General features: G+C 39.5%; 2 protein-coding genes across 6 annotated transcripts; both read left to right on the forward strand.

Annotated features, from left to right (window-relative positions):
- The first annotated feature begins 8,806 nt into the window (after positions 1–8,806).
- On the forward strand, positions 8,807–69,025 carry MINDY3 (MINDY lysine 48 deubiquitinase 3). 5 transcript variants are annotated; one of them, XM_063324751.1, is made up of 15 exons: positions 8,807–9,007; positions 17,447–17,526; positions 19,327–19,384; positions 19,869–20,042; positions 23,765–23,816; positions 25,730–25,844; positions 26,235–26,308; positions 26,761–26,840; positions 35,013–35,083; positions 36,239–36,319; positions 57,853–57,925; positions 58,714–58,786; positions 63,260–63,347; positions 66,627–66,698; positions 67,942–69,025. In XM_063324751.1, exons 1-15 carry the CDS (start codon positions 8,911–8,913, stop codon positions 68,089–68,091), a joined length of 1,338 nt encoding a protein of 445 aa, XP_063180821.1. In that variant the 5' UTR covers positions 8,807–8,910; the 3' UTR covers positions 68,092–69,025. The 5 variants fall into 5 exon arrangements, with proteins under 5 accessions (XP_063180821.1, XP_063180822.1, XP_063180824.1 ...); XM_063324752.1 differs by having other exon boundaries at positions 19,342–19,384; XM_063324755.1 differs by lacking the exon at positions 8,807–9,007 and adding an exon at positions 11,536–11,554.
- An 8,633-nt stretch (positions 69,026–77,658) lies between these two features.
- On the forward strand, positions 77,659–197,329 carry ITGA8 (integrin subunit alpha 8). Its single transcript, XM_063324757.1, has 30 exons — positions 77,659–77,981; positions 78,287–78,411; positions 89,802–89,902; positions 93,365–93,488; positions 95,052–95,113; positions 96,105–96,150; positions 97,103–97,228; positions 98,332–98,376; positions 101,369–101,412; positions 102,502–102,558; positions 102,745–102,797; positions 108,225–108,430; positions 110,608–110,799; positions 123,409–123,454; positions 125,447–125,554; positions 132,760–132,815; positions 133,312–133,466; positions 134,612–134,749; positions 135,246–135,313; positions 136,289–136,436; positions 143,180–143,272; positions 148,956–149,035; positions 152,154–152,234; positions 155,925–156,030; positions 157,903–158,061; positions 164,927–165,052; positions 168,384–168,497; positions 182,030–182,131; positions 192,078–192,200; positions 193,459–197,329. Exons 1-30 carry the CDS (start codon positions 77,785–77,787, stop codon positions 193,543–193,545), a joined length of 3,168 nt encoding a protein of 1,055 aa, XP_063180827.1. The 5' UTR covers positions 77,659–77,784; the 3' UTR covers positions 193,546–197,329.
- The last annotated feature ends 61,290 nt before the right edge of the window (positions 197,330–258,619 follow it).

The following is a 258,619-nucleotide window of genomic DNA, read 5'->3' on the forward strand; positions in this document are numbered from 1 at the left end:
ATCATCTCTTGAAGCTTTGATGCCCATCAATTGTTATTTAGAACGACAGGAGAAAGGGTATTAGATTTTATTAGTCTTTATTCTTTCGTTATAAAGAAAGTAAGAAATGGTAAGCAAACAAAAATGTCAGCGTAATTTTCTATGTTGAGAAACTGAAAAGAAAAAAAAAGAATAAAATAGTTTCTATGTTCCAGAATAAAAGTTGTCAATAAAAAAGACAACAGTATGTAAAACAGGGACAAGTCATGGTTGTTGTGGGAAATCATAAATTTGAAAACCTTCACTTTGTGTGTTCCAAAGCAGATGTTCTGCTGCTATAAATCAGCAAAGCTCCCTGACCCTTAATTTCTTAAACACAGGATTGTGCTGAGGATTTTTTGCACTGAATTTAGTTAAACTAAGTAGCATTATTCCAAGAACTACAACACCCTCTAGTGGAAAAGAATTTTTATTCAAATATGTTAAAGTTCAGTTAATTTCAATGATCCGAAGCAACCACTGGTTGCATTCTTCAGAACGTCAAGCTTGAGTGAGTGACACACATATACGATCTATACAATAGGCTATATATAAGCTATAATAATGTAAAAAATCCAATTATTTATTTTGGTGTGATGATAACATTCTGTGAGGAGGAAGTAGGAATTCATCTCAGAACATGAGATCACATTGTATGAAAGAGAAGACCCATCTTAAATCAGTTTTGAAGTTACAGTACCTTACTCATGACCTCCCTTTCACTGAGGTTTCTCATCTGATGGATGCTTTTCTCAGTACTGCCCACCATCTCCTCTGAGGTCTGATTGTTCACAAATCATTGTTCCCACCATGGTTTCTCCCTGTCAATCTCTTGTCCTTGCATTCTGCCTTATGTATTCTTAAAATGTCACAAGTATGTGATACTTTTGCAGAATGTATTCCAGAAACAAATGTGTCACAGGCCCAAGGAACTCACACTCTTGCGGAAAGGGTATCAATATGAAAGTAGATGGGATTTTCAGCTACCTCTGTGAAAAGAGATGAAATAATGACTTTTCATAACAGATCTGAAGGACAAGATGTCATATAGGAAGAAATAGATTGTTCCAAGAATAAAAAAGCAATAACCTTTATATTAATACTTAAGGAGACAAAACAATGGTTAAGCACGGAAAATTAAACAAAAGGCAAGTGACATTAAACATAAGTACTGTAGATGAAAAGGAGATGAGAACATAAAGGAGGAATACCACTGTATCAGGCTTTTAGAAAAGAGGAATTTGAAACAGAAAACCTCAGAAAGTAAAAGAATTTAGAGAGCAAGACACATGGGCAAACGGTTTTGATTGCCACACTTGGAAAATTACGTTCTTGTCCCTTTAGTACAGACCACTTTCTGAGTATCTTCATTTTCTCCTATCAGCAATTTGAACAACCTCTTCATTCTGCATTCTTCCAACACACCATCTGCTTCAAAACAAAACTTCCCCAGTAAAACCAACTTTTCCCCAATCTCTCCAAGATAAAAAGTAAAGCTGTTTCTAAATACTTGGATGGAATTTTCTGCAGCAAATGAGTCCTTTTGCAAAATTTTAACTTTCTTGTCGAATTTTCACTAAATTACGTGTATTTCATTCTTTTAACATTTCATTACAATTAATATATTTCAATTCAGCTTTATTGAAATCAAACAATTCAGTCTTTTGTTTCCAATAACTTTTTGGTCTGAAATGTAGTTCACATTACTAAAATTGATGACTCTACATGCCTTTTAAAAATTTAACTGCATTACTAGCTCTTTTTAACTTTTGTTCTCCTCATCATCACTGCTAGGTAAACTCTGCAATTAACCAGAGAGTTGTGACTGCGCAGCAAGTTAGTAGCCTATTCATGGCACAATAAATTTGTCTGAGCCACTTGTAACTAATAGTGCCAGAGACATAACATTAGCATCACTGTGTTGGTACTTGACATTCTAAATTTAATTGTATCCCTAACAGTCTTAATAATTACAGACTTTTTCTTGCCAATTACTATGCCAATTTTTTTCCTTTTTCTCCCCAAAAATTGCAGTCCATAATCCAAAGGTGTTTATTGTGAACCATACACTGAGTGACCATGTAAGGATGATGGATGTTTAAATTTTACCTGTCTCTGTGAGATCATTTTATTTGAAAATAGTAGAAAATCTCAGTATGCTTTGAGAGGGAAAAAAAGACTAGTCTTTAAAAAATGTGAAAATGTCATGGTAACTTGCATAGTGAATAAATGACTGTTTCTAAAAAGGTCCATTTTCTGTCATACTTCTTTCCACATTTACACTTATGCATCTTAAATAAAATGCTACAGTGAGTAGAATAATTCTGTTCTGGTGTAGCTTGTATTATGTTGTCCTGGTTTCAGCTGAGATAGAGTTAATTTTCTTTCAAGTGCTTTTGGTGTTTTCAGATTTGGTATGAAAGGAATGTCAATAATGCATACTGTTTTAGTTGTTGCTAAGTGATGTTTATACTAGTCAAGGACTTTTTTCAGCTTCCCATAGAAGCTAGGAAGCATGGAAAGAACAAAGGAATGGCCAATAGAATATTCCGTACCATAGACTTTGTGCTCAGTATACAAATGGGGGTTGGCCCAGGAGGGGAGAATCCGTGATGTCTGCACAGGTTGGGCTGGGCAACTAATTCACCAGGGGGTGAGAGTGACTTGTGTCTTGTATATTCTTTTACCATTATTATTATTATTATTATTATTATTGTTATTGTTATTGTTATTGTTATTTTCCTTTTCTGTTATTTTTCTATTAAACTGTCTTTACCTCAACCCATGAGTGATTTTTTTTTCCTTTCCCCTCCTTTTCTTCCTCTTCTCCCTACCCATCTCAGCGGGAAAGGGAAGTGAGCGAGAGGCTGCGTGGTTCTAGTTGCTAGCTGGGATTAAACCACAACCATATGAATATAGGGATATTCACTCATCGGTGTTTCTGCAAATGATGGAGTTATAGCTCCAGCAGTTTTAAACAACTTACCTAAACTTAATATTGTCTATAGCATTAAGATACTATACATATGGTATATACACACAACAGAAAACTCTTTTTAAACTTGCTATATTGGCTATCACAGAAAGCTGTGATTCTACAGGAATTCCTTCCCATTCCACCAGGATGTCAATCCCAAACATTAACACGCTCAGGACAATCAGTGGCTTGTGTCATTGACTGGCTCTGAGGACAAATATCAAGAGGGCAAGAAACTGACCGTTTCCTCTGTTCCATTATTTCAGTAGAAGGTAATCCTCTAAGTACTTTTTCAAATCTAGCACTAATTCATCATTTAAAAAGAGAACACAAGAGAAATCAGAGCTTTCTGTACGTAGACTTGCAGTCTACCTTCCCAGAGAATCTGGTGCTGACACACAGGTCAAAATATAAGAAGTTTTACCCTCTTCTCAAAATAAGGAGGCCTAAGGAGAGAAAAAATGAATCATTCATGTCTCAGGGCCACAGTATATCCCTTGGGACATGAAGAATTTAACTTCTGTGCACCAATTTCCCTCCCACCAACCTCCCGGCAGAAAGCAACTTACTCTGCCTGTTCCCTGGACTGTGGCATCTTTTCCTTCCTTCCTGCAGGACAACCCCAATTCAGGATGGGAACATTGAGCAGATGAGCATGACATCGTGTTCTTATCTCTTCCATATAGTGTCTCACTGGCTGATCTGAGCGAAAAACAGGGATCAGTATCTCTCTCCTCCACCACTTCGTCACCACTGCGACCACAATTATCTTTACCTCTTAAGGGAGAACAAGTTGGAAGAATCAGTGTCACACATTCTTGCTGCTTACCCACACAGTCCAGAGTTTACCTCTGCTGCAACAGAGGAGGTAATCAGCATTTTGTAAACTGGTGACATCAATTATTCCCCAGACACAACTGTGCACACAAATTGTATTTTGAGTAGGATTTTTGATATCAAAATTCCTTCTCAGAAATCATTCAAAGAGCAAATAGGTATGTTACAACTCATGTTACACTATAAACAAAGTTCAGATACATTCACATCAGTAGGATGCTAGGTATCCAAACAACAAATAGACAACTAAACACTCTTCTGATTTCTAGCCCACCACAACATTTCAACTTCTTAATAATATTTTTCTATATAGACCTGATGGTGTGATTTTTGTCTTGTTGGGGAGTGGTGGTTTGAGGTAATTAAAAGGGAGTAAACAGAAAAGGGAACTGTAGAAAAGTTTAATTGTAATCCCCAATTATAACTCCTCACTAATGTCAGAACAATGTAGTTATACACCACCACTGTGATTCCTTTTGGAGCTGTATGCAATAAATAGCTTGGCATTTATTAATATACTTGTTTTTCCTGCCACCCAAGCCAGAAAATGCATTTTTAAAGACAAGTAGGAGAAAGCTATCTTAGTGTGGATGAATTTCACTGAGATTTGTTGGACAAAAACGTACAATGTCAGTAACTCTTATTGCAGTTTGTCAACAGTTCACAGCAGTAAACCCATAAACTCTCAATTAATCCAAAAACTTTCACGAATAGGCTTAATCCTTAAAAAATATATTAAGTAAACTAAAAGGGCTGCACACACACAGAGTATATGCTTATTTTCTTTACCTTCTCCTTCTGTGTAGTGGAGAACTATTCTAAGGTGTTACATACCGAAATTAACAGAATCAAACTAAACCAAGTGTGTTTGGATTAGAGATTAGAAGGGAGATGATGGCAGTTGCCATGTTTTCCTAAAAAAACCCAAAACTGCCAAACCAGCTTGCAGAGGGAATTAACAGCATTTCACAAAGGAAAAAGTTAATAGTGCATATCAATTAAGAGGAAAAAAAGAAAACTTGCAGATATTTTTTAAAGTGCACGAAACCAACCACTTGATGGCAGTCCAACATAAAAAAAAAAGGAAAATCACTTGTGCATTTAATAGAAACTATTTGAAAAAGTATTTCAAATCCATGCATACTACTCAGAATATATCCAACAATGCTGTAGAGCAGTGAGTTTTAATCTTTCTTGATTTGCATACCTCTAAACATTTTTAAGAAGGTAAAGACCCAATCTGCAGAGAAGTCTGCTGTTTTATTTTTCTTTCATGAAACTCTACAGTACAGTTCATACATCCCAGAGTCCACAGAAACAAGACCTAAATACCACTGTTTCATAATTTTAGAAAATACTATTTCCATGTAGTAGTGTAATGATTTGCACTCTCCACTCAGAGTTCAGACTCCAATCCACATATATTCTGTTTCTGAAACACAGTAGTTAGTTTACCTTCATATAACATAGGTCAACCTGATATTTGACCCAACCGAGCTCTTAATTTCTCCCCTAGTGAGCAAAACCAACAATCTGATAAAGCAGAAGTCCTGGTACATTCCTAATTGCAAAATAACAGTTTTCTGGTATGCTTTTCTCCTAATCCCCCTTGTTTAGTCTCCACTGACTTCAACCCAGGTACCAACATAAATTCACATACGTATCTTCTAGACCAATTCTTTGGTACGCATATGCAACATATCACTAGCTTATGAATGTCCAAAACTTAAAAGATGATAAGTGAGAGATAAAAAGACATAACTGATGACACCCAGAGTCTCATTTGCTGATATTCAGTGCTGTTTGCTATTGCTTTGCCTTTTACCGTTTGTATTAGTGAGGCTAATGATTTCAGTGATGTTTCCAAAATAACTTCCTAATGCTTTTCCTAACCAGCACATGGCAGTTTGTTCTGGTTGGCACATATACCCAGAATTACTCCCTTGTTCCCAGATTCATTAATTTTTATTTGTCTATATTGAACTCCATGCACTGTATGTCAATCAAATCAAGATGGGTCGAATTCCTTTACATCTTATGTCTCTCATTACTGTCTTTGCTTTTGTCAGTACAGTGCGCAACTCTGCAGACATGTTTTCTCGTATCTGTGTTCAAATTATATGCAGCAAATTAGCAGTATCAGAGGTATAACACAGTCAGTAGCTGGCGAGACATTTGAAAAGTGCAATCACTTTTACACAACACAGGGCATTAGCCTAAAACCTCACTACACAACAAAACTGCTACTACACCAAAATGCAGCTATTTGTCATTCTAACTCAGGTTAGAAATATAGATTGAATTTAACTTGATATTGTGACTTTCCAGGAATATTAGCTGCTAGCTGACTTGTGGGTCTATAATCACAGATGTGTAGCTGATAAACATTCTCCCACTCCATGATGAGAAAGTAAACCTGTTGCGCTTATTTAGACCATATTAAACTGCAACACCTCTTCCAGCTTACAACTCCCAAGGCTGTGACTGAGCTTCTCCTTACATCTATTTCAGATTGAATACCTGTTTGCATCCATGAAATCAAACAGGTACTCTCATTCTAATTAACTTCCTTTCCACAATGCGCAAACAATGATCCAAAGCACCAGAGAGGGAAGTGGAGGAGCTTTTCCTGCTTTTTGGTGCCTTTGGGTGGTGCCATCCAACTCCTCTTCCACACAGCAATGGCGTTCCTCCAGTTTTAGGCTCAGCACCCTTGCTCTACAGTGTCCTCTCCCCTCATTTCTCCACTTGTTCACTGAATTCAGTTTTTTGGATTGCACCCCCAGCATCCCTGACAACATAAGTTTGCTTCCTCAGAACAAGCCCAGCAGCTTGAAGAGACGGGCTAAAACTTACAACTCTTTCCTACTCCTCGCAAAGCCTGCCTATAAATGGACAGTCTGAACTTTGCTAAGCTAGTTGACTTACGCTTGCACTATCACACCATTTTGATATATACAGTTCTCTGAAATATTTTAAATGTATATGCAATACATTTTAAAATATATATGCTTTAATATTTTCCTCCTACTCACGGGATGTTTACAATTTCAAGGCTGCTATACTAAACTCAAAAGTAGTATATCTACAAGAAAAATTGCATTTTACTGCACAATTGATTCAAAACACACAAAAACTAACAAACATGATGGCCTTTACTACAGTATGTACAGAACATTATTTTGTTGTTATGATGTCTTTAATTCAAATAAAATTCTTTCCACTTGTTTTAAGTTATTCTTTCTTTATGCTAAAAATCAAAGTGTCCATTCTAAGCATTATTTATGCAAATCCAGAATTCACTGTTAATCAATACTGAAGGAAACCAATGGCTTGTCAGTAATTATTCAGAAAATGCTTAACTGTGCAAGTATTTGAAAATGTTTAAAAATCAGAAGTACAACCACACCATCTTCTGATCAATTTGTGGTATGACACATCAGGAAGCTTGCAAACACCCTGATATTGGCTGTTTTCATACTTAATTCAGAATGACTGCACACGTAATAGTCTCAATATATGCTCAATCTCCATAAAAGTGGTAAGTGTACGATGAAGATAAAGTGGGTCGGCACACTATTACAGCTCAATTCTGTCTATACTCCACGTAAAGAATTCCAAGTGGCATACTGTCCTGGTTTCAGCTGGGAAAGAGTTAATTTTCTTTCTAGTGATTGCTGTGAAAGCAATGTCAATAATGCATATTGTTTTAGTTGTTGCTAGGCGATGTTTATACTTTTCAAGCACTCTTTTCAGCTTCCCATAGAAGCTGAGAAGCAGTATAGACAGAACAAAGGAATGGCCAATGGAATATTCAATACCATAGACGTCATGCTCAGTATATAAATGAGGGTTGGCTGGTGAGAGGCAATCCATGATCACTTCTTGAGAAGGTACCAATTCAGTGGGTGGTAAAAGTGACTTGTAGTATTATTGTTGTTGTTATTGTTCTATTAAACTGTCTTTATCTCACACAGGTTTTTTTTTTCCTTTCTCTTTCCCCTCCTTTTCTCCCTCTTCCCCCTGCCCTTCTGAGGGGAAGGGGGAGAACTGCGCAAGCAGCTGCATGGTCCTAGCGTCTGGCTGGGGTTAAATCACAACACATATGCAATACAGTTTCACACAGAAAACTTTCAGATTGAAATGCTTTTTTCTAAGAGAACATCCTTAATACAGTTTTGCCAGTGGTAATGGTTACCACCCTTCTAAAGAACTTTATTTAATAAAGTCTAGGTTAATCTTGCGCACAACACTGACCACAAAGCCTCCATGAAGAATTCCCATTCAAAAGGCAATTATCTTTTATAAAAATACCCAGTCTTTATTTCTAGAATACTACTGAAAAAAATCATCATTAAATTAGATAAAGCAAATTTATTTCTCAAATCTGAATTTTTTCAAGTTCACGAGAGATGTCTGTCTAACATCACTCCTAAATAGTTCAAGAAAATCGTAAGGCTACCTTTCATTCTTCATTGCAATCTATAGTGTGAATGCAGGTACTGCCAGGTACGATAATTGTTTCTAAAATAGTAAAAATATTTCATGTATATATGCAAGCGCTACATTTTACCTATACATTAGGTTAGCGCTTGCACAAGACACTGTACACGGAGAGGAAGCTCTCTACTTATACCGGTACGACTCTGGATTCCTGACATCTCTTGCTGTCTCCAGCCCACAGGCAAGATCGGGAGTCCTTACGCTGACTACTGCCTGCTTCACGTTCAGACTTAAAAGGCCACCTTCGGTAACACCGGCCCTACCGCTGCCGGTCGTTACCCGCCCTCACCCGACGGTCTCCTCAGGCAGTAACGGCCAGCGCGCGGACCGCCCGCCAAACCGCCGCCCCACCCCTCGCTTCCGGGGCCCGCGGAAGCAGCGGGGGCTGCCGGGCAGGCGGAAAGGAGCCCGCCGCGCATGCGCAGCTCCGCCGGGCGCCCGGCGAGGCCCCGCCCAGCCCCGCCCGCCCGGCGCCGCCCGGCCCCTCCCCTGCGCAGGGGCAGCGGCTGCCGCGGCCGCCTCCGCCGCCGGGAGACGCCTCGCCCGCCCGGCCCCAGGGCCGCCGCCGCCCCGTCATGTCCGAGGCGGGCCAGGAGCTTGTCCACCTGGTGTGGGGCAAGAAGGCCGGGCCCCGCGGGCTGGCCGACACCATCTTCTGCCGCTGGGCGCAAGGTACCTGCGTGCGCCGTGCCCCGGCCCTTCCCCCGCCCGGCCTCCTCCCCCGGGGGTCGTTCCCCGGCCCCCCTCGCCGCCCTGGGCCCGCCTGCCCGCGCACACCCGCAGCCGCCCCCGGCGGGCTCGGCGGCGCCTGTGTGCCCGTGTCCGTCTGTCCGTGAGGGGAGCGGGGCAGGGCCCCTCCGCGGACGGGGCGGCGGCAGTTGCGGGCGGTCGTGTGCCCCTGTCACCGGCAGCCCAGCGTGTGGCCCGCGGGGAAAATGATGCAGCAGTTTCATCTGCTACATAATAATTTTTTTTGCAGCTTTGTCGTCTTCTGCCACAAATCTTCAAAGGAACTTAGAAGAGTAGGGAAGGAAATGTATTTCCTAAATATGTTTTAACAGCATCTTGCGCCATTATTTTACATAGCTCATGGAAACATGAACATTAGGACAGATTTTTTTAAAGCTATTTCTGTAGCGATTGAAGCAGGTGCATGCCATCTTTAGGATGTGGCAAGAGATAAAAGCAACAATAACCATGGAACCTGGTGTATTTGTAAGATGTTTTTTCCATATTTAAATTACGCAACCCACACATAGTTTCTTCTTGATGGAGACTTTGTAGTATGCTTTCAAAACTGCAGTTGCGAGGTGTAGTGCAGCGGCTTGCCGATAAAAATGATATGCAAGAAATCAGTCTGTGTACCTGCCCAGGCTGAAAGAAGGGAATAATAGCCTTCTCTATAACTTACTAGGAAGTTTGAAGAATTCTAGTAATGGTTATGAAGATTATAATTAAAACATCCTTAATTCCTGGAGAAAATTTGCAAGTGATAGTGGAATTTATAAATTAAAAAAAACCAAACAAACCAAAACCCAACATTTTAATGCATTCAGGTCTCAGGGCAAAGTTGACTGAAACAAAAGGATGTCCTTCATGTTCTCTGTTCCTTGCTCTTCTTTTTTTAACAAGAGTTTTGTCATATGCATAGCTTCAGTAGATGCATGTGTGAGGTTGATTTGGGAGCTGCACAGCTTCTCCTCTGTCACAGGACAGAGTGCGCTATAAGACTCTCATATCTTTTTCTCTAGGTTAGTCTGTGTTCAGATAATTCAGTGAGAAATATTTGGGGGGAAAAAATGCCAAATTCCTTCTCAGTTCTAGAATTTAAGCCAGCCTAGTAAAGCCAGTACTTTTCCTAGTGAATTGATTATTTCTCGGGAAATATAATTACTTTCTGAAATATCTCTTAAGTGTTGGTAAAGTGTTGCCATTTCAGTACAAGGTTTTTGCAAAGTCAGAAAAAAGAATTGGTGTTAAAAAGCTTAATTATTTCTTTAACTTTAGGTTACCGAAATTGACATTTTCGCTATAGTTTATTTGTATATGAAATTTTAGCAGTTTCAAAATTTATTGAAATATATGTTGTAATGTCCCACATTTGTGATCCTGTGAGAGATTAGTGGAAAAGACCTCTCATGTTCTTGGTGGCTCCTGGAAAGGAGCTATTATTTCCTATCTGTCTTTAAGGAAAGTCCTGTAAATATACTGTGTAGTGCATCTGTTCCCTTCTCTATATCCTCTTTAATATCATCAATTTTGTGTAGTAAAAACACATGACAATAACTTGATGTGGTGTTTGGAGGTCTTGTGCTGGGAATCAGAAAAGTCAGTTTCGATGCCTTATGTTGTGTAGTAGCATAATACATTTACCCAACTTTCAGTTTCTATTTTGTTGAAAAAATTCTGCACCGTTTACCTACTGCAAAGGATCTTGGTAACACTGACTCATCAAGATTTAAAAAAAACCCAAACATAATAATCAAACTTTATTATTTACAAAGACTTCAAAGTTTAAAAGATAGTTCCTAATTTCACATCATATGTGCAGAAAATATCAAAGTATAAACAATTCTTGCTTAAACAACTGGTTTGGTGTTGGTTTTTTTGTGGTTTGATGGGGTTGTTTTAGAGTATAGTGCCAACACTGGTATTTATTTCAGATAGTTTCTGAATGTTGTCTTATCCTTTTTCAAACCCTCTGAAAGTTGGGAACTATAATTTACATTTAGTAAGAAAAGTAAAGAGTAGGAAGGGTGTCGAGGAATGTAAGACTTGAACCAGTCAGTTTCTCAGTAAAGATAGCAATGTTCCTGGAATCCTCATCATGCACGGAACTCGTTAGCCATCATATTTGTTTGGTCAAAACTGAAGACAGACTGATCTGCGGGCAGTTGATAGAACTGACCTAGCTAATGTGGATGTGCTGTTTGAAGTTAGTGACAGTAATTTCCTCAGTTTGCTGCATTGGCAACTTTAAATGTATTGGGTTTGTTCCTGACTTAACAAAGGCATGGGTGCAAAGCTGTTCTTGCAGTTTGGTTGTAGTTCTTTGTATTGGCTTTTTTTATAGAATTTTTTTCTTTATGATTGCAGCAGAATTTGCAGTTTGAACTTCATGTATCCCATTTACCAGAATCCTTAAAGTGGACCCAGAGAAGTGTAGTGCAAAGCCTCGGTCTGCATGTTGGTGTTTCCTGGCATAGATATGATGACTTGGTAAGGAGTTAGGAGGAGGACTGAACCCTAAAGAAAGACACCAAAGTTAGGAGCGATTTTCTTCCTTGATCCAAGACGTAAATTCCATTCATAAAGCTGCTCTTCAGATCAGCCCTGAGGCATGTGGCATCAGGTCTACACAACTATGAATGTCAGGTTTGAGTGCAGCATCCTGTCAGAATTACCTAAGCTGTTTTCTCACTGGTCTTTGGAAAGAAAGATATGGGACAGTCATTTAAAAAGACAGTTTAACTTCAAAAGAATAGCGTGACGGTATTAATACTACAGTTTGTGTATATACATAACGTACAATGTTAAACGGTCTGTTTTATCTGTATCCTCTTCCAGCTTCTAGTCTGAGAGCTAGGTGAGTAGACTGACAACTTTCCTTTTCTTTCTCCCCTATCCTTTCCAAGTTTCCTTTTTTTACATGCCTGGAACTCTGTTTCTGTTAGTATGTTTAAACATCATCAGATTGGCTTTTATAACGTCCTTGGTTGAGGAGACTGTAGTATTGTTTTTAAGTCATTTGACCTGTAATATTGTTAGACCATGATCAAGTCAGGGTTACTAGGAAATAATATTTTTACCAGACAAGCAGATACATTTTGAGCAAAAGGAATACACTTGCCACTCTTAAAATTCTTAAATAGAAGTAGCAATTTGAAAAGTGTTCCTCTGAGTTTAATTTAATAATGTTTAATTCATCTAGGTGATGGGAGAGAAATACTCACTGGTATATATGTAGTTTTTTAAAATATTTTGATGACTATGATTTGTAGAATATTTGCATTTGTCTGCTTTCCATCTTCCTGAGTTCCGTATAACTCAGTGCAAACAGTTAATCTGGAAGAAAAGCATTTTTCATTTAATATTCCCAGTTAGGATATAGACAAGTGTGCATTCTGCAAACAGCTGGAGGATGTTACACCTGTTGGCCCACCTCTGCCTACTTGTTGCTGCTTGTCTGCCACAAGTGTTGCCTCTTAAATCTTCTGGTGAAACTGCTTTTGAAGCTTCTGCTCTACCAATGCTGTTCACACTTAGCAAAGTAAGCCTTGGTGAGTGGTCTTCAAGTCATAGTCTGTGGACTGCTTTTAAGGCATCTGTAAAAATTAAGACGTTAGAAGCCAAACCTGCTGCCAGGAGTTTGCACATCGTGTGGAAAAAATATTGAGGTCTTCAAACAAAAAAGTACTGATGATTACTGACTTAGAGCTTCTGTTCAAGTGGAAGATGTTGCTTCAGTTTAAGTAGATGTTGCTAATTCTGCCGGAAGAAAGTGATCTTTCTTGCTAACACAAGCCATACTACTATTAAATATGAGACAACAGTAGCTTTTGGAAAAACAGCAGGGACACGCTGCTGAGAAGAGCTACCTAACACCCTGCTCTAGGGAAGAATCTGTTCTCAATTTTATGGTGGTAGACTCTTTTCTTCTTTCCTCCCTTGGAGAGGCATATCAGTTTTGGGATGGTGATACTGTCTTTAGGATAAAATAACCACATCTTGCTGTTTCAGACAGACTGTCAAATCCCTTTCTATTGTATATGAGATCTAAATGTTTATTTCATGTATTTACGTAATGCAGACTTGTCTTAACGAATTTATTCTGAAGAACACAAAACCTCTTATGAAGCTTGCTGAATGAGAAGTTAGGCTTTGGGGCAGAAGTACAGTTTTTGGAGGGATTGTCTGTGTTGTTATGTGTAAGTAACAGCCCTTTCAGAACAGTTTAACTGAAAGGAGACTAGAACATACCATTCACTGTGGAAAAAAAGGGGTGTGAACATGTAAGTTAAGTTGTTAAAAGATTGTATTTACTGGTTAACGGGCATGGTGGCTAATGTAGTTGGAATACACATAGAGCAGTAAGAACTTGAAATGCCCTTTAACACAATTATCTAAATAATTAGTGAACCCTAAAACGCTTAGCTGCTGCCTGGGCCCAAAAAGGAATATCTGAAAAGACATTGTCCTTACTTTAAGAAAGGATATGGTGCTAGTGAGTCCATTCTTTACCCTGGGTAAGGCTGACAGGCTTAAAGAAAATGAAAGGTCTTGAGGAGTGCTCACAATAGCGGGCTTTTACCAGGGTACAGATTCAGAAGCGTCAGTGAACATTCAGAAGTTTCACAGAGCTGTTTTGTTTTACAAAGGTGTGAAAAAAGGCATCTTACCTTGTTTTCTGGCAGCTTGTTGCCTGATTTAGTGGTAGCCTACCAGGTAATTTGGGTACTTTCCTCAAACCCTTCCAGGACTTCCTGGCTCTTTATCCACAACCCGTTAAGTGGAGTTTTGTTGTGGTATTGTTTTAGCAAACATTCTTTTCTTTTTGTGTGTGGGAAACAGTTGTTTTGTTTAGTTGGGTTTTTTCCCCACAGAAAATTTCAGAAGTTTCATTTTAGTATAAAAAAATACACTTTGAAAACCCAAAGCCATACGCAAAATATGTCTATCATTCTACACCCAGCTCTAGAGAAAGCATGAAACATTAAGATGTGTTGTAAACCTTGTACTTGAGTAATAATGTATTAGATTATGTATAATAATGTATAGAATAATTAATTCTAGTGTTTCTGTCAGACAGTTCTTGTATCCCAAAAAAGAAATACAGTTCCATGGTGAGAGGCTGGCTCAGCAGAGAACAGGACAAAAAATTAATAGCCCAGCATCTTTGTAGCTGGATTGGATCAGAGATAGAGCAAGTTTGGGTGGTTTTTTTTAATGTGGTTAGTGTTGCATGCTCTTTAGCTACTGCCCTTGTCTCTTTTATTCAGCTAGAATTGGTTCTTGCACAGAGTGAAAACGCTGAAGGTATACAGCAACCTTTGTAAAATGTCAGGGGTACTAATGTCTAGAGTGTCCTGGGTGTGGAAAAAAAAAAAAAAAATTTTTAGAAATAGGCAAATAATAAAAAGATGCAGGAAAGCAATGGGGTGGTCATAATAGAAGAAGGAATGTATTCTGTAGTACTTTGGACCATAATGTGGAGTATTAGGTGAAAGGGGAAAGGTAAGAGTAAGTAACTAAGTCATACTTATGTTTTAGGAAAATATATGTAGAAGGGCTAAGAATTAGGTGTAAGAAAAAAGTGAGCCTTGGTAAATGCTAAGTTTTGGTGAAATAAGGAGAATAAAACTTTGTTTGTGATTAATAGTGGGCAAATGATATAAAGAAAGATTTGGGAATATCATGGTCACAATAACTCAAAATATTAAGTAATATACTGCTTAACAACAGGAATCTAGATCTACTCCTCCTCCACCCCACACTGCCCACCCCCAGCACAGAGGTTAAAGCAGTAGTGATATTGAAAAAATGGGGTCAATGAAGCATTTAATACAGTTATAAATGGCAAGGAAGATGAATGATAATTATATTATTTTATGTTTCTTATAGGTAAAGAATAATAATCATGGATAAAAGGCAGGCAGATTAAAAAAAATATATTATTTTGGCTGCATTACATCTATTTTGCTCCTGAAACTTTATCTTGAGTGAAAAGAGCTGTATAATAGATATGGCTGTTTAAGAGCGAGAGTAAGTAGAAATGAGTCTGTATCAGAGAGTCTTAGTTGGTAGATCAGAGGGTGGCCAGGTCAGTCCTGCAAATCATAAGGAAGAGCATGGGGTTTATGGGTGTTTATAGAGATTGCCCAAGCTGTGATTACTGTGGAGGGCACAAAAGGTAAGTAGGTACAATTGCCGGCTGAGGTAGACTTGAACCCAGCTGGACTTCAGACTGCTGGCTTCTGAAATTTCACCTGAGCTAACTTCAGGTTTTGTAGAAGTTTTAAAAGACAACAAGACCAAAATCCCTGAAGCCCGTTTTTTTGCTTAACAGCTTTGATGTTTATTAAGCATTAAGGAACATTTAGGTAAAAAGAAATGAAGTGTTTCTTTAGGTATTATAGATGTTTTTTTTTTCCCCTACAGTTGTGTTCTGTCACATTCTGTGTAATATCAATTTTGTGTTGTCAGTCTCAAATTTGTATTCACTCTTGTGGATCACACCTGATTTTCTTTATTTTTAGGAAGCAGTTTTGAAAAACAGGGCAGGGTTAAGCTGAGACAGTTCATGCTTTGTATAAGAAGCCTGAAGAATATGAAACAAATTCAAGGTTTCTTAAGTGTGGTTTAGTGGTACCACATCCAAGTACGTTGTTTTTCTGCAGTGGCTAAATCATTAAAACAACTAAAAAAACCTATTGTTGCAGTGTGCTTAGATGGCATGCAGTAGTGCTTCGAAGTAGAGGAAGACTTACCTTTTAATATCGCTAAGCCTGCACAAACTAATTCAGAAAGTTTAAAGGACTGGTGATATTTCTTATTGGGGCGTGTTAACAGGGGAGTGAAATGACATTGGTGCAAAGTAATTGACATTGGTGCATTGGCTGAAGTATGGGTTAATGGAGCTTTTTTGCTACTTTAGGTGATGCTGGATCTAAGTATGTAGGCATGACATGTATCTGGGTTTTGGATATAAAATACATCTTTGTAATGCACATTAGCACGTTCAGTTAAAAAAGCCCTGGAGCCTTGCTGTCAGATACCGGAGAAAACCCATTTTTTTCTTTAAGAACTATGGCTACTTCGATCCATCTTAAAAACAGTTCACATTGTTGTTGAATAATTCTCATTTCTGTGATGAAACATGGCCTAGAAAACATGCAGCAGTTCTCTCTTGTGCTGCTTGGGTGATGGACCTTTCCTGCAGAAGTGCGTAAGTCTGCACTGGGGGGATGCATTTCCCCGGTTTCACATCCAGGGATTAGAGATGCTTCTGATATGGCAGCATGTAATGTTACAGAATTGGGAAAGGAAGAAATTGTGGGAAAGAAACATTGAATATTGTTTCAACCGAGACTGACACTGCTGAGAAAATAAGCATGCGTATCCCCTTCCCCCCTGCCTCCACTTGCTCACGCTCGCTGGTTAGTTACTGGTCACAGTTGCATGGTTTCTAGATTACATTGAACTAGAGTCACTTCAGCATAATTTTATCAGCATTTAAGAGTAATGCAAAATATCATTCACTGTAAGTTGCCAAGTGTCAGCTTCATCAAGGTAATTGTCCATGTATATGCATTTATCCATGAGAAATGCAAGCTATGAATCACCATATCTTGAAGATGAGTTTAAGGGCAAGGTGGTAACGAGAAATTTTTCAGTAATTGCTCCAGTGTTTGCTCTATTATGTGGCTGTAAGGTAATTCTGAAATACAAATACATTAAAGATGGAGGCGGAAAATAGGTGATCTTGCATCTTAGTAAATATAATGTATCTTCTGTGAAAGAACACCATTAAGAGGGTTGCTTCAGTGGTCACAAGGGAATACTGGAGTTACTCAGCGTATTTCAGTCTTAATAGGAAGCGCTGATAGGCCAAAAATGAGATCAGTGGGAGGCATACTGGGCTCTTCGTAGGCAATAGAAATGTATTATGTATGGCGAAGGTTCAAAGGTGATTATTATTTTTACATATGTGAGACAAAATATTATCACAAACAAATTTTAATTGATGTATAAGAAATAAGCCATAATAAAATAAAAACTATGGTTTAAGTATCCAGCCACATGTGCCCTAGTGTCAGTTTTACTGTTAAAAATCCTTCCATTTTTGTAAAACCCTAGCTGTTGGCCCTTTGTGGTCATGATTTCATTGCTGACACAAATAATTAATTTCTGTGCTCTTACTTGTATTCATGACTTTTTTTCTTCAGATAGTTTAACCACATTCTGTTGCATGACCAGGGGAAAAAAGTCTTGAAAACCTCTTATCTTTAAAGGTGAATAAATCAGGTGTCATTTCTCTTAGGGAAGGAGTATACATAAACATGTCCTTGTTTACGTATTTCACTAAATATAGTCTTTCTTTTCATGTGGCAGGATTTGTCTTTAGTGAATCTGAATCAACTGCATTAGAACAATTTGAAGGTGGCCCTTGTGCAGTGATTGCACCTGTACAGGTAAGATGCATTTATTATAGGAATGGTTTAAAATTAATAAGCCCAACATTTCTTTTTTTCCCTCTATCTATGTGGAACTAAAATAAATACAGAAAATATTGCAGATGAGTTGTATTTTGATTTCATAATATAGTGTGGAGGAGACAAAAAACTCAGTAAAAAGGTAGAGATGGGCTAGTTTTGAACTATAATTTCGCAGAAGTGGATTTTTTTGAGAAAGTACAGCAGGTTGATTCAAGCAGAGGTAACTTTAAAATGGGGAATGCAGGATAAAGGGGAGACGTGAAAGATCATATATAAATGTAGTGCTAATCCTTTCTTATCTCTCAAATTCCCTGTCTTTAAGAAGGGTAATTCTGTCTACTGTGTAGATATATGACCTGTAGGCTGGATCTGTTCTGGTAGAGCTGTTTGTCTAATCTGCGATTGCTCTTCATTCTCTTAGGAGCACCCTGTAGAGACAGGCAGACATTGAGTCATGGGCCAGATTACTTTTTCTGGTAACCTGATTTTGACTCCTCTTACACACAGATCAAATTCTGCAGGTATGTCTAGGTCTGAGTTGAGGCCTCGTCCACTGATGTATTAAAGTCATGTGGAAGAGTTAATCTGATCATGAACCGGAAGGTATCTGGGTCAAACAACTGGTTTTGTGGAATTATTTGCATCTCTGATGTGTGTAATGTGATAGTCATAAACCTTGGTTATGGTTACCTCAAGACACTCTAAATGCTGGTCCCACCAAAAGACGTGTACCATAGGAAGGAGCATCACTTGTTTAGGTTGTAAACAATCAATATAATTTTTTTTTATTATGAATTGCACTCTATAACAAGTCTCTGCTTAGTTCTGTGGTCTTAAAACCAGATGTAGAGTGTTTGGTCTCTGATGTTAGACTGAAGTCTTTCATTTGGGGAGAGTGGAGAGAGTAAAGAATAGGACCAGCCAGCTCCTTAAAGGCAGTGCCAAGTCTTTACCATACCAAATATTCTTATAGACAGTGTTTTTCCAGGTTTATATGTAGTTTAACTTCCTTGAAATTTAGTATTTAAAGCATGTTTAAAAGTCAGCGGAGTTCCAGCTGGGAAGGAGGAAGGGATCAAACAGTGCCTGTTGCTGCTGTGAATTACTAAAACAGGTGTGCTAGAGACTTATGACAGCAGAGCAGGGTGAATCTGTCAGGAAAGAAGTGAAAGTTGAAGGAGCTATTTTTAAGGTACTGGAAATACCTGAAACAGCATCTAATAGAATAATTAGAAAGACAAAGAGCTTGCTTCCCAAAGTTTGTTCCTTCTCTGTCACTTAGAGCATATCTTTTTTTTTTAATTGCAACATTAGTGTTGATGGAAAACAAAGCAGGGTTATGGGATGCATAGGTTTTCTTTGGTCTGTGAATTATGACTTGCAATGGTTAAAACAAGTGGGCTTTTTAACTACCAGAGGGGTTTGTCTTAGTGACTAGAGTTGTGTTGTACTACTCATCAGTTATATTGCAAAATACTTCTGCCTCCATACTGCAGTCCTGTGAGTCTGGAGATGTTTATGTAAATATGCACTCTGTTTATTTGAAGCGTACTTGACATTCAAAGTCAATAATGTTGAATGTAGGTGTGAGGCCACCTTTGTAGTTAGTTTGAATGGGAAAAATCAGTAAATCGTGCAGGCTCAGGGTCTCTTACCGAACAATGACCAGCTTGAAACCCTTCTAATAACATGCAAAAATGTGTTGTTATAGAGCTTGTGACATAATGTTAAAGTTGGTGTTGTCTTGTATTTTAATATTATGCTTTGATAACAAAGGCATTCCTTTTGAAGAGGCTTTTTACCAGCGAAAAGTCTACTTGGAGAGACTGTCCAGGTACGGAGACCTCTTTTTTTTCCTCTTTATTTTTTCCATTTTAATTATTTGTAAAGCATGTTCTAGTACAAAGAATTTAAAATATTTTACACTTTCTTTTTGATTAAGTGTGCTCCCATGCCATTTTATGAGGCATACAGTATGTATACTGCATGTCTCTAAACTCCCATTTGTGAGGTCTGTGACTTGCTGTAATACTTCTGAATTTTATAAATATTTGATAAATATTTGATGCAATATTTGATTGCAGCCTACTATTAGGAAAGGAATAGATTAGAAATCATATGAAAAGACATTTTTCTGAAGACAGCTTTATAATTCTTTGGTCCGGTATAGTCAAACAGCAATTAACATTAATAATTAATAAGATAGAAGTCATAAACTCAATTATTTAGATAAAATTAATGTATAAAAAAGATACTAGTAGCTTATATAAGATACTGATTAGCAGCAATTGAACTCATGTAGGTTTCTGATCTTTCAGAAGAGGAACAGAAAAACCTTCTCTGTCATACATTATGTGATATTTTGGAAATGGCTTGCTCTGATAATTCTGAGTCGTATTCTCTGGCAACATGGATAAGAGGAAAAACAACTGAAGAAACTGCTAGTATTTCTGAAAGTCCTGCAGAATCTAGTCGTCAAGAGGAACAACCGTGTAAGATGTATTTCTATTCTAAATTACCCATCTCTTAGTGAAGTATTATGTTGTTTGTGAGGGACCACAGCTTTTTATTATTCTATACAGATGGGGGTTTTGCCTTTGTGATTCCATTAGCAACAGACAGATTTTTGTCTGTTGTAATTAGTCATTGATCCTTTTTGTTGAAAGGAATGTGCTATCTGTCACTGGAGTTCTAACATAACTGTTCCTCTTGAATGTGAGCAATTTCCTTAATCTTTTCAATTTTATTTTATAATTTATTGGGACCTGATGTATCTTTAATTCGGAAAATTCTACACTCTTCCTAACACTGGAGGAATCTTTTAACTTGTCACTTGTTGCTTTATTTCAGAAGAGCTTTTGTAGGAAATATTGCAAAGCTTTGTCTGTTCTAAAATATTCTGGATCCCCTGTTATGGAGAAGTAGCCTATTTCCCTTGGTTGGATTCTATGCGGTACCAAAACAACTTAATCAAATCACCTTCTAGCAGATTAATGTATTTTTTTGTAGGATAGAATTTTTCGGTTACCTACTTTTTGCAAACATCTTGATTCCTTCATTAGTTATTGACATTGAGGATCCGGTGAACATCATCTGTTGCACTAAGATATGGCATCCAGTCATATCTAACCACTGTGGAGCTAGTGACATGGAAATTTTATCTGTGCACATATGATCATTGAGATGTGTATTTAATAGAAGATATCTAACGTGTTAAAAGATAAGCTGCTTTTTTTTTTTAGTTTTTGTTCCCAATGTGTCCCTTAAGAAGTAAGAAAAACTCTTCATATGAGAACATGCTTATAAAGGTGCCATCTTTTGATGGAAGGAATATGTTATTCAGCAGTTTGTGGCATAACTCCAAAGTAAGAATTGTACAAGTAGATTTGTACGTGCGCAGCTAGCTATAGCAATTAGTAGTGCTGGAGCTCTTTATGTTACAAGTCATCTTCATCTGCTTCTGTCAAATGCTCCATGTGCTTTAGAAGGCTGAAACAATAATAAGTAAAATGTTACTTGATTGAAAAAACAGAAGGTCACAATGTAAGAGTTACAAAGGGAGCTTTTTTTTTTGATCAAGAAAAAGTATTATACAAAAAGTTGTATCTACAACTTTTCTGTTGGGGGGGAAAAAAGAGTAAAATCTTCAATAATAAGGTAGTTGTAACTCTCTGAAATTCCTAGTTTCTGTGGATTATCCAGTTGTCTCTGAAGCTCTAGCTCATATTAGCAAGTTTCCTTTGAAGAAAAAGTGAAGTAGAGCCTACTTATCAACAGGCTTTTGCTGTCCTGTTTGTTAATAGGTTGCCTAGAAAATGCTCAGCAGAAAGTCTTTTTAAACACGCAATTAATAATTGCTCTCAACACTGACACTTAATGAACTAATCTATCTATTACATATATACATTTTTCATATTTCTGTACAAGTCGCAAGTTCTGCCTGACTTGTCCTTAATAGCATGGAATGTGCTTAAGAAGAGCAAGATTCATTTACCATGAACAGTCTGCTTTTGTCATGAGCAAACTTGATCTCTTTCACTGTTCAAATTCTATATTTCCTGCTAGGCACTGAGTGTACCTCTTGTATGTGCTCTACAGTTAAAATAGTATTTTACTTTATATGTATAATGCAATACACTTCCTGATTTAAGATATATTTGTTAGGATGGTCTTTTTCCTTTCCTGTCCTGCTATTTTAACGATAGACCAGCTTCTTGCCTGGTTAGGCTTGGGACAAAAATGTGTGTTAATAATGCAGAGTTATTCTGTTACTGCTAGTGCAAAGGAATAAATTTATTTTTTGCTTGGTTGCTGTAATCAATAAAAATAAAAACAGGCATTGTCATAGTTGGTAGGACTTCAGAGATAGTTTATGTGTGTGGGAGTATTACAGATACAATTCCACATGGCAAGCTACTGCTATTTGGGAATTGAATATGAGAATATATAATAAAGCCATGAAATATGATTAGATATAGCATGATAGAGTATCATATTTAAGATTTTCTTATACAGTTGTATTTCTCATACAGCTCATGTTCTATTGCTTTGGTTCTTTTCCTCTCCATTAAGTACTGTCTTTATTTAACCTTGTTTGGGTTATGCATAGCTACACTTCTCTCTCGGATTTCTCCTTTCCCTTTGATTCAAATAGTAGTTCTCTTACCATTTCACTCTGTTCTGTAGTAACAGAATGAAACTGCCTATCATCCTGCTGCGTGAACAAAAGGTGGATTTGAGCACACTTACTGAATGCAATTGCATTTTTCATCTGCTTTTGTGGTGTATACCAGCGACTTGTTGGCCATGCGTTGGCTGTAGTAGTGCAAGTTCCCAGGTTCAAAGATTGCTTTATACGATTTAGTCCCTCTAACTTTCTGCTTCAAAAATGTATGTTCTTGGAGCAGGGTTAGTTTCTGTAGCGTTTATAACTTTTCTTATAAAAACAATTTTTAATTAAGCAAAAATAGAAAAGAAAAAAAAAGCTATGTTTTTACCAGTTTTGCCCTTGGTAATTTAGCAATTTCTTGTAGTTTTCACAAGACGAGAACGTTCTTAAGACGACTACTGCTGCCTTATTTATGAAGTAGAAAATGAAAGTTTTCTATTGCTGGAGAATCAACTGTGTTTGCACATAGGCAAAAAAGTGCGTCTTTCAAAATACGATGAGAAAGGGCATAAAAAGCCCTTTCTGGAATTCTTGTGGGAAGAATTGATCAGTAGTATTACCCCTAATGGCTTCAGGTCTTTAACGTATTGTATGCAGTCAAATTCAGTAGCTAGATGATCAGACATTGTTTAAATATTCAGCATTGAGTGCCCTTTATCAGAAAGCAGATCTGTCTGTTTTGTATATTATTCCACTAGAGGAAGATAAAGCCCTTAGGGACATAGAGGGCACTAAAGACTGCTACAGTCTTAATATTTGAATGCCTATAGAATTTGATAATTAAACAACTGGTGAGTGTAACTTCCTGTTGATAACAGAAAATTTGATTTTTAAAGTTCATTTCATCATCTTTGTTTGGAGATGTTGTAAGGGGAACAAAGCTATAAAGCCTGTGTTGAACTTGGGAAGACACTAGTGCTGTATTTTTTTTGTCTTGGATGCGACACTTATTTGAAAGGCTATTTATGCATTATTACAAGAAAACAATGAGAATTTATATAAAAACAGGATGTGTAATACTCTGTAGAATAATTCTAGTCATTTGTTTGTAATAAATATGCATTAAAAAAGGGGGAGAAAAAACCCCAATGTTTCAGTAACAGAAATGTATATTTTTAAGAAAAAATACAGCTTACCTACATTGATAAAATGATCCAAATAGTCACGCTTGCTTTTTTAGGAAATAGTACTTCTTGTTGACCTGCAAAATTATATCTATAGTATGCATATGCTTGGTGACTTTGTGACAGCCATGTTTTGTACAAAATTAACAGCGTAGTATTTAACAAACATTTTCAAGGCTACACACTCCAGTGGCTTTGTGCTTTTAATAAATTGACTAGTCCAAATAGAAATGTTCTCACTAATTTATATGGTGGAATCTTAATGTTGCAGTAAATTAATTTACACTAATCAGTTAAAAATTTTAAATGTCAAGGGAAAATTAAAAATCTAATTAAAGCTTGAAAGTATACTAGCTTGCTGTGTGTATTTTGTGTCATTTTTTTGCCATGTGTAGTGCTGAAAAGTGTCTCTTGTGTATAGCTGCCTTGGCTGTCGAAGAGCTTGGCTTTGAGCGATTTCATGCATTAATTCAGTAAGTAATATGTTGGAACATTTAAAATACAGTATTTTGAAATTACGCTAATATTCACAGTCCTGAAAGGGGTATGTTGAGGAATTTGTGTGTGTTACACATGAGGTTAAACTTGGATTTCTAGTTTTTTTTGGGGGGGGGTTTCTTTGCATTTTGCAGTTTAAAATGGAATATTATTTTGAGCATAAGCATTAGGGTTTAAAATAAAACTGGAGCGGAGCAATGTAATGTGTGAAATTGGCTGAATAACTTGTGTATTTCAAGTATATGAATACAACTAATTAAGATTCACATTTACATTAAAGATGTTAATCCTCAGGTTTTTTATACGTAATCTTCACAGGTGATTCTATATGAAATACTTGTGATATATATATTGAAAAAAAGTATCTTCTAGCACTTCTGATTCAGGACAATGTAGGAAACATTTATAAAAATGTTCATATACGAGACTGATTTTTGTTTTATACTGTAAACACTGTTCTCTTTTTGCGTTGTAAATACAGTTCTAGTGAGTTTATCTTTAAAGGTAATAGCCTTTTATTTTCACATTGAACAATTGTGATCGTCATACAAATAAATCCCCAAAAAGGAAATAAAGAGCAACAGAATTTCAAAAAACGCTTGAGATGGAAAATGTTACTAATTAGTACTGAAATAACTACTGCGTATTGTATCGGTAGTAAATACAATTTGTTCTTTAAACCCATATGAGGAAAGAAGAAAAGGGAGAACATAAAATTTTTGTGACCCTATCTGATCAAAACACTAATTTCTTGCCTTCCCCCTCCCTCCCACTCACCCCCTTGATCTTTGGACTTGTGGTACCCACTTCAGTTTTTCTGTCTTTCTCACTGGAAATGGATGCTCTGGCACATGCCTTGAAATCGAGCTGAGTGGTGGATTTCAGAACTGACTTTGCCTTGCATACTTCGTATGCCTTGCATACTCTATGGATAATGAAAGGCAGTTTAAAAATCTCAAGTGTTAGCCAGAGTAAACCCATCTATGGATATATTTTTGCATATGTATGTTTCTTGTTTAAACAAGACTTACTAAAAGTGTGCAAGAAATCAAAAAAACAATAATGCACCTAAGTTTGTGTAAGATAAGCAGAGAGCGTAATCTGGTTTGAATTACTCAATAAAAACTAATATTTGTGTTCTGAAAAGCAGTATTTAGCTCTAAATACCCCAAGAAGTAGAAAATGTATTACTTCACTGAAATCTTGATGGATCTCGTCCATTCCTCTATTTTTATTTTACTTTTTTTCTTTTTAAGCATATGATCACCTGGTGTTAACTAACCATCCAGGCAGCAACCCTATTATACAACCAGAGAGTTTCCAAATGCTAATGTACCACTTGTGATTTCAAACATTTTGCTTTTTCCAAAGCTAGAGCCTAACAAAACCAAATTCTCATGCGAGATATATTAAATACTTCAAAAGCTTGAAAGATAGTCTTACCTGGTTAAGTGGAGGGTTTTTTCTCCACTGTTCATGGACTGAATGTCTTTCAGAACACTATATAATGTAAACATTATTTTGGTGACATACAGTCTATTCACAATTTCAGTAGCTCTTTTGTAGAATTACTGGTTCAAGCCAGTCTGCTCTTTCACAAGTATATATAACTTTATGGTTAGTGTTTGCACATAAAAACTATGTTCATTTTTGCACACTGCTCCGGAATTATTTCTTTTCTTCTGATGGGTAAATACTAATGATTCTATGGCAGTTATAGTAACTCCAGAATAGCTGCTATGTCATTCTGTATATAACACCAGTTTTACTTGGACATTTTCATGTTAGGTAATAATAGTTCTTGTTTGTGCTTTGTGACACTATTCTAACGCTTCATCTAAATACATTCTCCCTTTTTTTGTCTTTTTTTTTGTTTGTTTGTCTTTAGCAAACGAGCATTCAAAAGCTTCCCTGAACTGAAGGATGCAGTTTGGGATCAATATTCAGTGTGGACAAACAGATTTGGAGTATTGCTCTTTCTGTATTCTGTAATACTGACAAAGGTTTGTGGGTTGTTTGGTATTTTGTGTGTGTGTTTGTTTTGTTTCTTTGTTAAGAGAAAGTTTGATCATGTAACCCTTTTTCTGTAAGAGGTGAACACTAAACTCAACTGAGAAACTACGTCAAATCTAGATAAATGGATACAATGGCATCTTCATTCATGTTGCAGTACATTTCCAGCATAAAAACTTTGAAAGCTCAGCCTTTTTTTTTCCCCTCCCTCCTGGTATGGTAGAATTACAGATTTTGGAAACATCCTTCCTTGTATATCCCTACCATCTCTTATCAAAACAAAGAAGCGTGTTTAGGTATCAATTCATATAAGACCATCAGCCTTCTGATGTTGCAGTCTATTCCTTAAGAAAGCAAAAATGTTTGTAATTTTTCTGCAGGGTATTGAAAACATAAAAAATGAAATTGAAGATGCAACTGAGCCATTGATAGATCCTGTTTACGGTCATGGAAGGTAAGCTGCAAAATATGGTTGCTACCATTTAAAATAGATTAGTGGACTAGTTTTTTATGTTTCTGTAACTGATCATTCTGTTAGGAAATTATTGACATTATGACAAAGATTCAATTATAACTTTATAATAGCTAAAAGCAACACTTAGCATGCCTTTTTCACTGCTTACTCCATTTAGTGCATGAGTTCTGAGGAAATGCTGTTATTGCTGAATTTTCAGAGGAATAATTCTCAAATTCAGGGCTACATTTTTGTATCAAGTTGTTGATTGATAGAGTGGAGATATTAGCATTGCTGAATTACAAATACGCGCTAATTAAAGGTATATAGTTAGAGAAGGTCTGCTTAGCTGTCCGGGTAGTAAAATGTTTTTTCCATTTGTTAGAGAGAACCACTTTTTCAGAAATAAATTGAGCACCCCTTTTAATAAGCTGTTTCTTTCTGTTATATAGCCAAAGTTTGATTAACCTCCTGTTGACGGGACATGCCGTTTCTAACGTGTGGGATGGAGACAGAGAATGTTCAGGAATGAGTAAGTTGATTCTAGTTTATGCTTGTTCATAATTTTTATGTATTATAGGATGCTGACTTACAGATTTGCAATATGCTCTATTACTCTTTTGATAGTCTTCTTGTTTACTGCCCTGTGCTCGAGCAGACCTCGAATGGAAATAACATATACTTGCACAAAATCTCTGATGTTAATATCAGTGAATCCGGGATTGACAGCTACAAGTTGAAATTGTAAGGTAGCTGACGACCTGGATGATGGAAGCAAGTGCAGTCTTTGCAAGTTAGGAAAGTTGGTCAATACACTGCGGACAGGGCCACTATTCAGAGCAGCCACATCAGGCTAGAGAAATGGCCTGACAGGAACCTCATGAATTTCATCAAAGTCCTGCATCTGGGATGGAATCAGCCCCTGCAACAGCACAGGGCAGCACTGACTGGCTAGGAAGCAAATTTGTAGAAAAGGACATGAGGTCCTTGTGGGCAGTGAGTTGTGCGTGAGTCATCAGTGTGCCCCTCTGGCAAAGAAGGCCAGCTGCATCTTGGGCTACATTAGGAGGAGGATAGCCAGCAGTTGGAGGGAAGTGATGTTTCTTTCCCACTACATGGCACTTTTGGGAACACATGTAGAGTGGCGTGTCCAGTTTTGGGCTCCTCAGTACAGGAAAGACACTGACATAGCAGAGCAAGTCCAGTGGAAGGCCACCAAGATGATTAGCAAGTTCTTGTGTTTTTTGCATTTCATATTACAAACAGATAGGATGATCTGAAAGCAGGAACGCTTTTAATTGTAGAAGCGCTCACATCTTCTCTCCCACTGCTACAAAGTCCATCTTGGACTCATCAGCATGTTTTTTACAAGGATTTTCCATCATCTAAGTCATCTCTGAAAATACTGACGAATTGAAGTTCAAGACAGATCCATGGAAGACCTGAGTCGAAATGCGCTGGCTTGACAGTGAACAAGTAATATTCTCCTTTGAGACTATTTAGACTTTCACTTGATTGTGATTCCACTTGGTAAACACAGGCTGTACTTCAGCGTCAGGCTTATTGGAATGTCATTTGGATATTGTATCTAACTCTTCTTGTCCCTATTTGGTGGACTTCTTACCAGGGTGTTTAGATTGGATTATTGCAGTCTATTTATTATTGATGAGCCCGTCATCTGACTGCTTTCTTGATTTTGATTTTTTTTTTTTTTTTCTGTCCTCGTGCATGCAAATAGATTACTAATTTGTTTCAAGGCCCCTCAGAGGTTAAAATAATCCTTTCTCCTTGGTTCTTCCTTGTGGTGGGTTGCCCCTGGCTGGATGCCAGCTTCCCACCAAAGCTGCTCTGTCACTCCCCTCCTCAGCTGGACAGGGGGAGAGAAAATATAATGAAAGGCTCATGGGTCGAGATAAAGACAGGGAGATCACTCAGCAATTACCAATCCAATCAGAGCAGGGTAATGAGAAATAAATGTTGTCTCTGCCACTCCTTCCCCCTCAGGGAGAGGACTTCTCACACTCTCCCCCTGCTCCAGCGTGGGGTTCCTCCCATGGGAGACAGTCCTCCATGAACTTCTCCAGTGTGAGTCCTTACATGGGGTGCTGTCATTCAGAAACAGACTGCTCCAGCATGGGTCCCCCATGGGGTCACAAGTCCTGCCAGCAAACCTGCTCCAGCATGGGCTGCTCTCTCCACGGGGCCACAGGTCCTGCCAGGAGCCTGCTCCAATGTGGGCTTCCCACACAGTCACAGCCTCCTTTGGGTGCATCCACCTGCTCCGGCGTGGGGTCCTCCACGGGCTGCAGGTGGATATCTGCTCCACCGTTAGCCTCCATTGACTGCAGGGGGACAGCCTGCCTCTCCATGGTCTTCACCATGAACTGCAGGGGAATCTCTGTTCCAGTGCCTGGAACATCTGCTCCCCCTCCTTCTTCCCTGACCTTGGTGTCCGCCGAGTTGTTACTCTCACTCTTCTCTCCTGGTTGCTGTCCCACAGAGGTGCCACCACTTTTGCTGATGGGCTCGCCCTTGGCCAGCAGCGGGTTTGTCTTGGAGCCAGCTGGCATTGGCTCTGTCAGACATGGGAGAAGCTTCTAATGGCTTCTCACAGAAACCACCCCTATAGCCTGCTTGCTACCAAAACATTTCCATGCAAACCCAATACATTCCTTAAGCTTTTTTTGTTGCTTTTGTTAGGGTAAGTACCTTGGTTTCCCTTTTCTAGTCTCCTGACACCTCATTTATCTTTGGTAGGTAAGGTGATCATTAATGGTTCAGACACTTATTTTGTCTAGCTACTTACATGTTATATGAGTTTCATTAGGATCTGCAAGCTTGAACACCTTTGTCTTATTTGCAGTTTTTTAGCCAGTTTTGTTTGTTGTAATCTCCTTGTTAATCATCTTAAGTATATGACATCATTTACCTTTTTGTGAATCAAAGCAAAGATAGCTTTGAATACTTGTATTTTCTTTATATATCATTTTCTTTTATGTTTTATCAGTCAATTCCTAACTGGATTCATGCTGCATGTATGGAGCATTGTTGTCATTTATCCCTCCCTCTTTCTAAATGAAATTTGTTGTAATTAACCTTCCATGATTTGTCTATTCAGTGTTTTCTATTTTCTCTTTTTGATTTTTAAATTATGATTTATCAGTCTGAATTGTTAGATTATGATCAATGAATCTGAATTGTTCTTGCAGTTTTCCTTAACACTGGTATAATTTGCTGTTCTGCAATTTAATATAACGTTTTTTGAAGTCTTGCAGCTCGTTCCCTTGTTTGCCTTTCAGATTGTCTTTCTGGTAAACCTTATTAATTAGTTGTCCCAGGTGGAATTTTTTTTTTTTTTTCTGAGAATACGGAACTCTCTTTTCACACGGTAATATTCCGCATTTAGGTTCTCAGTCAATTCTGCCTTAAAAATCCAGAATCAGAACTCCCATAGAAAAATCTGTCTTGTTTTGGGGGGAGAGGTGGAGCAGAAAATAATCTTTAGTACATTTTAAGAATCTGGTATTATATGTCCTGTTAGTTTTTCACCAGTCAAGTAGTTGGACTTAAGCACTGTTAGGACCCCTCCATTTTCTTCAAGTCCTTGGGATGACTATAGTCAAAACCAGCTTATTCGCTCTCTTAAGTCTATAATCAGTATCTATTACAGAGTGATTTGTGTTGCCTATCAAAAAGAAGGGCAAAGAACAGCTTGTACTGATCACAGCTTCTTAGGCAAGACTGAATTTTGGATACATTGTCATGTTTCCTTTATCTTTCAATCCTTTTTGTCATCTTTTCTTTCCTCCTTCAATCATTTCTCCTGTATTTTGATTCTTTTTGGCCATAGTATTCAGCATCATTTCTGCCAATGCTATGAGTTTCTCGTGTAGAAGGGTTGCCAGTGTCAAAATATCAAGAATTGAATGTTTGCTGACTCTTCTGAAGTTGGCTCTTAATGTGTGTTTTTTCTGGTTTCATTACTGGTCATTTGCCTTAAATTCCTCTGGTCAAGTGACTGCAAGTTGGAGGGTTTGACGTTAGTACTGTACAGAGCTGATTGCCAGTGCTGCTGGATTTTTCCATGTGTAAACATAATAGAGATTTCGGGTACTTCTGTGAGCAGATGTAATCAGTAGGTGAACTTCTGGAAATGAAGGTCAGGAAAGGTTTCCCAGGGCACGGGGGAAAGGTGGTGCTAAAGAACTGCAGAAAGCTGTGGATGGGATGTGGTTCATAGCATATTTGCAGGGGCAGCAATGAAGCAACAGTGAGAAGATTCAACTGCAATGCAGGAACAGGAAGAATGCTTATAGGTGATGCTATTATAAGTAAACATATTTACTGTGTTGAATTTTCAGAATGGCACTCACCTTACGTTTTTCTTCAGAAGTTATGTAAAGCCACTTTACCTGTTGTTCAACTGTTAGATAAGCAATTTTTAATTAGTAAGGAAATCTTGAAAATTATTTTGAAGTCAGTTTAAAGTTACTGTTAGTAATTTTATCAGTGACAAAGAACATACTGAATTACAAACTTGAGGAATTACCAGGTAGTTTGCGGATTATACTCAGAGCTCTGACTCTTACAATATTGCATATTTTCCAAATAATGCAGGAGTTATTAACTTGAATTGGTTTTGGCCACCACTGGCATAAATACCAGTGAAATGATCCCTCTTCTTTGGTTTGATTTTGACTGCCCTTTGAACCTTTCCTCTTATTCCAATCTCATCTCTTGCCATAATCATCCACAGTAGGAAGATATGGGGAGGTAGATTATTTTTTTTCTCCTTTTTTAAAGGCTGTCATTTTTATGTGAAGTGTAGCAATTTAATATGAATATAAATAATGTAATTGCTTTTTCTAAGTGGTGCCAAGAATGTGCGGTGGTTCATGTTGTCACTAGGTGGCGATATTCTGTTACGGTTGGTAGTACTACATTTCAAAACCATCATCAGTTTGGACTGCGGTTTCCTCCCTTTTTAGAAATTTGAGTACTTTGCAGAAGTGCTTTTAAAAAAATGAGAAACTAACTTTCTGATGAGAGGTATGCGTATTCATTTTCTTAGATGATCTTTGGTGTTATCCCCATTTTCAAAAGAAAAAAGGATGACCCAGGGAACTACAGACCAGTCAGTCTCACCTCTGTGCCTGGCAAGATCATGGAGCACAACCTCCTGGAAACTCTGCTAAGGCACATGGAAAATAAGGAGGTGATTGGTGATTGCCAACATGGCTTCACCAAAGGCAAATCATGCCTGACAAATTTGGTGGCCTTCTATGATGTTGCCACAGCATTGGTAGGTAAGGGGAGAGCAACCAACGTCATCTACCTGGACTTATGCAAAGTGTTTGACACTGTCCCGCACGACATCCTGGTCTCTAAATTGGAAAAGCATGGATTTGATGGATGGACCACTCGGTGGATAAGGAGCTAGCTAGATGACTGCACTCAAAGGGTTGCAGTCAATGGCTCAATGTCCGCATGGAAACCAGTGGTGAGTGGCGTTCCTCAGGGGTCAGTACCGGGACTAGTGCTGTTTTAATATCTTTGTCGGTGACATGGACAGTGGCATTGAGTGCACCCTCAGCAAGTTTGCTGATGACACCAAGCTGTGTGGCACAGTCGACACACTGGAGGGAAGGGATGCCATCCAGAGGGACCTTGACAGGCTGGAGAGGTAGGCCTGTGCGAACCTCATGAAGTTCCACCAGGCCAAGTGCAAGGTCCTGCACCTGGGTCATGGCAATCCCAGGTACAAATACAGGTTGTGTGGGGAATGGCTTTAGAGCAGCCCTGAGCAGAAGAGCTTGGGGTTGCTGGTGGACGAGAAGCTCAACATGACCAGGTAATGCACACTTGCAGCCCAGAAAGCCAACCACATCCTGGGCCGCATCAAAAGAAGCGTGGCCAGCAGGTCGAGGGAGGTGACTCTGCCCCTCTACTCTGCTCTCGTGACACCTCACCTGGAGTACTGTGTCCAGCTCTGGAGTCCTCACCACAAGAAGGACATGGACCTGTAGGAACGGGCCCAGCGGAGGGCCACGAAGATGATCAGAGGGCTGGAGCACCTATGCTATGAGGACAGGCTGAGAGAGTTGGGGTTGTTCAGCCTGGAGAAGAGAAGGCTATGGGAGACCTTATAGCAGCCTTCCAGTACCTAAAGGGGGCCCACAGGAAAAGCAGGGAGGGACTCTTTATCAGGGAGTGTAATGATAGGACACGGGGTAATGGCTTCAAACTGAAAGAGGGTAGATTTAGATTGGATATCAGGAAAAAATTCTTTACTGTGAGGGTAGTGAGGCACTGGAACTGGTTGCCCAGGGAAGCTGTCAATGCCCCATCCCTGGAAGTGTTCAAGGCCAGGCTGGGTGAGGCTTTGAGCAACCTGGTCTAGTGAGAGGTGTCCCTGCCCGTGGCGGGGGGGGTTGGAACTAGATGATCTTTAAGGTCCCTTCCAACCCAAACCATTCTGTGATTCTGTTATCAGATCTCTTCCAGGTCTGTTTTTTCTTCTTGTGGGGTGAGGATATTCACAAGGATGAACTTTGATTTAGAGCAGCTAGTCTCCTTTTCTTTCCTCCTAAGTACTTGAAAGGGATTTTTCCTTTTGTGTCTGTCTTCTCTGTTGACTAACACTGAAGGAGGCATGGGTAAACCAGTGACTACAGGCTGAAGTTAACCTAATAGCTTTCAAATATGCCCTCTGTGTAGCGTGACTACTGGCTAGTCAGGATATTCACACTCTGCAGCTACTGTCGTAGCCAGGATCCCAGCTCTCTCTAGTTATCAGAGTTCTCATCTACTTATCTGTCAGGGGAACAAAATACTTAATAATGTGATAATTTTTTTTCTGAATCATTTTCTGAATAATAAATATTATCTATGTGTAACTTTGCTGTTCTGTTGCAAGCATCAGGCCCTAAAGCTGAAATCTGTTTAGCAGACTGAACTTTACATTGATTTTTGTTAATGATCTTTAAGAAATACAGGTGATGTGTTAAAATTATTCTCTAATGTACTGTTGCTTATTTCTGCCATTTGTTTCTCTTCATTTCACACATAAATGTGCTATTTCTGAGCAATAGCTATTCCGTAATTTGAAGGATCCTTGACTAGTTTTTTAATTGGGCTAGCTTTCTTGTCCTTGGCTCAAAGAAAGCATGAATTGTCTCAGCGAATGGCAATTTATAGCAAGACAGCTATAAGTCAGTGAGGTAATGGAATTTTGCAAAGTATTATCTATGCACCCCCGAATGTTTTAATTCCAAGCAAGTTTGAAGATAGTCTTTGAAAGCATGGTTTCAGATCAGAGAACTCTGCACTGCAAAGAGAACCTTTTAATATGTATAGCTGACAACTCTAAGGAAGGACTTGTACTTCCAGGCCACAAAGGTAGTGAACAAGCTACTGGTTTTAAGTTTTTTGGGTTTTGTTTGTTGGAGCTGCTGTTTTGTTTTGGGGGTGGTTGGGGTTTTTTTCTTTTAACAGTAGAGGATAAAGGTAAACCATTACTATAATAACTGTTCTGCACTGTTGCAAAATTTAGGGAAGTAAACTTGAAGTTGGTGAAGGACACATGGCATGCCATGCCTTGTGCTATGAGTTGCAGTGAAATGCAGAGTTGATTTATGAAAGTCAAGAAATCTTCTAAATTTAGAACAGTTTCTTTCACTTGCTATGGTCATGAGGCTTTAGCCTGTGTATGAAGATGTCATAGTTCTATGCCATTGTACATGAATGTTCAGTGCTAAAAAATATAGTTGAGAATTGGTGTTTTAGAAGGAACATTTAAATACAAAAGTCAGTATTCTCTGCAAAAAGGAAATACAGATCTTGTTAAATTGATCGTGGCATGTGTTCCAATGTGTATTTGCAGGATACAGGTATGTGCCGTTCTTTGTTTAGACAATGTTTAGGGACCTAGCAGAGTTGTTTCAAGTAGACAGAACTTGCACTGTTGAGATGTTGATGATGTATATGTAACCCCAGAGCTTCTTCAAATCCTTATGATTCTAACTAGTGTCTAAGCCTGAATGTTGAAGTGCTTTCTCATTCTTTATTAGTGAGCCTCAAATAAGGCCCTGTAAGTGCTCTTCCAATCAGTCATACATAAATATTTCAGCTATTCCTGACAGCTGTGTGTGTTTGAGAGCTGTATGATACATTAAATGGAAGTCAGTGCAGTAAATCAAATTGAGGGAATGCTTTCTTTCCTATTAAGAAAACTATGATTTGCAAAATTATGTTTTACTATTCAGAATGTAAAATGATTAAGGTAAATATAGCCAGGGAACTCTTACCAAAAAAAAAAACAAAACCCACAACCAAAATAAACCACCAAAAAAGCACCAAACCCCACAACATATATGCATATCTATGGGTTTTCTCCTTCAAGGTAGCTGTCTTTCTTAACTTCGTCTGAGAATAATTTTGATGTAAGTTACAAGTACTCCATCTCCTAATAAATCCAAAAACTTGAAAAGAGGCTATCGGCAGGAAACTTCTAAAACCATCCATTTGGCTCTTATTTTATAGAAAAGGAAATTAATAAACCCTTGTAGTTTTTTGAGTATACCTTCAGGATTTGCCATTTTTGCTAAAACCACATGATTTTCAAAATTGTTGTTATTTGACCAAATTTGAAAGTAAGAAAAATACGGATTTTTCTTGAATAAATTTTGTGTTTTGTTTTGAACAGAACTTCTTGGTATACATAAACAGGCAACAGTAGGCTTTTTGACATTGATGGAATCTCTGAGATATTGTAAGGTAAGTTGTTTAAAATTTTTCTTTCGTTAAGGTGTTGTGGGCTTCTTTGACGGTATTACTAGAAGCTTCGCTGTGTATAACTGGAGATACTAAGCAACTTTCAAAGTGTATTCAACCTCAAATTGAAATTGAGAGTAATACTATATTATTGTTAATTGCATCTTACTGAATAAACGTGGTTTGCTATTTAAAATAGAACTTCATTGCACCAATTTAATATAGCTGGTTAGAAGCTTATGTTTTTACTAAAATAATGTTTAATGCAAGTTATGTAAATAGTTATAAAACTGTCAAGTCCCAAAGTGGCTTGCTGTTGTGAATGTTGCAGTTTTATTGTTCCCTTTTTATGCTATCACTGTCCTCCATTTAAAATAAATAGCCATAAATAAAAATGGTAAAACTGCTATTAAGTAAATGTGTTCTGAATATAATATATTCAAGACGTAAAAGTTACTTCATGTATTCATCTGTAAGCATCTGAAAGTAACTAAAGTACAACGTTGTCCATGTTGTTTCTTCCTGTTGTGACACAGAATTTCTTGATTTAAGGTTTTTATTTGAGCAATTTTGTGCTTTACAAATACTACTTTTGAAACAGCATTAATACCCTTGTTTTCAAAAGGCTTTTTGGTTGTTCTTTGCTTCCTTTTCAATCTCTATTGAATTCCTTTAACTTAGCTCAGGGTTAAAGGATTATGTAGTTTGCAGAATGTTGGCATATTGACTGTAGCTAGCTGTCCCTTCATTTATTAATTAAGTGTCAATTCTGAATAGATTCATCCAAAACCAGCTAATAAGTGGACTTCTACCTCATTTAGCATCCAATTATAGTGTTGTTAAGCATAGGGTTACTTATTTGTGTGCAGTGTTTGAAGCATGTCTCCAAGGTTGAAATAAGAAGTATTGTTGATACCACTTTCTCACCGCTGTCTTATTTCAGTTAATCATCATAAGCTATGTTGTTTTCCAAGTCAAATAGGAATCAGTGATCAAAATTAGAATCTGAAGTATTTTGCGCTGTTTTGTGATTTCATCGAATATTTTATAGTAGTTTTCAGAGCAGTTGGGACTTCACTAACTGAATTGTCATTAACTTGATCACTAACTGAGTTTTCTGGGTTTGCTTTATGTTTCTGATTTTGTTGTGTTTTTAAGGTTGGCTCCTATTTGAAATCTCCGAAGTTTCCCATTTGGATACTGGGCAGTGAAACACACCTCACAGTCTTTTTTGCCAAGGTATGTTAGTTGTGATTTTTGGTAACCTCAGGCAGATAAAGACCACATAAATTTAAAGTTCAGATCTTGCTACAATGTGAGTTTCATGTGGCTTTGATGTAAAAATGTAGTCACCAAACCTTTTAATTAAGCCTTCCCTTGAAGGCAGAGTTGTTCAAATGGTTTAATGGTATGTCATAAATTTTAGTGTAGTCTTTTGGTTCTAGCTTAATTTATTGGGCTGGAGGAAAGGTATGCTTTCGAACACCATAATTGGGATAAGTACTGTCTCAAATTTCTGTAGTACAAGAGAGAGATAAAAAGGAAATTGTTATGTGTAGGTGCCTGTTAGTAGTTTAATCTACCTGACAGTACTTCCACAATTTTTAATGTATAACCATAGTTCTTTGTTCTAGATTAAAAATGAATATCAGGATTGTTATGAGAATTCCTTGTGTTTGTTCTGTGAGATACGTACTGTAATCTGTGGAGCATAGAAAATGCTTTTGAGATGAGTTCTCAGTTTAAACTCTTAGACCAAATTTTATGAGGAGACGACTTCTATTTCTTCAGTCAAAGATTGTTAGTTGTTTTCATCTACATTTTTTTATTTCTATAGAACACTTGTTTCTGATTAAAAATATTTACTGTAACTTTACATGGTACTTACTAGTGTATTTATTAGTAGTTATTAGGACTGAACTTTCCTATACTTATTATGTTACAAATGAATGAATATTTTAGGTATAAATCTTGAAAGTAAGTGCTATACGATATGACAGACTTAGTCATAATTTCTTTAACTGTTGAATTTCCTTAAGGAAAACTTTGGCCTAATCTTTAATAACAGGACACAAAAAAGTTGGAGTTTTTTCTTAAAAACAAACAAACAAACCTCCGCAATACATTGGAAGTTTACTTGTGGTATTTCTTTACCTTTAAACTTAAATTAGAAATCCTTTAAATTAATTAGCCTATGTTGCACACTGAATATTGTTTTGCAGAGTCTAATGCAAATGCTATACTAGAATTTCCCTGAATTCCTTGTGTCTGATAAATGCTTCCGTACTCCATGGTAATAGAAAAATCCGTATCCCCCTTTGGATGTTTTTCTGCCTTACTCTCTCCCCAGGCAGTCTTTCCTACAAAAGTTTTTTGATTTCAGTTTTGAAATTTGATCCACAATTTTTATGAATTATACCATTGAAGTCAGTACCTTGTCATATAGATAGGAGTCTGATGCAAATAGCCATAATCACTCTATTATACGAGTCAAGTGTACCTGTCAAAATGTTACTACACTTTCTAACGTTTTGTGTCTACAGTGACCATTTTCAGGTAGAAATCCATTTCTAAAGCTCTTTCTTTTAGGATGTTGAGGGCTGTTTGCTGGGTTTAAAGTAACTGGGCATTAATGTCTGGTGTCTCCAATATAGGTTGGTTCCTCTTTCTTCACTGAACTCCTCTTAGGCTGTGGAAAGCTTCATCTTGTGATTAATGTCTTAGAAACTAAAAAGCAGGAAAAGGAAGCAACTTTCTTAGGCTTAGTAAAGAATTTCCCAGATTTTTTTTTTAATTAAAAGAAGTAGGAGCTGAAGGTGTGTAAAACTTCCAAGAGTCCTTGCATGCTTGCTATGCATGTCTGACCTCACCCTTTCTAAAGTAAAGGTCGGTGAGCATTTCAGGTGGAGCAGAGATGTCAGCTACAGTGGAAATACAAATCGTGTCCGCAATTCATTATTCTATCAGTTGAAGCTACATGCCAAAAACTACTGGAAGAAACTTGAATTCATTGCCAATGGTTAGTCAGCAAATTGTTAAAGTAGCGTGCATAGTTGTCTAGGTGGTGCTTGATACTGAGGATATAACTTCTAGCTTGATGGTGAGTTTGATTACATGAGAAAGAAATCTGCAGAACAGAAAGGGGAAACTGGAGTGCAGAGCCAAAAGCAGTGCAGATTAAGTTTGGAAAAAAAAAAAAAAACAATTACAGCTTTAATTTTTTCAATCTGCATATGATTTACAGGAGCCTAAACCCTTATGTTTAAATGGAAGAACATTAGGCAATTATTAAGCAGAATAACAGTCACTTTTTGTTATTACCTAAGTAATTTGGCTTAGGAACCTAGAAAAAGCAGTCTTCCTAGGTTACCGTCACTATGGACAAGTAGTGTGGGGTAATTAGGGAAAGTGACAGAATCTTCATTGCTGTCTCAGAGACTTTTCTTGAGCATGGAGGTTCAACAAGCAAAAGGTTTTACTCAAATTCTGCATACCACCCTACTCAAAGAAAGTTGTCTGCTGTTCTTTAGTACTCAGATGCTTCCCTCAGATTTTTCCTTTTGATGTGGGGTACAGCAATAAACAACAGTTGTCCTCGTAACTGTGGAAAGATCATCCACCTTGCTTTTGTATGTCAGAACATTTTGAATTATATGCTATAGACATCTGTTGGTGTCTGTCAGAATAGATTTGCATTTCTTTCAGAGAAATGTTTTTCAGTCATACTTTCTAAAATAAGTTAAGTCTGTCCATTCTAAAACTTCCTACATTTTCAGTGGATTTTAATGAATGACCAAAATGCAGCATGACATTTTTGGACTGAAGATCACACTTATAGCTCGAATTGAAAATTAAAAAATGAACTAAAGTGCATAACTGGACTTAAGTTCTCTTGTAACTGCTGCTGCATGAAGTAGACTTAAACAGCGACAGCTGATTCAATTCCTAGTTTTAACAAAAGTCTACCACTGGGTCAGCAGTTTATCCTATTACTAAAATAATAGAGATTTTATTCTATCGGCATGGTCTTCATCTCCACGTCTTGATTGTCAAAACTCATTTGATATGTACAGAAATATTAGCCTCATTTTACTACAAGGAATTGGAGGTAGAAAGAAATTATTTCAGAAATAACTTCTTCCTTAAAATGGCAATTTTGATTGAAGCACATTTTATTGAAGAGGATATCAGTAATTTTTTTTTTCCTGGGACTTAGCTGACCTGTCACCAGCTAAAAAATTATTTACAGTTATTACAGATATTTTGAAGACAACCATGCAGACACAAGTCAAAATGCAGTGGTTAGTCTCCTATACAAAACATGGGAACTGTTCTTTCTAGACGAAAGAAAATAGAATCTGGAAACATCTGAAATGAAGCTTCACTTGCATCTTCTGTATTTTCATTTCTAAGGTAGACTGCATTGAGCAAACATACTACAGCTTGCTCTGCAGATTGAGTATGTAATGAAGTTGGAAAGGAGATATAAACATTTGTATTACCTAAGTAGTTAGTTCTTCAGAACTCTGATACTTAGTGTATCATAAGAGCTGAAAAACCTTGTGTGAATAGTTGGGAATGGGGGGCAAAGGTTAGCAGGGAACCATATTTAGTACCAGTACATTTTCTTTCTTTCAATTACAACTATGTGTGTATAAGGCCAGAAAGTTGCTTGATATTCAGCAATCCAAACTTAACGTTTACTGAAAAAATAAGGGTGGTGGCTATTACTTATAGTGGTCACGGACTCTGCATTTGCAACAAAGTAGCTTTTCCCTGAAAAAGGTGAGTATTTAGCTTCCTCATAGACACCTAAATCCAAGCAGCCATCGTTTATTGCCTCTCCCTGCCCGCCCTTTCAGTGAATGAGAAAGCTTTCAAATGGCCTCAGGCCAACAAAAATAAACAAGGAAGCTTTCATCTGACACACTGAGTATCCCTGCATGCTCTGTCAGATGGTGCTAACACAAATAGACGGCATTGTAAATGTCCTCTAAAAATCAACTTTAAAGTTACAGTCTTTTTTTATTATTATTTATTGCAGGAAAAAGAGAGAGTGAGAAGTGGGGCAGCTCTAAATTACTTAATGTAGAGATAAGGCTGTGATGCTCTGGATCAAGTGCTGTATGGTCAGTTCTTGGTCATTTTTATGATAATCGTAACATAGGAAGTTATGACAAGCTGAGACTATTCAGAACTTTTAGGAATGTCAGAGTGTGGTCAGGTACTGTGTAAAAGAATATCAACAGGTTAATGTTACGTACAATATAATAAGAAAATGATTCAGTGCAAAGAATAGGAAAAACAACAGCAGTTTAATAGCTGCTTTCTAAATGCTGTCTGCTGACATGCAAACTCACGTGGTCTGGAAGTTTGAAGTCAAGACTTGTTGAAAGTGAAAAGACAGCACGGAAGGGGTGTCTGTCTGGTGACTTCAGGTGATTGAAACTGTACGTGGGGATGCTTCAGGGCTGTGTAAGTTCTTAAAAAAAATCCCTTAGTCTGTTCCCAGGTCTTGGAGAACACAGGTCACAACAGAATTGGCTATCCATTTTCAGTTACGGCATTGTAGCATATCTAGACTTGAAGAATCAGATAAGCAGAAGAAATTCCTGGCTGAGATATCTGAATAAGTTACAAATTACTGCTTTTCAAGGAAAGTGTGGCTGTCTTGCTGTGCAAGGACTGTACTTATGGTTTCAGATTACGTTTTTTTATTTTTCTAACTTTGATCACTGTAACCTGTTCTACATATTCTCAGGGCCTTTCTTCAGCATCCTTGATCGTATTGTCTCTCAGAAGAAAGAATATTTACTTCTTTTCCTAAACAATCTTTTTGATCAAAGTTCAACAGAGGGACACCTGAGCAAACACTGACACTGCTATAGGAGATCCTGAATTTGGGTCAGTGGTGTTTACCAGAACTGGGCTAAGAGCGGGTGTTATTGGGTACAGCATTTAATCTCAGAACACCAACAGAGAATGTCAATGGCCATGAAAGAAAATGAGACGCATGTGTAAAAATTCAGCCATTACTAGTATGTGTTAACAACTCTGGTCTCTGCAAAAGTAACCTGTGTATACCCAAATAAATTATACTTATCCTTTAACTTAGGAGCTCTTCTACTTTGGCAAGGTAGTGAAAAATACCTACGCCCATCCTTTTTTTTTTTTTTTTTTTTTTTTTTTTTTCTTCCTCCCATCACCGGTGAATGCAAATAATCAGATTTTGAAAAATTCTTTCTTCATCAGAGAAGAAATGAAAGTTAAAGTCACATTTTGAAGAATTCCACTTCAGGAAATGGTTTCAGAGTGTGTGGCTTCAGAGTCTTTAGTTTCCATGAGTAAGTATAATTGAGACTGGTTAGGACAGTAGTCTGGATATTCAGTAGAAAGAACATAGATGCATGAGGCAACTGCAGAAATAACTTCTGGGCTTAAGTAGGGTTTAAATTTTCTGAGTACTGATAAAGAGCAGGGAGAGAAATGCTCTCTGTTCTTGACAATAGCTCTGACCTGGCTAAATCAGCAGTGAATCTTCAAATATTTCTATTAGCTGTTAATTTAAGAGCTCCTTTCTGCAAGAAGAGACCCCTTCTTAAAATTAATATTAGAGCAGTATGTTTCCTGTGGGATCTGTGGGCCCCCAAATACAATTGACGTTACTTTATTGGTTGGTTTAAGCTTCATGGTGTAAACGCTATTGCTAAATGAATTTAAATTGTTCTGAATAACGCAGTAGTTCATAAGGGTTGCTTTGTCCAAATAAGTTTCCTAGCAGAAAGGACAAGTCTCTTTATAATAATGGTCTCATAGTTGGCAGGGGCCACCTCAAAATAAAATACTTCTGTGAGGTATCTACCCTATTCTAGCTTTGCAAGATCACAGAGCATAACTGTGAAACCTTATGCTGCTCTTTGTGGGTCTACTCCAATTTTACTTGCAGATGAATTTGTTCCTACTACAGATGCGTGATTCTATGAACAGACACTTCTGGGCAGTTTCTTTGTTTATTGCTTGTTTGGGAGGTTTCCTATGGGGAAACGTGGTCTTTTTTCCATTCATGTAAGTGATTTCTCACACCAGCATTTATCCAAGTAACTTGTAGATTTTGTCTAAACTATCCATTATAGTAAAAGAGACTTTATATGTGATGCAACAGTATATGGTGGCATATTTGTTTTTAATGAAACAAGTTCATTATATCAATTTAACCAAAGGTTTTGTTTTCTCTAAAGGTAACAAATCTAGAGCACTGTCACTTATGAAGTGTCTGTGTTTCTATTTCTCCTTTTTTTCATTAGAAGTGTAGTTTTTGCTTTAAGTGGAGGTAGCTTTCTTGAGAAACTTCAGCCATCATATGATTTTTAGCTTTGCTTGGGAGAAACATTTCTGTCTCCTGTTTTCCTGTTTACACATTGTCGGAATGAGACAGTTGCAAGGAAAAATCAGATCTCTCTGTCTCCTCTTAGTTTTTGACAGTCTGTACTTCAACTGTAATAAAGGAATTTTTAAATAGTGGAGAAACCAAAGCTCCTCAGAGTGGCTCAGTTTTCTGTAGGACATGTTCTTTTTCATGTCTTGCACAAGGTTTGGGAAAGAGGAAAAGGTTGTGAAGAAGCCAGGTATCCCTCTCCAATCCACGAGATGAAGACCTAATTCTGGTTTTGCTACCCCCCTGACATTCTTTCAGGCCTACCAAGTGTCTTGGAGAACTTTGGACTTCCAAGAAGAGCAGCGATATGCAGAGGACAACAGAATCATAGAATAGAATCTTCATGGTTGGAAAGGACCTCTGACATCATCCAGTCCAACCAAACAACCTACAATCTCTGCCACTACAGCATGCCCTGAAGTGCCACATCTAGACGTTTCTTAAACACCTCTAGGGATGGTGACTCAACCACCTCCCTGGGCAGGCTGTTCCAGGGCCTGACCACTCTTTCAGTAAAGTAGTTCTTCCTAATATCTAACCTAAACCACCCCTGCTGCAACTTCAGACCATTTCCTCTGGTCCTGTCCTTATTCACCTGGGAGAAGAGGCCAACACCCACCTCTCTCCAACCTCCTTTCGGGTAGTCGTAGAGGGCAATGAGGTCTCCCCTCAGCCTCCTCTTCTCCAAGCTAAACATGCCCAGCTCCCTCAGCCTCTCCTCATACGACCGGGTCTCCAGACCCCTCACCAGCCTGGTAGCTCTCCTCTGGACACGCTCCAGCGCTTCAATGTCCCTCTTGTACAGAGGGGCCCAGAACTGAACACAGTACTCGAGGTGGGGCCTCACCGGGGCCGAGTACAGAGGCACGATCACTTCCCTGCTCCTGCTGGCCACGCTGTTCCTGATACAAGCCAGAATGCTGTTGGCCTTCTTGGCCACCTGGGCACACTGCTGGCTCATGTTAAGCTGGCCGTCTGCCAACACCCCCAGGTCCTTTTCTGCCGGGCAGCTTTCCAGCCACTCTTCCCCAAGCCCGTAGCGTTGCTTGGGGTTGTTGTGACCGAAATGCAGGACCCAGCACTTGGCCTTATTAAACCTCATACAGTTGGCCTTGGCCCATCGATCCAGCCTGTCCAGGTCCCTCTGTAGAGCCTTCCTACCTTCAAGCAGATCAGCACTCCCACCTCGTTTGGTGTCATCTGCAAACTTACTGAGGGTGCACTCAATCCCCTCATCCAGATCATTGATATAGATATTAAACAAAACCGGCCCCAAAACTGAGCCCTGAGGGACACCGCTGGTGACTGGCCGCCAAGAGGATTTCACCCCATTAATCACAACTCTCTGGGCACGGCCATCCAGCCAGTTTTTAACCCAGCGAAGAGTACGCTTGCCTATGCCATGATTCGCCAGCTTCTCCAGGAGAATGCTATGGGGGACGGTGTCAAGGGCCTTACCAAAGTCCAGACAGACAACGTCCACAGCCTTCCCCACATCCAGAAGGTGGGTCACATGGTCATAGAAAGAGATCAGGTTGGTTAAGCAGGACCTCCCTTTCCTAAACCCGTGCTGGCTGGCCCTGATCCCTTGGCTGCCCTGCACTTGCCATGAGAGCTCACTCAAGGTGATCCCCTCCATGATCGTTCCTGGTACTGAGGTCAGGCTGACAGGCCTGTAATTCCCCAGATCCTCCTTCTGACCCTGAAAGGTTGAGTGGGAAGACTGAGGTGTACATGTCTGTGGTAGTCAGGTGGGGCTGATCTGTAGAGCTAGAAGGTTAGGGCTCATAGATCATTGTGCCATAAGAAAACCAGTAATAGATGTAACAGAGGACAAATCATATTCTAATGCAGTAGACTGGAAACACTGTGATTATGACATACGTTATTGCATCCTAAATCAAAGAGACTCAAGAGACTACTAAAGTTTTCAGGATTTTAGTAGGACTGACTTGGATTTTCTCGTTTTAGGGTTGGTGATACAAGGTCCACTTGTATCCACGCTCCATCTTCCAGAGTCAAGTAGGACTCTATCTACTCAGGATTTTGGGGTCTTTTGGGTATTTTTAGAAGGATGGAGTGTGATGAGTCCCTACCACACAGTTACAAAGAGGTCTTGAAATGGAGAGACAGCTATACAGACTTTATTTTTTTCTAGCCTAGTACAGTAACTAAAAATGTGGAGCTAGCTCGGAAGAGAAAGCCATAACCATGGAAACTAATGACACATGATTGACTTTTATCAAGACTGGAATATGGTAATATACCCATATATGTTGAAGAAATCACATGTGAAAAGTATAAAAGAGCATTCTGGTGGTCTTCTTGTTCCTGAGGTTGGGTGGTGAAGTTGATGTCTTTGAGCACTGGAGAAGTGAATCTTTGGGCAGTGATAGGCATTTTGACAATTTGTGGCAAAAACTTAGAAGTGAGAATATTTAGGCATTAGGTCAAGGTCCTGTAATGCTTGTATTGCTCTTGTCAGAGGTGCTGTGCATCCCATAATCATGAGTAGCAATTATGAGGACTTAACTACTCAGATCATAAAGAGGTAAATCAGTCATGAGGTTTTGCATTATTTGTTCTTAGAGTTGAGACACAGAAATTGTAATGTAGAGATCGTTAAACTGAGAGATGTAAGACAATGTTAATCTAAAAAATTATTTGGGATTTACCATCCTACAAGAATTGTACTCACTGTGTTTATCCTGATTCTCTGACTAATTTCAGCCATTTAGTCATATCTATATGTTCTCCAAAGTTTTAGAAAATTTTTAACATTCATCCCATTATATACAGCTTTCACAATGATCATTTAAGGGCATTTTTCATGGTTGGCTGATACAGACCATGAAATGTAATTGTATATGCCCCTAAGCAAACAAGCAAATTACTTCCTTTTGGGAAAAGTCTCCTCATCCATCCATCTGTTTTCTTTCAGAGTGGGGGTTCGGTTTTTATATATGAAGTAGTTGAGAGTAGGGCTGCTTAGGTGATACCGCTTTTCATGTGTTAACGTTTGAGTTGTTCCTATTTTTGGTCACTGAATTCTTTCTCCTGAAATGTAATGTGGTTTGATACCGTTTCGTGCTGAGCTAGATGAGAGAATGACTTTGCACGCTGTTTCCAAACCTAGATGAAAACGTTTAAAATGGGACGGGGGGATAGTTCTAGCAGTTCCAATAGGAACTTTTGAGCCAGAAAAATTTAGATCTGAAAATTCAAAATAAAACACTACCACTGGTTGCATGAGCTGCCCTTTGAAAGGAAGGAAGGAGGGGTGAAAGAAGGAAGGCAAGCCAGCGCAATGAAGAGAACCTTTTCTAGATCCACAAATGAGAACTGAAGGAATTTCCTATAAACTGCTAAGCTCTCAATTTAATGTATTGTAGGAGCACTTCTGAATTGGAAAACTTACAAAGAAAATATGCTTAAGTAATGGCCATGAATATCACATTAACCATTTTTATAAAAATTATATTCCTTAGTCATTTCAAGTCTATTTTAAACACAATTAGGAAGAAAAGTGATTCTAGTAGCCATCTTTTTGTTCAGTTTTCCAACTTCCTAGTTACCTTCAAAGCATATGCTCTGTTTACTTCCCGCTTGCTGAGTTCGCATTTCAGTTGGTTAAGAAACAAACTTTCGTCTGATTTTTCTTAAAGATTAGCAGTAGGCTGTGGGGAACGTATTTGAGACTAAGGTGCAGTCAACTCCATGAAACAATATTTTGACTATAACTTAAATGATACATTGTTTCTGAACAATGTTAGTAATATTTGCAGTGGAATAGATTGTAGCGGTGAATGTGTAAAGCACCTGTTGTGAAAAATGCCCAAAGCAGTACAGAAATGGTGGTTCATTTACTGTTCATTTGTAGGCAGAGCAGTCCTGAGGAGTATTTTTTCCTTTTCCTCATAGTAGAATGAATAACTTTCATATGTAAACTGAAATTTGGGACTAGAAGGTAATGGATTGGGTTCTACTCCATAAGAGTATTTATTAGCATCTAGAAGGATTTATAGCCTCCTGCTTCAGGAAGGAGGGTATGGACAACATCTAGTTTGTATGTATGTTAGCCTATCAAATGAAAGGCTGATTTTTTTAAAGAAACACATTTTAGTTTTTTCTTTCTTTTTGGTAGTATATCCAGAGCGGCTTGCAAATAGTAAATGCATCAAAGACATTGCTAAATGCAGTTTTATAATTCATGAGTCACTGTATCAAATTCTGAAAGTCAACATACTGCATAGAAACAAAGGCTGAGAACATCATTGTGTCATTCTGTATCCCTTTTAGGTGTGAAACCAATGTTGCTTCCAGATATATTTGATACAATAGCGAAGACTTTGGCCCTGAGTCATCACATGACGGGTAGATATTATGTTTTTCAAATTTGGAGGAACAGGCATCCTGGCTCATTATTAAAATATGATTAATAAATTGATAGAATTTTTAATTGTATTGCAGTTTTTAAATATCAATCAAATTGGTATTTACAGAAAGGTGTTGCATTAAAAAAAAAAAATGTTATTCCTCATTTCAAATCAAGCGAAAACCAAAACGGTGAGGGCTTTTCCCTCCATTATTTGCTCCTTCCACTAGTCAGGTGCCTGGCCTCTCCAGGTACAAGTCCTACTCAATTCTGCCACAATTATCACTTTAGTTCCATTTTTAGCTATATTAAATAGTCAAATATCATTTATGCTATTGCTCGGACAGCAATGCATTGGGATGCAGCCATCCAGTGAGTATTGACCTGAAGTTTTTTTAAACGCACCTTTTAAATATAATGTGCTCTCATATGTTGCATTACTTTTTTTTTTTTTTTTCCCCCTGCTTCTCACAAAACGTATCCACCTCACTCAATGCATAAACATTTACCAGGTGCTGTCTTGAGTCTGCATTTGGCACATGCTGTGTTTGCAGCTATTCCATTCTGCTGGTAATGTTCTGAAATTAGATATATATGTACTTGCATAATTAATTTACAGACCCCTTCCTTCTCTTGGGTCATTGCTACTGAATATCAAACAGCACAACGTAGAATCTTTCTGGTATCTGATGGCTTCCAAGTTGTGTATGTGTTAGTGATTAGCTCACAGTAGATCTTGGCCTGAAAAATACAACTCTGCTTCAAAAGCCCTTTTCTCATTTGTCTTTTTAGTGTTCTAAATGATTTTACACTTCAGCTTCCTGCACATTTTTGGATATTTTTCACATTTCCCCAAAATAATAATACTATCCTTTCTATTTGAGCACTCTTGGTAGTGGAGCAGGTGTAATTATACCCTAATCAATTTGTAGTTCGTTCAGTATTTGTGAGGAGATGGAGTGGAGAGGCATAAACTTCTCTCTTGTTACCTTAAAGACCTTCTAAAGTCTTAGCCCAAAAGCTTTGACTTTGTTAAATTTAGTGCACTTTCATTTCCTGCTAGTTTACAAATAATTGAATATTATGCAAACAATTAGGAAGTAAATATTAGCTTTCTTAATAGTTAATCTGGCATCAAGTGAAGAATGGAAAGAAAGGTGTTAGTTTCATGCAGTAGAATACTCCTTTCCAGAAAGTATCTAACTGCAATGGTATGCTCCGCCGTTCACATCAGGCTTTGGCATGACTGGGTATTTATGCAAGAGGTAAGACATAGGTAAAAATTGCTGGTCTAGTCGTAAGTTGCAGCCTCAGCACATGGAGGGGAGCAAAAAAGCTGAGTTAAGTTACCATGCTTTTTCAAGAAGTACGTATGCATGATTGTTAAAGTCTCTAAACAAATACAGGTCAGTAAATTAACCAATACAGGACAGCAAACAGTATATTCATAGTCAGGGGTTATCTTCATGGAATTATTCTAGAAATGGTATTTTAAAAGAAAAATTTTTCTGAGTCATTTCAGCACAATTTTTTTTACCAGTCCCAAAATCTAACACGCTGTTTTCCAAAATATGGAATTTAATATGTTTGTAGTATTACAATGAATGACAGGTAAGTAGAATGAACAACTTCTCCACATATTCCATGTATACTTATATGAAGTAATAGGTAGAAATTATAAACTTCGATACTGCTGGGCTCACGCCATCCATTCTTTGCTCTGCAAGCCACCTTCCTTTTTATTTTATCTTCTCTTCTCTTCTAACTACATCCTACCAACTGCAGAAATTATTTACCATGTAATGATATTGGGAATATTATTTTACCCATTTCTAGTGAGACTTAAAATTGGAAATGTAGTATTCACTACATGACCGAATTGCAGTTCCAGAATTAGTGTATGAACTGATGGTATGCCCATTGTGTCTTCTGTTTGAGAAAATGAATTTATATGAATGGCTGTGCTCGCCTGTTATAAATACATGTTTTAGATTGATTCCTCAGATTCTTTCTTCCCCTTAGAATTTTTTTTCCTGAAGAAGTGTGTCCTGAAGTCATAAATGTATCAGAGAGCTTATAAAATAGAGAGTTTAAATATAGTTGTTGAATGCCTGTTAAAGGTATTTCAAAGTGAAGCGTTCTTGGGCTATACAACTAGAAAATTATTTTGTGGCCATTTTCTGTCTCTCTGCATTTATTTTTTTTTTTCCCCCAAAATGTTTGAAGACCAGATGTGCTTTCTGAGCAGGGCACCATGTATCCCTGGGAAGTGGAAGAGGACATTTTTTTATTCTCTGCTCAGTCTGCTTTATTCCCGTGTTCCCAAACACTACTGGGATAGATGCAGGGAACTAGAAACACTAAACGAAACTACCAACATAACAACATATGCTTCAGTAATAAAAATATTCTTTAAAACAGTAACGGTTGTAATCTTGCTCTGAAACTTTATGCCAAGCCCTCCTTTTTGCAAAACTCCCCAGCTGCCTAATAAACGTGTGACGTGGCAGGCTGAACTTGTGTAGAGAATCTGTGTGTTTCCAGGAGACTTTAGGTAATTTTATAAATGGCAGGAACGTGGTTGACATCAGTTTGGGTTTCAGCTGTTGTTTGATCCATAGAACCTTAATGTGTGTGACAGCCGTTGAATCCCTGGGAACATTAGAGAGACTCCATATACAGCATCTGATTTCATCCATTACAAGTGCAATCACAAATACGCTTAGCAATCCATTGCTAACCACTTTTTGAGAAGCATTCAAAAATGAGTTTTTCATCCTTTTATTGTCTCCTTTCATACTGATAGCAACTTTGTTTTGTACAGAATAACATCTTTGAGCTCTTTTGATAAGGCAGCTCTACTTTCAGGTTAGGATATGTGAATGCATGAGTTGAAAGTCTAAATGTGGAAAGAGGAAAAAAACTACAAAAAAAAGGAGGGGAGGGGACTTTCTATGGTGGAGAAAGCTTTTAATTTTTCCTAGCAGACGTGAAGCACATTTAGTGATATTTAAGACATTACCTTAATTTTCTGCCTTTATTTCTCCCCTTATATAACATAGGGGGTCCAGTGCCATTTTGGGCTACTGATTGATAGTTCAGGGAAAATTGATATGTATTCTACTATTCTATTCTCTACTACTGGAATTAGCTACCTGAAATACCAAATTCAAATATGAACATAAAAGGCAATACTGTTTTTATAATATGTGACAACGTGCAAAGTTTGTGTATATTTTGTATTTTCTCCATATATGTATTAACACGTGTGTATAAAGATTCCCTAAAATACTACTTAACAGTACAAAATAGCATACTTCATAGATCTCATACATTTCCCATGGAAAGCCATAAGATATTACTGTTAGAATAATTAATCAGGCTAATTGTCCTTCAGAAACATTTTTGCCATCTTTGAGTTACAAAATAATTAATCTGGTCCATTTTCAAAAACATTTCATCATTCTGGACTAAAGCAAACCAGAGGGTTTTCATCATCCCAAGAGAGAATTACATGGTTTAAGTGGGAAACGGAAGACTTGAAGCTGGTTTCCAACATTAAGTGCAGCTTTCAGTGCTGTGAGAACTGGAATTAGGAAGATTAGAATTTCTGCAGTACCTCTTCTGGGGCTTTGAACTCTGCTAGCAAATGTCCCTGTTCATCTCCCACCTCCTTATTGTAATTGCCAAATAGAGTTAATATGTAATGCTCACCACGGGTTGTATAGCAAACACTTCAGGTCTATAAGATGAAATATTATTAGATATATAAATAGATCCTATTATGGCAGACAACAGGTAATTTGAAAACCTGCTCTTTCAGATTAAACTTTTGACTGGGAGTAATATGTAATTCAGTTAGTAATTGGGTAAGAATTCCAGTAAACTCAAATTAGCTGACTCCTGATCTGTAATTCCAGTAATTAATTTTTGCTTTCAAAACAAGGACTTTGTTCTGTGATTATGAAACAAGCTAGTAACTGTGAATAAAAAAAAAAAGACTATATACCGAATGTTTATTGTTTTACTGTAATCTCTTGTAATCTGCCCTTCAAAGCAGGGACGATGGTGAAGAAGCTCTTAGTATTTTTACCTGTCAACAGGTGACTTGTTGCCTTCTTGTAATGTTTTGAACTAAAACACCAACACGTATGGCAATGTAACTGTTAAACATGTATTCACTGTAGTTTGAGTTTCTCTTACTTTTGAAAAACTGCAATGCTGTGGCTTTTTTTGTTGGCGGTCTCATTAAACCATCCTTTCCCACAGGAATGGAGCATATATTGTGGTTTCCATAACATAGCTGAGTGCATGCTAAAAGCCCTGCTTTCCAAACGGATAGGCTGACAGTGTCCTCACTGTAGATTTCTCTGTTATTAATTCTTGCTCTTTGGCTTGTGTTTGCTTTTCCTCCACAGCCTCACCCCACCCTTGGGTGAAGTAGGCTCCCTTTTCTGTCTGGGTAGTATGGGTGAAGGTGATAAAGGATTTGAAATAGCCGTCCATATGTAGCTTCTCAGTCTGCCCTATTGAGAACTGTCTTCCGTTTGCAGCACCAGCAAGGTGCTGCAGAGTAGAGTAGATTTACTGTAGAGTAAATGCAATGCTTTCACTCATATTCACAAGGCAGAGTGCATCTAGAGCCAATTTGCTTCCTTTCAACCACCTTGTTGAAATAAATTGCTTACCGTGAATGTTTCTCCTCCACCGCCACCTCTAGCCCTTGATGAACCCTTTCAGATAAACTCTGTCATCTTTTGCTGGTCTGAATGACAAGGCCTGTATTTTATTTTCTGACCCGGGATAAGAACTCTGCTACCTTGGCCGTGGCATGCTTTCTGTTGTGTCTTTTCCCTCTCTTGTTCAAGGAAAGGATTTTCTTTTGGCTTTTTCTGAATCTCAGATGGACTCTTCGAGGCTGAGGAGGATATGTTACGTGATCTTTGACACCTGCCATTCTGAAGTGGAAACAGTTGTAGCTGCAGAGCTCTTGTATAGTGACGGCTAAGTCAAGGACCGACCTTTCCTTCAGTTCCTCCATATACAGCTCTCAACCAAGAGAATCTTTCACTCCTTCAACTATTCTGTGGGTACATTCCAGTTGTTTGACACTTTTAAATGCCTTCTCTCATAGAAGATAATATGCCGCAGAGTAATCTCCTATTCCACCAGCCAGCACAAAAAAAGCATTGTAAGCAATCTGCAGAGGACACTTCCATCACTGCAGCACCTGTGGGCAGTGGCCCTTCCCACCTGTTGGTGCACATGATGTCCCTGAACACAAATGGAAGTCTTGAACTAGTCTTCATTGGCCATCTCCCTGTTGAGAGCTGGACTGGTAGTCTTTCGAGCTACATATCCCCTTCAGTTGAGTAAAGAGATAAGGGGAAGTCTATACTGAGTCAGCCCACTATTCTACTCTTTATTGGACCTATGCTTTTACCAAATAAATTTTGGATTTCTCATCTGGTCGCTTCCTGACACCTCCCTCCACAACATCTGTCAGAATTGTCTGTACCTTCACCAAATGTTTTGCCATCTCTGAAGCCTGAAAGGCTGATGTGAACCTTAATAAAGCAATGTTCTTTGAGAAATCTAAGGTAGCTCCCCTGGGCGGTTAGTGGAACAGTAGAATTACTTCAAGTCATGTTGATTTAAAACTACCTATGGAAACGCTTCTAAGTCAAAGCATGTTAGAGCAGACCATCTGAAGCCTATCTTCCAGCAGCTTGTCTCCTAGACCCTTTATTAAAGGTTTGTTTTTTTTTTTACTCTTTCCCTTTCCATGTCTATCTCGTACCTCCCTTTCTCCCTCTCCCACACACGCAGATACCTGCAATCATAACCCACCACTTGTCTCCTGCGACGGTCCACCCAGCAACAGCCAGGCACACAGTCACAAGCCTGGTGTTTGGATAGTTGTCTACCTATTGCCGAACAGAGCGATTCACAGCAGGCTTCTGCCTTCCCTCTCGGTGGGCATGCAAACCCGTACATTTTCTGCTGGCCTGGCTTCCAGTTTCAACAACCAGCCACAAGGCTCCATTCCCTCTGTCAACTGAAACTGGGCAATGGAGTCAGAAGTGAGCTAGAGAGATGGGAATTGGTTTCAGAGATTCCATCAACCTTGTTTTCTTAGGAAACTATTTTGGAGAAGTTGTTGGCTTGAAAGCCACTGATTATAGCATGGAAAAAGACACACTTTTTTCTCTCTGTAATACAAGACTGGATTCAATAATCTTCATTCTTGCAGATCTGATTAAACTATAGCAAGTTCTGTAGTTGATAAATTATCAGTGTTTCTGTATTGTCTTTAGGCAAATTTTTAAGAAGAAAGTTAGTACTACAATACGTAATTCTTCCATGTATCACCACTCAACAGTGGTAGTGTAGAACTGTAAAGCAGTCCACATGCAAACACAGTTCATTTTCAAGGGCAACAGGTCTTTCAGGGCAGGATCTTTGTAAAATTTCATAGCCAGGATGTCGGTGTAGCTTAGCCATTATGTTCTGGTTTTGATTTGTAGAATGAAAACTTCTGGAATGTTTTCATTAAAACTTATGAAGAGTATTTTTTGCCTCTGAGGGTAAACATGGGATCTTAAAATAACTGGTACTACTGATGAGAATAACTTTTCAAAGTAATACAAAATGACTTGTTTGTGTATCACAAGAGCCAACGAGTGAAATATGATTTTTGGGACATGTTGTACTTAGTTTTGGAAATAATTATTATAATTAACTGTTGATGGGATTCCCTTATATGGAACTTTCAATGCATGGGATACATCAAAATACAATTCATAAGGCTGGGGTGGGGGATATATTTTGGCAAATGTGATTAAATATCAGCTTGGGCAGCTGAAGTATGTTTTTGTTAGATGTTTGTCACGTTTTCAGCTTTGCTGCCTGAATGAGGTGTATGTTACATTTTTTTTCCCCCAGATACAAATATATGGACTAGTTGAACATTTAAATTTTCTGGATGCTGGAAATGGATGACATACTAAGTTAGGGGATGCATGGGGTTTGTATATACAGGATTAAAATCTTTCATTTTTAACTATAGGACATCAGTCTCAGTGAAAGGCTAGAATTATTTTGAAGATGAGGGTCGGGGGGGGGTTTGTCATCTCTCCAAGGCAGGTAACTTTTCAAAGTTTTGTCCTGAAATGACTTGCTTAGAGCATCATTAAATTACATTTAATGAATAAAAAGCATTAATGTGTAATAATTGGCTTTACCATATTTAAAAGTTCATTTGAAAGACATGGAGAATTTTCAGTATTGAGTAATGCTTTCAGTAACGTATTCTCTAAGTTCTTCCCATGTACACATGCACTGAAATAACTGAGGACCTGGAAAACTAAAATGATAACAGAAATATGCACTATTTGCAATTTGACTATCGAAAAAAAAATTGTAGATAGTTGCAGGAGACTTATTTTTAAAAACTGGTTTGCGTCATATGAAACTGGAAAGTACTACATTAACAAGATAATTTGGGGGAGGGAGGACAACGCAAATGATAGTCTTTATTCTTGGATTACATTTAGATTTTATGGAAAGAACCGCATACCGGTAAACCAAAGTAGAACTATGTAGTTTGCATTTGAAATAATATGTCTGTGCAGTTGGAAGTTACTTTGGTTATATCCTTCCATACCATGGAAATTTGAACAGTTCTCCCTTGTTATATTGCCTTGATGAGCTGCTAATTCGTTAATAAGGACCTACCATAAAAATATCACCTCTTTAGAGTTAAATCCTGATTTCTAATCGCTGGCCATTTGGTTGTTACTATGGCACTATCTATTTTAAACTGAGAACTACTTGAAATAGTGTAATCCACTGATAGCGAAATCTACTCCTACTTAATATATACTGACTCCCCAAAATAAAACTTTTCCAATTCTGGAGTATTCCAAATTATATAAGAGTTGGTAAAAATATTATCAGATTTTGCAGTGTGTGTACGTACCATATATAATCATATAAGCATTACCCATTGTAACAGTATATACTCAACAACTGCACAACCTCATATATCATTTGGCATTATGAAACTAATTGTGTTGATCTGTAGATGTTATTAAAGCAATATGGTCTCTTTATCTACAAAGTACTTTAAAAAAGTTTAGAGCATGCATAAACTTGAAGCTACACTGTTAAAGTATTGATTTTCTGTAAGTGTTCTAGTTATCATTCATTTATAAAATCACTGGAATATTTTTCGTTAAATAGTGGTTTTGTTCCAAATTAGTCATGTTTATGGATCCTTAAAATTACATTATTATGATACTGAATTAATATAAAAATCTAGGTTTTATTTTTCCAGCATATTAAGCAAGCAGTTTACAAGTTGTTCTCACTAGGAGAAACTAGAAGGACAAAGGGACTTCTCCCAAATTGGTTTCTTCTGTACCCTTTCTCACTTGGAGTACTGGGGTATAGGGAGTACTGGGGTATAGGGTGATGGGAGAAGTCACGTGGTGTGGGAGGCATAGAGTTCTAGTTTCTCTGCAGGCTGGCCAGCTTCTCACCTGACCATGGGCTCTGCAGTCCAGCCACAGTGAAAGGTGGCACTTGTGCTGCAAGAGAGGCAGTAAGCTGGACCAGAAGTAAGTTAGTCCTGGTAAGTCTATCACCTCTCAGGAACTAGGAGAATTCTAGCAGACATGATTCACCAGATCCATCTATATTAGTGATTTAACATGTTGGAGAGCTTCTTTTTGGTGCAAATTTGTGTTGCGTCTACACTTGGAATCCTGCTGCATGCAATTAAGTATCCTACAGTTGTGCTGAAAGCTGTTTCTCTCCTGGTGGAGCCAACATTTGAAGTTGCACACTGGGAAGCCTTTCAGAGTGCCTCACCTGCCATGTGGACATAAGGGCTTACAACAGCTGGCTCTGCTTCTGCATAGTGTGCTTCTAGGGCTGACATTTGGCACAAACTTCATTGCTAGTAAAGATGTGATGTGGATACTCGTTAATCACAGCACAGCAAATTGAACCCCAGTCCTTCCCTCCATGCACTACGTGGTGGTGTCTCCGTCTCTGGAGACATTCAAAACCCACCTGGACATGTTCCTGTGTAACCGGCTCTAGGTGACCCTGCTCTGGCAGGGGGGATGGACTAGATGATCTCCAGAGGTCCCTTCCAACCCTATGATTCTATGATTGCTTGGTGATGTAGATGTTTGCATTGTGCTCAAGCGGCAATGAAGTAGCCCTTAGGAGTCAAAGTTTGTAATGGGCTGGTGATCTAGAGCCTTGGGAGACAGGGCAGTTGTCTCCTAACTTTTTGTCTAATATAATCCAAATTTTTGTCTCTCCTGTTCATGGAAACAAGGGGAGCTCTGTTACCTTCATTGCATGCATCTTACACCAGTAAGAGCTGTATCATTCATCTGTTCGAAGTAAAACTGTTGCCTGTTATTTTTGAGTGTCTGTTGTGTTCCCTGTTATCCCTGTTGGTGTGTCCTAGGCAGCTGGCTTTCATTCAGGAAAGTTTTTAAGTATATGCTGGATGTCATTAGGTGTATACTTAAAATTCTTGATTGATTTGGAGTCAGCTATTAGGAGAAACTGTGTAAGAGTGGATTTCTGGTCAAATGTATGATTTACTTCTGTTCTTTCCCTGAAGCAGTTCTTTTAATCTGTTAAAAGAACAGTTGGTTATTATGCATCTCTTAATTCTACGTTTTCTGAGTTCTTTTCTGTGCCTTCCTGCAAATGAAGCACTACAGACTTGCGCGGTTTAGACCAAGTTCACTCTTAGCACACACAGGCACAATGAGAGTATGCTGTCATGATTCTCTCTTTCAAGAAAATCTAAGTCATTTTCAGAAAGCAAAGTTGAGCTGAACAGGAAATAAAAAGAAAAAAAAATTATGTATACTTTATGAAACAGTTTAAGGTAACTTTTTGATTTGTAACAAAATCAATGTACTTAAAACAATATGAACAAAAGCAAGTTTCATGTTATTCAGAGTAATGTCAATGCTGCTAGTTGTGGGCTTTTGTCTTTACTGTTCATAGCATAGCAGGTAGCAATACATTTTCACTGTGACGGCGAGAAAAACTATAGAGGGCATATTGTCAAATGCAGTTATTTCCCTTTGAGCAAGTTTTTCATTTTTCATTCTGCGTAAAAAACAACCTAGGGGATTGTAAATTTGCAACAGGAGACGTACAATTCTACTTCAACATCAAGTCTTTGTATCTTTTTAAACTAAAGGGTGTCTTGAATAGGTGCATTTCTTAACCTTTACGCCACCTTTCATTTCTCATGAATAACTTATTAATTTCACGTTTTTAATAATAATTTTTTGGCATAAAATCAGAGTCATATGCTTTTTGCTGGTTTTATAATAGTAGGTAGACATGTGCCTCCCCACATATGTTTTAGAAAGCATGCTTGTATTTGGGATTTTAAGTGTCACAGATAAAGAAAAGCATTACAATAGCTACTATTGAAATCATACTTTTTTATGCGGTTAAAAATTTGTGTTCTGCGCTTCTGTGAAATGAACTTCAAAACATTCTCTTACAGCTTTCTATCTAAACAATTTTAAATGTCTCTATCTATGCATAGTACACTCACTAAATTTCACTGGTACATGTATATGTGATTTCAGATATAAAGAATGATACTATAAATATAAATCTCCAGATAAGACATGTCATCTCCAAGTAGCTTTTGTGCCACAAAATCTGCATGAAAATATTACATAAAACTTGTCTAGAAGTTTTTGGAATAATTTTTAACATGTTTCTTTTATGTCACTATCAGCAATATTGCCAAATTACTGTAATTTTTCTTCTGTTTTCTTGTATTTATTTTTTTATTAATTTAAGGTCCAAACCTTTGTAGTATGGCCAAATATTTCCTTAATAATCTGTATCTGAATTAAGAATATTCTGAAATTTTTCTTTTTTTTCTTTTTTTTTTTTCCTAAGGATATGGCCCTTGTTGCTCCTGAAGCACCTTCAGAACAAGCTAGAAGGGTTTTCCAGACATACGACCCTGAGGGTAAGGACTGTACTTCTTGCTGAAATAAGGTTTTATAATCAGAATGTACTCATTCAGTAGAGACAAATTCCAAATGGTAATGAATACTGTATTCTGCAGAGTGCCTCTTCACAAATAGGATCATTATTTTCTAAAATTTGTTCCAAATACTACACTTGCACATCCATTGTCCCTTCCATGCCAGGGTAATACGCTTTTTACATCTGAGCTGATTAAGAGAGGAATTAAATACTTAGTATTTAAGAAATTTTCAATAAGTAGTCAATCTACAACTCTATTAACCTTGTAATGTTGTTTGTAATCAGCATGAAGCTTAAATATAATTTGATTTGTCTTATATTACTTTTTCATAAAATAACTGATCCGCTGTGATTGCATTCTTCGTGAAATTTTGTTCTTAACTGTGGCATGCACTGAAAGTTTTCTTATGTTTTGGAAAATAGAGGATGTCTAACATTCGGGTACTATTTTAGCTACTCAAAAGGGAAAAAAATGTACAGTTATTATCCTATAGTATCAAATGGAGATTGCTATAAAGAGATTGAATTCTTAGCAAGTATTAAGCTTCTGCGTGTATGAATGATAAACCTGCAGTTTCTGTATTGCACTCCTCATTTTTTTTAAAGTGGGTGAGAAGTGTTTGAAAACTATATTTCTTCTAGAACCCCACCATTTGTTTGCAAATTTGAGAGATAAAGATATGCGATATTTGTATTTTTGAATAAAATCTGTACTCCTGGAAAGCATTTTATTTATTTTCCTAATGAGAAGCTTTGCTACTTTTTCAGATAATGGTTTTATACCTGACAGTCTGCTAGAAGATGTAATGAAGGCCTTGGACCTTGTTTCAGATCCTGAATAGTAAGTATAATAAAATTTAAATACTACAGAAGTATCAATTAAGCACATGTCAATTATAATTTAGGGGGGTTTTCTGGATTTTTTTCTAGCTTACGTTCTGGGCACGGACTGTTATTTTGAAGTGTTTACGTCAACTTTAAATTAAATGGGAGGAATTCAAATTAAACTCTCTCTAACTTAATAGTGATAACCAGAAGCCAAAAAAACCCCTCAAACTTACAGCATTACTACATATTGAGGAGATAGTTGTGAATGTGTTTCTGAATGTTAACAAGGGTGAAACTGTGTGACAAAAGAGCCAAACAACCAAGGTGTTCGGCAGCAGATTAGCACTGGATTACTGCTGGATCTGTCTGCAGAGTTGGAAGCTGAAACTGCTTCAGTTACGCTTTTGTTTCTACCAATACTCAGTACCTTGTAGTGTTTATAATTGACATTTGTTTCCAGGATTGACACCTTGATTCCTAGGAGTAGAGTTAAAACTATCAAATGAAAAAGTTTATTTTAGCTCTTATGTGGACAGACAGTGGCAGCAGTTAACCTTCTTTGTCAACAGTTACCATGTTTTGCCGCTAAATGCTTAACCCGGAAAGGAGAACTAGTGCTTGAACTTTTTTCCATCTCCAAAAGATGGTTTTGCTCTTTTGTAAGCACGTGGTCTAGTTTATTGGGGACTAAATCAGTTGTTTCTGTAGAATGGCTGTGGAGACTGCAAGTTTACTTACCACAGCCATCTGAAATTTGATTTTTGCAATTTTCTGTTCTTTCAAATGTTACGAAGTCCAACAAAGTTTACCGAGCTGTTCTCAGTAAGAAAATCAATTTTTCAGAAATCAAAAGACACCCCGGACACTAAAGCCAAAGAAAATACAAGAGGAAAAGTCTAGCATTCATATCTTGTCAAGAAATAGTGAAATCTGCAAACATTTTTTTAAAGGAGGGGAAAAAGAAAAAAGCCTTAGTTTAATAGGTCTGAGAGGCTTTCTTCTGGCCTTTTTGTTCTGCTGCCTCAACAAATCTGCAGAAATCCTCTCTCTGCATTCAGTAGTTTTTCCGTTTGGCTGTTTGGCCTTCAGGGTATCTGTGGCGTAGCCCTGGCCTATTTCATAAATTGATGTAGGAAGAGCCAGTCAGAAGGCCTGCTATATTGAAAAACCATGATCAAACTGTGGAATATTCAGTCTTGAAGCATCTCTTAAATAAAAATGTTGTCTAATGTTACTAGATTTTGAGGACCTACTCTGTTTTGGTTCTAGATGTCCTCTCTACTTAATGTGGAACACAAGTACAAATAGCACATTTCAAATTCCACACAGGCTTTTCAGGTTGTTTTTTGTTTATTTGTTTGTTTTTAAGTAAAATTAAAGACATTGCTTTCAAGTGTATTATTTACACTTTTTAGTTGAAGAACTAAATGGAAATTCTTTGTGGTCATCTAGTCCAAGGCTTTAAACTTCATAGAATCTCAAGATGAATAATGGTCAGACCTGCTTAGGGTTTAAGAATTACAGAGTGGAAAACTTTGTAGAGCAGACGTGAATTAACAATGGATTAGCCATTCCAGTATTGAATGCCGTTGCATGTGCTTTTAGTAGAACTTTTATAGTCTGTTAGTAAATACATCTGAGAACCCAGCTCTCTGGTTTGTTATGTCTGTTTGTTTCTAAAAACCATGTGATACTCTTTAGGGCGCCACTTGGAGTACATCTGTCAATCTAAATTTAGCTTTTTAAAAATATTTTATCCTATCTGTCTGTTTGACCAGTGCTGGAGGCTTTACTCCCCACACACTTCTCAGTAACATTGAATGGCGTTAGCTGTTTGCTGAATGAAAAAGCCTCAATTGAAACATACAGCAATCAAATGCATTAAATCTCCCCTCCTGATTAATGGATTTAGTTTTGTACACTGCCCATACTTTAAAACTTAGATCAGAATGAAATTGCTGAGCTAGTTTGGGTTACGTACCACTGTAAACTCTCCTGGTACCAGAGGGTGCTAGAATGAGAGGCGACAAATGGACAACAGTTCTTAGAAAAGGATTTGAGGGCAAATCTGGGGAAAATGCCCACGTAAATGTTTCATGTGTAAACATGGGATAAGAAAGAAGGTTTTCATGTGGATAAATAACTGATCAAAGGATAAAAATGTCATTTTTTTCTTAACGGAGGGAGATCATTAGAAGAATTTTACAGGAATTTGTGCTAGGTGTGTGAAGTTTGTCATGGCTCCGGTGAGGATTTGAAGGTAGGGATTAATATGATAGTTTGCTGCTGATACAAAAGTATTCAAGATAATAAAAAATGGTGTGGAAGAGCCACAGAAGTTACTGGAAGATAGCGTAACAGAGAACTCTCAATCCAGTAAATGTAGATAGATTGCGCATGGGATAGAACAATCCTGATTTTACATACACATTGTTGGGCCGTGAACTAGATATTACCATTCAGGAACAGATCTTCGATTTAAACTGATACTCAGTGATAGACAAACATACGGGGTGGAATTTAGGAATTATGCCATTGTATAAATACGTGATGTTTCACTCCATCTTAAAAAGAGTACTGTAGAATCACAGAATCACAGAATCTTCAGAGTTGGAAGGGACCTCTAGAGATCATCTAGTCCAACTCCCCTGCTAGAGCAGGATTGCCTAAAGCACATCCCTCAGGGCTGCATCCAGGCGGGTCTTGAAAATCTCCAGAGTAGGGGACTCCACAACCTCCCTGGGCAGCCTGTTCCAGTGCTCTGTCACCCTCACCGTAAAGAAGTTTTTCCGTGTATTTGAACGGAACTTCCTATGTTCTAACTTGTGCCCATTGCCCCTTGTCCTGTCACCGGGAACCAATGAAAAGAGCCTGGCTCCACCCTCCTTAAGCCCACCCTTTAGATACTTGTAAACATTAATCAGGTCCCCCCTCAACCTTCTCTTCTCCAGGCTAAAGAGTCCCAGCTCTCTCTGCCTTTCCTCATAAGGGAGGTGCTCCAGTCCCATAACCACCTTGGTTGCCCTTCGCTGGACCCGCTCCAGTAGTTCCCTGTCCCTCTTGAACTGGGGAGCCGAAAACTGGACACAATATTCCAATTGTGGCTCACCAGTGCAGAGTAGAGGGGGAGAATGACCTCCCTCGACCTACTGGCCAGTCTTTCCTATGCAGCCCAGGATGCCATTGGCCTTCTTGGCGACAAGGGCACACTGCTGGCTCATGGATAATTTGCTGTCTACTAGGACCCCCAGGTCCTTCTCCTCAGAAAGGTATCAGGAAGGCAACGAAGGTAAACGAAGGTACAGAAGGGCATTAGTACAAGGAAGAACTGTTCAACCTGGAAAAGAGACGACCATTAGCACAGAAGAGAGGTCTCTAAAATCTGGAGTTTCATAATAAATAGGGAATCATTATTAATTGCTTCTCGCAATACAAAAATGAGGTGTCATCAAACTGAATTATCAGATGGCACGTTCAAAATGGGAGATACTTATTCCCAGAATCCATAGTTTAATTTTAATTTTGTGAGTGGAGTTTACTAAATGCCACAAATGTATATGGGTTCAAAGCCAATTAGGCACATGCATGGAAAGAATAAATATGTATCTTTGTGTTTTAGATGCTGCCTCTCACTGAAGATGTCTTTGAGCAGCAGACTGCTGGAAAAGGGGAGGGTAAACTAAGGATATCACTGTGTGTTTGCCCTGTTGTACTCTGTCCTAAGCATCCGCTACTGACCAATGTCAGAAGCAGGACACTGGGCAAGACGCTCTGTTGGCTTGGCCCAATGAGGACATTCTTGTGGACGGTACAACTTGTAACTGAGGCAAAAGGATAGGTAGATGCAAATAAATGTTTAAGCGATCTGATGCCTGCAGAAATATATTGCTTAGATAGAAATAGGAAGTTATAATTGCCATTCATTTGTAGTGGCTTGAAATTATACCATATTCATGCAGTAAGACTTTCAGATTAGTATTGTTAATATTTTCATTATTTATTGGTTTTGGCTTCTTTAATATCAAGGACATGATGTAAATAAGAAATGTGTCTGTTAATTTTCTTTCAGTGTACTTAGAAAATCTTGGAGGCTTTTCAAATCTCCATTTGAAAACAGGTTGTTTGGCAGTTACGGAGCTGTATTTAAAAGATGACTGGTTTATGTTCAAGAATGCTTACAAGACAGCAAAATGCCTTTGGGGCTGTAAACCTGGTTTTACATTATATGGGTTTCAAGTTATTTTTCCAAATATGGTGGTCCTTCAGAATTATCACTTATTTGATTTAAAAGAACAGATTACTTTTATTTAAAAATAACCGTGTTTTGGCAACTTGCATGCCATTCTGGTGCAGTTGTCACTTAGGATTAAAAATAGAATAGTATTGCTATACTTGGCAGCCAGTACTGTGGTAGCACAGCGTAACTTAGTCATGCAAGAATAAAAATGTCTTACTCATACTTTTATATTCCATGTTTTTGTCATAGTGTAAACCTCATGAAGACCAAATTAGACCCAGAAGGACTGGGCATCATATTACTGGGTCCCTTTCTGCAAGAATTTTTCCCTGAGCAGGTAATCGATATAGCTTTATCGCTGCAGAGCATTGTCTATTCTGCTTGTCATTGAGATTAGATTCATTAAACACTTCCATCAGCATCATAGAGCTATTTTTAATGTATTGCATTCATTTGACACAGCTGACCAGCAAATAACTTCTTGTGTTACACAACAAACTGTAGACTTCCGTTTTGCATAAGGTGTCCGTGATTTTGTCAGCTTTACACTGGAAGGAAACTCCATTATAGTGACAACTTCTAAAATTAACTTCAGGAAATATATAATCATTTTGCGTATGAAATTGAACTGGTTCCCTGCTCAGAAAGTTCATCTGAGCTTAGTTTTTCTGAGAATAAATGACCATACTGGTTTTATCAATATTATAAATGTCTGCTGTAATTGCTAGCAAATGGGAAAAGGTTACAAACTTATTTAAAACTATTTTTATGTATATCTCTCATAATGTAAAATTTTTGACAGTTTAACAAAAAATCATGGTAGAGTTACGTTTAGCGTATGTGGAGGTTGGTATCTGCCAGGGTAATGGAAAATTATTTTCAAACTCTCAGTCTGTTCCATATATTCATTAAAGTAGCACCACCACTGAGAAGCATGTGTTAAGCTAGCACTGCTGTCCTCTTCTCCCCTTGCCCTGGGTCACATTCTCCTGCCCTCATGCTGCCTCCCTTCTGCCCCCAGGAACCTCTTTGTACCGATATGTGGCAAACCAGAAGAGGGAACTGGTCTGGATGAGAGATCTCTCTGCAGGTTTATGGAGGCTCATCCATGGCCATGCAATAGCTTGCATTGGCAGAAGAGAGAGGGTTTTCCCAGTGACAGAAAGAGGGGCTGGGGAGGCAAGAGGAGGGCTGAGAGGAGTACTTCTTTGGAGGCTTTTGTGGCTTAACATGTCATTGAAACTATACGGCTTAATTTTTACAAGGGAGGAAATGTGAAACTAATATTTTTAAAATGCCTTCAGCAAGACTTTTTTTGTTAAGAGTTGCGCAGCACTGTTCGGGTGTAGTATTCTGTACTATGAAACAATGTGGTCATTCAGAACACACTACAACTGCACTGCCAAAGATGGTAGGGACTGAATGCATCATTAAGAGATGATTCATCATGTAGAGGAAAAAGAAGGAGTTAGAGTGCTCGTTTTCTACAGATTTACAGAATTACATCTGCATTGTGTATTTGCCAACTGTTTCTTCTTCCTTTCATTTTGTAGAAGTGGAAATATCTTTACAATTTAATATAATTTATTCTTATTTCTTACAATTGTATTACACTTGCAAATCTGGAAGACTCTACTGCTTCATTTTAGGCCCCAGATGCTAAGAATGAAGTTCAGGAAGCCAAAGCACATCCTCCGTAACTGGCTGTGCCTAAACTGTCCAGTTCTGCAGGCCATAGGTCTGCAGAGGGCTCGAGGAGACAACAGCCACCGTATTGGGCTGCTGCCTCAGTTGCCTGTTGCTGAAGAGCATCCCTGACTGAAGAAGGACAGATGAGGAGGGAGCATAGTGCAATGATGGGCAGATCCCCACCTTAGTCACCTACAGATTTGGTGGAAGAACTCTGTCCCTGCTGTAAAGTTGGAGCCCCCAAGTCGTTGTCTCTCTGTTAAGTATTAATTCCCTGCTGCACGTGATTCCCCACTACTCAGTTTGGCCTGTGCTGTTGAACCTTCCCTGGCTCCAGTACGAAACATGGGAGGTGTTACTGCCTTAAGGGTATAGTCCGAACAATCGGCATATTTTGGAGTGGGACCTGCCAGTGTCAGTTACTGAATGAATGCTGAGGGCACAGATATGTTGTCCAGTCTGTCTGTGCTCCGTGGATCAGACAGCAGGAGCCATTACCCATACTGACACCTCGTTCGGAATTCTTTCTGAAAGTGAAATTCTGCAGAAATGAAAATGAATGTATGTCTCTAAAATACGTGAGGAAATGGCAGATGCCAGTGATGGCTGGAATTGTTAATGTTCCCCTTTATACAGTATTTGAACGTGTAGCTAGTGCTCAGGAGATCCAGATTCAATTCCTTTGCTGAGAATATTCAAAACCCCATTCTTACTCTCCTACAAAGTACTAAACTCCACCTCAAAAGCAGGAAGGGATCTCAGCTTTCCTTTTTAAAACTGTTGGCTTAGAAGAAAAATATTCAAAGATCATTTAGCCTGAGAGAGCCTGACTCTTCAGTGCTTAGGGCAGTCACCTGGAGAGGAGGATTCCTGAATTCCCCGGTAACCCTTTTTTTGGGAAACAATTACCACACAAAATGTTTTACATCCATGGGACAGGACCTGGAAAGCAGCCCTTCTTTTCCTTCAGGGTGAGCCTTCTTCCTCAGGGAAAAAAATAACTGCCCGCTTTCCAGGCAAAGCTTGATTTTATTCATCTCTGTGAAGCAACTTCTGTAAGCAGTTACCACTTACCTTCCTGGTCACCACCCTCCCTCCCCCGAGTAGCCTGGGTTGCTGTGAGAGACCTATACGGAGATAAGGTTTTTAATCATTTAAGAGGAGAAAAGTGAATGAGGGCTTTTCATAATCTGATGGATGTAGTGTAACCTGAGCAGATTTCTTCTCATTCCCAGTCTTTACCTCCATGTACTTAAAAAAGGGATAAGCTTTTGTTTGGAGCCTGGTCCAGTAGGCTTAAAAGAGATGATATTACACCTGATTTGTGTTTCCTGATTCAGTGAAATGCAAAGCTTTTCAGTCCTTTTAGGACTAAAGCATTTAAACACTTGGCATGTAAAGGTTGACAACTGCAGTGCCTCTGCTGTTCGGCCTCAGCTGAACAGGTGTCTGCACCATTAGTTATACAGTTAGGCAGGAGTGAGCATAAATTACTTTTCGTCTCTCATATGGAGGGCTGGAGGTTGGATCTGGTCATTAGTAAATATTTAACTTGGTAGCATCCAAACAGTCATAAATACGCGCGAATGTGGCTACTATATAAGGTGTCTGACTTGAAAAATTAGGACAGTTTCTACGTGGTCAGTGCTGAAGTTGTAGTTTAAAGTGTCCGGATGAACACAGAAAATAATGACTTCCTCTTGGGGTGTTACCCATTAACTTACTAACATCTTTTTTTTTAATTTCTGATGAGAAAGGTAAAATGAACAAAATCTTCAAGATGGTATCACCAGTAAAGAGATTGTACTTTTTTACAGTTTCCTTCAGTCTTCCTGTTTAAATGCATCTGTCTAGTCATAAAGAGTCATAAGAGACTGCAAGGCATGATGTATGTGTCACATGAAATTAACTGTCTTCTCTCTACTAGGACTCCAGGGTTTCAGAGTCATTCACTGTTTACCATTACAACGGACTGAAGCAATCGAACTACAATGAAAAGGTAAGATTTAAGAAACATAAATCTAGGCCTAATAACAATTAGTGAACAAATATACTTTAACTTGAAACAGACTCTTTACAAAACTATTATTTTGATAATTTACTTCCAAAATGATATATTTGGAATTGGAAACTGCTTTGTGCTCCTGGTCATATTTTAGCTAGTGTAGTGTATTGCCTGGGTAGACCACATCTCTTAAGCGATGCATTTTGAATAGAGCATTGCTCATGCTTATCCATGAGAAGTGGGATCTGAAATGTAAAGGACAATGGAGATGTAACAAAGACAAACTGCAACTTCTGTAAGTGGCCCTACATCTAAATTGAGATGTTTGGAATTTTTTGTGAAATATTTTAGTACTCCAGACTTGCCTAAAAAATCAATTATTTTCTGCAGCCATTTAATGGGGGACAAAAATGACCTGTTTCATTTTCAGCTTTCTTGGAAGGAGGGGTATACATGACACACCATGACTGCTTCTAAGTTAGTTCCTGCATTAGCAGTTAGGGTAGAAGAGTATAAGGACGTCATAAGGAGTATAAGGACGTATAATAGACGTCAGGAACTGATGACTTCAAGTAAGAAGACTCTTCGAGAAAATGTATATTCTCAGTCTTCAGAACTTCGGACTTTGGAAGTCCTTAAAATTACCCCTGTGAAATCTCCAGCAGTTTCATACCCCAAAATGTAGGCAAAAGCATTCAAAGATGCATTTATCTTTACTACTGAACATATATACATAATCAAGAAAATTTAAACAAATTTTTGTTTCCGGAGCATTCTACTTACAGCATTTTAAATACTGTTTTATGAATAGAGCTGATTTGCAACAGCCGTTCCATTTTATGGAAAATAAATTCCGTAAAGTTAAGTCTAAGGAACACAGTCCTTATAAAATAACAATATCAAACTTTGCAACTGCAACAGTAGTAGCTCTGTTGTCACAGAATTTTTGCATTTCATTTCCTAGATTTTTTTTTCACCCAGTTTTGGCCTTCACTGTCTGTTGAAGTAAACAGTCGAATGAATATGGCCTTATCAGTCTAAGAGATTAGGGTTTTTTTTCAATTTCATACCTCATTTCATTAAAAAAAAATCCTATATAAAACTTAATGGATTTGATTTTTGTAGTAAAAAAAAAAAAGTATCATAACAAATCCTCTCCTAATCTGGTGAGCCTAATCATCTCATCTTAGAGTTTTTAAACAAATGTAGGCTGACGTAACTGGTTTTCTTTTGACAGGTCATGTATGTAGAAGGCACAGCAGTTGTTATGGGGTTTGAAGAACCAATGCTACAGACCGACGACACTCCTGTAAAACGCTGCTTGCAAACCAAATGGCCATATATAGAATTACTCTGGACAACAGATCGATCTCCTTCTTTAAACTGATATGTTGCGCATAAACAACATACTACTGTCAGATGCTTGAACGGGGATACAAGAGTTGGTATTTGCTTGGAAAGTGGTATGCTTTGACTGCGTGAAGTTATACACTGGTATCATTGATGAATTGTAAATAATGATTACAAACACTTTTTCAGTGTTAATTGGAATATTTAATTTTTTAATCAGATTGATTTCTATTATAATAGTTTGTCTTTTTTGGCCACTGTAGTACTGTTAATGTGAGTTATCCTAAAACTAAAAAAAAAGCCTACTTATAAAGTCTTAACATTATTTTGCCATCTCATGAAGATCTGAAAAATGTCTAATATTGCAGAATCTGCATATTAGATATCAGATCTTTAAAACATAAAACATATTCTGCTTCCTCTGAATCATATAGGCATGTTTTATTATTTAAATTATATTGGCTTACATTACAGTACCATAATGTGTGGACTAGACTGGCCTTTGCACTGGATATGTTTTAATGAGTTTAAATTTTCTGCAATTTTTCCTAAAACCTAATTTTACCTGAAGAGCTTGCACAATGTGACATAAATATGATACATTTTTAGGAATATTAATAAGTATAATTCATAAATACTCTTTCTTGGCAGTTGTATATTACTGTGGCTTAGTTATCGGGCATGTTAAAAGTGAACAGAAAATCTGAGGAAAAATAGATTTATTAATATTTATTTGAATTTGTATAAAAGAAATGTAAAAACAGCGGAAAGAATTTCTTGTTCTGTAATCTCTAAACTATTCAAACTTATAATATTGCCAAATACCTCTTCTCAATTTGTCCAAACAGCAGTGTAAGCCAGCGTTATTGTATGTGTTAAGTGCATGAGAACATCTGTTATTACATTATTATATTCCTTTATTTATTATCAACTTGTTAGCCCTAAAATAAAATCTTTTCCTTGAATTATGATGTATTGTTTTAAGTTGGGTTTCAGTCGAACTTCTTTACTGCCTCTCTAAGATGATGGAAAGGGACCGTAGGTTTAGAAATGTCACGTTTTGAGTTGAACGCATCTCAGAAAAAAAAACCCACAACAAACAAACAAAAAAACTCACCCTAATGTTTCGCATCTTAACTGTGATTGTAGAGCATACGCTGTTGCCAGCAGGGCTGAATTTCACATTCAGAATTACTTACTTTTAAAAAATTTATTTTCATGTGTAAATAACAAGGTGACTCTAGAATGATTGTCATGCAGGAGAACAAACTGATTTGGTCAAAAATGAGGTATGTAGTGTGTGGCAGAAAGCCTTGTTGGGGAATTTGCTCTGTAAACCCTGTAGTAGTGGTAGAAAGAGAACATCCATTGCATGACACTTGCAGATCTGTCCTCTTAAAGACTGCACAATGTATCTGTCAGATTTACATCTGGCAATGGGTGGACAGTATAGTTCTGAGGTGGGTTAGCCTTGGCTGGCTGCAAGGTGCCCACCCAGCTGCTCTCTCGCTCCCCTGCATCAGCAAGACAGGGCAAAAAAATAGATGAAAAAGCTCCTTGTCTCATTGAGATAAGAGCAGGGAGATAGTTCACTAGTTTTGGGCAGGGCAAAACAGACTAAATTAATTTAATTTATTGTTAATTAAAAATACGAATAGTGAGAAACAAAAACAAAACTGAAAACACCTTCTTCTGCACCTCCCTTCTTCCCAGGCTCGACTTCAATCCCTCTTCCTCCTCCCCGCCGAGAAGGGCCGGGGAATGGAGAATGGAGGTTGTGGTCAGTTCATAACACTTCATCCCTGCCACTCCTTCCTCCTCACCCTCTTCCCCTGCTCCGGTGTGGTGTCCAACCCACAGGAGACAATCCTTCACAAAGTACTCCAAAGGCCTTCCCATGGGCTGCAGTTCTTCACAAACTGCTCCAGCGTGGGTCCTTTGCATGGGGTGCAGTCCTTCAGGAATGGACAGTTTCAGCATGGGTCCTCCACAGGTCCTGCCAGAAAACCTGCTCCAGCATAGGCTCCTCTCCACGGGCTGCAGCTCCTGCCAGGAGCCTCCTTTGGCATGGGCTCTCCACCAGCTTCAGGGCAGAGCCACCTGCTCCACTGTGGTCCTCTGTGGGCTGCAGCGGGACAACCTGCTTCACCACCTTCTCCGCAGGCTGCAGGGGAATGTCTGCTGCAGCGCCTGGAGCATCTCCTTCCCCTCCGTCTTAACTGTCCGTGGTGTCTGCAGGGCTGTTTCTCTCACATGTCCTCATTCATCTCCCAGCCACCACACAGCACTTTTTCTCAAAATATGTTATTACAGAGACACCGCCAGCTTCGTTGAGAGCTCAGCTTTGGCCAGTGGCAGATCCATCATGGAACCAGCTGGAACTGGATTTGTGCAACATGGGGACAGCTCCTGGTGACTCCTCACACAGGCCACTGCTGCAGCCCCGCCTCCCCAGCTACCAAACAAGTTCAATCAGGACTTGTTTAAAAACCTAACTTCTGAAATTACCGTGAGCATTCCATGCAGAACTGACAGCAGTGTATCTTACCTCTTTTGGAGATTTCTTTTTCTGAAAAAATAATTCCTTTGCAGACGACAATAATTTGAAAAGATTCCTTAATTCATCTTATCTGACTCACTTCACTCAGAACACAAGTATTCCATCTTGCTGTGTGAGCCTGATGCTAAAAGATTTGTACAACAGTAGTATTGTTGCTCAAAAGTATATAGGTAATTAATTAAGAGAATCTGCTTTAATCTGGACAGCCTGGCAAGTCTGAAACTTTACTTTTCCTAAAATGCTCAGGCTTGATAGCTATTCGCTTTAGCTGGTTTTGCACATTTAAGAAAAATGTTTTTAGGTAGACTTGCACAGGCAAGGAAGGTAACAATTCACTTTTGCTCTTTTTCCTGGATTCTGGTGTCTGACTTGGCTTGTACTACAGAATCTCACAAGAGAACTTGCACTGAATCATAGCTTAAATCAGTTAGAATAAATAGCCTTTTTCTAGTCCACTGCCAGATACAATTTATGCTCTGTCTTACAGAAAAAAAATATTAGAAGCACAGCTGAGATCTGTATGTAAGCGTTAGTCTGGATTAAAACTTCTGCCGTACTCCAGAGGAATTTAACTGATGCTCAGAGTGGTATAAGAACCCTTATTCCTGCATCTTTCTTTTTCCTTCATACTGCCCAGTTGTTTGAGGCCTGGCTTCTGGTTTACTTCACGTATTTTTGGACTACAGAATGTAACTAACAGTGCTTAATGGAACTTCGCCAGCTCATGCGAGAGCCTCAGCCAAGTGAACCTTTCTGTCCTTTCCTCCCTGATGGACGAGATGGGAGAGATTCTGACTTTATGGAAATTCACCTTTTGTCCCCGAAAAGAGCGTGGTTATTTAGAAGGCAGACTTATAATACATGGGGCATTAATGTCTGGCACTTTTGATTTCCTTCCATAGAAAAATGACCAGAAACCTACATAATTTTCATAGGTTGTTCTGCTCTAAATGACAAATATATAGACTACATATATGTGTGTGTGTATATATATATGTATTGCAGTTTGCAAATTGAGGCTTGGTCGATAAGTAATACCAGAGCACTCTGTGGAATTAAATACATGTTTTAACTAACCAGAGCAAATTGGTAATGCTAACTGTACGAAAGCACATGGACTAAATATGCAATTAGATGACATTTTGATAATATTCTAGGTGAACGATTTTTTACATATTGGACAGTGGTCCAATTTTAATTGCCAAGGAAAGGTCAGTATCTTCTGGGAGACAACTGGTGTCCTAGCTGGCAAGATGGTACAGTCAACAGGCCATTGGATTGGCAGTCCAGAAAGCTGGGTTCTGCCTCCCATGTCTCAAAGCTCTTTGAGACAGAAAATTGTTCAGCTCAATTGTTCAGACAGCCACACACGTTGGTGTCTCTTTGCTCTAAATTCACTTCCATAACAAGGAGATGAGGAGAAAAACAGGTCCTGGGGTCAACTGCTGGCTGAATGGGAAAAGAGAAATTATTTCCACTTTGTTGTATACTGAAGTTTGCAGCTAGATACTCTAAATAAAGAACCGAAATAAATAATGGAAAGACTATTTCCAGTGCCTCATATTAGCCCAGGTGAGTTATATTTGAAGGCTTAAGGCTAACAAATATATTTTTGCTTTGTTAAAGCCTGAACTGTTCAAGGTAAGCAGCCGGTATAAACCCAAATGTGAATATCCTCATTACAATCCACATGAAGGCCCCTTTAAAACAGCGAATCACTTGAGTACTTGCAGGACACTTTATTTTTTTTAATACTTCCGTTGAAGCTCTTGTCTTTGTCTTTCAGACAGTTATAGTTTCTGCTTATCTGATACACCTGTGTGCTTTTTTATTCTCTCTTCTCTTCTTTGTGAGGACGAATTTAAGGCAAAGGAGTCCAAGATGGGCCTGGAGGGAGCAGGCAAGTGATGTGGGAGTAAAATCCATTAGGGCAGTGCAATGGCCATGTCTACACAACCATTCAAAAGCAGGAATAAGAACCTTCATTAACGCAATGCGTACCGTGGTGCATTTGCTGTCCAACTAGATGACCGTCTACAGCCAGCGGGCGGACAGTGACTCTGCGTACTCTTGATGGCACGTGAAGCTGCAGGTAGCATCAGGCGTGCTCTGGAGAGCACCTTCAGACTGTTGTGGGTTTGCTGGGCATTGTGCTGCAAGTCTGCTGGCCGCAATAGGCTGGGAGGTGCAGTGGTGCATTCACAGCCTCCCCTGCGAAGTCCCTCTGTTCCACCCTTTGGGATCTCATGCGCTAAGCAGCCAGTCTGTGCTCTCACAGAGGTGCCAGATTGGCTCATTTGACTCTGGTTTACATTGATGTCACGTGACTAAGCTAGTTAATAATTACAAATGAAGAAAAAATAGTATTTCCATAAGACGTCTGGAAAAGAAACATTTTTTTCAGATGCTATAACTTTAGGTTGCTAGAAGACTTGGCTGCTCACTCTTACATTAGCTTTAATGCTTTTCATGTATTAATTACTTCTGCTAATGTTTTTAACTTGAACAGTGTTCACAGAGGTAAGGTTCAAAACTGAATGCTGAACATCCTTTGTTGACGTGTCATCCTGAATGCAGACCCCACCAACTAGCATTTGGAGGAAGAAGAAACAAGGTCTTGTAGTAGTAAAGTTATTAATCTAAGGGAACCTAGCAAACCTTAATGTACAGCTTAATGAGTTTGCTAATTCTTAATTGAATTGGACACAAGCAAAAATTGTCAGGCTTTTTATTTCCAAATGCAAGAGATGGTGGAAAGCACAGAAATGAGCCCCATAAGGAACTAGGCCACTTTGTTGCTCTCAGAGATGTATATTGGCTAAAATTCAACCTTTTCAGTTAGGAGGGACAAGCAGATGCTCAGACTCAGAAGCTGGCAATAGCGAGGCTGATAAATTCATGCTCTTTGTAGAGTGTGGTCACAGCCTCATTTTATCCTCTTGCTTTGTGACAGGATAATCAATACAAAATACTGTCTATGTTATGGCTCCAATTACAGTTCTGGAGAAGGCTTCCTGCCTGTATCACTTAGGATGCAAAAACTCAAATAATATGGCAGCATCAATACGGACCAAGCAGTCACTGTTTCCTGAAAAGCGAGAATGAGGATCAGTATGAGGAAGGCAATTTATCAGGCAATATATCACTGCTTCTGTTAAAGGAAGGCTTAGAATAGACTATAGGATAGACTATTTCAGTTGGAAGGCACCTACCATGATCGTCTAGTCCAACTGCCTGACCAGTTCAGGGCTGATGAAACGAAAGCATGGTATTAAGGGCATTGGAAAGGGAAGGGACGGCACTGTTCTTGTCATTTTGTATATTTGTGCCAAAACTCATATGTACGTTCAGACTATGTAAATAAAAAAAGAAAAAAAAAAAAGGTGTGTTGGGGAGGGGCTTTTACATCCTATACATTTACTTGGTTGTGGTGATGTGAGAGGTGGAAGAAAGGGGTTTGGTTCCCTCTGCATGAACTTTGCAGAGATGTAGAAACCATGCAAGATTCCCTCACCATTCCTTACCAAGGCACCAAGTGGCACGTGCTACAATGCTGTTGTTTATGATGAGGTTGTCTGCTTGGAAGGAAGTCCTGGATTGTTTTGTGTTCATTACCATATTTTTCCTAGGTAACAACTAAGAGAAAAGACAAGGTTTTCTGTGGGAATTGGACACTTAGGTTTCTGCACTGACCTGTTTTGAAAAGATTTAATAGTAAAATTGTCAGTAATTTAGACGAGATTTATGTTAAGATCCCACATGATTGTTTGATATACTTATCCTTCCTCTGCTAGCAGGTAGATTACTAAATAATGGCATAAATAAGATCAAGGCTTTCATAATAGAGCCTTCTATGAAATACTAACATTTAAGTTTTGCTTTGGCAAAACTTGCCACAGAAGCTGTGACTGATCTGTTTTTAAGACTGGAAAGACCTTAATGATATATTAATCTCACCAACTGCACATAATACAAGCTGTTGAAATCCACACCGTGAAACTTATCTTTTTCTATATAAATTATTCGGTTCCACATCTGACCTTCCAGTTATTCTGTAGGTTAGATAATGACTTTTGGACCCTTGGCTAAATGTTCTTATAAAAGCTCTCTGTCGTGGCTCCAGGTCAGGTTCTAGAGCCTGTTAAGACTTTTTAGTTCAATATTCAAAGCAGTTAATCTATCAGGCCACAGGTATGCTAAAGACCAAATTTCAATATACCAACAACTGGGGCAGCTACTTACCTCTTCAGCAGTGCAGATCACAACATCCAGTCTAAAGGCTGAGGAAACTAAGATCTGGAATAAGCTTCCAGTGATCAGAACAGGTGCAGGTTATTCAGGGAAACACTGTAAATCACTTTGAAAAATGAAAAAAAGTGTTTCTTTTTGTATATCTATTTGAATTGTTTTGGAATATCTTACACTCATGTAAAAACAAACAAAAACAAACAAACAAACAAACAAAAAAACCAACTAAAAGGAAAAGGGTAAGGGGAGGGGGGCTGCTGTATGTTAATACCTTGTGAGTAAGAGGATCTTGAAAAAGATTTTCTTCTTTTCATTCACCCTGCTCTCCAGACAGGTTTTAGCACTGATGGCAGCCATTTGAAGCACCTTTTTCCTTTTTTAAATTTAGTTCAAACCAACCTGGTTAGGTGCCATATATTTCAAACTGAAAGACAGGTACAAGGGGAGCACATGCGAACTGCCCATGTCCTTGCCATGCCCCTTCTGTTTTTCATTTGTGTGAACACTGTCTTATCTGCAACTGTGCTAATTACTGAATTTTTACTCTGTTTTGGATAGATCTGTACAAGATGGATAAGAACCAGAACGTGCTGCCTTCGTGCTCCCTGAGTGCCACAGGTCTGGTGTGCCATCTGAGCAGTTCTCCGAGCCCCAGCAACTTCATTTGTGATGCTCAGCACTGCAACTGACTGGTGGTGTGCTAAATATGAGCAAGGCATTATCATTATTATTTAGCATAAGGCAACACAACTCTCAAATGCCTTCAGTTGCCTTAAAACAGTATGACTTTGAAGAGCAGATGTTAACCTTACCAGTCATAGAGGTACTTCTGAATTTATTACTAGTGTTTAAATCTCTAAGAGATACTTCTTCAATGTAAAGTAACAAAATAATGTCAATGGTGCTGCTTCACTCCAATAGCAAGGGTAAAGTTAGTACAATTGTAAGGGGAGTAGATTTAAGGAATATTACAAGCCTGTGGGGACAGATAAGGGTCACAGAATTAATGCTGGAAATAAACACATCGTTCTATTTTTGTGAACAGGAATGTCAGTCTTATCTGAATAATCTTGCCAGAAAGCACTTAAAATAAAACAAACACAAAAGTAAAGAAACCAGAACCTCAGAACAAAATAAACTACTCTGAGCTGCTTTCATAGGTATGCTCTACTGTTTATAAATACTGTTTATGTTTTTAAATGGGTTCTCTACTCTTCTGATCTTTCTCTTATGTTGTTTTGGACACAATCTGTATTATAAATGCTGAAAATCAACCCTTTTTTCCTCCTAACAGAGATGACTTAATAGAAAATAAGATGTTTCTCCTTTTCTTCCTACCTTTGAGTTGGCCAGAAAAAATACAAAGAAGAATGCTGTCCCCTCAAGATGCGGGTGTGATGTTCCATTGGGCTTTGCAGGGGAAGGGACCATTTCAGGCAGAGTCAGTTTTTATATACTTAAAAAAACAGTTACAAGGCTACTGTGGGCTTGCAGGGGCAAAACAACTCAAGACAGGGATTACACAGCATCATTGTTTTTAATTACTTTCATGAAGAAATTTTAAGAGGAGCTTTCTAAAAGCTTCACTCAATACCACATGCAATAAGGTAGTATTGCTCATTTCTGTGGGAAAAGAAGCAAGGCACCTGCCCCTGCACAGGGTCATGGTAAAGGCCTGGAGCAATGCTTTCCTTCACGTGAATATAAGATGCCCCCTTCAGCATATTAAAACTTTATGTAGCCAGGCAAGCACTAACAGTGAAACTTACAGAGGAATGCATTTCCTAATGTGTTTGGAACTGTGTGGCTGGGTTTACATCTTTCCTGTGGTTAGAAGGGGGTTTTGGTTGCTAGTTTTTTTCAAATGGCCATGCTGGCAGTCACATAGCAATCTGATGAAGGTTTGTTTTGTTTTGTTTTGTTTTTTTCCCCATGCACTTTAGTTTCCTAAAAGGCATTTTCAAGTATCAGACTCTTCAGTTCAAACTCCTGAAAATGCTGGAAGAGGAGAGAAATTCAAGTAGAAACCACCAGCCTCAACGCCGCCATTTTTCCTCATGAACACGAAGGTAGCTGCCAGGTAACCGCTGGGCAGAGTTAAGGGGCTGTCCTAGTTAGCCTGCAATCCTCCCCGCTTCACCGCTGGAATTTCTTTCTAAGACAAATCAGTTTCCCCACATACAGTCTCGTTAGTGCAGTAAAACCATCCCCAAGCATCCCATTTAGCCAGGATGGGGTAGTTTCACCCAGGCCCCAGTGCTGTTCCCGGCACTGTGGGACGAGGGCTGTGGCGGAGGCCGTGTGGGAGCAGCCTTTCTTCCCCCGTGCTCCGGCTCCCCGACGGCCACAGCGCTGCGGGCACCGTCCTCTCCCGCAGACAACACCGGAGGCGTCGTGCGGAGCTGGGCCGAGGCGCCGACATCTCCGGCGGCGGGACGGCTTCTCCCTCAGCGGGGCTTCTCCCTCAGCGAGGGAGGCGCGGGTGAGGCGGCCCCACACCGACCACCAGCGCCTCGCCCTGCCCAGTCACAGCTGGTGGCGTGGGGGGTCCCTCGGGCTCAAACGCTGCCTTGCAGAGGGAAAGCTCCCCCGCCGAGCCACCTCGCTCCCGGCGGGGCCGTCACCGCGGCTCCGTGCACGCCCCGGTGCCGCCGACAGCCGCGGGCCACCGCGCTGCGCTGGGCTGCCTGGCCGCGGGCGGCGAGCGCGGGCCGCCAGGGGGCGCCGTAGCGCAGCTGGCCCCGCGGCGGCGGCGTCGGGGTGAGCGGGGCCGAGCCGCCCTCGCCAGCCCCCCGCCCCGCCGCCAGCGCACGGCGGCAGCCAGACCGCCGCGGCACCGCACGGCCGCCCCGCCGCTCCCCTTCGCTTCGCTCCGCTCTGCTCTGCTCTGCCAGCGGGAGCCGGCCGCGGAAGGGGGCGAGGATGCTGCGCCTCAGCCTCCGGGCCGGCCGCGCCCGCCGCCGGCAGCGGCCGTGCCCGCCGCTCCTCCTGTCAGCGCTGCTCTGGGCACCGGTGCTGGTGGCCTTCAACCTGGACGAGGAGAAGCTGACGGTGTACAGCGGGCCCCCGGGCAGCTACTTCGGGTACTCGGTGGACTTCTACATCCCCGACCCCAGCACGTGAGTGCCGCCGCCGCCGCCGGGCGGGCCGCTCCCCTCAGCGCGGCGCCCGCGGCCCCGGGGGGCGGCGGGGTCCCGGCTATGGCCGAGCCAGGGCCGCCGGGCCGCCCTCCCGCCTGGCCGGGGCTGGGGGACGCCGACCGGCTCGGGGGAGGCGTTGGGGAAGGCGCTGGGAAAACGGCGGCGTCCCGCCCGCCGCCCTCGGGCCGGTGTCCGAAGGTGACAACCGGCCCCGGGGTCGCCGTGCCGGGGCCGCCGCCTGCCGGTCCCGATCGGCCCCGGTGACCTCCCGGTGTGTTTCGCAGAGTCAGTGTCCTGGTAGGAGCTCCCAAAGCCAACACCACGCAGCCAGACATCGTGGAAGGAGGAGCGGTGTACCACTGCGGCTGGCCCGCCGCCCGCTGCAGGCAGATCCCCTTCGATAACACCAGTAAGTGCCTCCCTGCATCCCGTGGCGCGGCCGTGCCGGTGTTCCTCTGGGGTGCTCAGGTCCCACTCCGGGACGGGTTCCTCCCGCGCTCGCTTGGGTTGTGTCACTTGGGTCCGAGTATCTGCGGTTCGCTGGAGAGATCGGGCTTCGGGGAGTCTGTATGGTGTGCGCTTGCAGGGAAGGGTTTAATGGTCCCCAGAGAAGTAATAGGAGTATGACCTCCAGGATCTGTGTGCCTAGGCCATCTTAATGCTTTAATGAAAGGTGTTTGTGGCAGATTCCTCGTTTTGAAAATAGGGTGGTTTGCGTTTTGTGGTTTTTGAGTGCTCAGAAGGCAAACCCCCCAAATCCATGTTCAGAGAAGTTCACACATCTCTGGAAGTCTCTGGAACTCTGGAAGTCACAGGATTGCTGGTCTTTGCTGTTATTTTCAGGAAGGGGTTTTCCATCTGTGCAGATGGATGAAGTACCTCATGTGGCATGCTTATTTAATTCTTTTCAGAAAGCAAGAATTTTATTTCAGAATATTGGAAGCTAGATGCAAACTGATTTAGGCACAATGTGGATAGATTATATCCACTTCCAAAATCCCAAGACAGATGTTTCTTATTTAATTAGAGGGAACACACGTTTTAAACAGTTCAGGCTGTTTATGTTTTCTGTTGTCTCTTTATAGGTCTTGAAAATAATTTAAACCTAGTGTTTGCAGGGACTTTAAAACTGATTCCTTTATTTAGGCAGACTCTGACAGTTTTAATTGTTAAGCAAAAGTTATGATTCTTGAGGTTATATTTAATCTTAACATTTGTGGTTTATTTAAATGTGAACACAACACAATTCAGTTTTGGGGTTTTTTTCTTAGAGCACAAATGAAATTAGAAGAGGTTACTGAAATGTAGCAAGTAAGCAGGGCAGTTCTTCACCCCTTCCAGCTCTAGCCACCCACACATCCTATTACTATGTTAGTGTCTAGGAACTCTACTCAGGATGATGCTCCCATCATGCTGGACATTCTTCAAAACAGAGTAAGAGGTAGCTCCTGTATGTGTATGTGGCTACTTAGGCATGTAATACTACGTACAGCATACCATTATATATAAATGGGAATGTACAGAGATAGACAGTATGCATACAGTATTTTCATTGTAATATGGCCTAAGTGGACATCTTTAAAATAAAACCAGTTTAGGAAATATTTCTTGTATTTTCATCTTAGATGAGATAGTTATGTAACCCAAGTGGACTATATTATCTATACAAATTAATTTCAGGTTTGAATAGAAATCTTACAGGCCAAATGAAAATTCTATCACATTTTAAACGGACCTTTTGAAAAATGAATGAAAACCTAGTGATGAAACCTAGAAGGACATCTGGCTTTCCTGGGAGAAACTCCAGGAAAGTTGATTGAAGAGACCCAGGGCAACTCCATAGGCTTGGCAGAGATGTCCTTTTGTAGATACTATGTTTCAAAGCAAGGCACAAACACAGGCTCATGATTAAGTATATCAACAAGGCTTTGGACTGTATCACACAACTATTCATCTTGGAATCTCCAAAATGTGGTTCACTTAGTCTTCCTGAGACAGTTGTTTGTGTCCTCTGGGTAGATACCTGACCTGTAGACAGCTGAAGTTAAGCCAGAAGGAGCTTGTTGTGCAGATATAAATGCACTATGCTTGGAGGAGGAACTGCAGTAGAGGCAGGTTTAGCAGTGTTATCATTAGCTAATTCCAGTACCAAGGGCAGTAAAGGCGTCATTTCGCACAATTCAGCAATAGCCAGCTGCCCTCATATACAGGGACCCCAGGAAGGTTTGCATAGCTCGTACCAACACCCATTCTTTATTGCCAGCAACATAAAGGCCATCTCCAATACGCCTTAGGTGACTCTCTTTGCTGAAGTATGGATGTATATTTCATGTCAGATTTTTCTTTCCAAAATCCGCTACTTACAGGAACAAGTTTTCCATCTCTTCTGCTATTCCCCCAAACAGAGCAGTCCATGTGAGCTCTAGCCTAGATGATACTATCTCAAATAAACCGTTACACACAGTTACTTTTGAATCCTTGGGCCACTGTATGCCTAGTGGGACTTAGATAGTCCTTAGTAAATGTGAGGGGTATTTTCAGCTTATGGCTCTTCCTTGTACAGGCACCTTGTACTTACTATGCCTTTTCCCTACAACATCACTCAGAAATGCTGCTAGTCCCATTTTATATTTATATTCATATTTTTACATTTATTCTGATAAGAGGAAAAAGTCAGTCTGGGTTGTCAAAGATCATACAGGAAGTTGGTGATGATACTGGGAACTGACTCGGGATTTTTCCCTCTTCCTCCAGTGCCTTAACCACAAGATTATCCTTTCTCCCAAAACAAAACCACCCAGTATTTGTTAGAAGACTGGAAATTCAGCTCTAGCAGCTTTAAATTTAAAGATTAATACTTCACGCCTCATAGGAGATTTTTAAAAAACTTGGAAAGCTTTGGGAATGTTTTCTGAAACAAAACAGAAAAGCTACAGAGGCTGCTTCAGAGCTGGAAGATTTAATTTTGATACATTTTTATACAAAGCTTCATTTTTTTAAGTACTTTTTTCTTGACTCTAGCCAAATAATATCAGCTCTTTGAGTTAAATTCACTAAGCATAATAAAAGAAACAAAACTTCTGAATAATTAAAAGCTTTTCTAATTAAGATCAGAAGTAAAAATTGAGTGGAACTAGAAAGAAAAGGGGAGTTTAACACTTAAAGGCAGTGTGACCCAATGAATAGGTAAAGAATTTACTAAATCAGTATTTTTCAGCCACGAGAGTTCAACAGAACACTTCTAAAGAATTTTAAAAGAAAAGCAGATTCACATATACTGTATCCCAAGTTAGATATGTGAAATTGCTGCAGGTCACAGAAACTGAAATTTCCAAGATAACAAAAATTCAAGAGATCAACAAATCCAAGTGGTTGAAAACCACTGACTTAAATTACATATGAGCATGAGGGCTCACGTCTTCCATTTCTGAGGGCTGGGTACACAAATGAAGCTCAGGTATGTTGCATTCAATGCAAGTTATGTTCTGCTGTTGAGGAGGGAACATACAGTGCACTTGGATTTTATTTGAATTTTTACTGCCACAAGTAGGTGCATAAGTGGGCACCTAATTGTTAAGACTCCTATGTAACTGTACAGATCACTTCACTGTTTCCACAAGAACAGGAGACCTAATTTCAGGAAGGGTTCCTTCACTTGCAAATGCTTTGATGTTATTTGTATTAACACTATTGATATCTTGGTCCTACTAAATGAAAACAGTGAGGACATTGACTACTATTCTGTGGTTGCTTCAGTCAAGATTCTGGACATTTTCAAATATCATGGTGTTACAGGTGTGGAGTTGCTGTATACTAATTTATAGTTATCCTGTGTTTTATGTATACTGAGATGTTTACTGAATGAATGAATAGATATACCTTGATATGGGGCTGTAAAGTATAACAAACTGAAAAGGAACAAAATCTCTCTGCATAAGCATTTATGGCTTGTTAAAAAGCAATGATGAACAAGAACACGCTCATGAGTCAAGGAAGGGAAGGATGAAAAAAGGAATGTGTTGAGTTTGTAAAGTGTATATTGCCTTAGAGGGGACACTTGTTGAGGAAGTGATTTGAGAGAACTAAGTGACAGACACTTTAGTGAAAGACTTAGGCTTGCTTAGGTTCATATTATGAGGGTAAGCGCTGAGATAAGATGGTCTTTGGTCCCGTAAAGGTTGTTTTTGTTGTAGAGTTTTGTTTTTCTCTGTGAATTATGTCTTTCTATTTTGAAAATAACTAAAGTTTTAGTTTAAAGAAATTTATTCTATATCCCACATGCCATAGAGTCCTGAAGAGAGAATACAAGTGCTAAGCCTAAATGGACCTGGCATCCTGTTACTGGTGTAAGACAACTGTGGTGTTCTACAGTGGGTCAAAGATCTGACAGTGCAAGGGCTGCACCCAGAGTCACTGGCAAGGTGCAGTCACATAGGCTGTGACACTGAGGACTAAACCCTATTCTTTGTGTCACATAAGCTTTAAATGACAAAAGGCAAATCCTTATGGTTTGTGAAGCTCTCTCGCTCCTTTTTTCTCATAAACTAAGATCACATGAGGGAGTAGACATTGTATTGGTTACTGATGTTCCAACAGGAACACTCAGTATTCACTCAAATCCCACTGAAAGATACAAAAACACCTATTAAAAACGTGTCATTACTTCTGTGTGCCATGTTCTAGCTGTCAAACACAGACTGGATTCCTTACGACTAGCACAGATACTCAAAACAAAGACTACTTCTGAAATCATCTCTGTGGTACTGTGCATATGTTAGGATGCCCAAGCTGGTCTGAGTGTTATGAGCAGCTGCATAACTTGTGTTAATGTGGAAATGTGGGTGGGCTAAACTACTCTGCTGGGAAGACGGCTTAGTTAGACCTAACTGAATTGAGTTAGGTTATACCACCTAGCTGAAATTGTTCTAAAGGAAGTTCTCCCAGACTGTCACTAATTTCTCAGGTCACATATCTCTGTTCTTCATAGTAGCTGATCCAGAGATTTCCAAAGCAATTAGGTGATTTACTTGCAAAAATTAATCCTATTGATGAAATACTGTTCCTGACAAGGAACAGGGGGTCAGGAGGGAGGAGAACAGAGGGAAGAAGGGGATGAAATTTTGACATGCTGTAGGGTTTGGGCAGACCCCTTTATAACCAAGTCATGTAACCAGACATTCCCATATGGGTTGGCCAGTGATATGGCCTCCAGCCAAGAAGGGGCTTTAGCAGGAACTCTACATGTTTCCTGCTGTCGATACAGCACTGACTCTGCAGTCCCATGTTTACTATTCTTTAAAGCTCCCAAAATCTGGGCACTGGGGCCGAGACTCTGGGCAGAAGTTGAAAGCACTGCCCCTGAGAGCACAACTGGTGCTTTAACCTGCTCTGTTGCAGCAGGGAACTGAGATAAAGTATAATGGAAGGGTTTTTAGTATCCCCTTACTCCAGGAGATACGGGCTGAAGGGCAGAGACTCCTCTCCCTTGTCTCCCAGCTCTGTAAAGCTGTCCTGTTGCATTGCAGTGTAAGGCTGTGATACTCTTTGAAACTCAATGAGAGGACAGGGGAACAAGCGTTGGCATTATATTAAAGACCTGTGATCTGTCTTTCCTCTCTTACCTACAGAAAGCCAGCTTCTCCTTTTCAGTTTCTCCATTATGAAATGAGGTTTACAATGACTATTTCTGCTTTAGCATGGAGGTAGAATTACCAAGTCCTTGAGTTTAAGCTGGGTGCTCTTTCGTTCAGCTGCCAGGAGAGGTAGCAGGAGAGCAATACGAGGAAAACTCTCCCGGCTTGATTAACCGGGGAACTTCTGAACCACTCAGAGCATCTTGCAGCCAGAAGCAAACTTAAATGCCCCCTGAAGTGCACTATTGCATTTGAAATCTGGTAAAAAGCCAATAGTTCATATTTCAGAAACTCATTATAATGGTCACTTTTAATTGTAATACTTAGCAGACTGCAACAAGTTCTTAGTTTTAAATTAGCTCTTAAAGGCAGAATTTTGCATACCACTTCCCCTAAGTTTCCAGAACTCACTGGGGTGTTGTCTTTGCTATCAGTTAACTTTAACAGTTTTAGTAAAATAGGTTATATTTTTCTAAACTAGCCGTAGAAAATTTGAGCAGCCTCTGAAGAGGAACAGAGGAGGGGGAATGTAAATCAGTTCTGGCCAAGCGTGCAGTTGATAAAAAACATGAGCTAATCTGGCCAGCAGTTGAGCTGATTGTAACAGAACCCAGGTACTGTATAAGGAAAGGATGTATTGTGGGACTCAAGAGGTTTAGTTACATGAAAAAATCATTAGCTGTAAAGATGGTAAGATTCTAGGGAAAGCTTAGAATCCTGTTATAAAACAGAATTTGCATCTCAAGAGAAAGTGCTGAGGCAGAACTTTGTTGTACTTTTAAATGTTGACACATTTCAGTCCACTATGCCAGTAAGACCTTATCCGGAGCCTCATGGTTCACTTGTAGCATTCTGATTTATAATGGACCCTCATGGGTTTCTTTTATAAGTCTCAGCCTTATCTAAAGAAGGGAAAAAATACCCTTAGCTATGTTAGTTTAAACCCAGAGGTCTTAATTTGTTTTTGATCAGATTGTACTTAGGGAAAAAATCCTATTGGGTTTGATGTTTTTTTTTTTTCTTGATTCATGGAATGAAAGTCCAAATAAAGCTCTCTAGATACAATCTATTAAATTAAAATAACTCATATGAATAGCATCTAAGGCACAATAAAACCCAGAATTTAAATAGATGTTTGCAGAATCAGATAAATCTAAAAATAGAAACAACTCTTCTCGTCATGCAAGGGTTTTGCATGTCCTTACTGTCTCTAAACACTATGGAATCCTTTTTTTCCCCTGCATTAACACTGAAGGCAATTTCTTGGCTTGGGTCTCTAGATCATAGTCTTTAGCTTTGCGTTTCTATTCTCTCTCTGTTGAGGGTCTGATATCAATGACTCTGTGAACATTATTGACTTACCTTTGCTTAGTAATGTGTATTGGTAGTGGTACTAAAAAATATCACTCTGCCATGGTGATAGGGTTGACAAGACCCCCTCTCTTCCCTCAATTCTAGATTATGGGACCATGTGTGCCAGTACAAACCCTTCCCTCTCTCTTCCGTCCTGTAAGGCAGGACCCTAATGATCCAGCAGGGCTGATTTCAAACTTGAAGTAGGTTGCTCAGAGCCTTGTCTAGCCAAGTTCTGACACTACCCAATGCCACAGCCTCTCTGGGGAATCTGTTCCAGTGCTTAATCACTCTCACCGTGAAGAGTATTTTCTTTATATCTAATCAGAAATTCCCTTGCTGTAACTTGGGTTTTTTTACCTATTTTCCTGTTGCTGCGTACCTCAGACGGGAGTTTGGCTCTCTCTTCTCTCTACCTGTTGATCACTGGATGAAGTGCAAATAGATTCTCCTTGGCTTTCTCTTCTTTGGGCAAAGTGCCTGCAAGTCTTGTACTGCTGTCTCAAAACTGTACATAACATTCCAGGTGTTGTCTCCATGTGAGGGGGATATTCACTTTCCTTGACCTGTATATATTTGTATAAATATAAATGTTTGTTGGTTTTAGATGTTTGTATTCCTGTTTTATATAAATATGGATAGGTTGAGGTGATTATTCACCGCTACTCTGTGTATATATAATTATGTGTAAATATATGAAATATATATTACATTTTACATTATCTATATTTATTTGTATGGATGGATGTGCATAGATACATAGACACACACACACACGTATCAAAACAGATATTTGAAAGGGATTTGCCATCCTGGATGTAGTCTGAGTAGGTACAGCTTAGAGGGCAGAGTCTAACTGAGCCTTCTGCAGACGCCTGGTTAATGGTCATCTGCGTTCATCCAGTACATACAGGCAAACACACATGAAGTAAAGATAATGCTTTTCAAAGTTCCTGAAGGGTAAGACCTGAAAGAGTTGCAGTTGTATTACATAGCCAGATTTGTTGCTTTGATTTGAAGCATTGTTTTCCTGGGTTAAGTTTGATTCAAATATTTTTATTTGCTTCTGTTCAATTATTTTCAAATTATAATAGGTGCTGCATTTTTTACTTCCAGTTTTCAAGAGCTGAATGAATCACAATGAGCCACTATCAGTGTTTGCAAATACATCTGTTTCTTATGCAGATCCTGATTACTACAAGAAATAAATATTTGTAAGATTAATGTTTGATTCATGCCTGTTAAACAGTTTATAATGTGCCGACTCAGTGACTGAGAGGAGACCAATCCCTGTAGAAAGCACCAAATTTAATCTAGTGTGTGCAAACAATGGATTTGCATTAACACTTGCTCCGGGTTCAGATTTTAATTCCTAAAAATGAATCTCTACACTGTTGTTCTTAAAATGGTTTGCATTTTACTGTCTGGATTCAAATTTTTGTACTTGTCCAACTACTGCTTTGGCAATTTAAGGGGCTTTTTTCCCCTTGGTAGCCTCTAGGTACCTGAAGTCTAAAAGATTGTGTGAAGGATTTTGAGAATCGTGTTTCACCACCTCCAGAGCTGCTTCTGAAGCTGGATTGTGGGGCAGTACCAATGTATAGGAGTCTTGGCTCCTGCACTAGAAAATGAGATGCTTTTGGGTTACTGAAATGCAGTTTAAGGATGTCCTTGCACCTGAATTTATACTTACACATCTCTCTGCTCTTTGCATATTCCTAGTTGTCTGGGCTTTAATCTGCAATACAGTTTTAGGCAGTACAATTAAGAGTGACTCCACGGCTGAGTTTCCAGCCAAATTTGCGAGTCATCCATACTGTTGACCATCTGGAACAGCTCCTGGGCTGGCTCTGAAGCACTCCAGCTGGTACTCAGGCACTCCCTGGACTGCTCTGTGGACAGGCTCAGGCGTTGTGTGCCCAGCCCAGCTGCTGCCTTGTGCTTTAGCTATCCTTGCACTAGTGTCACGTATCGTGATAAGAGATAGCCTGGACTCCTTCCTAAAAGGGGCCAGGCATTCTCTTCTAGAAGAGTAGATGACATTTGAATGCAGCCTGACTTCAAGCCAAGTTTTTGCTGCTCACAGAAATATAGCTTAGCCTGTGGGTAACATACAGGATAGAGACATAGCCTGTGGACTTCAGATCCCCATAAATAACACAGAGAAAGATATTTCCCTGTCATATAAGGGTGTTGTCAGGAGACAGACATGTTATTTTTTGAAATGCTTAGATAACACAGTTTTAAGGGATGTACCACAGACAGAAGTAACAACTTTATGCCTTTTTTTTTTTTAAAACTGGATTGGGATTTATCTGAGTAAACGAGTAGTTTTTATCTGAGTCTAGTCTAAGCTGACTATCTACAGTTGGTAAAAAAAAAATTAAGTACTTTTGGGCCATGGTTCTTCTGACCTTCTCAGATGTTTGCTTTAGGAGGAGCAGAACTGTGCCCTAGATCATGTCCTCAGTTGTAAATGGATGACTAGCTCAGAACTGGACATTTACAGTGGCTTCATTCAGAGCCTTGTTGTCTAATTGAATACAATCAGGGGACGGTAATGACAGTCCACGTGTATTCAGACAAGTTCATTGTGTATATAACTTCACTTTGATAAAGTTATAGGGGAAGCAGTAGCTGGTTCACAGCAATCTGAAATACTGAATGTTTGTTATATACAAAAGACTAAACTGTATTTTAAGGCACAACCTCAGAAACTGGGAATATAACTCCATAGCTCCAACACGGATCCTGAACAAAGGTGATTAGAGAATTTCTGCCAAAAGAGATTTATCTAGAGAAAAAAGCTATTTATTAATTTGTGTGTCTGTGATACTTTACTAATTATTTTATAACAAAAATCCCATGCCACATGATGAAGGATTCAATCTACACCATATGCCACTAAGCGAAGTGGTTGTGCATTTACAGTTCTTACAGATTTACTGATAGATTCAGCTATGTTTTTTATAAATCCTGCAAACAGTTGTCCTAGTTTTAAAACCTAACTTCTTTTCAAATTCTAGTATACTTTGCCAGTAGGCAAGTGTGCTGTTTTGATTGAAAATGTAAGCTCTTTTTAAGTTAGAATACTGGTCATGAGTAACCTCAGATCCAGGCTAGCATTGGCTGCTGTAAGCTGGCCATGGCTGATTTTCAAGCTTCAAAAGACCTCATCTGTGGGCACTGATCATGTTCAGATCTGCTGGAGCATTAAAAAAAGAAAAAAGAAACTTTTAAAGTTTGAAAGGGTCTGACTTCACTGGAAAAAATAATCAATAGTGGTCTTGCCAACCACTAGGTAGAAGCTGGCAGCTCCTGCAATGCAGTGTGTCAAAGCCGCTGTCTCCCACACTCTTAAAGTTTAGGCCTAACTTAAATAAAATGTATTTTTAAAATGAATATTTTTAGAGTGATTTAAAATTATTCTTCCTGACTTTTTAAGATCTAAATATTCCTGAAATTCACCTCTTTTATCTCTCTAAGCATGTATTTCCCTACTGGTTCCTGTAATTGGTGCAGCACAGAGACATATATTTGTATGAAGACATTTTCTCAGAGACTTTCAGACTTTGACAGATTCATTCTCATTCAACTTTCCTTCATGTTTATTAGAAAAATACAGAGATAGAGTACCCTGGTTCTACAAATATAATGCATTTTTCTTTCTAATTCAGTTTATATCTGTAACATTTATGAGGTTACCATGACCTGAGTTAACTGGTGATCCAACATCCTAGGAGAGCATTCAGATACCTCCTTTATTCCTATTGAGCAAATCCTATGAAGTGTTGGCTTTTTAAGGGTGACACTTATACCAGCTGCATTTTTCTTCATTTTTTTCCCCAAAACGTATGTAAATCCATGCAATATAATGTGACATTACATTTTTTTCTACATTCCAAAGTAGATGGTATACGGTTTTATTTTCACTTAGAATGAATAAAAAGGATTGATTCTTGTGAAATCCCTCCTGATAGGAACCAGAAACAAACATAAGGGAATGCAGATACAAGGGGGAAGGAGTAATGCCCTGCTTATGTATAAATTGAGAAGTTCATTAGGAATGACTGGTAAGGGAAGAGCATAGCTCATGAACATATGGGAAATCAGTTTACTTCAGAGAACTAGGGGTGAAAGGAAGGGATGTCTGCTTTTTATTAAAACCTGAAATGCATTATAATTGGCCTGAGCCTTTGCCCAGATGGCTTCTCTTACGCTGACATCTGTAAGAGTGTATATAAAGCAACATTAAGAAGCTGTCTCTTGTGACAGTGTGTACACATGTAATTCTGTTAAAAACTAAGTCCTTTGCTATCTGTAGTGTTGGTCTTTGAAAAAGCATGCTGAGAAATGTCATTTGTTTGACAAAAACTAATTATGGAACATGCTTTTTATATGGAAGGTTTCTACCACATATGAGGAAACTTTTTAGGGCTTTTCACCTGTTTTTGTAGATTGTTGTTCATTCTTCGTCATAAATTCCAGGTAAACTTTTTGTTGTTTTTTTTTTTTGTTTTTTTTTTTTTTTTTTTCAGGAGGAAACACAGGGTTTCTTCTTCCGGTTCTTTGTATTTTTTTTCCCGAAGTTTCAGTGTAATTATTTTCAATTTTCACATGTGAATTGAAGTTGTTTTCCACTGACCAGTAAAAAGCTTAAATGGTACTAGAATGTCCATTTCCTAATAAGCTGGTAGGACAATGACAGTGGATGCAATGTAATACATGGATTAGTCTGTTCACTTGTATCTGTAATTCACAGGGCAATACTTTTTAAAATAAGCTGTCAACATGCTGCTTCTTTCTCTATCAGACAACAGGAAAATTAAAGTCAATGGCACGAGGGAACCTATTGAGTTTAAGACAAATCAGTGGTTTGGGGCAACAGTCAAAGCTCATAAAGAAAAAGTTGTGGTAAGTCTTATGCATTTGGTATTCATTTCGAGATAATGTTTATTTTTCTCAAATATGTATCTTTAGTAGCTCTCTGTGTAGACTGTGGAAACAGCTATGATTATGAATGAATTATAAAACAGATGATGTATGTAACTCAGAAAATGAAAGCAGCCTATGAAATCAGGTTGAACTGATCAAGTTAAGATAATCTTGCTGCCATGTGAAAATAGCAGAATGCCATATTGTTATGGAAGTGAATGATGATTTTTTTAAACAGATAATGAACATATTTTAGAGATACACAGTTACTGATAGCTATATGCTATGAAAAGTTTTGTATTATGAAGCTTCATTGGGAGCGTTAAATGCAGAATGTAATGGAAGCCAAGAACCTGTACTGAAGATCAATTAGTAAGAGAAAGCACTGCCCTCTTTTGTCACATTTTACATTGTTTTGAACAGCTATGTCATAGTAATGGTAAAACAGATGCAAAAAAGTCATGATAAAAAAGCTCCAAATCAAAATTGCCAACAAAGTCCAATGTCTGTTTTCCAGTTTCACTGAACTTTTTACCTGTATTGGTAGAGGATCCCAGCAGGGGGCAAGCACTTTTATTGCTTAGTAAAGTAGTGGTGAAGCCTCTTATACACAGACATTATGCACTAAGGTTTACATTGAAAATGTCGCTGAAATAATTTTGATAAGAATAATTAGCTTGGTCATTCATTTCATTAGTTTTTACAACTGTAAAGCAACAATTTGTGTCTTGAGATTTGCTTAAAACTTCCAAACTACTGAGGAAGTAGTCATAATGGAAAACTATCTAAAGGAAATGCTTTCCCTTAAATAGTATGCCTTGTAGATAACCTAGAGAAGGATTTTGACATGAAACCGGTAATGAATAAAACATCACCCTATTCTGTTACAGAACTAGCATATACTGTTAATTCTCTGTCACTTGGGTCAGTGTTATCACAGCTCTCAAACTTCCTAATCAGTGTCTTCATGTACCACTCTTTTGCACATGCATTTTCTATTTAAAAGCTAATTACACAAAGAAAGTATTTATAAGAATAAATATTACATCACTTTTCTGAATTGTCAATGTAAAAATTCTAAAAAGAGCTGAATTTTTTTCATTATATGTACTCTACTAAACAACAGTTCAGAAACTGAAATAGAATCGTTCTTTACTACCATTTGATGTATCTTAATCAAATGAGCAGAAAACCTCATCACCAACTGATGTGCTGTGTCTGTACTGACCAACCTTTGTTTTGCTTCTGATAACTCTTCTCAGGCTTTCTGAAACAGAGATATAGTCAACACTTTTCAGGCAAAAACCTGAATACTGAAGCTAGAAAGCTTTGTCTTTTAAGCTATGTAGACTGAAAGGAGAGAAAAAGAAAATGTAATCAAGCTGTCAGAAACTTTTTTTAAAACTGTAAATGTGGTAGTGCTGCACCTGGGTCAGGGCAATGCCCAGTATCTATACAGGCTGGGGGATGAAGGGATTGAGAGCAGCCCTGCGGAGAAGGACTTGGGGGTACTGGTGGAAGAAAAGCTGGACATGAGCTGGCAATGTGCTCCTGCAGCCCAGAAAAGCCAACCACATCCTGGGCTGCATCAAAAGAAACATGGCCAGCAGGTTGAGGGAGGCGATTCTGCCCCTCTACTGCACTCTGGTGAGACCCCACCTGGAGTACTGCATCCAGCTCTGGAGCACTGCATCCAGCTCTGGAGCCCCCAACATAAGAAAGACATGGACCTGTTTGAGCGGGTCTAAAGGAGGGCTACAAAGATGCTCAAAGGGCTGGAGCACCTATGCTATGAGGACAGACTGAGAGAGTTGTAGCTGTTCATCATGTAGCATCATCATCAGAGAAGAGAAGGCTCTGGGGAGACCTTATTGTGGCCTTTCAGTACTTAAAGGGGGCCCACAGGAAAGATGGGGACAAAATTTTTAGCAGGGCCTGTTGCAATAGGACAAGGGGTAATGGTTTTAAACTAAAAGAGGGAAAGTTTAGACTAGGTAGAAGGAAGAAATGTTTTGCAATGAGTGTGGTGAAACACCGGAACATGTTGCCTAGAGAGGTGGTAGATGCCCCATCCCTGGAAACATTCAAGGTCAGGTTGGACGGGGCTCTGAGCAACCTGATCTAATTAAAGATGTCCCTGTTTATTGTAGGGCAGGGGTGGGTTAGATGACCTTTAAAGTTTCCTTCCAACCCAAACTATTCTATGATTCTATTATTCTATTATATGATTCCATGATAGTAAGCTGCATTAGGTTAATGTTTATGGTTATATATAATTTTTGTTTCAATCCGGTATGCTCAATGTGAAATGTACCTAAAATCACCCTCACAGGAGAGAGATTCCTGTTTGCTGCACTCTGGTTTTGCCCTCTGGTATGATTTAGTCTGTAAAGTCTCGTAGGCAGGAAAAAGTTAAGAGTCCCTGGTCCTTAAACCAATGTTCCGGAAGCTCTGAATTTTGTGTTAAGCTCTGAGTAGCACAGTGGTTCATCCAGCTGGAACTGATTGAAGAACTAAGGCTTATACAGTAATGTGAATAATAACAATGTCTTGCCAGAGGTAGACAAGTTAGGACATGAATGGAGGATTTGTTTGTATCTTAGAGAGACAAGGTTGTATGGAGAGGTAGTGTCTTCTCCCCGCCCCCAGACAATTGAAAAGTTTTAGGGCACAGGAGCCCCTGAAGAATGACTTGCATACCTGACAGCTTATGTCCTCTATTTTTCCAATTATTTGAATTGCTTTCAAAATTCTCTCTCTCTACACAACTTGTATATCTTTTATCCTTACGTTAGTAACACCATTACCATAACACAGAAGATTAAATATTAGTTCACTAGCCAAAATTTATTTAGCAAAAACCTGTTCACTGAGAGACTGTTGAATGCATTATAGCTGTATCATCTCTCCAAAGATTTGAACCAACGGTTTATAAGAAGGCAGACAATCTGATGATTGTGACACACGATATGACACAACACCCTGACAAATCTCCCGCTTAGTAGAATCATAGCAGTTCTATTGCAATGGCCATTATCTTAAGACATATCAGGACAGAAGCAGGAATGTCTTCAGCCACGTGTATGTGATCTATGTCTTAAACTATGGGATCAAGTCCTGTGCAGTGTGCAGTAATAGAGCAAACGTATTACTTGTGAAGCAGGCTTAGAGGGTATTTGTAACATATGCTTAAATGTGAGTTGTAGTCCCTGACAGTTTTTACCTGCTAAGGGCTATAAGTGAAAGATTAGACTACGCTTTTCAGATTATAATGAAATTATAAGAACCAGTGGTCCTGCATTTTCTTCTGTCAATATGTTATGATCATTCCTACATGAACGATACAATGCCAGAGAGAATCGTTGTACACTGTTAAAAACTACATTTGCCAGATGCATGAGTGTATGAAAGGTACATGTGACATCATTTCTGTTTTGACAGGCTTGTGCTCCCTTGTATCATTGGAGAACCCTTAAAGACAGCCCTGAGAAGGACCCCGTTGGCACCTGCTATGTAGCAATTCAGAACTTCAGTGCCTATGCTGAATATTCACCTTGTCGAAATAGTGAGTATTAGGAACAATCTTGTGTTGGAGCAATTGATATTGCACTCAATGTTTTCATCCTTTCAGTCTTCACACAGTCTTGATTGAATGAAGATTACTATATGACATTATTGCATTGGATGAGGGTTTAAAGAAAAATCGACATTAAATTATATGCCTGCAATTGGATGCTTTATTGTATAATTGAAAGAGGAGAAATTATGTAAATTAAGCTTATACAGTTATAGTGATGAGATATAATTGGTTCAATTTCAATGGCTTTAAAATGTAACAAACAGATCTAGATAAGAACCAGACAGCATTTTAAACCGATTACTCATGTTCATACTTAGTATAAATCTCTCATCACAAGATCACCATCTGAAGACCAGACTATTCACAGAAACACACAAGCCTGTATCACCATTCATGCCAATATCACCCACAATAGCACACTTATGAAGGAATTCCAGCACGGAAGAAAGCCATGCACATTAGCACTGCTGTTCCACATTCTTCTCTGTGGATGTGGTAGCAAACTCTGGGCCTTACTTCTTGGGGAATAGGGAAAAACAGTGCACATATATTTAGAATCGAGTTCAGTTACCTAGAAGTCTGCATAAAATACCACACATTAGGTTCAATCAGTTGTTCATCCTGTTCAGCATCCTATGTCTAAGTGTTTATGATGATTATTAATGTTGTCATTGTCCCTGGATGGACAGAATCCAGTCTTGTCCCTGGATGGAACAGGTACAGAAAGAAGCTGAATCTGTAAGAAATGATGACCACAAGATCTGCTTCAAGTACTTCCAATGTCTCACTGGGGCTTTGCCAAAGGCTTATGCTATTTGAAAAGAGAGTTCAAGTGGCTATTCCTGCTCTCAGTTTCCCAATTCTGCAGACTTCCAGCACTCCAGTGCTCGTAGAGAAGCCCTAAAATGCATGCCAACACACTTTGTACAATTATATAAGGATTTGGAGACTAGAAATAAATTGGACAGAAGCAGGAAAGATAGTTTTGCATGTACAAATGTGCATCCAAAATTATATTACACTTCAGTCATCACTGAGCAAATGTGTATCAATTAAAGGCCCTTGTGAAGGACATGTGCCCCTTTCCCTTGCCATAGTACAGATAAGCAGGATGTTGTCTGAACATTGACCTATGCTGAGCCATCCACTATGTCAACAATTTTGAGAATGCCTTAGGAAACACTTATTTTTGTGTTTATGGCAGAGCAGACTGTGGTGACTGTGGATTTCTTGTTAAGTTGTTCACTTTTGTATCTACAGCCAAATTCCAACTGAACCCCTGGTAGTTGTTGCAAGGGTCCTTCCTTGGCAGTGAGCACAGAAAGTGCCAAGTAACTGGTCTTATTTTTCAAAATCTTCAAAAGGGGGCTGCATGTTCAGGGTCCTGTAGAAGGTCTTGATTTGCTCTGCCTCTTCTGAAAAAGAATACACATCTTTTCACATATTTTGGTAGTTTTGCATTTACAGCCTTACAGCTCCAGGGATGTTTAAGTTGTCTTCTACATGCACTGTGAAATCAATAAAATGCTTCTACCTTCATAATTGCAGGCAATGCAGATCCCGAAGGACAAGGCTTTTGTCAAGCAGGTTTCAGCTTAGATTTTTACAAGGTGAGATTCTGCTTCTGAAATACTTTGACCAAATGTAACTCTTTTATATCCCCAGTGTTCCAGCACTGTCTCAGTGATCAAGAGTTTATCCCCATGCTGTTGTGTATGAAAAGTTTCGTGAAGTTGTTGCAAGTTCTTTCCTCCTTTGCAAGCTTTGAACTTTCTGGGTTCATTAATAAAAGAAAATATGCAATCAGCACCTATTTATCTCTTTGCAGCACTCCAGTCTGACTCTGCTCAGCCTATCTTAGTAGATAAATAGGCAAAAATTGTATGTGCTTCTATCTCAGTGTGTCCCACTTACAATGCTTTTCAGAGACCTGACTTTCAGGAAATAATGGGCAGGCACCAGCTAGTTTTTAAAAGTTAAAACAGGTTGTATAAGGATGCTTTTGGAGGCAGACTAGTCATTGAGTAAGACTGTTCTCTTGTGGAGGTGAAAGTGAAAGTGCTTAAGGAGGGTCCAGAAACAATATTGTGGGCCAAAGAATAAACTTTGCAATTATTACTATTATCTGTACCAATATTACAGGACCAGAATCTCACATAACTTTGATCATTGCCATTGTTTTCAATGCTCTGCAGCTATGTTGTTATTCACATTATTAATTGCTGACGAATAAAGACCTCATTGCAGGGTAGACAAAAGTATATTTCTCTATAGAGCATTACTGTTGCTTCATTGAATGTGAAGATCCTCTTTTATGCTGACTTTGTTTTGTTACAAATAATCAACAATTTTTAGAATGCTGTGTTAGTGCTACAAAAATTATGGCTTTCATTCATGTGAGGGTGCCTAGAGTGATTTTAACTTTATTTAACTGTGGATTTTCCTGCACATCCATGCACCTACAGCCTTTTCTTGAACAGGGCTATTCTCTTTTATCATGATTCTGATATTCTTTTGGTCATTTAAATTGTTTTTCCCATGCATGGTTAATTTTGTTGTGTTCTTTTGTTGTGTAATTTTATTCAATTCTGCTTTTTGTAGAATGGAGACCTGATAGTAGGCGGGCCTGGTAGTTTTTATTGGCAAGGTATGTTAAATTGATCCAAGAAGTGAAACAGAAAATATTTTTGAAAATGTTCTTCTAGATTTCCATTGTTTTCTCAGTTTAAGGTAACCAGTCTCTGGTCTTATTTTCAACAAATACAAATCAGAAGAATTGCTTAACAAGCAACTGAGCATAAAAATAAGTCAGGGAAAATTCAGGATGTGGGTTGTATAGGAAGCAAAACAGGTAGAAATAACTATTTTTATGTTGGCATTTTAGCACATTTGTCATTTAATTAATAAGCTGACTTTTTCCCTAGAAATACCGCAATTGTAAAAATAGCTAATATTTGTATAGCAAATGTTTGTCACTATTGGTTTCTGAACATAACCTTCTATTGCTATTTGCATATATTGTTAGTTCATTTGTGGCATCACTATAGTTTCCCAGAGGTAGTTTCTCATATAGATAAAACTTGAGGTGGTTTTGGCAAAGGGTTAAAAGGGTATTTTCGCTTTAACCTGTTTTGACATGTATGAAGTAGCTAATTCCCAGACTGCCAACCAACTTGCCGGTTGTCATCGATGTGTGTTTTTGTATTGCTATTAAAGGAGGAAGATCTAGTTGATTATGGTGGTAGGGAATTCATAGCTTCAAATTCTCCATTCAGATATCGCTTCCATTGGTCTACTAAATTTGTACTCTACAGTGTCAAAAGGTAGCTGAGCCCGAAAATGCTTGACTTTAGTTTGAATCAGCACCTTGAAATGGGATTGGAGGTGTTTTTGTGGTGGTTCAACAGAGCCTCAATGCCGTGCTTTATTGATTTAGATGTACTCTTGAGACTTTCAGGGTCTGATTGAGAGAAGTCGTCTACTCTTTGCATCTGTGTTATATTATCCCTTCAGCTCTGTTCTGATTTTTTGTTAGCCCTATTTTGTAGAAACTGTGTCTCCTTTACATCGCTTTCATTTATGAAGTTGTTTGAATCCAGGTCAAGTAATCACTGCAAGTATTGCGGATATCATTGCAAATTACTCCTTCAAGGATATTTTGAGGAAACTGGCACGAGAAAAGCAAACAGGAGTGGCCCCACCTTCGTATGACGACAATTACATGGGTAAGCTCTGTGTCAGTTAGCAATATGTTCAAAGAGTATGGGTCTTATACAAATGTGAAAACAAGTCCTGAATTACTAACATCCAAATTGTGAGAGGATTTAAACATTTTTTGCATTAAGCACAACCTCAAATCACTAGTTTGCTAGTTACTTCAATGAGATTATGAAAATTCTTAAAATTATGCAAAGCAGCAGGGTTTGAAGGTTGAGATCTTAAATGGCACATTGGGGTTATTATTTGATCTTAAATAGTTAAGCAGAAATACAAAATTTTCCCTTTTATATCTTTTTTCACTCCAAGATGATGGACTGAGTTTAAAATAATTAAAGACTATTTCAATTTTAATAGATAAAAGAATAATCAGTTCTACAGTATTTTGTACAGTACTGCACAAATACCCAATTTATTCTCACTGATATTTAAAAGATACAATTGAAGTAAGCAATAGCAAAAGTCAATTTGATTATACTATGTAATAAATATGGAAAAGGCTCTTTATGTACCTTTTATTAGTACTGATCTTTAAGAATTTGCATATTCATGGTTCTGCATATAAGATCGGTTTTTCTTCCCATAATTATAGAAAAGTTACAGTGGAATTTGAAGGCAAAGATGCCCATAGATTTGAAATTACTGTCCCTGATACAATCCAAAGGTCTTTACTCTGTCAATAGCAATTATCTCACAGGTTTACTAAAGCTACAGGAGATACTTAACTGCATCTTTGGAAATCTGTCTTCTGTATAGAGCTAGAGCAGGATACTCGCACATTATGGTACAGTAATGAAGACTTAAATTGTGTCAATAGCTATTAGGGCAAACCACTGTAGTACCTGCTGTTTTTTCAGATTAATTATTAAGTATTAATGATTTAGAAGGTAATTTTTGGAGAAAAGGCATAGATTTATTATACATTCAGACCTATAGTTAAATTAGTCATAATAACGTGGTAAAATTTTCCTTTTTTCCACAGTTTTACTATACTAATGTTAGAAAATTTGCATTCTGATGATCAGGTGAACAGACAAATCTGATTGTCCTTGCATATTTTTTGAAAGAAATAGTTTATCAAGTGTTTTGCTTTTAATTTATCTTTAAACAGGATACTCAGTGGCTGCTGGGGAATTTACTGGGGATTCTGAACAAGGTAAGAAGCTATATACTTGAATGGAAACCATACGGCCATGCACCTATTAAGTTCCTCATTCATTGGGTCTCTAGGCAGGAAGGTACCTTTTATACAATTGAAACACTGGTGAGACTTAAGCTGTCTGTACCCAGCATTCTCAGAGGCAAATGTTTCCTTAGAAGGTATAGCATAACAGAGCAGAATTTAAGTGACCCAGAAGTCTGAATCTGTTGTTATGGTATTGTGCCCATGCGTCTGCTCAGCAGTTAGTGCTGTCACAGCATGGTAGGTGGAGCCATCCAGGCTCACTTAATTTAGCCAGTTTGGTGACCACTACTAACAAGTGGAGCCAACAGTGCAGTCCTGTAGAGTCTTTTGGGCCATACGCAAGTTACTCACCTGCGTAGGGGCTGCTGGACCTCAGCATCTGGCGGGCCAGAATGCAGTGTGGCTTGGAAATGTCCGTGTATGCTGAAAGCACACTTCTGACTGCCACATAAACATCACAGCCCAGGCTAGGAGATAACATTCAGCTGCTTCTGGACAAAGACATGTGCCTACAGCAGCATGCTAGGTCTTGTTGGAGAAAGCAGCTCTTGGCTCTGTAAAAATTTCCCTAGTTCCAGTTCATGTCCTTTAAGGATGGGGTGCTTGGGGCAGTTAATTAGCTGACCCTTTTCATACATTATATTTTCTTACACAGGCATATGCAGTAATAACAAGTTCTCTGTGCTCTTGCTCCTACCCCAAGCCTTATATTTAACAGCAGGAGACAGAAGAATTGAATTCCTTTTTATAAAACCTGGGCTTAGAGGCAGAGAAAACATTCTACAGGAAGATGGGGTGTTCAATTAGTCCCTTGAATTAGGAGAAGCTGAATGCACGTGAATATAAATGTCTGAATATAGAATCATGCCTGAGACTTTGTAAAGGTTCTTGGATCAAGTTTGATACAGGACATATTTAGAATAATTTGCATTTAGATGGCAACTGTCATCCACAAAGAACCAGACATCTCACAGACTTAATAGCATTGCTTAAAAACGTGATCAGTGTGAAACCTTCACCTGAAATGTTTCATGATCTGTAAAACACCATCTTCTAGGACTCTACATTAGTGATTTGATAAAGTAGAGCAACATGCACTGAGGAACAGGTTTTGACCAAAGTTATAGGATAAATATTTTTTCAAATGTGCAGAATGTCATTGCATAATTTAGAATTCAGCTCAGACACTGAGGTTCAAGTTGTTCCCTCTGGCAAAAGGTGACAAAGGATATTTATTAGTTTCACATGGCCAGGGAAAACTGCCCTGGAAGGTGGCAGCTCCAGTGACACAGTTCTGTAATTCTCTAAGGACAAAGTCAGAGCAATCCATCCTGCAGGGTCTAGGTTTAGCAGGAGTAGTTCCTGGAACACCACTGAGGCTTTGACTTAAACCTCACTTAATTGATGTACTGAACTCATAGCACAAAGTACTGTGGCAGGAGAACTGAAAACAAGCTGAACATTGCTTGATTTTCAAGTTGTACAGTAAGTTTTGTGGATGCGTTAGAAATTGAACACTAGTTTTTCCAGGTCTCTGTAAGATGAATCTAGTGTAGAGGAAAAGCTCCTGTCACTGCGGTCTGGTAGAGTACATTAAAAATAATTAGTCATAAATAGAAATTTGTCCATGATTTAGCTATTTTCAAGTGTTCTGAAATTGTACAGGATTTCAAAACATATAGTTAGTTGAAAATACCCGTGATCTCTGGCGTTTCATACCTTAAGAGTTATGTTTCTTGTGTAAGGCTGACAGTCTGACAGAAGGTATTCCTTAAGGGGTAGCTTTCTTGAGGGGGTGAACAGCTTCATGGTCCACGCTCACAAAGCCAATAGAGACATAGTACAAATGAGCCCAGCTTCTCAGAACTGCTGCTGCTTAATTCCTATAGAGTTTCCTGTCCTGTGCCACTATGGGTTAAAAATAATAATAATAATTTTGAGCTGAATGCTATAATGTGGGAAAAAGATGTGTGGTAATGGAAGGCTGCAGCCACGTACGTATATATATTTGATTTTTTTTAATGCATATTCACATTTTTATAATGGATGGTTCTTGAATCACTAAGTAACATGAATGGTTGGCACAAAGAATTGCATTGTTGGCTGACCTGGGAATCATCCTGTGTCCTCTTCAGTCCTTCATTACTACTTCCAACCACAGAGGATTATATAAACCCAGAGAGGAGCAGAGGACTGCTAGGTCAATACAAGTGGGTGTTCAAGGTGCTCTGATATCTGAAGTTCTTGTTGCTGTCTTCTGATGTGGATATCCTAATGAGGAAAGGTTTAGACAGTAAGACTGCAGGCTGTGATTTTGCTCTTCCTTTTTCTTCCCCATTTTTTCCACTAGTTGTTAAGAATTTACCACTGAGCAGAATTACATCCCAGAAGGCAGCTAGGTCCGATATTTCATGTTCTTGTTCAATGAATTCCCCCAATGCCAGTCACAAAAAATTTCCTTGTAATGATTTTAGTTAGCCTGTGCAGAACTTGTCAAACGCTTTCATGACACCAAGCCAAGTAGCAGATGAGACAAACGGTTGTGCAGCCAGAAAGAAAAAGGGTGTTTGTAAGGACAGCTGTGTTTAGCTTCTGTACTCTACTGTGTGATGCTACAACTAATTCTGGTTCCATCAATCCACAGCTGTAAAGTTACAAGCTGACTCGTACTAAGAGCTTTATTATACTGTGCAGTACTAAGTAATGCTAGGCAGAAAGAGATCTCTGGATGTGTTCAGCAGTTAAGATATAATATTTTGTGCAACAAGATGCACTGAATGAATGTTAAAATCTTATGAATTAATGTCTTGAAGTGAATTGCAGGTGTTTCTGCTACAGATAACAAACCAAAATCCTAAGGGTTATTTGTATGTCAAAGAAGAATTTAAGCGGCATGGGGTGTATGTTGCATGCACCACTCAGATAGCATAACCAGTTCACTGTTGATCATTTATCTTTTCAGAGTTGGTTGCTGGAGTCCCAAGGGGAGCACAGAACTTTGGCTATGTATGTATTGGACGCACATTTTAGCCTTTTTATAGTGAGAATGCAGTTAGACTGTTTGGAAGATTGAAGTCTACATTATATTCTCTGTCTCTGATCCTAAACTTTTGAATCAGAGAAAACTGCCACTGACCTTCACCCTCAGGCTTACCTGGCTGTGTTGAAATGCCTTGCTGGTTTGGGCTTTGAATATTAAGCAATTAGTCCTTTCTGAAGTTTGTTTTCAGTAGCCCATTAGAAGCATGCTTTGTGTATGACTAGTATCCCTATACCCGCTGAGTGTTATCAGACCTAAGCTTGCCCATAGGTTAGCATATTTCATATGCAATGCTGTGTCCACAGTGGAGAGAAGTCCAAGTTCAGATTATTCATACACAGTGTTTATTTTCAGTGCTCTTAAGTATATACACTGAATACCAGATGCAAAAAGTCATGATATGCAGTTAGAAGTGAAGGGAGAAAACAATACACGTGTGTGGATACATCTTTTATGTCATAGGGAAAAAAAAGTTTCAGAACTAGCCTGATTGTGAGAGATCCCAGCCACAGACACATTCTCTAGTTTTCATAGAATCATAGAATGGTTTAGGTTGGAAGAGACCTTAAAGATCATCTAGTTCCAACCCCCCTGCCATGGGCAGGGACATCTCCCACTAGACCAGGTTGCTCAAAGCCCCGTCCAGCCAAAAATCCTTGTGCCTCTGGAACTTATTAATACCATTTTGCAGAGGAAAGGTGTGTATGTGTGTTTATATGTGTATGTATGTATGTATATATTTCTTAATGTGTTAAGTTCATGTTTTCATGTGTACTGATGTAGTCACTGATTAGCTGATAAGACTGTGATTTGCTGCTCTTCACAGTGTCCCATAAGGAAGGAAAAGTCATTTCCCCATTTATTCATGGAGGAACCTGAGACATATAATCTTAGTCATTTGTTCAAGATCATACAGGAAAACTGTGGTGAAATGAAAGAACTGTTTTTTCTTGGCCACTTGGACTATCCTTCAGTGTGTCAAGTTGGTTTGCAGTGATGTTACACTTTAACATCTCCATGTGTGCTTGAAAATTTCCATATTTTTCTGTTACCAGGTCTCAATTATTAATTCTTCAGACTTGACCTTTATCCAGAATTTCACTGGTGAACAGGTAATGTCAAGCAACTATGTGATGAAATATTGTATCTCTAGAGAATATAGTTTCATTAACATCGTTTCAAGAATATATAAAATACTTTTTAGAATTAATGACCATAGAAACAAAGAGGATTATCAATACAATTTTTTTTAAATGGATATCTGATATGAAGGCCTATCTGTTGTTTTTTATTTGCAGATGGCGTCTTATTTTGGGTACACTGTTGCAGTATCTGATGTTAACAATGATGGGTAGGTTACCAAATATATTCAGCTCCACTGAACATTCATAGAAGCAAAGCCTGATATTTATTAATAAACACAGGTTTTCAGGTGCTTCATACCTCAAAATGCTTCTCTTGGCTTCTCTGTTTTTCTGATTTTAATTGTTGACATAGGCTTATCTTTGTGCAATCACAGTGGAACAAGTATTTGCAGGCCTAGTTTGGGTGAGTTTATCTTCCTGAGTATTTATTCAAAGCAGTGTGGCAAAGCGGGAATGTCCAAAGTCTTAGGAAACAGACCCAGGTAGAAGAACAGTGAATAAACAGTGCTAGCTACTGCTGGGAAGAGATAGGTGAAAGTCAAAAGTTCATTCTCCCATTCTCAAAAGCAGCTGTCTTCTCACATGTGGACCATCCATAGCTTCATTTCTCAATTTTGAAAGCTTTCCAATATCATCAGCTCCCTATTCCAGCAGCTGCTGGTTGGCCATCCATTTTCATCATCCAGAGGACCAAGTGTCTCGGGCTCGTAGTTGTTATGATAGGCATTGTGCTTGTCTGAGGGAGGACACTGCTCAGCTCCCAGGGTCATGCCTAAGACACTTGGGGATTTCAGACCCTGTTGAACAAAACACTTGCTAACTGTGAACTCATGCAAGGTCTAATTAAATGTTTTGGAAGATCAGGACTTTAGTAAGTGAATATTGATACTAGCTTTCTAGCAAGGAGATAAAGATCCCCGAAGCTGAGAGTCTTGGAAGTCTGCACAAAGGTGAGCCAGGATTATATTTAGAGCAGTGGCATACTCTTCCCTATTTCAAAATATCTCAGATGTGTCTACTTCATACTCTTTTCTTGTGATTATTTCGTATTAGGTGCTTAAACATAGTGCATTAAATAATTTTTCTGGGCTAAATCATTGCTTCCTAGAAGTCACTGGTGACGCTTTAAAGAAAAGAGAAAAGTAACGAGGTGATAAAATGTTATTGCAGTTCCAAAATAAAAACATAAATTTAAAAAAAAAAAAAACAAACCAAGAAAGAAAAAAGAAGCCATTTCAACATTGGTACTCATGGTACTCAAATCTTTCCAAGTTTCTGAGGTTAAATTTTGTCATAGTACTATCACTTTTGAAAATTCCTATTTTTATGATATACAGAGTCAGGTTTAATTTAGTCCTACCATAATGCATTACTAATGTGAAACGGTGGAGAAACATTAATCTGAGTTACAATAGACACTCATTAGACTTTCAGGGAACTTGCTATTTAACTTCTCACTGAACCAAACTATTTCCCGTGCAGGTTATTTCCTGTGAACCATAGGGTTACTTGATAGGTCTCATATTTTGTGTGTTCCTCTAAGACCACAGTTTATGTCAATAATATAATCAAACTGCTATTAAGGCCTGTGTGGTCTCCCAGTCTGTATCTTAAAAGAAATCTAACGACTCTCTCTGAGATCCAAACATCCCTCAGAAAACAAAACACAAAAAGCTCCACTTGATAAACATGTCTGATTAGATATGTAGTCTATCTTTGCTGGTTTGCACATATAGTCGATAGAAATATTTATCTGAAAGGGAGAGTAAAACAGAGGGTGGGAGGGGGAGAAAAAGCAAAAGGGAGATGGCAACTTCAAATTCACTTGGGATTTTTGTGCAGCTAAGGATAAAGGAGGTAGTGATGGCCTTATCAGTATGAGAATCCTGATTAAGTTATATGCTGAAAAGATTAATAGCAATCATGCTTTGCTGTAATAAGACTGAAGACATGGCTTAAAGATTAGTCTCATCCTGGGAAGAAAGCTCTGTAGACCTTTTTCTCCAGCAGTTCTGCAGGTGTTCCAGAGTGGCTCTTGCAGTTTTATCTGCACCCCATCGGGATTGTAGGCAGAACAGGGAAATGGAGGATATTGTTTTAACCACTGTTTAGTTGCCCACTGCTAATAATGAGAAATCCACAATGAAACTTAACAAATCAAGATTTGCCATCAACTTACAGACTACATTCCTAGTAAAGAGGGAAAAAGAGAACACTTTCCATTTAGACTGAAACGGTCCAATAAAAATAGTGGCATAAACTGTTTACTGGTCTTTTATTTGGCCTATATCAAAGCTCCCCATAGTTATACTTTGACCTCTTGACATTTCCCATACTCCTGCTTTTTATTACTTGGCAGGATACAAAGAAAGTGCATACAGTCTCAGCAGGTGGTCAGCGTGTGATTTTTAAAGATTTTTTTTATCGGAAGGGAAGCAATACTGGCTGGTTACCTTTCTGTGCTGGAACAAAAACAAATATATAATTTATATTAACTGCAACATCTTAGTGCAGTAATGAAATAAACCTTATGAAACAGTTCAAAATACCACTGCGAATGGAACTGCACGTTATGGTTTAATATTACTGTCCAGCGGCTTTTGCTTTGCTCTTATGGCCTTTTAAAAGGAATCACATCAACCTGAATTTGTCTCAGAACTCCAATTTTGTAAATATAGACTCCTACAATTTAAAAGCCAATTGAAATATCCTCCTTCACCAACAAAAATGCCTAATTCTAATCACATAGGTACTTATAACCCAACAAGTGATCCTCCTTGACTGCCTGATGTCTAAGTACTTAAACTGTAGGAGCTGGAAGGTAAAACGGACTATAAAGCATGGTAAGCAGCAATTGCCTACTTAGCGAGAAAACAGGAATAAATAAATGAGGATCAGAGAGAGCTGGGTAGCTGAAGAATCCTTACTCTCTGGCTACAATACACTGCTGTGACAGTGCAAAAAAAACCCCAAATTAACAAACACAAACCCGTAGAATTGCCTAAGGGAGCATCCCTTCTTGCAGAGGACTTGCTGAAACAGCTTACCTTGACCTACAGAGCTCAGCACTGACAGAGAAAGGGGGAAATCAAGAGGGTGAGGAAAGGAAGGTTTTGACGTGGGTGGGACATGCCAAGACCTGGAGGGAAGGTAAACCAAGTGCTGCAGGTGTTCCAAGTAGCTCTGCTGCCCATAACCAGTTTAGAATTTGGTCAGTCTAATTTAGATGACTGCTTTCCTCCCACCTTTCCCTCAACACATTGGAAGATCAGCCATCATAGCTTCTGGGTTCTGGTCACTGCTCCCTGGACTATTCATGCATTTTATACAATCGTCATCATTTATTTTAACAGAGTAGACATTTTCCTAGAAAAGTAACCCAGCGCTTTGCACATCCAGCTGAGATGCTGTCATCCCTGCATAACAGACTCCAGCTCCTGTCTGCTTCCTTTCTGTCTGACCTGGTGAATCTTGTATTCTAGGTTAGGCTTCTGCTTAGAGAATTTTAGGCCACTGCGGATGATAGGTAGTCTGCCTCTCTCCTTTCACCATTTAAGGCACTCTAGATATTGCTCTATGGACCACAGTTTCAAAGGTATCTAGGTATCTACTTATTTTATATCAATATATTAGGAGCTTCCTGGCTCTGAATCTTTTGGTTCCCTACCACTTCTAATAAAATCTTCCCTTAGTCTTACAATCCTTCATTTGCAAAATATTCATTGGAGCCAAGCGTATCTTTTACTTAATAGTTTATACAGCACATAACACCATGGGGTCTGAATCTTACTGAGAATATCTGGACTGCAATAGAATAAAATAATAATTGATGATAGTGCTACTGTGTACATGGCATACATAAAATAACTTGTAAAAAAAAAGAGCATTTATGATCTGTTTTTGTTGTTGCTATTGTTCCATGGCAACTGTTTCAGCTGACATTCTGTCCCAACCATGAACATCTTCCATTAGTAGAGGAGAACTTTTGATGTTTAGTGTGAAAGGAAAATCCCACCTTTGATGTCAAGTCAGCATTTGCTTCCTTCCTTTTTTAGTTACTCATGCCATGGGGTAAAATCTGACATATAAAGACTAGAACTACTGTACCAAAGTGACCTGGCATTTTGAATTACAGTTTCCTTTATGGAAACACACTATGTAACTTAATAGAAAAATAATATTTCTAGAAGTACTTTGTCACAATTTATAGAACATGTAAGTTCTACAATGTGATTAAAAGGCTTCTAGATGAGATATTCTGTACTAAATTTATGATATATATCTTAGAACCAGTCTATGTCTATGGTAAAGTAGTAGCTGAGCTACTGCTAAATCATACGTGGTTTTTTTCCATCAGGATTGGGAAAAACAGTGTAGTGAAATTTTGCTAATTGGTTTACTAATGGATAAAGCCTGTGTGAAAACATCACTATTGGTAATATGATGAATTGAGAGTAGAAAGTTTTCTTCAAGTTTTACAAACTTTGAACAAAGTTTCTTGTTAGAATCAGAAAATAATTTTCCAAATTAAAAATTCTGGGACCAAGTAGCACTAGTTATTTGCAGTAACAGAGTTTCTTAAAGTGGATGACCAGTGTCCTTTGAGTATAATGGGAATTGTCCTATTTGTTTGTATGGGCTTGGGCAACCTTCAGAAATTAACCTGATGCTATCCTTTCATATCTCAGAATAATCTATTAAGAATATTTCTACTTGTATGTGTCTATCAATCTTGCTTGATTTTATTCTTTACTGTCCAGTAGATGGTCATTTTTCCTGCTAAATAAATGTTAACATGGTTTGAAACACCTTAATTTAGAACAACAACATGTAAAATATCCTTCAATTAGTCTGTCTTTTACTGATTCTTCTTGGAGTAGCAAAATGAGCAGAAGGACTTTTCCCTCTGAGCCTCATATTTTTGTGATTTTATGATGTCCTTTCTCTTCAATACTTAATACAGAAAATTGCATGAGCACTGCAACTACTCGTGTACTTAATATTCAACACCAGTTTGTATCGCAGTTTCCATTTGAATTAGTGATGAGGCCTTCTCTATTAATTGGTGCTCTACCCATGTTTCATGTATATTACTTTCAAAATCTGCTGGAAAGTGGCAGGTTTTGTTCTGTTGCACACTTACTGCTGTATAATTTTTAAAAGCTAGATTTTATACTAAAATTTGTCTCTCACTAGCACTGTTAGCAGAATATGTTCTAGTCACATGAATCCCCTCTGAGTTAAATTCCTGACTTCTGGATCATTAACTGCAAAGTATAGCTTTTCAGTGTCTATCACAGGCATAAATTGAAGTGCAAGAAATTCCATTTAAACACAGGAAGAAATGTTTTTGCTGTGAGGGTGACCAAACAGTGTATAAGCAGTTGCCCAGAGAGGTTGTGGAGTCTCCATCCATGGAGATATTCAAAACTGGAGTGGGCATTGCCCTGAGCAGCCTTCCCTAGTTGACCATGCTTTGACCAAGTGTTTGGACTAGAACTCCAGAAATGCCTTCTTACCTCAATTAGTCCATGACTCTATGATAATTATCAGCTTCCTGTTTAACAAATGCATGACCTGTGTTGATGACACTCAATCTCTCACTGACGCTGGGTTTTGTTTGATTGTTCCAGTTTAGATGATATCTTAGTTGGTGCTCCTCTCTTTATGGAACGAGAATTTGAGAGCAAGCCTAAAGAAGTTGGGCAAGTTTATCTATACCTGCAAGAAAGTGCTTTCCTCTTCCGAGATGCACAAATTCTGACAGGCACTGAAGTATTCGGTAGATTTGGCAGTGCAATCACACATCTTGGAGATCTCAATCAAGACGGATATAATGGTAAATTATATGTAATGTACTAATATATATCTCTGTATAACATTGAAATTAAAAACGGCTAAGCAGTCAATATGATGTTTCTGTGCAGTGGCTGAAAAAGGCTTTTTAACGTGTAACTGCCTTTGAAAGTCATGAGAATTTACACTCATCCTAACGAAACTGATATTGAGGGACAAATCAAGAAAAACTTACTTATAGGAGGGGCAGTCATATTGACTACAGTGCTATTTTTTACTAAATATTAGCATATTCATTTAAAAGAAAATATTATCTGTTGGTTTATGACTTTAATTTCATTTAAATACTTAGCTAAGATGTTGCATTTGTTTACAAGCAGAGTTCTCCTTCTCTCCTCAAATGCTTGGATGAATTTGATAATAGAATGAGGTTCATCAAATGGAGCATTTTGCCCACAATGAAAGAACCAGACAAGTACAGACAACCTATTTTGGAATCGGACTTGAATTGGTACTTAGGCACTAAAAGAAACAGGTGCATAACAGGACCTTTTTCAAATGCCTATAGCACACGCACACAACAAAATGATTATGGAAGTTATCTGTGAGCCTAAATTCAAGAAAACAGTCCAAGTTAACTAACTTGCTTAATTATCTGAGATAGCCTGGATGCCTTGAGCTCCTAGAGTTAGCCTCCTAGACATGGTCAGTAACACCCTGGTTTTCCCTGTATGCATTTCCTTACTTCTTATTTCTAGGATGTTAGGGATCTGCAAAGCAGGCATCTCTGCATCTAAAACCCCAAGGAGTTTTTCCTGGGGGAGGTATTTTGCACAGTAGCCTTAAAAATAGTTTGGCCACTAAGGAAAAATCAATGGATTTAACTCCTTCTTAACTTGAGGGCTGTTTTTCACGGTGCTGTAGCCACTAGACTCTAGGGCAATGTTGCCAACGCGTCTCCTGTGCAAGGGATAAGTAATGTCGGGAGCATAGTCTGTATTGGGGTTCAAGGTGCACAAAATCTGAATCTCATCTTGTGGGAAGAAGCCACTGGATTGTGACTGCTGAGAATACCTTCACTGGGTTCTCTTGGAATCCTACCCAGGAGTCCAGCCCAGCTGGACCCCATGGTGGAGATCTCCTGTTTTCTAAATGTGAGCAATAGCAGATGCCCTCAGCTTCTCTGGGCAGGGAAGGTTGGTATCGCTGCTCTCCTGCATTCTGGGAGAAAGGGAGGAGATGATATGCCTCCTTCTCTGTCTCACTGTGTAGAGAAAGCTAAGAAGAATCTAGAGCCAAAGTCTTCTGCTTCATAACTGAAGATGCCAGTCATGTGGCTTTCATGCACTCCTGCCTTTACAGTGAAGGTGCTGAAGTCAAGTTTAGTAGTGGAGTCCAGCATCAGCTCCTAGATGAGAACTTAAAAAGGAGAGCTGTAGGTACATACCCTCCTCTAGTGTTTCCTGTTGGCTAACTCAACTAGTGTGGCTGTGGAATCTCAATCTAGACACATGATTCTCTCCGAGTTCCATGTGTAGGAACTGAGAAGAGCATTGTGAGTTCTGTTTCGTGGATATGGCACCTCATTTTTTAAGGATTGCAGTGCTTAATTGCAGGATGCCCAAGGCCTCCTGTTAAATTCCTGACTCAGTACTATTCTCATTTCTCAATAAAATGTTGGTTTGGTATAGATGAAAACATTATATTCCATTGTTCTCTTTTGCATACTAAAGCACTTGGATGTTTGAGGGGGGTGGGTTTATTTGTCTATGTTGAATATTTTATCTGGAAAAAGAAAATTAATTTTATCTAACAGCTGTTCCTTATTAGTTAGGTGAAAGAGAAAATCAAGGAAAATTTGTGTCTGTTTAAAAATATGGAAGTAGAAGCAGGCATTCATTAGATCTTGCTTTATTAAAGCTTATGAAATGCCCTGCAAGTATGGTAGGGCCATGCAGTGTGGACTGGCTATTCAGTATAATGCAATTACCCCTTCATAGGATGATTTTACAAGTTTTTGTCATGAAAGTTTGACACAGAAAGGACACTACAAACATCTTTGCATATTTGCCTTAAAAGTGGCATCCATACAGAAGTACAGAACGTTGAAGTTCTTGCATGTATGTAGCAGAAGCCATTTATGTGTGTTTTCCTGCAGGAACTTAATTTTTGCTTTATTTCACTTGTGCCCATTCTTTTTATTCTTTTATGGCACTACAGACATTGCTATTGGTGCACCATTTGCAGGAGAAGACAGAAGAGGGAAAGTGCTTATTTACAATGGATACAGTAATGGGTTAAATACTAACCCTTCCCAGGTTCTCAATGGAGCCTGGGCCTCACAGTCTATGCCTTCGGGATTTGGCTTCACTCTAAGAGGAGACTCAGATGTAGACAAGAATGATTACCCAGGTAAGATTTTTCCATTAGAAAGAGAATTTCATACTTCCATTGTCTGGAAAATGCATCATGCCTAAATTGCTCCTTTTGGAAGGCAGAGGTCAGAATAAAGTATAGACATTTTTGGATAGTTCTAGCTTGCTTTCCTGAGAGTTAAAATCAGACAAAACAAATACTCCCTTTCCTGTCAAAAGACACGATCAGAAAGGCAAGAAAGAGCTTAAAGAGTTACATTAACATAAAACATGTGAAGTTTACAATAAAAAGATTTAACCCTTTCCCCCACTTCCAAAAATCGAATGCTCTCAGCTTATTGAACTTGTAAGGTCTCCTTTATCCTGGCATTCTTTCTTAATTGAAAACATGTTGTGTTGTAGAAGAATGAATTGACTTGGTTGTGTTGCTTAGTTCTTTTTTTGCTGTCCGAAGAGACACTGAGCTATATATAAATTCTTAATGGCTTTGATCGCATTACAAAAAAGCCAAGAATGCAAAGACATTGCTTAAAGGTAGATCTTTCATTTGGGCCTTTCCATCCTTTCCATGTTTTCATTCTACTGTATGGACTTTTCCTTTTTAGGTTAGCTTTGATTCTTCCTTTCTAGTGTACCTGACATGCATTCAAATTTATCAACTTTGTAACATTAGTTGAATTTCACTGGGGAGGTATTTGTTTTTTTAAGAGGTATGTTCATAGCATCATAAGAAGTCTGAATGTTGGACCTATTTTAAATGTGCTTGTATGTACTCTCTCTCTCTCCTTTAGAAGCAAATCTGTTCTATTTCTTTTCATCACAATTCACAAGCCTCACAAGCAAGGGTTTGCAGTAAAACGTCGTATTTTGTTATTTCTGTGGTTCGTCCACAGTAAAATGCTAATAGTATTTACTTCCCTAACTGACTCTGAAATCACTTGAGTTAGCCTGGGTTATTTCAAGGCTAGTGTTCTTAAAAGTTGTGTTTTTTCAAAAGGTGATTTTCAAAGGGACAAAAATAGTATGCTTTTACCTTTTTGTGATGGATTGTAAAAACCTTGAAAGAGGTATCTTTTTTCAAAAGTGGAAGAGACTTTCTGGGAAGGGGTGTTTACAGTAGAAATTAGGGTTTTACAAACAGAAAAGCTGACTGCAGAGTAATAGCAGTGAGAGGATCTTTAGCATTTGAAAAAAAGAAAGGGCTTTTAAACACTGTTCTGTCTTTTTGTTTGCATATTGTTGATGTTGCTATTAATAGTCTTTCATTGTCCATGACTAATGAGGTTCTTTTGGACAACGGAGCTCTTTATTAAAGCTTTAGCATTTTAACATTTCCTAAAGCACCCACAAGGCCCCCCCAGCAAAACCAAAGAAAACAGGATATTGCATTCCTGACATTTCTAAGATTGAAAAGATAACGAGAGGGAAGGGAGAGATTCTTTCAGGTCTTCTTTGAGTCAGATGGAGAAGAAAGAAGAGTAGAAGTCTAAGTAAAGTAGTGTATTAGCATACTTTATGTGGAGCATATTTAGGCTAATTTGTGAAAAGTTTGGATGATGAGTCTCAATCTTTCTAAATGTGTACTGAGGAACTGCTATATTAATTCAATTGTGAGCTTTCTTGGAGTTATTCTACTTGTCATCGTTGGCTCCGCTACACATCCTACTTGCAGAATTTCACATGGTGATATCAGCTTACTATGTGTTAGATGGTTTCGGTTTATTACATTAATTACTTATTTTAGGAAAAAAACAAAACCTGCATATACTGTAATGCAGTTGGATACCTGTATGAGCGGTCCAGAGTACCAGTGGGAATCTGTCAGAAAATGACAGAAGAAAACCTTACTGTCAGTCAGCCACCCCTTCCTTAATTCACAAAGGCTTGAAGCAACAAAACAGAGTTGTAAAAATAGCACAATCATGGCACAGCATTAGCACAAAAATAGAATGCCTTCCTATGGGAAAAAAGGAAAAAAAAAGAAAGGAAATAATATGGGGAAGTGCAAGTCCATGCCAAACACACTAGGCAATGAAGTAAGTAATCCTTCTTGTGTCAAAGAGCTTTTCTTGTTCACCTCCTGACGGAAACGCTGAAGGGCAGCCCTTGTACGAGGAGGAAACAAGGGACTGAACTTGGAAGGAATAGGAAGGAAGTTTTATTTTAGATGTCAGCTGAGAGGCAGAGTATTTGCTGACTATAGAAGGTCTAGGAAACTAGCCTTTAATTCAGTGCTTCCCAAACTACTGGTTGTAACTGTGATGCAAAGAGGGTCGTGAAAGATTAGGAAAAAATCTAAAAAATTTTCATTAAACTTCTTAATGTGTATATTATAAAATCAACCATTTTATAAAAAGAAAAAAGTAATAAAACCAAATTGTGTTGACTTACCACACTCAGAAGTTCAGTTCCCACACACTGGGAAATGAGATCCAGCTGTAATGTCCAGCTGCAGGTAGAAACACGTATTGTCATAGTCTAAGGTGAGAGTCTCCAGGCAATTAGCTCTACCATGGCTAGAGTTCAAGTGTTGTGTGAAGAAAAATGAGCCCAAAAAGGGATCATGCTTGCAAGAAGTTCAGGACTGACACTAGTTTGTGAGGACTTATATAACTATAGCTGTGCTTGTGTGATTTACTCAAGCCCTTGTGCCTAACATTGTTCATAAGGCAGGCATATCCCTGCTTGGAAATGAGAGCTGAGAGATGGAGTTACTCTGCCATTTCGTTTTTAAGGCACTGTGTAGCATTTTCAGAGCTTTTAGAATTTCAGACCTTCTTCTTTAAATCAGACCATGTATTAATGTTCTTGGAGCAGGTCACAGACCTGGAGGCCAGAAGAGACCACCTGCCTGTCTGGCTTCTTATCACAGACCACTGAACTTCATCCTGGGCTCACTGCATTGAGCTCAGGAATCAGTGCTCTTAGAGACCGAGTTACAAGTTGGGGGAATACAGTTCCTAAAAAGTGAGGTTGAATCACAGTGAGACTTTTCTCCTATTGGACAAAGGTTAAATCCTCTCTTGGTTGGAAGTTCAGTTCAGGCTGAGATCTACCTATTAGCTTTCTGGGAAAGAACACCCATTTGGTACAGGGAGTGATATCTTTCTCTCTTCATCCAAATGCCCGTATAAGCTCAGGAACAGAGAAGCAAATAGGGAGCAGACAAAGGCTACCTAACACTCAGTGCTGTTCAAATCCACCAGCTTTCCCCTTCCTCCTCTTGCTGAAACTCTTGGCCTGCAAAGGGAGAGAGACCACCTCCTGCTTCCTGGTCTTATCTAGGAAAGGCAGAGGAAGACCCTCGTGTCCCTCAGGACCCCAGTTGCATAATTAGTATTGGAGAAAACTGACCACAGATAGGTTTAATGGTGGAGTAACAGAGCAGGAAGGGAAGAACATAATACAGCCATACTGATACAGATGAAAGATCTGTCTAGCACCATAGCCTGTCTCCAGCAGTGGCCAACAACAGATATCAAGGAAATTGTACAGTTGTTGTGATATTTCCCAGAATATTCACCCAGCTGTAACCAACTGGAGCAGCAAGGTGTCCCATAGTCAGAGATGGCATCTTAAAATTTAGTAGCCCTTGACAGACTTTTGTTCCATGAATTTGACCAATCAGTTGTAGAACTCATGTGAACTTTTGGCACCCGGAGCAACCTGTGGCAAGGGGCCCCGCGGCCTAACTGCATGTTTTGTGAAGAAGTAATTCTTTGCACTGCATCCCACTCAAGTCTTACATGTTCCACTGGACAGTTTCTTTGGCTGTGCCCTAGTTCTTGTACTGAACAGACGGTAAACAATTCTTCTTTAGTCCACTCTTATTTTACAGACCTCTGTCATATTCCCTCCCTCAGCCACATGTTTTAGCAATCCTGTGGAAGGAACCCTAATTTACTTAATTATTCCCCATGCAGAGGCAAATGGCACACCAGTCCCACTGTACCAGATGATCGTTCAGTTTGCCATCACTTCTGCCTCTTCTTCATACATTTTTATGTAAAGAGCAGCATGTAAAGCATGACTTATGTCTGGCTAAAGCATTGCTTCTAATAAAGATTTTACCATTGGCCTGGGTTCTGAACTTATCTGACATTTTAAAAAAAGCTGTATCTTCCCAACTGAGAAGAAAATCGGAATTGGTACTTCACAAAACAATAATCCCAAGTCTTTTTCGTTGGTATCAGTGATTATGTTTGTGCAAGAAAATAAAGTGAGCCAGGAACTGTGGGCTAGCCTTGAGGCTACATGGCACAGCACAACTCACCATCACCAGATGAAACCCTCCTGCCCACTGAAATAGGATGGCCATATGGAAACTGCCTTTTGGGAAAGGTCCTTGGCCCAGGCTATTCCCCAAACCATTCCTGGCCACTATCTGTGAGAGTACTAACTTGCACACACTAAAATCAGACCAGAGTCTGTGCTAACAATATAAAAATCTGGACAGTACTAACACAGTGCTCAAGCTCATGCCCTGATTTAATATTTATTTCACTTGTGTAGCCGCTCAGTACACAAAGCACAGGATACAGACAGCTGAATGGCCACCTAGGCAGCATCGTACCTAAAAATGAAACTCTCTCTAGTAGGGTCAGCATACAGATAGGGCTGCTTTCCTTCTCATTAGCAGTCCTGTCAGAGTAATTACCATCTGTCTTCAGCTGCCCTGGCATAAATGTAACCACTGTAACAGTAAGACTTCTACTCTCTGCATTGTGAGAATACAGGGATTTTTCTAATCTTTCAACAGAGAAGATTTAGTTTTTATTATTAAACACAATGCTTGGTTTACATCTCCACGGCTTTCCAGGGAAGGACTTCTGTAAGTTGTGTCATACTTGCAGACACTCCAGGTGTTATATGCCCAGAACTATTCCTTTATCAACATAGACAGGGGTGATAATATGGTAGTCTCTGCTTTGCAGGCTTGGAGGTAGTGGGAAACTTTCAACCCTGGGAAGCAGCAGAGGCAGAAAACTGTGCTGATCATCCTAACATCTGTGTCACTCTAAAGGCATGCAGCTGCCCTCTCGCTGCAGTGGCGTTCAATCACTTTCAGCCCCAAACAGAGCACTGTTCCACAACTAGCAGAAGAATTGCAGTGCCAAACAGTGGTGAAGGTGGTAATGAATGGAGGGATGCTCCTTTCTCTCTAGTCATGTAAGAGTTAGGCAGAACCTGACCAAACTTTACAGTTGGATAAGGCTAGTGAGAGGGAAGCAGTAAGAGGAAGGCAGATTAAGCATGTCAGTCAGGTAGATTAAATGTACGAAGCTAGCTCTGTGCTTTTTGATGTGACTATTCAGGTCAACAAAGAACATGCAGCTTTCCCAGTCTTCCAAGCATGATACGGACAAGCTTTGTCCCATACTTACCTGAGATACTCAGTATCTCTCTAGTACACAATATGTACATAGTATTTGAAGGAAAAGACCAATTAATCCTCTTAAACTACATCTACACTATAAATATGCTGTTCTTTGGTTTTGAACTGTCACTGAACAGTCCTTGTCCATAGTATCAAACTCATTTTCTTGCCAAAACAGTGTTGCTGCGTGGTCTCTTTTGGAGACTAGTAATTGGTATGGGCCAACTGTTCTAAGGCCATTCTAATGATACCACCACAGACAGTGCAGGTACAGCAAACAGGCACGTTCTCTGGCACTAATTTACTAACACTGGCATAGTTGTAACATCTTTCAGCAGACGGTCCAGTTCACAGTTTTCTGACAACTCATGCTCTAAGATCCTATTCAGAGGAGAGGACCCAATCTCACTTACGCTGCTGTAGTAAATACTGACTTAATGTCGTTATTCTGGATTGACAGTCATGTTAAAAAAAAAAAAGATAATTAAAGAAATAAAGGGGTCGGGAGCAGTGAATGGAGTGAAAATGTGTAAAAGATGGGCTTTTTTCATCAGTTTAAATGCAAATACAGTGGCAGTTGGAAGGAATTTTGTGTGAGATTCTGTGATGTGCTTTTCAGTGACAAGGTTAGGACATGGCAAAGCAGCCCCATGCTGTATCTGAGACCATACAGGCGAGGCCCCTAACACAGTTTATGTAGCCATGGGTTTTTGTAATAGCAGCTTCTCAAGGTTTACCCAAGATATTCTGAAATCCCTGCCTCAGCACAACCTTCCCGGCTGTCTTCTATGCTGGAATATCTGAGCAACATAATGATAACTTTCAACACAGCTTCCACTCCACTCACCAGTAAATCTGGTGCTTTTAGGGCCCCTTTGCTCCACCCTGAGCTTTATTTGTGTCATCAAGGCCTGGAGCAGAGAACGAAGCCTCAGCTTAGGCATGTATTTTGAATTGTAGTTTATTTTATTTATAATTTTATTTGTCTTTTTCTATTAACATAGTCCAGTTTTATAGGAACAAAAGAAATCCATAAATCTGTTTAATGGGAAGGAAATTTGTTTCTTTTGGCTTCTGGGCACCCATTCAAAGCTGGTCCCTACTGAGTGCTTGGAGTCTGTGATTATCTAGGTGACGGTGCCTCGCTTCCAGCTGGTTCATCTATCTGTGCAGGGCTCCGGCATTTGGAAGCTGTGAGGTCTCCACCCTCACATTTCAGCATATGTTCAGTCACTTGATGGCTGATTGTAGCTGAGCAAATAGTTTATAATGAATAACTTACTCAACTCATTAAGCTTGCCTTCTTCTTGTGGCATATCCTCCAGCAGACTGTGGTTTCTTCAAATACGTTTGCGAACCAGGGTGATTTAACCAGTTTCTTTTAACAGTGTGGGTGGATTCAGAGCAGTGCTGTAGATGAATTCACTGTTCAAAGACTGTTGATTGCTTAATTAGTTAATTGCTCAAATAAATTACACACTATTGTTTCTGCTCCCTGCCTGCTTAGACACTTGTGTAAGTCACCCTGGAGTCAGTGCCACTAAAGCTTCATCTTCAAGGTATCCCGCTTTTATACAAACACAGCTGTTGGCCTGTTCTTTTGGTTATTCTTTTTAGTCAAGCCTTTGTCAGCACAGGGAAATGTGTAAAGGCATCTTCACGCCTTGTTATTTTGTACTCAATTATCATCTTAAGAATAGCATATAGTTAATATAAACAAATGACTCTAGAAACATTTTAAGAAGGAAACAATCAGACAAAATTTCCTCATAACTTCAGTAATCCAGTCTAATCTTATTAAAATAAGAGTATTTAACAGCTCCATCTGCTAAGTACATTAACTCAAACAGCAGGAAGAAAACCCTCAAGTTTCTTTCTGAGAGGCAGGACTCTAGCATTCATAACCTTTTTGAGAACAATAGGCATTGTGCCAACAATATCACAAATCGTAATCTAGTGATGATTAAATTATAAAGTTGGTCCAGGAGATTTGTGGAAGACAAACAAATTAAATCAATGAGAAGCTGCATCTGCTCTGGTAAGAGAGGACTGCTGAGCGTGGGAGCCAGAACAAGGCCGTGGGATCTGCCAGCTAATGCAGAAAAGCTGAAGTGTTTCTACCAGCTAATTATGTTTTCACATGAATAATCAATCAAAAATGTAGTGTCAAGCCAAGAATCTCCTACAGATATGTTAATTTTATTGCAAATTATTATCTGCATAATTTACAGGTATACTTTTCTGAAATTCTTTGAGATATTCAATGAAATCACAATACTGTGCCTAATAAGAATAAAGTAATTAATCCCAGTAAATAGGGATTTACTGAAGTGATAGAACATTAACTGCCCTCTTTTGGATTTGTTTGTAGTACAATGAACTGAATAATAACATTGTACTATGAAAGGGACTGATTCAGACAAAAGGGGAGCATTGAAATGAATTAGCCTTAGGTGTTATCCGTAACAGACCTGCTACTGCAATGGTTGAAAAACAGAGAAGGATCAAGGCAGTTGAGAATGGTAGGGTTGAAAGAAAGTGACTCTCTTTTGGGTGGTGGTTGTATTTAACTAAAATTCTTGACTAAAGTTGGCTAAACTGGACGATCCCGTGTCCTTTATTATGGCCAAGCCTGAAGTAATGGCCATTTAAAGGGAATTTTATTCTGGACCTTTCCTACTGAGATTTGGGAACGTAGCGCTCTCTGAAATCCTAGAAAAAAAATAGAATTCTGATCATGGGCCTTTTTGGCACCTGATCCACTGAGGGAAATAAAACCCAAAAAGGCTCACAAAGATTTTTTAGAAGAGTTTCCATTATGCAGTTTACCCACTCTCTTTTATGAAATTTCCATTAGCACCTGTACTCAGATAGGATTCTAATTGTTTTCCAGTTCCTATTTATACTATGCAATTAAACTGACAGACTACACAAAGCGATGCTTACAGCTGTCAGCAAATCATTCTGAGTCCATAAAGTCAATGCTTTCGTGCCTGTATCCTGGTAGAGCTGCAGTGGGGAGGTGACTCAGCTATCTATTGTTTCGTTTTGGGGTTTCTCACAAGTGAAGTGTGTGCCAATTATGTAGTCCTTCATTGGCTGTTGTTCTTGGCCACTGTCCCCCACAAAGCGAAATGAGATACCACGCCTTGGCAATTTCTCTTGGGATTGCTGGAAAGACTCCAACCAAGTGTGGGGTGCTGAGCACACCGCATGTTCCTCCCTGCTCAGACTCCCTGGGGCTGCATCTCTCACAGGGCATGGAAATGTCCTTTAAAAATACCGGGGGATCAAAGAATTTGCTGAAGTTAATAAATGAATGTATCTTGTTGAGACTGGAGGTAGGACTTCGTTGATCTTCCTTTTTCCTCCAGCTGGTTGAAGGCTTGGTCAGCGTCATGGCAAGTTTCTGCCCTTTATCACATGGCACATTTCAGATCTGGCACAGCCACATGGCAGAAGGTGCAGGTAAACAGACCAGTTTACAAAATCCAGTGTGCCTTTCAGTGCCATCTGTGAATACTCTTTCCTTTTTATGATAATTTTATCTCAGAAAATGGATTTTGTTCACCAGACAGCATCTTGCAAGCCTTCCCTTCAGAGGAAAGTAAAATTAGAAATAAGCATTAGGATTGTTTAGCTCTGCACTGTGCCCCTTGACTTCAGTTAAGTACATGCCAAAGACACTTGTTTCAGGATTAAGTTCTGTGAACTCCACCAGTTGGGATTTTAGTGCATACAACCCTCAAGCTCTGTTGAAATGCAAGTTGAAAATTCTTTTGGAGTCACCCCGTGCTTGTTTTCTGAGTTTTTGCAGTGTGGTTGTGACCCCGCAGCTCATTTGTTCCACAACAGCAATGAGGCAGAAGTGCACGGCTGCTGCCACCAGCCCCTCCTTACCCATCTCTGCTTCTCTGAAGGATAGCAGCTGATAAAAGATCTTCTCAATGAGATGACATAGGCAAAGTGGTCATTTACCTAAATCTCTGAGTTCCCTCATCCTCCTGAAAACATGAAATATATGAGAAAAGTAGGAGTGGAGATTTTGTGATTTTGTTACTTCTCTCTCTTTTTTTTATACACATTTTAATCTGGGCTTGAAAAAAAACCCTCACAAATGCAAAGGAGCAAAGGTTTTCATACACTTTTCTTCAGGCTCTGTTTGGAAGGGTTGTGAGTAGTTAAGCTGGCTTTTTTTGCTATGTAATTCCAAATTGCTTGTTAAACCCTTATTTTTCAGCTAGTGACCTTTGCATCAGTGACATTGTGTGTGTAGCATTAAGCAATGAATAAAGACAACTTCTCTCTATTTTTAGGAGGGGAAAGTTGCCAACCTTCAGATAATTTAGACATCTCATGCATTTTTTCATAGAAATGATTAATAACTTTTCTTCTACAGAACACACAACAAATTCAAAACTTCTGCTTATAAAAGGGCTCTGATTTTATGTGTATTCAAATCTCATGGATTCGTAGCAATGTCAAAAATGTTTTTTTCCAATGCTGGGTATAGGAGTTGCACTCCACAAAGCAATGAAAGAAAGAAGAATAAAACTACTGCTCTGTCACAGAACAAGTAGAAGCACAGGAAAATCCCCAATGGATCTTTCAGTGAATACTCTGCTTGAATATATGACTTGGTCCTTATATTAGATCACAGATGTCACTGCTGGGTATAAGTATGTTTTATTGTTTGCATATTCATTCTTAAGTCTACTTTTCCAACTGAGTAGTTTCACTCTTTTAAGCTCTTTGGGTCAAGAATAAGCATGGCTTAGACCAGGGAATAAAGGACATGTTGGGGAAAAAGTAAGAGCTTCCAAACGAGAGCAGAATGAACACAGTCCTGGCTGCCCTTAGAGTATATTCAAATAGGGCCTTTGTGATGGTGCCATGATTGAATGTCCTATCTTTTTTGCTGTGTCTCCAAAGCTGGCTGAGGTGGCAATGCAGAAAGACTGCTCATGGAAAACCGGTCTTTTGGCGGATGGGGCCTATCATTGCTTGTCTAGACCCATTAGCCTCTGTCTTCAAATAAGCTTGGCTCTGTCCCAAAGAAGCAGATGTACAAAATCTCTTTTAATATTAAAGTGGGGATGCTGAGATAGTGGGGACCTAAGTCCTCACAGCTGTTGATACTGAAATGAAGAGTTCACTGCTACTAGTGAGGCTGTGTCTGACAAACTCATTCTTTTTACCTTCAGATTCAAACAGGTTAAATTTTACTCAAGTTGTGTGTTCAAGTTTTTACTTGTGCCCATGAAGGGTTGGCGTACTTTATTTTTAATGAAAGACCAGATCATGAAATCATCGTAAGACCCGGATCTGGTTAGGTCTTGGATATCTACCTGTTTTGTGTCTGCTATAACATAGGCCTGTACTGAAACCTTTTGAGTTATTTAGTGTGAAACAGTACATATCCTAAGTTAAGTTTGTTGCAGAATTCATGAAGAGCATCCAGCTGGGAACAAAAGAAGAGAAAGCCCTTCCTTGTCTTTCACTTTCTGTTGATAACATAATGTTTCTTTTTCCTTTAAAAAACAAACAACAAAACTAAACAAAACAAACAAATACAAAACCCCCAAACACAAAACTCAAAAACCCAACAGAATATTAAATCCTTTTGGGTTATCATGGGTGCTGCTATCAGGGAGCTGCCAGGGAATGTTCTGCCACGTGCGTTGTGTAGCCCTTATGGTGATGGCTATGTCTTAATCAGTTGTTTATTTAAAAGGAAAATATCTTCATGTTTTGGTACTGTGCACAAGTTGTCTATAAGAGCTGCTAATGAAAAGGACTCATGAATGTCCCAAAAAGGAGATAGAAACAACACTCATTTTCTTCTGCTATTTAAAGGGTTCCTGACCCTGAAGCATATTTCTCTAAGGCCAATTGAGGTAGAAAAATGTAAATATTGTACAAAAAGAGGATCAGACCCATAAACTGTCCATGCCTGCTCCTATTAGGACATTATTCAGTGGAATTCATTGTAGGACATGTTGCCCATGTGGAGTACTTGTTTAAAATTGTGAAATCCTGACCATCTGAAAGGCAGACAGAGTGCTGGAAAACATGCTGCCAGAGCTGGCCCAAACCCACCCAACTAATTAGCATCAAAGCCTTGTATTTGCATCATGCTCAATGACTTCAGGGCTTCTTAAGCAAACCAGTACTCAAACTATGGAAGCAGCAAGTAAGGGTTTATTTACAACCCTGAGTACTGGTTTAATTAACTCATTTAGATCAATTTAGGTTGCCAGTCTGTACCACTGCAAGGTCTGTTGTAAGAATTAGTCTACCGAATTGGGCAGGTGTAAATCAAATCGTATGATAACAACAGTGGAGTGAAAGGGGTGCCTGGATAGACACTCAGGGGGATGAAAATGGAACAAAGCTCTTTCCTTTTCTTGAACTGTGCTCCAGGCAGAGGCAGCAGGAAAGCTGGTCCTTTTTCTTCACTGCATGGCTCCAGCTTTTCTCCAACAGGCCTGAGCGGTCCAGCAAGCCAGCCTGGGTCTTTCCAGAGAGCCCTGTGTGAGGACTCAAGGCAAAAAGAGGAAATATTTGGGCCCGTAAATTCCCAACCCCGGCCAATGTCTGGTAACAGAGGTGTAACCAAGACCCGGTGTAGTGCTTGTGGTGTTGACTCCATCTGTTCCAAATAGTGACTGATGGGGAAAAGATGGGTTTAGATGGATGACTGTTGTAAACTTTAGCACATGCTGCTACAATGCTGAAAACATTAGGAACTATGAAATCAGCCATCCTCTCACCTGTGCATTGTATTTATGTACACAGAGATGTAATGCTTAAATTAATGAACAAATTGCTTAAAACACAAAGCAGGATGGGAAGGATTGTCAGGAAGGAACACCACAAATTTTCAACATGACTTGTATGAGAGTGATGACAAACTGGTTTGCATCTCTTTGCGTAATGGGCAATTAGTGGTTTGGAATAAAATGTGTAGGAGTTAACGGCATCCTTTTTCCCCTTTAATGCAAGTTGGAGAGAAGTCAGATTGTGGTATGAGTGACCTTGTGTTAAATAGACTGGCGCTTAGTGGATACAACCAAGACATTTATGAGCCCATCTCAGACAATGTGAAATGTTTTCTTTCAGGTACACTGTTGAAAAAATTACTTAGAAAGGAATTATTACATTTGATATACGTTACTGCATTTTTAATATAAATAGTCTAATTTAGACTGGGAAAAAATGTATGAGAGGCTTCTATATAGTTCTTCTGAAGCTCTTTTGTTTTTACAGATTTAATTGTAGGTGCATTTGGAGCTGGAAAAGCAGTTGTTTACAGGTACGTGGTAAAAACAATGGATTTTTTATTTTACACCTTTGATGGGAGATCTGCAAATAAACAAATTTCACATTCCTGTGTTTCCCTGGTGCAATGTGTAAAAGATGCTCATTACATATGACAAATTAAGCATCTTGTGAGAAACAAATGCTTTCTTCCCATGCTCAAAACTTGTCATTTTCAATTAAAATTTCCATCCTTAGTCTTATCTCAAGGACCTACTTCTGGAATGTTTGACTCCTCGGTTAATTTTAAGTTAGAAATTTAAAAAGTATATCAAAAATTAACTTCTTTCCGGGGGGAATGGTGCTAGTAAGAAATTTTCAAGCGACTGATTCTTTGAGTGTTGCGTACATTAAGACAAGAACTATTTATTGAAAATAAAGACTGCTGCTTTTAGCCTCAGTTTAGAAGAAATATGTGAGATCCCGTTTTCCAAATCACAACATTGTTGCTGACTATGGATTTTCACTAAATACAGTGTTTGATTAGAGGTATAAATTAAAACTACCAAATACATAAACAAAAACCTGCTGCTGCCCCATTAGTCCAGCCATGACAACAGCTCTTTGCATTTAAACATTCACCATCGTTTGCTGCAACAATGTAGTCATATTTCTTGATTCCTGTCTCTCCTCTTGTTGCCTGTATTCCCAAAACTACCTGACTGAGAGAAGGCGTGTTTTGCTTCCCAGCTGAAATGTTTGTCAAAGCATAAGAATTTTGTAAAACAAGAATGTTAGCTCATTTTAGCTAACGCTGTAGGTGCAGCAAGTAGACCTGATTTTCCTGCTGCCCTATTGAAGAATTGTGTAAATACTTTGCAGTTCATCACTTTGTAGTGGCATGAATGACTACACAGGATGTGAAACATTGGAAAATTAGATCCAGTGTGTATTTTAGATAGCAATAAAAAATGTGTCCTATTTAATTTAAGAAAGTGAATAGCAGGAGGCCCTCAATCTTTCAATTTCCTGGCCAGAGTATATGCAACTTGTCATATTGGAGAAACAGAATTTTATTAGCTGAAATTTGCTAGAAAAAAGGTTTTCCTTGTTGCACAAAAATGAAGAAAGTAATTTTAGTTTTTAATGTCTTGCTGAAGTAATATAGAGAAGTAATCATAAAAGCTCAGCTGTGGGCTAATATGAGGAAAGTAATTTTGTAATAAGCTGGTTTTGCCAGAATTATGTAAGTTACTGTAATAGTACCGCCGTCTTAAAAAAACAGAATTTAGACCCTTTCTTGTTTTCATTTGTCTTCTAAATTGCTCTCAGTTATAAATTATCTCATGACTTAATAACAGATTGTTATTCAGAGGGATGGTTCCCATCACCACAACTATATATTTACATACTCAGCAGAATCTTGTGATGATTATTCCTGGTTTCCAAAGTCAATTGTCTCAAGACGTGTCAGACAGAGTTTACTTTATTATTGCCTGAAGATATTCTAGATCAGTTTCTATTTTAACCAAATGATATTTATTTTTTTAAGAATCTTAAACAGAGATAGCAGGTCTGAATATGTCACTGTTAACGGAGACAGTATAAAAAAAATCTGACAGTATAAAATAATGGCCAAATGAGTGCTGTAAATCCCAACAGGCAAATAATGGCCAAATGAGTGCTGTAAATCCCAACAGGCAGGCTCTGTCCCTTTGTGAAAACCTAATGTGATAAAACGTGTCTGATGTGGCTTAGTCCGGGAGCACACCTATTGGTTAACTGTAGGCTACAGTTTCAGTGATGCTGTTAACCTGTGATTTTTTGTGAAGAACTTTCAAAATGTCATAGTAGGAGGTATCACAATTTCTAATGAAAAAAAAAAGAAGTACTTTTTGATAGGAGCAGCATTATAGAAGTGTTTTCTCCCAAATAACCCTACATTTCCAGCTTCTTTGTGGCCATCTCGGTTAAGTGTTTTCTCTGACGCAACGTAGGTACTAATGTGCTCCTTCTGTATACAGTGAACCTTATTTCTGTCCCTCAGGGCCAGACCTGTTGTGACAGTGAATGCTCAGCTCATTCTGAACCCCATGATTGTGAATCCAGACAATAAAACTTGTCAGCTCCCTGGCTCTCAGCTTTTGGTGGCCTGGTAAGTTCATGATTAGACAAAAAACATCCTTATCCTCTTTCTCAAATAACTTCCTATTCCTAACTTTTCTTGCAGCTTTTTATTGAACATGTTCAAAGTTTAAAAAAAAAATGTTCAAACATTCTATGAGCACAACGAAAAAAACCCTATGTAGAACAGAGTTCTTTTTGATATCTCCCAGTACTTCACAGATTCTCAAAAAGAAGTAGCTAAAAGTTGAGTCCTTTGATATGCTGCATCTCCTTCTGCATAGGAGGATGCTCAGTGTCTCCTAAGATCAAGCTGCAAATTCATACGCAGTGTTTGGATGAATGAAACATGAAGTAGCTAAGGCAGACAAAAGACAGAAACATTAACCTGTGAAAACATACATCTTTGTTGAGAAAACGTAACAGCAAAAGTGATGCAAAGAGCTGGTGGGCCCACCATTTCCTGAGACAGAAAGAGATCTCAGTCCTTTGTGGAAGAGGGCAGATATCTGCCTGGCCATCCTGAGAGCAGTTCACAGGATGTTGTTTCTGGCTGTCATTTGTCAGAGGACAACTTTCTTTAGTGTGTTACAAAAGAAACCCTCCACCACAGTAGCATTTAACTTTGAAAAGAAAAAGTCCATTAAAAAAACTTGAAGCTAATTAAAACAATTTAAGATCAGTTACAAATATAAAATGCCTGTAGGACAGTTGGAGGCTATCTAACAGCACATAATACCACATAAAGGCACATTTACTGCACTAGAAAAAAAGTCACTTAGAAAGGACCCCAGAAACAGTTGATAAAAGGGGCTATTACAAATATATAAGATACTGTTTAAAAGTGGAAGTCATAACAAATGAGGAAACTAAAAACAAAACAGAGCATAAACACATGCAAGTTGAATATAAAATAGCAGTAAGTCCTACCAGAGAGACTGAGAGGAACAGATTTCTAAGAAATAAAAACTAGTCATATCATTTTATTTAAACACATCTGAGGCAGAAAGCCTGCCAGGATGTGGGCTGGATGAAAAGAATATCAAGGTGTAAAGTGGAACTCCAGAAGATAAGCTGACTTCAGAAATTTTGCACTGCTTTTAAACCACAGGTGATCAGAGGGATTCCCCAAACTGGCGATATTCTTTGTAGGAGATGAGTTTTAAAAATCAACTCAAATGTAAGAGTCAGCAAAAGAGTTTTTAGAACAAATTGATAAACATGAACCATAAAGAATAATCATGACAAAAAGCAGTTCATTTAAGACTCATAAAGGAACTTAAGTCTGATAAACTTAAACCACTAAACAGATGGGCTTTCAATGCATTTGATGCAATTTATGACTCAGGAAGTTTCTAAATCTACTAATTGTGAAAAACTGGGTTGGGGCTGTCAAGAGATTTTCACTTTTGCTCTCTTCTTTTACACTTCTTAAATTTATCCTAACGTTCCTTATTTTTTACATGCTGTGTAGAAAATCACCCATCTACAGAGCAATGTAGAATGCACCCGGTAGAACTATGCAGCCCCAGAACTTTGAAAAGCTTTAGCCTTTCTGCAGTAGGATCCAGATCAAGATCCATCCTGATTTTTTGATTCAAGCACCTTTTGTTTTAATAGCTGATGTAATAGAGAATTTACAATATCAACATTGGGCTGAAGCATGTTCATTGATCCAAATTATGTTTTTTCAGAACTTCAGTTTTTAAGACATTTTAAGAATATTTTATGCCGTAATGTAAAAGATTTCCAAACCATAACATTTATTGACAGTGTACTGAAAGAAAAAAGGTGGTTATGTGCACAGGAGAAATAAATAAAAACATCTCTGTTAAAAAAGTATTCCTGCTGAGATATTGTTTAAAAAAGACTGGGGAAACAAAGTATGCTCCTTTAACATGTAGTTTTTTCATTACTTTTTGTTTTTATTTTACAATAAGCCAGAAGATGTTTGGTTCATATCTGCAAGACTTTTAATAGGAGCATAAATTTCTATCATCTGCTTTATTCTAAAATACTCTTCCCTAAAGATTTAATTTGTATTACCAAAGAGCAGCTGCTATTTTCCATGCTGTAATTTTTCTCCTTAGTTGATATAAGCTTGTATTGTACATATGAAAACAATTAGTAGGGAAACTCCAACAGGCAAAGAATTCCTCAGTCCCATGGGACAGATTTCTGTATCTCTTAGCCAGCTGTGCAACTTGTATAAAATATCTAACGACTGACACTGCAAAATTAGAATGAAAGGAAACCTCCTACCAGAAAAGTTTCAGGAAATCTGTGTGTGTATGAATAACGTGTATTATTGTACATTTTCAAGTATTAGGAAAATATTATTTTTGCCATGATATAAATTGGAAAGCTGAAGCACAGAAGAAACATGCACAAAAAGTCATTTTTATGCACAGTCCTAAGAGAATTGTCCTGAATTTCTAGAAACATATAATTCTTTCTCTGTGATGTTTAAAACATGGCTATTTCTGAGTTCACAAAACTAACAAATTTGGAACAAATTCTTCAATTTTAAAGAAAAATTAAATTAAAGAAAATGTAAAAAGACAAAAAGGCTTCTTTTTTTTTTAAGGTTGTGAAACATGCAGCTTAATTTCTGTAAAAAGGGGTAAATAAATCAAAGATTTATATTTTTCAAAAGCTGTTTCCACATGGAATTTGGATTTATTAAGTCCAAGACTGGGTTCCAGCTATCAAGAGGTCTAATTTATCTCTGCATTGGTATTTTTATTGCCATTTCAGATATGATTATCCACTAGCTACTTTGTTGCTACTTTGTGCTTAGATTTTATCTGCAAATTTTCTTCACTTCACCTCTCACTAAGTTAAGGTAGTGTGCAAATATTGTTACTTGCATTTGACAGAGGAGCAAGATGTCAGAGAAGTTACCTGCCTTACCAAAAATTAAGCAGCACAGAAGTGTCTAGTCATGATAAAAAGTCCGTTTTCAGAATATATTTTTTATTTGTTAGTGCTTTTCAGGTTTGGATGTCTAATCTGAGATGTGCCTTGTAGGCTTCTTCAGGGAACCCAGCTATTCACCCTCTCTAAGACCACTAAACCAGAGGCAAACTCCTTAAAATTTCTGATCCCCAAGTTCCTACTATCAAAAAAGAATTTGAAATAGATTTTTCATTCTTTTATCTCCAAATGTGTTATTATTAAAACAGTAATAAAATATTTATAATCTTGAGTCAGCTAGATTCGGTAAATGAAACATTTCTAAACACACTCCAAAAAAAGCTGAACACAAAATTCCTACCAAAAATATGAAATCCAAATCCAATAATGTTTTAATGCTTCCTGACTGCATAATTTTTGGACTGTTTTTCTAACTTTGCTCCTTTCTGCTGCTAGTATTTTCTGTTCCCATTGACTTAATTTGAAACTGGATGTAATGGATGGCCCATGGGTATGAACCTAGGGACCTTTGTACTTTGTTGAGATGAATTTGTGTGACATTTGCCATAGAGTCCATGAGTCAGAAGGCAAAGTCACAGCCAAGAGTCAGCAGATGCATACCTCCCACCTCAGGGGCTGATGGGAGGGAAGTAGGCAGGTGGTGACAGTTGCTACCCAGGAAGCCCGTTGCTGTGCCAGGAATGCAGCTGGGTAATTTGATGGTATTAGTTTTAGTAGCCCTAAAGACATCCAAAAGACAGACATTTGAGTAATCTAGCAGCCCTTGTGTTACCACAGTCCGGCCACGTGATGTAGCCTAGCCATGGAGAGCCTTCAGCATTAAAGCTCCATGTGACTCATTGGGTGAGGCTTTGGCATAACAAAATCTAAAACCAGACCAAGTATTAGAGCATCATAATAGAAGTATATTGACTTGCTTTTACATATTATTCTTCAAAGAGGAAACAATTGGTTTAAAGGTCATTCATCAGTAGATGATAAAAGCCTGCTATTCTTCTGCAGAAGTTTGTGACCTTGGAGACTGGGTATCAGCCGCACACAGAATGGAAGTCCATAGCATCAAAGCTTAAAGTACCTTTCTGCTAAGGTGTTATCCATTCTTCCTGTCCATGTGCAGTCTTCTGTGCTAAAGAAATTGTCAACAATGACAAATGACATGTGGTAATTCCTTGCTTTTCAGTTCCTGAATGAAGTTTTCTATTTTGTTCACCTACTAGAATAGCCAGACCAAATTAATTCTTTGTGGTACAAACTGCAGTCCAGAAAATATTATTTAGGGGTGACCGACTTTTTTGATTTTCTAAGGATTAGCCATTTTGAATTGTATTAGGTAATTTGGTTTTACTTCTGTCCTGGTGTGAGGTAAAAGAACCAGTCTTGTAAAGAGACTGCCCCCATCTATGCCTTGAGTAGTTTAGAAGAAAGAGGAATATTTTTAAGCTTCTTGTTCTAATAATATTAAAAATGTTGCAGTCTACCTGAATAACATAAAATTATTTTAAACAAACTGCTTTGTTCCCCCCAAATTACCAGGGAAACTAGTGTGTTCACTTTTAAGGCTTTCCCTCTATTTTGGAGATACAAATACTATTCAAATCGTAAGCTTATAGTGATGACAGACACTGCAGAATAAATGCAGTGCGAGGATCTCTTCAGAGAAGCAAGATTGATAGCACATAAAAGTTCATATGCTTTAGGATGATGGACTGTTTCCCAGTTGTTTCTTTTCTGCTGAAGTTTTCTTCCTTTGATTGTTAATTGTCTTGTTTGGTTGATTGCTCCTACAAGCAAGCTCGATAGTTCAGCTATTTTATTTCTTACTGCGCCTAGAAGCCAGATCTTAAATCTCATAAATCCTTTAGACTCCTGTCCCCTTTTGTGGTCTGTCATCTTCTCCTCTGCTTTTTTTTTTCGCACAGCTAAAGCATCCTGCAACATCTCCACAGCATCTTCTTGTCGAAGTGATGAGCATATCTCAATTTGTCTGGGCTTGTGATCAAAATCTATCATGTCTTTAGAGCTATTTCTGAGCTAAATATCCATAAACTCACAAACGTGAGGCAGAATTCTGCTAAACCCATAGTCTTGCCTCTTGCCTGGCCAGATGCTGGGAGACTAATAAACTCCAAATTTTTGCTTTTTTGCACTGCCATTCACTTTTTGACATGCTCTGCCTAGAGTGGAAGGATTAAATCTTGGCTCTTAGAGTAATACTTAAGAACATGACTTTGGTTCTCAGCTGTGTATGATGAATCACTCTATTCATTACAGTAACTGAAATTGTGATGTTTAACAAGTAAGGGGTTTCAAGACGGATTTTTAACTCAATCTTTTCTAAACATGACAGTGCAAAAATTATGTGAGACCTCCAAAGCAAGAACACCAAGTTTAATGCACAATGGCAGTTCATGAGTTTACATTTGAGAAAATACACTCTTATGCTATGACATGTGAGACTGGCTTGTGAAGCCTGATGTCTAAATTGCATTTATTCAATTGCACAAGGTTGTCTCATTTTTGTTGTTCTTGTCCTTGTGTATTAGGAAGTAATCGGTTCTTCATCCATTAACTCATAATTGTAAAGAAATAGGAATATGACTGAATTTGCAATTTCTGCATGGAACGTGAATCAACACTTGTAATGTCATTTGAAGGCTAGAGTTAAGTGGAGTTTAATGGCATAAGGCAATTTTTTTACCCAAGAGGAAAGTGTTGAGTAAGGTCATGAGAGTTACATGAACCCCAGATGTGGCACAGTTTCATTACATTTGTCAGAGGAAGCAAACATGCAATTAGAATGTGATTACAGGTTATTCTAAAGGTTATGTTATTGGGTTTGAACACACGGCATGGAGAAGTTAGTATATAGTATAACAGTAGTGAGGAGATTAAGAGCAATGGCTAATTCAAATATGTTTTTATTTAACCCAAGCTGATTTCATATCTTCCAATGCTGATCTACTATCCATGTTTAGCTGAGTCTTCCATAGACAAGACAAAACATTTGCTGAACCAATGAAAATATCCTGTAAGAGAGATTGGTAGCCAGGGACACTTGCTCGTTTTAGGAAGTCCCAAATCTTTCACCTAAACAATTTTGTTACATTATACAGGACTTCTTTGGGAATAATGCTGTGGAGAACGAAGTCCTCATGGAGTATGACAGCAGAAATCAAACATCAAGTGACAGATTTCTTGTTTTGTCACTTATTTGCGAAGTATGCCCTGCTAATAGCATCAACAAGTGTCATTATAACTGTTTCCCTAGCCATCAAGAGTAATCTGTGAAAGCTTTTTTAAAATGTGATTCAGTTAAATATTTATATAACTCACATAGATTCCTTACAAAGTGAAATTTTTCTATAAGAATTTATAAATTAATGTTTATAGTAATTTTTGTTAGAAGGTATCAGCCAATAAAACTATAAAAGGCTTCTCCTGTTAGTTGTTGAGTATAACTGCAAATCTATTGCCTGTCTTACAGAGAAGTGGAAATAAATGTTTATTATGAGAAATAACTAATTATGGCTAAGGTGATGTTTGTATAATGCAGTTATAATTGTGATGTGAGTATTGCTAGGCTCAAATAAACTTGCTATAGGCTACGAACAGGCAAATGAAAAACAAATAACTTGTGTTGCATTGTGCAGAATGTGTCACATTATCATACTAAAGGTAATGAAAATGAATAACTAGTTTCTCTATCCTTTGATTTAGGTCATGTACCTGCCAACATCTGCAAAACTTAGCAAATTAAATACAACACATTCTGGCTAGTCTTCTGCAACCAAAATTGAAAAATTCAGTTGGTATGTTTGGAATGAATTATAGCCTCTTGAAATCATGAAAGTCTTATAGTAATGCCAATGGAAATCATCCAGCGTGTTTTGATTTGCTAGAAAACATGCTCAAAGATATTTCTTATTTGACCATGATGAACCAAAAGGACTTCTGCAGACAGCCTCATACAAAGGTGATATTTACTGAAGCTCAATGTAAGGAACCCAGCTTCACCAATAGTATTAGAAGGGTGGTCTTTGTAGGCTGTCTCAAGAATTAGCGGGAACAGAGACTCTTCTCTCTATATCTTTCCCAGGAAGATATTCAGACCCTGTCTTTGATTAGTGGAGCCTAGGTGACTTGCTAACTCAGTTAGGGAATATCTTAGCTAAATACAGATGTCAGTGAATATCTTCTTAAGTAAAGGAAAGGAAAACTTGAAAGGTATAACTTGGGAACTGCTGAGTCCCAGGTCAGCTCTCTTTCTGCTAGTAATTACGTCTTCTTTTTTATTTATAGCTTTACTGTAAGAGTCTGCGCAGACTTTGAAGGTCAAAGTATTTCAGATGAGATAGGTAAGAAATGTTTTATATTCCTATAATTTCCTCTGGCCCACTCCATTTCAGATGTATTTTTTATTTCCACCATGAAAGATAATAGGAGTGAGATCCTCCTAAGGCAAGAAAATACAGTTAAAAAGATATAGACATAGATATAACACAAAGCTTGTATTATTCACTTGATGGATTTTTGATTTGGTTTAACCCATTTTCCAAACAAAATCAAGAATGTACCCTGTTGGAGAATGTTTGGTTTTGAAAAAAAAAAAAATTGTGAAAGAGAGAAATCCTGTGCACATATGATCTGTAAATGAAATTAGAAAGCTTAAATTACACATATTCTATATTTTGCATCAAGAACTAGTATGCTGCTAAACAGGCAGGCATTTAAAGCATAGATTAGTTTTATTTGGAAGACTTTGTTAGAGTAATTAGCTATAATACATAATGAACTGTTTACTATTTTTTCTTTCCATGTTAAATAAATATTTTATTTACTTGTATCCTTTAGTGCTGAAAGGTGAATTGCAATTAGATTCATTGAAACAGAAAGGAGCTGTTAAGAGGACCCTCTTCTTTGATTACCATCAGTCACATCATTACTTCTCCATTGTGATAGAAAGGCAGAAACAGCTCCGTTGCCAGGACTTCCTTGTTTATCTCAGAGTAAGTTGTTTAAAATATTTTGGACTGTCATCAAGTCTCATTATTTGAATAATATCAGGGTTTTAAGGACAATAATAAAAAAGGAGCCACTGGAAAAGGAAGAACAATTTCCATTGTTTCCAAAATTACAGAAATGTGAGATAAGAAAGACCTCATCTGGGTGTCCAGAACATTCTTCTACCTTGGCAAAATTTCCTATGTAAATCTTTTTCTAAATTCTATGGCTCATCTTTTGTCAATGTAAGTATAAAATTAAGACTTCCTTTGAAGAAGAGTGTACAGTTCCTCTGTGTACAAATACACTCATTTCATGCTTTTGTGGAGATTCTGATTAAATACTGCATCTCCTGATACAAAAACGCAAGATTACTCTCCCTATAGTATTCACAGTGGATAACCAACTGAACATGTTAAATGTTGTGATAATTCAGTTTTAAAATATTTTTAAAGGAGTGTCACAAGCAATATTTGCCTAAAATTCATATATTTTAAAATATATTTTTAGGATATTTTAAAATGTTCTTAGAAAAAATAAAACCGTGGAACTGCAGTTGTGAAGGAGAAAGGGTCATTGGCTACTCACTTGCAGAAGGAATTACCTCATGCAATTGAAGCAGATTCCAAGGCTGGTCCTAGAAATGCAGTGGGAGGTGAAATGGAAGAGTCTCAAGCAGTATGTAAGGAAGTATCTAGGCAGTAAAGGTGGGGGAGTTTTGCCATTGCTAATCGATATAAATTATTGGTTATGGAACAAACCAACAATATTACCTCCACAAATCCACACACGCCCTCCCTCCATTCCAAAAGGAAGGAGGGCAGTAGCTGATAGGAGTTGGTTCTGTGTGTCTCTTTTAAACAGCTTCATTTTAGGCTAATGCTTTGAAAAAATTCTGAGTCTACTCAGCTCAGCCAGCTTCTTCCAGATGTGGGGCTGTGGAGGCAATGTGTTCTGGGCATTCCAGTCACTGGTGAGTCACTTTGTTTTCCTAATGACATTACATACAGACAGAATTTGGCTAGCAGCTGTCAAAGAACCATATCTTTACCTTCAATAAAGACTACAGTCTGAATCTTTTGCCATACCATACTAATGTGAAATAACGCTATTAAACCATTGGTTTTTATTATGTGATTGTCACTCACAGGATGAAACAGAATTTAGAGATAAATTATCTCCTATCAATATAAACTTGAATTATAGTTTGGATGAATCCAATTTTGAAGATAGCTTGACTGTGAAGCCAATACTGAACTATTACCAGAAAAGCTCAGTAACAGAACAGGTATGAATTTTGCATGCCACATTTTCTGTATATAAATGTGAAAGCATTTACAAATATTATGTGTGTCGTCTTTCTTAAAACAGAGTATCATGCCTAGAAATTACACAACAAGGATTTAATTAATTCAAAATGTAAATTGAATATAAATATAGAACCAGGCAGGCCTTTAAACCATTTCCAAAACTTTGTTGTGTTCATAGTTTTGATTGCATTCTAGAATATGTAAGCCAAGTTACTGTGGGAAAGGCCCTGAAAGATTATATTGTTCTGCTAAGGACATAGTTGACAGTGTAAATAGTCTCCAGCAGTACTCGTGTGGCAATGAACTTATGGAAAAGAGAAAGAGATTAATTCACCAGGGCAGTGCTAATGATATTTAAGACACTTAGGTTAGTGATATTTAAGACATTTAGGTTCGTGATTCTTGAAGTGATTTGGACTTTGAGGCATGTACTAACTGTATTATAATTTTTTTTTTTATTTTACAACAATACAGGCTTACATTCTGGTTGACTGCGGGGAAGACAACTTGTGCATTCCTGACTTGCAGCTTTCTGCTATGCCGTAAGTTAAATAAAATAAATGATGCTGTGTATAACAAAATCCAGACACTTCTAACTGCTTTAACAGAATGAAATACATAGAACACAGTTCTGTTGTTTGCTATAGCTACTCATACCAGATTTCCATTTTCTCATCCATTTCATCTAGAAAACCAAGAAATGGAGAAATATTCACTTTAAAAATGTATCTTTGTCAGATATGTTCTGATGTTTAGTGGTTACCATAGAAAATATTGTTTGCAAGTGTTTGTTAGGAGTGATTCTAGTTCTCTGAATGCCAAGAGATAATACAAATTATTGTTCAAAGGAGATTTTAAATTTGTTTATGTCAGTGTGACAGTGACTTTGAGCTTGGGACACAATTCTCCTGAACTCAGTATACAGTAAAGTAAATGAATCTCTCAATAAAAGAATTTCAAAACATGGCAACAGTTCCTCCTATGGAGGGACAAATATGCCAAGCAGGACAACTGGGGAACCTCTGATACTTATTTGACTATGTGCCACCAAAATCAGTATATACCTGTGAAAGGAAAGGCACAGTGCCATTGCAGGTTTCAGGAGATCTTCTGTCATTGTTCATTTTCTAATGGGCACAAGGGCAAAACTGGAATCTCACCACATTTGTGCCCTCCAGAAAAAATACTGATGGGTCCCTGTGGCAAGTAATTTCTCCGCTAGGTACTTCTTTCTGGTTAGAAAGTAGTCAGGCTCTGAAATTTTATACAATTAACTTTCAGCTTCTGTAGTGGTACACTTTGATTGTCCATGGTGGTGTTTTCTCTTGACCTCTTACCTACCTAGGTGCCAGCACGCTTTTCCATGGGGTCATTTTTTATGAAAAATGTTTTATTCTGTGTTCACAGAATATTTTCCAGAGCAGTTCCTATGAGAGCAAAATGTCCTTCTGCTTTATTCATATGTAAATAGTAGTTGTGCATGTTTTAACTCCTGACAAGTAGTATGTTCTATGTAGAGATAAAGATCAGTTAATAATTGGAGAAGAAAACTGTGTCATGCTCATAATAAATCCAAGGAATGACGGGGAAGGAGCCTATGAAGCTGAGCTACATATAAGGATTCCACCTGAAGCAGATTACACTGGGGTTGAGCGCAACAACAAGGTAAATGAAAATCAAAATGTTAGCATTAATAAAGCAGAAGAACTGGGAGGAAGGTTAACCTACATAGGCTATACCTGCTGAAAGCAGCAAGTAGAGAGGTGCATCTTAGGAAGGGAGATTCCGTCAACTCTCAACTATCCTTGCTTACACAGTCCAGGCTAAAGATTAGCCATGTCACCAGAAGATGGGAAGGTCAGTACCATTCTGTTCAGAGCCAGCTCAGGTCCAGCTCCTTGCTGTTAGCTTAGTTATAATTACCACACAAATACTGTCACCTGTGGCTAGAGGTATTCATAGCATTCAGATTTCAAACAGTAAACCCTACCAGTAGCAGGGAGTTATAGTGCAGAATCCCCTGAGCGCTTCCAACCTTGGATCCTGTGGTACCAGCTCTCAGTCAGAGTTAATGAGCCCTGCCGAACGCCAGACACTTGGACTCGTGTTCTTGTCTCATGTTCCCACCGCACCAGTGTTTTACCATTATTAAGGTATCCTGAATAGTTGAACATTAAATGCAGTATAAACTTGACAAAGTTGTTTTCCTTTGTAGTCTATTATTTTATCTTATGGATAGGCCAAAAAAGCAGTCATAGTGTGAAATGTGTTGGTGTGCAGAGATGGACTAACGTTGACTGAGGTCCTGCTGAGCTGTACTGAACATAGTGTTTCCTTTTTGGGTCTGTTTGTTTTTTAAGAGCAAAGATGAAACACTATCCTGCAAATAAGCAGAGTGTTCATGTATTCTCTGTTGGACAGCAAGTCTGAATCACCTCATCTGCACATAAATCTCCCAAGCTGTTGCAACATGAGCTTGCTTTTTTCTGTCAGTGCCTGGAACGTTCAGAAGGGCCTCAAGGGTGAGAGTGGGAGAAAGCAAGTTAATTTCCTTTCCAAAGGCAAATGTTTTTAAGGAAGCTGAAAGTAACTTACAAGGTATTTCCTTATTCTCCTTCTGTCAGTGTCTTTATTAATGGGCTTTTAACCCAGTTTGAAAAAAATGACAGGAATTAATGATGTCACCAAAGATGAGAATATGGAAAGTCTCTGCAACCTCACTTCTCAGAAGCATATCTTTGTACACAAAACAAATAAGTAAAGACACCAGCCTCTTTCTATTGTCTGTTTCTTTTGTTCTCTTAGCATAGCCTCTGTTTTTTCAGACTGTGATCTACAGAATTTAAGTTCTCTTCCATATACTACACCTGGTTATATTTTTCCTTTGTTGCTCTTTAGGAAACTTTGGCTGTTCTTTGGCTGTTACTAAGGATGTCAGGGGAGGCACTTATTCCAAAACCCACACTACATATTAGCGCGTATCTATCAGTTGGACTGGACAGAAATCACTTAGGGCTTCTCATTATTTTAGGAAAATTTGAATTTTGTAGTGCCAGCAGGGTTGACTCATGGGGAAAGGAAGGAAAAAAAGAGATAGGAGATTCTAGTGCTTTGGAAGAATGAGGAGATGATAGAATGGGTTGGGAAAGAGTGTTAATGTTCTTTTTCTTTTGAAAATAAATTTTTAAAGGCCCAGGAAACGTAATGAAATTTTTTCATTTTCTTCAATGGAAGATAAAATACATTTTTGTCAAGTCCAATTCTGAATCCTTCTGGATTTATAGAAAATTTGCCTTCATTTTGCCTGCATTTATTTAGTTCACTACAATATATAATTTATTTCATATTCCTTTATTTTTCATACTTATTCCATTCAAAGAGATGTCATTATGTTCTTTCTGAGAAGGATCAAAACATTAGTTCCACTATCTACATCATTCGTAGAATCATAGAGTTGCCCAGGTTGGAAGGGACTTTTCAGATCATCTAGTCCAAACATCAACCCAACTCTGACAAAATCCATCACTAAACTGTATCTCTAAGCATAACGTCTACCTGTCTTAAATAGCTCCAGGGACAGTGCCTCAACCACTTCCCTGGGCAGCCTGTTCCAATGCTTAATAACCCTTTTAGTGGAAAATTTTTTCCTAATATCCAGTCTAAACTTCCCCTGGTGCAACTTGAGGCCATTTCCTCTTGGAAGTCTTAGTGTCTTCCCTTCTGCATTGCAGGTACAGTTTTTACAAGGATTGCATATGGTACTGCAAGCAAGTTTATTCTTTCTATTGTTTTTAAATTGTAAATATATATTATTTTAAAACTATAGTCTTCATGATATTATGGTTCCCTTAAGTAAACAAAAAAAATGCACTTCTGAGTGTATTTGGAAAAGAAATTGATATTGTAATTTTCTTCAAAAAGGTAAGATAAAACTTGCTGGCATTTAACTGCTGGTGGAGGTTGGCTCTTGTATTTTATCAGTTGCTTTTCCATACTGCCATATGCCACTTAAAACTGCTGCGAACATGACAAAGAAGAATAGACAATCTTTGTAATTTAAAAAGAAAATTTTAAGAAAAAAAATGGAAAACTACATTTTAAAATTCAGAAATTATTTTATATCCTTCCTGTTCTGTTTTCTCATTTAATTCATTCTGTCTAAATGTACAAATTAAGTAATTTCACCACTCAAAGCAAGACTTAACAGGTTTTTTCATTTTTTTTTCCCCAGAGGGATCAGAGTCCTATATATCAGGGGTTCACATGTTACCAGGATGACCAAATTCTTATAGGTCATAGTATAAATAAGTATAAATTAAAGAGGGACTCAATTAATTCAACCTATAAGGCTTTAAAAAAATATGGCAATTTGAACTGCTTGATGAGAGCACAGAAGAAATTATCACACTTGTATGCAGTAAACACTGAGGTACATGGAAAAAACGTCTCTTGGTCCGTGGGTATTTTGAGGCATGGACCATAGATGAAAATTAATATTTTGTTGTCAGTTGCAGTGGAGTCAGGATTTCACTTTTTATTTTTGTGTTTCCACAGCACCATGCCAATGGGGCATCTGTGTCTGCTCCTGAAATTTACTTAATTTAATACAGAGTATTTTCAGCACACAGGTGGATTTGTGGTAGATCCTGTTGCAAACATGCTCTTAAAGCTCTGCACCTAAGGATTTCATTGACTCTTCAATGCATCAGTGTTTACAGTCCTCTGTGTAGTTGTTTTTCTCCAAACTGCAGAATTCCTTGTATTAAGGCAAAGATAATATTCAGCTCAGAACCAGCAAAAGTGGTAGACTGAGAACAGAAGAAATGAAATGTACTGAGCTGAAGAAATCACTTGATAAATTTCTGATGGAACTGAAAATTCTTTAGAATCAAATAATTTTATTACTCTGCCATCATTTCACAGTAATTGTTCTCATACAGGACAGTAGACTACTTTTATGGGGCTACTCTGGATTTAGTCTATCTAATAGACAAACAAATGTTTCCCTCAAATGCTTCCTGATTTTTTTGGAATAATTTCTTGGGTTATTCTATATCATTTGAATTACACTCAGAAAATGTTAAAGTCAACAACCTAACTGAAAATTAATTTGCCTTCTACCTCTTCCCTTCACCTTTATGCAATACAACATTTGACCTGCCTCAGTCATTGTCTTGTTGTCTCAGGCCTGATTCTGTAGCATATTGCACATAGACTGTGTAACCATATCAAAAGAGTAGCATTTTGCAAAGATGTACATGATCATATGTGAGTGGATAGCCACGTGAATGTGTGTGATCTTAAAGTCTGAGGTCAAGGATATGTCTTTGAAGTTTCATTGATTCTTGCACATACTGATACTTTTCCTTCAGTCAAAAGTTGATTAATGAGATACAATGACTTACGATGAAATCAAATGTGTTATTCATCAGTTGTATTTTGGAAACATTTAGAAGCTCCAGAGATGCGGTAAATGAGTAAATTATCACAGCTTTAAAAGTTACTGGAAACCTGTTGGCTTGTAATAACTGTCCATATGCATTAGGTATGGAGTTACTGGAATTAGCTGCAGTGAAAAAAATATAACCTCATTACATTGCTACACATTTCCATGGGCAGCAGTAGGTCCAGAGACAATATATAGCTGCTGAATGGTACGTTCTTACACTACAATAGCATGATTGCGTGCTTGAACCCCAAACCATTGCCTGAATACTGGGCACTATTTCTTTGACCAGTGAAAGATTTCCCCATATTGAACAACTCAATCCTGCCTTAGTAACAATGGCTGGAACAGAAATTCACATGGAATAATTAGTAGAAGTAAATCAGGCAAATACAAAGCCTTAATAGGTATTTGTTCCACACCAAAAACATTATGTATTTCGGCATAACTGTTTCTTCTCAGGCTGGGAACTGCAGAGTTGTTGCAGATCACAACCAGATTTATATAGCAATGGAGAAGCTCTGAGCCATTATCCCCATGCCTTTCTGAACTACAGTATGATGCTCTTTTAAAATAGGAAAAAGACCTGAAACCTCCTTGTCTTACCTGAAAATTCTTAAAACGGTGGCTGGCTAGATGAGATGTGACTTGAGCCTTGTGAACTAGTTCTTCATACATCAGCTAGATGAGAAGCTAGATTCTGGCACCTGGTACCTAATCCGTGCATTTTTCCTCAGAAAATAAGATTGGAACTTGTTGATCAAGGAAAGAGAGGAGCTCTTTTACTCTGCATCCTGTTGTGCTTAACTATTCTGGCATCAATTAGTAAGTCATCACTAAGACCACCAGAAAGAGTTTCAAGTTTGTAGGCTGCCTGGATTACTTAAAGCATCCAGTCATTTTCTAGTTAAAATGCACCCTGGGAGCACACGTGTTAATTGTTGGGGTTTTGCTTCTGCTCAAGACGGCCAAAAAGACCATGTGTTGCTATAAAAATATAAATTGCTACCAGTGGCAGGTAGAGGGATTTTGTGGCAAAACCTTCCATCTGTCTGGGCTGCGTATGAACTCACTGATACTGACAATCCTGGGTGTATAAGTCTCTGCTCTTGCTTGATTCCTGCCTGGTTTTAATTTTCCTGGTTGGAACTTAACCACCTCAAAAAGGTGATCAGTGAAAAAACAAAGGCAATAAATCTCAGCGTTGAAAAAATTCTACCACAGCTGACCCTTTGTCACATCTTTGTGCTGCATGAATTAGCTTTTGTGATGCTGGTCATATAAATTCTGTGCCATCAATCATTTTCAGTCTAAGAACATAGCCTCCAAATTGCAGAAAACTTACTTGCAAAACTCCTCTATTTACTCAGCCTTTGAAAGGCGAAAAAATGTGTGATAAGGGCTGATTTACTCTCTGTACTGCTGTGTGATACAGCATTAATAAAGAAACTGTAAAGCATCAACTATAGATGAATATTTATTTTCTAACATTTAGATCTCAATTTCCACTCCCCAGCAAAGCAAAATCAAAACTGTAAAACCCACACATCAAGTTAAAATGAACAGTTTTCCAGACAAGATTGGTTTCAACTGTGTTAACACCCTCTCTTCTCCCATGTGTTGCTTCTCACCTGTAATTAACCAGCTGGAAAGAGTGTAGAAATCCCCCACTCCCAATCCTAGAGAGGTTTGGAAAGGCTATTAGTGCTCTGGACATGCTGTGTAACAAACTTTATTTTTCCTCCTAGCAAATTGTAAAAGTGTCAGTATACAGTGAGGTGTGTACTGAGGGTGTGCTTCACGTGGGCTCCTTTTAGGACGTGCCCTATCTTTTCTTTTAATCTCAGGAAATTATAAGGTCAGCATGTCCATGCTGGTTTCTACAGATAGGAATGAATTGGTAGTCTGTGGTCTGGAGATTTCCCAGCTCTTTTTATATAAAGGGCATGACCTTGCACGTATTGCTCAATCGGTGCGAATCACAAATGAGAGGAAAGGTAGTGGGAGAGCCTTATAACAACAACTAGCTGCATCCTGCTTTTACAAAGCTGGTTTATGTCTGCACGTATATGGAAGTATTTTCTTCTATTGAATATGCCAGAGAGGAAAACAGGAAAAAAAACCCACATGCTGTTGCTTTGTCTTACTCTGTATCTCCTAACTTCTATTCTATAGCTGTTCCTCCTTTTATACAGTCTGTTTTCTTTACAGAGGATGACAACTAGTGATAAAGACTAAAGGGTTAAAACATGGGATACATTTTACATTAATAGCTTTAGAGGGGAATTATATTAGTGTATCCTCAAAGTTGTCAAACAAAACTGCCTGAGAAATGTTAGGTACAAACTGGACTTTGAATGAATAGTTGCTGGAAAAAGGTAAATTTTACTTATTGCTATAAACAACAAACACCTTAATTTCTGATAATGTGAAAATCTATCATCTGCTTTGTTGCTGAATTATAATACAGGTAACAGATTATGTTTTTACAGAAGTATCTAATGTTCTACTTTACCATAGGTTGGAAAATAAAGTTCTGGACTTGGTCCATGTCAAAGTTTTGCCATGCCAGAAATTCAGTACAAAGACTTCTCGTGATGGATGATACAACCATTGCAATTAGTGTGAGGCCTATTCTCCTCACTCAGTTTTGCCTACTCTTTTTTTTCTCTGTTGAGTCATTATGGCTACGGGAATGATTCCCAACAACAAAGCAGTATGTTAAAATTGGAAATTGAGTGATCTCATCACGGCTCTTAAGGTACTGGGGAACTTTCCTGTTTGATTTTCCCTGGCATCGGTTTTCTCCCATTGTCTGACAATACCCATAACATGTTTTGGTAGTGCACCGAGCAGGAGTCTGAAATCAAAAGAAATGTCACAGTCAAAAAGGCATCACTTTCCCAACTGGATACATTTCACTGTGATCTCTGACCTCCATATTGGTGTCCTTTTGTTACAGGCCCTGCGTGTATTGAGCTGTGATTACAAGATGGAAAATGAAACTAGAATGGTGGTTTGTGATCTTGGGAACCCCATGGTGGCTGGCGCAAACGTAAGGGGAAACCAGATGCATTTACTGATTTTTATCTAATTGAATTTTAAAGGGGAGCAAATGGGAAACTATTCAATTAGCAAAGTGTGTCCCAATAAGCAGCACCTAAACCAAAACCAAATTATTTACTCGGACAGGAAATTGTTGGTGTAATAAGAGGCAGAACTGTGCCTCTGAAAAACTAACAATTTGTTGTCCTAAAAGATTAATGATGCTAGAGCATGTGTTTTATTTCACTTACTCTAAAGAAATGAGTGATTCAATTTAAGTCACAGAAGTTGCACTAGTATAATGAGAATCACAATCCATAATGGGATCTGTTTATTTCTCCCTTTTAGTATTCTTTCTACTTAAGATACGTATAGTAAATTAGACCTTCTTTAGCCTGATTCTTATCTTCAATGCATAAGGGTTTTCTCATCAGTTTATATCGTGACTTATATCCATGAAAATGTGGTTGGAGTCAAGTTTTCCTTCAAGTTATTACTGTCATTCTAAATATTTTCTTAAGACAGCTATTCATAAATCATACTAAACATTAGGTAGAACATTTGTAGCATTGTTTTTAGACAAAAGTGAAACTGAATAATGACTGATGATGGACAGCAGATAAGGGTTAAACAGAGGCTTGGAGATAAAAAAAAAATGCTACCCATTCCACAGTTGTCATCACTTGTCCCTTTTTCATGACAAAATAGTTCAGGACAATCTTAGAAGTTTTGAACCCAGGAATATTCTCCATGAATGCCCTTGCAGAGAAATTCTAGCACTGCTCATAAATTCATCAGTGCTGTGAATATTTAACTAAAAACAAATAATCCAAGCTATTATTCTAGATAAAAAGCTATCCTAATAAAAATGAAGCAGTCATCAGCGTGAACATACACGAGGAATAAACAACAGCTTTTAACTGAAAACTGCCACTGTTTGCATTTCATGTTGGGCCTGAGGCTTTGCAAAGAAACCAAGTAAATCTTCTTAGTATTTTCAAAATCCTTACTAAGTTAAGATTTGTCATATGGTAGATCAGTATTTCACTCTTCAGACTCTCTCCCTGGCCGCTTATGATCTTGAAGCATTTACTGTCTGACCCTCAATACAAGAACCAAATGGGTCATATGATAGGAGACTGGGGCTGGAATAAGCTTGTTTGGGTCACAGGGTTAACTTCAGATCAGTCAGAGAGCTTTTGAAAGTGAATGTGAGACCATGTGTCTCACAGTCATACTCATTCATGGTCATGAGCAGTCCCAGATAGATTCTTTGGGATTACAAGGAGCTGGAAACCATTGAAAAATTAACTCCATGTGATGGACCTTCTGGGAGCGGTAACCTGCCTGGTGAGGATCCTTCTTTGAAGAACTACTGTGAACTAGAAGTCTGAAGGTGGTACTGTAAACATTTTCTGGGGAGGACATTGCACTAACAAGGCAGACTGGGTAGATGTTGGAGTCAATGAGCATAGAGAAGAGGGCTAAAAGGTTTTATACGTTTTATTTTATTCTACTAAATGAAATTCCTAAAAAGTAAGAGTAATTGAAAACATTTCTGAGGAATGGAGTTTTCATAATGGGAGGATGGGAGGCAATGATGGGCTGAAGCACTAGATAAATCTCAAGTCAAGGTAGATAATTTCTTGTACCAGAAAACCAGCAAATTTAGATATCTGCTGAGTGGTTTCCTCGTTAGTTTCATTGCAGAAGCCAATTTTCAAGACATAGACAAAAGTGGACAAAAATCTTGCGGATGATTGGGATGTAGTGTGGGGTGAGGGGAAGAAAGAGAGCATAAAACCCCATGGGTTTTGAAGAGAAAAGGAAGACTAAACACAGGAGTCACTAAGATTGTATACCAATCTAGGAACAAATCTTTGTGGTTTGCATATTGTCATAAACATAAGCAATGGAAAGGTTTGAGCATAGAGGTATTAGACTACAGCCCCTCACGCTCCACCCTTTGAATCCAAAGCTCTGTTTCCACATCATCCTTGACCCAAAATGCTAGCAGTGTGAAGACATCAGGAATGCTATTTGGTGGCCACTAAAGCAGTACTACTCTCACCTGTCTCCTCATCAATTCTCACAGCCTAACTAATCCTGGTTTTCTTCAGAATCAGCTCTAGGGCTGCAAGAAATGCATTGTTAGCAAATATTCCTAAGCAAAATATTTCATAAAGAGAAACTTAGAAGTAGCAGAATAAAAGAGCGAGCAGGGCTCATAACGTGTTTAAGGATATTCTGGTTTGTAACAAAAGAATTCAACGCTTGAAAATTAAGGCATATGAAGATAGAGCATTACAAAGCCAGATGGCAAAAGTGTTTGATTATAGTGAGTGAAAGCGTAAAGCCTAACTTTGTCTTTGAAACCAGCTGTCCTGGAAGCTTAGTAAAGGTGAAAGGACTTGAGCTTTTTCAGTCCAAACGTATTTATGATGGCAAATGTACTTCCAACAGCAAAATACCAACCCTTTGTACAAATTGCATAAATCATGAAAGGCTGCTCTGATCCATTTCCAGTTTTGCAAAACAATTCTGCTCTGGCAGGAGATCAGTTATTCTCAAAATATTCGGTCAGAAAGGGACTCTCTGTGGAAGTTGTGAGGGAGTGGGAAGGGAGGATTAGGTCAAAATCAAACATTCCTAAAACTCTTAACTATTGAGTCACTGTGGTGACTTTTCAGCACCCTGAAATCCTAGAATTCTTGAACTCTTTAAAATCAACTTCTGAGTATGAGGGTTATGTCAGGATTTTGTGATATAAGCCATGGGATATTACTGCAGCAGGCTACAGAGTTGTCTGACATTTCGCATCTTCAAAATGCATTATTGTCATCAAAATTGGTATATCTGACATTTTGAAAATCTATGACCTTAAAATCATTTACTGGACACAAAAATTACTTAACCTTTTCAGTAATATCTTTGTGGTTAAAAAAAGATGAAGAGATGAAAAAGAAGATAAAAGAAATGGGAAGGAAAATCACAAAACCATATGGCCCAGAATGCAAACTAAATGTGATACCATCTCACTGGCAGAGTGCTCAAAGTACTTATTCATGACACTGAAATGGATCAGACTGACAAGCTTCCTAGTGCTTGTTCAGTAGACTTAACAAGTGAGATGTATGTTTTATTATAAATTCTTGTAAAATTTGGAAGTTAATCAAAATGAATAGAAATAAGGTTAGAAGACTGGGAGGCTTGGAAGATCTCACCTATTTCTTGGTATGTACTAAACTTATTCTTCAAGAGCGCAGAGGCTTTATCTTTCATATGCACTGTAAGACACTTCAAAAAAAGTTAGCCCTCTGTCTCCCAGCATACTCCTAGATCCTGTCTAACATAATAACAGATTAAGGCTTACCAGTAGTAGCAGAAATGTCGTGTTTTTCAAAGATACGTGAGGTTACTAGCGTGGAAAATAAGGCAATTTTAATGAAACTAACTTGGCTTGGAAATTTCTAAATAAAATTAAACTGTTCTGATAAAATGAATGTCCTACAAAAATAAGGAGGCTGAGCAATTGCTAAGTTACAAGCTCAGGCAAATTCAACTCCTTTGGCCTCAGTGGGTTTTCAGCAAGGGCATGTGAACATCTTTGCCCCATTATTAGTAGCAGTGTCAAGGGCTAATTGACATTAACAAAGTCACACAACCACACAGAGACAACATCTGCAGCTTATTAGGCTCATGCAGTAGGAGTGTGTTTCAGTATTAAATAAGGGATTGAGCCTCAGGAGTATAATAGATCATCAAAACTGCAATTCATCTCTGCTCTATCTGAAGAAAAGTTTATCTTTGGTTCATCAAATCTTTTTTTCTGCTTTAAGTGGAAACAAATTTATATAGACATGATCAGTAAAAAGAGTAAGAGGAATGCTGAATTGAATATTTGGAATTTTTTGTCTCAGAGATTAAAAAAATCTTGTTATATTTTTAAAGGTGAATGAAATATCAATACAGTTGTTAAAATCATCTCCAAAAAATAGCTTGCATCTCCATTCCAAGTCAAATATTCAGCTTCTGTTTAATTTAATGAGCATTATCTTTTAACCTTAAAGATTTTACTCCCAAAAGTAACTATAACGATGACATTAAAATGTTCTGAATTCAAATATTTGAACTTGCCATTTCTTTTATGATGGCAATATTGCTTTCAGCATAGGACAACTGAAAGAAGTAATTGAAACATGTTAGCTAAGTCTTGTTCTGAAGATGGATTAAGATTCAGTGATGCAAGTGAGGAAGAAGGAGAACTGAAAGAAGATTTAAAAAAAAATAATCCTTGGGAAAAAGGAATTGCTTAAACATCTGAAATGACACCCACAGAGGAAAATGCCTCCTCTTCAGTGATGTTGAATCAGGACCCGAACATAAAACTCTACATTGCTGTGTCCTGTCCTGTTGCTGACAATGCTACCCCAAGTATGTTGAGAAAAGTGTGCCAAGCAGACAACTCTTTTTCTTTTACTTTTTTTTCCCCCTGTAATCTAGTCAGATATTGGCAGAGGTGAAGGAATTATGTCCTCATTTCCTAAAGCCTTTTGATTAATTTCTCAGGAAGATCGTTTCTCCATATGGAGAATATGGCTATGCGTACCCATCCTTTTTTAAAAAATGAAATCACAGTGTGGCAGTTATCTAGCAGGAAATTCTACCATCAGGCAATACGGGAGGCAGAGGGGAGTGAGAAGAGGTACAAGATTACAGGCTGTAGACTCTGCTGTCAGTCTCAATGCAAAATCCGCATTTCAAGAACTACCAGATTCAAAACACGTGCAGTTGAAATGAGGAAATTAAAAACATTAATTTAAATATTGCAGTACCATTTTATTAATTTAACGTGATGGGCAGATGGCATCTCCCCCTGCTCCCTGCCACTCACATACTGGGGCTGTAAGTGTCCAACAAGAGGGTTACAGACACCCCACCATATGCTGTTGTGTATTCCTTCTTTAGTTGGCCCTGCAATTATCACATGGAGGAAGCCAGGTCTGCATAAACACAAGGGAGCACCGCTGGAAACCTTTATCTCCTTCAGTTTGGGGAATTGTGTGTTTTGCCCTCTGTCTTCTGTGCTCACATGCTGGGAGTTGTGGCAAACTGAACTACAAATATAACTTTGAAGTTGTATTTGTCTTAACTGAACTATGGCTCCTAGAAGCTGCAATGAAAAAAAATCAAACCAAATCAAACTAAAACATCGAGCTGCTGCTAATTGAGCTGCTAGAAGAAAAACAGGTGATCAGTCAGCCCTGCAACACCTAAAGCATGCAGCTCATGCACAGTTACAGAGACAATGGGAGGAGATGGGAGACCTGGACAAAGGCATACGGGGATGGAGACAGGGATGAGAGGTGCCAGACAGCTATTATTTTCTTTTGGCTTGGCAAAGTAAAGCAAAGACTGTCTGGATGAAGAAGGACCCACCGCTGTGTTCTTGGGAGTATGCTTCTCTGTTTCTCTTGATCTTTCCTCTGTCCAGCCAATTTTCCCATCTGGTGACATACACAGTCAGGATGGTATTTTTTCCTAAAAACAACTAAATTATATTATTTCATACTAATTTTAAAAAATAACAGTATCTACACAAGTCTGTGAAATGCAGTGTTGAACAGTACTGCTTTCTCGATATGGAAAGATCAAACCATTTTTAATAACTTGTCGTTTTGTTTCTTTCACAGTTCTCTACAGGCATTCGATTTTCTGTTCAGCATTTTGAAAATGCAGATTTCAGCATCAATTTTGAGCTGCAAGTAAAAAGGTTAGATGTTTTATCAAGAGTATGGTTGGTTATTTAAATTCTGAATTCCTGTTGATATCTGAACTTTAATATATAAGAAGGTCACTCTGACTCTTCAATGTCAGTATTTATTTCATGGCCTTTCCTATGGAAGCTTTCTTCAGGAAGATTTGTGGAGTTGGAACCTTGTTAGCTTTTAGCAAAATTAGTTTTAGAGTTATTCTGAGAATTTCGCTATGTTAAAATTCAGGGTCACTGATTTTGTTCAGTGGTCCAAGGACCTCCTACAGATTTGCCAAATTTCCACTTCTTTCTCCACTTCAGGATTAATGAACAGTGATCACTTTGTAATAAAGTTCTGCATTTAAAAACATATCATGCTCTGAAAAAAAAAAAAAAGATGTGCCACTTCTTCATGAGTATTTAAAAAAATAGAAGGAGAGCAGTTAAAATCTGCTCAACAGATTTACTGGCATGAAGAGAGAAAATTGTTCCAGTTTGATTCAGGTGAACCTTTGTCATTTTTCCATTAGTTTCTTCCACATTTGTGGGGCTGAAATATTACTGCTGGAAAATCTTCTGTTTTATGCTAAGCAGTGCTTCCTCCACAGGGATGAAAAAGTGTAGGACGGGCTGGGTTAGGATAATAGCAAGAGCAAACCTGGGATGTTTTCGGTAGGTGGCAGGGCTTCTGCTCCATCTGTCCTTATTAAATACACGCTGGAGTTCCTGATGGGGCCCTCTCTGCCCCACACACAGAGACTTAATTGCTAATGTCTGGCCTTTAATGAGGGCCTTGATCATGTTCACTATGGTAAATAACTGAGACGTTTAAAATGCTTAAGTCATGTTTCCAGAATGTAAGCCTTGAAGGAAAGGACATGCAGAAACTCGGGAAGGGCACAGCAACACCACAGAAGACAATGAGGTGCCAGGTCAGGCCTCAGCCCTCTCCCAGGAGTCTTGCTGGTGAGCTGGAGGCCATGCAGACCTGGGCATGGGCTCCTCCAGAGAGAGATACAAGATAGAACGTCTAGTTTGTGGGTCCCCTGTCCATACCCACTGTTCACTCTCAGGTCATTAATGCAAGCAATACAGTTTGAAATGGGTATCAGAGGCTTTCACCACTACCCTTTTCATGCTGTGAAACTGGGGAGGTTCAGAGCTTTTTGGGTAGCTAGATCTTTCTAGGTAATAAGAGTTGAGGGTAGGTCACTTTCATAGAAAAAGTGACAAGGCTTTACTGAGGAATAAGTCTGAACTTCAGGAGACAGCAACATCTCATGTTGCTCCACGAGTGTGACTCACTAAAATGTAAATGGAGGAAATCTGTTGGGCTACCAACACGGACAGTTTCCTCAAACTGATATCAAAATGCTGAAGAGCACCCAACTACTTAAAAAAAAAAAAAAAAAAGAAAAGAAAAGTTAAACTTCTTGCATAGGGAATGTACTCTACAGTTAAAACTCACTGCTTCGTACATTCCTTCCTAAGCAGCACTAAAGTTTGTACATTTCTATGTCCTTAATGAACAGGTAAAACAATCTTAAAGAAAAAGGAAACAGAAATCCGTAAGGCAGAAAGAGGAAATTACCTAAATGGAAGGACAGGGAAGCAGAAAATTGGTGTCCTGAATTTGTGTCCTGCTCTGAGATATTCAAAAGAGAGACCTTTGATTTACTCAAAAACATCAAGTGGAAAATAAATATTTTGGTTTGCAAGACTGAAGTTCATTACTTATAGGAAATAAGCAAGAGTCTGAGTAGCGTCTTGAAATCTGATTCCTTTTCTGATGTGGATTTTGCTAGGCAATTACATACCCCTTAGAGAGGGAGATGTCCTGGGACTTATATATAAACTATTTTCTTCTTTAGAGAGTACCAGAAAGCACAAATGAGATTTGAATACTAAATATATATGATCAAAAAATCTTTATTTTAACTCTGTGGAAAGTAGTACCGTTATACAAATTGGCAAAAAGCTTATTCTAACAAATTAATGGTATAGTAATTTTTATACTTTAACCAATTGTTGTACTTTTGTACTCAAAGCAATGGCTATAGAGGATTACATCAAAAGTTAAAATGATGTTTGAGGGGAATCTGCATTAGTTTACAAACAAATTAGAGCTGCTCCTAATTTTAGCAATCTGCAACCAGAAAGCCTGGATCAAAGCAGTATTGCCCTTTACTCCTCAAGAGTCAGTTGCTGGGAATGCTGGCCTCCTCTGAATGTTTCCATTTGACTGATGCTACCCAGATGTGATAACAGTAAACTGGGACAGCAATAGAAACTTAGTCTCCACGAAGCAAGGAAGTACTTCCACACTTGCTTGAAAAAAAACTCCAAACTTAGTACCATTAATCCCATAACTAAATAAATTCTAAGTCTGTAATTATTTATTTTCACTATCTATCTTCATGAATTTGAACCTGCAAACCTTTTTGGACATGTAAGGGCTATGGCCTTTTGAAGTAAGAGAAACTACCTTTGCTACTAAGGATTTTTGATAAAACGAGTGAGATCACTAGGCTTTAAACATGGGGATCTGTTTTCACTGCTAAGTGGGATTAAGGGTGTAAACACCCTCTGGATAAGGGAGGGGAGAAAATTAGAAAGGTAAAGAAACAGTTTATTTTGGTGATTTTTCTTGAGAGACTCTGTCATGAGAAGTCACAAGTTTGGAGATTTTATTACAGATTTTATTATAACACAAAAGCAGATTTTATTATAACAAAGCCTATCTTGTTCGCTAACACTGCCTTCCTCCAATGCATGAAACACCCTTGTATTCTATTAAGATACTCCTATCCATACAGATAGCCAAGACTATCAAGGGAATTTACATGATATTCTGAGCTAAATAAATTTGTATCATCATATTCACACATAAGACTCTTGTAACTAAGCTTGAGTTGATTATGTTATTAAACATGTGATGAGCTCAAATAATACCAAATTTAAAAATTAAATAACAATGTCCTAACAAGGCTGAAAATTGGCAATAGCGAGCCCATGGTGTAATATGTCCAATGGCATCACTTCCTAATTTTAGGCCTTGTGGTATTCAGTGCTGTATCTATAATAATCTAGAGTTCTGCTAGTAACCTTTTTTAACCCTTGTACACTTCTTTTCCAGTTCAAACAAGATTAATCCCACCAGCAACTTAGTTAACCTCCATATCAACATCAGTGCTGTGGCTCAAGTACAGATCAGAGGGTAAGTATTCAGCCATTTCAATTCATAATGGTAACTATTTTTTGTATTGAATCTTTCCATGTATAGTAATCTCATGTAGTGAATCTCTTGACATATTATATTCCCAAACGCCTTATCCACTGAGAACACCTGAGAACTCCCAGGGAGTCTCGCCTCCGCTAGTCTTGCAGGATGGAGCTACTAAGAACTTACCAGGTCATGTAGGCCAGGACTGCCCCCGTGGACTCCAGTAAACCTACTGAGTGTCTGTGACAATGCAGCACACTGTACAACCCCACATTGTAGTAACACCAGTCAGAGACAATATTTTATTTGGGCATTCAAATTGTGTATGGATGTTACTAGTACAAAGTGCCTTGTGCAACCACTTAGGCACTTAATTCTGAATACCAAGGCAAAATCTGCTGCTTTTATGATTGGAATGATGAAACACATTATGGCAAGGCATATACTAATAGAGAGCAGAGTGAGGCCTTTGGAGAGAGGATGAATAAGGAATGAGCTATGACAAGAGGTCAACCAACTACTACTGTAGGCTTCTTACATTTCTGGCTGAAGCAGGTGCCTGTACCACCGCAGGGTATGATCAATGATGATTATTTCTATTTCTGTCCTCACATAATAGCTTGGTTTCTAAACTATAAAATGCAATTAGGTGATAAGAATCTCAGACTACCCTGTAAAATCTTAGAATGAGACTCCTACCCTGGCATCCTGGAGGAAGTCGGCAGGATGTTCTTTTAAAGCAAATAATTGCCCCAGATGCATTTTGTCTGAGATCTCAGATTTCCTACATCTCCTCTTCTCAAACTACAGCTTGAAATGGAGCTGTCAAAAGACAACATATTTGACAAGAACAGAAATTAGAGTATTATTTCATTTTCTGTAGTTAGTGGTGACCTAGGGAAATGGGCTGTATAGGAAGAGAGGTGAAAAATATAAAATGAGAGGAAAGGTAACCCAGAAAGAAAAGTAGAGGCTGACAAATTAAGAATCAAGGGGTTAGTTGGTGGTCTGCAGATGTGTGAGAAAATGTTGGGAGACAGCAATTGCTAGGTGTTGCTATGGGTGGAGACCCAGGTTAAGGATTGGCTGGAGTTTCAGTGCATCAAAGACATTATTATGGATACATACACAAGACTTCTCAGTAAGGTTTTTTCAGTTTTTTTCAGTGACATTGCTCATCACTTTCAAAGGAAAATCTTCCAAACTTTTTGTATTCTTTGCAAACTGTTTGGAAACTTTTTGCCTCCGTTGTGTTCTTTTTAATGAAAAGTTCTGTCTGTAACAGGACACCAAGAAATGACCAGAACATCCTCGGTTCTTAAAAAGAGCATGCCCACAAGTGGAAAAAATGGCTTGAAATGCTGCCTGCAGTGCTAAGAAACAGGTCATTAAACACAGAGGAATTGCTTAATTGAATGACTTCCAGTTCCTTTCCTCTTAAGTCTTTTAGTTTCTTATTAGCTATAGCATGCATGTACAAAGGAAAATTCCCAAAAGCTTTGTTGACAGATTTTGTTAATTACTCAGAGGTGCTAAAGCATACAGCTCCAAGGGAACTATTTGCTCGCAATTTCCTAGATAAAAATAAAAGAGAGATTGTGTCCACATTTGGACTGGAAAATATCTTGCATTGGTTTCCCTACTTCTCTACACAAAGTTGCATGAAGTAGGACTGGAATCCCTGTACATTTTACTGAGGAAAAGTAAGTAGTTACCAAATTGTGCATATGCTTACATGGACCCATGCTAATACTGCCTCTATGAGAAAGGAAGGGATCTTCTTCAATATCCTATTCAAAAGAAATTTAGGATAATTCCTTAGATAGTTCATTTAATGAGCAGTTGCTCTGATAACTAAGATCTGATTATTCTGCTTACCCTGTTTTCTGTAAAACGTAAGAGTTTTGTAGTTGTAACGTATTTCCCACTGCTGAAAGAGCACTAGAGGAATAAGGGATTTGGGAAGGAAGTAATTTGGACTGGGAGGATTTGCAGCTGACAGAATTCTTATTGTATATCCCACATAAGCATTTTCCTTTACTTCCTTTATCTGATTTTTCAGTGCTCTTGTTTGACTGATCATTGTCACCTAAAAGTGACACCTAAAGGCGTCACCTAGGAAAAATCCTCATCTAATAAATCACACAAATGTTAAAAATATTCTCAGTTAAATGCAAAATAAAATAGTCAAAAGAGAGGATTTCTGTTTAATTTTACCTGATTTTGCTACTTTCATGTCAATAGCAGAAGTCCACAAAATAATGGTAAAATCTGTTAAAATAGATGTTCTTATATACCTTATAATAATTTTAATTGAATGTCTACATTTACACTTTTCACTTTGTAATTCTGTGGATAAGAAAAACACTGCACAGGGAGTGTAATAGTTTTTGAAGCCTCATGCCTGCTTCTTTTTTTCTATGTACAGTTTCTGGTTTGCAGATTTTTGCGGTAGGTTAAGGGTCTCTATGTCTTGGCTTTTGTAAAAACACAGGAAAGTTCATATTCTCCAACACTTAATAATTAAAATTCTTATTGGAAACAAGGCCATTTGTGACAAATAACAAGTTAGGCTAAGTACCTCATCTGAAATGACTTTTTAATGAATATGTTTCATTTCCTTTATTATTTAGTTTGGCTTGTAAATTTGTCCTCTGGCATACTTGTGAATACAAACTGCTGGCCTTTTGAAGGCTGGGGAAGTATTAAAGTTAGCAGGCTACTCCAGGATGCCCTAAATTTCATGAAGAGTTGTACTTTAGCTGGATGGTATTATATTGTTCTTCTTTGGGATTCCTTGCTGCTTTGAGAAGGTGTATTCTGTAGAAAAGTTTCTATCAGACATTTCATTCACATAAGAACTGGAAGCAAGAACAGTTTGTTTCTTCCTAAAGTATTTTAAGATGTCAGCATTTGCAACAAAAACATCCAGTCTTCAGTTCTCTTCTTCAAGGGACTATCTGCAGTGGTGCTTTCTGTGTTTAGACTCAAGGAAAAGTAAATTAACATCGGTGGCTAGAAGTCCACTGTTTTAGTCAAATATTATATTCTGAAAAAAACTCATTAGCAATTCTTTTTTAACACTTTTCTATCAACAAAATTCCAGCTTTGGCAGAACAAGCATTGAAATTTTATGGCTTCTCTTTAAGCTAAAGATTCTGGAAACCAGCAAAACTGAGTAAGAGTTGACCCTTGTAAAGAAAGGGTGATATTTACCATTTTAGCACCAAGAGCTACTTTCAGTACCAGCAGATGACAGATGTCTGTGCCAGAACTCACCTACCATGCTAAAAGGAATGCTCGGGATATGATTTCCCAACTTCTCAACAACTGAATAAGGTTAAAGTTGGCATCTGAATGGGACCCCTCCAAGGAACTTCCAGGTTTTATGTGAAATAAAATGCTGGTGATTAAAATAGAAACATTAACAGAAGACTACTTAGTCCTTTCTTGAGGTTAGACAGAGAAGGGAAGGAAAAGTAAAATAGCAGACAGTAATAAAGATGTCAAATATTAAGTCACTGTTTTCTTCATGTGTGTTCACCTTACCTAATTCTGATGAATGTGCCCAAAAAAAATGCCCTTAAGGGCTCAGATTTCTATAGTGGTCTTAATTTTTTTCTACAGTTAATGCAGCTGATCACTGGTAACAGTTACTATTTTAACCTGTTTTATATATTACAGAGTGTCTCACCCCCCAACAATTATTTTGCCACTTCACAACTGGGAACCCAAAGATGAACCTACAAAAGAAGAAGAAATTGGTCCTTTAGTAGAACACATCTATGAGGTAAAAATGATATAAGTTGCTACAGAACCTTATGCTGCTCCCATTGAAATCCTGATGAATTTGGTTTATTGTCTTTATCTGCAACTAGATAAAGCCACAAATGTAAATATTCTGACTTTAGCACATGACCCAAATTTAATCTGGGAATTCGTAGCCCCAGTATCTGTTCATGTTGGTGGAGGAGATATTAGTTTATGCTAGGAGTCTGTCTTTGATATTTATGGGATCTATAAACATTTTGGTTGTTTGACTAGAATTAAAAACAGTGCTTAATAGCTCATTACAATCAATGCCACATATTTTCAGTGATTTGACTGGTTTCTCATTAAAGTGGTGAGTATTGTGCACAGGAAAAAATATGTTTCCTTTAACATTTAGCTAATTGAAAAAAACTGTAGACATACACGTAACTTGTTAACTCATTGGTCAGAAATAGTTCTGTTGAAAATAACAAGTTACATATTTCTGTATGTATTACATATACATTTCAAGTATGCATATTTCTACCTTGTATTGTTGTTGGTTTTTTTTTCTATTGATGATTCTTCAATTAAAAGAGAGGAGTTCAGGTTAGAAAAAAGTGCATTGAGCGAACTACATGGAATACAGGCCACCTTTGGAATCTGATGGATGACCTTTATTCTAGGGTGTAAAACGCAGTACTTCACATATGGTTATAATTCACAAACTAACACTCAAGAAAATATAAGCAACTGCGCTTAATCAGCAGTGTAAGATTACAGTTTGCATGACTACTAGTAAACTGTAATAAACCAGACAGTAAAATAAAAAGTATTATTCATTAATTACTCATCTTAACACATTTCTCTAAACTGAAAAATATCTAACAAATCTTCCTGTCTCAAGCATTTGGGCTGTTTGTGAAATGACATATGTGACTTCATATGCATTGAAATAGTTACAGTGATTAAAGAAACTGCTTTCATGGTTTATTGATATCAGCAAAGCATAAATAAGCCCAAACACCTACCCAAAAACCCTTTACTGAAGATGTAAGATTGAAAGTGGGTTTTATCTGGTTCTAAATAAAGGTCATCAGTCACCAGAATTCTACACATTTTAAAAGAGGAAGTTCTTACATCTCTAGAAACTTCGAGTGAAGCTCCATGTTGTTCTGCTTCTTCAGCTCTCATGCTCGGTGTTAACACATATCCAAACTTACTGTGGTCATCAAATATTTTCAAATTGTAAACTGATATAAGAAAACTATTTTAATAGCACAGATTTTTTAAAAAATAACTATTATTCCTATCTTTACTCATTTTCCCAGAAAAGAATAATGTCCTGGGATGTTACTTTAGAAAAACTAGTTCTGTTTTTTCTTTTGGGGAAATTTTAACTGGGAGGTGTTGAAAATATAGTTCTTAACCACAAGAACAAGTTTAAGCTCTGCCATACCTTCTATTCCTACACCCTGAAATGTGATTCTTTTGTGTCCTGAAGTTTCAGCTACTATTTTCAAGTACGTTCTGTTAAGGTTCATTGTATATATTTGTATAGTGTATTTTGCTGGTGTGTTTTGGTTTGGGTTTTTTATACGTTTTTAGGTAATGTCAGCTCTTTCATATATAGGAAAAAATGGGAAAGGTGATGCATTTCTTGAATACAAAGTCAGACAAAAAGGTTGCTCTCCCAGATTTGCCACTGTCTTTGTGACTAACATGTAGAGGTCCTTTTCCCCCACCTGCCACAGATTCTCCGTCAATAAAATGATGTTAGTAATCTGTAGATCTTTCCCAAAGTACTTCAGGGCTGTGGACACTGAGAATTTGAAAACGTCTAAGTAGTGGGTGCCGTGTTTTTTGTTGGTTTTTACTGCTTTGGAAAGTACTTATGATATTTGTTTGACAGCTGCACAATATAGGACCGAGTGCTGTCAACAATACAGTTCTCCATGTCGGTTGGCCTGTGTCCAGTCGAGAAGAATTTCTTCTTTATATTCTTCATATTCAGACACATGGACCATTGCACTGTCAAACGAGCTCTCCTATTAATGCAATGCAAATCAAGGTAAGTCAGCCCCTTTTATTTCCATCCCTGTCTGCATTTTGCTTGATTTTGTCTGCCTACGCTTCACAATGGGATGGAGCTTTTGGGAATTTTTTCACAGTGACCCTCAGATCATTTTCCTGGGTAAATAGCAAGATGTAGGTAGTCTATAATGTTTCTAGTGTGACAGTTGTGTTGCATGGTTATTTGTTTTCTGTACTTTTCTTATCAGAAGAGACTTGTATTCTGATTCAGTATTGCAGCATAAGATACAAGATAATTTTTTAAATGGAAATGTGCAGCGTTTTCCTTGAGGGTCATATTTAACATGGCTCTGAATAGATGGCACAAAATTTTTCAGTCCTCAAGGGACTGAAAATTCTTGTGTCCTAAGGAGTACATTAATTCAGAAAGTCATCTGTACAGCAGTGTTAGCAGATGAACTCCCAAAGGTGATGTAAACCTTTGTTATGTCAAGGGATGCACAGAGCTCTTCAGTTGAGTCGGACACAACCTAGCACTGGTTTGTTTATCAAAAGGTCTTACCTGTTAGCAGTGGGGAAAAACCTTTCTAGCAAAATAATGCCATATCATTACATTGTGAGACATGAACTTCTCAGAGCTGTTTTATTTAATAGACAGGAGGCAGCCACCAGGTATTGCAGCATTCAGTATTTTTAAAGGGTGTGATGCAATTTTAGTTTTTTTTATTCCAATGCAAATAATTTACAGCTAATTTGTATGGTGATTTGTTTTTTTTAAGACTGGAGACTAATTCAGGTTGGAAGAGACTCAGGAGTACTTTGATCATAGAATCATAGAATCATTTAGGTTGGAAAAGACCCTTGGGATCATCGAGTCCAACCATCAACCCCACTCTACAAAGTTCTCCCTTACACCATATCCCTTAACACCACATATAAATGAGTCTTAAACACATCCAGGGATGGTGACTCCACCACCTCCCTGGGCAGCCTATTCCAGTGTCTGACCACTCTTTCTGTGAAGAATTTTTTCCTAATGTCCAGCCTAAACCTACCCTGCTGCAGCTTGAACCCATTCCCTCTTGTTCTATTGCTAATTACCTGTGAGAAGAGACCAGCACCAACCTCTCTACAATGTCCTTTCAAGTAGTTGTAGAGAGTGATGAGGTCTCCCCTCAGCTTCCTCTTCCTCAAACTAAACAGTCCCAGCTCCTTCAATCTCTCCTCATAAGATTTATTCTCCAGGCCCTTCACCAGCTTCGTGGCCCTCCTCTGCACTCGTTCCAGCACCTCAATATCTCTCTCGTATTGAGGTGCCCAGAACTGGACACAATACTCAAGGTGTGGCCTCACCAGTGCTGAGTACAGGGGGACAGTCACCTCCCTCCTTCTGCTGGTGTCGATCCAACATCCTGCTCAAGTAGGATCAGCTGTGAGATCAGACTAGGTTGTTCAGGGTTTTATCCAGTCTGGTCTTAAAAAAATCCAAAACCAGACACCATAAAATCTCTGGGCAAATTCTGCTGCTTCTTTATTGTTTACAGGGAAAAGGTTTTTCCCTACATCCAGTCTGAACCTCTCTTGTTTCAGCTTATGCCCAGTGCCACCATGCACCTCTGTGAAGAGCCTGGCTTCATTTTTGTCATAACCTTCTGCCTTCAACAGCTTTGGTCCCTGCAAAGCTTTCTTTGGTCCCTCAACCTGTCCCTGCAGGACAAGTGCTCCAGCCCTGAGCATCCCTGGGGGCTCTCTGCTGAACTCGTTCCAGTATATTGATCTCTGTCTTCTGCTGAGGCTCCAAAAATGGATGCTGTATCTACATGTGGTTTAATAAGTGCTGAGCAGAGGGGAGTAATCACTTTCTCAATGTGTTGCCTTTGCTCCTGTTCGTACAGCCCGGGATGCTGATGGCCCTTGCTGCAGACAGGGCTCACTGCTGACTCTTGTGCAGCTTCAGCCAGGTCTTCTTCTGCAGAGCTGCTTCTCAGCCACTCAGTCCTCAGCATGTTTTGTTGCCAGGGGCTATTTCCTTGCACTGAGTATTTAACAAGATACGTGTTTTTAATATCATATGCTATATTTTATATTATGATTAAGTTCAACATAGTATGAGACTGTATAATCTGTAAAATGGGAGTAGTTTTAGAAGCCTTTATATTTTTTACCTGTCTTAAAGTGTTAATGATTTTAATTTTTCAAAGAACATATTTGGAATATCCTATAAAGGCAAACTATCAACTGGAATTCTGCATGGAATGCACTCCAGAAATGGGAGTTTTCATGTGTTGCCACTTGAGAAAAGGATTCATATAGTCTACAATTATTTTATGGCCTACGTATTGTTTGCCATCCAGATTGCTTCCCCTCCCATGGACATGGTTCTTCTTTTATAGCAGAGCTGAAGATCTCGGAGTTTGGAGGAAACACTAACAAGGGGAAGCCTAGTAGCGGCCTCCTCAGTAAAGTGTTGATATGCCAGTGTCTAAAAGCCTATTTTAAGATCTATGTTTGTGATGGCAGATCCCTTCGAAAAAGCTTGGTTTGGCTTAAAGTCAGAAGATTTAGCAGAACATAGCTCTACATATTATCCCATCAAAAACTAGGTATCCAATTTATTAAGCATAACTGATTCCAGACACTTCTGGAGTAAACAACACTTCTTGGGTTTAACCAGTAGCCTGTTAAACATCTTGCGAAGAGAGCTGCGTTCCAAATGCTTAAAGTGCTATATGTCTTTTGCATACCAGGAGGGGTTTGAGTTTAGTACAGCGGATGAAAGTGGAGACATTTTTCTAGTGAAGGGGATTGCTCACGACCACAAGAGCTACAAGACAAGTCTTCAGCTTAAAGAGACAGAACTACAATGTATACTTAGAAGAATATAGAAAAACTGATGTATACCAAATGCATTATGGCTAGATTTTTGTGTTTCACCCAGGAAGCCAGAGATGGGTTGGGATTCCACCCATTTATTTAGTGTATCTAGAGGAAGAAAAAGGAAACGAGTGATAGGGAACTAAAGATAGGAAATGTTTCCACTTTGTACCCAAAACAGCAAGTTTGGAAACTTAGAATGGAAAATAGAATTTTTCTATTAATCTTTTCCACCCCATTTCTACCTATTTTTCAGAAATGGTGAGGAGCAAGAGGCTGAGCTGCTGCATTTGTATTTGCAAGCCTAGCATCTCAAAGCCGCTGGTCAGATCAGGTTGCAAGCACCTGAAAGGGAGTTCAGCATCCCCCCTCCCTACCCACTGTGTTCTGGTTTAAGTTTCAATTAAGAAGCTGAGATGGCAGCATTACTGTCAGGAGGGCAGAGCTCCTGGGTAGAATAGCGCCACAGTTCTTAATGACATTTTCAGGCAATGTATTTTTTGATGTTTTTTGGGGGGGGGGGTTCTAAGTTTTTTTGGGTTTGCTCTTCCTTCTCCTACTTGATAATGATTACATCTGTTACATAAACAAGACTAAGTTCTTGTGAGGCTTGTGTGAAATCTTCCTGTAATAATGAAATAATGGTCCGTATGTCTTAACAGAATATGGCTTTAGATGCACGATCATTATTGCACGAATTTAAACGTCCTTTCCTTATTTCAGCTATTCAAAGCAGAGAACAGCATTAATACACAAATCAGGTTTCAAATATGTAATCCTTATCTAGTGCTTCAGATGGAAAGAGGATACAGAGACAGCTTCCTTCAGGTTTTGTATAAACAGCAGGATTCCTGGCTCATATTTCCAAATAAGGCTGAGGACATTATATGCCTGGCTTCTCTATGGATTTCAGAACGTCACTCTCTTAGGGTGCTTGCGCATCTCCCCTTTGAAATGACTTAGATTGTTGAGTTTCAGTTAAAGCAGTACAGTCCTCCCTGTTGTTGAATTCCTTGTCTTGTAGAAAATTTTCCTTTGTGCTTTTTTGTTTCTTCCACAAAGATAAATCAAACCTGTGCGCAGACGGACAGGCTTTTGTTTGGGGACGTTTCCTTTTCTGTAGCTTATCTTTCTCTGAAGGCGGTGAGGGATGTGAAGAGGTAGTAAAATTATGAATCTTGCAAAAGGTGTAAAGAGGAGCAAAAGGTCTGATCAAAGATACGGAAGAGATTCACTTGCAGAAGAACTCAGTACACTAGGATACTTCCGTCTAGAGAGGAGGTGACTGTGCACAAATATGATCCGTAAGATCAGAAGTGGCGGGAAGAGCGTGGGTGGGGATTGACTGCTCTCTGCCTCTTCCTGCACAGGAATTGGAGCATCAAATGAAGCCTGTAGAGCCAGATTCAAAACAAGAAAAAGGAAGTGGTGGTTCATGGTGACAGGTATTAGATATCTGAAACTTGTTGCCAAAGGAAGTAGTCAAGGTTAAAAGTTTACATGGTTTTAAGAGGAAACTGGACAAATTTGCAGAAGAGAAGTCCAGTGATGATTAATACATGAACAAAACCTTCATGCAGACCAGGAAGTCCCTGAGCTGAAAACATTTGGAAGCTGAAAGTTATTAGAAGAGAGCATTGTGTTTGCATGCCCTGTTCTTACTCTTCCTTCCACATCTGCATAAAGGCAGTGTTGATGAAAAGAGGGCTTTTCATCTCAGCTCAGCTAGATGGACTTTTGGCCTGAGCCATTATTCCTGACAAGTTGGGGTTTTTTTCCAGACTGATGGCAAAAAGTAATTTTATGGAGTCTGTGCCTATAAATACCAGAGGTATAGGCAGTGGTTTCCAGCTATGGTAGACAATACAGAGTGACACACATGACACATTCTCAATAGCTGAGCGCTGTAGTACCACGAGAGAGGCAACTGTCAGGGAAACAGTGAAATAGCAGCTAAAATCCACCATATGGGTAAGGTGCATCCACTAACATGACTGGCAGGAACTAACCTCTTTCAGAGGCAGTGTCTCCTCATGCTGCAGGGTCATTATTACTGTGTGTAAGTCCTGGCCTACAGACAAAAGAATACCATCCAATGCATTGCTCTTGAATGGTCACTGATGCCTCTTGTACAACAGCTTTTATACAAAGTCCTCGTCCAGGTCATTTCTGATGGAGTTACACATTGCAGCAGAGGGTATTGCTGCCTAGAAAAAGAAGAAAGCTAAACTGGGTTTTGAAATTACAAGTGAAGAACTGGAGAGATCTGGAAATCTGCTCAAGGTGACAAGGCTCAGGAGAAAAAACCAGTTCAGTTTTCCCTGTTGGGGAAACCGAGACAGTCCATTGTAGTTAAAGGGAGGGAGTATGTATCTGTTGAAAATAAAGTATGGTGTGTTAAATATGTGCCATATAATATAGCTACAGAGACAGAGTTGTACAATTCCATGCTACTTGCTCAAGAAGGATAAAATAATATCTTTAACCTGAACACGTAGGCCACCGGAGAAATTCTACTTTTAAATTGTTGCAGGAGACATGTTTGTTTTCTCTTAAGCACAGAAGCTATTTTCGAACCTTTGCTGTAATAATGCTGACGCTCTAGGATCTATGAAAAAATAATTAAATATAAAAATCATTTAAAATTCCAATGGATCTACATATATACCAATTCTGATCATATATCGAGGGCTTCTTCAAAGGCATGTCATTATATTGCGGTTCTTTTAATTTGTCTTCATTAAAGAAGCCTACATGTGCTAGTGAAAGAATCCTGGAAAGAGAATTCCCACGTTATCACACTGAGAGGGAGAGATTTACTAGCTATTTAACGGTTCCCTTATTGCAAAAAGACAATGTTAACCTCATTAAACAACAGGAAAAAGAAAAGATTCTTATTTTTGCTTAAGAGGTTTTCATAGGTTAATTAATTTCAATATCTTTCACTTTGTAGGATGCTTTTGACTGAAGATCTCAGACAATGTCAAAACGGTGCCTTCCTTAGCCTTATAATTTTAATCAGATGAATGGTACAAATTTTCCAAATTTGTACTACACGGCATTAGTGTGAGAAAGGTTTTGTGTGTTTATAGCTCTTCTCTTCTCTTTAGTGCTACAACACTTCTTACAATTACAAATATTTTCTTTAGGAATTTGTTTAAGGTATTTTGTGTTCAGAGTTAAAGGAACTGATAAGATGGATCTGATATAGGTCTTTTTAATCCGAGTCTCTTAAAGAATAGCCTTGTCTATATTTAGGTGAGTTCCCATTGAGATCTAATTGCAAACTTCCACATATATTTTATTGTGATTTTACATGATCAGATTGTCATGAATTAGAATTTATCTTTCCCTGCGTAGCAATTGGGTTCCCAGGCATTCCCTGAGGCTTCTTGAAAGAAGCCATAAACACTCTGTGTAGAAATTAAAGACAAACTGCCAACAGTAAAAATAAAGTTTAATCAGAGAATAAAAATCTGCGAAGATAAAGCTGAAGAGAAGACATTTTAATATGAGATTAAAAATGAACAAACTGTTGCATTATACAAAGTTGAATTGTTACCAAAAGAAAACTGTAACAAATAATGATCAAAACTTGTGTTGCTAAAATTCAGACTTCCTTTTTTTTTTCTTTTACATTCTAAAGCTGGTAAAATCATTATATTTCAATAGACAGATTCTGATCTGAACTAATGACGAGATTTCCGTGCAGCTACTTCGAATTTATCCTGTTATAGAGATCAGAATCTGGCCCCGAGAGTCTAACAAAATTAAGTACAGCAATGAAATTGACACCAGTAAAAAGTGGGAAAAAATGTTACCTACTGTAATTCCTATAACTGGGCAATATCTTGCTGTGCTATTACTCATCATGCTCCTAGTTGAAGACAGGATATTCTCATGGATGAGCTGTTAAATTGAAAAAGCAATGATGTTAATCCAAAATTCAAGACCACTGAAAAGGGAACAAACCTGTTAGAATCATTGTATGAGTATGTCATTACCATTCACATTTTTTCTCTTTGCAGTTTGCTATTCCACAAGACACCCCTGAACTTGCTGCTTTTTTATATAATTCCACAATTTCTCATTACATCAGAAGAAGGGATGTCACAGTGGCAGAACCTCACAGGAAAAACTCTGCAAAAATATTGGTGAGCTATCTAAAAATTCTAAACTGGGACTATGCATACAGTATATCAAGGTGGCTGTTGCTTGACTGCAATTTTTTTACAGACTTCCAAATTTTTTCTAAGTGATTTTTAACCTCTGAGTTTAAAATATTGATTATTACATATCACCATGCCACAGGTTAGCGATTTTGATCGACAGATTTTAACATTAAAGATCATGCATGCCAAATTCCTGGCTTTCTTACTCCTGGCTGTTTGCAGACAAACCTCTGTGGTCATGCAATGGCACACTTGTCAATCACAGAGAAATTCATCACAGATTTAGAGAATGGGCCCCTCTTCCACACATTAAATTTCAGATTCTGACTTTTGAACAGTAGGTCTCTTCTTGTTAACTTGACTCCTAGCACTCTGGCTTTTGCATAAAGAGTAGCTCACACTTAGAACTAACATTTTCATGTGAAGTAACAGTTCTGACATACAAATACTTTGGAGTATATTTTTTCCCCCCAGTAAGTACTTATATACACAAGGAAAGGTAGGACTCTTTCCCCTTACAGTACCACAAGCAAGGCAAATGGGACAGGTCACTGCATTTTTAACATTCCAGACAATGCTGGAGCAAGAGCAAAGATCTCTCTCCCAGGAAAATAGTTCTGATTAGTCAGTCTGGTACCTGGGTATCTGGACTTGGCTGTATTTTCAGAAGGTTGGTTTTTTTCCATTCCTGCATTCAGTCTTTAGTATATCATCTTTAGTATAATTCAGCATTGTGGGTATCAGCTCCCCTTTCCCAGAGGCTGTGTTCAAATTCGGTGGCCTTGAGGTCAGTTGTGGGATTCATGCAGTCAGTGCTTTCCATCTATTTTTACAAACCTTGGGCGGAGTTTCTTTCATGCTTTCCAGTCTCTTATTAAGCTGTTTACTGCAAGCTCATGTTCGAATTCCTTGACATCACTAGAATTTGGTAGGAAGAAAAGAACCTCACAGACCTAGGTATTCTGGAGTAATGGAATAATTATTCTGCTTCTGAAAGTTAATTTGGCAATTTTTCTAACAGGAAGAAGATAGCATCTGAAAGTAATGAATACCATAATGTTATTAAGAACAAAATCACAGATAAACCCATTTTAAACAATAATCGCTGTTGATTCCTATGTAATTCTTTCATCAACTTAATGCCCTGGGAAGAATCTGATTCCACTGGGGCTGAAGGAAAAATGCCTGGGCTTTCGAAGACATACGAGTCAATACCACGGAACACTTAATCCATTCTTCAGTAATACCTTAATGATCAGCTATCTTTCTCAGTGATTAGGCTCATATGCTGCCAACATAAAAATTCCTGCAGCAACTGAAGAAAGTGGTTAACAAAGTTCTTATGTACTGCGTCTGCATCTTAAAATACGAAGCAGGCGTTTTTCAGCTGCTTGATGTAGACAGACAGTATTTAGCTGAGTACTGAGTAATGGAAAATTGATGCTGTGAGGAGCAGTCTCCTAGTACAACACGCTTTTGATAAGCTCAAATTAGGATAGGATTTGGTACAGTGCTTACCACGGGATGTATAGCAGGACTTTTCCAGGATGGGCGTAGAAAAGCAATATGTCATTTCTTCAGTTAGAAACGTGCCCCACTTCTATGTGCCTTCAGCATTGCCTACTACAGATCCAGAAAAATTAATATTTTTTTTGACACATTGGAAGTATACATGGAAAGCGAATGTTGCTCTGGAAAATGACTCATTGGCCAAAGGTAATTCTGTGTTAAAATTTGTATTTTTTTGGTCAGAAATTTTAAGTAATTTTCATCAAAGCATTTCCACGGAGAGGAAAAATGTTCTGAGAACCTCTTCCTGTATTTATACTGTTTATTAAACATTTAATTTCTCTTCCATTAGTTCTAATGTTACAGTTTTTTGAAAATCACTACAGGCTAAATGCATTACTAAGAAAACTAGAAATATGTGTTCAGGTTCTAAAATGTCAGCCAAAAGTAGACTTTTTGCATGCTAATGATTTATTTTGTTAATATGTGTTTTTGGCCACTATGATTAATGAAAACAACTTTCATCCTTCTTGCAATGTAAATAAATCTGTTTGGAGGATGTTTAAATATGAAAAGCCAAATAAACAGATACTTTGAAATATTCATTTCAAAAAGAGATTTATAGTTGCAAATTCCAGGGTTTACAGTTTCATTTTCAGACAGATTTAGAAAACAGTGATTAAGCATATGGCTTCTGCTTAACTTGTGATAAGACAGAGGTTTGTGGAGAAAGCTGTCTGTAAAGATACAGGATTCCTTAAGGGTGTTTTCATATATATTACATACATCACCATCTCATTTTCTGAAGTATGGGCTTTGGTAGGGAATATAATTCTCCTGAGGGAATATACTTGCGAGAACTTAGCTTTGCTTTTGAGGTCTCAAGATGTTCTGTCATGAGTGTCAATAAAGCATCTGTACAGGAAGGATTCTCTGCTTTGTTATAAAAATGTGAATTAATCAAAACCTCAGTCTTCCTCTTGAATCAAACCAAAGCTTTTCAGGTAAAAGCCCAGTTGTGTGTATGAAGCTGTACATATTTTTACACATACTTCTAATAATTTTTCTATGAGATCTTTCTTCCTTTTTGCACCCCAGACAACTGCGTAATTTCTGTGGTTACCACATGAGACTCTGCTCCTTCCCTTCAGTGGCTCTAGTCAGCTTTTAACCTTTTTTGTGACATTCTCGTGGCAGACTTTAACACAGTATATAATTTTGAGTTACATTGCTTGGCTTTTGCCTTCAACTCTGTATGTGAGCCAGAATCACTGCTCATCAGGAACATTTCATGGACATCAAGTTTCAAGTAGAGCAACTAATGAATCTCAGCAAATGTTCTGGCCGCTATAATGTAAACATCAGTAAGAAAACAGGGAGAGTTAGAAGCGGGGAAAGATTTAGGAACATAAATAAAGACTTCAGGCACAGAGAACAGGAAAAAAAAGTGTTAAAATCACAACATGACTGATAGATGAAGACAAAGCACATGCTTCAAAGGATTGATAAGTACCTGGACATTTTAAGAGTTCTTCAGAACAGATATTGTTGAAAATTATTACTTTTATTTTCATTACTACAGGTAAGTGGTTGTATTCACTGGTGGTGCAAAAAGAATCTCCCCCTTGGTTTATAGTTCTTACAATGACTCCCGGGGTATCTCTTGTATATTAGATGAAATCACTGGTTTCAGACTACTTAGCTCTTTAAGCAAAGTTGATTTGTTTTGCTAATTTGTAGCACTTAAAAATTATTATATACATTTTTAAAGCATAGGTATGACTTCCCTTTATTTTGTACACAGAACTGTACAAATGTGAAGTGTATCCTAATTTCCTGCACTGTGGGACAACTGGAAAGAGGGAAGAGTGCAGCGCTAAAAATCAGGTCCCGGCTATGGGCCCAAACATTCCTGGAGGTAATGCACACAAAAATCTCCTTCTATACACAAAGACCTCTGCATCTTTTATTTGACTAGATATTTAAGAATACAAATGAGGAAATTAAGTGGGCCAAATGCAAATCCTTTTTTGTTATTATTTTCTTTGAAGTTAACATCTTATTTGTTCCTGTTCAGGTTGCATACATGCTGCTTACTTTTCTTTTTCTCACTATCACTCCTTCTTGAATTTGTGTTCTGAATCTTACCTGAAAATTCCAAGATTATTTTTAAACACCTTTCCTGGTTTTGTTTCTGCTTTCCTGGACTGGACCAAGTCAACAATCTCTTAGGTCTCTCTGATGTGCTCTGCATTCATCACATCTTTCCTGATGAAAGGTTTTTCTTGGAGCCAAACAGTATATGGTGTACACTGTGTCCAGCTTAAAAATTCGTTGTTATTCACTGTCCATTGATCTATGGAAGAGTAATATGTACCAAGCTCATATAACATACAACACTGATGTAGTGACAATCTGTGTCTCATCACTAAAAAGAAGGGACAGTGCAGACCATGGGAAAAAAGGAACTTCTTTTTGAAAATTCTTGCATTTCCAACTTCATCTGCTCCCAGAGTTGTATTTGCACTGCATGAGGCAGAGGGATTGCACTGTGACCTGTTACCTCACAGCTGGCCATGTGTCTGTAGTACTATGTGACTGTCATATCTTTAACACTGGGCAGTAGTAAGCTCCTCACACCTTTTAAGATAATTTCTCCCTTTCCTCAAATGTGAAAGCAGATAAAAGAAATTCTTTCTCACTTAACTCACTTTTCTGGAGAAACAAGAGAGCAGGTGGGACAGTATTTACAGAAAGTTGAATGCCAGCTCCATAGATAACCATTGTTGCTCCAAATCCACAATGGGAGCATACTTTGGGGGTTACGGGTCTCTCTTAGTGTAATGGGACTATGACTACAGATGAGATTTTTCTACCTATCTGTCAGGACACGTGGTTCTGTTTCTTCTGCAACAGCTATTAGCACCATTATGACTGAAGAGAGCATAGAACTATCTGGCCTTGCTTGAGAGAAGGTGATTTCTGTCTAGCTCAGTAACAAAGGACATACTTTCGGATACTAAGAGAATTAATTCCTGATTTGTCAGTACACTTTCTTTCTGTTAAGAATCAATCCCAAGAAACTTTCATATCCTTTCTTCAGTTCCCTTACACAAATACAATGATTTTAAAAGGAGGCATATTTAGCAAAGGTATCTGAAAGGCTAGACTGTGTGTACTTCATTTAGGTTTTCTTAGTGAGTCATCTTCTAGTGGGAAAAAAAGGGCAGGCTCCAGTTCAAATTTAAGCCCAAAAGCTTGCCAGCTTGGATCTCTCTCTGGCCTTCCAAATCTGGGTAGCTGGGATGGACACCTTCTGGTGTAAGCTTCTGCAAAGGTCTTAGAAAATTTTGCACAGAAAATGCCAGTAGGTGAGCGTCTCTGCACTCACAGGAAAAATACATATATTGGAAAATATAATGGGAATTTTATTCCAATTTTTTCTAATTCCAGTAAGAGACTGTTTGACGTTTGCGTACTGTTAAGTTCAGTTAAGAACTTAACTGCACTGGTTCACTGTTCCTAACACATAGGGACAGGCAGAGAGGCAGAAATATTATCCTTGGCTGGAACAGTCTGTGATAATTTTTGACCACTGCAGTTTGCATGCAATATCACAGTGAAACTTCCCCATGTTCTTCACCAAGCAAGAGATAAAGCTTAGCTCCCTTAGCTAACTACCATGCTGGGAAATGTACTTGACGCATTCCGCACCCAATCAAGTCTTTCTGTTCATCATTCTGCTGGTGAAATATAATTAAGTCTGTAAGGGACAAAACCAAGGTCTTGTGAAAAAACAAACACATAAATGAAACCCCTTGCACAGATCCTTAGATGCCAATTTTCTAGGCTATTTACAGTTATTTCAGTGGGAAATAGCCTTATAAAAGTTTTTCTAAGTCCAGTTTAGTATGTAACAAGAAATAACTGTAAGAGATTAAAGGTAAACAAACTTAATGAGAAACAGAGAGTGTTTCTGAGTTTTTGGTGGTGACAGAGGATGTATAACAGTTGGAACAAACTAGCTACAGAAGATATGAAGTCTCCTTTTCTTAGTGACTCTTAATAAAGGCAGAATCTGTTTCTAGAATATAAGCTTAGTTAGACTGACAGGTTCAGAACAAGGATAACTACATGAAATTCAGTGTCATGTTTAATGCCGGAGCTGTGGGACTCATCTTACCTAATTTTAGTCATCTGAAAGTTAGGTGCCAAAGCTAGTTGCCTAATTCTGTGGCCAGTGACAAGACAGAGAGGTATCTTCAGGGTATGCTTTATCCAGCTGATGTGAAACACCTTCTCTGCCCACCTTCTGATCTGGATGGTGGAGAAGGGTCAAAGCTGTGCCTTGGGACACGGATGTGTGGAAACCCACCAGGCAATGCCAGTGCTGCAGTCCCTTTAGCTCCTCCTTGCTCCTTAATAAATCCTGCTTGCTATGCCTGCACCTCCATTCACTTGGTGAGCTCAAGGCAGAGGTAGTGCCAGGCACCACTGGTGCCTGGCAACAGGACAAGAGGTAACGGGCACAAACTTGAACATAAGAAGTTCCACCTAAACATGAGGAGGAACTTCTTTACTTTGAGGGTGGCAGAGCACTGGAACAGGCTGCCCAGAGAGGTGGTGGAGTCTCCGTCTCTGGAGACATTCAAAACCCGCCTGGACGCGTTCCTGTGCAGCCTGCTGTAGGTGACCCTGCTCTGGCAGGGGGATTGGACTAGATGATCTCCAGAGGTCCCTTCCAACCCCGACAATTCTGTGATTCTGTGGAACCTTACACCAGCCCGTGGGCAGGGGCAAGGATGTAGACTTGCCAGGGGCCATCCTGTTGACTCCCTAGGTGCAGAGACCTCATGGCAAACACTCCTACAAGTACATCTTTTGCTTACTCCACTGTCCTTACATACCCTTATCCTTACAAGGCTTGTTGTGGGCTGCGATTTTACCTTTTATCTGTATCCTTAGGAAACATTTCTGTTTCCTTTGAATAGTAACTTGCAAGCCTTGTAAAAGCTCAGCAAACTCCACTTAAAGCAACAGGATTTTTTTCTAAGTAAAAAAGGTAGTCCCCAGAGAACTGTTGCATCCTCCCATTTATGTCTAAGAAGCTGCCAGAATAACATGACCCCTGCTTCACGTGTAAACTTAGATATTGAGAAGAGAGAGAGAGCAAATAGTGTGATGGGATCTGGTTGCCTTCCTCCCACTCACCTCAAAACAGTTCCCTTTTTCACAGCCCCTTTTAAAATTAACAGTTATACAGCCATCGTCATAAAAGACTGTAGAGCACAATTAGTTTCCTAAAAAGGGCATAATTGGCCCTTAGCAAGCCTGTAAACTGCTAGTTCCTAAGGATATTCCAGAAGTAAACTGAAGTATGCCTAAAAAACAACTGCTATTAGCAAGGCTGAAATCTGTAGATTCAAACTGAGGATGAAAATACAGTAAAAATAATCAGGATGTGGTAATTCCAAACCGGGAAGGACTGTTCAAGGGCCAGAGTGAACCCCACAGTCATGGTTTTGTAAAGAAACTTAGAGGAAAAGTTGCTGTTTCTACAGCAACATCCCAGACTCTTTTGCACATGCAATTAATGTACAAACTTTTCATAAGCTAAAGAAAGCAGGATAATGGTGACATACAACATTGCTTAACGTATTATAATCTAAATGAAGATACAGTCATCTGCAGAAGAAATTGTTTGCGCTTATTAAAGCTGAGAACATGCTGTCATTCTGTATTTTCTTCTTATAGATATGCTAATGCAGACCTGAGAAGAATGTGAAAGTGATTGATGAATGCTAGGATGAAATAATTCATGTTTCTCATTGAAGTTATATGGATCAGCGTGTATATTTTGTTGCCACAAAAGATCAGTCACGTATTGAGTGACTCCTTCCTCTTCCACTTAGTTTAACTGACAACAGCTGACCCCTTTGCCTCTTAACAGTTGTAATCTGTCACCTTAAAACCCAAACTCCCATAACAAGTAACAGTTAAATGACGTGCCATGATTAGACATGTTTGAGTAAATAAAGCAGCCCGAATTTCCCAACCAGCCAACAAAGATAGAGACAGACATTGTGCAAAGGCCAAGAAGAATCACAGACTTTTTTGGATTAACTTCAAAGTCTGGCTGTAAATATGAACCCTCTAGTAAAGCTGACTTTTGGATTCAGACTTGCTGATCAAGCAAATAATAGCCTTATTCGTGCAAAAGAGAAACAACCTTATATGGTTACGTTACGTTGTGTTCTGTTAGGCCTCTATTATGTCCCCATTTGTCTAATCATGGTATTTCTGAGTCATCAGAGGGAGATCCAAGGGGATCTTGCCCAGTATTCTTTGATGGGTACTTTTTAATATAAGACTTAGGAGTTGGCTAGTAAAACATCTGTTTTGAAAATGTGTTTCTAAATGATGAATCTGTACCATCTGTCTGATTTGCGACATCCTTCCAGGCTCCAAGCTCTTTGGACACTTATAGTACTGTGGGAAGTGGAACTCAGCTCATTCTTGACTATTATTTCAGCCTGTATTGAAAGTTCCTCACAATGATAAAAATCTCCTTCTGGGAGAGCCTGGGGAGGCAGTAAAGAAAACAGAGAGGGTGTGCAAGGTTCCCAAGAGGTTTGAAGTTTATTTTATTTTATTTTAATGTTACTGACTATAATTGTATTATTTCTCTCTTGACTTTTAGACAGATCCAGGTATTCGAATTTGGCACCCCTGACTGCATGAACTTTAATACCTAGAAGGGAAAAAAATCTAATTTAAATCTGAGAAAGCTGAGAAGCAACAGAAACATCGCAGCCACACTGTAATCAGGTGCTCCCTTAGTACACAAAGCCTTGTTTTTGCTTCTCTGTTAAATACTCATTATTTCAGTGTTTCTGAACATGCACTGCTCCCGTTTCTTTTTAGCTGCCTAAAAATGGAAATATATGCTTGACATAATGAAGGTGATGAGCGCTGCAACACCCACATCTTAAGTGCCTGACCCCAGACTGGTATCCAAAACCTGAAAATAAACACTCAGTCTCCCTATCCAGCATATGGAGACAATGAGGTGCCTCAGACAAATTGACTTGCACTAACCATCAGGGTGGTGCATGAGGGCTATCCCTTGTCAGGAGGATAGGCACACAAATAAGAATTAAGTGGGAATATTTCCACCCTTTCAGAAGGCAGAATCCAAAAATTACTCAGGAGGTACCTATAGCATTAGTTGAAAGACTTAAAGAGGTCTTTGTTTATTCAAAATTCAGTGGCAGAAGCTAGAGCTGGCAGTCTAGTGATTAGAGAATTCATGACTGAAAGAAGTTAATTCAATTCCTTCTTCAACTTGAGAAACCCCATATCCCTGCTTTATAGAAGGATGATTTTCCCTTCTGCTGAAGCTGAACCTCTACAAGGACATAAAAAGAAATTGAGATGTCTGGAAGGGTATAGAAAATGAGATAGAGCCTGATGTAATACCTTGGGTTTTGAGCCATCAGCTAGAAGTCCTCCCAGTCCTCTCATCGTGCTTTGCCTTCATTGCCTGGCACCTGGAGCTATCATCACTGTTAAAGTGCATGCTCTAATTGTACTTTCTTGATAAGAAATTTTGTTGGGAATCTCCACATTTTACTACTGGTGAACTCAGAGACTCTTTTTAGCGTGGTAGAAATTCTCTAGGCCAGGTAACGCTTTCGGGACAAGGATTCCATTTAGCTGCACAAAGGCCATTGGAGGCAGAATGCAGATAACCAGTGCAGTGGGGCCACACAGACTATCCTCTGTGCAGCACACGTGTGTTTCAGAGGCTTGGAAGTCAGAACAGAGGTGACATTGGTGTAGGTGGTCCAAGACAGGCAAGAGATCTAGCTCTTGTACAGGCTCCTTTATTCAATCATTTTTCCCCCTCTCCTCTTTACTATGGGAGCAATTACTCCATCTGTAAGTGGGATATGACCCCAAGGAACAATAGTTTCTATCTTCAGCATCCCCCAGCACAGAACCTCTTTCCGTGTCCAGTGGAAAACACCTTAGTCAAGGGAAGCCTGCTTAGTCTTTTCAAAGCATTATTTTGCAGCCAGCCTAAATTCCCTCTCTGTGGATGGAAGTGGGGAAGCATCAGAAAAATTAGTCAGAGAGATATCTTGTTCTCTCATTAACTGACATATATAAGTCATATATGAATGTTTAAGTAGATGATCTTAATTCAGACTGAGAATTAAAAGCCATAAATTTGATGCACTGCCCTGCAAGCCACATGTAATAACAAAAGGAGGAAGTCATCAAAGAAATTTGCCTTTACATCAAACAACTGTTGTTATTTGAAAAAACAAAATAAGTAAAAAAGAAAACTGTGTGTGGCCGAAAATACTGTATTATAGTGGATTTGGTTGTTTGTGTGGAATGAAGGCTAGAAAGAAAGAGTCCTTGGCACTGGACTGAACTAGCTGGAAGTTTTTTTGGGTGTGGGCTAGTTTTGTTTTCATTCGTTGTTATTTAAAATAATGTCAAAATGTTGACAAGAGCAGAACATGAGATTCTTGCTAGATGTGCTAAAGTATAGGTAATGTCAGGTGTATGAAGAACGATAACCATTAAGATCTGTATATTAAAATGTTCTGAAATCACAACAAAATATCTGCCTGTATTATAATGTAAAATAGTCTGTTTAAATGAATGTAAAAGATAAAACATGTGGAGTGTAAGAAGTTAATGACAGAGATGAGGATGTGTTGATTTTCAGGAGTTGTGTTGTCTTTGGTCACAGATACATTTGGGTGGACATACCCTCTTGTTATAAATAGCACAAGTACTTTTTGACCACGCATAGGGTCATACATACATTTTTTAACAAATTAATACAGGAACAAACAGCTGTATGACCTCTACTCTCAGCATTTATGTCAGCTACTCTATTTATTGGCAGTAGTTCAGGTTTTGGAGGTATGGGTCAAAGAAAGCAAGCTAATGAATTCCCAAAGTCTATATTTAAAAGGTAACACCATATTGCTTACCCTCTTGTCTCTAAAATATGCCAGACTCCAGCAGACATGAAGAGAAACAAGTTTTAATCAAGCAAGGCCAATATTATAACAGCACTGAACTCCATATGCAACAGACTTAAGTTCTGGGGGGAAAATTCCACCGCAACATGCAGCTTGCAATAGAGAAAGCACATACCCTTCAGATTGGGTGGCTTCGCTGGGCTACATCTAGACAGAAAAAAAGTATTTCAGAGGTTGAACAATGCTCCATAGAGGCTATGGAACAAAGTCATTCTCTGGGTAGACTGGGCAGTCTCTCCAGTAAACTCGTCAAACCTGCAGAAGAACAATGACCTGTCAGATTTCTTTAAGCTGATGAAAGTTTTGTTCCTCCCACCCTCAGTCTAGCTCCCTGTGGGACAGATTTGTCCCTGCATTTTAGTCTGTTCTCTGATCAGGATGCCTCCATGTGCCCTAAAGATGCTTTGGGGAGACATCAGGTCTTTGCTTGAGTTTCCTGCAGAAACCACCAGCGTTCCACTGGAGCCTAGAGAACTCTCCTTCAAATTGTCCAAGATTTTCCAGCACTTTCCACATTATTTCTGTTTGTCTCAATTGTACTTAGGGAAACACAGAACTGAATATTTATTGGGAACACTTTCCTTCACTTCTGGATGCTTCCGTGTCTCGCAACTGTTAAAGAAAACAAAGGCTTCAGTTCAAAAATCTCTTTGTTAAACAAAAGTGTGTAGAGAGAGAGAAGCCTTAATAAATACCCCAGCAGGGATCTACCACCCAAGCAACACAAGGGATGGCCATGTTTTGCCTATTTACCAGGATATTGGCAAACTACTGTCTCAGCGATGCACACAAGAGCAGGCTCTGCTTGTTCTAGCACAAAGGGAAGCTCAAAAGGCCAGTGTAGCTGGGTCTGGGCCTACCTACTGTTGGCCATTAGGCACTGACATTCACAAATGCCAAATCCCTTCTTCCCCTTCCTCTGAGCCATAATGAAGTCCTCAGCTTGAATTGCAAACCACAGGTCCTGCTCCTTACAGTAAACACTGAATATTTAAACGTGTGCTATTTAAAAAATTATATTGTAAAGAAATGCTGTTTCTCACAAATGACTTGAGAATTATAAATGAGGCTGTAGGAGAGACAGCTGCCTGTATCTCCAAGGTGTTGGTACAAGTAAAAATCCTGTTTGCAGCTGATGCTGGCCACAGTCATTGTTTTAATGCCCTTTGCCACAAACACATAATTCTGTGAATGCGGACAATAGTCTCTAGTTTTTTAAATTCTCCATTCCTGTAAAGCAATGGAGATGTGCAGCGTTTCCAGGAGCCCAATGAAGGGTTGAGGAGAGTTGATAGCTGTGGGCACAACCCAAGGTTATTAACCCCAGCCAAGGATTAATCCACAGGAAGTGCCCTCCTCTGATGTTCTTATTGCTGATATAAACTGAAGATTAAATAAGCCATGTGTAGTAGGTGAAAGGATTTATTTTTCTATGAGTGCTGTGTTTCCTTTATACGATGTTTCAAGAGAGTTAATGCCTTTACTGTACTTTAGCCAATCAGGCTGCATGTCTGATGTCTACTTCTTTAATAATATAACATATCCTGCTCTCTCCATTACAGATTACTTTTATAAATCATATAAGTCATATCCAGAATCCTACTTAATATGAATTGCTTAGAGTCCAAAGCATAAGGCTTTTTTCAGGCTTTTTTCTGGATGCAAAACATTACACAACTACAAAAACATGCTGGGACTTTGTGTGAGAAGTCTAGAGCTGTAGAATAAAAGATTAAGAATAGCTTGAGTCTGAAAATGGAAAATAATTAGTGTGATAAGGAAAAATTATTTTTCTGAAGATCATCTCAGATGTTCAGCACCATGAAAGTGTATAAAAAATACTTATTTGCCAAGTCCAATATTAAATCAGTCTAATTTTTAATTTCAAACACTGTTGATAGAAAAGGTAGTTCCCTTTCATTAAATGCCACCTATGGTAAGGAGCTGATTTGACTATCCCTGTGTAGCCATTTGAGTCAGTTTTCTTCATATTGCTCATTCCTAATAGCAGCCCCAAGGACAGGTTAAATGTTCTGAGAATAAACATTCGGCTGCTCTCTATATTTTAAAAGAACAAATTTACGGCAGAGCCAAATGAGTTCCAGAAGGCAATAAATGTGCTGGCTTCACGTCACCAGTAAACACTCACATATTTGAAGAGAAAATTAGTTTTTTTAAAAAGATGACAGAATGGACAAGGCAAATATCAGAACTACAACCCTGGACCTCAGGAGAGCAGCCTTCAGCCTTTTCAGGGATCTGCTTGGAAGAACTCCATGGGAGATGATCATGGAGAAAAGAGGAGCCCAGGAGAACTAGTGGTTCTCCAGGATCATCTCCTTTAAGCTTAAGAACTGTTCATCCTAACATGCAGGAAGTCAAGGAGGCCTGCATGGATGACCAAGGGGCTCTTGGTAAAAGTCAAACATAGAAAGTAAACATAAAAAAGGTGGAAGCAGAGTTAGTTGACTCAGTACAGGGGCTAGCTAGGGAATACAGAGACAGTGTCTCAGCATGCAGGGACAGAATTAGGAAAGTAAAAGCCCACTGGAAGCTGAACCTAGCAAGGAACTTAAAGAGCATCAACGAGGCTTCTATAAGTATATCAAAAGCAAAAGGAAGGTTAGGGAAAATATGGGTCTTCTGCTGAATGGGACATGGAAAAGGCTCCTTCACTTCGGTCTTTACTGGTAAAATCTACACACAGGAATCCAAGACCTCCGTGACCAGAGAGAAAACCTGCAGCAATCAACATTTACCTTCGGTGGAGAAATATCAGGTCAGGAGAACATTTAAACAAACCGGACATAGAAAAGTCCTTGGACTTTTCTGAGGGAGCTGGCCAATATCAGTGCAAGACTACTCTCAATTATCTTTGAAAGATCATGGTGACTGGGGGAAGTTCCTGAGGACTGGAAGAAAGCAAATGTCACACCTATCTTCAAGAAGGAGGATCTAGACAACTACAGACCAGTCAGCCTCGTTTCAATCCCTGAGAAGGTGACGGAGAAAAAAAACAACCTGGAAGCCATTTGCAAACATCTGAAGGATAAGAGGATGATTTGGAGTTGTCAGTGTGGATTTACGAAGGGGAAATCATGCTTGACCAACCTGATAACCTTCTGCAATGAGATAAATGAGGTTCATCTTGCTGCATGAGGGAAGAACAGTCATTGGTTTTTATCTCGACTTTAGCAAGCTTTTTGACACTGTCAAAATGAATTAAGTTAGGTTGACAGAGAGATAGATTCAAAACTGACTGAACTGCCACGCTTACAGCGCTGTGATCAGCAGCATGAAGTACAGCTGGAGGTCCATCACTAATGGTGTACCCCAGGGGTCAATACTGGGGCCAATGCTGTTTCACATCATTAATGACTTGGATAATGGGACAGCGTACGCTTTCAGCAAGTTTGCAGATGATAGAAAAGTGGAAGGAGCGGTTGATACACGAGATGATTGTACTGCCTTCAGAGGGACCTTGGCAGGCTGGAGAAGTACGTTTGCAGGAATTTCATGAAGTGGGACAAAGGGAAACACAAAGTCCTGTACTACAGGAGGAGTAACCCTATGCACCAATAAAGGCTGGGGGCCAACCAGCTGGAAGCCAGTGTTCTAGCAAAGGATCTCAGGGTCCTGGTGGACACCAAGTTGAACATGAGCCCACTGTGTGTCCCCTTGCAACAAAAAAAAGTTGACAGCCTTAGGCTGCATCAGGAATAACGTTGCCAGCAGGTCCAGGGAGGTGACTTTTCCTCTCTACTCAGCAGTGGTGAGACAGATCTGGAGTCCTGAGTCCAGTCCTTGGGCTCCCTGTGACAAGTGAGTTGCAGACATACTGGAGCAGGTCCAGCCAAGGGCCAGAATGATGATTAAGGGCTTGGAGCATCTAATATACAAGGAAAGACTCAGAGAGATGGGACTGTTCAGTCTGGAGAAGGCTCAGGCAGGATCTTATGAGTGTGTATATACATCTGATAGGATGGAGTAAAGAAGACAGAGCCAGGCTCTCCTCAGTGACAACCAGTAACAGGACAAGAGGGAAGAAGCGCAAATTGAAATACAGGAAATTCCGTTTTTACTGTGAGGGTAGTCAAACATTGGAATAAGTTACTCCTAGAGTTTGTGGGTTCTCCATTCTTGGAGATACTCAGAACCCAACTGGACATAGCCCTGAGCATACTGCTCTAGTTGACCCTGCTCTGAGCATGTGGTAGGAGTAGACAATCTCCAGAGATGCCTTCCAACCTCAGCAGTTCTGTGAAAACTTTGAGTTGGGCCATGGCCATCCAACTGCATCCAAGTTGTCTCCCAGGTTTAGGTTATGCTTATTTCAGGTCGTTTTCACAAACAAACCTTTCTCCATGAGTGAAGGAACGAAACAGTAGCCCAAATTGTCATGAGGTCTTCTTACCTCAGTCTTTGCTCCATAAAAGACCTGAAAGCAGAGAAGCAATTCTTAGAGAGGGTTTATGCCTTTGATGCAACAGGAAATTCCAGAGAAAAACACCACCTAGCAGGGAGGAAAAGATGTTGAGTAATCATATAGGAATCATGTCTTGTCAATGGACCAGAACTCCCAAATGTGCGAGAAGTAGGAGGAAGGAGAAGGAGTTTTGCAGAAGGGGATTTAGGAAGTGACAGCGATGTTCCAAACACACTGGGCTGTAAGAACCTGGTGCCAAAATGAGAGATTGCTTTACTTACAAGGCTGTGTCTTTCCATAAATCAGTGTCAAATACTGTGTTGAATTCTAGCCATCGTATTTCAGAAAGGATTGAGACAGCAAAAAATGATTAAGCACTTCAAAAAAATTCTCATACAAAAGATTAAAATCATTTACCTCAAGGAGTCTAATGTAAAGGGATATGATAGTTATAACTCCTAGCCCTCCAGACTCCAGTGGGCGTATTAGCATTTAACTATATCTAATGCTTTTCAGAGCATATCAAAGCAGATTCAAAGGAGATCCATATCATTACCCCAACTTTACATGGGATGGGATATACAAGATAAGTTGCATGTAGTGTCACCCAAAAAATCAGTTGCAGAGACGGAATTAGAAACAGGTTTGTTGACTTCCAGAAAAGCATGTTAACCACTCAGCCATCCTTCCTTGGGATAAAAACAAGGAAAAAGAGGACATAGTCCAAGTGCAGGATCTTCTGTCTGTAAGAAAATAACATTCAGTGAAATTGAAACATGTCAAATTCAAAAAAAGATTTACTTGATACCTGATGTACTTAGCCTTCAAAACTAACTCCAGTTAGATGTTGATGATGCCAAGAGCTCAACAGGATTCAAAATATGTGTAAGGAAAATATTTGTATCCTTTGTAGTGAATGTTGCAAACAGTAAGATTCTTTTAAGAGACATGCACTTTCACATGTCAGCTCTTATGCCAGTTCGTAACAGATTTAGGCAGGTATTTTTCCAGTGGACATACCAGCACTTACCTATAATTTCAAGGCAGTTTGCAGAGAGTCGGAGATTGTTGTCAAGGTCAGAAGAGCACAATGAGACACACAGTTGGTCAGATGTAGTGTGTCGGTGCCTGCCTGGCTTCCAAATGAGGTGAAAGCACTAATTAAAAGTCACAGGATGAGCTATGTGATGTAACACTTTTTAGTCATTCTGAACCAGGGAAGGTAATGCCTAATCTAATCTAATAATATTTTATAAATACAAGGAAATGTAAATGAAACAGAAAGAAATGACAGAGAGATACATCTTTGAGTTTATTGAAGCACTTAATGAGAGCTATATAAATATTTTACTAGGCAGCCAGTTAAACAATGACTGCTATGCATTCCTATTGCAGTTGCACATTGTAGTAAAAAAAGGTGAGTTGCTCTGGGGTTTTTGAGGTCTACTGCAATAGAAAACCAATCACACTCTTAAGTGAAGTGCAAAGATGTTTGTTCCTATTGTTGTTCTTTGATGGGAAGGCACAGCCATTCCTTTGATGCCTTCAGGGAGCTCTACCAGCCTGGTCTCAACATAGGCCTGGAAATCTTCTCAAGATACCTACGCTTGTTGTTGGGCTTGGTGGGCAGAGGCAAGGTTTTAAAACATAGACACCCCATAAACCTCCCACCCTGCTTCAAACTCACCAGTCAGAGAGAAATGTGAGAAACGACTGTATGTGTCTTTCTAACCCTTCTTCCCCATTTGAACAGGCGGTCTTTGTATTCCAGCTTTGTGCTGCATTACGTGGTTGTCTTATGGACACATACAGCTCCCAGGATTTCTGTACCCTTAACCAAAAGAAACCATCTTTGCCTTAGGAAATCAGTGCTCTGGATTTTTTCTCTGCTTATTTCTCATAATGCATTTAAATATAAACATGGTTTTTAATAGTTTCTTTTTTTTTATATAATTTCAGAGAAAGAACGACCTCTATACTCTTTCTTCCAATGTGTCCTTCGAAGTTAAGAGCATGCCCTATAAAGTGCAACCAGCAAAGCTCCCCGAGGGAAGCATAGCAGTAAGTAACTGAAAATGATATCTTTGCATGAAGCACATGTATTTGGTCATTCTGATCACAGCTGTGAAAGTTTTTATAGATGAAAATATTGAGATCAGTCTTTCCGATGTTTCTAGTGTAAATTCCTGAAATAATATCTAAAGGAAATACCTTTATTACTTTCTGTGGAACTTGCTGATATATGCTACTAATTCATTTTTTAAATAATTTCTTGCTACGTTAATGTGCAGAATGCTTTATTGCAATCAGGATGGATTTTTCACCCAGAAGAAAACAACAGAAGTGTGAAAGCAAGTGTCTAATTACCTTGTGTGGGGTAAAAAAAAAAATCTGGAGGAAATTTTTGTGCAGAATCCAAAATCTTGTTTAGAGATCTCACTCTTCTCCCAGTCAGCAGTTCTCTCACACAAGTTTGTGGATTATCTATGGCAACTTCTTTCTTATCTGTATTAAGCATTTTTGATAACCTGATTTTCAGAAAGGTCTCCATAGGGTTTCCACATCTTGCACATCAGGTGCAAGATATTAAAATACCTGGTAATGCCTACAGATGTGATGTGATGTGATTTGTATGGCCCTGGACTATCATAAGAAAAATTATTCTCAGAGGCATAAGTTTGATTTAATTGTTTGCTGGTGCCAAAGCATTGAGTTTGGGGAGCAATTTAAAGGGATTTGCTTCTTATGGTGTCTAATACCATGGTTAAAATTCAATCTATTTTGTCGTTACTGATAGAAATCAGTAAAATATGCAAAATTTTATTCTAGTATAAAAGTAATCTGAACTTTGAAGGCTTATTGTTCTCATCTTTATAAAGATTTATCATTTACAGTTCTTCTTTTAAAAGGTAAGCTCAGAACAAACTTTTCCAAGTTAAATCATGGTGCAAATATGTCATATCGGTCCGCTGAGATGTAGTAGTAGGGAACAGAAAACCAACATGATAATACACTTTACAGCTTACTTTGAATGTATTTTGGAGGATACAGGCTATAAAGTTTTGTTTTGAACAAGCACAGATTGAATGGTTGATTGATACTTGCTCTGGGAAGATATAAGGTGAAATTGTCGTCCTATATGCTCAGTCACTCCAACACCTAACACCAGGAGAGCCGTGATTTCACCAGAGAGATTTGATGCTTAATGCAGTATTCATCCAGAAAGGTTCAAAGGCTCCAAGCTGACAGATATACTCAGGCTCTTTTATTTTCTTGCAGCATGTGTTCCATACCAGAAACACATGTTGTGCAGAACTCTGTTGATAGTGGTGCCTTCATCTGGACTGAAGTGCTTTACCCCAGGTGATAGCCTGCTGTTCTCAACAAGTGTCAGATGATCTACCAAGTGATCAGATAAGCATTTTATTCTCTTACTCCAGCCAGTATAATGCTTGTTATTTGCTGCAGATGATTTACAGCAAAATGCCTGTAATGGCAACTGTAAAATGTTGAAAAATGATAGCGCTTTTATGTCGTTTCATATCTGGACATGGCAGTGGACGCTTGCCAGCCCTACAGCTTGATGTGTTATATGCTCAAGCTCTTTTGATGTTCCACTTGCAAGAAGAAATATTTGCTTGAAGTTGGGCAATGCTTAATATTTTTGCTCCTTCTGAAAAAGATCACTGGTTGTGTTTTAAAAGTTTCCAAAGATTTACTTGGAAGTTTATGGTTTTCTTTCAGACAATGCAAGGGTGGAAGTGGAATAGAGATTTTAATATTTTAAAATTAATTGTCAAAAGTGTATATCTAATAATCAGCTAAGACTTTATAGTTTATATAGTGAAGATAATATATTATAAAAAAACAGAGCATATGTCCTTCTTTTAACTCATACAACGCTGGGTTCCAATTATGCAGGCTGATACGTATATTTTATTTTAATGGCATGATTAATCCCACACACATCAGTAACCTACACAGTCCTGTAGTCATACTCGCAGCACTGAGGTCTCTATTTCCATCATCATGAACATAGGTCTATATCTTGAACAGAGGGTCATGATACATAGGTTTGTGAAAGGTTATGTAAATGTAAGAAAATCTGAATCTTATTCAGTAAAACATTAGAGTGAAAATGGCATCAAATGGAAAATTAGCTTGGAACTTAGTGGATCTTAAACCAAAATCCTCTGACATCAATAAAATTATTTCTATTAATTTTGGTAGGCTTGGAATTACAACTATGTATTGTACAACTGGTTGGATTTCCTTGCCAATAGATGTATCATTCAAGAGAAAATTGTGATTTTTTCACAGAAGTATTATTATGGTAAATAATACTATCCTACTTGATTAATTTCATGTGCAAGTGAAAATACTTTTTATTATAAAAAGTACACTTAGAATAAGTGGTAATTTGGTCCGTTTTAATTTATGATCCTTGAGCTAGTTTTGGAGTTTAATAAAATATGATTGCTTTTGTTAAGTGTGTGATAGGATCTTCAGAAGGGATGCCTTTAGTGTAAACTGTTTGACCAGTGTCCCACAGTGAGTAAAATTGGTTTCAGACTAAGGCCTGTTAACTCTTTTTTTAGCTGTTACACGGTGATAGTACTTTCATTTTAAATGTGATTATATTCCTTATGAAATATATTTGCACAAACATTTGTAAAATATAAACATAAATGTCAATATTAATTATGACTCCAAGCTCAAGGGAGCTTTTACATTCTATTTTGAACATTTTTTCAGAGCATACGAGAACATCATGCTGCAAAGGCTGGATGGGAACATGTAGGAGTACTAAAGAGTTCCTGCTTCTCAGTCTCTGTAAGCAAAATGACTAAAGATTACAGGAAGGTCATCATGGGCAGTAAAAGTGGTGGCATTAGAATAATAATCAATTTAGCTGCTGTTGCTTAAAGTAGTAGACTAAATTATGGAGAAGTTATTTTTATTTTTTAAAGCATGTTTTTTAAGGGACAAGAGGGAAGAAAACAGCTTTGTGAGAATCCCACCAGCAGGCACTGAACTCTGACCATAGATGCTGGACCTTCGCACTAGTAAAACCTAATTCCCATGTATTCACAAGGGACTGCTGATGAATTGGCAGCTTACCATGTATACTCCTTTCTGCATTGTGCTGCCTTCCAGTGGAATGAAAGACAATTTTGAAGCTACAAATGCACAATTGCTACAATTTTGTAGCACCAAAATCAGGAGCAAAATCCAAACTGTAAAAAAATCAGTATCAAAAAGCCTAATATTTCTTTTATCTACTTACAATGTGCTTAACTGTGGGACATGTCAAAAAAGGAGAATGTCCACCCCTATAGAAATACTTTCATGAGCAACAATTGACATTCATGGAACCACAACAGTGATTCTGAAGTTCAGATTATTAGAGAGCATCTGTGCTAAGACCAGCTTGGATTTTATTTCCAATAGCAGACAAAGGCTCTGTCCGTAACTCTCTGATTGGCTTCACCCTCATCTCAGTGCTTGAGCCAGATGGCATTCCTTGTCACCTTTTACGTACAAAAGGTGTGAGACATTCAGCACTGTGAAAGGCCAAAAGTCAGATGGGTCCTCTCAGGTGTGTGAGGTGTGCTTTTAGACAGCCTGACAGAGAAGCAACCCCTGTTCTCAGTGTTCAGTATAAGAAAGTCCTCTAGTCCTGAACAGAGAGGAAAGCCAACATGCATCTAAAGTACAGTGCCAACATGCAACACTTGTGTAAAAATTCCACTTCTTCATATTGGCCACCTTAGATGAAAATAGATAAATCCCCCCCAAAACGTTCCCTGGCTCTGATCCTGCGGTACTAAACCTACCACATGGAGAAGAACAGAAATCCAAGCTGAATAGTGCAAACTTGTCTTAAATCAAAATCATATGTAAAACTGTTGTGGACAGCATGGGGTGGAGGAGGGACAGTCTTCTGTGGAGATGGTGAAACAAGGCAGGAAAAACTGAAGGCAGGCTTTGTTTCTTTCTTCCCCTCCAGCTTCTGCTTCAACTCTGTGGGTGTTCAGGACTTGCAGTGTCAAACGGTTCACCAGGAATTGCATTAGTAGCCCTGCGAGTCTTTGTGTACAGTATAAAAGGAGGCAGCCCAGAGGCGTTATATTCTACTGGTAATGCACACAGGCAGGAGTGAGACTGACGACTACATATAATCCCCTGCTCAGGAAATAAATCTCGAGCACTTGGCACAACCCTTGCCTTGCTTTCAAAAACCTAAGACAAAGAAGGATTCACGGGGAAAGGGCGTGGGTGCGAGAAGACGGTTTTAAGATTTCAGCAGGCAAATATTTCATTAGCCACTGGCGTCACTCCTGCTACAAGAGAAGAGAGATGCGGCAACTTTGCAGCAGCATTCTGATTGATACAGGATAGACCTAATTTCTGCTGTCTGTTTTACTCATTACTGATAATCTAAGGATTATAAACATGATGCTCTGCACTTCTATAAGACTACAGTTTCTTGTTTATATCTCAACATTTTTCAGGCTCCAGCTGAGCTACTGAAATTACACTGTAAATTGCACTCTCCTGACTGTAAAGGCAGAATGACAGAAGGAAGAAGGGAGAGGATTACAAACCCATGCAGTACAAGCAGGGCTGAACACTGCTACACCACTCGTAATTGGTTAAGACTCAGGGAAGTTTAGACCTCGGGAAGACTCAGATGTTCTTATCTGGATCCATGCTGTTAGGTACCACAAGAAGAGCTAGGTTGCCTTCTTGTTTTCACAGCTTAAGAGGAAAGAAAACACAACACACAAACGCAGCAAACATCTAGGAAGTGACGCATAAAAGAAGACTTGGAATGGCATAGACATAGGTACTTGTAGTTGCATAAACTACTATCAGCTTTATCCAAAGCCTAATGAAATCCACTGTCCCTAATGAAATAGACTGTTTCCACTGATTTCAGCAGGATCTCAAACATGCTTTGAGGTCTGGATTGACCCCACCTAATTTTGAACAGTGAACTGGAGCACATTAACTGAGTCTAGTTGCCGTGCTCCTGTACAATCCATAGGTAGCCCTATAAGCTATTCAGAGAGAGCACCAGGCAGCAGCTTAGTTCACCCCTGTCTGAGAGCACCTGTGTTGCTGAAGTAGTTGCCATAGATTGAATGAAAGTGAACTTGGTGCCAAAGGAGACAGATGTGGTTCAGTCAAATACTGTCTTAAAAAATCTGTAAAAAAAAAATCCGTAAAAAAAAAATCCTTCCTACAGAAGTACTTGCCCACTCTTCAGACCTTATAGCAGCCTTCCAGTATCTGAAGGGTGCCTACAAGAAAGCTGGAGAGAGACTTTTTACAAGAGCATGTAATGATACGAGGGGCAAAGGCTTCAGACTAGAAGAGGGTAAATCTAGGTTAGATATCAGGAAGAAATTTTTCACTCTGAGGGTGGTGAGACACTGGAACAGGTTGCCCAGAGAAGTTGTGGATGCCCCATCCCTGGAAGTGTTCAAGGCCAGGCTGGATGGAGCTTTGAGCAACCTGCTCTAGTGGGAGGTGTCCCTGCCCATGGCAGGGGGGTTGGAACTAGATGATCTTTAAGGTCCCTTCCAACCTAAACCATTCTATGATTCTGAGATAATTTCCATATTCGGGATGTACAATTCCAGTAGACTGTCTCTCTCACAACCCATCCATAGCTGGCTAGCAGCTTGCCAGAGTCTTTTTGGTCTGGTTTGCTGATGTTGTACAGTCCAGCCCAGTGCAGCGATGCTGGCTCCATCTCTTTTTGCATTAATCTCAGCCACATTATGCCACGTTGGAACTTGGCTCAAGCTATCAATACCAGAAATAGATAAATCAAAATTTTGCAAGGAAATGGGTCTTCCCTCAGCTTTGGTCTTACTGTAAAATGGAGTCAGTCATTTTGTCAAACTTGAGAGGACAGAAGGCGCTGCCTGGGTTTGCTTTTTGCTGTTGTTTACAAATATTTGTTAAGATTATTTTGGTAAGTGGTCTATCACTTTACTGCTCTGGCTCCACAGCAACATGCTCAGACAAGTGACAGTGTTAGAACAGAAACTGCAGTGAAGCTCAAACCTTAATAACTAAGGTACAAATGCTGTATAGTGTTAGATCCTTTTCAAATAATAATTAAAAAAATTATAACTTCTTGCCTGTAGTATCACAGAGTTTGCAAACAGAGGAAGCGCACAGTGTGGATGAGTTGGGTTTTTTTAATCAGTCTCAGCTTTTGCTGTCTTGGGGCCCATTGAATTTTCATCAGCACTTCCCAACTCTCGTGCTATATGTGATCAGGTCTTCAAGGCTTGCCACGGGGCAGCATTCCTGAGGATTTTCAAGCATTAGAAGGGAGATGCTTTCTTCCTTGGAGAGCTGAGCTCATTGCTTGCTACAGGCTTCAATGCAGCCCATCATGACTGCATCCCTTATGATTTCCCTGGCCAGATAAGCCTTTTACTTGCATTCATCTTTTTACTTAACTGGCTTCTCTCTGGGAGGAATCTCTGCAGGCAGTTCAGATGACCTTTTTTCCTCTGTCCTTGCATTTTAATGCCAGATGATAGCGCACCACTCTGAGACACAAGGAGAGCCATTCAGTAACATTTTGTCCTCACTAAATGAGCAGTGCCCTTTCTGAGTCTAATGATACAGAGAGCCTACGAAGTTCTGCAGTGGTTAAGAAGCAACCAAAGAGGAGGCTGGGGAAGGGTGTGGTATCCCTGCAGTGGCATAGTTGATCACTTGATCACACCAGCAAGATATCTGTTGGGACCCAGGGGTGGGATTTCATGGGGGTTTTTACTAATTCTGTTTGCCTTGAAAGAATTTTTTCTTGCTTTAATTGGCTGACATATTTAGTCTTTGTATATGCTACCTTTTTGAAGTCATAGAATCACAGAATTGTTAGGGTTGGAAGGGACCTTAAAGATCACCTCGTTCCAACCCCCCTGCCATGGGCAGGGACACCTCCCACTAGATCAGGTTGCTCAGAGCCCCATCCAGCCTTGCCTTAAAAACTTCCAGGGATGGGGCTTCCACCACCTCTCTGGGCAACCTGTTCCAATGTCTCGCCACCCTCATGGTGAAGAACTTCTTCCTAACGTCCAGTCTGAATCGTCCCATCTCTAGTTTTAATCCATTCCCTCTAGTCCTACCATTACCCAACATCCTAAAAAGTCCCTCACCAGCTTTCCTGTAGGCCCCCTTAAGATACTGGTAGGCCACTATAAGGTCTCCTCGGAGCCTTCTTTTCTCCTGACTGAACAACCCCAACTCCCTCAGTCTGTCCTCATAGAAGAGATGCTCCAGCCCTCTGATCATCCTCGTGGCCCTTCTCTGGACACGCTCCAGCACATCCACATGTCTCTTGTAGTAGGGGCTCCAGAACTGGATGCAGTACTCCAGGTGGGGTCTCACGAGAGTGGAGTAGAGGGGGAGAATCACCTCCCTTGACCTGCTGGCCACACTTCTCCTGATGCAGCCCAGGATACGATTGGCTTTCTGGGCCGCAAGCGCGCACTGATGGCTCATGTTAAGCCTCTCGTCCACCAGCACCCCCAAGTCCTTTTCTTCAGGGCTGCTCTCAAGCCAGTCACTGCCCAGCCTATATCAGTGCTTGGGATTGCCATGACCCAGGTGCAGGACCCTGCACTTGGCCTTGTTGAACTTCATGAGGTTGGCATGGGCCCACCTCTCCAAACTGTCAAGGTCCCTCTGGATGGCATCCCTTCCCTCCAGCGTGTCAGCCGCCCCACACAGCTTGGTGTCAGCAAACTGACAAAGATGTTAAACAAGACTGGTCCCAGTCCCGTGAGGGACTCCACTCATCGCTGGCCTCCACTTGGACATGGACCCATTGACAGCCACTCTTTGGGTGTGGCCGTCAAGCCAGTTCTTTATCCACTGAGTTGTCCATCCATCAAACCCATATTTTATCAGCTTGGAGACCAGGATGTCATGCAGGACAGTGTCAAAGGCTTTGCTCATGTCCAGGTAAATGATGTCAGTTGCTCTCCCCTTGTCTATTGATGTTGTGACCTTCTCATAGAAGGCCACCAGGTTTGTCAGGCACGATTTGCCCTTGGTGAAGCCGTGCAGCTGCACCAGAGAAGTGTATTAGCTGAATGTGTTTGTTAGATCAACGGATGTTATGGCCAGCACTGCAAGAACTTGATCTTCAGGCTACAGGTCAATGTTAGAGTGCTAACCCCAGAAGGACTGGGCAGTGTCTCAGAATTTTCCCTGTAAGCTTTGGTAGAAGACATGGTATTCCAAATAGAAAGTTTGCCCCTAATTTCAGCTATGATCTGTGTCCCATAACAGTGAGGGACACTATAAAAAAATATATGCATTAGTAGACTTCACCAGGCTGCCTTCTTTCTAGATGCTGTGTCAGAGTATGGGACATTCGGCTCCACAGATGAAGTGGAAAAGGACTATTGCAAATTAAGCCTGACAGTAGCTGGGAGACAGATCTGCTGGTGCTTGCAGAATGAAAAGTCTAGGAAAGTATGCTGATCATGAGAGAGGGGAAAGAACCAGTTGTTGCAGAAAAGCTGAAGTTTGCCATCTTCAAGGAGAAAAGTGAGAGACAAAGAAAGGGAATTAATTTTGAACTGCACTACAGAGTCATGTCCATTCCTCAAACTTAGGATGGTGTTCCATGAATGAACAAACTAGCATTGTCCTAAATTTCAGGTGCGTCAATTAGTGAGTTAATAGCAAAAATCAAGTAGAAAGAGAACTTGAGTGCAGATCAGGGACTGGGCAATAACCAAGGAACTTATTAAGAAGAGTAGATTTCCTAGCTGTACCTTGAGCACTGAGGAGGAAGATCATTTGAGAGTTTGTGTAATGAGTTTGCTTTGTAAACTGATTTCGTCTTGTCATGAAGAAAAGAACTTCCATCTGTCACATACTTATCCTGTTTAAGGGAGACTGGGAGTAAATGGGAGAGGTCCAACAGAAAACCCCAGAGAGAAATAACTTCCTAGGCTAACAATAAAGAGGAAAGTTTGACAAAATAAACTGAAACTGAAGGGACATAACTGTGGCTGAGGAGCTAAGGAAAGCTCAGACTCATTCCTTCCCACTTTGGAGCAGCAGGGAGAGAGCAAATACCCAATGCGATTGACGAGGAGTCTTCCAAGCGGAGTGTGAGAGTGTAGAATAAATTTGGTACAAGGTATGGAAGGGAGAGTGAGGAGGAGGTTACTTATATGGCTGGCCCCAGAAGGAGAAATACAGAAGGGTTATTATTACTCTTTGTCAAGATGAAGGTGTAGGGAGAGAAGTTTGCCAAGTCAATTAAAACCTTTGATAACTCATGTTATACACACCTGCTGCTTTCTAGAGCCTCAGACAATGAGAGAGAGCATTTCATCCTTATTTTCCATTTAGGTAATAATCCGTGTGCTTGGCTTCTTATAAGGAGCATAACATTGTACTGTGGGTTAGGCTTTATCACAAGGACAATGCACTCTGCTCGAGATTCATTTTGGACTGCTTAGCTCAAACCCAAGTCAGACAAAAATGTATACTGGTGTGTCAGCAGAAATTAAAATAATAATGTACCTGGTATCTATTGTGGTTTGAATTAAGAGTTTGGGTTGAAGTCAACCGTTATTTCAGATTAATTCAGCGTAGGTCAGTTATACTGGCCTAGGCTGTACCAGCATACATGTGAGTAGAATTTTGCTCCTTGAATCTTCTTGAAGCATCTGCACAGGAAGGGATTTTTTGCTACTCTCTATCAAGTGAAAATGATTTGTATTTCTGATACAAGACTTTTGTATATGTGCAAATCTCGTTCCTAGCAATTATCATGAACAAGTGGAAAGGAACTTGCAGTAAATGAAGCCAACATGGAACAATTCCAAGCAATGTGTATTTCTAATCTGCAAAATGCTATTGAAAAGTAAATTCTTATAACCTTTGTATTCTAGTGTCAGATTTGCTTTACTAGCTTAATTTTTGTTCATTTAATGTATCCTTTTCATTTCAGATCAGAACATCTGTCATTTGGTCCACTCCAAATGTCTCCTTCGTAATCCCTTTATGGGTTATAATACTAGCAATACTTCTTGGACTACTGGTACTAGCTATGTTGACCCTAGCTTTATGGAAGGTATGTTGCATTGTTACTGTTACTGTTGCCTTAAAAAAAAACAACTGAAAGATACTAGAAGATAAGAAACAGGCTGGCATTTTGTGGTCTTTAACAGTTTGGAGCAAAAGCAACAATATACATGTGTCTTTTTTGTTTTGGTATTTCTGACATGCTAGTGTCACTGACCTTTATGCAGGGAACTTGTTTTCAAAGTCCTCCTTTATTATCAAAGTCTGGTTATAAATGGGCATACGGAGTTTGGCTCTGTTTCCCAAGACCTATGATCCTCTTTTTCAGGATGTTTAGGTTCAAAAAGAAGTGACTCTAACTTTGTTTTCTCTGAATACTTCAGGAATTTCCAGTTTTTGTCAGCATGTAACAACACTCCCAGCTTTGAGAATTAATTTTTAGAAGATTTCCTTTTATATTAGTATGTCATATCTTCTGTTTTTAAATTTTTCTAGTTCTGTGTTGGTCATTACACTCCCTTTGCAAGTTTTAAGACAAGTTACTGGAATCTGCTATATTACAGGGAGCCAACATAGCTTTCAGACATCCTTTCAGTTCCCATTAAAAAAAATTTTTAAATAATTTCTTAAGTTAGGGTATGGCTCATCTGCTTTTAGCTGCCTAAAGGTCATGGGTTAGGTGTCCAGCCTACGCTAACTTTCCAGATTCGCCTACTCAGTTAACAACAGCAAAAACTACGTCAATAACATGAGAAGATGAGAGAAATTACCTTTTGGTCGTACTCTCCTTTGACCTCTTGTGGATCCTACATAACTTCAACCTTTTGACAAACAGGGCAACTTTTACGCAGGTAAAGTTAGGTGAGAGGAATCTCATCTTTAGTGATCTTTAGTCTAGGTCACAACACTGTCCTGTGCACATTTCCCAACACATATTCTATCTCTGTTATTATTACTATCTGTCAATCTAAATGTATTTCCTGGGTGAGTGTCTTGCTGAACTGAAATAAGCAGTTTTCTCATTAGAGTCAGTCAGTATCGGCATTCAGACCAACTTTACATCTCCTGCAAAGACAGCTTCCATTTAAATTTTTAACACTATACTTTGGAACTCAATGCCTTGCACCTAAAACTAATTTTTCATAGGGAACGATTTGACTAGAAACAAAAAACCTTCACAGTCTATCAGCCTGCCATCGGTTGTACCTGACCTTTCAGGTTGAGTGAGTGAAGAATCAAACTGCAGCTGAGTCTTCCTGTGGTTGTTTTACCATGACGCCTTTGTTTCTGTTGGTTGTTTTCTGCAGTGTGGCTTCTTTGACAGAGCTAGACCTCCTCAAGATGACATGGCTGACAGGGAACAACTGACAAGTAACAAGACTACTGATGCATAGAGGAAGAAAGTGACAGTTCAAGTCAGAATCCTGCCTTGAGACTAGAAACACAATGAGGATTAAATGAAGGATTCTTTCCGCCAGTCTTCCTGGGTACCTGCAAGTGACATGGTGTCATAATCTGATCTATGCAACGTTCTGAGAACATGCCACATGATGGCCATTCTTGCCAAAGAAAGCAGCTTTATCACTGCCTTACAAACACACTCACCACTGAACAGAATGTTTATCCCATATTACAGTCAGTCTACATTTCAACAGATGCTTTTGAACACGTGTGGTATACTGAGATGCTTCCAGAACAAGCCCAAATCTCCCAAGGAGAGAACGCCTGCATTGCTGTATTGTCTAGAAGATGGACCAGGACAAAACTTCTGAACACTACTGTATCATGCAGAATACCTTTGACACCTCCCTAAGAATAAGAACTTTTATGAAATTATGGCTCAGGGAGACAAGCAATGTATCAGTACTGTGAAAGTACTTCTGAAAAACAAAGGTAGCCTATAAAGAACTTTATAGATGGGGCACATTTATTTATTTTTCCACCTTTTCAGGATAAGTATCTGATATAATCATCAACTTAGATTTTGAGAGAAGAAAGTAAAAAAATAGAAATCATGTACTTACCTTGCATGTAAATAGTAAAGTAAACCCATTGTACACACAGAACACATCTTTCTTGGCTACAAGGTGTTTTGCAAAGCAGAGGATTTACGCAACATTTTACAAGATGAGATATATGATAAATAAGTACATGTTGTATCTCTTTCAACCCAGAGCTGTCACACCCAGATAACCAAATCTATGCACAGTATAGAGCAGGGGATGAGTTACCCTCTCATCCCATTGCTGATGGCTGACACCTGTACAGCTGACACAGGATTCAGTAATTTGTGAAACACTGATTTAAATTATCACAGCCACGCTGGTGATATCGAGAAGGCTTAGGGGTTTTGGGCTAGGGTAAATTTTCTTTGCTATTGCCTTATTACTTTGTTGAAATGGCCTCTTAGAACAGTTACTGCCATTGTATCTTCTGTTTAATTTATGTCATAGACCCTAATGCTTTGTTCACCTAAAGAAATCTCTGCCTTTTTTTTTTAAATTTTATTTTACAGTCTACAAGTTGGCAGCATGTTTAAAGTGTTGATTTCAGCAAAGTTTAGGGCTGAATGTAATTATTTCTTAAGCAAAGTCTTGCAGGGAAGGTGGGCAGGATTTGTATTTATGCAGAAAAAGAAGATGCTAGCCAGCCAAGCATGAACAAAAAGAAGGGAAGATATTTTGAGGTAAAGAGTAAAAATATACATTTAGGATTTTTTTTTTTCTGGATCAAGGATTCTGAAGAAGAGAGGCATCATTCTTTCTCTTCTATCAGCAAATGGTCCTTATCTCAGCAGGGCCCCTAAGCTCTGGATCTGTGCAAATTTGTGCCTGAAAGCTTGAGTCTTCCAGTGCTGCCTGTGAGTGTGAAATTAGCTATTTTGTGTAAAGTTCAGGAGGTATTGTTCATTTTCTGAAACCTACACCACACTTTCCTTCTGAGCTCCTTTTCTTTCCAATCCATCTCAGCTTCTTAATCAGCAAATGGCCTCATCCATTCTGCCACTGCTTGGCTCCTTTTAGATAACTGCCCTTCTGCTTCCTAAGACTCCAGGACACGACTATCCGTGAGATATTGTCACTTCTGTGAGTCTGAGAGAACATTTTACGGTTTTACCATTTCTTGCATGCAGGCTGACCTGTGAAATCCAAGCAGAAGCTAGGAAACCTGAGAAGGTGTGTTCCATCTTCATACCTAACGCAAATTTGCAAGACCTTTATGGAGTCTTTAGCTTATCGGATGCAGCATGCCCATGAGACAATGAGAGGAGGACCCATGCCTCAGAATATGGAGGTGCTTTGCCTCTGTTTTTTGAGGATGGGGAGGCCTGACCGTTTCCCAGTCCCCCAGAAAACCACTAACAGACCCCTTCTCCCAAATGGGTTTGAGCTGACCCCTTGTAGATTAGAGAGATCAACTGATAAGTCGCACCACAAAGGAAGCCTGTCCCGTATTTGCACACTTCTGTATCCCATGCATTCCAGGCAAAATTGTCCTCCCATGAAAAAGACAGGGAGCTTCTAGCTTTTGTAAATATTGAACTGTTGTGTGTAGCAGCTTGTGAAATAAGATCAGCTAGCTCGTTACAGTCACATCATCTGCACAACTCTGATGAAATAGCACCATAAGGAGATACTGAACATAGGACTTTTGTATGTGCAATACTTTATATTACTTATATACCTGAAGCATGTTTACACTGGCATTTGTGGTTGTTTTTTAAACTTTTGAATATGCTGATTAATGATTACAATAAAGAAAAAAAAATCAGGAAAAAAAAAGTGAAAACAAACACAACTCTATTCAGTATTTGTTGCAATGTGTTTTCAATCCTGCATTGTTCTGAGGATGGGACTAGGTGACCTAATAAGTTCTTTGCAGTTCACTTTTGAGCAATTACTCTCCATTTTAATGATGGGCAAAACATGTTCAGATACTAAATTTAAACCAAAAAGAACCTCAGTGACTGCTGGGCCTGGCTGGAATCCATTGGCTGCAGCTGTGTAATGTCACTGGAAACCAAATTAGAGGCACATGATCTGACAAACAGTTACTTTGAGCAAAACTTTGTTTTATATTTCTACATCCTTGTAGATTAAACTTCCCCCATGGAAATGTCTGGAGCCGTGTGCTGTCAAGGGCTGTAGTCTTGGGTCTCAGCGTTTGTGGATAGCTTTGGCTGCAAATTGCAAACAGCTTTGCGAAGGAGATTTCTGGGTTTCAGTGCTTGCCAGGAGTGTTTATCCCCTGGGGAGATTGCATCCTGGATGTGGACACGAGCAGGCAGTTGACATAATCTTTCCCCCCAGTATATTAGTAGTGTGCTGCACGATAACCTCTGCCACATCCCTACATGACTGAACTTTTGTTTCAGTGATGTCAGCCTTGCAGCGAGTTACTAAATGCAGCTTTCTGTGAAAGTAATTCAGCCTTACACTTCCAAATGTATGCGGTGAGCTGCTAATTGCTGAGAATACAGGAGTAGTCCAGAGAGCAGAAAAAACACGTTAGTTTATAAATTAAAGCCTTTTAAAGCTGTTTATTGCTATGACCACCACAGCAGTCTAATAAACAGAGAGACATCCATCTGTTATTTCACATGCTTCTTGCCGAGTTTGACAAAGTCTGTCCCGTTATTTCATCCATACAGCAGACTTTTTAAGAGTATCAAGTGTCAAGCAACATTTTCTGGTTTATTAAAATTTTAGAAATTACATAACAGGGATCAGTACATTTGAATGTGTTGTCACTTGCGGATTTAATCTTTAAAGGTATTTAGCAAATACAGTTTTCACCTAGCCACCAGGTTGTTAACAGGAATTGTTTCTTGTCACCCTCCTGTAACTCATGTACATTTTTTTTGTTTTCTCCAACTTTTTTGCCCTGACAGCTTTTATGGGTTTCCCACTTGAGATATCTCTTGAAAATTACACTGATTTTCTCTAACTTTTAGCTGTGATTTTTTTAATCCATTAGCAAGAAGGATCTTCTGGTAGGCATGGCATACATTAACTAAAAAGCCTTTTGGGAACTGAGAAAACACCTGGAGATATGCAGGGGAGAGAAAGTCCCAACTGGCCATGCCCTGTGCTATTCCACTACATTGTAGCAAACTCTTTTTAATGAAATACCATCTGACACACTGCCTTTATGTGTGTTGTTTATGAGTGAGTGTTTTATTTATGATTGTTGGCAAAGATCCATATTAAAATGTAGTGTAATGGTAGTGCCTCTTGACAATAAAAAGTCTTGAATTTAGCTTATGCAGGCGCCATGATTTGACACAGCAGGAATGCTTTTAATATTGAAGGAGTGTTCTTGTTTTGCCTGATTGTTGTATTTGAGGGGCACTTAACTATTCAAGATGGTACCATACTGTACACAGTGATTGTTAGAAAAGAAGAATGGAAGTAATTGTTCAACTCACTTTTCAGATGGTTTCACTTGATTTCTTCGTGTTGCATCTACTTAACTGATGCATCACTTTTTATTTGGTTTTGTGTTGTTCTTTGTTTCAGTAACAGTTTGTAAAGCGGACTTCAGCAACTCTTTCCAAAACCGGACTGCGTCAGGCAGTATTGCTTTTCCAGAAGCAAGCTCAGGATAACAGCAGCAGAGCAGAATTCAGGATGCTATGTGAAATGGTCAGTGCATTGCAGGGGCTAACTTACTTTTCCGCAGTTTGCCCCAGTTCATGTTGAGAGTCATATTTACAAAACATCAACCTTAGATTCCCCATTTCTCCTGTCAAGGAAGGCCAGGGTGTGCCCTCTTTTACCATCACTGTCAAGACCAAATAGTAAGCAATCCTCATGGCAAAGCTGGGGAAGTCACATTTTAGACCTGTGCAAGAGAAATAAAAGGCAACCAAGCCAAGTGTATGGCAAAAGCACAAACATTTGTCTTCTGACGCTCTCCTGGTCATGAAGGTTAACATTTTCCCAGCAAAAGCAATGTGCTCATTTATCACACCAGACCAGCAGCACCAGAAAAAAAAAATATCTCCGAAGTTGCAAAAAGCTTCCATCAATCTTGTACCTTTTGTAGAAATTTTACATTTTGAAGTATATATGATAGCTCTTGGCTCTTCAAATAGCCTCACTGATGTTTTTGTTGTTAGTTTTTAATATCTTAAGAGCATTTAGGAAAAGTTAGGTCAGCAGAGTAAAAGCTGAAAAAGAAAATACATTTAAACTAATGGTGAGAGCTCACAGGAGACCCAGGCTTAGATCTGGACTTACCTTTTCCATTATTAGGCACACAAGAGGCATCACGAGATATCTCACGTGTCTGGTGAGACTTCCAAGGGTGTTACGGCTTTGTTATAACAAACAGTGCCATGCCAACTAATGTGAAAACCAGAAGATCTTATTTTTAAAGAGCCAGCAATGTATCATCCCCTTCTATATGCCCTGTATACAAGAACAGGCAGAGCATGGGTAAATGGCACCATTGAACTAGGTGGTGGGATGAGACGTTCACAATTTGACTCAGTGCACCACAAAGAACCTTTCCTGTGAAGAAGGACAAAGACTGTTTTTTCTCAGTGCCTAAAAGTAGGAAGCATTTTTTTTTCTTGAGGAGGACACAGCACCACAGAAGCCCTGCCCTTCAGGCATAATGAGTGCAAGTATAAACGCAAGGTGGCTGGGCACAAGGGACTTTAATATTAAGCAGTTAAGGAGGATGCAGGATACTATGTTAACTATAAATTACTTAGAGGGTAGGCTTAGAGGAGGAGCCTTAGGAGGCTCTAGAGGAGAAATCAAACCTTTAAACACATAGATGTTACCATAAAGTAGAACAGGAATGACAAGAAGGTTGATTAGTAAAATGGATGGATTGGGAATAAGGCTCAGATACAACAGATGAGGAGAAGTTGTGACCCCAGCAGATAATGATACTAATGATCTACTACAGTGATTTTTTCTTCACAATGACCAACTGATCCATTGCTCATGCAAAGTTTGAGGAAGACCATTTCCCTAGTAATTAGATAATGAAAGGAAAAAATATCTCTGCAGCTGTGACAAGACCATTGAGTTATCTGTGACTCCCTCTCATTCATAAATGAAGGGCTGCATTCACTTCGTTGACTTTGAGAGAAGGAAGGAGGTGGCAAAGACATGAAACTTGAATTTGTTCCAATGTCTGCTAAAAGCTTCTGGCTTCACTGCTGTTTCAAAGTGACTGTTTCAGTATTTGCTGAGGCTGTACAACATCTTTCACTGGAGTAGTACAGACTGTACTATCCAAAGGCAATAGAAAGACCTTTTTTTTCAAGCCAGTAAAAACTAAATCTTTTGTGGAAACTTTGTGTCTATGCCTGGCTTACCCAGGAGACCTCAGGAGTAAAGTGGTTTTTAAGTGGGATTTTTTTATTATTATTTTATTTATCAAGTGTTGTTACATACGTTAAGAAGTTCTCTATGTGTGTAGATAGCTTCCGCCCTTATATACATTTATAAGTAGTTGAACTGAAGTAATTCTTTGCAAACAGATGAAGGAAGCACAACTAAATCTGCAATGGAATTGAAAAGTTAACTGATGTAGTGGAGATGACAGTGATCCTATTTCATTTTTAAGTTTGGCTTTAATGAATGTTTTATTTGCTATTTTTAAAGCTTGCTATGTCATTAGTTCTACATTTAATACATTATGGTACTAATGAAGCACTTAGACATTAGTAACAGTGATATTGGTGTTTAATGTAACAATATACTTGCTAACAGATAAATAAGGCAGGGACAAAGAGCGAGGGGAAGGACCATATTCCTCCCTTGGTTGGGCTGCTCCAGCAGCAGCCGCAGCTGTCTGGGAACCCTCCATGCTCCGCAACGAGCAGTTACTCTCACAAGAGGGGAAAATCTTGACACCGTAGCAGTTCTCAGTCCTTTGGACATGTCCCCTTTGCCTTGAAGTTTTGTGGAGAATCTTGCTCTGCTCTGTTAGGTGCTGCTTGTTTAATGTTATCTGCTTCATTGGCTCCTCCACACTCAAGCAGTTTGGATCGCAGAGATTCAACACCATCTCCTTTCCATCTGCTTCTTGTTTAAAAATCTGAGGTTATCTCCTGTCTCAGGAACATGTCTGCAACTTTTCAGTAATTCCTATATGATTGATGAGAATATATTCTGCTTGATTTTGGGGGGAAGGCGTGTTTAGTCTCCACCTCACTTTTCTAATGCCCATATATACACAAAAAGTCAGTCCTATGGTATCTATTACACATTATTTCACTAAGCAACCAGCCAAGTCTTTGTTCTGCAATTTAGTAGAACAAAGTAAGCCTGAACTTGACCCTCCAGCCATTTTAAGCAAACATCTGTGTGAAGCCATTAGATTTCCAATACATTGACTCACTGCAATGTCTTTAAGAGCAAATCTTCTTGCAAAGCACATTGTGTACTTCTCAGTGTCATCGCTGCAGTTGGTATGCTGTGTCAAGCTTATGCTGATCTTATGTAGATTATGTTTAGCTGGTGTTATTAACTCAAAAATGCTTTTTCTGGAGAGTGGGAATGAAGTGCAGGAAAAAATGTGAGCTGTCTTTTTCAAGCACATTCAGAAAGAGCTGGTGAGCTTTTAACTACCACCCCCTCAGTAAGCCCCTCGAAGGGACCTCCTAAGCAGGTCTGCAGGAGAAGGGGAGATGTCAGTAATGGGTATGAGCACCACTGAGGAGGAGCAGTGCCAGGAAAGATACAGATTGGCTCCACTACATGGCACTGGACCAGACCTGGCATGGAGAGGGGCTTCCCTGGCTGCTGGAGGACTGAGGGGCTCTGTGCTTGGCCTCCCTGTTTCCTCCCTGCACTCTCTTCCTCTGTCTCAGTCCATGGGCCCTCGCTCCTTCCCACAGGTGGGTGACCTTCCCGCCCGCCGGCCGCCTCGCGGCTCCTCCCTGTGCTTCCAGCCATAAATCCCCCCGGCCTCCCCACACCGCAGCAGCACCAGCTCCCCAGCTCTCGCCCCCGACTCATGGCTTCACGAGTTGTTTCCCAGCCCTGTGATGTGATGTGATGTGATGTGATGTGATGTGATGTGATGTGATGTGATGTGATGTGATGTGATGTGATGTGATGTGATGTGATGGGGCCCCAGGGAGGCTTGGGCAGAGCCCAGTCCTGTCGGAGAGGGTACAGGAACCCTGTTTCTCACAGGGCTGCTGAGTGCTTACATGAGGAGCAGCTTGCAATGGCCATGTTGTCACAGATACCCAAGCACACACCAGAGACAGCATCCCCCAGATCACTCATAACCTGCTGTTTCACACACACGTGCACCTTCTTGATGACGAACCTTCTCTCTGGTCTTCTCTTGTAACATCTCTTGTCCCATTTTTCTTTCTGGGCTCATCCCCCATGTTCCAGAACAATGTCCTGGCCCATTCCTTGCAGGCCACCCCTCAAAACAACCTCTCCCAGCAACCTTTCCCTGGCTGAGCTCTGCCTGTTCCTCTTGGCTGCTAAGGCAGCCCTGATCTCCAGAGCTGCCCATGTAATATGTACCCTGGAGCTCTATTTACAGCTTCACCACCACCACCCCAGGCCCTACAGCTTCCTCTGGGGCGGCTGCTGTTGCCAGCGCGTGTCAGGGACATGGGAGGGAAGGGATGGCCTTGTGCTCAGGTGCTGGGACGAACTTGGTCAAACACTGTCTGCTCGTTGGCTTGGCTATAAACGTCATGTAATTCTGAGCAAAGCACTTCATCCCTTTTGTTCTCACCTGAATTGGGGCCACTGAATAACAGTGCCAGATACGCCTTGCAGATAATAAACTCTTCAGGTGGAAACCAGGCCTCTCCCATTTCTCTAGGGCCAAAGCAAACTTACAATGCTGTATCAATGCCGAATAACGTCAGCCTCTGGGGAGCAGTTAGTGCAAGTTCAAGTGCCTGTATTGGAGAAGAATGTGACTGCTCCCTTTCTTTCCCCACAGACCCATGAAACCATATAGGGTTATTTTTTAGCTGCTTATTCCTGCTTTATTAGGGGCACCAGTTATAACTGGTGAAATAAAGTAAAACCAAACTGATGAGGAAAGAAGTAGTGGGTACTGGGATTTAAGCTATTTATTCTTCTCAGGCCTGCTGAAAAAGTCTGCTTATTCTATTAGCATCAATCCAGTCACATATAAAGCTACTGAAATGTCATACAAATAATAGTTTTCCAAGCTGTTGTGTGGAACAATTCATGTAGGAAGAACTATGAATATTAAGTACTGCACTTTTCAACTTTGAATCCATGGGTAACAAAGGAATCAGGCTTGCTTTTCTTTTGAACATAGAATTATCTAGGAATTAAGCGTAATTTCTAGAGCTTCTCAACAAATGACTCTGGAGCTTTTCAGCAACAAGTTAGAAATATAGATCCTTGTCTTTACTGCACACCAGAGTATTGCCTTTTTTGTCTCTGTAATTGAAGGGTTGCACAGCCCAGAATGAGAGAACACGCACACAAACAACCATGAATCAGATCATCGAAGAGGATTTTGAGGAAGGAAAATGCATGCCCCTGAGCAGCATCCAGGCTGAGCTGTTAATTCAAGTAAGTAGTGGTTGAAGGTAAAGTGACTGGGGCACTGAATCCCTGGGTGCCCTCTGAAAAATCAGGCTTGCCAGAAGCTGAGTAGTCAGAAACACGATAACACTTGAAAATTTTGGCCCAGGCATGGCCTTTTGTTAAACCTAGCAGGATCACCTCATATCAGCGTCCAAAGCTGCTGTGAAACCACCATGAGTAGAAGAGAGCAGCAGTGGAGCCTGTGTGCTAATGTTGTATTTCCTGGCTTTGGCTGTCTTGTGTCACAGATGTAAAGATTTCATGAAAACTGTCTTCTCAGCATACGGAAAACAATGTCTACAGCTTAAAAAGACTGACAGAAGAATCAATCTCTTAATTTGCCCTCCAAGTCCTGAATTTTTCCTACCATAGATAGCAGGCACCAGCAAGGCAAACTCAAATGTTGGTGCTCAAAGTAGCAATGAAGCATTTTTCTGAACCATCTTCTGTCTTAAGTGTTTCATTTAACTGTTAAGTGCTTCCATCAGGGGCTGTGGGGGAAGTGCAGAATTTGGGTGTTGGCATGCCTGTACTATGTGCTAAGCACAGAGCAAATTTGTGGGACAGAAAGTCTGCACTTCAAATATAAATTATGGATCAGCAGATGGATATAATAAAACAGGAAGCAAATGGAAACAATGACACAATTATGAACAGCATAATAAGCAACGGTCATAGCACACCAGGGCCATAAGCAGACTTCCTATTCTGGCTGTCTAATTTGGGCATCTTAATACCCAAATAGCAGTCATCTGGCCCATCAAGGCAATCCAGAGCATCTCTCCTAGTTACTCCAGTGCCTTATACAGCCAGTGGAAGCGACAGCTGTGGGTTTGCTCTCCAGCAACTCCCTTGAGCCCATCTGGCAACACTCGAGACTGGTGCCAAGGAGGAAACAGCACGCGCCAACTTGGGCTTTTTTCCCTTCCTCGCTGAGGGCTGAGGCACTGGGTGCCACTGGGATGCGCCATCCCAAGGCCACATCTTCAGAAGGGCACTGGTGTGCAAGGTCGGGAAGGTGAGTGGCTGGAGGCTGTGCCAGGAGCTCATCTCAGCCCTGAGTTGCCTTCTCTGCTCTTGGCTGTGCTGTGGTTCACAGCAGCCCATGGTGCAGGGGAACCATAGAGCTGCATGGAGAGGGTGTGGGTGGGTCTGGCTGCAGTCAACCGATCAGACTGATCTTCTAGAACTGCAAAGTTATGGTCTGTGCTCACAGGAGTGAGAAGTTTGCATCTTTTGTATTACTAAATGCACAAGCAGGCCCAAAGCACAGGCTTTTACCCACCACAGGGTGGTCCCCTCTCATTGAGTGCCAGAAGGACACCTGTTCTTCTGTGGGTTGCAGATGTCCAGCATCCTTTTCTGCACCAATGGGCTGATGCTATGGGGGGATGAAGCATGTGTCTCTTCCCAGACATATCCATCACCCAATTATGCTTGTCTGCTGAGAAAGAAATGTTTATTCAGATCCTGACAGATTGAATAAAGTCCAGCATCCACTTTCTCTGCTTCGTGGTTGAGTGCGGTAGTCAAGGGCTGTTACACACGCAGTGTCCCTTTCTCCTTTGGTCCTTTCTTGAGCCTGTCAGTGTGTGGCACAGTCTGAGCAGGCTTGGTGGCTTTGGGCTTCCCACAGACTTTAAGTTATTCCACACCAGTTGCAAAACCTCTGGCACTGAAGTGCTCGTGCTGATACACTTCTGAATATGTGCAGTAAAGCGTGAGCACCTAGAGAAAGCAGCAGTAGAAGAAGCACTGTCAAGGTTGGATACCTCTGCAGGTTGGCAGCCCCAACTAGTATGTGGTAAAAATCACTCTTGAACTAAGGCTCCTAAATTACTCTTAAAACAGCCTTTGGTTTGCTAACGAAGTCTAAATGTGGTCCCTTGCCAATAACAAACGAACTTGAAGAAGCCTGGAATTCCAACTATTTTGTTTGAGATTCCCAGTGAATGTCTTGGAAAGTTTACAGCCTTGCCATGTTCTGCTAATCATTTGAGCGTTTAAATTGTCATATGCTCAAAAGTTCACCATTTTCATGGTTCTTGCCTGAACATACTGGCCAAAACTTTTCCAATTTCATTGCTCAAAAAAAGCACCTGCATTTGTATGTAGGCACCTAAGTGAATACCTTGCTTTGCCACACTGAGCCCCCCCCATCTCTGAAAATCAGCCACTGTAGATACCTACATATGGTTTTAGGGACCTAACTTTTGGCAGCCAAATTCATGTTTGTGATACTTTCACATGTTTTTAATAAGAATCTAAACATAAACCAGACCAAAGAAAAAGAGAAGAGGGGAGGAAAAAAGAAAGAAAAACAATACTCTGTAGGATATCTATGTGTTGACATAAAATATGGAGTAACCCCTGTCTATTCCATCTGTGTATGCAGATTTTTCTTTCAAATGTGAATTATTGAATCAGTAGTTCAGACTGTCCATGGAAGAGAACTACTGTATCTCACACCTACCCAAACAGCAGCCTCCACACGGAGATGTTTTGCGGTGGCGATTCAAACACCCATCACGCCTGAGCAGAAGGTCTTCACTTCTATTCCTGGGCCTTCTCAAAAATGAAGTTTGGTGTCACTGATGAGCAAAGGTTTTCCTGTTTCTGTTCTTATGCTATTGTCTTAGTGGTAACTATTCCTGGGCAAGAGAATTAAACTTAATCTGTCCACATCTTCTAAAGCTTCCTCTCAGGGCACATTTTACCAAAAGGGCGAAGGACCCTGAGGGCAGAGGTCAGCTCTGGGCATCAGGCCCACTCTGCAAACTGACAGCCTCAGGAGAGCTTCTGGGTGAAGAAAAAGTTAATGATATGATGCCCTATTTGGCAACACCTAGGAGATGCCCAATGTTGATGGTAGCAGAAATGACTTGGTTTGGCTATTTCATTTCAATGGGGTTTGTTTTTAAATTTACAAATATGATAGGCTCATCGACTTAGCAGCAACCTCAGGAAAAGCTAGATATCTGCCTGAAGGTCCCTTGACAGGCTGTGCTTTACCCCTTTGCTGACAGAAAATAAACCCATGTTTTTTCTTTCATTAATGGGGGCACAGAGCACAACAATACATCAGCAGGGTCAATACAATGCTGTGATTTCTCCATCCAGTAGACTAAAGCCCAAAAAACCCCCAAAGTTCTTCTGGGGTTCCTTCTTGCAACTCCTCTCTCTGCTAAATTGGTTCTCTGGTGAACAGCACAGTTGTGAGAGCGCTTGGGCAGGTCCATCCACAGCTCCTCCAGCTGGAGAGCAGAGGCTGGTGATTTTGGTTAAAAGACAACATAGCTGAATCAGCACTTCAGCTTCTACCACAATGCTGTTACTTGCCACAAGGCCAAAATAGCACACCCGATTGTGGTCTCCTCACCATTGCCCGTAGTCGTAGTGTCAGATAAGGCTCCCAGGCTGAGGAACTAAAGTGTTTTACTGTTTTGTATGGCCTAGGCAGAACTTTAGCTGCAGTGACCCTCCAGCCATGAAAAGTGGGAAGTGTTCTTCTTGACACAAGGACTGGAAGAGCATGTGCCTATCCCCAAAACTTAAACTGAAATACAAAATGGAGTGCTTTCACTATGTACCTTCCTCCTGCTCCAGACAGCATCTACACAGAAGCATGAGAGCTGTGGAGCTGCCACAGCCTTGTACGTACATGTTTGCTATGATCAGAACCTCCCAGGTAGCATGTGTGCAGCACCTTCACGCTTCGATCTGGCCCAGAGTTTGCAGCAGGAGCTACAGAGGCCACAGAGCCCCTTGCTTGAGCCATAAATTGAGGCAGAGATTTTCCTTCCTGTGTATGCACCAGCACATACGCACACTCCTCTCACATGCAATGTTAGGCAAGAAGATGAATTTCACCTAGACAGAGGCATGCTATGGGGTTTAGCACTTCCACGGCTTTGTGTGTGTGACAGCTCACTGGCCATACTCGGATGTTGAATAAAGCCTTCTTCATTCTTTGCATTCAGTACTACTCAGTTTGGTTTACACCCACCAAAAATCTTTTCCATGTTTTTCTTCCTTACAAGGAAAATAAACTTGTAAAGAGGGAGAAGTGAAGGGTTACATCTGGAGAGAGTTATGGCTGTGGCTCAAAGGAACAACTGGAATGTCTGTAATGCGGAAGTTTCTTCCATGCAGCCATTTTTCTCCTCTTCTTGGGAAGTACAGAGACATGCTGCTGCCGTTCACAGGGCGCAGCCCCAGTGCAAATTCCAGTGAGGGACTGCGACAGCATCCCTGCTGAGAGCTCGGGTGGTGATTTTCAGTGGTGCTGCCCACTCAGCCTCACGCATATCATCAGGAGTGTCTCAGCATCAGAAACTTTACCTGTCTTGAAGCTAATATAAGAAGCCTGTCATAATAGAAGCAGCAAATTTTATAATTGGATAATTCTGATAGGTTTTGGTATGTATTTCTGACAAGCTGAGTGCTTGCAGACCCCTCTGAAGTCAGCTGGCATCAGGGGTGTTTGGCAGAGAAAAAAACCATTTGTGTAGATGGTGACTTGGAGATGAGCAGTACCGAGTCTGCCACAGCCTCGCAGCTTCCTTCGCCTGTTACAGATATTATGTTGGAGGGTGACATCTTCCACCTTCGGGCTCAACTCTGAATTTTGAGGAGCATATGGGATGAAGAGACAGAAAAGGAAAATACTTTTCTTTGGTATGAATTAGTGACGTGAAGGCTGGGGAAATATACATATAGAGGATCCAGCCTGCATCTCTTGCGTGTCTACAATATCCATCTGACCACAGTTCTCAAGGGTTGGGGTTCGTTGGTTTTGTTTCATGAAGGTCAATGATATGCAGCTCAAAACCACTTGCTTCTCAAGCTGATGTAGTTTGTCATTAAATATTTTTTAAACAAAAGCTTGATTTCTGATCCTGAAATTCAAGTGTTTATCTGCATCTGTTTTTTTATTTCTTTTAAATCCCTCTTTAAAAAGAAGAAACTTGCCCAGATACTTAACCACTTTAAAAGCAACTCCATTTCTGAAAAGATGGGTTGATGTTTGAAGCCCTTAATATTTATTTAAGCAAAAGTCACAAAGTTATTTTAAATTAATGTGGCATATTAAAACCATTATCTCTGAATTTTTTTAAACACAGTTTATAAGTTTGATAGTTTATAAACAAACTAATTTTGGAATAATGAAAGTCAGAAAAGAGACAAAAACAATCTACGGGGCAATATCTACAGTGATAGATATATTTTTTTCCATTCATAATGCCTGGAGTATTGGTAATATACAATATTCTGCGTGCTGTTCTTGTTTTGCTTTTCCCACAAGCATGCCAGACTCAGGACAAGGTTCTGTGAAGAAATATTGAACTCCGCTTGTTTTTAAAAATGCCGTTCAGTGGAGAATGGAAACCGCCCTTCCCCATTGTGGATCATCTTTTTTGTCCGAGATCTTCTAGCTTCCATTTGCAGTCACTTTTTCTTTCCTTTCTAAATCGTCTAACATAGTGCAAATCTATTCCAAAGTGAAAGTATTGATTAAGAAAAGAATTTGCTGTTCACGTCAGTGTTTAGTGTATTTTTGGAAATAATTGTGAGCAGAACAGCTACCAGTATTCCAAATAAGCAACATCTGCAGTGCATCCAGCAACTGGCTTTTCAAATATTCCCATGTGTGCTTGATTTGTTCCGGCACCATCTCCAGTAACTATTCCTGGTACTTATATGTGTCACCAGAATGGATGTGGAGGAGCAATTGTGTTTAAAAATGGTGAAAAACAGGGTAGAAAAGCTAGGACGGGGACATGGAGATGTCCTTGTTCACTCTTGAAACAAATCCACTGGTCCCAACATGACGGCTATGGAACCACTGGCCTGACAGTCCATCATCATGAAACTAAAGACTATACTGTGCCTCAGATTTTGCCATTCTTCATGCTTGAGTGCTTATCTGCATCTCCTGAACATCCAGTTTCGTGGGAATTAATTACACACTATGTTAAATTCATCTGACAGATATTTTGATTAGGTAATTTGCCAGCTATTTATCTGTCCTCACTGTTGAAAAAACGTGTCCAAATTTTTTTTACTTTAGCACACAGTTGCTACATCTTCTTACACTTCTCCTTTGGATGGGGAATTTGTTATCAATATGTTATATCAATATCAATATTTTATATACGTTAATATTATCATAATGCTTATGTTTCCTATGGGATTATTGATAAAAACATTCAATATCATGGGATAAAAACTGGATTCCTCCTAGAAATACACCTGCTCAGTGACAACATTCCATTGCCAATGTTCTCCCGCTTCCAAATTCTCTTTTGACACGTATTGTCTATTTAATGGGTAATCCACTCGATGTAGACCATGCTGATTCTGATTGAAGCTACTTTGAAAAGAAGGTATCCTACAATATCAAATGTTTTAAACAAGTCTGCCTTCCATCAGTGCTGCAGCTTTTATCAAATAAATTTATACTCTCATTTTTAAGATATAGATAGACAAGAACAGATTTGCCATCAATGCCTGTTAACTGGCAAAAAATCTGTTACCCCCACTGCACTATTAACACACTAATGAGGTCTTTAGCAGCAAGCTTAGAAGGCAGAGCCATTAGCCGCGTAGAACAGAAGGTTACTCAGGAAAATACAGGACTTACTCCAGATGGAAGTGTTTCATGGCAAACTCTTTTTGAGGGACTAATTTAACCCTAACAGTTAATACAGGATCGATTCTTGACCTACTGAGCTGACAACCAGCAAGGAATGGACAAATTATTAACGTTTTACCCTGACTAAGAAAATGTATATCACCGCCAGTGATGGTTTTAGTCGGTCCCAGTGACAAAGATAGCCCTGTTTCCTTCTCTGGTAGAAGACAGGCTCCTGAGCCCAAGTCAGTCATCTCTGGGCCCTGGGTTTGTAGGTATCTTCTCAGCTTTAAATAAATGTGCTTAGATGTGAAATGCATTGTTCTGAAAGCAATGCTGAGTGCATTATGAGGAGCATGGTTCAGGGAAGTGGTGTGCTGTGCAGACAAAGCGGGAAAAGCATGTGAGCATCTGTGCCACAAGAAGTTAATTCTGGACTTGCTTGTCAATGGTAGAAGTGAATTCCTGTTTGGTGGCACTAATTTTAATGGAAATTCTCAGCTATAAAAGGCTCAGGAGCACTGAAGCCCCAGTTGCATCCTTTTGCCATCACTGAGTCAGAGCTGCTACAAAAACCTCCCTTTTTCTCTCCAGATGGAGAGCAATGGGGGTGGGAAGGATGGGGGATTGTGTCTTTGTGGATATCTTGGCTGGGGTGGGACAGCAGCAGCTGTGAGCTCTTCACCTCTTCTCAAGGTCTTTCACAGCTTTCTTAATGAAAGAGGAAAGGGAAATTGGAAGCTGGAAGTTGATGAGCATTCTAGCTTGCCCCATTTCTGGCTTCCTCATGGCAGAAACACACAAAATACAGCAGGAGATAGGATGCCTCTGCATGACATGTCTGTTGTAAATGTGTTAAGTGTTGTAACTATGCGTGCAGATATACTGAAACTAAAAATGGGTGCAATTGTACTGAAACAGCTTGGCCTTTACTGCTAAAATGGAAAGCAGCCATGGAATTATTTGCCATGACAATAATAAAATAAATCTTGCATGCAGCATAAGTTTGAGGGGAAAAGGAGAAGGACTTTATATATAACCATGCACTGGCAGGGCTTCCATTGGTTTTTCTTTGGGAAATGTTTCTTACCAAGATGGCTATGTGGGATCCTTCTCGTCTTTTCTGTTCCTTAGGGTTTTTCTTTTTTAAAGAAAATGTCTTAAAATTCTAAATATAATTGCAATTTTTACTCTTTACCTTTTCAGACTCAGAGGTACCCTATGTTCTCTGCTCCCCAACAGAGACTGCCAGGCAGCTGGAGGGAAAAATGCTTCTTTATAAATTGAAGCTCTTCTTTCATCCCTTCTTTACTCCTTTGCCCAGTCATCCAGATTAATTCTGGATTAAGAACATAATTTAGAGCATTTATTGCTTTCCCTAAGGCCAGAGGACGCTTATTTTTTAAAGGAAAATCTTCATAAATAATACTTTGCTTGAATAAGCATGCTGAACAAGCTGAATTGTTGTGAGCCCTTTTCACCCAGGAGGCCTGCAAATGAGCAGCCTCATGGAAAGGTCCTCATCACTGGGGCATGAAGCCAGGACAGCAGTTGAGATGGACAGGACACCAGTAATATTGGTGGGATGGTTTTCTCAGCTGTGACACACAAACACAGCCGCTTGGCTGCCTGCGTATCCTAATCCCTGCTAATCCTACTAATTCCCCAATACAAGCAACTCCATGTGCTGATATGCCATGGCCATGTGCAGCAGAGGACAACTTGCAGTAAACAAGCTGCGCAGGGGTTCATGGGCCACCTCCCCTGTGAGACCTCCCAGCCCTGGCAGCTGAAACTCCAGCCCAGCCCACCGGCCACCACCAGCAGCACAGCCCTGCCACGCTGCGGGAGCTGCTCCTTCCCCTTCACTCCCCCTAACAAACATCACACCGATATAAATGACAAATGTGTTGAGGGGAATGAGATGAGATAAGGAATAAGAAAGAGGGAGGAGGCAAAAGAGAAATACACTCCTTCTGCTGACATGTCATCACAGGAACATCTGCGTTATGTCTGGATGTGCTAATGATCTCCTCTCTGAAACCCCACTGCGAGACAATTAGGGCTGATAAATCATAAGTGGGTTTTTTTTGGTTTTAAGATCCCAGATGCTATGGTGGAAAAAAGGGGGTAAAGAGAAAAGAATGGACACTTTATCTCACCTTAAATCTGCTGAGTGCTGACACAAAAAACATAACTTTAAAAATATAGTAGAGTGCCATAAAACACAAAAAGGGCAGGTTTTTTCCCACTTTTGTCTGGATTCCAACTCATACTCAAGACATTCTTCATGACTCTCTCCTTTTTTTTGTGAAAAAAGAAAAAAAAAGGAGCCTCGTCTTCCTAGTCTTTAGGAGTTGTATATATATGTTCTTGACTGATGAACTCTTTTATGCACACATGAGCTTGTTCATCCAATAAAAAGTCGTTTTAAAAAATCAAACCATAAATTATAGGATGATTTCATTGCAAAGGTTAGGGGAAAGTCAGAACTGTTTGCTAATGTTTATTCTTTCCCTCTCTAGGACATCCTCAATTAAAAGACAGTATATATCGGGGGCTCTTCCAGTTGTGTTTGTACACACTGTGTCCCACACCCTCACGCAGAGGTAGGAAGCAGAGCACATGCTGTTTATAAAGCTAAAGCTGGACAAACTATCTGCAACGGACAGCCTGATTACCCTGAGCCTCCAAGCTTTTTCCAAGTTCTCTGATAGCTGATCCTGGGATTTCCCATTAGTTTTTGCTCCTGAGATTTGTCCAACCAAGGGACAGGCTGGAGGAGCTGGGTGTCAACTGCACCGCTGGCCTGGGGAAGCTCCACGCTTTTCAGAGACCTGGGAGGAACCCACGGAGAAGTTTACAAACACTGAGCAGCAAGTCCATGCACCACAAAGGAACCACTAACATTAACGAAAGCTCAGTTTTCTCAGGACTAGTAAACATTGTCTGGAGTCGGTGTCTGGAATTTGTTAGTACAGAACTTCCCTCTCTAAAGGATTCAGAAAAAATAACTTTCAAATCATCAAGGTCTGATGTTCAAACCAAAATAGGGACAGGGTCCTATGGGAAACTGCCATTACAGATCTGGTGGCCTTCAGTGGTCAACCACTCCCTGGATCTCCTTCATTAAAAAACACCTACAGTATTTGATTACGTGATGATGATGTTGATGCTAGTAGAACTAGAGAAAATTGCTGTGGATGGTTTCAGTAACTACAGGTGCCATTATGATTAATAACACGCAGCAGCGCTGATGTCAACTGATGTGATACATATGCTTTCACTGTGCAAGACATCTTGGTGCTAGCATTGACCTTATACCACTAAGAGCATGATTTTCTGAGCACGTAGTCCTAGAAGTGCAGGGTTCGCTTTGCATACTTCTACGCCTCAGTGAATTTCAGACAGTCTGGGAGTTGTGCTCTCCCTTGGGCTATATGGGCTATTGAAAGCCCTTGACACAATCTATCTATTTGTAACAGCTGATCTCCCCTCGGAATGGAGGGAGACAACCTCCCGTGAGATGGAATCACCCGTTGCTCTGGCTGGTGCTAATGCAGATGAGAGAGAACAAATGTTTTCTTTACTATTGATGAATCCACACATGTGCAGAGCTGGACATGAATTTTAATAAGACTGTGACAGGCTGAGAGAGCTGGGGTTGTTCAGCCCGGAGAAGAGAAGGCTTCAGGGAGACCTTATAGTGACCTTCCAGTACCTGAAGGGGGCCTACAGGAAAGCTGGGGAGGGGCTGTTTGCAAGGGCATGTAGCGATAGGACGGGGGGCAATGGTTTTAAACTAGAGCAGGGCAGGGTTAGATTAGACATTAGGAAGAAGTTCTTTACAATGAGGGTGGTGAGACACTGGAACAGGTTGCCCAGAGAGGTGGTGGAGGCCCCATCCCTGGAGACATTCAAGGCCAGGCTTGATGAGGCCCTGAGCAATCTGATCTAGTTGAAGATGTCCCTGCTTACTGCAGGGGGGTTGGACTAGATGACCTTTAAAGGTCCCTTCCAACCCAACACATTCTATGATTCTATGATTTCCCACTGTCAAGAAGCACCTTGGCCTTTGCGTGAAAGACAAAAAAGCCTGAAGAAAAGGTACTGTGACTTTCCTAGAATGCAGAGATGTTCTTTGAGCAGAGCAGACTTGGAAGAAATGACATGGGATGTTCCAGTGGAAAAGCTTTTGACATCTAGTTCTGCTCACACAAATCGTTTGCTACCACATTAACTCTTGGACTCTGAAATGGCCTAACCACAATGTAGGACGGCTCAATATCTGGGTGGAGACCAGGGATGAGTGGTCTTCCTCAGGGGTCCAAACTGGGACCAGTATTATTTAACATCTTTGATAGGGATATGGATAGTGAGATTGAGCGCACCCTCAGCAAGTTTGCGGATGACACCAAGCTGAGTGGTGCAGAGGGAAGGGATGACATCCAGAGGGACCTGAACAGGCTAGAGAAGTAGGCTTGTGTGAACCTCATAAAGTTCAACAAAGCCAAGTGCAAGGTCCGGCACCTGGGTCGAGGCAATCCCAAACATGGATACAGGCTGGGCAATGAATGGATTGAGAGCAGCCCTGAGGAGAAGGACTTGGGGATATCAGTGGATGAAAAACTGAATAGGAGCCGGCAATGTGCATTCGCAGCCCAGAAAGCCAACCACATTCTGGGCTGCATCAAAAGAAGCGTGGCCAGCAGATCTCCTCCAGCAGATTCTTCCTCTCTACTCCACTCTCGTGAGACCCCACCTGGAGTTCTGTGTCCAGCTCTGGGGCCCCAAGCATAATACACAGACCTGTTGGAGCAAGTCAAGAGGAGGGTCACAAAGATGATGACCAGAGGGCTGGAGCACCTCCCCTATAAGGGCAGGCTGAGAGAGTTGGGGTAGTTCAGCCTGGAGAAGAGAAGGCTCCAGGGAGACCTTACAGCAGCCTTCCAGTACTTAAAGGGGGCCTACAGGAAAAGTGGGGAGGGACTCTTTATCAGGGAGTGTAGTGATAGGATGAGGGATAATGGTTTTAAACTGAAAGAGGATAGATTTAGATTAGATATTAGGAAGAAATTCTTTACTGTGAGTGTGGTGAGACACTGGAACAGGTTGCCCAGAGAAGTTGTGGCTGCCCCATCCCTGGAAGTGTTCAAGGCCAGGCTGGATGGGGCTTTGAGCAGCCTGGTCTAGTGGCCCATGGCAGGGGGGTTGGAACTAGATGATCTTTAAGGTCCCTTCCAACCCAAACCATTCTATTATTCTATGAAATGGTGTGCAATGATATGGCCCGGTACAAGGCTACAGTAAACTACTGGAGCGTGACCCAGTACAAACTGGATGCATGCCAGCATGTTAACAGGGTGGTTTCTACATGAAGTGACTGCAGATCAGCACAGCCAAATATCCTGGTTATTCTCAGCAGAGTACAAAGCAGCTGGAAAAACTCCAAAATAATCCCCAATGCAGATACCACCACACTTGCACTGTAGGAGGAGAAAAGCTGCACCTCTGCTCATTGCCAGTGTCCTAAAGATACAATCTGATGAAACTCAGAGCTGCATTTTAGTAATTTCATTATTCTAAAATTGCAAAGAAGTTGCAGAAAAGCAGACTCTCTGTAGCTGGACAAGTCTGCTGAAGTTGGCCATTAACATGATATCCTAAATATCCGCTACTTGAGATCCTGCTGTCTTCATAAAGAGTCAAAGAAGCATGAGATAGAGAAGACCTGCAAGGTCATCTAGTTCATCTACTTGACAGTGTTTGTTGTTTTGTTCCTCCCTGGTTTCCCATGTCTTAATTTAAACTTGTCCTTATTTCCTTCCTCCTTATCAACCATATGAATCTCCTTTAAAATAACTGCCCTCCTCCTCAGTATCAGATCAGATAATAGAGTACACATTTTGTGTCTTTCTCTTGTAGAACCTGAAATTAATCTGTTTCCATTAAGAGCTCAATTGCAGTTAATCACTATTGTCCCCATCTCTTCATTTGTGCTTGTTCTGTGCACTTTTCCTTTTCGACAGCTGTGGCCAATACTCCCTCTCTCCCTCACCCACTCACCTGTGAACTTTCTCTTGCATTTAGTCACATAACTTTTTTTAATCCTCTCTTTAATGATTAGCGAATATTAGGATCTGCATCTGATTTTATTTTCATGAAAGCCAGCAGTGATGGACTTCTTGGGCCAAGATAGTATATCTATTTTCATATGTTCTGAGCCCGAATCCTGCTCTTCCTTGATTGCAGGTTTGTTAGCTTGCTTCCTTTATAATTCTCTTGAGGCCAACAATGTTTTCTCTTGCTTCTTTTTTCCTTGTTCCCACTGGTAAACATTTAATCTATTTGTAATGCTTCCATCATTATTTCTTGTAACACTTTTCACCTCAAAGCCAGGGTTGCTGGCTGCTTGGCAAGGCTGTCCTGACACTTTCTAAAGGAAGTTGAGCTCAGAATAACAACTGCTACTTAGAACTAATAACTAACAACCAGTCACAATTAACTGCCTGGTTACTAACAGCTCTTTTCATTGACCTTGTCTTCTTAGTTATGCTCATTTAAAAGGTTACTGAAAATTATAGCAGTTTTTCAATAGATTTCACAATACTGTAGCAGAAAAAATAGGAAAAAAAATCCATTACCAGCACCATTCACACTCTAATGTGTAATTATCAAGTTACAATTAACTGTCAAGGTAACCTTGCAAGTATTCTAGATCCTGAAGCAGGAGAAACGATAGTAAAGGCAAGTAATTTTCTCACCTTTATAAGCCGGTTGTTCAAACAGCCATGTAAAAACATGAGTCTGAATCACCACTATGTGTAAAAGCCAAGGAGCCCTCAGTATTTCGCAGTGCCTTTAGCTGCATTTTCAATTTCCCAAGGACAAAAGAAAACTAGAATATACTGAGGACATTTATTTCGGCTTGGCCAAAATGTTTTGAATATGGCACTCTCTTAAGCTAATGAAGACTGGGCAGGCTGCGCATCGTGCCAGATGCATGTAAGATGGAGGGGCTGTCCTCCTCTACCTCTGTTAAAAGTATCTAAGATTATCTTTTTCGCTGAACTTCAGAGCAAAGATGCATTCCAGTACTGAGGATTTTTAAGTTGCCCCTTACCAGAATGCTTTAGTGGCTTTTGAATTACTGTGAAGCTGGCCACCATTGCAGAGTTAGATTCCAATGAACTTCTGCCCCAGCTCGCTTGAAAAAACAATCCATGAGATTCTTCAGGGAACAACACATCCTCCAGAGAATGGGCTTCCATCATTTTCTGCGTCAAAGAGCTTCCAACTCAAAAGCTGAAACAAAGTCCTTTGACTTTATCAAGACAAAATGCTCTGATTTCACTCAAATGAAATGTTCTGATAAGTCCACTTTGGTATTCCCAAAATTCAACTTTGGGGAATACTTGGTATACAAAGGAGTATGAATTTTGATTTTTCATTCCATCTGGAGACGAAAGCAAATTCAGATGGCTAATTATATATATTTTTTTTTCCCAGAGCAGAACTTCAGCATTTCAACCAGCTCACAGCAGATTCCCATTTACAGTGCGGATTTCCTGTCTGCTCTACAACCTTCTCCAGGAGTTTGAGGCTAAAACTTTCTGCTTCGCTCCTCAGTAGATCAACTGATTAAAACAGTATCTGATCCTTAGTAACCAAAGGCTATAGCTTAAAAAAAAAGCATAATTTCCCTCCGCCCTTTATTTTTGTTTGCCCAAGGGAGTGTAGAAAAAGCAAATATTATCTACAGACATTTTTTTGGTTTTCAGAGGCCACATATACAAAGCTCCCCCCTCCTTGGAGTTGCAGCCCCTTTCCCTATAGCTCTCTGTGATATCTCGTATATCCTTCCTCTCGTTATTTGTTGTGCATCTTCCAAAACAAACACAACTGCGGAACCACAGGGCAGCTTCAGATTGCAAGGCTTAGGATCAAAAACTGTACTGGCTTTAGGCCGGAGGCAGCACTGCTGCACATGGGGATTTGAGTTAAATCTCTCTAAAAAGCTGCTATTTTTTCCGTTCCCCTGTTAATACTAGAGCAAGATTCACATCAGCTCCTTCATGTTTTTCAAGAGGCAGCAGCCACTTGGTTTCATGTTTTGATGAACAGAGAATGTTCTTGCAGCAGTTTTCAGTGGGAAAACTTTATCCCATAAACGCACTATGAAAGAACACTCCAGAGGATGTGGGATGGTTATTGGTATAGTCAGGAGGGCAAAATCCTGTTCTGTTGGGCTTTGCTTGTGTTCCTCAGATGGGAGTGTGGGGAACTGGAATTCCAGCTCAGATTGTTTCTGTGTAAATTAATATGTGGTCGTGCATTGCACAAGACAGCATAACCCATATGCCGCATTGCCCAAGCACCCAGCATGAGAGACACAAATGGCTTCATATTATCGTAGCGCTGTTGCTCAGCTCCTGAATAGCCTCTTCAAATCAGCTTATGTCCCAGTTGCCCAGACTCTACAGGGAGAAGGGAATTTACAGGTGAGCTCTAGCATAGCAGCAGCAAGACAGTTGACTTTAGAAAGTTAGTTTCAGCTAGTAAACTCTGAAGAAGATTTGTTGTTTTAAAGACAAATCAGGAATATATGGAAATCAGTACCATTTGCACAAACGTGAACCAGGGGGCACAGGGCAGTCTGTATGTTCTGCACGATAACGGATTTTCTTACCTTCCGGGAAAGTGGGGGGACTTGGGACAGATGTGCGCAGGCAGATACGTGGTCGCTCTGCCTGCACTCTGAGTTGGCAGGAGAGGAGCCAGCTCCCATCTGGAAGCTGTACCATCGCATTTAGTGTGACACTGTGCCAAACCTAACGTACACCGCCTCTCAGCACTTGGTCCTTGTTATCGGCCCGTTATTCAACGTACTGTTCACCATAAGGCCCCATGACTCCAGCCAAATGCGGCAAATGGATACAATTTCTTTGAGAGGCCATCAGATAAATGAGCATCATGCATCGCGGGGTTCATTGTATGCCAATATTAGGTTAGGAAAAGAAAAAAAAGTCTTAATATTTTTTAACAAAAATTTCTTCTCTTCTAGGTTATTCTTTTGACTCACCTTCTCTCGATTTGCCTCTCAAGGCTTAGTCCTACTCACTCTCCAGTCACCTGTAGAGTCTTCCCATAAAAAGAGAGAAAATATAACTTGGTGTTCTGATGTGAAACAAAAGTAGGAAACAGAACTTTCTCTGGCTGTAGGACATTTCATATTTCTTTCAAAGGACAGCTCTCACGATTCCCTATTTTATGCTATGACTGTTGTGGAAGAATAAAAAAAAATGAGAATTGAACCCCAGAACCTGATATTTTGAAGTGTTTTCTCTGATTTAGTATGTCCTCACTTGACAGTGTAATTCAAGGCAGACAGATAATATGACTAAAGATGTTCTATTTCACACAGAGAAAGGTCATCTAAGTTACAGAAAGTTTACAGCTCTCTCCTTTAGGTGACACTGTCTTCTGCTAAGGTTAGCGCAGCCTCAGGTACGATGTGCTAGCTGAAAGTAAAGACTTTCCTTGGCACAGAAGAACTGCCTAAAGATTAGAAATAACAAGTAATGCATAGTCTCATTTCTACCTGCTTATGATATTTCCAGAAATCTCAAGAAAAAAAATCATTAACTGTTTATACAAAGCTACACAGCAGCTTTGGCCAAAAGCCAGGCTGGCAGCTGTCGCCAGCCGCCCATGGCTGGTGAGTCTCTCAACGCACTCTCACTCTCTACAGTATCCAGACAGTCAGAATTCCCTAATTCTGGACCAAATGAGATGAATGAGAGGTGCTAGCACAAACAATCCCAACCTCCATTTTATACCGCAGCTGCTTTCATCAGCTGTGGAGACACAGCTGGAAGAGGCAGAGGGCCTCAGTTAGGGGCTGTAAACAGCACTTCGGAGCCACTTCACTGGCTCGAGGATGTCTCGGGTGGTGCTGTGTAATCACGGTCAAGCAGCAGAGCTGAGAAGAGCTGCCATAATATTCAAGTATTTGTTTTCACTATGAATAAGACACAGATGAAATATGCTAAAGTAAAAAAAAAAAAAAAAAGTTAAAAAAAGTTAAAAAAAATATTTAGAGCTCTATCTAGAGGGTACTTATGCTTATGAACCAGAACAAAGCACTTTTTTCTGTTTGCTTTGAGAGTAGAAATAAAAATGCAAAAAGCTTGGAGTAAGATATAAAAACACAGAGGGGGGGAAAAAACAACGCAGAAGCAAAAATAATTTTCAAATGGATTAGGTGAGACCAAAGAATTTTCTTTTTTCCTTAAACCAGAACTAACAAAACAGATGCCTGCCCCGAGGCCGAGAGCTGTCCTTCGCATCCTCCAGCGCCCCTGCCCTTGTCCGAATTTTGCCATCAGACACCCACGGGGTGTCCGGGCTAAGGGCATGGTGGGCCCAGGGTTAGCGGGGGAGCCTGAGGTGCCCAGGCCCTTCCACGTCTGGTGGCCCCTCTGCCGTTGGCGACGTGGCCAAGGCCACACGCAGCCGCCACCCTGTGGGGGCCACGGGGGTGCCTGCGGCCGGCGGCTTCAGGGGAAAGGCCGGGTATTCACAGGGGATGGGGAAGGCCGGGGCTGCCCCGGGCCTTCACGGGGGCCCTGAGCCCGCAGAGCCAGGCCTGCACCCGGGGAAGCTCCGCGGGCACACGACTGTCTCCGCCGAGTGGAAAGGGAGAGGCTGGAGCCGCGCTGCCCTCGGGCACTGTCCCCAGCCCCAACGGACTCCCCCTCCCGCCGCCTGGGCCGGGCGCCGCGCCCTCCCCGTCCTCCGGCGCTCCAGGCGGCGGTGGCTCCGTGGCCTGTGGCGTAGCGGCCCCCGGCGGCCGCGGGGCGAGGCCGCGATGCCCCGGCCGGGTATCGCCTTCAGCGGGGCGGAGAGCCCTGGGCGGAGGTCGCGCGTCGGCGCTTCCCCTGTGGAGAGTAACGGCCACCCTCCGCCGCCCCCCGGCCTGCGCGCACAGGCCGCTTGCGCGGGGGGTGCTTTAGTGGGAGTAAGTTGCGTTGAGCTGTAAATTTTGTAATGTAGTCGTTCTGTAGAGGTACTTAATAAACCTCTGCGATTTTCTGGCTCACATCACCCTCAGGACTGCCTCTCCAGCAGCCCTGAGGTGCCCCACTCTGCCTGCACCAGCGCCACCGCACCGACCAGAGCTGCTGCTGGTTGGGGCCTCTCTGGTCCCACAAGATTCTTCAGCGCCGGGCCTGAGGGGACACAAGGGACAGGGGCTCTCAACGCCGTCGTGCTGTCTCTGGAGGCGATAAGTACCTCAGTAATTCTAAATAACAAAAATAATAGTGCACTGACCCTGCAGCGCAACTAGTGGGTATCCAGTTGATCCAGAGAAGTAACATCAAATATTGTTGCTTAAATATTTGCTATAAAACACAGTTCGTATTTTTCAGTATGAATAAACTGAGGGTTTCTGAGACGTTGAAAACTTAATGTTTGTCAGGGACAAACAGTGATCCTGAAGTGAAGTCACCAGTGTGCGTTGCTGGTGGAGAATCCATTTATCTGATAGGCTATGGCCAGTTTCATCTCTGTTTTACTATGGAAAAAGTCATGGCTTACTTCATGAATATAAAATTTGATGAGCTGCAGACAATTAAATAACAAGAACGGGGGACAATTTATTTTAAAATCTGTTGACTTGACTACATTTTAATCTCTGTAAAATAAACTTTCCCTTTATCTGTAAACCAGGTCACTTAGGAGATGGTAACATTTCTGTAATTATTATGCAAACCCAATATATGGGCAGCTCAAAGGAGAACCACGCAGAAAAAAAACTGGGAAAACGAAAAGGCTTGATCACATCCCACCTTACACCTACTGAACGTTTAAAGGCTAGCTTCTCCATGTTAATGTCAGCCATTTCAGGAGAGTAGCATCAGTCCTGTGATTTACTTAGTGTCTGCTGCTCAGCTGTACACAAGCTGCATTGGTCCATTTCATACTGGCAATCTCTGCTTTGTTTCTGAACAAATTAACATCCATTGCTAAAAGTATAATGATAAATACATATTCGTTACAGTTATTTAAATCAAAGGTGGTGTGTTGGCTTTTGGTGCTCACTCATATCTGAAAATAATGAATTGTAGTTCTACTACAGGAGATGTTTTGGGGCTGGTTGTTACAAAGGAGGATGTCACAATGAGTTGAAATGATTTTGCTTGTCGGTCATGATTTTTAAATTAATTCCTATAGTGTGTACTAGATATATCTACCATATCTCAAGATACCTTTAAAAAAACAGATAAAATTTTGGGGAGCTTTCTGCATATGTGAATTGTTAAGCAACATAAGGAATACCTTAAGTGGCATATTGATCACTTTTTGCATTCTCCATTCTCATTGTACATCACAGGCTATTATAGTTATGGAATAGGCAAAATGTGGAGAATAAGCAAGAAAAGGTGCTAGTAAATACAAAATACACTGTATTTTCTGTAGAAATCCAGGCTGTAGAATTCCAGGAAGCTCTTGAGGAAAGTAAAATACGTCAGGCCTTTTAAAAAGCAAAAAAACAATAACCCCATTGCCACTGATATCACTGGACTCATCTGTTGAGCAATCAGGGCAGTGTCAGCTCTTCCGAAGTGCTCCAGAAATCAGGTGGAGAAGCACGATGTGAAGTGACAGAGGAGTCATCAACGGAAGCTTCTCAAACCCACCATGTATTTCTGAGTATAATCGTCCAAGAATAAGCATTAGTTGATTTGTTTTTCCTAAAGGAATTTAAAATAGATGTTCCTGTTTACTTCATCCAAAGATCCTTTTTCCCACTTTGCATAACTTGATTATTGTACTACTTAGGAGCTGAGGCCAAGGCAAACAGTGGTCACTGCAGCGTGCAGTGGAAGGCTGTTGGTCGTAGTAACCATTCCTCCTGCTGCACTAGGAAGCAGCTCTGAAATCACATCTGCAAATCATTCAGATAAGTGACTTTGGTTCCACATAAAATAATCTCTTACAACTGTCCAGTTCTGGAATTTATATGTGGTTAGTGTGATAAATGTTAAATGATCTTACATATATATACACAACAGACAAAGGATAATCATAGGGTCAATGAAAAATGATAGCGAGGAATAGATATTGGGTGATAGGAAACAGCACATTTGTTAAACAGCTCATTTGTAGCTGTCTGCAGAAAGGAAAGGGAGGGTGAGACTCTGCCCACGTGTTAGAGATAACAGCAGTATCAGCTATAAAAATTCTAGATGCGCTAAAAGCAGACAGAGCCTGAAGTCCAGATAATGTATATCTGTAAGTTTTTAGGAGAGGCACATCTGCAATCCTTTCACTGACATTTTCTAGAAGTTCACAAGGGTCAGGAAGAGATTCCTGAAGATTAAGAAGAAGCAGATTTGAATGCCACGTTTTAAAGAGGGCAAGGGACAGGAAGCTATAAACTAGCAAATGGAACATTGTTTGTAGAGAAACCTGGACACTGCTTAAGTGATTTGGCTAAAGAACACCTGGAAAGGTTCACTCAGATTAGGGAAAGCTAGAATGGTTTATAATTCATTATATTGTTTGAGGTCTTTAGAGATATTACTGCCATTGAAGTTCTTTATAGATATGATGACTGCTGTGAATCAGGTACATTCATTTGTATCATAATAACGTGAGTATGGTTAGTGTGAAGGAACAGCACATACTACAGCTTCTCAATGCTCCAGCTGAAGTTTCTGTGGAGGTGCAAGAAAAGTTAAATGCTAGATAGAGGCTGCTGTTTTCAGTGGTAGGAAAGAGGTTAAAAACCAAAGGCTATTAGAATACTTTTTTCCCTATGGATTTTTGTTTTCATTCTCTTTTTTTAAATTCTGTTTTTCATGAACATTTGGGAACATAATATTATATCACTTTTAAAATAAGTATTTTATTCTTCCCTTGGTATTTTTTACAGCACACAGTGAATCCTAGTATCTTGCAATCAGAGCAAGGTTAATTTCAAGTGGCAAAGTCCGCTGACATGGCAACGCGTTCCCTTCCAACCAGAACTAAGAATTTGGGGCAGGGAGGTGAATTCGTAGTGAACACACCTGTGCCGCACGCAGACCTCCTGCAAAGCCAGTTCTGCGTTTGTTGTCGCTCTCAAGAGTGCAGGGTAAAATAGAGCTGCACCAGAAATTGGCATTTCCCCACCTGTCCTGCTTGCTGAGGTGAGGTTTTCTGCCAGGCTTTGCCATCTCAGGCAGAGGCGAGGTTTCAGCGGGACTCTCTTCTTACACACTTTTCCCCTTCTCTCCTGAGCATTGTTCTCCAGCCATATCTCATTCAAGTAATACTGACGGCATTAGGGAGCTATCCCTCTCCACTCTTCTGTCAGGACATCAGCTTTACTTCCTCCACCAACCCCAGCCCTTTGGAAACAGCAGAGGGAGAGGCAGGATGCTGCTGTGCAAAGCAGGCCTGTCCGGGGAGGCTGCTCGCTGGTGCATCACAGGTGCACACACAGTCAGATTTTCTAGCCCTAAAAGATACTGTGTTCAAGGAGCAAGTATAGGATTTCTGGACACCTCCCACCTTCTCGCAGTCTGATTAAACAGGGCTAGCTGCCAATAAAGAAGGAAAACAATTTCCTCATTGAAATTTATTACGACTGTGTATTGGAACCTACTGGAAAATTACTTACTGCTCAGCATTGTCATTAACTCAGCAATAGATTTTCATAAGGTTCCCATTTTCACAGGCTAAGGGCCAATTCATCCCAGATGTAACTCCATTAGTGCCAATACAGCTACACTGAGAATAAATTTGGCCCCATGATTTTAGGATCTCTGCGTGCGAGGACTCTTCTACAGTCCATGTCACTATTTGTGCCAAACCATGGAAGGGACAATCTCTTGGAGTCTTCTAACTGTTCTTCAGCAGCGATTTTATTTAAAACCAAACAGCTCAAGGTCAGGTACCTCTCCATGACCAGGAGCTCCACAGCCAAGAGCGCTTTTCCTGATACAGTGCGAGACGCGTGAAGCTGGCACGTAGCTGGGAGGAGACTGTACAGCCCCATAACTGTATATCCCCATCCCTCCCTCAAGACTAATGCATGGCTAAAACCCACTCAGATTGTGCGATAAATCCACTGTTTCTCAACTTTATAAGTGATAACTGTAGTTATCTAGAATGGGTAGAAAAAAACAGCTGATCCTAAGAGGGAGAGAGGGATTAAAATGTAAAAATGATTTTGAAGCAGAACTGTCATGAGGGCAGTCAAGACTATGGAGCACCAAGCATTGTCAGAATTCTCCTTACTGATAGTTTACTATGTTAAATTTAAATAGCATATCTCTCAGGCATAGTGTAAATGGAAAAAAACCCTAATTTGTGTGTTCAGACAAGCAAGACTTTTTTAAAAAGTACAATGATGTGTCTAACGCTGCACTCTATTCAGAGTATCCTCAGGCTACCCAAGGTTTCATTCAGGTACTTGCCAATGAAAAGGGTGCTGTTAACTTTTTATGTAGAGTTAAATTGCTGAAGCTAGAAACTCTGCACTCAGCACAGGCCTCTATACTCAGTACGCTGCATTCCTTCTACTGAGAGCTCGAAGGGCTTCTATAAAAATATCATTGATCAGGCTTTTCTATCTGTAGATAGAAAAGGCATGTCTTTCTATCAGACATCTCAGACATGTCTTTCAACACCCTGTTGTGCTTTGGTATTACCAGGGATGAGGATAACTTTATACCTGTGTTTAGCCAATGCCCACATTGACAAGCAAAGCCAGAAAGCACTCGCCCCATTTCTCTTCTGAGGCAGTTAAATGATTTCCTCACAGTCTTTTAATTTCAGTGTTACACTCACATTAATGACATTTATTCACCTCATTAGAGTTTTATGTGCGTATCTGAACACAGAATGAAGCTCAGATTTGGATTTAATTTCGTTTCAAAATGTTAGCCTTTCTTTCCTTTCCTTTTAAAAAATTGTTCTTTGCCAGAGTTTTTACCAAACAATACATTGGTTTTACCTTTTGCACAAAAGGTTGCATTTCACTCTGCACTCTCACTTTTGTGTTATTACTTAGGGCCCTGTCTGAGTTTAAATGCTTAAATTTAAGCAAGTGCTTAAATATTTTGTGAGGTGGGAGCCTCAGGCCTCACAGAGTAGTGAAGAGACATATGAGGGTTGTTTCTCTGTTAAAGAAAGGTGAGTAAGTGATGCTGAAGGTGCTTAGTGTGATGCTTAGAGCTTACTCCTGGACAGGAACTTTCTGTGGTTAATTTTGAAGACTTAAAGTTATGGAGGAAAAACCGAAGAATTATGTAAGAGGAGAAAATACGTGTTTGGGGATTATATTTTTTTCTGTTCTCGTTTTAAGTTCGACATCTGAAGCTGAAAATTTCAGACAGTTTCTTGAGTAGTTCAGAGGTAGCTCCTGTGCACCATCATGACTGGTGGTAGACCCATGATGCCAGGAGCTCTCTGTCGTAGGAGGTTTTCCACATGCAGTTTACAATGCTAAGCAGGTTTGTAGCTCACTCGTGTCTTAGGTGTCTCAGCAGCCTTAGGAGCTGTGCAGACTTCCTACCTGCTGAGGGTACTACGTCCCAATCCCTTGTAGTCTGGAATTCTTATCAGCTACTTACTGGATCAGACTAGCTCTCTTCCAGCTTTGCAGTTTACAGGTTAAGTCAGGGAAGGGAAGAGACAGTAGATGGGGCTAAGGTATGCGACAGTCCCCTTCAGGTGGTGACACCTTTCTTGACGTATCTCTTTCCTTTGGAGATGGGGCATGGATGGGACTGGTTCATCCCATGAAGATTGCTTCTCCGTGTGCTGTGGCAGCGACACATCCCTAGAGATCAGGCTAGTGGGCTGCAGGCGGAGCGGGTGCCAGGGCTTACTTTGCAAGGGAGAAAGCCTTCATCTTTTCATATTTCTTTCTTTTCAGAACAACAGAGGTGGAACACCCCAAGAAGGTGTTCATGGTGTTTCTTTCTCATGACTTTTAGCACCAGATGGCATCTGCACTGGCCTCAGTAACTGCTTTCCCCCTCTCCTACACATTGTCTTAAGACAGCATCTTTGGTGGCATTTCTGGCTGTCCTCGCATTCTGCATCACAGATGTTTTAGTTATGTCACATTTGATCCATAATTTATCATTTTTTGCCTCTATCCTCTGTCTTCTTCCTTTTTCTGATGGTTTATTTTATTTTATTTTTTGCATTTTTCTCAAATGGCCCTTGTTTAAATGTTAAGAGGCCGTTTTCATATTAGTGTGTTTATATGTTCAACATATGTTTATTTTTCTACAAAACACTCCAAATGACCTGGCAAAAGAAGTGGCAGCTTTTATAAATAAAGCCATTACTGTAATTATTCTGATTTTTAACTTACAGTGTATTTTTATGTGACTCGAGAGATGCAAACAGAAAAAAATTCCAGGCCACACTTAATCAAATAAGTATTACTTTGTTTAACTGTATTTATTATCAGCAACAAAGTCTGGTCTTGGCTCGCTGCAAGCTGACTTTTATTTTTAACACCAGAGACTTTCAAAATTTCAGCCTGCTTTTTTCAGGTAACTGCACTCAGACATCCTGGCTTTCATTAAGAATGTAGTAAGTAATTCTTTTTTTGAGTTTAATTTAGGTGATTTTAATTACAGAAGGTTTTACTGAGAAGATAGCTCCTTCATGATATGGATCCAGATTGCTAATTGTAATTTCCATGACTTCTATAAAATACTTCCCTCTCCCTAGATCCTTTACGTAATGTTGTGTTCACCTCCCACCTCAGGCTGTTCTGGTGCAGCAAACAATCTCTGCAGTGCCGTGTTTCCAGTGCATTTCCCCCTCTACCCAAGGCACAGTAGATCCACCCCTATTCTTGCAATGGAGTTCAATGAGTGAAGAGCTAATTGAGCTTCTAAGTTTATGAACAATAATAATGAATACCATGAAGCAAAATTCCTTTTGGGCTCTTATTTTAGTGTTCTCTTGCTACTGCTGGAAGAATGTGCAATGATACAGCAGTGGGTGTTACACACACTGCAATTCATTTCAGCAGTACGGCTTCTCAGAGCAGCCACACACTTTGTTTTAATAGTGAAATAGAGAAATGCACAGCTAGGAAAGAGCATTCAAATAAACGCAGCCCACTGTTGTGATGTAGATTTTGTAATGAACATTGCATTGTGTATCCATCAGATTTATGTTCAAGAAAGCCCACTGTTAAGCTGTATATAAGAACTACCTTTCAGTTGTGTCTTAGCGTAGAGCACTTACCACTCAAGTATGAAAGTGCTTTCTGTTGGCCTTTTGCTCTCACATCCTTTGATGGCTTTTGCATCCCTATGGGACTAATAAGGCTCTTGCAATGATGTCTCAAAAACCAGCAGAGAGGAAATCAACATAAACATTTGATATACATTGTGGTTATCCTGCTGCGTGACTTTGAATCCTCAATTGCAATACCAGTGTTCTCCTGGTGGCCCAGTCTGCCACCAGCACCTTCTTTCTGTACCATTCTTGTCCCTTTTATTCTTTGTCCTCAATTTTTCCATGTCTGGTAGGAAATAGTAGACATTTCTTTGGCACCGCATCTAGCTGTATATTTCATAGGACTCAGTATATGCAAACTCACTCCTCTACTTATTGCCTGAGGCTTTCTCATTTGGACTTAGAAGTTTTTACGTTAATGGAAGACCCGCTTCTTTGCTCTTTCCATTCAGGTTTTATCCTATAGACTTGACTTTCTTAGGGTCCTAATGTTGGCACACTTAACACAAAAATTCTTATGAATGGGAGATCCATAAGAATGTTATTAAGATTCCATAACTCAAGAAAAACGTGGCCCCCACTGAAAACTATACTATTACATGCCATCTGTAGGAGAAAAGATGGAAATTTTCAGAGTTTCACACATGATCTCACAAAATTACAGGTTATGGGGTTGAAGAGTACTGGGTTTTATGTTAAATTTTGTGCATAGCCTATTTTTATTTGCTCTGTTTTGCTCAAAAATCTAAGAAAGATTTTTGTGGCCTAAACCTTTCGCAGTAATTTGTGTAAGACATTTGAGGAGGGAAAAAAAGAGGTGGTGGCAATTAGACTTTTTCTTTTGGGACTATTCTATAAAAAGACATAATGCTTAAAGAGAGATTAATTATGTCTATTCTGATACAACTGAACACAGTTTTCCACTCGGTGAGGGAGAGCTGGACACATCTGAGACTTTCTTAAGTGCAGGGCCCAAATAAAGTCTCTTATTGAACTGGAACTAGAACTGGGATTGTTCTGCTAACAGCCAAGGAAACTATAGGTGCTGGTAAGCCAGTGGGAACATTATTAGGGACAGTATGCCTCTGTAGCTCCAACCCCATAAATTATTTTACAGTGGCAGGAGGTCTGTGGGAGTGTTTGTATTTGCTGTCTGACATGCTTCTATTTCATTTTTATGATGTGTGATAGATGGCATGTTTTTATTAAGCAGAGAGCTTTCAGGACAGCTTCCCTCTAGATAAGGAATTGGTAAGCCAGGGAGCAGCAGACGTCCTTTGTGAGCTGCAACCGGGAGGGCTTGGGGTGAAAGACTCCAGCATGTAGTTTCAAGGACTGATTGAAACTGGTTGATGCAGGGGAAAATGAGGAATTTTGAAGAAACAGCAGGGCCCTATAGTCCTTAAGCAACATCTGAACAATCGGACTTGAAAAAGTTCCTGCATTGAAACTGGTAAGTCTCTTACCAGTGTGAGCTGTGGAGGTATGTCCTACCAGTCCTCTTTTTCCTGCCACACACCATGTTTTTTGCAAGGAAAACGGAAGCCCATTTTGGAGCATGCCAGCCAATTCCACAGTCAGGGATCAATATCACACACATATCCATCTATCCTGGTCTAGCCTTGGATCATACAATAGCTACCAAACCCAAGCTCTTCTCATACTGTCGGTAGGCTTCCTATGTCAAAGAGTCACTTGCAGCCTTGGCAGTGCTTTGGCCCAGCTGTGAGCAAGGTCTGTCTGAGCAGCTCTGTGGTCCCAGTAGCTCATAGTCTTGAGCCCAACTGGGTCCACTTGTTCCCCAGCCTCCCACAGGGTCCCCAAAGCATAATTCTGTCATGAAGGGCTACAGGTCTTTTTACAGGCCTTTCTAAATCAGCTGTAAAATTGTCTACAAAATATGTTTAACATATTTTATATAATAAAAATAATCACTCATTTCTTGAGGAAAAAACTGAAATTGAAATTTTTTATCTGCTAAAACAGGAATATGTCCAATTATATGCCCAATCTATGCACTTGTATGTTGTAGGGAAAAAAACAGAAGAGAAAGCTCTGAATTGCTGTGCAAGAGAAATATCCAATAAAGAGCTCGGGTATTGAAACAACACATTCTTTTAGAAGTGTAATAATTAGATGACCAAACTATATTAGATAAACAATAAGGTCTCAGGAAAAATTTTAACTGCATAGGAAATTACAGTTTCTCTTTTATAGTCCCTGTATATGCTGAGGATTCATAGCTTATTCTGTAAGACATGGATCAATAAATGACAGGCTTTAAAATAGGTTTTTAATTAATGTTTTGTATTTAAACACAAAATAACATGAACAGTGAATTTTTTAGATTTACAGGCATGCTATTACGACTGGCAGATGTGAAATTTAACACAGACAAACCACCTCCTGCAATGATTGCATTTCATTTTATGGCATTCACCTGATAGTTTGCAATCCTCAGTTTGGACTTCTTTCAGCAATGTTAAAAAACCAGCTCCTGAGCCTGAGTGCCCAAAAAACCCACACATGGAAACTCACACTCATGATCTCTCAGAGCTCATTTCCCACTCCCTCACTGTAAACCCTTAGGGTTTGAAAATGAAACAACTCTCAAACCTTAAAAGTGAAATTCACTTCACCTGCATGAAATCATAGTAATCAAGTTTTTTATGGGTGAAATATGGCAAGGGAGAGGGAAGAAAAATTTACACTACAGAAGTGTGGGGTCAAGTCAGGAGGTCCTACACAGCCCTTCTCTCTCCCTCCCTCTCTTGCAGCTGCTCCTTTTACTGGGCTATTGACAGTACCAGCAGCTGCAGTTCTCCAACAAGCACGAAAAGCCGGGGCTCTGGGAGCTGCAGACAGCCTGCAACCAGGAGTTCTTTCTCCAACCCACTGTGGCCTCTGCTGTCCCCCTGAGGTCCCATCTATCCATCCTTACCTTGAGACTTGCTTGGTATTACCTGCCTGATTAATTGAACCCTTCAGGTCTTAATACAGAGCTCCTGAAGGTAGTAAGAACTTTCCCCATGAATTTGAGATTTAAACTCAAAGTAGATCCCTTAAAACAAGCAAGATGATATGAAGTGGCAAAATGACAGTAACTGTGGAAAATCTGGGACTGGTGCTTGACAAAATTGTTGAGATTCACCAGCAACGGTAAAGGCAAACCCAGATTGTCTGAAGTAGCCTCCAATAAACCGCGTTAACGCAGAGCTCGTACAGCAGTAGGGTAAAATCCGGACATTAACAGTATGTATGCCAGAGGTGCTACCAGAAATTAACTCAAAGTAGTAGAGGTTGGTCTATGGGTATTAAAAATTTCATGTATTTATAGGAAGGTATCATTAGATGAAACTGACTTGCCATTGCCACAAGAGGCATTGCAAACACTGTAATTAAAACACCGAGATACTTTTTATCCATCTGCAAATGCATGGCTTTCAAACAAGGCACAGACCCCTGAGAGCTGTCAGAGGTATAAATGCTATCTCTGCTATGGGACAGAAATTGCAGCAAAGCCAAGCAAAAAACATAGATTATATGTGCATGAATCTGATTTTAGAGCACTCCCTAGATGAGACAGCGCTAGGTAAGGTTTGCAAAGGCTACAACTGATGGTGAAACCCTACAGAAAGAAATTCAGAACATTAGGATGGGGAGCATTGTGCTGGATTGTCAGTCTAGTTTACCTGGATGGTGGCTTCTGAACTGTTGTAGAAAACTGTGCTATGAAGAATATGTGAATGTAATCAGGGGATGAAACAAGCTAGAAGTGATGTTTTATGATTGCCTCAGATGAACAGTGACAGTAGGGAAGCAGTGGTAAACATATGCCAAAATTCAGGTCAATAATGTTTATTATGTGGTACAGGAAAATTGGCCCCTGGGAACAAAGTAACTGTAGATTTATGTATGTTGGCTGGAAAAAAAGTCCCTTAAACTTTTCCTAGACTACTATTCTTGCTTCTCTTAGTTGGCCTTGCCTGAAGAAACTACAGGTGACTGTACGTACCCTGTTTGGTTTTCCTATGTGTGTTTTAGTTGACCTGGAAGTATTTGAAAGCAGCTATAGGGCACAGGACATGATTTTAAGTGCTTCATAAAGAAACAGGCTTTTAGATACATCTTCTCATTTCCATGACCACCATGACAGGTTCTTGGGGGTACCATGTCTGAATTATAAAATGTCCTATAAAATAGTTGTAGAGTCAGACAGTGATCATTGTTTAGTCCTCTGAAGATGCAGAAAAGCATGAAAGCTGGTTCCACGGACGCCACCGTGGGGGAGCTGTTTCCGTCTAATCGCCAGCATTGATTTTTAGAAGTTTTGGTTTGGACAATACACTTCCCAGGCCAGGAACTGGTATTGCTGGTGGTCCTTCTGGTTGTGCAAGGGAGTCACGGCTAAAAGATGAGGAGGACAGTGTCATCTCTAAAGCCACAACCATGCTTACCCTGGCACTGCCTGGGGTAAGAGCTGAGGCTCTGACATAGCGGTATTTCAACAAGTGTGCTTTGTTAGTCCACGCTCATACTGACTTTTAACTGATATCCTGGGAAAACTACCAAATGAAGTAATGGCTTCAAAGTCTCAGGGGACTAATATCAAGTGTTGGATTTAGATTTTAGTTTTCTGAATTCGTATCTTTTTTCCAAGTCTTGTTTCCTTCTGTCATTTTTAATAAGCACTTAGACCCTGTGACAAAATCCCCAGTGCCCAAGTTTCATTTCCACGCAGGGTTAGCAGCTAACCTGGACACTTACGTGACTTGCAATAATTTTGAGAACTGTTGGTGTATTTCCAGTAACTAAAGAGTACATTGCCGAATTCCACAACTGATGGTGCTTGTCATCAATTTACAGTACAGATTTAAGTAAGAAAAAGTTAATAGTATCAGAGAGGAATTAACTGAAACTTTTGCACCTAAAATATATTCTTTAACAAGCCAAATAGAAATATGGCTATCTGTGCAGGTAAAGGAGAGGTTCCAAATCATTTGTAAAAATACCTTGCATGCTAAAAAATCAATAAAGTCAATAGCTTTTTTGTATTTTATGAGATTTAAACTAAAATTTTCCCACCTTTGACTTTATAAAACTAGAGTACTGCTGCCTACTCCAGACACTACCAGTACCCTCAGTAGCAATTATTCAGTCTTGGACCAAAGGCTCAGCAGTTACACATTTCTTGGTTCTTCCCTGACAATAGCGTTGCAGAGAGAGTGCAGGGGACCTGCCTCACGGCTGTGCTGTTCTCGTCACCTGTACCTTATTAGAGGAAAAAGGCTGCAGCACTAGATGCCAATATTTTAAGGAATGTAACAGACCTTTCCATCCACAGGAGTATTTCCTGCTCTGCTTTCTCTGATAGAGCCTGCAGTTCAGAGAGAGTCCTGGGTAAAGACTGCATTTGTAATATTTTCTAGCTGTATTCACAGTGTTTAAACTTCAACATCTACCCTCCAAACTAGCTGGAGCAGTTGATGGTCAGTCCATATATCAATGCTTAGATCTTTTCACAGATGAAGTTTCATATGGTTGGATTTTTAGTTATGGTAGGGTGGACTTTCGTCCAATTTATGTGTATTAATTACACTTCCATCTCGAAGCCATTGCTGTTTCCCAGTAACTTGTTTTCTGCTTAGTCTTGCTGCGTACTTGGGAAACTAAGAGGAAGATGTTGTAACACTGTTGGCCCCAAATACAGTAGTCTTGTTTTCAGCTATCTTCACAAGTACGTACCCACTTTGGTGGCTGCTGGTATCTCCAGAGGACAGCAACATGCCAATAATCACACACTGGAGTGTTTTTCTCTACGGAGCCTTATTGAAGGTTTTAAACCCTGGGCAGGGTGCCTGCATGGCCCTGCACCCCTTTCCTTGCCCCAGCTGGCACCCTTCACCCCAGGCATGCCTGTCGTGGTGCAGAGCGTGGATGCCGATGCATCTTTACCTCAATGCACAGCCAGAGGGGTGAGGCGGGTGCCCTCGGCAGCGGGGACGCTCGGGGCGGCAGCCTGTCCCAGCAGGTCTGCCAGCTTGGATCACGGGCTGGCCCGACTGCTCAGGGCTCTCTTGAACACGGACTCTGTATGGGGGTGTGTGAATGCCTTCGAATAGTTGCTTTTCAGGAAAAAGGTGGTGGTTCTTTTTTCCTAATAGTGCTTTTGCAAGATTAAGTAACTGTGAAATAGGCATTTATATGATCCCTTTCTATAAAAGATGTTATCTGCCTGCTGAGCGTCCCTCCCCTGTCTGCTAATGGGAGTCAAGTCCTTCAATTCATGGTGCTAAATTTACTGTAATTCATTATATCTCTGTTCCAGTGCTGTCTTCATAATGAGTAATAATTGTATGCTCTGTACAGATCGATGTTCCTATGGTACTGTCACAGGCGTGCCTGGGCTGGGATATGAATAAGCTCATAGAGGTGACTGAAGACTAAAGCTTCAGCTTTATATTGTAGCAAGGAATTGGACCACTACTATTTATTTCTTTTTTAGGAACTTAATTCTTTTCTGTAAGTTTTTCATAGGCTAAGAAACACGGATTTACACAAAAGAATTCATTTCACACATGACACGTTGCTGTATGAAGTACACGATGCTTACACTCAGTAGATATGCCACAAGATTTTTTTCTGAAGCAGTTACCATTAGAGGTGTTCAGGGGATAAGACTGGTTGATTTTGTTCCCTGCTTTGTTTTCAGGGGGACGAGCAGGAACTGAATTTCTGTACCACTAAAACCTGTAGGTTTAATATCCAGATATCTAGGTATTTAGGACAATTGCAAAAGCTGTATCTAAACATGTTTCTTAGGATACCATAACTGTATAACAATTGTCTCCTGTTACTGTTAAAGAAAAATATCAGCATAGCATGCTCCAAAGCACATGGATGACAGGCGCTTGGTCCCCTGATCGGCAGGTTAAACCCTCCCTGGAGCCGTGCAGGGCTGTTGATCAGACTCTGCCAGAGCAAGGCATGGCTGTGTCCACAACGGGACCTGTGTAAGTGTCCACAACTGGACCTGTGTAAGTGAGCAGGCTGTGTTACAGACCTGACTCTGCAATACACTGTTGACGTGTGTATACTGCGCATCATACGTTTTACAGCACACGTAACTTGCTTTCTGGTGAGCAGGTCCCATTAGGACTGAAGATCCCTTGGTCTTTTTCCTAGTTTGGTTGCTAATCTAGTAGATCAGCTTATATGTCACTTAAGTTCTTTCTTCATTTCTTTGATTATAGATCAGGGGCCTCAAACCTGACTTCTTGGCAACTGCTGTTAAGAAGTACTACACAGTACTAGGTGTTAATCTAATTAACATGGGGTATGACATCTGACTTTTTGAAATCTACCAGTGAAAAGTATTACACAAAACTGGGTGCTCATATAATTAAAATTGTTTATTCAATTCATACAAATAAAAATAACTATTTGTATTCTATGGCTTACAATGGTTCCCACCCTGGTGGAACTTTAGTGTTATTAAAAAAGCACTGCAAATATATTTCAAGGGTTTTTTTTCCCCTTAACCTGAACCATACTTGATGAAATGGAGGTATTTCTGGACTGAATCTTGTACACCAAAGAGAAGTCTGGAAAACAGTTGTTAACATTTTACAACTGAGTTATGAACTCTTGAAAATATGAGCTTTCCCTCAAGTTTGGCAGGAGACCGTACCCTCTTACTAATCTGGCTTGCAGGTGATGCTGGGTTTATTAAGCTCAACCAGTGTATTTTCTGAAAGTTTTGAGTAGCACAATGCCTGTGTCTGTTGCCCTGTAGCTATACTTCTCAAGATTTATTTATTCAGAGATTTTCAGTTTCAAAAATGTAACGTAACTTACATTTTTAAACTTGCTAAAAGTAGAATTTCAACATGGGATTCAGGGGAGAAAATAACATCTTAAAGGAGCTCTGTGTGAGACTTACAAGTTTAAATTTGTTTAGCCTCTCAAGGGACACTGCAGGAGGCTTGTATATTTGCCAAATGCATTTCTACGTGAGAGGCTACTGTTGCATCTTTTCTCTCCTTGTGTCCTGGGGGGACTGGGCCTGAGCCTGCTACAGTACGGAAACGGAACATTTTTTATATGGTATTGGCCAACATCTAATGAAATTTTCAACCTGTTCCGTATGGACATAACCTAAGTTGTTCGGATATACATTTTCCTGTTGGCCAAGAGTCATTAGCAAGAAGTAAATCACAAAACTTCTCCTTTGGGAAGCATAAAATCTGTGGAGGGCTTCAGAGAGATCAAAAATGGGATTTTTCCAAGTCTCGTATCAAAACACTTGGGAAATACTTGTATTAAAAATGTGCTTAAGTGATGTAGGCACCGAGGAACCAGGCCAGCATGAAGATGAAGTCTCTTAAGTCTCCAACGGTGATTCATGCAGCATTCAAGCTGTACTTTGGAGCCCTGCGGCCCCTCTAGCAGGCTTATAGGTGAAAGCCAGAGAAAATGGTGAAAAAAACAGTGAAGAGACAGCAGTGAAATGTAACATATTAATGAAATTAATGAAATGTAACAATTAGGTATTTCTTTTTTAAGAAGAACGGAGGTTGGCTAATTTTTCTTGGTATTCATATGGCATTGATTAACTCAAAGAATGATGTGTAAGGGGGACACACTCTGAAGAATACACTAGGAAATCTTTGTTTCAACCTACCCTGTCGATACCGTTTCTCCTCATGTTACTATTCTATTTTTTTCAGGTTTTTTTTTCCTAGTTTTTGTTTTATTTGGGAATTTTGACTCATTTCAATAAGCTGTTGAAGCTCTATGGCAACTGGAGAGGTAGTGAAATGATGAATTCATTAAAAAATCAGGTAATCAAGAGGAGAGAGTAATTTTAAGTCAAGCTGCTTATCAGTCTCTGCAGAGCATGATTTAACCTTACTTAACATTTAACAAGAGCTTCATTTACGTAAAAATGATGCAATTGAGGTGCCAGAGCTCCTAATAAAAATCCCTGAGGCTTCCTGCAAGTCTTGCAGCAATATCAAAGAATATTAATTTCAAATTTCCTGATCTTTCTAAGGCAAACATTTGGACTCTTCAGGAAAAATTGAAAACTTGTTCAGAAGAAAATACCTCACTTCAATGAAAACAGTTTCTGTGAAAGTTTTATGTTTCCTTTAAAAATATAAAAGCTTCCATTAAAAGTGTGTAAAGTAAAAGCGCAATTTATCCAGTTTTCTGCAAGTCCATCTAGAAAAAGAATCTGACGTATTCAGTAAAACCACTGTATTTCTTTTTTCTTAGGTTGAATTAAACATCAAAGATTAAACACACATACACAGAAATCATGAGTGTTTATACGGAGATACGTAAATGAAGGAGAGGTGAAAGGGCACAGAGGATTCCATGGTGGAGATGGTTCAAACGCAGGGAGAGCTGTTCCGGTGAGGACCCAGTGCCCACCCACGCCATGCACCAGGTGTGTCTAGCATCCTGGTGGATGATCGGCATTACTGCTCCTGCTCCTCCGTGAGGACAGACTGTCATTTAGATAGGCCTGTGTAATGGACTCTGATAGAGAAATGAAAAGGTAAAACAGGTTTTGGACAGTAGAATATAAAGTAGAAAAGCTCTAAGTACGTAGAGCATCGTACGTATTTTCTCTGCCTTGAACTGGAATAAGGCATACGAATGAACACTTGCATCTTTTCTTTTGGTGCAACCTTTCACAAGCTCCTTAGGGCACAGAATGTCATTGATTTCCCCCCACAAAACTTCAGTGATATTGTTAAACAGCAAATAACCTTAAAGAACTACACACCCATCGGCAGATAATTAAGTACTGATCTGCTTTTTAAAATAGTACATCATTTCTCTATGACCTGTTCTATTTCAGAAACCATTATGGATAGGGCTATTTTTCTAACAATGAGCTTACTGCAAGATACAATCACACTAACAAAACATACATGCCAGAAGTACACCTACAGATTACTTACGTTGAAAAAGCCCAATAACAGCATACTGATCACGTAGTTCTCAATCTCAAAATAGCTTAATAGCCCCACTTTAATACACACTCTAAATATTTCAGGGAAACAAAGCTATGAAGGCAGATAAACTTGGAGGGTGGGGTGAAAGGGCAAAGGTGCCCGACTCTGAAACATACTGTACTAATCTCAAAAACATAATGTAAGTAGTTTGTGTGGTGCTGTGGGTATTTTTTGTTATTTTGAACTGGATTGCTGTGTTTCCCCCTCTTTCTACAGCTTACTTTGTACTAACAAAATAGTTTCGTGATCCCATTATGCAGATCCATCACTATCACAGTGAAATGCACTCCAAAATGAAAAGTAGGAAATTAGTTTGAAGTGGTTTTCTGTGAAAAGCTAACGTTCAACAAAAGAAGATGATTTGCAATTTTTCCAAATGTCCCTGGCAGAACAGTATTTCATACAAAGGAGCTGTTAATTTCAGGCAAATGTCAAGGTACATCTACGGACCAAAAGAAATAATCTCTGTTTTAGTGAGAAGTAGGTCTTAGTAAAGCCCCCTGAGGGCAGCTGACTCCCTTCTGTGCAGTTCAGGCAGTGGTAGCCATAAGGCTACCCTTGGGCATCGAGTCAATAGCCACTGGATACATTCTCCCGCAGTACAATTACAGTAATTAAACTTTTTTTCCCTGTCAATGAGAGGCAGAGAAAAGGAGACTCTAAACAGCTGGAAATGTCCTTAATCCCATTAAGTGAAACTCCCGCCTTTAGTCAAAAACAATCACATCCCAAGTGGGATTTTGTGATGAAAAGCATCTCAAAGCTTGTTTGTGGATTTTCTTCCCAATCCCTTCCTACAAAATAAAGCTGAGTATCCATGCACAGAGGCAGGCAGGACAGTGGCTGCCCAGCCAGCGGGACAGGAGGCACGGCAGGAAGTCCAATAAATGCTTCTAAAGCCAGTCAAGGTATGTTCCTGAAACAGTAATCTCCCCCTTTCATTCAGAAATCCTCCCAGGATAAGCTTTGCTGACTTGAGGGGGAAAAAAAAGGAAAACTTTTTCTTCCTGTAAATACTTAAGCAGAAGGGAAATTTCACAGGGGAAAATGATTGTCATAATAGTCATAAATCTTTAAGGAGCTTACTAATACAAAGTGTCTGGAGTTAAAGAATCTTTTAATATCACCTTAGAGAAACTAGAGGTCCCAATCCTCAGCCTTCCTGCTCTTCAAGCTACCTTCCCTCTGACACTGAGAAAAAAATGTGGGAATTATTACCTCCTTGCATCATTGCAAAGAAAAACCACCCCATGACGTTCACATGTCTGGCCACACAAGCACAAAACAGTCCTGTAAGTGGTCTCTGAGTGCGTATCAATCCTGTGAGCCCATGTTCTATCCGCACAGGCTATACATATCATCTCTTTCCAGCCACCTCTGTTCTCACTAGTGGCTGGTAGACAGTATAAACCACCCTCTCCATTTTCAACAGGAATTTATTTTTTTTTAAGGTCTGGCAAATAATGGCGCTTGGTTTAAAAGTTAGAAATTAAGTCGGAAATAGCATAAATGAGTGAAATTAACACTTACTTTGGTTTGCTTCTCTCCCTTCCACCCACTTTGGTCATCGGAAGCTTTGCATTGGGACTGAATTACCTAGAAGTACATTCCTGGTCCTGCCAAGATGTCCAGACTGGATAAGGATGACCAGTATCTTTTTCACCTTGTGGAATGACAGAGTTTGCTGCTGCCTGCAAGGTCTCCTTGACAAGAATAGAAAGGACAGCTGCAAAGTCTCCTTTTACACTGAAATGTCATCAGCCTGACTACTGGGGAAAAAAATCAAGTAAGTTAGGCTCAAGTCTTTCCCAAATGCCAAGTCCCACTCCTCTGACAGGCCCTAGGTTGGAAAGATTCATACATATTCATACAAAATTGTGTAAAGGATCCTCTAAAACTGTTCATAAAGGGAGAGATCCCAGGCCTTTTGATGATGTTGAAGGAAATACTTCTCATGCAGTTGGGGTCTGCCAGTAAGAGCAAAAAAAGTTTTAAATTTTCAGAAGTGATGGACAGTGCTGCAACTGAATGTCACAGATCTCATGGGCTGCAAAAGGCAATTATAATTTCTCTCTTGTGTTATCAAGGTGCCTAGGGACCCCCAGACAAACCATTCCTATTTGCTGTAGTAGATATTTATCAGAGGACAGTCTTGGTTCTAGGGCATTATCAGGTCTGAGAGGAGACAGTTCTTCCTTTGGGTTGGTCTTATCTTCTGCTCCAGCCAGATCTGTGCTCATGTCTGTGAAACAGTGCTTCTGCTGTGGCGGAGAGGGCTGAGGACACTCAGGCTGCCTCTCCAGTCTTTCCTTCCAGAGACACGAGCTGATACTGGCTTTTATGAGCAATGCAGTAATTCCATACATCTGGAAGTGGAAGAAGCAAACTCATACCTCTATGTCGCATCGTATCCATGGAAATGGCGTTTGTGGAGGAGAGTCTGTTCTGCTCCTGACTTGCTCCAAATAACATGATTCTCTGCTGAAATTAAAGATACATCAGATGCAGTTCAAAGGTCTGTCCAAGGTTTGGTTCTAGTATTTTTTTTAATAATTTCTATGCGCAAAAGCAGAGTAGGCTTATTAAATTCACAGATGACACTAAGCTGAAACAGCAAGAGTAATGGAGGACAGGACTAGAAGTCAGAATGATCTTGACAAATTAAAAAAATCTTCTGATAAGAAAAAGATGAAGTTCAATAAAGACAAGGTACTTAGGTAATCAGGTATAAACAACTGAACAAATGCAGGACAGAGCATGACTGGCCAGACAGTATTTTGCAGAGGAGAGAGCATAGAGAATCCCAAATTGAACCAAAGTTATGGACCTAAAATGTCACCTCCTGAGCTGCATAAACAAAAACATTGTCTACAAAACATAAGAATATTTCTTCTCTTATTATGTTTGTTGGTGAGTCCTTGGCAGGAGGATTGCATCTGGTGGGGGACAGCATATGAGAGTTCTTGGATTTTAAAACACCGATAAAGCTTCCTTGTGCTTCAGGGTGTGCATTGCCCTTCAGACCTCCCCAGCTCCTTTAGGCCTGGTCTGGCTTTCACTTCTGTCACAGCCACATCCAAATCATGGCTCTGCTGCCAAAGGCAGCTCTGAAGAATGGGCCAGGAAAGCAGCTGCAGGTTTTTCTATGTTTCAACCTCAAAACCCATGTCCCCTATTAAAATAAAGAGGAAATACAAGAGCAGGCAATATATTACATGTTTTTAATCAGGCATGTGAGATTTGAGGCTTGAACATGGGAAATCCCACATTACAAGGGATGTCTGGAAACTCCAGTTACTTTGAGAAAAATGTGGATGACCTGGAAGGTGTCCAAAGGAGGGCAGTAAGAATGATTAGCTGTCTGGAAAGATTGACAGGCGAAAGAAGAGAAGACTGAGGAGGGGGACAGCAATAAGCTTCAAACATGTAAAAAGTCGCTGCTGCAAAGAGGAAATAAGTAATCTGTTTGCCATGTTCATGTTGGATAGGACAAAAAATAAGAGGCTTATATGTCACCGAGGGGGATTTAGGTTAGATGTTAGGAAGTGTTTCTGAACAGGCAGGGCAGGGAAGCAATGAAATCAGATTGCCTGGGGAGTGAATTGGGACATAACAGTTCAGATCACCAGCGATGGCCGGGAATGGGCTGCAGAGACTGAACGTAGCCTAAAGCAGCAGAATGGCGAGAGCAGCCTCACAGTCCTTCCCAGTACTGGAAGTCTTCCCAGTACTGTTTGTAAATCTATCAACAGTAGCAGAAAGAGTTAATCAGCTGAGTGTCTATTTTAAAGTATTATCTGGAAAAATTCATTTGCTCTTCAGGCAACAGGGAAGTTCTCATAGCATGTCTTGGAAAGTACAAAACTTACCTTTAATACTCTACGTTGCTTTCCTTGAAACTTTCTCAGGGAATAGTCCGCACAAAATAAATTACTAAATTCAAGTCAAAGTTAAAGACCAAATTTTGGCTTTTATTGTCCGCCTTTCTTTACAGATAGGCATCATCTACAGGAACAGGGTGTGCATTACTGTGCTTTATAACATGGTAAAGAACAGAGGGAGCTTGGTATTTTTTATTGGAATGTTGGTAATGATATTTTTCTTTAGGTAGTGCCTTGTCCCTGAATCCTTTGTCATGCGTCTGCTCAAGAAAAATAAGATTTTGTGTTAAATGGAAAGGTGTGATAACTAATATTCAGACGACATCAAATAGATATATAGATATCATATATATATTTATTCTCCCTCTGCAATATTCATAACTTTCATATTCCTTAGAGGACTATTTGCTCCATCCAGTTACTGGAGATATTTAAATTTAGACAGGTAAATTTTCTTCAGTCTTTGTGAAATTAGAACTTCCATTTGTATGAAAAACCTCGTGACTCCATGCGGAGGTTCTGAGCCCAATTTACCAAGGGTTCATGACTCTAAGATTGAAAACCACCAGACCATAAGAATAATATACATTAATCAAGGAAGAACTGTCATGACTGTGGTTAACTTATCATTTTAATTACACTGCATGATGAAGCAGCGATATTAAATAATTCCACTAATGACTAAGCCTTGCAGTACAAGCTGTGGTACGATTTTTTTTAAGATATTAGTTTTACCTTAAGACTTGATTTTTTTCTGACATGGATAATGTTTCTGCACTGACATCTTCATAGTGCAAAATTAATTACGTTTGGGCAGAGATGAGTTTCTGAATTCCTTTGTATTTTATTGTATTCCTTTTTTAATATTTGAAAGTACCATGAAAAATTATTTAAATTTCTCACTCTTTCACTGCTTTGTTTCCTTTTGAAGCGATACACATTTTCCCAGGACCTAATAATGGAGAAACTGTTCATAAAAGATTATTTTTATGGTTTTCCATTTTCTGTATTCAGTCATACAAAGGTGATATCATTACCCTGTGGGGATTGTGGGTTTTGTTTGCAGTGGTACCCTAGAGACAGTATAAGGATGCATTTACATAGCCATTGCCCTCAGAAATGTCATGTTATCAAGTCCAACTTTCTGAGCAATAAATTCTTACCAACTCTCAAATCCAAAAGGGGCAGCATGGGAATTACTCTTTATATTACATCTTTAAACAAGCATTTCTTATATTTTCTAGGTGATAGAAAAATTACAGTGAAGTAGGGAGGGAGGAAAGGGGAAAAAACAATAATCTGACTCATGGTGGGAAAAATTTGAAAAGGTCGTTTCTTGTTTCTGGCCTGCTAGCCTTGGGGCATATTTTTTTCTGTTTCACTGCCCAACTTTTACTAGTGCTTTTGAGATGAGGCAAAGACTCTTCCACCTTCATGACGCAATTGTGTTTCTGGGTGAAGATAGGACCGAAAACAAAACTGAATAGGAACAAATACTGTGGGAAGATGCTTTCAGCCAAGTCCCAGGACTTTCCCCTTCAGTTCTCTTTTCTGACACCAGATTCTTCTTCTGACACTAGATGCTTGAGGAGCAGTTTGGATCAGCTTCCTCACCCTGTTCTCAACTACTAGTTCAGCTTTGACTTACGCTTGGATTTACCTCCATAATAGGTTTTATGCACAGCCCAAATGAAATTGCTCTTTTAGCTTTGATTGTTCATGCACATAATCTGTCATTTAGGCAGCCTCTCTCTCTTTCCCTCTTCTTAGTCAGTGTGACCTAGGAACTGAAAAAGTATTGCTTTTGATGGCATCTGTGAACCCCGAATTAAAGGTATTAGTATGGTCCCATCACTGCCCAGTTCTGGAGTCATTACATTTAAAATTGTGAACAAAAGCCTAGAAATATTCAAATATACTCTGCTGTTAAACTATGCTCTCTACATCCTAATCATCTGTCATATGTAAACACTTGTATCTACAAGCTGCAGATTCCCATTGCAGCAACAGACAAATCTGCAGCCTGGCCAGTGGGTGGCAAACATGTTTAACTGGAAATCCGATCTGCCCCTGCTATGTGGCCTCTACTCTACAATATTCAAGTATCGCTTTCAGCATATCACTCCCATCAGAGCTCCTGCTATAAAGCTTCAGTGCCTGTACTGCTCATAAAGGCAGCTCTAATCCACTCATTTGTGGTCCTGGTCCAAGACCTGTCTTCTTCCACTCTCATAGAGACCCCAAGGTCAATACAGTCCATCATCATGACAGACACACTGGCTCCAGGTGCATAATGCCATATATATCCCTAGGAGGAAGTTCTAAAGTACCCACAGCAGTGAAAACTGATCAAGCCTCTGAGATAAAGGCACGCCAGAATCCCATACGTGAACCAGTTGCTATAAAACAGGTGAAGGATGTCCCCCGTGCTCCTCCTCTCTATTCTACCTGCCTGGGAGAAGCAGACTGAAACCTGCTCCTTCACTCCATTCTTCACCTCCAGACAGATGCCACTGTGACCAAGTCAGTGTGGGAAGGGAAGTGACAAATAACCACGTTAGCAGGATTTCTGCAGTTTGACAATTGCATTAGGTATCTTCCCACTCTTTATAATATTTCTCCTTGCTTCTTTCATTTTGATTAATATATGAAAACAGCAAAAGCTAAAGGACTCTCTTCCCACAGAATAAAAATACAGGATGCTGGAAAAGGAAGTTTAGAAGTTTCCTGAAACTTTAGGGGGGGGGGGGGACACACCAAAAAGAAAATACAACTTTTCCATCATCCAAAAGAGGCAGATATTTAACATTTCTCATTTCTTAATGTTCTGATATATTAAAAACCCAGTCGTCTCCAAGACTGTTAGTGGCCTGCTCTTAAATAAAACTGGTTTAAAGCTAGGTACTGTCCCTGGCCAACAGCATCAGGTGACAGTGCACCACCACCATCTACTGATCAACTGGCTGTACTACCAACAGAGGCCTGCACTCAGTCCAATTTGGATTTGCAGAGATTTTAATTCACACATTAAACTTCTTGTACTGAGTTCCAGTTTGTCACATGTCGCATATGCCTGAAAAGGTTAGCAAAGACAGCAAGAGTCTAGAAGAATCATGAAACTGAAAAATTTCAGGGAGCAACTGTTGAGGGGTTTTTGGATAATGCTGAGCTACTACTGGAAAAACTACAGATACAGGTTATTTGAACAGCGTTTTCCTTTGAGTTACAAATCATGGAAAAACTGATGAGAGTCGTGTAGGCAACACTGATTCGTGTTGCACTGAAAGGATTAAAAACTGCTTTCTTTCTCTTCCTGCACTTTTACTCATGCTAATGAAAATCATCAGAAATATTGTGTAAATGATCTTTGACAACTCTTCCAAGGTATTTGGCTATGTACGCCCAGTTAAAGAGCTCACTAATGTAATGCATTACGTTGCATAGGACACACACCTCGTTCTTCATGCTAAAGCTCAGAGCATGTTTGTTAGGAGGAGCTGAGCTGTTGCTTCTCAGGATGTCTTCTTGAATTTGACTATATAAATTTAAAATTATTTCATGGCAAGGCATTTTCATAGCTATGAAAGGGCTAAATTGATATCAAATTTCTTAGCTTAAAAAGGATTAGTTTGGTTCATATTCTTTATAATATCATTTGTTCTTTTTCTAACCTTTCAAGGTCTCTACGTACTTAGACCAGCTGTTCCCCTTTTTAAGAGACTGCATAGAATCTTTGCCTGCCTCTGTAGCAAGTGGAAGATTTTTACTGGAAAGGTTACTGATATTGAAAGTGTGGTCTCTCAGCTTTTCTTCTCTTCTTGAATCCTTTTGGTCTGATACTGCTGTAAACCAAGTCGATGTGAATGAGGATTAGCTTGGTGGAGTCAAAGTTGTGTAGAAGTGGGAGACTATTAGCAAGAATCCAGCTGGGTAGTTTGTGCAGTATCTACACCTCTCCAAAGGGATCTATCAAAAATATCCAGTCAGAGCACAGAATTTCACATTTATTCCATGTTGGTGTAAATGTCTGTGTATTGCGTATGAAGACACAGACTGGTGCTCAGAGCCGTCATTTCCACTGCCTGTTGTTAAAGTGCTCCATATGTCTACCTCTTCAATCCACTTACCACCTTCTGCCTGCGTTGGTGGAGTTGTGCCAACTTACAGCAATAGGTAATAAGGCGTTATGTTCTAACAAGTGTTGCCTCTGCGTTTCACTTTCTGTGTCTGTGCACTAACTTAGATGACAGGTGTTTGAGACCAGTCACCTTTGATTTTACTGTTGAGAGTGCCATGCACACCTCTGTCACTGCGGACACAATAAATAGTCTGATAAGAACAACTTACTTCCATTGAACAAGAAAGTAGACACATTACCTAGTGGGTTGTCTTGGTTTGACTGCAACCAAGGGAATTTACAGGTGGTCAGCTGGCCACAGGAGGGCTCTCATATGGTTCCCTAGATTCAGTAAGGAATACAATGTGAACAAAGACCACATAATTCAGATCAGACAAATTCTCTCTCTTCCTAGATTACACTCACAGTTCATGAAAAATGAAGTTTTTTATAGTTCTTAAACAAAGCCTTTCCATCAGGGTTAAGGCCAGCTGGGACCATTAGGTCATGTTACAGAATATGAATCCGTTGTTCCCAATATTTTTGTAGCCAGAACTCCCTGCAGTCACCTTCTCCACTTTCCCAGTCCCTAGACTTCATCTTTGTCTGTCTGGTCCTTTGCAATTCTGTTTTCCTTCTTATGCTTTCCCTCGGTTTAATGTCTCTTAACGGCGATAGCAGAGAGGTCATGCTAATTATCCCAGCAGGGTTTATTTGTCCAGACTCCAGTCACTGCCATACTTTGCCTCTAATGTCCTGACTCTATTCTGAAGCACACCTTAGTGACTGGAAAGTAAGAACGTGAGCTGTAAGATTTTACCCATGTGCTTTTGTTTTGTCAAGATGTTTTTGCTGAATGCGTAAAGTTGGTGTGCCTTTACACAGTACAGTAATTTTTAAAGAATTATACTAACTCCACAGAGTTTAAAGTGAACAAGGAGTGGAAACCTTTTACTCAATGAATACTTCTCCTGTATATATAGGCCTACCAGCGGTATGCACAGATACAGTTGTATGCAGGGATATGTGTATTTACATGTCTTGATATATCTCTATGTATACATTAGGAATATATACATAAAGATTGAAACAGGACAGTATTCCACAGTGACATTGCAATCACATAAAAAAATGCTTTTCTTGGAAGGCAAATACAAGAAAAGCATGCTTGAATTGTACAACTTCCATGTTGGTATGACTGGATTTCCGTTTTCAATAGTTTGTGTGTTATCCACATGCATGTGCATCCATACATGGTTAAGCCTAACATTTGAAGAGTTCCAGTTTCCTACAGTCAACATTTCAGTTGTGTTTATGTAGGTTATGACCACCCTGAGTCCTTAAATGTAATGGGAATTGTGTGTCTAAACATTCCTGAGAACACTGTGCCTGACAGTCAGAGGTACTGAAGCCCTTCAACCCAAAGCCAGCACATCCCGAAAGCAGGCTGGTGTGCACTAAGCCAGTCCAAAAGAGAGGCTGACAAATTCAGAGCACGTTTGGACAGCATAGCTTTTGGGACTAGTCTGAGTCACTCTCATGCTGAAATAATGTCCCTGCAACCAGGACAAATACAGGGCTTCCGGAGCACCTCTCACTCTCTGCAAGTATGTGATCCAGATTTTGGGCCTGTCTACTATTGTTGGTCCAAACCCACTCATTTTTATCTTAATTTTCTCAAGCTAGATAAAATCACAGCATCATAAGATACATGTAATGAATTCACATCTCATTTTCTGGGTTTGCCCAGAAAAGTTACATTCATTGTGCTCAGGAAAACACATTGCAATGGATGTCTTTTAGTTGGCATGTTTTCAGTTGAAAGCAGAAAGAGACTGCATCTCAGTTTTTGTGGCACGCTGGCGCTCTACTGTGTTTGGTGGCCATGCCATCTCTGGCAATGAGTGAGCTCAATATATTTTCCCAGTTCCTGTCTCCTATATTGTTCTTTTGCAGTCTACAGGGGTTGTATGAGAAGCTGAGTAGTCCTGTGTGCTTGAGCCCTGCACTATGGGGATAGCCTGGCTTTTAACTAAGGGCATTATTCCACAATTCCACACTCATCAGACCCATAAGTTTCTTCCCTCCTGGGGGAAAAAAAAATATATTTATATATTTTTAGATTTCTTATTAGTCTCTACCCTGTCTTCCCGACATATGGCCACAAACTGCCTTGCCTTCGGTAGTTTTCTCTGTGTTGGACACAGGGGCTGATAATAACACTTCTTTTTTCTTTTTTTGCATTACAGAAGGCATACGTTCAGATGGAGAACTGTTCCTGGAGCAGCATGAGGTGTAGGAGTGCTCAGTGAGGGGCTGTGAATATTCCTCAGGAAGCAGCACAGGGTTTGGTGTAAGATTAAACTGGGTAATCCATAACCAGAGCAGGCATATGGTGTGTCAGCGTGGTGGGAAACACCAACAGACCAGGCAGAGGCTGTGAGCAGAGCTAAGGGGAAGGGCCTGGGAAAGCCAGAAGTTTGCTGCCTTTCCTAGAAGCAGCTGATCCCTGCTTCAGTGACAGCAGTGGTTTGTTGCTCCCAGAAGCCTGCTCCGACAGGCAGCTATCCACTTTGCCTTTCTCAGAGCCAGTCCTGCCCACATCTGCCTTCAAAGGGTTCGGAGTGCCAGACATAAAAGCAATTTCACAATGCTTCAGCCCCCATCTCCTGAGACTTGTGCCTCTTGAGAAGCCTCAATGTTTTCCTGGGTAATCATGAAACCAGTCCCTCCCAGCCAGTTATATTTATTACGACGCCTGGTCCTATTCACTCATGAGACAAATAATACAGTCCTGCCCATCATGTCAGTATTTGACATTTCACTGTGTTTATCTTGCACGCTGCTTAAGCTCTGTCTTTTCCAGATGATGAGTAATTCAGGCAAAACCACCTGCAGATGCTCCTTTTCTCATTCATGCTCCCCTCCCTTGGAAATCTGTGGCGGCATCTGTTCAGACAGACAGTTCTCCAAAAGAATGGGAAGAGATGATTTTCAGATAGCAACTGAGACAATACCCACTCTCCTATCTTTTTAATGTCATTTAATAAAAATTTCAGCAAATGTTCAGTTCTGGTACATTTGTAATCAACAGCACAGATGACAGGTTTAATTAGCAGTCAGTGACGGGTTCTGTGTTTGTGCTTCGGTCAATATGATCTACTGTATATCAAGTATAATGCAAACTTAGAGTGAAAAGTACTGCAGTTCAAATGAACAGACTATTCGGCCATATCTACGTGCTCTGGGCAAATATAGGGAGAACAGTGCAGACAGACTTCTGTGCATTTCTAATAAGTATACAGGGAAATACAGGGGAAGATATGCAAAATCTGACCTGGAGAACTCCTGGCACAAGTGTATAAATATTTGCCAGTATGGTAATTAACTTCTTGGCTGAATCTAGATTACATAGAACGTTCAGTCTCAGTGCACTCGGAAAAGAAAAGCAGCGGACCACAAAAAAGGAAGAGTATTTAAATATAATAATGAATTGCCTTTTCATTTTCTAGCCTTCAGGTGAACCCCCTTCATTTTCAATTCTATCATTTGTATTTTAAATGCATGGTGAAAGAGCTGCTATCTCCTTTTCACTAATGCAGGGACTAAGTTAATTTTCTCCTAAACTCTGGCACAGAGAACACTGTCATCTCTTCTCCCCCTAGCTGACAAAAACACTTATATTGTTCATCAGTCATTTGGTCACCTTCCTCCAACAGGTTTCTGGCATTGCCTGCCTGCCTTCCCCGCCAGATGCACCTTTGACACTTTGCTTCATGTGTTCTCTCATTTCCATCACGTCCTCCCTCTGTGCCACGCACAGGGAACAGGTGCACTCGGGGGCTTCAGGGGCAACCTGAAAACAGCAGGACTGTGGCTATCTTGACTTCCATGCATAAAGGTTGTGGGGAATGGCAAAATCTTAAGGTCGATGGGTTTGGCTTCTGGTTATTTCCAACATAATGGGAGACGGCAGGACAAGGAAAAGGCAGAAGTGCACCAAGATGCTTCCTGAGACAATGAGTTCTAGAAATCATGAGACTCGGGACAGCAAGTAAAGCATCAGAACCATTTATAAGCATAAATACATGTGAAAAACTAAGCAGTTTCCACATACTAATATTCTAGAATTTAATACTTATGTGTCACATGAAACAACTTGGTAGCAAACTCTGTGAGCTTGAAGACATTGATAATGAGCTTCAGTTTAGTGAGAGAAGGAAAAAAAATAATGTTGCAATGTGCATCACGTTAATTGTGGTGGGAGGGACACTGTTTAGCACTGGCTAATTCAAAGCTGGGCCCTTGGGAGCTAAGAAACTAGTTGCATTTGCTGGCACAGCTGTAGCTGTCTAAGAGATTACTAAGCCGTGATGGGATGTGTGTGGCAATCAGCTGCAGCAGACCAGTCATTTCAGAAAAATTGTGTCAATAATTGCCTCAATATTTTGTTTTTAACTAGGTAGATAAATTAAAATATTCCAAAAATTATTTCCAAGTAAGGACTGCTGGCATAATACGATGAAGTTAATACTTGAAATATTTTAAAAATCAAGTTTAGATAGAGCCTGGAAAGTTACACTTTACAGAGGTTCCAGGATTACAATATAATTCTTTGTCTTTGCAAATTACTGTGAATAACTGAGAATTATTTTTAAGCTGCTGAATAATTGCATTTGAAAAAAAAAAAAAAGAGCTTTGGCTTTAAAAATGGTAAGTCTGCAGTTCTTATGAAGAAACAATGAATCAAACCAATGCAGCATTGTCTGTCTGAGTCAGCAGGTGTATTGACACCAAACAAAAATAGGGGGTAAATTCTGATCAGTCTAAACCAACAGTTCCTCAATTTATATTAAAGAAGGAAAAAAGTTGAAGTAGGAAGGTGGGAGTGGATGGGGAGGGACCTGGAGTAATAGAGATTAGGTAAAACTGCTTGAACAAGACTGTGTCAGTACACGTTTAGGATGAAGTAAAGTTTAAAAAGATAAACTGTGATAAATGTGTGAGATAAAACATGGGAAGAAAGAGAAAGAACAAAAAATGGAAGTGCTGTTTAGAAGTATGGCTGAGAGGGAACAGTAAGCAGGTTTTAAATGAAAAGGACACAGTTTTTGAGGAGGTTATGATTTCCAATTGTAAAACTATTAGTTTGAAACTAAAAGGTTGAAGTAAGGAAAAAATTGGAGCAGAGAGATAAATGAGATTTTGGTAACATAGGCAATAGCTGAAACCGTGAGAATAAGTGAAGTGTCCTGAGTGAGAAGATGTCTGACAGCAGAGGTGACAGGCAGATGGGAGGAAGGGCAGCCACAGAAAGACACAATTGACTGGAGAACTTTGGTGAAATTCAGTTCTAAAATCTTGCTAAGATTATGGCTTCTGAGAACAATGCCGGTTTTGTATTGATTTATAAAGTGGTTTGTTTTTTTTTTTTTTTTCCAAAAGACTAAAATCTGTACGGAACTTCTTAATGACAGCTCAAGGCCATTAAGCAAGACTCTCTTGCATTTTATTTTTGCTGACTCTAAGGAACAGAAGGAACTGTCACCAGGAAGCACAGGCACTCACAACCCCCCCGAGCAGAGCTGTGCCTGGACGGGCGTGTGTGTCTCCATCAGCTTCCAGAAGAGCTGAACCGCTGCGGTGGCATGGGGGGAGACGACTGAGAGCAACGGTGTGACTCAGTGGTGAGGAGCTCAGATCTAAACTACTTTGAGTGTATTTCATCAAGGCAATTAAATAGAGAGTGGTGGCTCTTAAATTTAGTCATTAAGAGCTTCAGGGAAGAGAGGGTTTTTAGTAAGGCATTACACCAAATGCTTCTGTTTTGCTGGTATGCTTTTGTTGTCCTTTGCTGTACCATGATGAGAGTTTGGTTTGTTTAAATTTGACATATTTTTTGTTGTACCATAAGAGCTTTGTGGCAGTTCAGACAATCATGTAAGTAGCATCCAGCAGAGTTTAAATCAAACCTTCTCCAGAAAAAGTTTTAAGTTCTCCTAGCTCATGTCAGAATGCTAGAGCCAATCCTTTGGCTAAATGGAGCTTCAAATAACAGAAAAGGGAAAAGGATTTTTGAGCTGAGTAAGAGCTTCCTCTTAATTATAGACTGTGTTAACGTAATACCAATCCTTAGTATGAATGTTGTCCCCTTTTCTTATTTTATTGAAAATTTTGTTGTGTTGGTGTTCTTACTAAATCCTTAGCTCTCAGAGTCAGGGGCTCATCTGAGGCTCACAGATATTTGTTGTTTGTTTTAAATTCAGCTTTCAGAAATGCAGGAAAAAGATGGAAAACATAACTACCTTACAGGTTATAAAAAACCTTGCCAGCCACAAAATGTGCTAAATAATTCCATTTGGGGATGGGAGGAGGTGAGGTGTCTGGTTTTTAATTGGACATTTAGGATTACTGATACTGAAGATCTGAAATTAACGCAGTAAAGGGTAAGGAAAACAACTCTGTGTGTGTACTTGATGGATTGTACATGGTGCTACGTTCTTGGGCATACCGAATCTTAAGAACTGAATCTTAAGGCCAGGATGTGCTTAGCCTCTCAGCATTCAGCAAGACTAAAGTTTTGTATGTTTTTATGAGAACTGGCAGAGGTTAAAAAGAACCATAACTACAGTTCTGTTTTAGAGCATCTGTGGCCAGATACGGAGACCTTGATTTGCTTGTCAGTGTTCTCATTTTGGATTACCTTAAAGTTTCGTCTTTCAATTAAATTAAATCCCTTCAGCCTAGTGCTCGTGGGTGGGTTCTCGCTTGTTTGCTAGTAAGCTGTCCACAAGGCTATATGCCCTCTCTGCCCTGTCCTCTGCTCTTATAAAACTTCTTCGTTTATAAAATAATGATTTGATCATATCCCCACGTATGGATTTTAGCATCTCCCCATGTTTTAGAAAGAGACTTCCAGCAGCTGCACCCTGCATTAGTTAGTTATGCCCTAACTCAGAGGATGCAAACTGAAGTATCCGTGCCTGGCTTGCCGAGACAAATTATCACTGGGAAATGTCTAGGTACTAGGACTGGCATTTCTGCATTGGACTGGCAGACTAGTGTCTAGAAGCCTTTTTCATCGTATGCTTCCACCGAATGTTTTTCCAGCAGAAGTATGGGTTGCTTCAAAAAAGTGATAGGTTATTGAACAGTATTTCTGAACTTGCATTCTCCCCTCTGGGTAATGCTGAACAGCAGTATATGAAGCTTTTTTAAAAGACAAAAAAAATAAAAAAAAACCACAACAAACAAACCAAAACAAAACCCTCTGCCCTAGAATCCGTGGATCCGTCAGTCCAGACCTTTTCTTCTTCCAAGACAGATTGAGTATCATTCGGCTAGTTGTTTCAGTCTTCAGGGAAATACAAACACTGTGCCTTGGCTATTCTAGGGAGGCTTTGCACAAAGAGTGTCAACAGAGAAAACTAGTTTTTGATGTAGGCAGCTGCCCAGGGCAGCAATCTACAGGAGCTGCCATTCACCACAGTAAGGGACAGATGTTTCCTCACAGCTCACCTGCCAACGGGGTTAAGCAGAGCTCCCAGAAGTGGGCTTTAGTTTTTGTAGCTACACACAGGGACAGAATTGCTGCTGTTTCTGCTAAGGGAAGGGCCGGGGTGGGAGGGACAGTGGCCACTTTTCCGAGATCCGCTGGTAAGAGCAGTCACTACTCTCACTTATTCCCTGGTGTCGCTCTCCCCTTCCATTCCTCTTAGCCCTGAGCCTGCTTTTCACCTTCATGTGCTGTCTCCCTCAGCAGGAGAAGAGGCTGCTCTTTCTGCTAAGAGGGAGAAGGTATCTGGGAAGGAAGACAGCAGGGATCTGTTCATCATCTGTGCAGATCGTGCTGGAGGGTGAGGCACAAGCTCACGGATGCTGATATCTCCCGTAGCTCCCAAAAGCCCCACAGTCCCCATACAGCCCTTCCTTCATCCTTCCTCCCTTCCCCTGACCCAAAGCCCACTGACTCCTTGGTCATCCTTTCATCCCTGCTTCAGATCTACCACTGTCTCCCAGTCCTTTCTCAGCTGCTGGAGCCCAGCCTCCTAAAACCCGCATCCTGAGTTCAAGATTCCCTGACAGCCTCTTCTCTGCAACCTTTAGGCAATGCTTACAGATATTTTCTATTTTTTTTATCTCAGCCTAGTCCTATTGTGGTAGCTCCTACAAAATAAACATTATTTTATTTAATATAGAAATAGGGCAGTGAAACCTACTTTTGGCTCTAATATTTATTGAAGCCTTGAGCTGATCCACATCCATCTGTCTACCAAGGGATTCAGTGTGCAGTCAGGTACGGGGATGTATTTCACACGTAACTGTTCCACCCTGACTTCCCTATGTAAACAAGTCCTTAGGTCTTGCTTAGGCAAACATTTCTTTACCTTACAAGCACGTATAGGCACTAGTTGACTTTCATATTAATAGCACAGCATGTGTATGTCAATATTGAAATGATCTGAGATCTTCAGGGTAAAAGACATTTATGCCAAAGATAGCATTATGTTTTGGTATCCACACTCAGCATGACTACAACTAAAACAACAGTCGTACTCAAACACTGCTAGATTTCTGGTAAGGATAGGAAGTTATTGTTGTCCTGACTATTAAACTTTTCTTTTCTCTTTGAAAGATCCAGGACTGAATAGCTTTGATAGTTTTCATGTGAAATGTTGAATACCACATAATCAGTAGCTGGCTCAGCTTACCAGGAGCATTGCAAAATAATCTTCAGGGCTTTGTACTCTGACGTTCACATATTTATTTTTTTTTAGATTTAGTTTTGTGTGATCTTCCATATGTAAAGTAACTTGTGCACTGGTAAACAAGGACTGTGCTGGAAATGATAAAAGTACTTCAAAGCCGTTCTCAAATGCACAGACCGGTACTACCAACCGGAGAGGCTAGATAACATCTTGCTAGAGTTATGTCTTTATTACAAATATTTGCACCTCTTGGTTCACTGAATTCACTTGCTATATACAAAATATTTAACTGTTAACCCTTTATAGATTTGTCACTGGCTGTCTGAGCACTGTTTTAATAATTTACACTTGTGTACATGAATATAATGCCACAAGAAAAACTGTACTAGAAGTTGTGAGAGAGAACAGAAAAGAACTAATAAGCCCAAATTTTTGCTTCAGCATATTCAGCATACCATTCAAAAGTGTCTGTGAAAATCACTCATCATAGAAAATTTGAAATTTTAACTATAAGCGTAACTTTGAAGTAAAGCATATACTCTTCAAGGCACTCTTTGAACATGTCTGTCTACTGATGATTGGTACAGAGAGCCTCATTAATCATGTTGTAAGTATACTAGTATACATGACTTGAATGGTCAAGTATTTGGAAATTTGTACAATTTAAAATGTAATTTACATTGTTTGTACAATGTAAAAATGTACAATGTGTAGCCTCACTGTGTACTGGACAAATGGGAAATGCTGTATAAAGTAAAAATTCCCTTTCCCACCTTGGGGTAGGAATAGGTCCAGCCATCTAGTTTCCACTGCACCTCGAGTGCTAGCGTATTCAAAAAGAAAGTATTCTTTCTAAATAGAAATCACAGAATCACAGAAGGGTTGAGGTTGGCAGGAACCTCTGGAGATCATCTGGTCCAATGCCCCAGCTCAAGCAGGGCCACATAGAGCCAGTGACCCAGGACCATGTCCAGATGGCTTTTGAGTATCTCCATGGATGGAGACTCCACAACATCTTTAGGTAACCTGTGCCAATGCTCAGTCACCCTCACAGTAAAAAAGTGTTTCCTGATGTTCAAGAAGAACCTCCTGTGTTTCTCTTTATGTCTATTGCCTCTGGTCCTGTCATTAGGCACCACTGAAAAGAGCCTGGATCCATCTTCTTTGCACTCGCCCTTCAGGTGTTCATATACATTAATAAGATTCCCCCCAAGCCTTCTCTTCTCCAGGCTGAACAGTCCCAGCTCTCTCAGCCCTTCCTCATAGGAGAGATCCTCCAGTCTCTTAATCATCTTCATGACCCTTTGTTGGACTCTCTCTGGCATGTCCTTCTCACTTTTGTACTGGGGAACCCAGAACCCAGCACTCCGGGTGTGGCCTCACCAGTGCCAAGTGGAGGGGAAGGATCACCTCCCTCGACCTGCTGGCAATACTTTGGCTAATGCCGCCCAGGACACCATTCGCTGCCTTTGCTGCAAGGGCACACTGCTGGCTCGTGTATGACCAGAGTTAGAGCTGAGCTCTCATCAGAGCCTGACTGAAGTCGTGGCTTAGTGGTGGTTTTGGCAGTGTTAGGTTGATGGTTGGACTCAATGATCTTAAAGGTCTTTTCCTACCTAGACTATTCTATGATTCTATATCATTTTATTAATATTATTTGCTGAAATCTTTCTCGTGGTGTTTACTCAGGCTGCAGTAAATTAGCTCTTTTTTTTTTCTTTAAATGTGTGTAGCCAACAGTATCAGCAAACAAGGCATGAAAAAGCGACTGGAGTATAACTGATATTTGCTTAAGTTTGAAGAGGATTTGAATCAAGCTCTAAGACTTGAACCATCCCATGTGTCACAGGGAGTGTTCACCCAGGAATCAATGGCATTACCAATATGTCAGTGTTAGATACTTCAGTGCTCATTGAAGCAAGGGAGAAGAGATCATTTCAAGAGAAGCTATTTGGAGGAATAGCTCAGTTCATGACATGAATGGGTGCATTTATGAGAATGCTACCATATAATTATACATATTAATTTAGCTTATTCAGGAAGGAGACAAGCCCTGCGTGCCTAGCACAGTCTATAAGTATATCTGAGCTGCAATAAGGAGGGCTAATGCAGGGACTGTGTGGTATTATATATAGCTTGTACTTTCAAAATCTGCATAGCCTATTTAGGATTAGGTATTCACATCTCACTCCGGTAGGTCAAGATATTTATGGGAATATGATGAAAAAATATGGGTTTTCTTTCCATCCTCTGCCATGTTATTGTTAGATGGGATAATGTAATATCAGGATCTAGATATTAACTTATACATAATCTGAAAATAAGAGATTTGTGATTGACCGCTTCCAGAAAAGCTTTTATCCTTTCCTCAGCTTTTGTGAAGTGGTAGGTGTCATTATGATGACACCTCTTAGTCACGGAAGAGAGCTATAGTCATACAGGTGAGCTATATTTCCCAGGCTAAATAAAACCCAAGAGCTTTGAGATCACCAACGTAATAAAGTTGATTTTCATAACTTTAAGGTAGCTTACTCAAGTTAGGTAGCAAAACAACATAGGAAGGCCAAAGCAGTCAGTAATTCCAATGAGTTGTGGCAGTTCCCAATGTAAAGCCACAGGAGACACAAAAGTGCTAGGGTGAGTGGCTCCAAGTGGCATTCTTTCATCTTTGAAGGAAGAAGGCAATGATGAAAAGTTAAACGTTCGTATACCTGTAGCTTCTTGTATGAGTTAGGAAACATCCTTTGCTTGAACTGTAAATCCGTTGCATAAATGGTCAAGTAAGCAAATGCAGCCAAAACCGAGACTTAGAAAAGACCATTTGTTTACTAGTGATAAAGCAAAATTTTCTATTTCTGTAAAAGATGATTAGGCTTTCTGCTATGTAAATGGTTTTCTGCTTTCTTAAATGTAAATTCGAGACAAAATTCAGTGCAATATTGTATTGCTCCGTGCAATTTCTCATTTCTTTTCCAGCCCAAATCATTTTGTGTTATCCAGTGATGTTGCAAGGACCGTGGTATCTGTTTTCTGTGAAAATAATACAACCATATTCAGGAAAATGCATATTCTGTTTGTAAGAAATTGCTCTAGCTTTCCTTATGGACAGAAATAGGTTTTACCTAAGTTTCTAGCTGTGAGCTCATCTTGTATATGCTAATTTAAATCCATGGACATCCAGAGGAACGGAAATGGGATCTCAAAAAAGACGCTGTATCATGTGTGATTATTTACCACGTGGCCAACCTTCTTTCTTTAGGAAGAGGTTGCCTCACAGTCACTAACAGCCCCTAAACTTTGATCTGTTTTGTTATGAATCCACTGGGCTCTTCCGACCGTGCTTGGTACATGATAACTGTTTAGATATGACATGAGTTTACAATATTGAAATCTTTGTTTTATGATAAGCAGGAATAAGATCAGATGATCTGTATTTGCTTATTTGGTCTCCTCTGTGAACTGAATAGCCTTTTTGTACCTTCTAGGACTGAGCTTTACAAATAAATCCTCCAAATTCTCAGGATAAAAGATTGCAGTGTCCACAGTGTATTTATCAACTCTTAAGAAATGTATTTGAACAACTGAACAGTAAAACCAGAGTGAAATGTATTGTAATCAACTGGAGTGTCTCTAAAAAGGAAGTGGAAAAATCAGTTTTAACACTGCTGGGGCACAAGAATTTCATAAAGTTCATAAAAGGAACGACCTGTACCTTGTGGTACAGCTACTCTGGTCAAATACTGAAGTGACAAAGTCAACAACAGTCCTGCTTTCTAAAAATAAATGTATAATGCATTGCATTTTTATGGCAGATTTTACTTAAAAATAGGCATTACAAATAAACCCTGAAGCTTTAAGATACCTCAGTGAGAGATTAAACTTGCAGGGGTACCAACCTCAGGCTTGCAGGCAAACTGAAGCATTGGCAGCGTTTGGGAGCAGATCGTGGGAAATCCGTGAGCCGGTGGGGCAGGGGCTTTGCTTTGCACAGCTGTGCAAAGAGTTGCCATAATAGCTGTCTGCGGCAGCAATCCCTGCGTCGGAGGAAACACGAGGAGCGCCTGTTCTCCCTCCCCGAGGAGGCACAATGCTCGGCAGGGCCCGGGGAGGGCGGAGGGAGTGCCGCGGCCTCGGGTTCTGTCTCCGCTGCTCCGGAGGAAGGCGCTCCGAGAGATGCTCTTACAGATGGTGCAAAACAGACGGGTGAGAAAGGCCCCAGGGAAACTGTCCCTGCCCTTGATACGGTTTCCACAGCGCTGCCACTGCCATGC

The sequence above is a fragment of the Chroicocephalus ridibundus genome, chromosome 2 (genome assembly GCF_963924245.1).
Source record: "Chroicocephalus ridibundus chromosome 2, bChrRid1.1, whole genome shotgun sequence".
NCBI classification, from domain to species: Eukaryota; Metazoa; Chordata; class Aves; order Charadriiformes; family Laridae; genus Chroicocephalus; species Chroicocephalus ridibundus.

What these genes read in the sequence shown, in the direction of transcription:
- MINDY3 (XM_063324751.1), top strand. Translation starts at nt 8,911, where the DNA reads ATGTCCGAGGCGGGCCAGGAGCTTGTCCACCTGGTGTGGGGCAAGAAG. An exon ending in CCTGTTTACGGTCATGGAAG is followed by an intron (nt 26,309 to 26,760) that starts GTAAGCTGCAAA and finishes TCTGTTATATAG; the next exon opens with CCAAAGTTTGATTAACCTCC. An exon ending in AATCTCTGAGATATTGTAAG is followed by an intron (nt 35,084 to 36,238) that starts GTAAGTTGTTTA and finishes TGTGTTTTTAAG; the next exon opens with GTTGGCTCCTATTTGAAATC.
- ITGA8 (XM_063324757.1), top strand. Translation starts at nt 77,785, where the DNA reads ATGCTGCGCCTCAGCCTCCGGGCCGGCCGCGCCCGCCGCCGGCAGCGG. An exon ending in GGAAAAGCAGTTGTTTACAG is followed by an intron (nt 123,455 to 125,446) that starts GTACGTGGTAAA and finishes TCTGTCCCTCAG; the next exon opens with GGCCAGACCTGTTGTGACAG. An exon ending in TCTCAGCTTTTGGTGGCCTG is followed by an intron (nt 125,555 to 132,759) that starts GTAAGTTCATGA and finishes TTTTATTTATAG; the next exon opens with CTTTACTGTAAGAGTCTGCG.